The 263,748-nt window shown below is 39.5% G+C and overlaps 2 protein-coding genes and 2 long non-coding RNA genes across 15 annotated transcripts; 2 read left to right on the top strand and 2 right to left on the bottom strand.

Moving 5' to 3' along the window:
* Window positions 1–1,799: 1,799 nt before the first annotated feature.
* aktip (akt interacting protein) lies at window positions 1,800–8,048 on the bottom strand. 9 transcript variants are annotated; one of them, XM_028015043.1, is made up of 10 exons: window positions 7,886–8,048; window positions 7,099–7,221; window positions 4,947–5,155; window positions 4,791–4,855; window positions 4,532–4,632; window positions 4,306–4,394; window positions 4,033–4,131; window positions 3,658–3,765; window positions 3,466–3,526; window positions 1,800–3,331 (listed from the first exon to the last, which is right to left on the bottom strand). In XM_028015043.1, the coding sequence occupies exons 2-10, from the start codon at window positions 7,144–7,146 to the stop codon at window positions 3,224–3,226; spliced, it is 888 nt and encodes a 295-aa protein (XP_027870844.1). In that variant the 5' UTR covers window positions 7,147–7,221; window positions 7,886–8,048; the 3' UTR covers window positions 1,800–3,223. The 9 variants fall into 9 exon arrangements, with proteins under 9 accessions (XP_027870844.1, XP_027870851.1, XP_027870845.1 ...); XM_028015050.1 differs by having other exon boundaries at window positions 4,947–5,152; XM_028015044.1 differs by having other exon boundaries at window positions 7,099–7,230; window positions 7,886–8,046.
* A 69,064-nt stretch (window positions 8,049–77,112) lies between these two features.
* Window positions 77,113–220,719, top strand: fto (FTO alpha-ketoglutarate dependent dioxygenase). 4 transcript variants are annotated; one of them, XM_028014486.1, is made up of 10 exons: window positions 77,114–77,358; window positions 102,830–102,907; window positions 103,009–104,026; window positions 108,963–109,088; window positions 112,514–112,593; window positions 113,061–113,204; window positions 123,091–123,210; window positions 144,070–144,194; window positions 161,040–161,084; window positions 217,285–217,396. In XM_028014486.1, the coding sequence occupies exons 1-9, from the start codon at window positions 77,281–77,283 to the stop codon at window positions 161,065–161,067; spliced, it is 1,797 nt and encodes a 598-aa protein (XP_027870287.1). In that variant the 5' UTR covers window positions 77,114–77,280; the 3' UTR covers window positions 161,068–161,084; window positions 217,285–217,396. The 4 variants fall into 4 exon arrangements, with proteins under 4 accessions (XP_027870286.1, XP_027870288.1, XP_027870287.1 ...); XM_028014484.1 differs by lacking the exon at window positions 161,040–161,084 and adding an exon at window positions 219,196–220,719 and having other exon boundaries at window positions 77,116–77,358; window positions 217,285–217,425; XM_028014485.1 differs by lacking the exons at window positions 161,040–161,084; window positions 217,285–217,396 and adding an exon at window positions 157,855–157,998 and having other exon boundaries at window positions 77,113–77,358.
* On the bottom strand, window positions 123,139–124,301 carry LOC114142914 (uncharacterized). Its single transcript, XR_003595129.1, has 3 exons — window positions 124,187–124,301; window positions 123,808–123,897; window positions 123,139–123,249 (listed from the first exon to the last, which is right to left on the bottom strand). It is a non-coding gene; the product is annotated as an uncharacterized LOC114142914 (long non-coding RNA).
* A 7,355-nt stretch (window positions 220,720–228,074) lies between the features above and the next one.
* On the top strand, window positions 228,075–229,014 carry LOC114142583 (uncharacterized). Its single transcript, XR_003595061.1, has 3 exons — window positions 228,075–228,166; window positions 228,232–228,298; window positions 228,658–229,014. It is a non-coding gene; the product is annotated as an uncharacterized LOC114142583 (long non-coding RNA).
* The last annotated feature ends 34,734 nt before the right edge of the window (window positions 229,015–263,748 follow it).

Below are 263,748 nucleotides of genomic sequence, written 5' to 3'. Positions count from 1 at the left end.
GCATGTGTTTGCTGTTTTCATGTCATTGTTTAAGGCCCACTTTCTATGGCTTTCTTTTACCAGTCTTCCATGGAGGCCAGATTTGTTTAGTGCCTCGCTAACAGATTCTCCCACCTGTGTTGTGAATTATAAATACCTAGATATTTATGGTTTTTAACTGACAAAATGTAAGAAAGTTTGGGGTGTATTAATACTTTTGCACGGCACCACCAAGTACAGTGCCACGGAGAAGTAATTCTGTGTGTTTTTGCATTAGTAAACACTAACAGATTTGTCAGATTTCAACATGGATTCCTAATTATTAAGTTAACATAAGTTCCAATGCGTTCAACCAGATTGTTAGCTCGACTACTTCTCTACCACAGTTACGAGCCACAGTTGCCCGTAATTATGTTTATGCCCCCCTTTGACCTTTTCCATCTGATTTGTTTTGCTGCTCTGCTTGCCTCATCTTAAATGCATTGTTTTGAATTTCCAGGGCATCAGTACTACATCCAATCTAAACTCCCATTACTATAGGTTTCCTAAACAGCTTCTCTCTTTCCAAACAGTGCCTTTTCCGCACTGTTTGGTTTAAAAGAATGCCCTGTCCTGTCATGTCTGATCCACATGACTGTATTTCTCGAAAACTCTGAGCCAGTTAATTTTTTAATGTATTTCTGTCCTCTTAAGATGGCACAGATAAATATTCACACCATCTATATATGGATGAATATACATTAAATAACACTGAAAAGTCAATTTACTAAGTGAAACATATGCTTTCAAGCCTTTATTTCTGCTTAAAGATGTTCTGCTTTCAGCTAATGAAAACATTTAGGATTAGAGTATCTCATCAGGATGATGGCAATAAATTTATTTAAATGTATCACTTACTGTATATATAATGTGGACTAAATAAAAAATGTTTAATACTTTTTCTGGTACATTAGTTTTGATGTCAATTGGGTAGTTATGACACATAACCATAGCACCAAGATATTGTTTTTACAAGGAACAGCTGATCAGCATCTCAAAACCTAAAACAATATCTGGACAAAGACCCCAAATCCAAGAGTAGTTGAAAAAGAGACTTCATGGATGCAGAACAGGAACCAAGAGCAGAGAGAGAAACAGGTATTTCAAGCTATGGCCATCAGTCACAATGGGCAAGAATCATATCCCTGACTCCAACATTTTTGTCCGGCCTTCTAACCATGCCATCAAAAATTTAAAGTGTGGCAGAAGCAAATGAGGTGGATTAGCAGTGCTTTCTAACAACTGATGGATGTAATCCAGAATGTGTTACTGTGAAATATTTTCTCTGCTGCCTGGAAATTGAGCTGTTAGCATGTCATGACAATCAAGAGACTTTCATAAAACAGTCTTCAGTCAGAGGCCTCTTCAGATTTGCTGCAAGACTGACAGCTACTGGAGATTCTTCTATCCCACAGCACAACCATCCAGAACAACTCTGAATATAGGAGATGGACTGAGGTACACCATTCAAGTTCTCTTGGGATACATTATATATAGATAAAAGTTCTAATTCTTCTAGATTTGTTTTTAGATAATCGCTCATAGGTTTACCTTCACCAAACCTTTAAAAGTCAGTACCAAATACTTCTAGTGGACACCATGCATAAGGTTAAATTATTTATTATCCAAGGTAAATTTCTGATGTAACCTTTGATTTAGTGACTAAAATGTAAAGAAAAGGCTAATTCATTTAAAGAAAAAAAGGTGATGGAAGATTTACAAATTTTCATTAAAATTTCTGGTTAATTTTCCAATTTAAACATCAATAACTGAACACAGAATGGCTTTAAAAATCATTTTATTGGTTTCAGAATAAAAAATGTACATCATTTATGTTGTGGTAAGGGAACCATTCAAACCACAGCAACGCAAATAAATTTAAAGTCCAGATTGCACAGAGACTTTTCTCTGAATTTTATACAGTGACAAGCAATTACTAATCATACTGGTTTGACCACCATTTAAACTGTTCTAATGTAAATCCTTGGAGACAACTTCAAGCAAACCAGTCAAGAGTTATATTTGGAAAGAACTTCAGCATCCATCCACAAAAGTCTTGAGAAAAACAGAAACTGTAATAAAGAAAACACCAGATTTGCATCAACATCTTGGTAAATTAGTATCAACATATGCTTTAAATAAACTCTGTGCTGCCCAGATGGAAGCAAATGAACCTTATAAAAATAGTTTCCCTCAAATTTTGTGACAAAATCTTGCAGACATGAGTTTATGGGATCTCAAACATTTAAGGAAACCAGACACAGAACTTTAGAATGGAAACTTATCTACATAGACCATTAATAACCAATAGCCAAAAGGTACGTAAAGCATTCAAAAGTCATTAAAGTCCAACAAAATAAAACAAACTTGTTTATGTAGCATCTCATTTAAACTTATACTTGGCTGCTCTGTCTTACACATAATTGAAGTTACGTAAAACAACCAAAATAAAAACTGTTGTCTATTAAAACAAAAAACCCACACAAATCATGTTAAGCTGCAGAGCAGCATTCCCCATCTCTAGTCTTCAGATCACGATGTTCTACGCGTGTTAAATTTCAGCACACATGATGTAAAGTTACAGTAACACAGCAGAGTTCTGCAGAATTAAGCCCTTAGAATCAGGTGTGTTAAAGCAGGGATGCTTCTAAAACACGCAGGACAATGCGACCTGAAGACAAATCAAAAACACTACCTTAGTGGGTATTGGGAAAAAAAATCTGAATTAGTTTCAGTCACTCTGCTGTATTAAAAAGAAAAAAAAGCCTAGCAAATACAGTCCTAAGCCAATTTCATTAGTGGTCTTTAATTAGGCCGTCTACTATACTTTCCATATGTATACAAAGTGCTTTGTTCATACATCTGACCCCCGTTTGGGACTTTATCTCCCTGTCTATCTAAATGTGCATGGAGCAGAAAATGAATGAGGCAGACAATGCACTTTGATTGCATCACAGCCTGAATGACGTAGCTTAGACATCCATTTGTCATTTTCAATTTACACGTGATACAAAACTATTCTTCCTTGTTCTACAGCTGTGTCGAGAGCAGCCTAAAGAGCTTTTAAAGCTGAGCAATAAAGTGGAGATAAAAATTAAGTTCTCCCAACCATTTCAAGAGTCCACTACACAAACAGCTGAGGAAAACCAACGGTGTAGCAGTTAACGTTTGTCTCCATCTAGTGGCCAGGGCACGCAGTGCAGTTTCAACTTTGAGGAGGACCATCTTCTTTGCTGAAAGGTTGGGTTGAACCAGGCTTTACCCAAGATAACCCTGACACCTGAGTTCCTCTGTGATGTTCCTCAGGTCGTCTCTAAAAGGCAAAAGAGCAGACAAAAAAAAAAGACATTGCAGTTACACAGCAGCTGAACAAATTACATGTAAATATCTTATCCAAACCTTAACTGAGTAAAGTTCAGTAGATTTCAAGATATTCATGTAACTTACCTTGTATGTGAACATCCTCTCCTTTGCCTCTTCATGCACTGCTGGGTTCCATGGAGAGAAACTAAAACCAATGAAGAATGACGTGATTTCAGAGTGCAACTCTATTCGCCGTCAAAGATTCTTCCAAACTAACAGGTATGCAGGGTGTGGTTTTCTGTGGTCAGCAGAGGAATGTCAATAATGGGGACAAACCTTATTGCGTAAGGATCATCTATTTTAGGCTGGTCAAAAAGATGACTGTTGCATAGTTTGACACTGTCCACCACTTTGCTTTTGAACAGCTGCACATCTTTTTCATACCTGGAGAGGACAAAGATGAAAAATGTGGATTTCCATTTGTAAGCAATTGAGAAAAAAAAAAAAAAAAAAACCATTTTCCAGGGATCTTAAAGCCTTGGTGATCACTACTGCAAAAAAACACCAGCTTAATTTTTCTTTTCAAATCAGTAATTACAACAGTTATCTAAAGGAATGCATAAAAATTTAGAAAAATGATTGAATCTTAAAAAGATATTTTAAATAAAAAGTTATGTTAAACATTAAAGAGAAGAATAGACTCAAACTCACAGAACTGCTGCTTCTGGGTTTAGTGGCTCTGTTGTGTTGATCTTGTAAAAAACTGTACGCGCATACATCAAGACCTGCCAAATGTGGTTGTGATTCCGTCTAAAGAAAGATTATATTTATGTTTTCAAAGTGTTGACTGTAAAGCCACAAGTTGACTGTAATTTACAAGTTTGAAACAAGCTGCTCTGAGAGGGATTCCACATAAACACATACACAATCTGATTATGATGAGAATGTAAAATTGTTTGCATTCCAGAGAGGAAGCCAACATACCTCCATTTGGTGAAAGCTCTTCTGACATCCAGCTCTCCAGATACTGGGTCGACAAGAGGGTGGAAGACTGGGATGTCGAATACCAATTTCTGAAATTAAAAATAAGAGACTTTAAAATTTGTCCCAAAGATTACAGGTTTAGGGGAACACACATTTCTCAAGCTAAGTACATCTAACAGGCTCTTTAATTATGAGCAATTTGAAGTAAAATTAAAAAAATACTTACAGGACACTCCCCATCTGGATAGTTGTCTGGAATATACACAGTGAATTTGAAGACACCATCTTGATACAAACCATGCCGGATGAAAATGACCCCAAACCACACTAAACAATGGGAGAGAGAAAACTGCCTTTAAGAAGTGTTACTTTTTGTGTTCATAGCTGAAGTGTATCAATGCAGGGAAATGAAAAAGAAAATATTTCACATAAAGCATCAGATCAACATTGAGGTTATTAAAATGTAGCGGTGCATTGATTCTTACTTAGTGCTGACTTGTAGGATGGCTGGACATAAATTCCAGGGAGTTTCTGCTTAATCACAAGTGTGCTGTAGGTCACATTGCAACAGGTTTAATCAGTAGAGATAAAATTGGATTTTCTATGGATGGATGAAAAAATAAAAAAATAAAAATACTCACAACTCTGCCAGTAGAGAGTACTCCAGGTAAAAAGGGCCATAGGATGCGTGTGTGCCATTGGCTGAGTGGGCTGCACTGACCATTGATGGAGGTTTGGTAATGGGGGTTGCATTCTTAGGAATGGGCGGAAGGACCTTTTTGCCAAAGTGAGTCCTGGCTGGGCTGGCTCTCTGGTCTGTGTGCCCACTCTGCTCCTCATCGGCTCTCTGCTGGTTTGTTTTGGGGACAAAGAGGATCACAGCAACAGGTGAAAATTTGTTGGCAATTACGTGTGTGTGGGGGGGGAAGGAAAATGTTTTATATGCACATTTACATGAGGTAGTTGTCTGACTTAATATTCATCAGAAAATTGGATACAGATATCAGCATATCAGTGATTCTTGAGAAGAGAGACAAAACGGGTCCTATGGATAAAGCACAAAATTTTAATAAAATATACAAAAAAAATATTTTTTTCAAATATCTGAATAAACTAACCTGGGCCATGTGAGCACAACAATGTATGTTTTCCTGGTGTTTGCTGAATATTTTTTATTTTAAACATTGTAGTCGGTGGATGGAACTCAATACATTATAATAGTTTAAAACAATTAAAAGAATACCAAGATAATATATTATGACAATTAAGTATAAGTATTCAAATAGATGATTATAAAACAACAAATTGAATTAAAAATCATTTTTATATATTTTCAAACTCCATTGAAATTTGTCCCACGTTTTTGTCAACACTGTCAGACATAAAAAGAATGTAAAAAAAAAAAAAAAAAAATCAGGCATTATTGGGGGCATCAGAACTTCTGAGGACCCCATAACCCCTTCCTTTCTCTTCCTTTGCTAAGGCGGCCAGGCAGCTCTGGTTATCTTATGTTATTCTTTAGTTTTTTTCTCCTGTTTTATTTGTAAGTTGCTCATCATAATCATGATGTGTCAACACCATAACTGACAATTTACTTTGAAATTTTGTGAACTCAATGCTTCATTTTAGTATACTGTGAAGATTTCATGGACCTGATGAGCTACAATATGGCCCCCTTCAGAATAACATTATATAAATTGAGGTAGTTTGGCATTTTGTCAACTCTGTCAGAGTTTAAAACTGACAGTGTGACTCTTTCAGTGATGATGTTGACAAATCTCACTTAAATGTGCAGTTAATTCATTTTAATGTATTTTACATAAATTGCATTACTTCACATGTATCAAGTATTTCTTTTTACTCACTAGTTTGTCACCACCTTCAGTTCTGTGTCAACTGTCAGGTGGACTTTATGTTGTTTTTTGTTTTAAATAATATTTATTTTGTTTCTTGAGAAGCATTTGTCCGTAAAACTGAGTAAAAATATCACTAATAGGGTCATTAAAAAACTATTTTATATTTATTTTTGTCAGATGGTGATGAAAAAGTTCTAGGTCAGGTCCTTTAAAAATTTAATTTTCAAAAAATATTTTGCAACTGGGAGCCTGCACCTTAGCATCTTTACATTTCCAAAACATTATTTGTCATATTTGTATACATAAGCTTGAGGAATAATAAAAATAAAAAAAATTGGGGAAAATTTAAACCCATTTTGTCCCACTTCTCAAGAATCACTGATATTCAGTTACAGTATCTATATGAAATTGTTACACTACATCAGTGTACACAAGAAGCACAAAGAAGAGCAGAGGAGCAGTGTAGTAATGAGTCTTTAAAAATACTAAAAACACTGTTGGCATACACCGAGAGTGCTGCAAATAAACATACCAATGAAATTACTCTAAGTTTCATCCATTATGTCGGAATAAAGAAACGCTTGCATGACTAACCAAAAAATTAAGAAACACACATTCTGAAAATGGTGGCCAAACATTTTCCTATGGCAATGTCTGTCTATTAAATCTGCAGAACTGAATTAAACAAAGGACTCCTTTAAAAGAAACAGTAGGTTTATGCGACTATGTTTGGGCCAGTTTTCAGTGTACTAAGATTTTAATCAGCTACAACTTAAAACAAAACATTTAATCAATCACTACTTTGGTTTGAAGTATTTTAATCAAGTGGTGCCCTTTCACCACTTGATACACAATGCTGTTCTGTTTTGCCCCAAGAAAGACTACTTAATAATGTAAAGTGAAATAAATACTTGCAGGGGGCGGGTCAACAATTTACCTTGCGACTTGTGTTGGCAGACATGCTCCAGAAGGGGTTTAGGTTCATTACTCAGTCATAGGTTCAGATTGGTGTTCTCGCATTAGCAGGTCCCACAGCAGCTACAGAGAGGGCCATCCACTGCTGCTGTTGTGGAAACATGGCACATTAGAGGATTGCTATTGCAGCTGAGGTCACAAAAACAGCTAACCTGATTACATTTGGACAGACTCTTACGATATAGCAAGCCCACGAGCATATCGAAAACCGAAATGCATTTATAAGCAGGGTGAACAAGGCATAAATGAGAAAATTAATTAGAGAATGATCTAAATGAGCGTCTTGTTTGGGCTAGCTTAGCTTTAGCTAACATAGGAGTTTACTTGTGTGTTTAACTTGCTGAATTAATGTGTGGGTTCAGAAAACATGATATGACGATTCATCCGGTGGCAAGCGATGAAAACAACATACAATGCAAGGTAAATATACTTTTAAAAGAACAGCGAGTTCTGGTGTAATTTAGCCCAGAGATGCAGCGCTTCGTTAGCCAGCGATATAGACCTGCAATTGGTAACAAGAACGAGTTTAATTTTAGCTGACACCCGAATATGAAGATTTATAAAATCACCAGATGTAATGGTACAGTAGATAAAGTACATACACATGCCTTGTCTGCTGTCAAATGTTTGTTTTCGTCGACTTAAGCCCCATCTGTAGCATTAGCTTCAGAGCTTGTTTTGACGTTGCTAACTCGACTGGTCCTTTAATTTCAGCTGCCGTACGTAAACAGCGTAGAGATGTGGCTTACCGTATAAACTTCAAACGTGTAGAAATCCGTTTAAAACCGATTCTCTAAAAAGCTGTTTCCCCACTTTAAAATCTGCTGAGTCTTGCCACTCCTTTAGGTGTCATACCGTCTGGGTAATCAATGTTGATAACTTATAGATACTGGGATACGCCGGAGTTCAATCTAACTTAACGAGGGGCGGTTCTTATTGTGTGAATTGAATTTTCATTGGTCGAGGAGAACAACGTTTAGCAGCTGATTTGCTGAAGCTTTTGTCACAAAGCGAGACCATTTTTAGTTTTAAAGGGAAAGAATCTCCTTTTATGCTGAGACGTCAGATAAGAAATTAAATGAAAGTAAATCGAACACATTTCTAGATAATTTTTTTTTAAAAAGACCCGGGGTTAGTGGAGAACTTTAGAAAACCAACATCATTAGAACCAAGGGACACACCATGTGAGTCAACAATAAAGTTGTAGAGACGTTTAAAGTAGGATTCCTAAACTTTCAACATTTTGTCAAAGAATGGAAAGAATATTGCACAACTTCAAATTTCCTAAGATAAGCATGTCTATGTAAGCTGACATCCAAAGACTGGCGTTTATAAGAGAATCAGCATATCTTCCTAAATACACATAGTCAAGCAGGGTGGTGACGACATTATGCTTTGGGTTTTTTTTTTTTTCAAGAAAGGGAAGTTGGTCAGAGCTGATGAAAAGATTATGGGGAATTTTTATAATTTTTTATTTTTTATTATTTCTACATCATCAATGTTGGGTAGTACAGCAAATCTTGTTTGCCTTGATTAGTGATTCCTCAAAGTGTTACCGAAAACAGACAGAATACAAATCCATTCCATAGTTTTTGAATGGAAAAATCATTTATTATCTTCCTCTCACTTCTCAATTATGGACAAATATATGTTAGTTTATCACAAGTGATCTTAGTGATCTTATTCAAAGGTTTTTTTTTATTTGTAACCTGACAAAATGTACAGGTTCAAAATACTTTTGCAAAAGCAATGATTTAAATTACTGGTTTGTAATTGTTGGTGTGCTGCTGCCGCTCTTGAAAAAGAGATTATTATTCTCAATGAAATATACAGTACCTGATTAGATAATAATAAAATTATGCTGATAAATAATCAGAATGCAATCTAAAGCATCCAATTATTTGAATAAATCCCTGAATCCATATTAATATGTAACCTAAACCACTTTAGTTACACACTTCTCTGTTGTTGTTTAGGTGTACCAAGCCAAGTCCCCAGAGGTCAGGGTGCAACCAAACCATATGTGTCACACATTCCTTTAGTTTTGACCACGCTTCATTGGAAGTTCATTCTGTTGATTGATTGATTTCCTAACAATTACCACTAATTAGTTTTCTGGTGAGCAAGAAAAAAAAAATCTAATTTAATGCATGGATGATTGCACTAATTGGGAGAAATTACATTGTCCAAGTTTCAGAGTAAATACAAATTATTGACTCGATTATTGTTATCTGATTGTGTATTGTCCCAAGTGCACTTCACTGACAAAGGTAATTAGTATCTGGCTCCTTTATTGGCAGTGCAAGGTCACCATCACTTTTTTGACATGCACAAATCAAAAATCACCTCAGAACAAATGAGTTCCTGCCTGCTTTGCCTTCAGTGACATTGGGATGAACTATCTGACCTAAACAAGAGTGCAAGTGTCCACAACACTGCTTCTGTAATGAGATTTTTGTTTTTGCCATTGATTCTTTATCTAATCAATTATGGCGACCTTGTTTGGTTAAACAAATACAGTAATGACTGTAATTAAAGTGTGAAGATTAGATTGTCTTATTGAATATGTGACCTCTTTGTACTAGAAAATGTAGATTTAGCTTTTACTTTCAATACTCAGAGTTTTTTTTCTTTAAGAAAATCAAATGCCACCTTGACCTTTTGGAAGTTCAGGAGTGTTACAACACATAAAATAAATAATTACCGAATTGTTTAAAAATAATTTTAATTATTATTTAAAATTTTATAAAAAAAATACATAAACGCTTAAATAAGTAGTATATATTTTTTTTCAAATAACATCTTAAATTATGTAGCAAATTTTTCAATTATTTTATAATTGTGTGCTGAAGTAATTCGTAAGTTATGTAATCTTATCTGTCCACACTAACCATTACAATTAGTGGGCAGGACTAACCGCTCTTTAATCAGATATAGTTGGTCAACCAATCAGATGTTAGGATCTATTTAACCAGCCACAATGACAGTTTAAATCATTTTATAGAGCAATGCAACATAGGAACCGTTACATAATTTAAGAAATACTCTAATGAATGTTTCATTATAGTACATTTTACTTAAAGTTTTCTTTTTATATATTTTTATTATTTATTTATTATATTGTTGATACTTTTAAATATTAATAATCATGTTTAACTCCCTAATCCTTTATTTGATACTAAATAAAACAACAACATTTCTAAACATACTAGTTTTATTAGCAATAATAAATTATCTGTATTTTTCTCACACTGACAGGGCTTTTCAGGACAAAAATCACCAGGCTTATTATAAATAAATCTTTTTACTGAGTCATAAGACAAAATACTGTTGTGCAATATAATGTTTAAAGCTGCTAAAATCAGTTTCCTCTCTCAATTTACGGGCAGTATAAAACACTGTGAGAGTTTTAGTTGTTACTTGAGAAAGCATCACGCCAAAAACAAAAGTCAGTTTATAATTTCTGAGGCATAAAGTCAGGCAGTAATATACAGTTTTTCAAGTGTCAAGTAAAGAAATTCATGGCGCCTGGAAAGAAAACACTTGGACACTTTTTTTAAAGACCTCAGAACTACAGCCAAGACACTAGTGAACGACTTAGCCAACGCAGAAATTAGCCTAAAAAATTACCCTTAATAGAGCTCTGCACAGCAGTGGACTGAGATTTCAGACCAAGAAAAATACCACTTCACGGTAAGAGATACTTTAAAGCTGGACAAAAATTTATGACAGACAGACAGATAGACAGCATGGAGCTCTTTGGCAAGTTTCTGATGTAGCTTATCTTTTTAGAAAGATGGTAGGAATGTACATCCAACAAAGTAAAATAATGCCTCTAAAATACAGCTAAGATATTTGGACAAAACATACATAATTAACAATCTAATCGTTTATTAATTGACATAGTGTCAATTCTGCCAAAACAAACATAGCCCCTGTTTTTTTTTATTAAACTAAAAAAAAAAAAAAACAACCTCATTATTTATGGGTGATATGGCATATTTCAGGAAACTGGTAATATAAAACACTAATTTAAAAGTAGGCATTGTCATTGAGTCTTTTTTTAAAATTGTGTACTTGTTGAAATATAATGGTACATTTTATTATTTGATTGGTCCATAATGAGAGATTTATACACTCTGGGTTCAGTACAATTTTCCAGCCACTTCACCTGCAGCTGGTGCCAGAATTCAAATTTAAGATGAAATATGTTCCCTTCTGTCAGGCCATTTCTTCAGAGAATTTTCAGCCTGCTGATTCAGATTTACAATTTGGTTTAAATGACAGTTAAATATTACAATTGGCAATCCTTGCTGAAATCTGTCTTGACAGCACATAGATAAAAATAAGTGAAAACAGATGACTCCACTTCCAAATAATATGTAATAACAACATTAGTTTGGATAAAGGAAGCAAAATCTAGATTCAAATGTAATTTTCATTTTAGAAATATGGATGACTGGGGAGTAAAGGTTAAAAAAAAAAACATCAAGTGAAGCCTTTATATAGCAATAGCCTTTTTTATCCCTGAGGCTAAGACCTGGCTAGGGACTAATGTGAGGCAATTATTTGCTGTAATGACTGCAGTTCAAATAAGCCTGGAGATTTTATTAAACCAAATGAGAGAGTCGCTGATGTATTATCACCTCGTGATTGACAGTGACAAGTGTTGGGCAGGCTCGGATATGAGCATGATGAAGAAGCTCTCGGCAAAGCTCTCGATAATGTTACCCCTGATAAAGTTACCTGGAAAGCCTCAGCCAACATACGGAGAAGGAAAGCTCTTCGCATATTAATTCCAACTGTCAGATCCCACCAGTGGAGGAAGAGAAGGAGGTGGAGGAGGAGCAGAAAGTGGGAGGAGAGGGAGTGGTGGGGGAGACCAAGACTGGCTGGCGGCGACGACTACCCCTCCATTCACTGACTGGGATTTTACACAACTAATGAAAAAGAAATCCATTGTACTGATCATATGCATAGATCTCACTTTATAATAATGATGAAACTGAAAGATTCGCAATAAAAGAAAAGGTCACTCGCTGCTGCTGCTAAGCTTCCTAAGCTGCAACCTTTGCGAGAGTAGTTCTTGGGTTCCAATGATAAAATAGGGGGGAAAAAGGGAAGATGGGAAGTTCTAACCCCACAGAGGTCAAGAAGTCATACATTGCAACCAAGCTATTGTACTTTACCTGTTTATGTATTATTCTCTTCACAGCACCAAATGGTGGAGATGATTCTTCAAACAGTCTGCTCTGTGTCCGTTGAGCTAGGGTTAAAGGTTAGTAGCACAAGTGTGATTTACACAGTTCTCTCCTGCGTGTTATACCACAGCTAGTGTATACAGCGGCCAGGGATTTGTCTTGTCTAGTTAATAAAATACCAGGAAATATGAACATCCGTCTGTGTGTAGGTCACCTGCCTTCTCCAGGTATATGAATTGTGGAACACAGGCACGGAGAGCGGCATGTCTCACCTCTGAAGGACACTCACAGCCTTATTATTACCCTCCACCTCTTCCACGCTGAGCCCCGTCTTCATATGCATCATACATTGGCATTTATTAGTGCCATGCACTAAGTACAGGCCATGTTATTGAATTTGAATATCAGCTCCAAGCCACATTCGCAGGCCCTGGAAATATATTATATTAAGATGAAGCAATCTCATTTAATAACACCCAAACTAATAAAAGGAGAGCAGATTGGAAATTAAATTTATGGGTATTGCTTGGCAGAAGGAGTGATCCAAAAAAGCCCAGCTTGGTCTGTCATATGCAGATATTTCTCTGTGTATAAGCCCAGGTGTTGGAGTAATTTCTAACTTTCCCCTCATGGAGAACATATTGTGAAAGTGGCAGGTGTGTTTGTCTTTGCTGAAAAGTATAAAACAATTTAGCAGGGTGTCTCTACCAAAATGGACAGGATTGATCTCACTGGCATTTTAACAAACGTTCTGAGGAAAACAATGGTAAATACACTTAAAAACAGAATGGAGGATCATTAGGTAGTCATTAATTAGAGGTGATGGAAATGGCATAAACGTCCTGACTTTGCTAGCTCTTTCACTTTACTTATTATGAATCAAATAAAACCTTTGCAAAAATATATATTTTTTAATTTATGGAAGGGAAATCATAAATCATTTTTGACTTACCACATTTTCTGACTTAGTCAGAAGCCACATACAGTCTTGAATACTATCTGTAATGCAGAATAAAACAATGTCTTAAATATGATCTGTTTGACAAGACAAAGTGGGCTTTAAGAGCTCAAATAGCGATACATAATGCAAGAATATAAAGAAATTGAATAGATGTGAGACAAAGTTGGTGACATTGAGTCATCTGGAACGGGTTACTTAGGGATTCCTGGAGACTTTGGGTCATCACAAAAACACAGCAAGGGTCATTCACAAACAGAGAAGACATGAAAATGGATGTTTAAGGTTCAAAGTCACTGCTGACCTGTCTTTCTTTGCTGTGTCACATTTAATGAAAAATATTTTGGTGAATTTTGGGAAAAATATCCTGTGAAACTACCAATTAAAAGTTAAATACTTTGGTGTATATCTTGATACATCTGGTGGGAAATATAGTAAAACATAGAGCTTATAATATAAATCAAAATATAAAATACCCACAAATGGCTGTTCATGCCCCAAAAGATGCAATGCGGCTGAATTAAAAATATTCTGAAAAGAAAAGAGGGCCTACATTCCACCACAGCTATGCTGCATTGTGAGTTTTTACTTGATAGCAGTTGTTGCTACCAAATTTGGCCCAATAAATTATTAGCTGCAGATACAAATTGCCATTGCTTGGAAAAAAACAACAATGGGTGTTCATGGGTGTGTTAGTAGTTTTTTTCTTCACACCCAATGTCAGAAATGGCCACTGGGTGATGCTCCATTTTCACACAGTGACTAAAAAAATGCTGTAATTTTGTTAAGTTGAAAGATCTATTTTTTTTTTTCTTGGAAAGTTCTTACTTTCTTTTGTGGCATTTATCCAACATCTGCCATATCAGTGTGTGCCAGAACTCAGTGGCTCAAATAAAGGGAATGTCACTTGTTCCCTTTACAGACTCCGCTTCACGAGAGCTGTAATTTTTACTCCTCGTGTCATTGATGGACAACATTCTGGTGGTCAGTGTTTCCACTCTGTGCACAGGCGTGTGTGTGTGTGTGTAACCATCGCGCTTTTGGCAAGGCATTCGACAGGCTCAGTCCGTCTGCGTGTAAACGTTGATTCCCAACGGAGCTGTGACTGCCACTCACTGGCCCAGTCTGCCTCATGCCAGCCATTGATTGTTGCATATATCTTGCTCTGTACTTCTCCCAGCCCTTCATCAACAGATGCGGCTGCAGAATTGATTAGCAGTGAGTCGATGACCAAATCTCTTTGGAAACATTTTTATTTATGTGTGTGTTTATGTGGATAGCTTAGAGGGCCATTAGTAGGATTACCTTTGAGGCTTGGCTGAACAACAGATGTTCAAGAATGACTCAATCAATTTGACTTACAAGAGGCCGCAGTTGCCGGAAACAAGTGATAAGTCTGAGAGGGGGAGGGTTAAATAAAATCAGTGTGGTAATGAGCAGGTACAGAAGAACTACAAACCTACTTAGATTAGGTCCATCATTAAAAATGCAATGGGAGTCAATGAACTAAAATCCATCAGTGCTGCTGTTTCTTATGCATATGTTGTATTTAAATGTAGCTCCAAACAAAGTGTACGTATTCTAACATTAGTATCTGTCTAATGTGGTTTATGGTAAAGGACTTCAGCTGAGGTTCTCTTGCAAACACTCCCAGTTTCACCTTTTTAATGTCGCCAGTTTGTATAGTGCAACACATATTTATCAAATTAATTCCAGGCTAAACAGAATTGAATAAGTGAAATGTTTTCTATAAAATCTATGCCAGGCTCCACTCAGGCTAGTTTTAATTTAGGCAGAGCAACGCATTCAATTACACCAGCATTCATATTGAATTCAAATTAATGTTTCATGTGGATATGAAATATCAATTCAGTGCAAAAACCTGATTATTTCAGGGGAAGATCATGTTCTTTCATTCTTTTCAATTTTCCATTTTCCACTCTTGAATCAAGTGGTGAATAAATGTGTTGCTGGGAGCCACGATCCGCCTTTTGAGTTCATGCTTATGCTCTCTTATCGGCAAACCTATTAAAATGAAGTCAGGACACAGAATGGTATTTAAAAAGTTTAAGTGAAACAATTTGCATCGGGAGTGTGTGAAAAGGCTAATGCGTTCTTTCACTAAGCCCCACAATCGCCGTCATCCGTTCTCCGCTCTGATTGTTTTCCACATGGATGCCCTCATTCATTACTGCAAAATTATAAACATAAAGAATATCTCTGTATTAATATTTCTGCTTTTTGTAAAAGCTCAATCAACCATAATGTCCTAATTTTTTCTCTGTGAACCTCATTTTTTATTATCTCGCTACTCAAGGAGTGGATGTCCCAAAAGGGATTTATTTCATTTATCGGGATTATTGAATTAAATTAAACGAGACACTTCCCACAAGCTGAGCAGAGGTACCTTATCCACTTAAAAGGAAGGCCCTGCTACTCACTGCTATTTAGGCAAACACATTAGGCAGCAAATGCCTTTTGTTGGCTGAGTCGGGGTTACTGCATAATTCATTTGTTCATTAAGGAAAAGCATTCAAAGTGCTTGAGGTAAGTGGAAAAGGTGGCGTATTGAAAGGATCTTTAATTAAGGTACTTTGCAACCATAGTTACATGACAGATGACAGATGCGTAACATTTGTTTACAAGAAGAATTAACAGACATTTAAGACAGTAAGTGACATAATGGTAGGAAATGAAGAAAATATTCTAAAGTTAAAATATAACATGAAATGTTTGTGCAATTTTGTATAATTCAGTTTTTGTGATTTATTTGCCTAAATATTTTTTCTAAAGATGAGTGAGGATTATTGCTGCGTAGAATAGAAGAAACATCTGAAAATCACTTTTAAAAAGCTAGTATGTTATACTTCTATCTAGCAGCAGATGGCAGACTGTTTCCACTGATGAACAGCCTCAGATCAAGCTGAACTTGTGCACCCCTGGCTGCTGTGATGTTGGCTTCTCAGACCTCAATGCTCTTGCCTGTGAAATGCATTCCCATTAAAAAGGCATTTTTAAAGCCAACACTAGTGCTATAACAATCATCTCCCCGAAGCCAAGCCCCAACGCACACACCAGGGAGTGCGGCACTGCCACACAGGCAGGCAGACATGTGGAGACCGCCACAAACAAAAGGCCCGGCGCACTTTTTCCTCCCCTCTCCTCTTCCGTCGCTCCACATGGTTACAGGCCGGTCTGCCATAGCCAATTACACCCACAACCCAGTGTGTGAGGTCTCGCGGAGACCCCAATCACCACTAACAAGATCAAGGCTAACTCTCTATCACATCACAGAGACAACAAACACACATAACACCTGCACGTGTGTGCATGTGCGTGAGCATGTGCAAGCAGCTTGTCCCCTCTCGTCACCCAGCCTCTCCCCCTCTGTCTTTTTCTCTGGCACACTCTGAAATTATAACACTTTTGGAATAGCTTTGGGACATATTTAGCCTTTTTAAGAGCAACAAAAAATAACAGGGTGACAATCATGCTGGCGTTCTGTTCTCAGTGTGTGTCAAAGTTCAAGCTTTATTGGCAACACAAACAGATTGAGTTGTTTCATTGTATTTCAATGTAGCATATGTAGCATGTGCGATCGAGTGGGCCCCAGTTTCAGACACTTGAAGGGCATATTTCATCATTTTTGCAACTTTTCTTTTTCAGCTGTGTTCAGGCCTGTAGCTCATGACAGTCATATTTGTTTTTATGTCCAAATTAGAGAAAGATGTAAAAAATAAAAATAAAAAAGAAGAAAGCTGGAAAGAAAAAGCAAGCGCAAGGCAGCTGTGAACACAGCGGAAAGTTGCTGAAAAAACATGACGTTACACTTGGAACGCTGAACTTGCATATTGGTGCATCACATAATATTCACTCAAGGAAAAGGTATTTTTTACAAAGTCTCCACCTTAAATTAATTTCATGATGTAAAGATTTATGTAATTTATTCAGTGGGGAACAGGAATTCATCAGCATTGGTGTCTGAATCCAGTAGCTTGGAGATGTAGAAAATCAAAATAAGGATCTAAAACACTATGTGTTGAGCTCACTGTACCTGCATTTCAGTGTAGTGGAGAATGACCAGTTACCAAACTACAACTCAGGTCAGTACAATTCTGGCAGCCTTCACATTAGATGTTGCCATTTCTGCTCTGGTTCTCAATGGCAGTCCAGTTTTGTGGAGGGCGACAGCGCTCCCACTTCTCCAAAAAGGTGGCAACCAAATTAGCCAACATTAAATTCGCTAGCTAAGCAGTGAATGTCCAAATCTCATTTTCTACCACATTATCGCCTTGTGTTTTACTAATGATGGGTTAATTGGACACAGTTTGATACACCATTCAAATACTGTAAATTGCAATAAAATTAGTTTTCTCACAAAATGATCTTTGATGCTAAAATGTCACTTTAAGCATTCCAACTCTTTTTTTGGGCGATTCTGGTGCCACTGATCTTTATCTGTTAATTTAAAATGTTTGTATTGTGTCAATTTGGTGCTCTGACTTTTGCTGTATGTTTTTTTTACTGTAAATCTCTTTCACAGTTCATATATTAAAAGTGCTACATAAATACAGTTACGTATTTGCTCATTGGTCCGACTGTCGACTCCACGTCTGTACTAGCGCTACCATAAACTGTGAAGTGTCTTCTTCTCTCACCTTTGGTTTGTTTCTTTGCCTAAAATCAATATGCCTATTGTTACATAACTAGGAAGCAAAATGTATTTCAATAGAAAGACTATTTTTGGAGAGTTATGTAAATGATTAATTTCTTCTTGTGTTAATTGTGATGGGGGTAACCCAACTTTACTGCATGGATCTTGAGGGCAAAGTTGTTAACTTCATTCAGTAAGCCATCATGCAGTTCTTTTGATATAGTCCCATTTGAAATGTATTTTTGTTTTGTCAACAACTTTTACCACCCTTATATGGAATTTCCTTCATGTTTCAATGGTTGTAATTCAGAAGACTTATTTTTGTTTCAGAAAATTTTTATATTACTTTACCATTTTTAAAATTAATGCAATTTATGTTTCAGATTTGATAGGTTTCAGAGTTTTCTACATCTTAAAATTGTATGATATATTTTCTTTAAGGGAGCTTTAAAAAATACAGCAATTTCCCAACTTGTGCTATCTGTTGTACTTCTGGGATCTCTGTCAGCTTCTCTCAAACAGGCCAGCTATCTGATCTTGTGTTGTCCAAATCAGTCACTGTTGATTACAAGGGCGTACATTTCACCCTTCTTATCAAACCTGGCAGATGCAGACAGGCTGGATGGCTGACAGAAAGAGAAACTCTAGCCCTGTACGCTGATACAGCCATCAATACCCATGAGGCCGTGTGTCATGCAGCCTGCATCCTGAACAGAGGTTCACATGCCTCCTGTGATAGGTGACCTCAGTGAGAGCCTGTGCTTCATGTCCTCACACCAAGCTCTGATGTGGCAGCTTGCTAAATAATTTGTGCTTTTTTACCGGGGTCATTGGATAGAAAATCTGGTCTTTGAATAATTAATTAAGACACAATCTAAGCAGCCGACTTCTGTTTCCTCCCCATTTTGAGCAGATTGTCTGCTCCTGTCCCGACTCTCATGCTGACTTGCTGTCTTATTCATCTAGATTGAAGCCTCCAGTGTAATTATGCTGTAGGTGGACTGGTATTAGGAGGACGTCCTGAGCATGACCCACATGATATTGAAAAAGAAATCCATATAACAACTGCGGAACCTATTTTCATTCTCTGCATAAAAATAAAACAGCTTATTTTCACCACGGCTTTGTTTAGCTTCATAATTGTTTTTCATTATTCAGAGAACATTTGATACCCACGTGTAGGTTGAAAGAGGCATCGTTGTTTGAGAAAGGCTGTATATGAGATCTTTTATTGATACAGGTGTATCTCATATCTGATCCTAGCAATTGCTGACTGATAAAACTGGAGTCTAATTGTCTGTCTGTTTGTGAATATAATAGGACAACTTAGACTTCTATGTGGCCTCCTAGAAGCTGCATAGGTTGGGTACCTCACAGGCATGGTACTGAGAGGTTCTTTTTATTATTATTTGTGCAATGCAATAACTACAAGCAAAGATTTGGACCAAATCTGCTAGGGCACACCAGGAAAATCTGAAACATCTGAAGAAGAAAGGGAACAAAAACTATGTAATTTTATTTATTTTTTTTGCAAGCACAATCCTTCATTCAAATTGAACCCATAAAGGGTGCTTTTTAAATCTACCAACTACATAAATTAAATCATTCGCCTCTAAAATTGTTCCTAGTAAAAGTAGGCAAGTTATAGTCACTTGTAAAGTATATTACAATCATCAGCAGTGGGGACTGCTGGGTCACATTTTCTTTAAGCTGCAACAGAAATCTTGTTGGTAATAGCACTGTTATAAAGGAGGGCACAATTACAAAAGAAAGATAACTGTAACAAAGTTCGCAGGAGATGCTTTTCTTTAGGAACGGACTTCTAATAGCACTTCAGCATGGGAAGATGCTGCAAGAAGTTGGAAAAGCAATAGCTCAATCATTCATTTAGCAATTGATTTACAGGTTATGGGGTTGTTCATGATGCTTTCATAGATTTCTGCTGATTCTTGTGGATTTCTATTTAGATAGATAAATACTGTACAGCCATGGCTTTCAAATTTTGATACCAATACCATTGAAGATGCTGACTATAGTTTTATGGGAGTCTATTCCACCTTAGAAACCAGTATGATTTATTTATTTTTTTGCTACATGAGCAGGCTAACAATGTACTTATCTGTATGTTGTACTTTTATGAGTTATTAGGAAGGCTTTCACATGCTAAAAGATAAACTACTGATGTACGCATAGGAAACATTATTAGCTACTCAATAATTTTGTGAGTAAATTCAAGTCAAGTCATACCAATGCCGCCAAAACATTTTTATTTTTTATCTTGTTAAAGAGGGATTAGTATGAGATTACTGGAATATGTTTTTATATTTGGACTTTGTACTCTTTTTAGTGCCAGAAATGAGTCAAATCTGTTCTCCAATGTATCTATCTCCATACAAGTAAAGTTTTACCTTCTGAAATTATTAAACAATGATAGAATAGCTGCTGGAATACTGATAAGAGCCCCTATGTTTACATTCCCTGATGTCTGTAAACATAGGGTCTGTACTCACAGACTCAGTCAGTGACTCTTCTGTGGATTTCACAAATTTATGTAAAAGAACCCACAGAAGTCAAAGTATATATGGATAAAGACAAGTGTGACCCCAGCAGTGGCAACACATTTCTAAATTTGGCAGCTTCACTGGCGTGCAAGCAATATCATCATTTTGAAATCAGACACCCATTGCCAGGCCCATGTCAACGAGGCTTAGCTTCATTATTTTGGTCTCCAGAACCAAGTCCCCAATTCGTGTCCAGCCATTCCTTGAATGCTTTCCCTTCACTACAAATCCAACTCACTCTTAACGTCCCTTGTACTCATCATCAAAAGCTTTCCACTAATATTCAAATCCTCTCATTGACTTTTACTCTCATATTTTGTCCTTCTTTGGTTGTTTTGGATGACCAGGCCAGGTAGCTGCGGATAATTCTCCATCATGGTTGTCAGGGTCTGTGTCCTCTCATAGCAGTCATGAGAGTTATAGGGTTATAAGTCTGCGTTGTGTGGTAAAAAGGACAGAGAGACAGAGCTCTTTAAAAAAATACACCAAGACAGGAAGAATGACACTTAGCCCTTAATCATCTCCGTGTCTGCAGGGATCTCCTGTACTTTTGTGTCTATTGCAGATAATGGTCTTTCCTGACTTGACAGCATGTCTTTGCCAAGCCGGAGCTCTGTTTAAGTGTATCAGGGTGACAAAGCGCTGCTAGATTCGGTGGTGTCACAGCTCATCATGTAGTGACATTGCTGACAGCTGTGGTGTTAAGACAGTGAAGCGGCTGAATGAAGTTAGAATAGATTCTAGTGCACTAGAACCAACTTCCATAACAATGCTTTCCCTTGGGGATGTGCTGCAATATGCAATCCAATAACACCAGCTGGAACCATTGGATGACAGGAAGGGGAAGTAATGGAAATCTGGGAGTGCAAACCAAAATGCTGCCTCAGTTATTGGAGCACATGCCTGCTTGGGTTTCAGGAAAGAAACCAGAGGCAAAAAGAGTACAAGAATGACAATGTTGTTTGTGGGTTAGAGCTCTCACGCAGAATAGTGCCTGGCAGGCAGTCCAAGTGTACTGGCTCCTTCCTACAAATAAAAAATAAATAAATAAATTGGAGAGAAATCTTGGCCATCAAATATAACCACACCATCTTGAATCTGTCCAGCCTCATCACTGCTCCTAGGAGAACACTGTCAGAGGAGACATGCCCGTGCCAGATCATCTGCTAGTTTTAAGGGACTTCCTGTTTGTTGAAATAGTACAGACAAATTGTATAATGATGAACTGTGGGCCAAACATCGTGGGAGCACGCCGTCTCTGGACCTCAAACTCAGTTGCAACTAATTTTGCCTCAACCTCAAAACAAGCAGAACAACATGACAATGAGCAGGCTTTGTCTGTTTCCACGAAAAAATGATCTCTGAGGTTTGGCTGGATGTAAAGCGAACTATACTTTTAGCTATCCACTTTCAGCTGGGCTGTGAACAGTTTATAGAATCATTTCATTTAGCTTGAACTCTTGTGCAGTTTTTCTTATTTTAAGCTTTAGCTTGGTGCTATGACATTTTAGAAAGACTATAAAAACCACAAGAATATGTGTTAGTAATGTTGATTAGGGAAATAAGACTAGGTCACTGCCATAGTCATTTAACAACTGAACATGAAAATTATTCTGTACCGGGTTGGGTGAATAATATCAACCCATAATGCTTTAGGGGGTTAAGGTTAGGGCTAGGCAACCTTTCAATCTTGTCTTTCCCTCTTGGCAATAATGCCAAGAGGGAAAGACATCAGCAATTACGATGAAACAGTTGTTGCTTTAAATTTTTAGGTGGGTTATAAAACCATCTGTAAACAATTTAAAGCAAAAATTGCATAAAAGTCCAAGAAGTTCATCTTAGACTCTACAGACTTTGATTAGAAGGTTAAGCTTTTGTTACAGTACAATTAAAAAAAAGACTCTAAAATGGATATGGCAACTTGGATCAAGCCAGCAAAGTTGCATTAGAGCTGTAAATGAACTGAACCTATATAACCCTTTTCTAACTTACTTACCATCACATTCACCCATTCAGTCACCCTCATAAATGCACACATGCATCAACTGGTGGGTAAGTTGGACATAATTGCCTTGCCCAAAGGCACATTAATATGTGGCAGGGCAGGCGGCAAGAAACAAACCCACAATTTCCAATTGCAAGACGACTCTTTCCAAAGAGCCCTGACGCCCCATCTGAGGATAAATGACTCTCTATAAAACTCAATGAACTAAACCAGTTATGAAGAGCACATAAGTCAAAATTCCTCCAAAAACTTTCATACAAAAAATGTATGTTTCTGGAGCAAAAAGGGATTCTATAAGTTTGTTGAAGTGTTTATAATTAGTCTGGAATAAATTGGCTATTCTCACTGCAGCCAATTTAAAAGTGAGTTACATGACAAGGAGTGAGTCTTTAGATTGGTTGTGCAGCTCTCCATTACAATTTCTGAGTAAATTTGGATAAATTTGGGTCTCAATAATTCTAAAAATAGAAACATGGACATGCCACAAAGGCAACGTTGGTCAATAGATTTAATTAACTCCCAACTATGGACATTAAAAGAATGACTGGCTTGCTGATGGTATCATAATTCCTCTCTTGTATATTTGCTCCCTAAATGAATTATTTTGAGAATAGCAATAGAAAAGTTTGTACAGCACAGAAAATAAAAATGATATTTACTGCTATTTTTCAAGAATAGCTATTGACATCATAAACACACTCAAAATGTAATTGTTCTATTTATCCATCATAACCACTTTATATGTCTGCTTTTGTTATATTTCACATTTCATCTGAAAATGGAGAAAAGGTTTTAATGTAACCAGCTGATTTTGTCTATGTACACATGTCGTGATTTGAGGTAGTAGAGGTGGTGAGGAAAACGCTGTGGACCCAGCTTGACATGAAGAAGTGATGATTTTAATGAAGATGTCAGAGAAACAACAGTCCAAAGTCCAGGCAGCAGAAGGCTAAGGCTCAAAAACTGGTAGCAACCGGTAAACTATAAACATCTGACAGCAGACTTGACACAGCAAGACGGTAGGTAAGACGAGGACCCGACAAGGAACACAGGTGGGTTTAAATACACAGGGAGAACAATCCAGGGAAACAAGAGACAGGTGTAACTAATCAAGGGGTAGACGGGACAAAACAGAAACTCCACAGAACACAGAAATCTAAATAAACACACAGAAACAACCAAATCCTTACAACACGTTTTCTTTTTATAGCATATCAAAAGAAATGTGACAAAATATGTGCTTCCCTTGCATTCATCGATCAATTCCTTGATCGCCTGATTATGTGTCTTCAGATTTTTTTCTTGCAAATGAAATTTTCCTCCGTTCAGGTGTCCTTTAGAGCTTTTTATGATTCATTTTTATGGTGAATTGTTTGTTTGGAGTCACACATTTCTAATGGAAAGATCATAAAATACCCCTGAATATTAGGTTTTCTTAACTCTCTTAATCTCTCTGATTACTGTATCATTTGAAATTGTTACACATTTATCTGACATGGTTTACACCATCTTAGCCCTTTTGTTTTAAGGCGTTTTTATTTCTAATATTTAATAGGATCAAAACATTTACTTTATACAGTGTGGGGTATTTCAGCTAGCGTTTTTAGGCTATCCAGTGTGACACTTTGCCATTATATTAACAGTCATTGTTCTATGGGGCTCCAAATGTACCTAAAATATTTATATATATCTTGCCTTGTTTTGGTTATTTGAGGTTATTTGTTATTTGTTGGAATTTGTTTTAATGTAAGCAAAGCTGCCTTTTTATGTGCTACACAAAATATTCTTTTATTGGAATATGTATATGGGAGTATAAAAAAAAAAACTTTAATTCTGCAAAAACATCCATCTTTTGCAATCTTGTACATGTTTAAACAGTTCAGTGCAATGCCAGTGCTAACTGTGCCTATATTTGGCTGTTCAAATATGCTGTTGAACTGCAGTAAATGTTGCGGTAATCTGTTTCATCCCTCAGCCATTAGCAGGTTGTGAACATTCTCTGATACCAGTCCAGGCCTCATTTTCCAGGTCTCTGAGCGCACCAAGCAGTGAGCACCTAATTCACTCAATGAAATGGGGCTTGCGCTTACTGAGGCAGAGATTTAATACATCACGGAAAATTAGGTCGATTTTAATAAATTACCCCATCCCTCTGAACACTCCACATATGCTTTACAAGGGAGGACGGGCTGCTTTTGTTGATGGGAGGGCCTCTTCTGTTAAGAGAAACTAGGAACTCTCCAGCTTTCTATTGAGTTTTCCCACTGGACTGCATGGACTTCCACGTCTTAAATAAAATCTATATTTATACATTATTGGACCTCTCATAACCTTCCATTGGCAAACAGCTGCTTGTAACACAATGGCTGAGTAAATAAAATATGTGTTAGTAAATTTTCACCATGTAGCACAGAGTGTATTTTACTTTTATGGTGACATATTTTGCTCATGATGGAGGGTGAGTGTGAGAGAAGTTGATATTCATCCATAAATCATTCCTTGTGTTTTACCTCAAAAACAGCACTCATATGATAAATGCTAGTTTACTGGAAGCACTTTAACTCTGAACAATGAGCCTGTGCACGTCTGCGTGTGTATCTGTGTGTGTGTGACGAATCTGGAAGCATTTTATGGTCAGCCACAGAGGCCTCTCTGATTGGACAAGCTGTGACACTCCTGGTCTTAAAAGACTTTGCACAACAGGGAGGGCATCCACGAGTCATCCCGACATTTGTGGGATGAAAAATTCCACGGTGTTCACCGCGAAGTTCAGTTCTGTCCAAGCTGCATTTGCTGGCTCCTGCTGACTCATAGTTCAACTCAGTAAATTATAACTGTGGTTCATAATCAATACCTGAGAGTTACTGGAGCTCCTCACCTACTAATCTCATATTTCTCACTGTTATGGGAAGATAGCTGTGAATCATCTCAGTGACTCTCTAGTCTGCGTGTTTTATACTGAATCACACTTAAAAGGGCAATAGCTTCCCAAATCTAAAGTATAGTGTCTTGACAACTTGAACATTTTCCACATATATTGTCATGTTACAACCTCAAACTTAGACAGACATAGGCAGTCAGTCATTGTGGAGCAGAAAGAAACAGCATCTTGTTCTTGATTTTTTTGTCTTAATTGAAATGTGTAAAATATATTTGTGTGCAGTTCACCTGAGTCAACATTGCCAAGTCTTTTAGAACCAAACTGAGCTGCAAGTCATTCATGATATGTCTCTACCAGCTTTGCACATCTATAGAAAAAAATCCTTACCCATCCTTCTTTGCAGATACGCTCAAGCTGAAACAGATTGGATATTGTCTGCTTGAAGCAATTATCAAGCTTTGCCACAAATTCTCAATTGAACTTAGGTCTGCATTTTGACTCGACCATTTAACCATACTTTGTGGTAAACCATTTCATTATACATTTGGCTGTATGTGTGGGGCCCAAAGGTCTCATCTGACCAAAGCATGACATTTCACCTGTAGCAAACATGTAACAGAAGATGCTCTGGTGATTAATTCTTATTTAGGGAAACGGGCATCACTCTTTGAAAATGTAGATGTCAAAAATGTAAATTTAAAAATCTTTATAACTTTTGGTCCACTTCACCATATCACTGTTGATCTCTCTAGATTAGGGGTGTCAAACTCCAGGCCTCAAGGGCCGCTGTCCTGCAGTTTTTAGATGTGACACAGGTACAAAACACTGAAATGAAATGGCTTAATTACCTCCTCCTTGTGTAGATAGGTTTTCCAGAGCCTTGCTAATGACCTAATTATTCTATTCAGGTGTGGTGCAGCAGAGGCACATCTAAAACTTGCAGGACACTGGCCCTTGAGGGCTGGAGTTTGACACCTGTGCTCTAGATGTACAGGGAGAAACTCAGGCTTTGGAAGGTGACCATTAATAAAAGTAGAGATTATTTTGAAGATGAATGTCATTGGAGAGGTTAACGGGAGACAAGCTTACTGTTTATCAGTGGAGATGATGCGGAGTGGACAGGAAGATGGGTGTTTGAGGTCAGTATCGTTGCTGTGGATGATTGTGGGAGGACGGTTCCAGAGCTGATTTGACATGAGGAAAAAGGCAGTGAGGACCGAAGGCTGGCCAAGGAGCCAAAGAGGAGGTTAAATCCAGAAAAGGCTGATCGTCAGGCAACAAAGGACCATCCAGCAGCTGATTAACCTCCCTTGCTGATGAAATGTGTGAACCAGTTTTGAACATCCATTAGTTCTGGGCTTCAATGCAGCTTTTGATCACTTCCATTCTCAAATCTTTATTGTGGATTTTAAAAACTGAGTTGATGCAATGCATTGGAAAATGGGAACCCACTCCAAGATTTTAGGCAAAACATTCATGCTTCAAATGCTGGTCCAACAAAGAGACACAGAGACAGACAACAATGGACCCACACACTAACCTCCGAGCAATTCCAAGCCACAAACTGTCCTTATGTGCTTGTGTTGGACTGTGTGAGGGATGGATGAATGGTTTGTACCAACAGAGGGGAAAAACCATTGATCGTAGTTTAGCTAAACCGGTCAGGGAACAAGTTAGTGGTGGCGGATAAACGATCTGTTTTCTCTATTATGAGTCAGTAAGACAAAACAGCATCGTGAAGATCGAGGAACACACCTGAAAGGTCAGGGAAGAAGTGTGAAGAATATTTAAAAGGATTAGAGCTTTGAATGTGTTATGAAACACTTGAGCCTGTTGAAGATGCTCACTAAACATGCAATGGTTTACATCGAAGCATCTTCCTGTGTTAGAATGGCCCAGTCAAAGTCCTGACCTCTATCAAATTGAGAATTTGAGTCAGAGCAAATAAACTAAAATTTATATTTACAGAAACCATTCAGTCTGATTGGGCTTGAGTTATTTTGCAAAGAAAAAATATATTTTAGTTTAGCTTAATGTAAATCATTTGTTAAACCCTATTTTGCAATGAACAATTCTTCATAAAATGAAGAGCATAATGGACAACCCTGGCTATCCTCTTCATGAGACTGCTATGCAACAACAGTGTCTTCAGTCAGAGGCTTGTTTAGAATTGCTTTAACACAGACTGCTACAGGAGATCCTTCCTGCCCATCATTATGCCACAGCTTCCATTCCTCACTTAGAAAAATAATCTCATACAACTCAAGGTGCTCAAAAATGTTGATACACAAAACTATAGTGGACATATTCTCAAAGAAAACCCCAAAACGTCCTGAACTCATAATTGCAGTAAAAGGTGGTTTCACAAAGTACCTTCTGGTGGAATACAAATGCAAACCACAGTTTTCAAATTGTGATTTGAGTGTATCTTTTTTTTCTTCTACTTCATAGTTATGGATTACTGGGTTTTGGATGATCATATAAATTTTCCAGTCAGTATAACTCTCACCCTCCCTCCCAACTGCAAATTAAAGGAGGTCAAAATAAGTTTATTTTCTGAGATTTAATACTGTGTTTACACATTCCCTCTTTCTGCTATTTAGATGCTTGTTTCAAGCTCTGTGAAAGATGCAGAGGACTCTTAATATCATCACACTCTTTCCATCCTTCACAAACCCACTCCAAACCACTTCACCCCCTTTCCTGCCCATTCGAGATAAATATGTAACCAAAAGGAGAAATTCATGCTTGAAGCAAGGAACTAATCTCTCTCCTGCCTGTTTCACTCTTCTGTGTTTAATTGATAGAAATTGCACGCATCAAAGACAACACACACTGAGATTTAATGGGCATAAAATGGACATTAGCATTTTAAAGAGGCGGATTAACACATTAATCCGGGCAATTTTCATCCAGCACTTCCAATGAGATCGTCACAGCGCGCAGGCTCCTAATGGGGCTTAACTGGCTTTCAGCTTTAGTGCCGCTCTCAGGGATAACACAGAAACTTTTAGTTTTTGGAAAAGGGGGGAAACTGAAGGAGCTTAATTTGTGTGACAGCTTTTTCAGAAGTGAGCTTTTTCTTCCAAGTCTGCATGACGCATTACACAAGTTGCAACAGTGTCATGGGTGCACTCCTGTGTTTTTGCAGTGAAGACGCACCCTGAAGAGATTGGGAAACTTCCAGTGCTTATATATAAAAACCAGCTTTCAAAGGAGCCGTTGTTGGATGAACATCTTGGAGTTGACTTTTTATCCATGCTGAACATATGTGGCTTTGGTCAGAGGTTCAGACTGGATTGCTAAGCACAACAACCATGCATACAATAGAACTAAGTATAACGCACCACAATATGGTCTTACTTTACGATCAAAGGATATCCAATATGCTCACTGTCCGGCCAGATGAAACTCATTTGGTCTCATTTTCTGTGAATCACTTCTACAGATGCGCCTCGGTTGGAGATTTCAACATACAGCCTCGAAGGTAGAAGATGCACCGCTTTGACATACAGCTCATCAAATCCTGAGGAAGGAAGTGGCTGCCATTTGGCCCCAGAGGAGCTTTGAAGCAGCGTTTTGAGTGCGACAGGCGAAGTCGGGAGAACATGTGTCCAGTTTGCATGCAGAAAACATGTAAACACACAAAACACTAAATCAGTGGCACTATCCCTCAGCGGTGGTGTTTAGGCTACACAAAGCCGTCTTGATGCAGTGCGTCCTCTACATCGGTACACACTTTCATTTTCATCCCAGCATGGCCGCCGCTCCCTTTTGTCTGATTCCCTTACACTGTAGTTTATATGCATACAACATCTCAGGCCGCTGTACTTTCATGCAAAGAGAATGTAATGTAGGTCATCAAACAGAGTCAACTGGGAGAGTATTGTTTTTTGAGCAGCGAAGCAGCCTCCAGAGGAATAGACTAATGTGAAGGGAGGGGTGTTAAAAAAAAACAAAAAACAACAACGGAACAAACAAAAGCTCCCTCGACAAACTGTTAAAATGTGGAGCGCGCCTGTTTTGGGTGTTGTCACCGGTGGATGGAGGCTGGGAAATGCAAAAACACTGTTTCCTCTCATTCCCTCTCCACCTGTCTCATACTCTCTGGTGAATACTTTATGCTACAGAGCTCCTATCTACCTCTCCTGTACTTTCCGTCCCATTATCGCTCAGACATGAGATTGCACTCAAGATGATGTTGGAATTTTTGATAACAAGGATTGTGAAAATGAAACACTGTTCTGAATTAATAAACAACACAGTCTGAAGCTTTCAGTCTAGGGCCCACCGCTATTCCTACCTTCTGCTGTATTATTAGTGATATTACTTTTTGATTCTCTGCCGGATGTCCGGCACCGTCTGGGATTTATCAGAGAATGCTCTCAGCTTCCTGGTCAGGAAGGCAGGATGTGTGTCCTAATACATGATATACCAGATGCTGTGATTTTAAAACCCTTCTGAATCTCCAAGATAAATGTCTTCTGAAAAGGAAGGATACACCTAAAGCTAGTCTTAGTATTTTTTTGGATACGACTGTCTAAAAGCCTTTGACTTCTGCAGGCGTAGGTGCTGTGCTGTACGCACTCCAGTCAAAGTTTGGCCTAGATTGGGAACTTTGTGAATTTGCATCATTTTCATCCAGCTAAGTGAGAATTGTTCACACGTAGATTATACGTTTTTATAATTTTATGAAGCACCGCACTTTCATTTTGTCTCCTCGGTTATTATCAACCTTTTGTTCTCAACACATTACCCACACTAAGAAAAAAACAAAGATCTCATTCCTGTGGCTGGTGCTCTGTCATAATCCAATTTTTTTCCAGATGATAAAATACAGATTTTTGCATGCTGAGCCAAAAAGCCTGTCAGTACAAGTTAAAAGTATCTCACTAAGACATACCTTGTTTGATCTTTTTACGCCTAAAGCTGAAATGATTCTGCATGGATGGACTGAGAGGAAGAGACACACTTATTGGCACAGGATTCGAAAAAAAAAATGTATAGACAATTTTCATAATTTCACACAAAAACAAAATGAAACCCTAAATCTTCTGGCTGTTTTTCGGTGTGGAGAGTAATATTAAAAGAAGAAATAATGTATCTGTTTATTTTATGCAAATGATCTTGCTTAGTTTTAACAAGTCAGAAAATAACAAAAAACAAATCGTTTCATCTGGAAATTTGAGGTGTCTCCAACTAGAGCAATACTTTTAGGGATGAGAAGAGGAAAAAACAACTTTTTCCCCCAATAGTCTCGTATCAGGAAAATACTAGATTACTTTCCCGATACTACATTTCCAATATAGTAAATATTGTGAAGAATTTCCGATGCTGTTGACTTCTCTTCTCTTCCAAAGGCCAGAAGGACCTTGTTAGAGTGAATAAAAATGTACTGGTCTTTTCCAGATTATTACTTTGTATTATTTTTATTCATCAGTGGGATATTTATCCAAGACATAAATGCATATATAATCTTCATAATTTCACACAAAAACAAAATGAAACCCTAAATCTTCTGGCTGTTTTTCGGTGTGGAGAGTAATATTAAAAGAAGAAATAATGTATCTGTTTATTTTATGCAAATGATCTTGCTTAGTTTTAACAAGTCAGAAAATAACAAAAAACAAATCGTTTCATCTGGAAATTTGAGGTGTCTCCAACTAGAGCAATACTTTTAGGGATGAGAAGAGGAAAAAACAACTTTTTCCCCCAATAGTCTCGTATCAGGAAAATACTAGATTACTTTCCCGATACTACATTTCCAATATAGTAAATATTGTGAAGAATTTCCGATGCTGTTGACTTCTCTTCTCTTCCAAAGGCCAGAAGGACCTTGTTAGAGTGAATAAAAATGTACTGGTCTTTTCCAGATTATTACTTTGTATTATTTTTATTCATCAGTGGGATATTTATCCAAGACATAAATGCATATATAATCTTCATAATTTCACACAAAAACAAAATGAAACCCTAAATCTTCTGGCTGTTTTTCGGTGTGGAGAGTAATATTAAAAGAAGAAATAATGTATCTGTTTATTTTATGCAAATGATCTTGCTTAGTTTTAACAAGTCAGAAAATAACAAAAAACAAATCGTTTCATCTGGAAATTTGAGGTGTCTCCAACTAGAGCAATACTTTTAGGGATGAGAAGAGGAAAAAACAACTTTTTCCCCCAATAGTCTCGTATCAGGAAAATACTAGATTACTTTCCCGATACTACATTTCCAATATAGTAAATATTGTGAAGAATTTCCGATGCTGTTGACTTCTCTTCTCTTCCAAAGGCCAGAAGGACCTTGTTAGAGTGAATAAAAATGTACTGGTCTTTTCCAGATTATTACTTTGTATTATTTTTATTCATCAGTGGGATATTTATCCAAGACATAAATGCATATATAATCTTCATAATTTCACACAAAAACAAAATTACAAAAAGATATATTTTAATGGAAAGATCCCGCTCCACCTCAAAGCTACAACCTTGTCGACTGTAGCTTGTGGTGTCCAGTTAGGAAAAAGGGCACCGCCCAGTAAGACTGTCATCAAATGCAGCAAAACGCTTTTTTCTCTTTGTGAAATTATTTTCTTATATTATAAATGTACTCAGAAGGTCAGGAGGGTTATAGAAAATGGATGGATTGATGGATATTTTAATTATTTTGTGTTAAATTATGCTGCTGCTACAAAATAGATACATTTTTATGAAGGCTAAATAAAATAAAAGAGTGCCATATCTCAAAATATAATAAAACAATGCCAACAAAGACTTAAAATTTTGGAAGAAAAGTTCTATTTTATCAAAAGTTATTTATATCTTTCCTAATGACCAATAGAAAATCATTCCAGCAAACAAAAACCTGTTTTTATTGCTGATCAACTTATTATTCCCGGTGATGTTTTTGCCACTTTATCATTAGTGACAAGCTCCCATTTTTGAAAATATGATGCCTAAATGCCATCACCATAATCTTTTGCTGCCTCCACAAATCATGAATCAGATTATTGTCAGGAGTTTTCTCTGTGCCACTACAACACATTAACATCATTTCCAGTAAGAATATCTTGGTAAACATCTTTTTTACCTAAATCTGCCATTGGCATTATTAATATTTGCCTTAATGGTCAATGAAAATTATTTACCAAGAAGCTAAGTGTTTGAAACACCATTCCAAATGAATGATCACACGCACCATATCTGCTACCCTGTCTGATTCGTGTTAGCAGCTTGAGAGACAACTAAGAAAGACACTTGGACGAAAAGGACCGAATTTTTAGCACAACGTTTGTCTTTCCATTCCCCTCTGCCAGGCTTTCGACAGCCTCAAAAAGCTGGTAGGCTCAGATATTTCTGAACCTCATGATAAAGATCAGCTCCGCTCAGACAGACGTCAGGCCTTCAAAGACGCACAACATCTGTAATTGAAAATAGAGTGCACAGATAAAGTGATCAAAGCAAAGAGGTTAAAGAGCTAATGAAAATAAATAACGCTTGAAGAGCATTTCTATTCCTTGCCAGAGGGGTGTAAATGTATGCTGCTTAATCCTAGCATTTCGTAATCTGGATCATAATTAGGGGTTTCCCTTTTCCAAAAAATAAAAATAAATACGTAGCAGTAAAAGCCTGGACAGAATTTGATTAGGACAGCCAGCTCTGTTTAATGTGTATGTGTGCACGTGTATGGATGTGCATGGAATAGATCCATCCTTCCCTGATGCGGCTCCCAGCAGTCGACAGCCCTGCCAACCGTTGTCATTTTCTGGCAGCCAGATTACTCTTGGGGTGGCATTTTCACAGTTGTCAAGTGAGGATTTAATGGCCAATTATCCTCAGATAAATATATCTCTGCTGAGGAGAGGGAGACATTGTAGGAGTGGGAGACTATCGCGTCTAATTGAGGGCTAAAGAAGGAGGAAAACGTGTCTGGTCAGAGCCTCCGGAGATGGGCCTACTTCCTGTAACTCCTCGCTGCCACTTTATCACCGCCCGAAGATGCCAGTTGGATCCCTTAAAATAAAATCTGCTGTACTGAGAAATCATGTGTTACGCTTACAGCACAAAGTACGCCGTCGTCGTTAAACAGGGTGTTGCCATGCTCACTTTGACCAAAGCCATGCTGTCGATTGTTTTTTTTTCCATGCTGATGTTCATGACAGCAAAGGAAATTGCTCTGAGACTGTTTAGGCCAGATGAGTGACTGAAATATGGGAGTGATGGGACTGTGGAAAGAAAACATCCAATCATAGCACCTTGCCACTGCACTACAAAAGAGGCAAAAGAAGTTCTCCTCCAAGATTTCCATGACAATGCTTTAGTGTTAGAATTTTAGAAGCTACCATTTATGAAAACTAGTTTTAGTGGTATATCATTACAGAATAACTTAAAGAATCTGAAAATGAAAATTGTTTCAAGTTCTTTGCAAAATAGCGCAAACTGAGTCAAAATGGACCGCAAATATATATTTATATTATTGCTGCAGTATGGCACCAGAATATGCTTGTACTGAGCCAATAAAAATAAATAATCTATATAACTTTACATGGCATTACTTTTGAAAGCCAGTGGGTTGTTTTAGATGCTTAATACCACAATTTGTTATACATAGACCACTTGACGGTGCCTTTCCGCTGATGCAGTTTGGTATACACAATAAAACATAGCATAAACCATCAAAAGGGATTTTTGGAATTGGCATTTCAAACTAACAGGTTACCTTATTAACCAGCTAATAATACAAGCACACTCAATGAGTTGTGCTAGACGTGTCACAGTCTGAGCTTGTCAAACCAGGAGTCGGACAAATTTTATGCATATAGCTCATTATTTTCAGATTGTAACATGCAGTTCAGTGGTGTATATTAAAAACTCCTTATTACTAGTAAAATTTAGACACAGTCACAGTGCACATCAGCTTTAGGTACGTTGACATAATGAGCTACTTTCCCCATCAATAATTGGACACAATCCAGTTTAGGTTACGACCAGTCTCCATTAGGGATGATGGTTTGATCTCTTGATGTCGTTTCTCTAATGATGTTCCTAACTCTTGACTTATTTACAGAATGAGTGAGTGGACAAACTTAAATGAGTTAAACTGTAATTTTTTCACCTTGGCACTGGAACCTATTGTGTGTTGGTGCTTATTCCATAAAGCATGAGATTTTGGCTCTGAAACAGTAGTTGTGATGGGTGTTCTCTTCCTACCAACAGGTGTAAAGTCACCTCAGTGCAACTGATCAAAATTAAACTGAACACCTTCCCTCCCTATCATTACATTACTCTAAATCACAACACCGACAGTGTAAGTTGAACCATTGCCAGATACACTCCATTTCCTCCTCTTTCCTGCCTCCACTCTTTATATTTGCATTATCTTCATTGACACTGTAATGATCGGTGTGATTATGCATGCAGACGGGGCTGTGAACGGGTGTGTTGACACGGTGTTGACAGGCTGGCGCGGTCACATCTCTCCCACTGTCTCAGGTGGGAGCTCTGGTTATGCACAGTCTTCATTTAGATTCGATTACAGTGATGCACGCCTTATGCGTGTCACTTCTCTTCCGCTTCACAATTTAGGGAGATAGAATGGGCAGTAATTGTGCTACCTGGGTGCAGAAGCCCTGGTGGCGAATCAAGCAAAGGGGGTGCACGGTGGCATACTGTCTGGCTTGCCTCTCCCCGGCTCATTTAGTTGCCTCCAGTTGTCAATGCAGGAATACCAGTGTGTGCAAATTAGCTGGCTGGTCCTTCAAGATCCACACTGCCTCTTCCCGCCCATTCTGCCCGAGTGATGCCTGTTATGTCCAATTACACACCCACTAGCTCTGATTAGCTTGTGTAACTTGCAGCTCCATCATGAGCACCCAAGTGCATGCACACATTGAGCTCAAATCTGCATAAGAAAACCAAAAAGACAAGCAAAAGATACACAACGTCACATGCATCTACATCATTACCCTTGATACTGCTCCCTGCAAATGTGGAGTACGGCCTCCTCTGGGTTTTCTTTTTCTTTCAGCTTCCTGGGGGCCCTGATAAGAGTGCAATAATAAGCTTTCCTAATAAGGAAAGAACTGTGTTTACCACATACAATTGGCATCATATTTAATGTGCGACACCTCATCTTGAAGGCAATGCAGGTGAGCACAGGCTTCACTCTTACTAACAGTACTATTATGTGGCACATGTGACAGTGACACTTATTCCCAAAGTAAGGGATCGTCCTGGTAAAAGTGAGATCACAGTCTCATCTCTAGTCAACGGAACAAATTTTCATCTTACCAGCTCCAAAGCCTTTGGGTATTGCATATTGCAAATAGCCTACAGCAGTGCAGTTATGTGGAACAGAATGGAAAAGCACGCTGGTTTTGGTTGGTTAAAAATGAAATTTCAGATCTATTGTACGTACCCTAGTACGGTTGTTGTTATTTCAGTTCGTGGATATTTGTGGCAAATCCCTTGACATGGCCCAACCAAAGTAGTGGTGCACTGCTCAGCCTCTGGCCACATGTAAGCCGTGCGTAATGTCAAAATGCGCATGTCTTTGACCACCCGGGCTTGCAAACTGCAGGGAAAACAAAAGCAGGCAGGGAGTTCAAAGTGGCGGCTGTTTTGTGCGTAGTCATGGTGGCCTGCCGTTGGCTTCTTTCATCATATCTGTTAGTGATGCCACAGTGCTCAGAGGGGTGATGTCACAGCGAGGTCAATGTCAAATATAAAAGAGGGAGTCGCGGTTGCCAAGAACTTGTGGGGAGAGACAAATTTAAACCGAAGTGTCCCGAGATTACAGGCAAGAAGGCAGCATGTGGCAAATTTGCCTCAGCGCCTCCACATCAGGCCCTGCATGCAGTCAGTCAACTGCAGGCCCCAAGGTCTGAGGATGTAGATATTCCCAACCACATGCTTCCGTTTATGTCTCTGTCAGTCTTTGTCTCTTCTCTCAGACTTCCTGGAACACAGTCAAATGGACAAAAAGCTCTGCGAACAAAGGGAGCACTGCTATCCTCAGTACAACGCTTACTGCTCAGAGCAGCTGTGGAAATGTCAAACAGGGCTGAGATGAGAGAAGTGTTGCGAGTGGGATGAAACTGCTGACACCTCATTCCCTTTCATTCCCAGTTCTGAAGCTACTTTTGTCGCAGAATGTTTTATACGTGTGTAGGCCCGGTCTCTCGTCACTTGTGCCTTTCACCCGACATCAACCAGGGAAACACAACACATGCCATCACGCAAACGGCTCCTTGTGAGCCATTTGTTCTACCTCGGAAGCGTGCTCTTTGTTTGAACCTGTGCCGTTTGGATCTCTCCGAATTTACTTTTTAGAAGTATAGTGGAGGGAGACTGTTATTCAGATTGGCTGAAGGTTTCTGTATGGGAGTGTTGTGATAGCTGCCTCCGCTATCACTTTTCTTTTCTTTCTGAAACGTAAATCTCATGTTTTAAAGATTCCTTTAATGGGAATCAAAGTCTAAATATTTCAATACTGCTATTTTATTATTCAGTAGACTCACAGGCATTTCCAGCCATCTGACTCTGAGAAATCCATGTGCCTCACGTCTTAGCGATGCAGGTACACGGCTTCAGCTGGCAATATTACAAGGATTAGCATGGTATATGAAATATTTAGTGGATTTCTTCTCTCCACCCTCTAAAACCTAATAAATCAAATGACTGCCAAATGTCATTAAAGTGATGGTCTTTGACTGGGTAAGGGAGTCCCTTTTCATATTCAAATTTGGGCTGGAAGAAATGAAAGAGCAGAAAGGTTACTTGGTTTAACTGACAACCCCCAGAGCCCCCTGTACTGGTGGGTGAGGACTCAGAGAAGGGCAGATGGAAAGAGGAAGAAGGAGTAGCGGGGCGCTGTGACAGCAAAGGTATTGTCTGATGTGCCAGCCGGGCGTCCATGTGGCACTGGTCTCCTGTTGGCACAGGCAGGGAGTCTGGCCTACTGTTCTGATTAGACTACAACGTCTCTTCATTTTTTTGGCCACTGCATCACCTCATCCTGGATCACAGGCAGGGGCGAGCGGGACAACCAGCTGTCTCCATCACCAACTGTCACCCGCATTGTCTCTCCTTGCTTACTGGCTGAACGCATGATGGACATTTGAATGGCAGCCACCATTGCGCCCCCTGCCTCACATCTCGCCCCCGACCGAGCGCGCAGAGAGAATCATCGATATTCACCCCCCTCGCCCATTTCCATCCTCCTCCGCTGTGTTTTCACTCATTCATATGTAAACTCAATGATAAAACATATGGTGCTAATTTGCAACAAATCAACAACAACCAGAGCTGACTTTCCACTCACGATATTCATAGTGAGAGTTGCTAGACGCCCAGCACCTGTCAGTGTTTGAAGCCTGACCTTATTTATTACCAAAGTGTGCTGGCAAAGAGTGTCAACAAAGGCACAGCGGGCCTGTAATTTGCATTCCTCCTACAAGGTGACATAATGATGTAAATTATCAAAGAAAACTGATCTTGTGTAAGACGCTGAGATGGTTGTAATGCCACTGGTTTTGGTCTCCCGAGACGATTTGGAAAGGATCACACAAGGATCTGTTTGTTACTTTAACTCTAAAGGGAAATCTGCCTCCTAATCAGCGTGAACTCGGTGAATGGCAGCTGTCCTCACACCAACGCCTCAACAGAAATGACAACACTGATCTGAAAGGGATACAAGGAGCCAAACAAACTTTGATTTCACTTCACTTACATCACTAGACACCACTCATAAGGTCACAGATTGAGGAACATCATGAAAAACATTGCTGGATTAATAGGAAACAGAGTTGACAAAGTTAATATCCATTATACATCAAATTGATAACGTTAATTTTGAATACGTCAGAGGTGTGAAATATTCATGTGGAGCTGTCCAAAGTTTTTTTTAAAGTTCCCTTTCTCTCCTCCTTCTTCTTCTTCTTCTTCTTCATGTTGACTTGACTTTCTTCTCCATTAATTATCATGCCCAGGAGGTTTTCCAGGGAGAAGAGGAGCCATCAGGCTGAATCATCTTGACAAGGCGGCATGGCCCAATTACACTAGTGCTCCGCTGGGCTTTGATGTGGCGGAAAAGAAGAGAGATAGGGGCCAATTGCACAGCCATATTATGGTAATGATCTGATTTAATCCCGCCACTAAACTTTATGTAGCTTGTTTAAAGGAGATGCTAACGCTAATTACAGAGGTGCGCAGAGGTGCTGGGTGGGATCGGACAAAGGGAACTCAGCTGAGGGGCTTGCGGTGGCGCTGCCACAAGTCTACAGAGTGCAAGTTCATGAATGTTGTAAGGGAAAATGAGACAAAGTGGACTTATTTCTGTTTAATTAAGGATCCAGCACAGGTGAAAAGGTCAGGGGTGCAAAGGGGTGGGGAGGACATGAGAGCAAGCTCAAAACCTGTTGGGCAACCATTGTTAATTAATACATACGAAGACAGGGGATAGAGGGGCTTTAAGAGAATCAGAGAAAGACTGAGACATGTGGAGAGGGAGACGCAGGGAGGGGGTGCAGGGGAGTGTTACAAGGAACGCACGATAATATCACCCTGTAATTAACTTGTCACTTCAATTACAGCCCCTTAGATTGGAATTGTCTTGGGTTATGGCGCCAGGCCCTGTCTGTTTGGTTAATTAGTCTGACGAGTAGCCACCGTGCTCCTCTACGCTCTCCACGCTGTCACGCCTGCAGCAACTTAGTTTATTGTTCCTGGTGATTGACTAGCATGGATTGCAGCCCACATCAAAGTCAGCTGGGAGAGCACAAGTGATCAGCAGTTAAAGGTAAACCTACTCCTCACTTCACTCCATTATATTTCAAAGCTTGTTATACAGAGCTTTGTCAAAAAAAAACAACAAAACATGTGTTGTTTCATCAGATTGCAACCATCCTACCACAAAGTAGTACACAGCGGTGAAGTAGAAGAAAATTATATGTAGCTTACGATATTTTTTCAAATTAAAAATTTGAAAAGTGTGGGCTGAAAATATGTTCTTCTTTTCTCTGATACCCCTGATAAAATAAAGTAGAACAAATGACCTCAGTATTATTACAAATATTCTGTGAAGGCTTCAGAGGTTTGTTACTGAATATTAACACTGATAAATATTTAATAAATCAATAAGAAACTCTGTTCAAAGTTTACACATCACCCTAAAAATTAAATATAAAACAGACTGAGCTAAATGTAGAAAAACCACGGAAGAAACTCTGTTTGAGGCTGCAAATAACATCAGAATAGTGAGCGTGTTCACCGTTCACACTGAACGTAAAGCCAGAACTAATTTTAAATTATTTATATCTACACACATTTATGATCTATTGTGAACTGAGGATCTTGAAAATACTTGAAAAGTGTGATCCACAGATGTTTTCCATTCAATCTGACCCAGCCTAAGCTGTTTTGCAGAGAAGAATGGGTAAAACATTCAGCCTGGGTAAAGCTGGTTGTTGAAGTTGAAGTGTGACATTTTGACATGCCAAGATGTGAAAGTTCAAGTTCATTTAAAGGATTTTGCAAAAACTCTTTGCACTTTTATCTTCATCACTTATAAAAATCATAAGTCTCAGAATGTATTTGACATAATCAAAAGGTAAAATTAGGTGAAAAGGTGAAAGGTGAGCTGTAGCTTGCCTGATGGCTGTTTTAAGTAAGTAAAAGGACGCAGGTTTGGTAATGTTGATGTGAACCCACCTCTGAGCTACTTCTGGATTTCAAGCATAAAATTTAAGAGAAAAGGGACAATCTCAAAACTACTTTTTGAGATCACATATTGTTGGTGCCAGTTGCAATAAGAGAAAGCATATCTAGATATCCCACTGACAAATTGCAGACTAAAGGGCAACACAAAGCTTTCTTGTAGGAAACAGGCTCTTTGATACCAACTACAATATTCATAAGAAAAACAGTGGTGTATATATGAACAGACAGAACAGCAGGAAGTATAATTATCTCTTTGCATTATATTTAGGTGATCAAAGTCATTTATCCATTCTTAGATGTGTCTTTAAACTTTTTAATGCAACTGAACTATAAATATAGAATAGAGAGACAGATACAGTGTCTGAATTTGGTTTGTCCTCTGCGTTACCTCACTCTTCTCGAACATGAGGACATCTCCTGGGATGTGAAGGGCCTCTTTGTAAAGATTCATCATTTACACAGGCAGTTGTGTCTACGATCACAGCTTGTGGTGTAACTATTTGAAATCTCGCTGTTATGTAGAAGTTGTACTTGCAAAGAACTTCTGAAGATGTGTCAGGCATTTTGACACAGGGATCATCCACACTGGGCCAAGGTGGGTTGGCGTGTCGTCTCAAAGTCTCAGAGGAAACTTTGACAGCTCTTGTTCTACCAGATACTAAATGTATTCATTTATTCCAAAGAAACAAAGCTAGATGTTCAAAGTGGGAGCTGATAAAATATTTAAATTCACTTGCTGAGCTGTGCTTAACATCAGGACAGCTATTCTAACAAAGGAATTATTTCAATGGGTGGCAACAGCTGTTTTACTCAATTCTTGCTCATAATCTCCAAGTATTATGGGGTGTAAGATGTTATTTGGGTTACCTGTTATGAAGCAGCACAACAGTCTTAGCCTGATTGGAGTGAATTTAATAAAGTTAGCCAGTTATTGTTTTTTAAAACATCTAGCAAGACATAAATTAAATTCCTGCTGCGTACATCAGTTTATTGTATTGGGTTTCTACATCATAGACCAACACAAAGTAGTGCATCCACGTGACTTGGCAGAAAAAGGAAACATGTTTTTAAAGTTTTTCACAAATGAAAATCTGAAAAGCATTGCCTATGTCTTTGTTGAGCCTCCTTTACTCGAATGCCCCTGAATAAAAATCCATCGCAATCTTCATAAGTTTCCTAATTAATGAATGAACCTTTCTCTCCATCTTGTCTGTGTCAAACCTAACTATCCCTGTTGTAGACATGGCGGCAGCATTATGCTGTGAGGAAATAGGAAAGGTGGTTCAAGTTCATGGAAGGTGGAAGGATGTAAACACAGGGAGAAAAGACTTGATTTGAGGGGCAGACGCTTGACTTTCTGCTTGTTTAACATCTAAAGAAAAGAGCTATCATGGTTTAGATTAAAGCATATGCATGACTTATCACAGAATCGCAGAGTCAAAGTCCAGACTTGGATTCACCTGGGAATCTGAGGAAGAACTTTAAACAAATGTTTACAGGTGCTCTCCATAAAAGTATAATAAAAGCAAGATATGCAGTCTGGATGTGCAACCCAATATCCATAGGGTTTTATATAGTCATATCCACATTCATGCAAAACAGAGAGTCATTTTAGTAGTTCAAGGGATTGGACCTTTAAAAACATGTGTTCACACTGGTGGAAGCCAAAGCTTCAGTGTAAAACACAAGCTAAACTTTAGTTCCTAAAGTAAATATGCTTATTTTGTACAGTATTATGGCTTTTCTGCCATTCTGGTGTTTAAGCACTTGTATTGCATTGTTGCTGAAAATGTGCTATATAAATAAAATTACCTTACCTTACCTAAACCACAGTAATTATGTGATGCCAATTTTATTGCAGTGTTGAAAACTTTACTTTAGGAAACTTGAAAGTAAAAATGACCTTCATGTCTAGACCAAATAAAGCCAAAAGCATAAAACAGACATTCATAGTTTCATGTGAACTTTATTTTATCAAAGTGCTTTTGTTGTTCCTTTGTGATGCATATGTATTTGTTCCACAGTATTAATAGCTTGACTAAAATTACCATTAAACAGAAAACCATAACTCTTAACTCCAAAGCGCTCCACACATGGTTTTGCATTTCACCATGCTTTATCAATTTAAAGGCACAGCAAAAGATTTGGAGATTGATGGACTGAGGGTCCCTGTAGAGTTACTGGTCATAAAAAATAGAAGTTACACCCTTGTACAAAATATTGTTATTTCTGTGAGCGTCTGCCATCAGAATATGTCATCTGCTTGAGGTTATGTTACCCCGGTCAGTGCGGAAGTCTTGGCTATGAGTGGCAGGGGTAGTGGTTGCAGAAAGTCATGATGGGGCCTGGTCTCTGCCTTGTTCTTCTGCATGTTTCTGTCAGCTTGTGGCCTTCAGAACACAAGCCCAGAGGGCCCCCTGGGACACATTCCCTCTGACACTGTCATTACTGGACAATATACAAATATCATGGTTTACAAGACACAAAACCCAATCATTTCTTTTTTCCCCTCCTCTCTGGCTAACAAAACCGTTTTTGAGCATATATTTATTCAAAATGAAATGATCCAAATCCACACGGCTGGGAAATCAATCATATCTGACATTACTAGTGAAACTCGTTTTGCTTTTTTTTTTCTTCTTCTTCTGTCTTCCTCAGCCTGTTCTTGTTTTCTTGTTTCTTTTACTAAAAGCCAAAAACAGCCCAGCTAATCAGTGAAAGAGGGATTATTATCCAACTGGTCTGGTTCTGATACAGTGACAGATATCCTTGTGAAATAAAACACACAGAATTACACCAGCAGTGAAGAATGCACACCTCATGAAAGAGCTGTTGTAAAAGAGGACCGAATTCAAATGAGCATTGTTATCAGCCTTCTCCATGGCGACTTGCCAGTAGCTGGACTGTTTCATGGCTGTCTTCCAATCCAACAAACGTTTTGATCATTATTATCCAAATCTGCAGCAGGTCTAACTGGGCTCATTCTGTTCTTTTTCCATTTGCAACTTGTTTACAAGATTAGAGGAAGCCTCCTCCCTATTTGTAACTGTTGGTGACTAAGATTTTATACGACAATTGTCCCACAGCTAATGTGACAGGCCTGCAAGATCTGTTGATAACAAGATTTTGAGAGATGAACAAATTAAGAGGAATAGTTTCGTTTTTTAACAACATATGTGGGGTATTTGTGAGCAGTTAATATCTTACCCGCAAATGGCAGTGTGGAAAAATTGAGAGCTGTCTTATGGCAATTGGGCATTTAGTGTGATGAGAAGCATTTAGCTTCTCATCACACTAAATGCTTCTCATCACAGATGAGAAGCATTATATATATATATATATATATATATACACATAATTTTTTTTGCAGCATGTAGCACAATGTTGCAAAAAATCATCATGTAACATGTTAATTAGTACAGACAATATAATATCTGATCTATGTCATAAATTGTTATGTTTATAAAACAATACCTAAAGCACAAACATGGTATGATGGTGTTTTAATGACTTTTTATTTTTGTATTATTATGTAAAGCACTTTGGACTACCTTATTGTTAAAATGTGCTATACGAAAAATTGATTGATTGCTTGAAAACACATTGCCATGTTCATAAAGCAGAATATAGTATTTTTCTGCACTTCTGCTCTTTATAGGATGAGTGACCCATAGCCCTCTTTGAGTATCCACACCATCCACACCATTGGTTTTCACAACCAGAAATATTTCCAAACAGCTGAAACTCTCTTTCTTGTAAGCAAGGAAACATTTTTTAATTTCTTTATTTCATCTAGCTGATCAGTGATGTACAAGAACAGGTTGTGGAGAGACAGTCCGCCATTTTAAGCTGTTCTTTTACAGCAAATGTTGGTCACTTCAGCACTTTATGTGTCATCAAAAGCCTTGAGAACTGATTGACAGAAACACAGACAGGTGAGGTATGCTAAGTAGGATGGAGAAGAGAGACCCAAGGACTCAAGTGAAGTAAGGTGAGTTGTTCAGGTAATTATTGCTTTTGTGTCCTGAATCCAGATGTGTCTTCAGGAACCATGGGAGGCCTGAGTTAAGCCAGGTAGGCTTTCTAAGGCCTGGAGAAAAGCAACCAGGTGAACCAGATTATCACAGCCAAGTAAAAGAACCCAGTGCTTCTGGAATTTCACCACTTCACCAATTCATACCTCCATTTTTAATCCACATAGTGTAAATATGTGTCTTCATATTTCTATTTTAAACTTGTAAAGAAAGCATTTCTTACCCATGAACTAGAACTGTTACTTAGCAGTGCACTTTTCTCAGTAGTTCAGTATGTTCATGAATTATTTACATAAGTAAGAAAAATATGAAAATCTCATGTATATTGCAATTTTACTGTACAATATTCATTCCCATTCGTTGGGATTCTTATTCCTATATAGACCAATTGATAGCAAAATCAAAATACCTCTGTGCAGTCTCTTGCTGGTATAAAAAGCCAAATAAACATGATCAGATTATAGAAAATTACTTTAACTCATTAGGTATGGGAGCACATCTTGGACTGGTAATGGCAGGGTACTTTCATAGACGGCACATAAAAGAAGAAAAACAAGAGCTTCATAAAAGTACACCATAAAATAACAGATTTTCTGAGTTGTGACTCATGAAAAGATAACTTTCTGAATTCCCAGAAAATCATGAAACAGGAAGGAATTTAATATTGCACCCTTTTGAGTAAAACATTGTGATACACAAGAACATTCTATTCTATTCAAACTTCATTAGATTCTCTGTTCTTTCTCGTGACTAAGTGTGGTGTGTTGATATAGAAAAGTTTTCCTAAACATAGTAAAATGTAATCATAAGATTGTCAAGGTTCACAAACTGTGCAGAGGTTCTTTATGAGACGACGCCACAAATACCAAATCTTCCTGTTATTGCAAGTGACATTGTCATTATGGACTGACACAGCATCTCTGCTCTAGCGGGGCATAAAAATGTCCTACTAAACCGGCAACATAAACACACTGATAAATTACATTTATATACCATCAAGCTGCGACATTTGCTGACACCAAAAATGTTTCTCCAGATCCACCGAAGCGATGGTTCTCATTATCACGCTGAAGAGTGAGCCTCACTGGGTTGTTAATGAAAAATACACAGACAGTGACCTTTGTAAAGCCTCCCTGCAAATGACAGCCTTAACAAACTCCAGTCACCGAGCTGGGAAAACTGGAAACAGAGGGAACGCACCTTGTTGGAGAGGACAGTCCAAAAGAGCTCTGTCTGAACTCTGAGGTTGTTCTGTTGGATGGACTCTGACGGGGTCAGAAAGGCCACCACGGTCACCGACTTGCATCTGCTTGAGAAATTACAGCTGCACTAGGAGAAAACCTCAGGCCTCCGCTCTGCCCACAGACACTGGAAGAGTCAGAACATGTCTCAAGACAAGCGCCAAACCCCATGAGGAGGAATTTCTTTAATGTCAAATGTCTTAATTAGCCCATAAGAAATAATAGAGCTGAACATTGAAACTCAGCACATCGGATCATGATAAAATAGAAGTAGCGACTGACTTGGACTCATTAAACATGAGGGCAAAAGGCTAATTTCCTATTTTGCAGACGACTTTTGTGGAATAAATTCAAATGCAAAATGTTATTAAACGTAGGTGTGTCCAGCAGACAGCACATATAAACAACATTTTATTTCCTTTCATGTATTCAGATATCCAAGCTGGTGCTCTTGTGGTCTTACTGTACAACTGTAAAGGCACACTGAAAAACAATTAGGGAATTTACTGCCAAGTGTCAAATTAAACTGGCTATGACCCCTGAGTTCACTCAGTCATTTTCATAAATCCTTTCTTGGACTGATTTATTGAAAGACCTTAAGACGGGCTACCAGACGAACTGTGAATTTGCTGAGTTGATGATGGCACCGTGTTTATTATACCCGGCCTATTAGGCCCGTTTGGACTTAAGTTGCTCGCTGCTGATGGAAAGGTCAATACAATGACAGTTTCTGTATGAGAAGCAATGACCCATTAATGTTTAGAAATAAAGGCGGCACATTGCAGTACTAGCAGAATGTGTGCAGTCTTATTTTCATGCACTTAATTTAAACAACATGTGGATGCGGTTTACTGCATCCAGGTAATTGAGTGACTGATGAGGCATCAGTCTCACTACACTTCGCTATAAAACTTGCGTTGCTCTGTTGCTTTAATCGCTTTCGTCCATTTGAACAGCTAAGACATTTCAGCTACACACACAAAAAAAACATTACTTAGATCCTGCATGACCAGGCCTGTACAATGATATAGCTTCAGAAGTTTTTGGGGGGAAGGAAAGGTTTCGGCACTTCATGTTTTCCTGCACGGCAGGTGCCCTTTCTCACGCTCCTACTGAGACCATATGGGCCGGTCCAGGTTCAGCCTCGTCCTGCTACAGCATCCATTTCTGCCAAAACCTGTCACACCTGAGTACAGAAGATCAAAGAACCCCGCAGTGCCTACAACCACACAGCTGCTACACGTGCCAAACTTCCCTTGCTGCTTTGCTTCTTTGCTCTCAGCACATGTGTTTCCAAGGTTGACCACTAATCCTCCATTTATGTGCATTACCAGGTCTCTAAATTTTACAAGGCAGACAGGTCTGGGAATCCTCATTCATGTCACTGTACCTTTAGAAAACCTGAATCCTCTCACTGATTCAGGTTTTGCTCTTTTTGCTGTTTTATTTGTTTATTTCTTCCACCTTTTCTGAGAAAGTTTTTGAGTCTGGGGCCAATGAAGGGAAAGCTCTTGTGATCCCACATAGCCAAACCATAACCAGAAAGGCCTAAATGTTGTTTGGCTTTCCACTTGTAAAACAATTTATTTGGAGTGTGATAGAAGCAGTTTTCCATACTTGCTAAACAAAAAGCAAGAGTGTTTGTGGTTCAGCAATGAATTAAAACTCCAAATTGGGGGCCGTCATTAGAAAATTCCAGAGAGCAGTGACAAAGCCGAGTTAAACCAAAGAGGAGGGGCAGAGGAAATCTCAGCAGCAAACTAAATTCATGTCTCACAAAAAACCCAAAAAACTATTAATACTGATTATGTTCATATGGTCTCATTCTAAATCATCTTTCTTCTTGAAAGATGGCGTTTGTGAGCATTAACCAGGGGTTTATTCATTTTGCACTAAGAAGCCCATTTACTTTTACACATAGAGTGAAATATGAATGATTTGGATTTACTAAATTAGGTCAGGGGATGTGGTTTACCAGTTCAAATCTTGCCTGGAGCTTTTCTGTATGGAATTGACATGTTTTACCCGAACATTGTTTCCCCAGGTACTCCAGTTTCCTCCCACAGTCTGAAAACATGAACCCCACTCTATGTTGTTGTAGGTATGAAACTGAATTGTTGTTTGGTTTTGTGGTGGATCTGATGTAATGGCGACATGTTGCTTTAAAGTGCTATCCGGTCCTTGTATGCTCAGAGCAAGAGCTGCATATCCACATTCTTGGAACAAAATCAAGCATGTTCCTCGGGCAGGTTGGACTCCTGTTTCTGTTTGTGGTGCTCTTTCCCAGAATCTCAAGGCATAGCTTCAAAGAAACAGTTGTGGTCCTGTAGTCTGAGGCCATGATTTCAAACAGGAAAAGTGTGTTCTGTTCATGATAATTTTGTTGTGGTAAAGAAAGAGCTGATCCAAAAGTGAAGCTCTCGATTTAGTCCATCAACATTCACCTTTCAGCTACGATTATGATACATTAATAATTGCCAAAAGAACAACATCCTGCATACAAAAAGCCAAAAGGCTGTTTCCTTCATAACAGGGTTATGTTGTCCTAAAATTTTAAGATGTGTCCCTGGTCCACGTGAATCAAATTACTGAATTACCTCTTTAGTACTCAGGCTAGTTCTTCAGACTCCTTATACTTTAAGTCAGGTGTGTTGAAGCAGAGATGCATCTAAAGCATTCTGCTTGGCTGGGCTGGATTAATGAAACTAGTTCTACTTGTCTTTTTGTCACAACCTGACTGGCGAACTTTTTGCCCACTCTCCATGTGAAACTATTGTGTGATTGGTCTGAATGTGTATGTGTATTTATGCAGAAAACAGCGCTACTCAACTCTCAGCTTCCATGAGTTGACAATCTGCGCAAGGTAGGATAGATAGTCGGGTAGCACAGATAGTCAGAACTCTGGTTTTTCAGTCAGAGAGCAGAAATATTAAAGTCATCCTGCTCAGTTATGGTTCAGTACAGTGGGACCAGCGGCTCACTGATCGCTTCCCTTCTTCGTTTTTTTTTTTTGTTTGTTTGTTTTTTGATAACGTGAAAAATAAAACTAGATTTTCCAGCCCATCAATCATTATTTTCTTCTCCTCCGAACTCGTAATAATCGTTCCTCTCTTCCATGATCACTGTGTTTTCTATGTTGCTGTAAATCACACAAAAGACCACGACACTGCTGCGGGAGGCAGAGCTCAGCTCGGTGCGTCTTGTGTCCAAAAACCACGTGACGACACATCAACAGGTCGGATAATGTTTTTATTTTTACTTTATCTTTTAGAATTTTTCCAAATACTTTTTCCAGCCATTACTGATTTGGAAAATAATTAAACCATACAAAGCATAAAAAGGTTTTCTTAATAACATATTACACTGATGTACCATCATTGTTTTAATCAGTCATGAAGAACATCCTGTCAGTTTCATCTTTAATAACAATTCTCTTAGTCGGAAGGAATTTTGCTGAAGTTTTAGGGGGGAAAAAAAAATTAGGAATGTCATAAAACCCAAACAAAATCATTGCTGATCTAACTACTGGCAATATTGTTTCTGGTACTCAGTATAATAGATATAGAGTAATCATTTTGATAATTTTCCAGTCTTCCTTTCTTGAAATGAGAAAATCATGACATAGTTGTCACAATCTGTGCCCAATATATTGTATCAGATGCAGATGTACTCCTTGAATAAACTGTAATTCAGAGAAAAAAGCAGTTCTTGCTCGCATAACTGACATTCACTGTACCATTACGAAGACGTGAGCAAGGCCACGCTTTTATTTTACGATGCAGATGTTTATCAGAAATGAGTCACAGCTCCTTGGAACTAAAACGCTGCGCCGTAATGTACCGCCATTCTTCTCAGAAGCCAGATGCAGAGCTCCATGTTTTCATGACAACTTTTAAATCTCGGCGAAGCCACAGCGTTAGCATATCCGTGAGGTCAGATGTGGACTCCAGAGTTTTCCGTTAGGAGTCGCATTCAAGATGTTGCCGTTTTGTCCTGACATGATAAATCAAGCAGTTGAAATGATGCCTGAAAATGATCTGCTTGAACAAAAGTCTGACAACAGGATGTGCAGATGGACGTCTTGCACATGACAGCAGTGTGGTGCCATTAATTTATTTTGAGCTGAAACAAAATACTGGAATTAAGATTATGATAACAAGAAATGCAAAATAAAGTGCCTTGCAAAATTATTCAGACTTAGTGAACCTTTTCGGATTTTGTTACCTAACAATCATAAATACAAAGATTTTACGATTGACCAAAAGAAAGTAGCACATAATTAGGAAGTAAAAGAAAGACAATTGTTTTTATTACTTTTTAAAATAAAATCTGAAAAGTGTTACTTACATTTGTATTTAGCCCCCTTTTTATTAAAAAAGCCAAATTAAGTAAATAGTAAAGTCAGTTCTGAAGACTCCAGAGGTTGTTTAGAGAACATTTGTGAACAAACAGCATCAGGTCAGGGTTAAAGTTGTGGAGGGTTAAATCAATAATCAGAGAAACAGTCAAGAGTCAAAGAAGGCCAAAATAATTCTCTGTGGTTTTCTTCGAGCCACATGGAAGACACTCCAAACATGAAAGAATAGGATCTGGTCAGATCAAAAGAAAAAAATCTATTCTGTCTTGGCCACACTGAATACTCCATGCCACTCATGAAAAGTTATGGTGGCAGCATCTTCCTGTGCTGGGAATATTTTTTCTTCAACAGATAAATGGAATCTGGTTTGAGATGTTGGCAAAATGGGCGGAGCTAAATGCAGGACAATCCTGGATTAAAACCTGTCAGAGGTTGCAAAAGTGTAAATGACACTTAAAGTTGTGCAAGAGCTAAAGCGGAACAGTTTTGACCAAAGTGGACTTGTGTGTTAAAATGGCCAAAGTATAAACAACAAAATAACTGACAAACGTAACTTGTGTAAAAACTTCCTATCACCTTCCAGTATCACTATGCATCAGCTATTTCACAAAAATCTTTGCAAAAGCGGAAAAATTGTATTCTCTAGAAGTGCAAAGCTGGTAGATGCACACGTTAATGTTTGTAGCTGTGAAAGGTGCTTTTAAAAAGTATTGACAGAGCTTGATACATTTTTATGGGTAAAAAATGTTTTGTTTTATTTATTTTTACATTTTTCTTCCATTTTACCGCTGTGAATTACTTTCTGCGGGTCGATCCACATAAAATTCCCAAAACACAAATCAAAGTTTGTATTTGTAACATGACTACTTTTGGAAGGAACTGTATTTTTTGCAGAATTAAAACTAAAAATGAACTAAATAAACCAGAGCCAATTATGGTCAATGAGTGCAAGGATTCCACAGGCCAGATAAGTTCAAACCATAGAGTTCAAAAGTCTGCTCAATGATGGAAAGAACTTACTGCTTGTAAAATGTGGAGTGTTTTTTTTTATTTGTGTTTAATTAGAAATTCTTGAATCAAATGTAAAGAAAAAAATAAATTATGCATGATTAAGAAATAAAACAATTTTCGAGTATTTGGAATAAACTTTTATTGCATTGTGGTATTTTTACATAAACAGTGCTCACATATCGTAAGTTTCACCTCTGCAAAATGCAAGCAGTTAATCAAAAGCTTTTGGTTAGGTTTCAGCGTGTGAAAAAAATTGTAAACTTAAGTTCTTATGGCTCCATTTCACTCCAAAACACTGAGGCATGTGTTGACAATAAACTTGTACTAAAAGTACAAGGAACTGCAGCAAAGCAAAGGCAGAGCTGTTGAGGATTTTAGCAAGCATGAATTGTATCAGTTGTCAAATGGCATTTTGTCTATGTTCCCTGATGATGTGGGTTGTCAGCTGAGCTGTGCAGAAGTCGGGTTGGGATGTAATAAGAACCAGAAGGTTCACAGGTCATTTGGGAAGCAGTGACAACATTTCAGTCAATGAATCAGCTGATGTCTCTGTAATGCAAAAATTAATCATTCTCTTTGAATTTGAAGATGACCGAACTACACTACTTTGCAGCACTTCCTTCGTAATTCAATAAGGGTCGGTTTCCTTACTCTGGTGTCAGGAAAGGAAAATCTTCAGTTCTGCACGACGCAGAGTTCAAATGCTGAGTCTTGCAGAAGGTTTCGGATATTTTACTCATGTGCTCCGTGTTAGACTAAGGTTGAGAGGCATTTGGTCTGTCGCCTAATGTGTTCATGTTGGCACTCGCCGTCTCATACGAATGGGGGCCAGATGTCTTAAGCAAAGCGGCTCACGGAGTGCCTGTGCTCCTCCGACAACCACAGTCAGCGTACACACAAACTGGCACCACTTAATGAGTCACACAATTGCTTCAAAGCAAAATTACATCCATTTAAACCTGTCTTACACATCAACCGAAGAGGTGCAAAAAAAATGGGTCTACCTTCAGTTCACAGCTGAATGAAAACCGCAAAGACAAAAAGTGGGACATGTGCAAGTTATTATGTGTACACTTCTTTCGCAGAGATGAGAGCAGCATGTATAAAAGAAGAGGTAGGAATAGTCTCTGCCTGGCATATTTGTATGATACCAGACTTTGAAAAGGAAAATCAAAGCAAAGCCTTTTAGAACAAAATGTGAACTTTCTTGCTCTACCTTCATGACCAGGCATGGTAAATAATCATCATTTCAGCTGTTGGTTCAGCCCATCAAAGGCTGCGTTGCTCCATTACGCTTTCACAGGTGATCACAGGAAAGTCAGTAGACACGCTTGGTGAATAAAAGCAGACGAGGAAAAAAGTAGAGCCTGAGCTGCTGACAGGGGAGAAAGAGGGCAGAATGTTTTGGCATGTAAAAACCTGCACTCACATATAAGTGAATATAAGGCTATAAAACCTTAATACAACACTTGGGAACCATAGAAAACGGTGGTGTATGGCCTGTAGAAGCAGGCTGAGGGCCACCATGTCCTCTAAGCTGTCCACAGCAATGTGGGTGGCTGAAATTGTGGCAACTAATGGTGTAATGGTACAATCATAGTGGAATTCATGGGAAACAATCAACTTTTACTTTATTTAACAGGGAATAAAGAACAAATGACGCATTTCATCAAATAAAAACGGCCTCAAGTCAATTTTCTCTGCAGTTTTTCTGTATTTTCAATTAAATGTATCTATTTGAAATCATTTCACTTTTCATACTTGTTAATATTTTTTGCTGCGGTGAGCAAATTATATGAGGCTTGTTTATATTAAACGTAGATGATTTCTTTTTTTACTTTGCACAGCACTTTGTTGCCTTTGTGCGCAGCACTTTGTAGTCACTGAGGTTGGTTTAATGTGCTCCATAAATGAATAAATGAAAGAAAGTTTGTTTTTATCCTTTTTCTACTTATAGTTATACCACATCAGAATCTGTCTTTGTAGTACAGTGTCATTATCATTCCCAAAGTTGCATTTCCTCAGACCTTAAAACCAACATCCCTTTAGAAACCACACATTTTGGCACATTAACCCTCACTTAATCATCATCACTATTATTATTATTATTTACTTAAATTGTCATTGATGCTTTTGGTCGCCCCTTTCTGTTGCTGTTGGGCCTGAAAAGTGCTACATGCAAAATGACAGATTAATATCAGTAGCAACAGCTAACACTTGAAAGCACTGGAAACAGCCAGAGAACAAAACAAGCAGATATAATGACACAAGTAAAAAAAAAAAGAAAAAAAAGTGAAAAATCTGTCAGCGTTTAAAGTGACTACGTGGCTCTTTCTAACAAAGGAAACGGCCTAATAAATGCACTTGTGTGCTTTTAATGAATCCTCTGGTTTCCTGAATCTCGCCACGCTCTCATGCCTTGCAGCTGGGTAAAAGAGTTGACTTTAAGGCTGTTACTGGACCTTAATGTCTTCCATGCCTGTGGCAAACAGTGCGTCCTGCATTTCAATGAAAAAGAAGAGAGGAAGATGGAGGAAGTAACACCTGGTTCCTTGGAGACTCATTGAGGCCCAGTGCCACTCTGTGTGGACCGCGCTGCACTCAGCTGCACCTTGAAGAATGTTGATGTGCGTTATCGTAATGACCAGCTGGGCAGATGATCTGAGGCAACAGGCGCTTAGCAGTGACATTTACACAATTATGTGAGACGAGGGCCAGGATGGAGTAATGGGAGCAAGTACGTGGGCATGTGAGTGATAGAATGTGTTTTGATTGTGTGTCGACTCGCGGGGTTAAATCAGGTAACCTGTCACGTATAAATCCTTTTGTCCTTAGCATGTGCTTTACAGACAGGCCATCTTTCTCTGGCAGTTCTTGTAAAAGCGTCAGCCACAAGACGCGAAATGCAGCCAACACATTCTCTGAAACGCACGCACATGACATGCGAGTTGAAATATTTCTCCGCAAAGGTGATACAGTCAAACACACACATGTGAGCGCACGCCGGACCTGGCGCATCAACTTCGAAAGCCGCCTTCCTCTCCCACTGCGTTAAAAGTGAAACCACACATCTGGAGACCCGGCCGCAACAAAGGCCGCAGTCCCCTCCTTCTTCTTCTCCTGCGCTGTCTTCATCATCCTTAGCCCCATTATAAATCCACCTCGCTCTGTTTTGCAATTATTCCACACATGCTTCTGCAACAAAGCAGTAGCCAAGCCAAATGACAAGCAGAACAGAGCAATAAATTAAGACCTGATTCGTATTTAAATGGTTTGCTCTCTCATAATTCTTGCCACTAATTTTGTGCTGGAAAATGTGGCAACAGTGCTCTTTTCCATGTGCATCATTCTCATTAACACCAAGTTCCTAAGCAACAGAGCAAATACAGTGCGTGTTTAGTATAAAAACAAAACATCGGTTTCCTTTTTTGTAATTTATATTTTCTTTTCAGAAAATGATCCAATGGCTTTTTAAATAATGGTTATTCACGCAGTTGTTCTACACACACGCACACAAAACATCTTTATTTAACTAGAATTGAAAAAAGCACAAAATCCTTTTTGGGAAGAGGGATTTGCTTAATCAGTAATAAGCACAAAGCATTCTAGTTTATGTTGCAGCAATAAGTTACGATAATTTATAGTGATTATCAAATTTTAGTCGTTCTTGTAACAATTTATTGTGTTTCAGTAAAGCAAAGTTATAACTAAAGGAGTAACTATTTGATAGATTGATACTGATGTTTAGAAATTTCTCAGACTTTTTTGTTTAACAAAATAACTACATATAGTCAGCTTATTGCAAACTTAAAACTAGTCTAAACATGTAAATTCTTTGAATTAATACTTTATATAAATATGTTATGTATTAATTGGGTTATTTTTTGGTTGAATGTAAACCTTGTAAAGCAATACGATGCATGTATTTGGACGTTTTGTTTTCCAACAAAAATGCAGATTACCGGTCAAAATAAGAGCTGTAGAAGAGAAGACTGAAAATAAAATGAGTGGGATGTTTGATCAGAAAGAATTATTTGCTAGCCTAAAAAAACTCCATTTATAAAGTCCATAGATTTTTTCTGAGGTAGACTTTCATCCCACTTGCAGTGGAAACACCGAAGCATCCAGGAGGGGCTGTTTTTAAAGGCCGTGGTGTTTCAAAGGTCAGATGTGATGTGTTCAAGTGCACTCAGATCGACTCTAACAGAACAAGTTTTCACCCAAAAAGCCACATGGCAATCTGTGCAACTTTACTTCTTTGTAATCAAAACATGTAACGCCAGCAGGGGTAGCACAAGGACAGCAGAGAGAATTGGAGCCCCGACCCCACCCGTTGCTTGTCACTCAGCTGTACCCTGCACTTGTTTAATCAAGCAGGCATGTGGCATGGTGGGGCAACTGCCTGGCTGCATAAGCAGCTCCGCGTCCTGTGGTTTGTGCTGGGTTAAGACAGGACGGATGTGGCATCGGTGGCAGCCTGTCTCAACTTGTTCCTGGTATGTTTGTTTTGATAGTCAGCAAAGACCCCATGGGCAGGCCCTGCCTGCCCTGGCTGATCCAAAAACATAATACATTTGGTTTTCAGAGACAAAAAAGGAAGCCACAGCATGCTTCAAATATGGAAAGCTGTTTCCCAAGGAATTTTAAAAAGGCTTTCTGTCATCTTAAAAAAAACTCATGCATTTCAGCCCAGTACACTATGTTCATGGGCCTTGCCTTGAGTACCTGATACACAATATAACAAATGTTCCCCCAAGCAACACATCTGTAAAGGATGTCAATAACAGACTTTGAAATGTACACCAACACTTTGTAGACAAGAAAAGGCTTCTTTGAAACTGCTCCCTTTGGAGGCTCTCCCTGAAAGAAGGACCAGCGGGGTTTTGAAAAGCTGCCCATGTTTCCAACTTTTTCCATATGTAAATCCGCGATCCATCCGGGTTCCATTTCTCACCGAGGTATCTATATATGGAGCCACTTTATTACGAACAAATCCTCTTTAATGTTCTTGTCAGTGGAGGAACAGCTGGAGTGGAGATAAAAACGAGGAAGCAATCTGCACCAGCTGTTGAAGTATTAATACAAAAATTAACTACTGTGTGTTGGTTAATTGCTTTCTGCTTAATGTGCTTTCAAAAGCCTTGATTCCTCTTTTCAGTTACACAATCACAACTGCGGCGGGATATCAAGAGGCCTGTGAAATTAAAGATTCCATTTAAAGGAGCAGCCCTCCTTCCCCCATTCTTCTCACGGCTCAGCGGTCATAATGGACTCATGTGTTGAATAACCAAAATGGTCACATTAGACACCTGCTACTGTGCTCTTCGTAGGCACAGATAGGAAACTCTCCCAGACTGGAGCAGACACAAGCGCTTCTCATCCGTCAAGAGCTCATGCAAACATTTCCATAAGTGGGACCGTAAGTTTATAACGCAGCACTCCGTCCCATTCCAGCAATTGCACGCCCACACAGCCGGCTGAGTGACGACGAGTGATTTCAAACAGCACAGCTGGTACATTCCCTTTAACTGCCATGCGTTTTATTTGCATTATTATCTGTTGCCACCTCACTCCTCAGATCCACACTGACGGAGGCCACATGGAAACAATTTAGAACGGCGTGTCCCTTTACAGAAAACAAAGAGGATGATTCCCCCTCCCGCCCTTTCAGCTCCATTTTCTTAAAGAGTCACAGCTCCCTTCCTCTGGAGCCCGTATACGCGCGGGTCGGCCATCCAGCACATTTAATTCTGCGCCGTAAAAACGGTAATCGGAGCCAGATGAAGTGGGAAGAATTGTTAGCCTTTATGTTTTTATGGGTAATTTGAGGTTAGTTATGCAAGATAAATAAGAAAATAATGAGCCACAGGCAGAAGCAGTGAGGAAGGTGTTTGCCATTTGGACAGTTTGCCACAATTACTAACAGAACACTAATCTTTACGTTTTATAAAAAGAGACAGACAGATTGATTGGACAGTATTTTTTTCACTATTGTCTATTAGATGGCTTACTTGGACCACAAAGTTAAGGTCCTCACAGATCATTGTCAGGCCTTTTTGTTCAGGCAAACAACTCTGGATGAGGCAAGTGTCCTATGTGACACAACTGAGAGTTGCCACCTTGTCCTTCCTGAACCCTATCAGGACATTATGTTCAAAACTGTTTGCTGTCGTTCCTTTGCGTAACTATTGATACAACTTGAACTTTTTTACATTTTGTCCTGTCACAGTCACAAACCTCTGTGTATTTCATTGGGATTTTATGAGATAGACCAAGACGGTGACAGAATCAACAGGGATTAACAGTCCAACTCATAAATATGCAAACCATCCCAGGAAAAATATCCAGGGTTGCAGTTCTTCTGCAATGTTCAACAGGTTTTCCTCAAGTAATACACTGGGGGTTTTTTGGATTTTTTTGCTCCATTCCTTTTCTGATTGACTCTGAACAACTTACAGGTTAACAAAAGCAGCCCACAGGATAATAGAGCCACCACGGTGTTTCATCATGGGGACGGCTGGTTCAGGATGTTAGTATTCTACCAAACATAACGTAAACATTCGTAAAACGTTAAACTCTTTTCTCGTGTGACTAGTTATGATTGCTTCTGGCTTATTTTTTTGTAATAGCTTTCTTCTTGCTTCTCTTCTGAAAAGTCCAGATTAATTTTTTTTCTAGTGGTGGAGGATCTCTTCACAGCTATACACTACTTTGAGTTGGCCTGTCACAAAAAATCCAAATAAAATACACTAAAGCTAGCATGAATACTTCTTCAAGGTATTCAACCATAAAAAAGAGAAACTCCATCTACATTATCTCTGTGGCAATCAGTGAGAAAAACAAAGAGGAGAATAAAAGATGTATTTGATTCAGTATTAGGAACATCAAACTTGGGAGCAGAGTCAGAAAGTGACAAGTCAGCAGATATAGATTTATAAAAAAAAATAAAAAAAATCAGTCTAAATGTATTCCAGTGTGATGATTAAAAAGATGGTAAGAAAGCGAGGAATCATGACCTTATCATACAGCATGAGTTTTATATAAAAAAAACCACTCCTCCCCTCTGCTTTGATATTGCATGTGTTAGGAACATGGAGTCTGTATCTCTGCTCCAGCAGCACCACCTCGAACTGTCATTAAAGCGCATGTCCTCAGGTGGAAAATGACTTCTGTGGGGGAGCCTCTCCAATCAGAACATGGATTTGCTCTAAAATACTCTGCTTTTTCTCAGAGCGTCATGAATAAGTAAACGTTGACGAAAACCCTTAGCATTTTTTTTCTCTCCTTTTTTTTTCTTTGGCTATCATTCCTAATGCTTTTGCTCTTAAGATGCATATTGTGGCATGCATAAAACATTCCCCTTCCTCCCCTCCCTGCCGCCGCCATGAAAGATGGAAGAAACTTGTGCTCACAAAAGCTCCTTCGCTGTAGAAAGGAAAACAGATGAATAAGCACAACAAGTGAGTCTAAAAGTGTCCAAGGCATAAAGTTGAGGGCTAAAATTAAAACGTCTCCTGGCATCACTGGAGTTTACATTGGTTCAATTGGTCTCATGCAATCTTTTAATTCATCCAATTGTCACTGTTTCCCTGGAACACAGGGGTGTACGTTTAGCCGTGGCATTGATAGGTTTTTCACTTTGCATTGAGAGGATTAAATCAATTATGTTGATTCTGTATTTACTGCTTGCATGCCCACAGTCATTTGTAATTAGCTTATTGCTTTTGATCTGATGTAATGTGATGAAATGCCTGCGGGCCGCTCTGGGAGCCTGCTTGGCTGAAGCGACCGGGGTGGGCGCACCTTCCAGGTCCCCACTGAAGAACATCCCATTGTCCGAGCAAGCAGAGAGGAGGGGCCAGGGGGACCAGGGCGACTCGCGTCACCGGGCGCAGACAGAGGGGCAATGGGATCCCCGTCAGAGCGACGGGAGGGACCACCCCCTGAGATGGCAGCGTCCTCTAAACCTCATTACCCTCAGAAGCTTTTCCCCTCACATGCATGTGTAATTACACCCAGTCCTGCCCCACCTCACCCGCCCCCACGAAAGCTCTCACAACACCTGATACCCACAGGTAGAGCACCGCGCCACAGTCTCAAGGTAGGGTTGTAATGATAGGGCTCCAATGCTCAAGGGTCTGCTTAAAGTGAGTACCATTCTAGTCTGGCCACCCACATCAATCAAAGACCTCATAACACAGAAACTGATCATCTGTTTCAGAGAGAAAGAGCTGTTTATTCATGGAAAGTTAATTGTTGTGCCCAGCCACTGTTGTGCATCCAAGTCCACACAACAAAGCACAAAGGATGCTGGAGGAGTGTGGAGTTGCCTGAAGGAGTGGACAGTGCAGGGACAGGGAATCCTTTTCAAGTTAATTCTGTCAACCTTCTGTTGAACAGACGGATGAAGTATTTGGCTCAACCAATACAAGAATGACATGGACCTTGGTTATGTACAGTTTCAAGTGCTGCCCACTTTTTTTCCTCAAAGAAGAATGGCTCCAATGAGACTTTTATCCAAAGCACCCCAATGGAACCCCACCCAAAGCATCACTTTAATGAACCCTTCTTTTCCTTCCCCAAACTGGTGGAACAGGCCCGTAGCGCTTTGTAGACTATTCTGTTTATGAAAGAGGTCAGGGTGCCACATATGGCCAACGCGTTAGAAAACACACAACTCCTGCCATGGCTGCTAAAAATGTATTGCGGCTGTCTGTACATGCAGGGGGGGAAAAAATAAACTCTGAGCGTTTCAGCGAGCGGTGTTGAGAATTTAATGATTGAGTGTTTGAAACTATGGTCAGATTTGTACATGAACAAGCTGGTAAAAAACACACAGATCTTTAAAGCCTAACGATATTGGGTAGGACGTCAGCAATATACAAAGTTGTTTGACTTGGCAGTGCCGGCTGCATAGATTTGCCCAGGATAAGTGTGTGTCACACACCATATGAGAGGATATCGGGGCCGCAGTAAGCTGAAGGGAACTGGCGGTAAAACTAAACACATGCAATGACAGCCACAGGCAGCTGATGTGATCCAAGGAGTCTTAACTTCCAAAAGTCTGGCCTGAGGGGAGGGAAAGCAGCGTGACTGATAAGTGGAATAAAGAGTAGGAAATATGGATACCTTCCCCATCAAAGCACACTATTATGCAGCACTAAGGTCTGAATAATTTTAGTGCGACTCTTGTGCTTATTTCTCTTGGCTCCTCGAAGCTTCGCTTTGGCTCTGTGAGAGATTTGCGGCTCTCTGTCTCACCTCGGCAGCAAACAGACTCTGTGTTTAATAAGACAGGGGTTAGAGATTACGCTGTAGATTGTGGTGGCATTAAGAGCAATGCCTCCTGTGGGTTTTATTATCATCACGCCATCAATAACACCTCCTCTGACACCAAAGACAAAATCTTTGCAACACAAAAATGTGAAACCTCAGCAGACTCCGGCAAATGCAAAGTCAAGTTCAGCAAGGAATCATGGGATGTCAAAGGTTGTTGATCTTGGTTTTTAAATTACACTTTAAAAATAGATTTTTTTGAGAATGTTAAATTTAGCTTTTATTAGAACTATAAGCGATGAGGTGAGTGTGTAAATTAAATGTAACACCTGCCCTAGTCAAACATTTAAGAAGAAACAGTGAAGGTTCTGGTGTGTCATGATTCTGACCCCCAAAAGGCATCTATTAAAATAGAATGGATCCTCTGTATTGATAAAATCTGCTTGTATGTGCATATGATTGTGATCCTCAGAGCCGGTTCAACACTGAACAGAACCCTGAGCAGAATTTGATTTGGCTCCCCAATTCCAGCTCCATATTGGGATACATATTGTGATAGTCTTGTTTGCAGTATCGTATTTCTGTCCAGACTCAGTTCAGTTCGTAAGCAGATTCAACTGTCATCTGTTTATCAATTTGTTTGCAGTTCTACTATCTATAAAATGTGACACACAAAAACAATCGGCAAAACTGATTAAGCTACTGACATTTAAACTATAACTGCTTTTCTTTCTACAGTTATAACTAATGGATTTGTTAGCTAATTTAATTCATTAAAATGATTTTCTTTTCTTTATAGTCATAGTCTTGGAAGCCAATTTAGAAATAGATTCATTAAAATAAGCACAAAATTCTCTGGTCAGATTTAGCTTAGGAGGGATAAAGAGGTCAAGCACTCTGGATTTACCTCTGCTGGCTCACAGGCTCTGACTAGCAGCTTGGTTCTCTTCGGAGTCATTTCTGTGTATGACTTAATCAGGTTTATTCGATATTGATCAATCTGAGCCTGTAGATTTTAAACATAAACTAAAGAAGAGGATTCTAGATTGAATGTTTAAAATATATGCTTTTATCCATATTCCATATAAGTAGACAGACAGTTTATTATGATAATGTGAACATAACTAATGGAATTAGTTTGAGTTAAAAGAAATCCTCAAACAGTAACTGTAATTTTTTTTTTTTTTAATATGTACTATTTGAATATTACTTTGAAATTTACAACTGTAGTTGTATCTTTTGCGGTTAAACTTGTATCATCGCTACATAGAATAAATGACTGAAAAGCATCCATGCAATTTTTGCTCCGGTTTCAGTTGTTAAACTGCAGCAGGTTGATTTATCAGTGTACAGCACCTTAGAACATTGCACAAAGTTTAACACTTCAAGAATGCACGCTTGACTCTGGAGAGACTCTGTTCACTCAACGCTGAAGAGACACATTCAATTACTCCTCTGCCAGCTGGCTGCCACCTCCACCCACTGTGGTGGAAATTCATATTTATTATTACATTCTGAGATTCAGGTTTATTTTAGTTCATGAAAATATTAAATCAATAAAACCTCTTTGAACAGCCAAAAAACAAAAGCTCTGATAAAATAAGAGGCGCCCGTCAGTGTGAGCTGAAGTTAGAGGGGGCATTGGCGGGTGCAGCACTGGGTGTTGCTCTCCGACGCCCTGTCTTTACGAGATCGGGCCGAGTTTGTCGTAATCGGCTGTGACCTGTGACAGGGAGACTGTGTCCACCTCTCACTGCTGTGATCCTTCCTCACACCTAGCAGTTGCGGGCAATAACCAACCATAATTCCCTCTCCTGCTGGGCAATGAAAAAACCTCCCCCGCTGCTCTTTGTTTTTTTTCCAGTCAGAAGGTCACGGGGCTAGGAAATCTTTGTGGAAAGTGAGGGGCTGACCGTGGAGGAGGAGCAGGAGGAAAAATTTAGGAGTGTGGGGGACTGCTCATTAAAAAAAAATGGAATAAAAACATATGAAATGAGAAAACATGTGGTGTGTAACTATTGGAACTCATCAACAACAAAAAAATAATAATTAAAGTGCAGGGTGAAGAAAAAAAAACGAAGCTGTCTTTTTGTGGCTTGGAGACCACTGTCATCATGTCTTAGGAATTAGGCAAACATATGCTGGTCTGCTGCTGTTGAAACCAAGGCGCCTCGTTCAGGCTGCGGTTTAGGAACATGAAAGGCTTTGTGGGATGAGCAGGAGGACTGGCCCTAATTCAGGGCCTCATTGCCAGGGAAGCTGGCAACAAACTGCGATTGTGGGACAGGGAAAGGAATTTGGTTACATATTCCAGCAAGGACCGCAGCTCCAAACAAACCAAAGCAACAGGCTGCTGAGCAAACCATTCTGTCTGCATTCAACCATCTCTCCCTCCCCTTTTGCTGCTGCTTCTGTGTTGACCGGGCAGTCTCTCCCACCTGAGTGAACCCCAGAGGAGGTTGAGGGGGGGGGGGGGGGGGGGGCAACAACGGGGTACAGGAATGCAAAGGGTCAGGCCCGAAACTGAAAAATAAAGCTCTGCTATCCTGCCGAGATCCAGCCTCATGCAGGGCTGAGGATGCTGGCAGCACTCTCTCCTATTTGGAGCGAGAGTTTAGCATACAAAGCAGGCTTTGTGTTGTTTTATTGCAGCCACTTAAACTCTTAAAACTCACCATATATCTCTGATAGGATATACAGAGGTCATACCAGTGAAAGGAAAACACAGACAGGGCAGCAATTAACAGGTCTGAATTATCCCCCGGGCTGCAGCTTTCACCGGGTTTAACACAGTTTTCCATCAGTGTAACATGATCAACCCGACATATTGGTTAAAACTCTTCTTTTTCCACAGCCATTGCACAGTGAAAGCCCATATTTGGACCACTTTCTAATAAGGAAACATTTCCTGGCATTTTCAGACAGGCAGGGAATGGATTAATCATGTCTCTGTTGGGGCTACATGTGATTATGGTTGACTGTTTACAAGTTTTCTTAGATGTGCTCTGTGTGCCAGGACATGGTGGTAAAGCCTGAAACTCGTTCCCGCATGCGGCGGTCATGATTTATACCAAGCTGCAGTGCAAATTTAGTTACTTTTTTCTTTGGAAAATACAGATGAGGGGCAGCATTGGATTTATACGTCCTTATCGGCATTTATTAAACTCGCTTTACATTCATTTTCAAGTTAAGCGTGCCAAATGTCTAATAGAATCTGAATTGTAGTTGCACGTTTTACTCCAACCAGCTTGATACAAATCCAAGTTATTATTTCTTTTTGTTAATATCAGCTTAGTAGTCGCTCCATAAGGCATGTATTGTCAGCTCATTTATCTTCTCAACTGGCTTAGATTCAACAAGATGCCAAAAATATTTGTGAGACATTTTATGAAAAATGTCACAGGTTTATTGTAAATTTTACATACTTATATGTAATGTCACGTTCAATTTCTATCATTTTATGTTGATTTTCTTTTATTGTTTGAGAAAACAATAAAGGAAAATTGTCTTTTGATTTTTCTTTTGATTTCTTTAATTGATTTTATGTTTAGGTTACTTTTTACTTGTATGCTTTTCCACTATTTATTTTAGATGTTGTTATTTTCAGTCATCTTGTTAAGGTAACATAGAACAGTAGTGTACGCCACAGCAAACAGTAACATCGATGAAGACCAAGCGTGGTGGCAGAACATTGGTCAGTACTAGTTGTATCATTACTACTATGTAAAATATTTTAAATAGTTTTTCAACTCCTCCAAAGTGTGTCTTTGATCATTCTTACCTTTCTTTTTTTTTTTGTTGCTGTTTTCATTTTATTTTTTAAACTGAAAGCAAGAAGCCTGATGCATGACCCTAAGAAACCAACCTGCCATCTGAAAGTTGAAGCTTAAATTGGGACTCAGTGAGTCACCCAGTGTTATTATTGTGTGTTATTGTCCATCTTTGGTGAGCTTGTGCAAAGTGTAGCCTCAGTTTCCTGCTTCAGATGGCGAAATGGCCAAACTGTGCAGCTTTCTGATGTTGCAGTCCATCTGGTTAAAGGTTCAAGAATGGTTTTCTGCATACCTTTATTGGGTTATTGTTGCCTGTCATCTAGAACCTGTCTGCTGCTTTCTGGATGTTTTCCCTTTTTTTGTACAATCTCTGGAAATCCGAGTAGATCCCTCCTGCATTAACAACCATGCCACGTTCAAACTCACCTAAATCTCCTTTCTTCCTATTTCTGATGCCCAGTTTGATCGTCAGCAGATTTCATCCAGATCCCTAAATGCTGCCATGTGGTTTACAGGTGTTTCTGAGAAAGCGGCCAGTGAGTTTATATGCCTTATAGCTGGGGATGGAGTTTGAGGTGTCACTGTCGGTATCAAGCCCAACCAGTGGGAGGCAGCACAGACTGGAGGATAATAGGATTAGGAGTTCATGGACATACATGGACACACGCACCCATGCACACACACGCCTGCATGAAAGTTTAAGAAAGCGGGTGAGTCATTCAAGTAGTTAAAGATGACCGTATCACACATCTGGGGTGCAGCCCTAAATGGCCGGTGGCAAAGGAGAGCAAGCCAGAACTGGTGGCCTGAGAATCAGTTACATGTGGCATGCCGAGTGTAGTGCAGACCACATTCAGTTTGTGCCTGTAATCCTCTTCCTGGGAGAAACGTTTGGTTATGGTTAAAGACACTGTTATCCCACATTTTCATCCACTTCTAATTACAACATAGCTGAGGCCCGGCTGCAGCCAGCATAACTGTTGTTGTTGTTGTTGTTCCTGTTAGTTGACATTGCGTACCCCTCCCACACTGCATTCACATTCAGAGTGGTTCACACACTAACAATCAAGTCATTTTGCACCACTGCACATGCCCGCACACTGGAGTGTGCATGGTGTATTTAGGGGACCCTTAAAGTCAAACACAACCAACAACTACTGGCAGGTTCAACACTCAAACACATACACAAAAAGAAAAAAAAAAACACATCTGTCCACAAAGTAATCAACATAGTTGAGTGGTACTCATCTCTAAGCCTGATATAGACACACAAATTTGTTTGGTGCCAGTAGGAGATTAACGGGACCACTTCGGAAACCAAAGAAAACCCTCCAAAACCCTATGTAGACATTTTGGTGGACCAAATATCACAGGTTGTACAAATGTGAGACACATTCACAGTGGTGAAAGGGTGGGGGAGTCAGTTATATATCACTTCAGAAATAGCTTAGTGTGATAATTTGTGAAAAGTAAATAGCTAAGAGTGAAGAAAAAATACATTGTTTTAAAGAAAAACCCTGCCTCGTCACCTCTGTAAGCCTTTTAGCTGAAGAGCTTTAGCCTACCAGATGTTTAAAACCAAAAATATAAACATTAAAACACTCTGTTGCTTTGACAGTGTAGTGTGGGATATTTCCAAGAGTTCTGTATTAGACATACACATAAAGAGAACAACACATGGATATCCTGATGATGCAGACACATAATAGAAGGACCAAAGCAGTTTAGAGTTCGACTCAGTGTATGCTGTATTGTACACGCCATAACTCCTTAGCCTGTAATTTAATGATTGTAATTAAAAACGCCTGTGCTGTCTCACACAACGAGCAATTTGACTGAATCAACGCCTTTAAATCAAGAGCTCCTTTCTGTGACAGACTTGTGTCTCCCGAAGGAATCTGCCTTTCCAAACCACAGTCTGCAATCCCCACGTTGTTTTCACTCCTAATCACACGCTTTATCTTCAATTGCTGACTAATTACCAAGAGCTGGGGCTTATGGGATGGGGCCCAAAAAACGGCAATGTGATGTTTTTGTGGCTCAGCCTTTTTGGATTAGACTTATCCAACATTTTTGTTTTATTGTCTGTCAAACGTGTGAAACTGGGGTTAGATATGAGATAGGTCAACACAGGGTCAACCGTTTGTGTCTTCTTCTTGGCAAATATTACAGAAAATTTACAGCCATTTAGAGACTGCGTGTATACTGTACACGCATATGGAAATGGCAAATGTTTAAATTTGGCTGTTTGGGGGGTTTATTTATTTACATTTACCTAAGCTAACATTCCAGAAAAGGATAGCATTAACAGCTCAGGTGGGGAAATTTCTTGACTTGATAACTATTAATTGGGTACTCCAAATATCTGGTGTTGGAAGGTGCATGGCATGAAACAAAAAACATTGTTGAAAGGAAACCATAATGAGTCCTGCATGCAGTTTCCCAGAAGTCATAAAGAGCACATAGCAAACATATGAAAAAATGTGACCAAAATGAAACACTGCACATAAACCTAAACAGATGGTCCACAAGGTGACACATGGTGGTGGCGGCATCATAATTTGGGACTTCCTTTTTTCAGCAGAGGCAGCAGAGATGGACAGTGTCAATGGGATTTGATGAGCTAAATACAGGGACTCATCAGAAGAAAACCTGAAGGGATTGTATAAGATCATTGTTGTCCTCAGTGTTTTGCAGCAAATCTGCAGATGTGCAAAGCTGATAGAGACATACTTCAGAAGGCAACTGCAAAAGCTGTGAAAGGCGATTCTACAAAGTGTTTGCTCAGATGGCCAGAATGCCTGCCATACAGAAATACATTGAGGTTTTGAGCAGTTTTGTGACAATTTCTAAAAAAGTTTAAAAGGTATAAAATATTTTAAGGCACTCTACATGCTGACCAGATGGGCTTATGTGAGTTGAACGCAAAGATATCTCAACTAAGCAGAAACTTCAAAAATAATAAAGAATCAGCATAAATAAATAAATGAATATTAAACCAGTATCTGTGAGTGTGTGAAACATCAGTAGAGTGCTTTTCTCTTGCTCTTCATGCTAATAGTATGGAAAAAACTGTTTCACAGCAATAAGGAACATAAACTTCAATGAAAGAATGAAATGATTCATCTAAAACGTTGTAGCAAAGCGACGAATCTTCAATTGAAATCATTAATCACACTTTTTCTTTTGTGATCTCCAGTGCTATGAAAGAAGTAATCTGATGGCATGCCATGCCTGCGTCGAAACGAGTGCGGAACACCTGAGGTGACTGACTCATATAGAGACACTGTGCAGTGTGACATGTACGATTCACCAGAGAGAGGGAGGGAAAAAAGAGACTGCCTCTTAATGCCTCTGTTCACGATAAAGCACCGAATTAAGGAGACAGGGTGTGTCATCTCATTCTCTGCCTCTCTCATCATAATCTCCCCTACTATGTTCAGAGAAAAGCTCACTGGAGGCCATCAGAGCAGAACCACCGCCTGGGACATCACACAGAGATCTACCTATGGCCTATTTTAACAATTCACAATGCATTCGGCTTATGGATTAACAGCCACCGTCTTGAAGCTGGAGAAGTGCAAATGAAATCGGTGGTAGAAATAGATGGACGCCTGGAGAAATATTCCTTAACTTATTTGGAATATATTTTCCTCATAATCATGACCTAAAAGTTTAAAGGGTTGAGTCAAGCTATGATTAGCTCTGCTGCAGATACAAATATACTGACTGACAGATGAAAAAAGTACCACTAAAATGCTATAAGGATAAATAACATAAAAAATAAATTATGAAATATAATATGGTCGGAATTCTCTCTGTAAAGTCACATAACATGGTAAGTTTGACTCCTAATTTCAGTGGCACATTTACATATACTTGTCTACAGTAAACAATCACAGGAAGAAACCCAGGCAAGTATGAACTAGCTATGATGTCAGAATTAAAACAAAAATGTATTCATGGTAGAATAGTTTTGTATTTTCTTTTTTAAATAATTTGAACAGCTGCATATGCAGCTATTAACGTGATAAGATTAAATCTAAATATTAACTGACAGATAAATATACTGACAAAACACTGCTAGGTTCCTTCTTTCCGCACTGTTACGACAGAGGTTGAGCAATTTAATAATTTAATAAAACATTCCAGACAGGAAATTTTTGATTTCTCATCTAAGTTTTCCAGGGCTCTTTTTTGTAACTATATAAATGTAATTATTTATTTAATTTTGCCATTTAACCAAAGCCCCAAAGAGGACAGCCAATTATAAACTGAATAATAATTTTGTTATTCAAATCAATCCGTTCACTAATAAAGCCTTATTAGACCATGTGATGTGTGACTTCTCCTTTTCATTCATTCACTCTCTCTCTTTCTTTCAACTAAAAATAAAAAAAAAATAAAGTATGACTTGCTTATTAGTCAAGACTGGATGGGTTTAGTCTTTGCAACTGGTTCTTTGGTAGCCTTAACTTTAAACAGTAGTCACTTTGATCCATTTTTTGGTTGAACAGATAACCAGTATGTTGGGTCAAACCAATAATCCATCCCCTCTGTGTTAAATCAACTGGGCCTGGGTTGCTTCAAATTTAACCTCAGGCTGTTTTAGCCAAGAGACGTAAATTAGGTTGGTTTTAACACAGTTGTTTTTTAAGTGTAGCTGTATCTTATGGATATTGTTATAAATGGGTTTGCTGCATACAATAAAATCCAGTGTTTTTGATTATAGGTGACATAATTGATACAGTCAGAAAGTGGGTCCTATAGTGCACCACATACATCCAAGGTGCCGTTTTTCCCATTTGTTTTTTGTTCTTGGTGAGTGGCCTTATCAGTGCGTAGAGTTTGAAACTTGGCCACCGTCCATCACGACAAAATTGTTGCCTGCTTTTAAGATAATTATATTTCTGCTGCTTTGATTCCAGTCCGAAGTAATAAAACACTTCTAACCCAAACCCCAAAATCCATCCACAACTACAATTAAAGTTAAAAGTGCAGTTGTTTTACGATAAGAGCTGCAGGGATTGCAGCCACCAAGCCCTGCGCCACCTGCTTCTGATTGGCTAGCGGCATGTTATTTTCCCTCACACATAACCCGGCATGCACTGGGGTTTATTTATTAGGAATTTAAAAAAAAAAAAAAAAGGAATCACTAATCTGTGTTCGGTTCAGACAGCGGGCTCCCCTATACACTTGCACACACACGCATACACATCTGTGCACCAGCTGAGCAGGGAGCAGTCCCTCTGTTAGATTTTCACAAATCAAAGAGCTTGGAGTACTTTGGCACTGGTAGGGTAGTTGTCCTTTTTTACAAAAGACAAACAAGCTAAGAACTCGGGATGTGGTCCAAAGCCGCCTTTGACACAGTGTTGAAATGAAAATTTGGCTCCGTGACACACAGTATGATCAGCATGTGTGAAAAAGCTGTGGCACACTGCTGTTTTTTTTTTAGACATTGTCAGTTGTCCGTGGCCTATAGGGCGACACCCCACATTCTTCACTTTATGGGATAATTTTTAGAGTTGGTCATTGACTTCAGACTACTTTTTGATGGACACTGTGGGTCAGAGACCCATGGAAAATATTACCTCCTCTGGGTAGAAAGCAATTGGTACTTCTGTTTTGTATGTTAAACAGATTTCAGAAGTCAGGATGTCCCCCACTGACATCCCCCAAACATCAGTAACTACACAAATAGAGTGCAGTGGGAGTTGATGACTTGACAGGCACTTTGAATGATTCCCCATTTGTCAGAAGAAGAAAGCTCCAAAACATGTAATCATTAACTTATTGTGCTGAATCACTGATGGTGGTAAAGGCAAATGTTAGGGTGCAAACAAAAGGATGATGAAGATGAAGGCCGTCCTATGCTTCTTAAAATGATATTGAAAGCCAGTATAAACAGCACGGAGAAACAAATCACAGAACTTCAATCTTTGCACCGCAACACAAATACAAAGTTTCAGCAAATGGAAACAAGACTCATTTGAGATCAAAGCTGTAATGGCTGCTAAATAACCAGAAGCTGTTTTCAGTTTCAGGCCAAACCAAACAGACATGCAAACACATGTGGCATACAAAAAAAAAAAGAAATCCAATACTCACATCAAGAATTATTGCAACATTTCATATGATCTGAGCATGCCCCCTTTGCAACCCTGGTGTGCTACTAGCAAGCATCCCACTCCGTACAGTAATGGCTTAGCGCCTTGAAAAATGATTTTTCCATGTGTTGTTGAAATATTTGTCTTGGCTACTGCATTCAGTTAATTTATTTTTGCGGTGATGGTGACTATTTTTCAGGAAAATTATTTTGGATTCTGATGCATTTCACCCTTCCATGAGCTGACCTGTCATTAGAAAAGAAGGGTAACTTCTCAAGCTGTGTGGAATGTGCAAAATACTAAATACGTTTTCTATTAAACACAACCTAAAAAAAAAAAAAAAAACCTCGGGCTTCACTATAAACCAGCCTGTCTTTCAACTGAATGTGCAGTAATTAAAAATGAAGGCTGCCTCAGAGAGAACACTGTATATACAGGAAGGTGGGTGTGATTTAAACCTGTCAGTGGGCGTTAAATGTACCCGTCACCATCAGCACGCTCCTTAACGTCAACTAATTTAGAAATGAGGAAAAATGTGCACGGATAAATAAACACCCTTCAGTGTTCATGTCATTGGTCAGACTGGTGGGTTTGGGTGCGCTTTGAGCTGTCAAATAAATACTTGATCTCTTGTCAAACTTAAATCAACCTCACATTCATCTGTATCACATGTATTACTAACAAATTGGTAAAATAATGCAATGAATGGCTATGTAGCAATTGAAAATAAAGTACATGAACCCAGCCATGACTTCAAAGAACCTAGCAGCTTTTTTTTCCCTCCTAGTACCAGCAGCATATTGCATGTCCTCCCAACAGCAATTGCTGTCGTATGCAGACCGCATGTGCCTCTTCTTCAGAGAGTGGTCAAACACGGAGACCAAAACCTGGAAACACTGACTCAAGGGGAAAACATGCACATTAAAGACCAGAAAAGCCCTAATAAAAAGCCTCTAATATAAAACAGTCCCCATCAAAGAGATCTTTCTCAGTTCTCATTGAACTCTTACATATCATACTAATGCCATATCAGTTATTGTTAGCTCTGGCTGTGTTTGATGTGCAGGCCTCCTTTAACTAGAGGGTAATAGGAGTGCTAATGAGAGGAATTGGCACTTTGTAAACACTGTCAAAGGCACGTGGGAGGAGGGGTCACCCTGCACCACTGAGTCCACCTCAGCTGGACCTATAGAAACTTACTCCCTCAGACCAGGGGGTGTTTTGACAGATCAGCATATTTCAGACAGACGTCTTTGTGAAAAGTTAAGTCCGCTGTGAGTGATCGTGTCATGCTGAACAAATGTGTGATTAATCTGCAGCACAACGGCGAGGCCTAGGCCGCAGGCTTCTCCAAAGAAACAGGTCAAGTCTTTCTCTACAAAAGAGTTTCCCTCCCGATGGAGTCAAGGACGCACACGGAGACTATGCTTCCGTAAAGAGTTTTATGATGTTTTTCAACCTTACAATGAGCTTTAAACAGGGGCTCTTTTGTATGTCAAAACCTCACTTTTAATGGGCTTCTTATAAAAGTGCTCAGTGATCATGGTTTTTAAATCACAGCAACAGCAAAGCGCTTCCTCATATTCGTGTCTGGAAGTGATCCCAGGCAAAGAGGTGTACCACATCTAATGCTAAGGCTACACACGTTTCTGTTCGCGAACCAAAGGGCTCCTTCCTTTGGGGCTTTATGATCATTTATTGAGGCTTAATCAGCATTCATAGAAGGGTGGATGTTCTTGTGTACTGTTTCACAAACCCAGCCACGGACTTTGAGCCACAGCTATGGAGCTGAAAGTTTTCTCTCTCTCAGGACTGGTCTCACTAAAATGATCTTATTTTTTTTGTTGAAGAAGTGATGCAGATTTTGTTTCCCAAAAAACAGGAACTACTCAGTTTTTACAACTCTCATATGAAAAGACTCAAACACAGGATGTTGGACATAGCATTTGTGTTGGCTTATGCATAGGAAACTCAGGAGAGTTTCTCAGAGTAAAAGAAAAAGCTCAAAAATTTGAAGCAAAATACAAATCAGCAGGACGTAGGGAACGAATAAGGAACAATGTGTAATGGAAAAAAATCTGGATATTCAAAGTAAAACTGAAGTGATAAATAATAGGATACAATATAAAAGCAGGTGTGTAGCTTTAAGCATTTAATGCATATCTGAGTTTCAGTAATGAACTGGAAGAGCAGCAAATAGTTAAATATGGGGAAAAAATGAGAATCACAGAAGAGCAAGCAGGGACACTTGGAAAGTGTTAAAATTACAATGCCTTGCAATATTAGTTTTTCTAAACATCTTTATCCATCTTCCCGTTCTACTGAAGAAACAGACCCCCACAGTTTGATGCTGCCACTGCCATGTTTTGTTGTAGAGACACAGATGACCACTTAATCCAAGTGTCTGCCCTTCATTTTATGTACCTATGATACAAATGCATCCAACTAGCTTTTCTCCTCCAAGGTTACTTGCTACTTTGCATTAGCCTCTCTCATAAAAAACAAATAAAGTAGATTAAAGTTAGTAGTCTAGAAAATTTGATAAAGTTCAAGGTCTACTGACATTTTTGCAGAGCACTAAGCGGTTTAAAACTGAACTCGGAGCACTTTTTCTGACACACACTGTTCTGGTTTATTTCCTCTAACGTTCGACAGTCTTTTTGGTCAGGTTATCATCGTTTAATAGGTTTAAGCTTTTGTTTATACAGTATAAGCACAAAATAAAGATTAGAAAGTCTTCTATGGCACAGATGAAAAAATGGTTTAATCTTCCTACAATTTTAGTCAGGCTTTTATTCTTGTGGCATAAATAGGCCACAAGGTTTGAGCCCATCAGGTGCCCTGGTGCTATAAAGGGACTGTGCAGGAGCGGTGAGGGATTTTTATAAAACAACAAAAGACAAAAGAGTGGCAGGAACGGAAAAAAATCTTCCAGACATAATCGTTTGGAAGGCTTTAGCACACAAGCTAAATAATAAATTTTAGCTTTTGATACAGCTATTACTGCCTGCAAAAAAGTCTTTGATGTTAATTGAAACCACTGGGCAGCAATCTGCTTTATAGTACTGACAAATAACAGCTTCCTAGGGCTAAGCATTAGAGGTTAGTGAGCAGAGGAGGCACATACTTGCTCCATATGGTGACTCAATAGAAATAAAAATCAAAAACAAGCGGGTCTCCACAAAGGCAAAACATTGCTGAGGACGTTCCTCAGTCTTGACTGTGGTGACTGAAAAATGCTGTTTAAAATTCCTTGCAGCACCTTCGCCGGAGATCCTGCCGGACAATGCTTTCAGCACATTTAGAGAGTTATTTGCATTCCCTCTTTCATAGTGTATCTATAATTTGATAAAACTGTGGTTTCAATAAGGCGGTCCAATTCAAATGCTTGCATCAGAAAAATATAATTCACAAAGAGGAATGTCGGTTGCATTTCCGAGATTTCAGAAAATTCAATAGTTTAAAACACAAAGGAGAGCTGGACCCCGGTTGTAATACACACAAAAAGTGGTCTCTGTCCTCCTGGGACAAAATACTTTCCAAATCTGAGTTTTTTCATTGTCCTTTTTTCTTCCAGCGACTTTTTATACGCTCATTATATCACAAAAGGGAAGCCTTGTCATAGGGTCATCCAGAGCTGATGCAATGCACATTAACAGAAAACATGAGCACCAACACATTGGCCAGATCCTTCCTTAGAACTTTTTGATAATAGGAGAAGTTCAAAGCGGTTCCTCCTCCCCTCTTTTGTTCCAGATGGAACCACATCAGAGTATGTACAGGGTGACGTCGTCTGATGCCAGACCCAGCAGGTCACACTTAAGAAGAGAAGTGCCTACTTTAGACTCTGATTCACTGTTCGACAAATGACAGACGCTGTTGAAGAAGGTAATTGCCTTGTGTTACTGTAAAGAGTCTGCACTACATGATTTCTCACAGAGACTCCAATGTGAGCATCAAATAAAAAAAACATGGGAAGAAGTTTCTCCTCCTCAGCATGCTCCACATCATGTTGACTGACAGTGAGAACATGTGAATATGAGTTTGACTCATTGCCTGTGGGAACAAACTGTACTGGTGGACAGTGTGTGAACAAAAGAGAGTGAAAAGTTTTTCTTTTAACACCACCAGCACAAACAATAGGGATTGTAAATATGCAGATGAGGCTAAATGATGTGACAAATGAAAACACGCAAACGTAATTGAACCCCTTGAACATTTGTAATTGTAACATTAAAAATACAAACATATATGAATTGCAATTGCAATGCTAAAGAAAACTGTCAGTTTCCATAAAAACTGCAATAAAAGTGTGATCCATTCATGTTCATAATTTGTTTGATCGACTGATCTAAATAACTTACGACTTTTTGCAACAAGTATGTACATTTCAATGTCAGATCTTACTTTTTCTCTCATTCTTAGAGTTCCAGAAGTTCATCATAGAAAGTGTGTTGTGTTCATTATAAAAATGTAATATACTAAGATAAAAAATAAGATTTATATCCTTATTCTCTTTCTTGTGCTTTTTGTGAAAGGAGTTAGCCTCTAAAGGAGTCTTGTGATTTTTTAATAAAAGACAATTTGTTTTGTGTGTGGGGGGTCATTGGTTATTAATATCCAAAAATCAAATTGTGAATGATCAAATTGTAAATTTGATGGGATTCTTGGGATTGTCAGTTAACACATGACCCTCACATTTCATTTTCTGTATTTATCAAAGTTTGTCCCACTGAATGTGATCGCCTGACAAACCTGGTTAAATCTTTTTTTTTTTTTTGCAAAAGAGATATGACAAATAGAGCAACAGCAATGTTCACTCAAAAAGACCACAAAACAGAGTAGTATATTACCTTAAACATTAAACAAAATAAACATTTCGTCAGTTGGCCTTGAGTATTGATGTCTGATAAATTTGCTATTTCAAAGACAAGCTGCCATCTGGTAAAATGCAATAATTTTAAAAGTAAACTTTGAATCTTATTGCTAAAATTTCATGCGAAAAATTCCTCTATGCTGCTGATCATACTTTCATTTCAAGTTTTCAAGTTTCAGATTACAAAACCTATGTAAGACACTCATAAGCCTTTGTACAACTAGGTGTGAAGCAATACTTTAGAAGTGAATGGCTGAGTTCATAAAAACTCGGTCCAGGTGGCTAATAATTTAACCATGTGGAACCCCTTTATAAACCTGCAACCATCTTCATGAATTGCCTAGACTCTATTGCAAAGAATCCAAGTGCTTCTTTAAAAAATATATCATTAATAAAACTAATTTAGAATCAAGTGATCATAGGTTTTGGAGAAATTGAAATACATGGAAAGACAATTCATCAAGAGCTTGAGTTATGTTTATGAACTTCACTGTAACCGTGTACTGGCCCAGTTGTGACTTTAATTTTAGAAATTTGGTAAAGTATCTCAAATATTTTGAGATACTTTTCTCTTCAATAAGAACAGTGTAACAAAAACAACAGAAATCCAAGTTTCAGCAAGAGTCACAACATATGTGCACTGTCTGTTGGTTAAAATCTGCCACATTATACTCACGCAAAGAGCAGATCTTTCAAAGTAAGCCAAAATTGTTAATGTTAACCATGATATGACTGACAATAAGAATATGTGAATCACAGTTAGACACATGAATGAAACATATGCTGTGTAATGACAAATGAAGATTGGACGTAGGCAGAATCTGACATAATAAAGAAGATTATAAAAAAATTTACAACTGTAACTTTTTCTCCATTTTTTCATGCATATGGGTCTAGTTTTCATTAAAAAAAACTAGTCAAAGGATATTTTTCAAACCTATACTTCCCTTGGAGGACAAGGACAGATGGGAGGAAATGTAGGTTATTAAAAGAAATCAAAATAACCATCATCTTTTAATAACTAAGAATGCCAGACACACACATCTTTCATAGTGGGTGAGCTTTTAAGCACTTTGCAAGACAGGTAAATGAAACATGTGTGTTAAACCACTTTGGTGTGCTCACTAGGGTCAGCTCTACCATAAAAGAGAAGATATTACAAAGGGAACTAATGAAGACACTGATCAAAGTATGTAATGGTAATATGTAACAGGTGTTTCAGTCCCCTGCAATCCACCCCTGCACCGCCCTCCCACAGCCAACACCAGGCCATCCGTGAAACCTGAATGCATTTCACATGTGCTTTGATAGGAACAATGGACAAAACATATTTCAGTACTGTTCGACCTATGTTACGAGCAGTATGGTTCAGCTCTTGGGAGGGCATTCGCAGGTGATAGACAAAGGCAGCCACACTGCTGCTGCGTTTACGGTGCACTTTCATGATCTGTGGTAAATTGTAAAGGACTGACATAGCTGAAGCCCACACTGGCAGAAAAGCAGGCACCTGGATTTGAGATGCATGCAACGGCTGAAAGAAGGCTGGCAAGACTTTAGCTGGAGCCCGTTCAAAGCACGATTACTATTTTTACACATGGCTTAAGATGAAAGTAGAACTGCTTTTGATTTCAAAAAGTGTCGAACATATGGAGTTCATATTTAAAATGTATTTTAGAATTCTTATGGTATAATAATAATAATAATAATAATAATAATAATAATAACAATAAGATTATTATTATAAGTAAAATAATTATTACTGAAATAAATAATAACGATTATTATTATTTCACTTTTAGTTGAAGCCAAGACAAACATAAATAATCCAACGTAAACTTATAATAAACTAAAAAGCAGCTAAGCATGTAGACAGTAAAAACTACAATAAAACTACAATATCTGTGCTTTCAAAAATAGATAAAAGATGTGTGGCTCAGCTCAGTCATTGATAGAAAAGACAATAAATAAACAAATTAATTAATTAATTGTAAATAAATACATAAGTAATGTTTAATTACCCCTCTTCCCCCGTCGCTCATTTACCTTGACTCTCTCTTGACATTTTTCACCGGAAAACAATTCTCTTTAATAAATGCATATATAAAATAGTACGTATGGATCCCAAAGCAACACAATGACATGAAAATTGAAATTATTCTACAGTAATGTTCTTTTGTTTTTTATTTTAGAAGCGTATATAACCGTATCTAATATTTAACCGTTTCTGTACCTGCGCCGCACCTGCGCAGAGCGGTCTGATTCTACTTCCGCTGCAAGCACGCTGTCACTTATGGGATTTGTAGTTCTCAGGGCCGCGCTTTTAGAACCCCTGTTAAGAAATTTTGACCAGAACGCGTTTTACGCCGCGTGTCGGGACTAGATGACTTGCAAATATACAAAATCGACTTCTTTCTTATGTCAACAGTGTGTGAGACCGAAAAAATGTTGAAACGGTTTTTTTTCGTGCACTACAACAACCAACATCGCCCCTAATGAAAGCGAGGCAGTGTAAACACAACTCCAGGAACATGAAAAGATCGGGTGACAGTGAGGGGGAGAAGAGAAGAAAGGTATTGATAGCGTTTTTCTCCGTTCGGTCTGGCATATTTTTAAGCCCTGTCGCTGGTTGAATATCTAACGCTCCGTATGCGGTGCTGCTGGCTGCATTCTGGAGGCTAGAAAGCTGCGGATGTCAGCGCATACCTCACCTTGCCTGTTTCCTTTATTGTGTTTTTCCATTTTCCCCCTCTCAGTCTGCCACAATGAAGAATTACAGTCACATTGGAAGGGCGGTTTTATCAAGCAGATGAACTGCTGATGTGTAGCTTTAGGTTGCAGGAGCAGGTCTAGACTACACTCCATATTTATTAGAAAGACGACACGATGCGAATTAAAACAACACGCAATTATTTGAATATAGATTCACCTCAATTGCAATAAAGTTATATATATAAATACATAACTACAACAAAATCTGAAAACATTTGCATGTTATATTTGGATGTTACTCTCGTATGAATGGAATAGAGGGGGGAAAAAAGATGCTAATTGCACTACAATTAGCATCTTCAGCGCAAGAGCTAAAGCAAATAGTGAAGTTAGTCATCGGAGTATTTGGGATTTTGGTCAGCTGCCAGGTCAGCAACTTTAGGCTTTACTGCTGATGCGTTGGCTTCAGTATCAGTTTGATAGTGCAGGAGAAACTTGTTCATTCTCAAATAACAAATTACGACCTTTCCTGTTATATACTTAGAAATATTCACTCAATATGCCTTGTTATTCTGTCACTTTGCTGAAGTTACACCTGAATTTCCCCACTGTGGAAGAATAAAGGATATTTCTGTTCTATTAAATTTTCAAAGTTAGCTGTATGCCAACACAAAGAATTCCATCAAAAAGACTATTAAAATAAACTTTACTTTTAAACATAAAGTGTTTAGGTTCAAAAGTAAGACAGGTAAAGCAATTTAAATGCTGAAATTGTGGGATAATTTATGTTCTTCAGTTTATATTGTCAATGGATGAATGAATAATCTTTTGGACAGTTTGTCAGTTGAAGAAGTTTTTTCAGCCATTATTTTTGCATATGTTAACCCTAGCTGTAGCTAATGAAATACAAAAAGATAGCTACTGATGTTCTGGGTTTGTTTACATTTATATGATCAATTCTCAAAGGTGCAGGTCTCTATATAAAATAAAAAGCTGTTGGTGAAGGGACAGTCGGTTTTGAGGCATTTTGGAAGCCACAGACTTACCCACAGGGATATAACTAGTATTTGTATCAAGGTATTTTAGTTTTAGTTTTTGGGAATTCAGAACATTTTCCTTCATATTGTTTCTAGGATTTAAAGTCCTTTCCATGAGGAGAAAATGTCACTGTGACTGAATTTTTCTGTGGCTGCATATGCCATTTAGTCTGCTTAGGCTTGGCAAAACATACATATCAGGAACCAGTGGTGTGTTTAGTCAAAGTTATGTTACTGTGGAAATGCCTTTTCTGGTCCATACCTTCCTAGTGGAACTTCTGTGGGGAGACATTATTGTTGTTTGATGATTATTAAACAAACAATACCTAAAGAGTATTAGGATGAGACATGGGCCTTTATGAGATTGTTTGATAAAAGTGAGTGGAAATACTAAAGTTTTACTGCATCATGGAATTTACACTAAAAGTTTACTTAGAAACATAAAACATTATCTAACTGCTTTGACATAAAACAGAAAAGCCACAATGTAAGTATATATGTTACAGATCCACTATTGTTTTCCATGCCATAAATGTATTCTTATTTTGATCCTGCTTGGTAGACCAAATCAAAATATAGAATAAAAAGACGCTTTGCTTATTGCATAGATTATCATAGAGTAAGCAGAAGGCAAGAGAATGTTGTTGTAGGTTTTTTTCGGCCTGCTGAACTGTAGTGTGGCTTTACTCTCTATAGCAGGCTCAGAAAACTCTGGGACGGTTATTTGGTACTTTCTCTGCCATCCCATTATAAGGACTTTAAATTGTTAATCTGCAATGCCCTACAATTCTGGACTGTTGCACTTATAGTCTTGCTTCTTACTGTTTGTCTGTCTGTTCTCCTCCTGTCCTCCAACTTGGTGACTCTCTGCTGAGGCACATGTGTTTGGATCATGTTAGACAGCAGTGAAACTATGTAAGACGTGGTTCCTCCTGTTTATGAAAGCAGCCATGGCGGCCAGATGAGCGGCTCAGAGAAGGAACTCATTCCAGCTGGCCCTCCAGGCAGTCGGGAGGCACAGACCTAATGGCTTAGCTTCCTTTCTCTTTAGATAAATAAAAGATTATATAAAAGCCAATGTAATTGCAAAATTACTTTATTGTAGTAAAGCAGCCAAAGAAAGAACTGCATGCAGTTTTAACCAGGTTTCATCGTATCTGTTGTTTCGTAATGACACAGTTAAGAGCAACTTTAGATATTATCTGTTTTTTTTTTTTTTTAATTAAATCTGTCTGCTGTTCCATTCTGAAAAGGATTAGAGACTATTTTAATGGGTCCTTGTTTATTTAAAGAAACCAACCCTCAGCAAGGTAGTTATGGTTACTTAATTCTTCACATTTTCTAAAAAATTTTTGGCAGTTTGTTTTCTTGATAATTTATGAAAAAAGTCAAAACAGAATGTGATATGACAGGTTTTGTTGGTCGACTGAGTAAACATGTAGACTATTTGATATAATTCAGAAGTTTTTTGTTTTCTTTTCCTAGAGCTCTTCAAAGTATCAATTTGCAATAATCATCACAACGACGAAGGGCTGCTTGAATGCAATATTGGGTGGGTTATGATATTTATATCAGGGCTGAAACGATTAAATGCATCAATCGTAATGAATTGATTATTAAAATAATTGTCAACTAATTTAGCTACTGATTATTTAACAGGCGTACACAGATTTTTAAAAAAAAATACCATTTGCTGAAAGAACAATGTCAGATCTGTAACTAAATCAAAACAGCTAAAAAGTATACATGTAGCAGCATTTAAGATAAAAAAGTTTGCATCAGTGAATATGTTCTACCAAGAACTCCTCAAGAGGCAGGTTTCATATTTTAATGTATTTAAAATATTGTACAGAAAGGTTTAAGTGGTTAAATGAAAAATCTTCTGAATTGCAACATTTCTTTTTATTTGCTCAATCAATTAATTTTTAAAATAATCAATTAAGAAAATAATTTCTAGTTGCAGCCCCAATTTATATTGTATTTAGCTATAGTATTTCAGGTTGCAGTTATTGCTGTGTTTTGTCATAGAAGCCTAATGTAGAGTTCAGTCAACAAGATGCTAAAGGGAAAGAGTAGAGTGTGGTAAATGTGAGGTGATTGCAATTGATATTGTCATTGCTGTATTTAAAGATATCACAATTTCATGTTTTCCAAATGATATGCAGCCCTGGTTTTGACCTGAAAGGGGTAATATTTCTTTTACATTATCGCTGCAGCCCCCTACTCCCCTCCCACCACCGTAACGATTCCATTTGCCTTGTAAAGGGCTTTAAAACATTTCATTATGTTCTATCAGTTTCGTCATCACAGGATGAGTTTCCACTTATGCCTCGGCAAGTGAGAAAACAGCTCTGACCTCGTCCCTTAACCCAATGTTCTTTGATGCAAACTCACCGTATCAGTGTTCTTTGATGTAAGCTCCCCATTTGTACAGTGATGACAAGTATGAAGTGTTGGGTCGAAACAGGAAGCTTGTGCGTGTGTATGTGTGTGAGAGCAGCCGGCTAAGTAATGATCACACGGGGTCACCAGATGTTGTGAGGTCCTGGGCTCAGCCCCAGCCATTGCTTAGATCAGCCTCATTGGTTTGCTCTAGTTGTGGCACCTTGTGCAAGCTGTTTAGGGTATTTAATTTCTAAACACTCATTAAAATGGTTTGTGTTTCCCTTGGTGCCCCTGTTAAATTAACAGCTACTGAGGTAAAAGCTGATTATGTAGCCACACATCCGGACATGGTTAATCAATTCTCTCCTACAAAATGTTAGCTGATGAATTAGTGTAAAGGAAACGATTTATGGCAACTAATGCCAATGTCCTGTCGTGTCAAGGCTGATGTTTTAGCAAGAGAGGGTGTCAGATTTAGCACATTCAGCAGCTTCACGCTCTGGCAGCCATCTTTTCTCCCTCAAAACCTAAACTGCATGCTGCTTCCTCTATTAATGAGCCAGTAATGGAGAAATAGTGTAAGGTACTGACATAAAACATGGGTATGTGTACCTGAGGCTGGGTAGCACATAAGCTCCTGTGGAGCCAGATTTACACCTAGGCTCTGTGTAGAATGGTGATGGTGGAACACTTGGCATGGGGGCTCTCAGAGCTTCATCAGACCCCCGCTGGTTGGACTGTATTAAAGCCGGTGCTTAGAAAAATACGGCTGTGGCAGATAATGATACTATTACACTAATGGAGTTGGCAAATGAAGGAGAACCCAGATGCCCTGCTTTATTACCAGAGGGGGTCATTTCCTCGCTGCATTCCTAATGGCCTGAGCACACAGTATTGATCAGGCTATCATGCTGCTAATCCTCTACAGAATTACTTATCGCTGCCTAGGTGTCGATCCGCCACATGCCCTGTGCTGGCCTAGTCACTGGGCGGCTGCTATTCGTCCAGTGGGGACCCACCGGGCCACTCACCCAAACATGATTTAGGGCCGAGCAGGGATGGCGCCTGGGAGGTCTTCAACTCTAGGCAGGTACGTTTTGTAAAAAAGAAGGGAGGTAAATGAAAGTAACAGCTTTCATTTAATTAAGGAGCAGTCAGTGATGCAGTTCCCTTCTCTTTATGGCCTTGCTGGCCGCTGCAGAGCAGAAGAAGCTCTGTAGTTGGGTGTTGTTTTCCTGTGTTGTACTGTAAATTAGAAACAGGCAGCTCTCTTGCTATTATCAGCAGCAGAAAGTAATGATCACTGAGGTTAATTTGATATCCAGCTGCTCCTCTATGCTTTGTTTCTATGTTCATTATTTGCTTACACCATAAAGCCAAAGAAAATATTTTTTAAATTATTCATGGTATGCATCATTTCAACATGACAAGAAATGATATTCTCTGAGATGGTCATTAGTATAAATGAATTGGGGGTCAGGACTCTTTGCCCAGGGCTTGTGACTTGCTATATTATTGGTCCCTTTACTGGGCCTCTGCGTGCATTATCATCCCCAGGACACTGAAAGTGTGGCATCCCTGCACATACACACCCTTTTATTCACCTCTGGCCTTGACTAATCAAAGAGTTTACCTTAAGGGGTGCATTTGCACTGTTAGTTAGCATTAGTCCCGTAGCCATAAAGAAGTATTTATACATTTCCATCTGAAACAACCTGTCGTAGCAAGGGAAACGAGCTATTGATCCAGATATTTAGTCATTTCTTTCTGTGTGTGCCATCAATATTGTACAAACATCCATCCATGTGTCCATGTGAGAGTTGACCCTGGCCCTTGCCTCCATTTTTGCTCCCATTGGAGCTCAATGATATACTATTATGAAAAGTAAAATCAATGAATGCATATGAAATTTTGGTGTGTAATATAGTGCTGGCCCAGGGCCCCAGGTCTTTCTATTGATCGGCCGTGTGAGTGTTAGAGGGGGCTGATTAGTCTGCTGGTGAGCTTTTCATCTACATGTCTTTACCTTGTCTTGGTTGTTTGATCTGTGCTCATATATCTGGATTGACATTTTTACACATCAGTTTGGGTAGTCAAACCATTCTTGAAATGAAATCAGTCATTCAGACATTAAAAGCACCACAAAACTTCTGATTCCATTAAGCTAATGGAACAAGAAATTAATTTATACTAACAGTATGGATACTCGTAAGGGCTTTAAATGTTGTGAATTTGGAACATTCACAACATATTCATCAGCCTAGTAATCAGCCTCCCCTGTATAGAGTTAAGGTTTTGGAATGACTCAACCAAATGTTGAATTCAATATGGAAAGAGTCTTAATTTTTCTGCTCTATATTTTTTCAATTTCTGGAAATAGGATGTGATAGGTAGACATCTTACTATCAAAAGTACTTTGAATACTTACATATAATAACTATAATAATTGGATTGTTATGTTTTACAACATAAACATTTCATATTCTAAATTTAAAATGCAACACGCATTGCGTGTTGTAATTCTGTTTTTTATTAGGAACAGAAAAACACGAGACTTGTATTGAGTTGTTTGGTTGCCGTTTCTCTTTGTAGTTCTTATACTCGTTTTACTTTGCTAGTCTGTTTCCTTTTGTGCACAGTGCTCCTCTCACTTCTTGTTACTATTTTTCTGAGGTTCTTTGTCATCTTTAGGGTTTGTATTTGGTTTTCTGGTTCTCTGGGTTAATTTCCAGAGAGCCATTTAGTACTGCTACATTTCCTAGATACCTCTGTCTTCAGCTCTTTTCACTCAGTAATTATTCTCATTTGGTCTTTATCCTAGTAATCAGCCTCCCCTGTATAGAGTTAAGGTTTTGGAATGACTCAACCAAAGTTCCAACTTGAATCTGTTGTAGAATCTGTGGGTGGGGCTAAAGGGTGATAGTAGGGAGGCCTGTGAACCTCAATGACTTTGAGGTCATTACAAAATATAAACACGCAGAATTGGGTTACCCACTTTGAGGTGGACGTTGTTGCTATGATGCCAAAATTAATAAGTAATTATACATTAATAAATTAACAATTATAAAAATAATGACATGTCAGTTTCAAAACTGATAGTAATGTTTTTGTTTTGTTTTTTTCGAGAGGTGCCCATCTATTTACACAAACCTCTTGGTTAAAGTAAAATCGTTTCAAATTTATATCTGCCAGATGTTTGGCTAATTATTGGCTTAGCTGTTACACTTGCTGTTTCCTTTTATTCTTTACAATTTCCTCCTGTAGCAAACCTTTCATGCCTCTGGCCCTTGAACTTGTTCAGTTTAGCTTCCTTTCTTTGCTGAAGACTTTAAGAAAGTTTTTTGCATCCATCCAGGTGGATAGCTGAGTTTGTGGGCATCATGTACCTCAAAATGTATTGTTTCCTACTGTGGATTTTATCCCACAAGTTGTTATCCTAAACATTTTAGCACCACCATTTCCTAAAGACTTGGGCTTTACTGAACAGAATTATATACCTGGCTATATTGTAGAAATGGTGTTTAAGGTGTTTAAAGGAACACAACAAGCTTTAGGTGTTTACCTAGCAAAAAGTTTACCAACCTAACTAAATTTAGTTAAAGTAAATTTTTGTTTACAGATACTACGATGCATAAATTAGGATAATCTTTTAAATCCTCAATTTCAAAACTCCAAGATATATCAAGGAATCTGTAGTTTGTTGTCCTCTCTTATGTGTCACAGTCTTAGGGAAGAAATCTTAATTAGTCATGACTTTTTGCTGCATCTCTAGTAAAATCTCAGAATAACGCAGATCTTTTTTTCTTACTATGAGTCAGCCTGGTGCTAGCCTATCCCTCAACCAGACCAGGCTGCTTTTTTCCAACTAAAGGTGCATGTAACCAATAAAATGTGGTTAATCATAATGCAACAACTGGTCTTTTTTTGCTGTGACATCTTAGAATTGATTAGCCTGGAAAAAAAAAAACATCCCCTTATTCTATGCTTTGCTTTGTACAGTTTCTGGACCCTCGACTGTTGAGAAACAATTGCGTAGAGTCTGTTGAAGTTTTCAATTTTACTCAATTGCTAACATTTGGCTATGAGTGGGGAAATATCTTCACCAAACCCTTCTTTCCAATTGTATTTGTTAGTATTGCCAGGTAGTTGTTTTACAAGGTTGTAGAAGCTTTAACATGGCTAGTTCAAATCGCCTCTAAAGCCTTATGTGTCTGACTGCTCCTAAAAAGCACTGAGACATTACCCACAGATGGCAACGTATTTGCAAACAAGGCAGGAGTATTTATCATGCAAACCGACTGTCCAGTTCAGCTGTTCAGTTCTATGAGGTGACTTCCAATGTGACCTGTTCAAGTAGGGTTCATTTGTCATGCATGTGTCCTTTCACTAGAGAGACATAATAATCAGTTCAATCAATACATTGTGGTTGCTTATTGGACATGTACTGAATAAACATGGAAATGACCTGCTCACCTCACACACAGAGGCTAAATTCTCTGAGGGCCCTATTAGCCACTCAAAGCTATGATTCAAGGAAGTTTTTTCTCCATTCAAAATATGCCAGTTTTGCTCATGAAAGGATTCCTCTGGAAGAGCTCTCATTGCTGTTTATTTGTGTAGTGTATTTCCCTTTGTAATGACTCACCTTTCTAATAAAGTAAGAATGCCTGCTGTTATCATCTGGTTTCAATGGAGAGTTTGCAAGCCTTCATTCACAAAACCTGTGGGGGGCAGGTTCACAAGGTGCTGTAAATACAACCTGTTAATTTGTACATCATAAGTTTTTTTTCCATAAATGTGAGCTGTGAAAGTGAGTTCAAATTTCTGCCACACGTCTCTGTTAGCCAAAAGACAGGGTTTGGCATTGCTCTCAAAGTGCCTTGCAAATATATTCATTCCCCTGGAACTTTTTTTATATTGTACCAGATTATAAAATGACTTAATTGTATTTTATTGAGGATTTATGTGATAAATCAAATGAATGTTGTGTATAATGGTGAAATGGGGGATGGTTTTCAAAAGGCTTTCATGTAGAAAGTGAAACACTTGACAGGGAAAGTGGGCATTTATATTTGTTCGGCACAGTTTACTCAGGTACCCCTAAATTAAGTCCAGTGTAACCATTTGCATAAAAAAAACTGTAAATCATGTTCATCTCTGTGTGTTTTAGTCTCTGTAAAGGAACAGCATCTACTCTGTGAAGGCCTCCCAAGTTTTTTTTAGAGAACATTAGTTACCTAGAAGCATCATGAAGGTCAAGGGACAGCCAATGCAGATTAGGACATAACTACTTCACAGATCAATACCATTAAACCATCCATCCTTTTCCACTATTCACTATTTTATCTTGGTCTATACTTACAATCCTTGTAAAATGTATTGAAATTTGTGCCTGTAATCTGACAAAATGCAAAAATGTTTAAAGGTGTGAGTAGTTTCTCATAGCACTTTTTGTCTGCCTTATGGTACAGACTTTCACATATAAAATGTTAACTACTTTCTAATTTTGCAAGTAATTATTATAGTGGAAAAAAAACAAGCTTCCAAGAAACTTCCAGTGTTGTTTATTTTTTCTGGATTTTTTTGGACCTTTGTGTATTGCTAATTTCAGAATCTACTCTGATGTAAGTCTTTGAGAGGTGTCTGCTCACTTCAGGTGGTCTGTTCATGTCTCAGTGATTTCTTCTCGGAGCCCCCCGTGTGTTTTTTTCTTCATCAGTCTAACTTTTTCTTGCATATGCGAAAGAGCCAACGACAGTTTGACTGGCATGCTGTCAGACAGGTGATGCCTTTCCAGTGGTGGAGCATCAGCCCTTTCCTGAGAGCTTGTATGCGCAAGAGTGTGTAGAAAAAGTGGGGGTATTGTCAGGACGGGACCGGCACACTTTGCATGTTCTCCTCGAGACAGGTGCTTCTGGGCGAGCATTGGTGCATGACAGTTGCCTTTCATCGCTGTCTTCTCTACACTTAACCCCTGACCAGCTCTCCCTTCTTCCACTTGCTCGTCGTCTTCTGTGCCTTCTTCTTCCCTGCCATTTTTCTCCATGTCTGACCTCTTATCCCGACGCTTCCCTCTGCCATCCTAAGTGATGGACTGGGAGGCAGCTCGCATTTTGTATATGTTGGTGAGGAGGTACAGCAGGCTTGTCACAAGCCTAATGCTGTCAGGCCTCGGAAAATTCAGCTGTCTAGACCAAGCTGCACAAACACACTCTCATTTCCACCCGCCTTTACACCCTCACTTTTTGTTCAGTAGTCCGTAATTCCATCCACAGGCGCTGTCAAGCACTTGATCAAACGTGCATAAAGAAAGGAGCCCCTTGGCTGATTCCCATCCCCTCTCTTCCTATCATAATGTAGGCAGATTTTCCCTCCTCTGCCTGTTTCTTCAGCACTGTTTATTCAGATGAGCCTGTCTGGGGGGCAGCAGGTCACATCCACTTGCCTGGCTAAAAAGATCCTGAATTGAGGGCTGTCTCCTGTGAGATGAAGAGAGAAAAAACACAAGCAGGGGTTAGGCAGGGCTGCGGAGCGGTCATGTCAGGTCTGTTTTTGGACTGCTTGGTTGTGTGTGTGTGTGTTTCATTGCGTGTGTGTGTATGAATGCCATAGCGGAGTAAGGGTTATGGAGTTTGAGGGTTCACTTGTCAACCCTTGTGTCATGCTTGCCCTGGCCTTGCTGTGTAGAGGGCATCCACTGTCATTTGTTTCAAGACTGTTTGAAGTGGAGTGAGCCACAGAAGCATAAAAACTAGTCAGGAGTTTGTGAGCTCTCAGGTGCCCCGATGTACCACGTAGTCATTTAAAAGTGCAAATATCTGCTGGAAAAAGTGACACCAAAGTTTGACTTTTATCATGGATGCACACTTACCACCTTCTTTATATGACACACCTGTTCAGCTGCTGCTTAACACTAGCTGGAGCCAATCACCTGGTAGCAGCTCAATGCATTTAGAGATCTGTAGAAGATGACTTGATGAAGTTCAAACAAAGCATGAAAATGGGGAAGAAACTTGGCGTGGCAAGTGACTGAACATGGCATGATTGCTAGTACCAGACGGGCTGGTTGGAATATTTTAAAAACTGCTGATCTACTTGGATTTTCAAAAATAACAATCTCTTGGATTCTCACCGAAAAGGGAGAAAATAGCTAGTCAGAGACAATTAACACTTGTTACAACCAAAATCTAAAAAAACATCCTTGAATGCACAAAAAAAAGAGAAATCTAAAAAAGATACCTAATCAAATGAGGGTCATTCAGACAGTAGATCATAATTTGGGGTTTCACTGGAGATGGGCTTCATCCCTCCATAAATAACCCATCAAGATTAAGCGGGCATGAACAGTGAACTGATGAAAGGATGTTTGTTTTATACTACAATTTTATCTGTAGTCAATATCTTTGAGGAATCTTTCGGAAAGCTTGTTGAATATTTCCTATTAGTTTTAAGAGTTCAGGCAGTTTTGACAAGAAATGGATCAGATTTACAGCTGACAGGGGGCACCTAATAACTGGTCTGTATACACCCCATCTTAACTGTGTTTATTGAAGCAAAATATTTTTCATTGTTTTCTGTTATGAAAAGTTAATGTGTTGATTTCTGTTGTAGTTCTTGTGCTTCATCGTGTGGATTAAAGTCATTCTCGAGGCCAGTTATAGAGAAATACACCCTAAGCTTCTGGTTTTCTTATACCTATTCTAAACTTCCAAGCTTTTTGAAGTTTTTTTTCCCCCAGTGTGTGTGATCTGCGTTTGTGTTTGCCATTGCAGGTTTGTATGCGTCTTTCATGTGACATACTTCTCCTACATTCTTCCCACCATAAGGGAAAAAAAAAACAAAACCAAAAAACCCCCAAATGGTTAAGACCCCTTAACTTGTTGTTTGAGTGTCAGTGAAGACAGGAGTGCCAGGCATGCTGTGAGCTTAATCCAACAACAGCCTGTCTGCCACACTGTTGAGGTGCTATCGGCGAGCGAGTGGACCCCTTCGTCGCAGCTATTGTCATATACACGGGGCATTGTCACTTATGAGATGGACTCATGTAAATGTGATGACAGGCTAGTGTCTCAGCTGACTGACAGCGCAGAGGGATTGGGGTAATCTGAGTGACTGATTTGAGGCGTGCGCCGACTCGCCTGTCCCCGTAACTCCTAAGAAATAGACAGCTTGAGCAGAGTTATCTGTGTTTGTAAGTCCTTCTGCTGCACTGGGATGACAATGGGGATTAGTGCCAAGGTTCTTTAAACTGTTTTATTTTTTTATTTTACTTTTGGGAGGAGGGTAGGGGGGGCCTTATCGGTGTCTTGGCAGGATGCTGCCGCAGCCAGCTTTTCTTGACTGTCAATTAAAGAGGGGATCATTAACTTCAAGGGTATAAATGTTCTAACACTGGTATTACGTTGGGAAGCTAAGTCGCTGACAGATGTTCTAACTTTAATTCTCCACTTGTTTTTTTGTCCTTTAATTAATTTATGTATCACTATTTGGGTTTTAAATATTTTTTCCTCCTGTCTGCTCTTTGTTAGACTGTAATCTCAGTTACCACGCTAGTCGCAAAGACGATTGGGCTTTGTCACTCGCCTGTGTTTCTCATAGGGTTCAATCAGCTAATGCATTCAATATCATCCAAACTGAAAGGTAAACAGTATAAAATGTGTTCCTCCACCGCCTCAGTGCAGCCTGAAGGCATTGGGCGGATGGAGCACAGCATGCACGCCTCTACTTCCCCAGGCTTTTCAGGGGGACCCATTCACCTGGAATGGTGCTTGATGAAAACAAAACGAGCTCAGCTTGTATCTCTGTACACTCATGGTTGTTCGGAAGGTAAACAATAGTAGCGTGCTACTTTGGGGTTTTGCCTTTGCAAGCTTTAGTTGGCGGTTGTGAAGTATCTGTGTGACAGCTGCGGTTTAGGTTCTCAGGCACAGAGCTGCGGCGGGACACTATAAGGAAGGTGTATGCTGATGGTAGCTACATGGAGAACGAAGGGAAACCAGAGGTGGAGAGACGTTAAGGGGAGTAGGAGAGAGACAGCCGACAGACTGCTAATGGGCAAAGTCTCTTCATCCACCGCCACTGCCATCACCGCTGCCACCCCGCTCTTTTATGACAGCTCTTTTTCTTTGTTCTACCCGTCGGCCCACTCTCTGCTGGGGATTCGTGACAAGTTTTCGCCGGCTGATCAAACGTTACGGTGACACCTGATTAGGATATAGCGCATGTTTACAGTTGTGCATGGCGAGGACACCCCCTCCATCTTTTTCCAGACAACAAGGGAGACTTCACCTTGACTAATTAAATTTGCACCTGCAACACCAGCTGTGACAGGCACTATAGGGCTGCATTTATTTATGTCACTCTATACATACTTCCTGTGACGTTTACGGAGGCTGAGTTTTCACAAGTTCGTCTGTTTGCTGTCAGCGTGGGTTTCTCCGACGATCGTCTTCATTGTGTCTATGTCTTTTGGGATGTTGGAGATGTGGGGGTGGATTGGTCCTCTGCCATCCTGGCAGGTGATTGCACCGGAAGTTGTGGTACCAGGAAATCCTGAAGTGTAATGTGATGGCTTTACTTCACAGTTACTTGTGTATTGAGCCAAAATGATCTAATTGTTGTCAGACTTTGTGATGTTTCGGTTTGAATTTTACCTAGTTTTGAAACTATAATATATGGTGACAAATTTACTTGGAAAAGGTCCAAGTAAATTTGAAAATGACTTTTTTCAAAGTTGAATGCAATGTTGTAAAGATCTCGGTGTTTAAATTATACAAATTTCATGTTCCTGGTTCAGTCTGTGTATATTCAGTCATGCATTAATGCGCATACACACTGCGTTTGTGCTCGTACATGATCTGCCTTTCAGAATGTGCATGTATCTATCTAAATCAGTGTTAAGAATGTAAAAGGCCACAGCAGAAGCGAGCAGGACATCAGTCACCCGGCAGCAGAAGACAGGACCCTGATAATTTGTGACTCTACCCCCTATCTCAGCCTCCACTCTGCCTCCCCAGCCTCAAATTGACCAAGCTCGACTGCTGGTCATGCTGTATTACATGGGTTAGATGAAGTAATTATTTCTAGGCCACTGACTACAAGCAAGATTAATAGTTTTTGAAACGGCCATAATGGAGGGCTGACCTGCCGTGACATAAGCATTATTTCAAGCTCACCTCCACTCCCATCCCTCTCACCTCTGGGTACCAGCAGAGTGTGATTTATACCTGGGCTAATGAGGGAAGGGGACCTAGGAGCTTGGGGCCGCTGGCCTACCATTGCAGTGTTACCGGCTCTCTTAGACAACTGCACTGCTCAGACAACATGGTCACCTCAACGTAGGTGACTGATTGCTTGCTTGATTGACTCTTTGGATTGGATATAATTAAGCTAACCATTTTAATTATAAATAAATCTATACATTATGTTGACTGTTTAATTGAGACTTGAGTGACATATGCTTTTCTTTGGAGTGGATAGTTTGCTTGTATATAGGCATCTCATTAAATGACAAATTACTGAAAAATGTTTTTTTCAAAAAGCAATGACATATTTGATGATCACACCATATAGCTTTAAAAAGACAAATGTAGGTTTTCAAAATGTAGAGTAATACATAACATCAGTGAAAGCAGGAATTTTAAAACCAGTGTCAACCTACTAAACAAATTTCCATGTACTGTACAGTAAATGCACTCAATACCTTATGTTATCTCTCAGCTTTTCAGTGTCATTGTACGGTGGTAGTGTGGTACTGCTGAGAGTCTAAGGAACCCTTTGGGCCTTCAGTTAATCTGCAATGTTCAGTCTAGTGTCTTTCTTCATAGCAGTTTTCGGGCCATTCAACCACAGTAATATCATGGTTATTAAACCAGGTTGCCATATCTTTGTCAGAATGGGCGACAGACAAATCCTGGTGAGAGAATGAACTCAGCATATATCCACAAATCTTGTCAGTATGTCCTGGTAGATCGCTATATTGACTTTAAACACAGTGGAGCAACATCAGCAGACATGGCTCGGAACCTCTCCCCCCCACCGGAAAAAAAAAGACTGTGAAAACTTTATGCTGAACACAAAAACCTTGGATTTTGTTGCCTCTCCGATCTTCCCTCAGACTCTGTTACCTTGATTTCCGAATGAGATGCAAAAACTTACTTTCATCTGAAAGAGAACTTTGGACCACTTAGCAGTAGACAAATTGATTTTCGTTTTAGTTCATCTGTAGTTCAGGAGTTGAAGCTCATTTCCTGTATGTATATGAAGGATTTTCAAGCACTGAGTTCAGCTACAGTCCGCACCTTGTGAACCTCTAACAAACTTAAAAGGCCTTTGCTTCACAATACTGAAACGGTACCTGTTGCTTGTGCAACTTATGGTCAACCTTTATATTAGTCTGCATTTATACAGCACTTTTTGCCATTAAGTTTTACTATTGTTTTTTTTTATTGGGTTAATTTATACTACAAATTTAATACAATTGATAATTTATTTACATGCATTTGTAATACTGAATTGTTTTGCCTCACCCTTTACTCTGTTCTGCCTGATAGATCAGAAAAGCCAGAGAGTTGTCACTAGGTGGCACTTGGACATCACTTTATCAGGTGTGCCCCCCTCCAAACCACCCCCCTTTTCATTTCAACTTCCTCTTCTTTTTGCCTCTTTGTTGCCATCTTCACTTCCTCCCTCTCCTCTATGCTAAGTACACCTTAGATGTCAGGATGTTTTATTTTTATTGGATGAGGGGCAGCGTGTAATGCATTCACCTCCATTCCAGCCAGCTGTTAAATGCCGCGTAACATGGTCTGGCCAGGCTCCGCCCCGTTAACCCCTTGGATTGGCTGTAATAATTAGCAGAAGTGAACAGTAACTATGGTGCCCAGCGAGTAGTAGCAACAGCTTGCAACTCCTTCACACAGTGCAAATGTGAGCTTTAGCGACTTGGCTGTGGCCCAGCTTGCCCATGTCCCTCCTGACTTGTGACATGTTTCTGAGCTTTAATATTAACTCCCAAACTAAATGCATGCATGCAGTGGGACATCTGCAATTACATTTTCAAATGACTGGGTTCTAGACCTCCAGAATGTTAATCAGTCACCATTCTGGCTACTGTGAAGTGTGAAAAGGATTAAGGTGTTCAGTTCCTAGTAGAATATTTGCCTTTGTACAGAATGAGTGAAAGAAAAATAAATATGGAGAAGAGGCAGCTCTTCAAGCAAGACAAGTACCATCTGCTACAGTTCTGGATTTTACTAATGCCATTACAATAAACTTATCTACTGCTGGATTCCAAGAAGATAGTCTGGGTGTTGCGTAAACAGACACATATGATATTCAACCCTTAATTTGATATTAATCTGAGGTCGCATCATAATGCCAGTTTATCTGGGTCAAAGACTACATGAGATGGGATTAGACCTGTCCTAGATGTGCAGTCCACATCTGTTTTGAGCCATATGTTTTGCTAGTGGTTTAGGATTAAAACTTGGACCATTGCACTTGCTTTGTAATAAGACCCGATGCAAAATGTGATTCCATAAATAGGGCAACAGATAATTCAAGAGATGATCCAACTTGTTTTAGAAAAAACATAGCAGTAAATTTTCAAAAAAGTTAATGGTATATGTAGGCCTGTTCTTGGAAAACTGAAACAGATTGTCGGCTTTCTTTGGTATTTGTGAGCTTCATATTGATATTGTTTCTTTCTAAAATGACACATTTTTATCTTTAAATTGTTTCATCAAACACACTGTAACAAATCTAAAGGTTAGCATAAATTGATAATAAACGACATGATAATGGTCACAGCTGCTAGCCAATTATGGATAGCTCCCATGTCTTAGCCCCTTGTTTACCCTTGACTCCCAACCATTTTGTGTTGGATTGAGCATCATTCTTTATCCCAGCTGAAATGCCAGACTCGGTAGTGTCAGAAGATGATCTAATACGGAGCAGAAAGGACACAGAGCTGAGAAATCACCGTCATCTGAAATGGTTGCTTGTCACAAGATGGGTTTGATCAGCGCATGCGGCGGTACGCAGAGCTGGGTCTTTGCTCTGTCTAACAGTGGTACCGGATTAGAGGCACAAGCCACTTTTACTGTGATCAGTCACTCATTCATGGAGACATGCGGCAGGACTGAAATCCTCCTTGCGCATTTCATCCACATTATGTACAAGCTCCTTCGTCGTCAAGCCTACTGTATGGAAATGAGAAGCACTGCTGTTGACAATGATAGCACATGTTTTCAGACGTTTCTGTTCTGTTACCGGCAGCGTGCAGCTGTAGTAACACCTTCAGAGCTGCCTTGGAGTAAGATACAATACTGAGATGTTTCAGCCTATATAGCTGCTTGACCTGCCTGAATCCCAGTGATCTGTGACATGTTGAGACAATGGCAGTGAGTGTGAAGAGTCTGGCCTTACACCCCTCAGACACTATGTATCGCTAAGTGCTATTGAATTGTTTACTGTCACAAATCACAAACCTTACAATGACCAAGTCTGACTGCTGCACACCCAGTCACCACCCTGAGTGATGTGCAGGTCTGATGGACTCTGAGGAGTGTAGCGCCAGCCTCTCGAGCAGAGGATTTTAAACGCTCCACCTGGTTATTGATCACTTCTGCCTCGCTGAGCCATGCCTAGCAAAGGTAACAGAGAAACACTGAGTTTAAAAGTAGGCAAGACGCAGAGAGGAAGGGTATTCTGGTGGCCTTGGTCCTGTGGACCTCTGGTCTGTCCTTGACACTGCCTGTGGGACTGGCCTCGAGGACGCTTCTTGTCCTCGTTGTAAGCCCAACATCCAGCCCCTACAGTTAGCTCACCCTCCCCATGGGCCAGGCTGCACTTTGCACAGCCATATTGATTTTTTTTTGGAGGGGCAAGGAAAGTGTGGCTGGATGGCGAGAGTGAAAGAGGGAGGGGGAAATGGAGAAATCAAGGGAGCTCTCTAAAGCACTGACTTCTCCTTGACTGCACCTCGAGACGCGACAACCTTGTTAGAACAACTCAGTGGCCCTGGTGCTCTGCTGAAAACTGCTAATCACAGTCTTTCAATCAAACGCTCTTCTGCCTCTCCTCTCTTTCCTCCCTCCATCCTCTCACTCCTCACCCTCACTGAACTGGACCCAGCCGGAATATCAAGGGACTGTATCTGCATTAAAACGGGCCTTTCCAGGTGGAAAACAGCTGACCTCAAGCAAGTTGTAATTTGAAGGTGAAAACTAAAAAGCTTTTCTCGATCGACATAATCTTAATGGAAACATTATGTCCTCACCGCAAACTAACAATTAGGGCAAAATGGGTATTAGCAGTCTTAGCCAAACGGTTCATTCACATTTTGTCTCTTTGAGTAGGAATGCTACTGGATTGAATCCTGGAGAGGCTAAAAAACTAAATAAGTCCTTCAAAAAATGTTTTCTCCCAGCATGAGTCATGGAAGGATAAGGGTTGTTTTATTGTTCACAGGAACTCCTTAGATGTAGTGCAGCTTTCTTCGTGTGAAATACTTTGAGAGAGTGCGTATGTTTCTGATAAAGTACATGCTCAGTCAATCTTTCCCGGATAAATAAAAAAAAGTTGGGTATGCCGTACATCAACAGATCTTTTAAATCCCTTTATTTTCTTCCTCTTCTTTCCTTCTATTCTTCTCTCCAGATTTGACACTTGCTAAAGGTCAGAGAAGCATCTTTTTCCCCCCTTTGAGGTGTAGATAAGTGTGAAATAGATGTTGACACCGCAGACACATTGAAAAGCACTTAAAGCGAGTGGCCATGTGCCAACCTGTCTGAGTCTGGCTTTGTGCATTTGTAAATACTTTTGAATGATTGATCTGGAAACCTGGGTCTTTCTGTAAGTCTGGCAGGTGCATCGAAAACAATGGAAAGTCCAAAAAGACAGATGAGGCCTGACGCTTCCTTCCTTCTCACCACGCTCTCTCCAGCTGTCAGAATTACTAGTAGCCCAAGTAAAAAAATGGAAAGCAAACATAAAGATGAATAGGACAAGACGTATGGTAGCACACACAGAGCAGACACAGTAGGTACTTAGTATAAACAGTATTTCAGCTTTTCTACAATAGTCATTTGGACGATTTTCCAGTTAAGTATACCAGGAAACTTGATTTTCTGTATGAAAAAAACAATACAAATTAGATTAAACACATTTTTTATTGCATATAATATAATATATATTCATTGGGCATGACTGAGACAAAAAATAATCTGCAAATCAAAATAAGAAGTGAACCAGCAATATGAAACCCAGTTGGTTTAAAATGTGCTTAAATTAATGTTATTTATCTCTAAAAATACATTAAATTATATAATTTATTTCTGTTTTAGTTGTAAAAATTAAACAGTGTTTAGTTCAACTGTTTTGTTTTGTCAAATAAATAATTTTTATTTCCTCAAAATAAATGATATCACATATAATTTGTTGTTTACACTTTTCCATTTCTTAATTTACCATCTCAAGAATAACAGAGGAGGGGCCTTCTGGATCAGAACTGTCTGGTGCAGCTTTTTGCAGGTGTTTCAATAGAAGTTCCCTTCACATTTTGATGTATGACCCATAAGCTCGTAAGGCGTCCATATTTCTACTTGTGTGTGGTAGAATACGTTGTCCTGCAGGTGTGACTGGTAGACGGATGTGAAGTGTGGTCACATTGTGTGGGCATGTGTGCACACCTAATTAATGGCCGGCAGTGGCCCCCCACCACTCTGGTAATGTGTTCAGATCAGTGTTATAAACAGGACGTGAAAGGTCTGCCCAGCGTCGCCTTTTAAAACTACCGGCCTCTTATTCCGGTAGATGGATGGAAGTGGTCTGATATTAATGATCACGTCTCCTGCCGCCCTGTCGCGAGGCGAAATCAACGACGCAGCGTTCAGCCTCCAACAACAATTAGCAGACTGGAGCCCGCCTGTCTACCATTTGTCATCACTCGATCACTCGGGCCACCTGGGCACCCTCCTCTGAACACATGCTGAACATGTCTGTCAATATATACAGAATGATGTCTGATTTGAAAAAGTATGCAGTGCTTAATGGCAGACCTACTCTTATTTCTTGGGATATTAATCTTTTTCCCTTGCTTGTTGCTAATCAGAAATTGGCATCAGATATACAAAACGGTCACTGAATCTCATGAGTTCAGCATAACCCGAAGTCTTGTAGACATTACCTGTTGTGTTTCTGAGAAAAGTTGAATGATAAGCTGTGCATAACATTTGACATATTTTGCTTGTGCAAGTTTGAATGGGGTGACTTGCATAAAACATTCCCTGCAGATGTAAACTAGGCCTACACGCTGAATAGAATCTGTAAATGTATTGCAAGACAAAACACATTGTCTCCCAAAATTTACATTTTAACAAGGAAGTTGCTGAAAACAAACTTTTTAAAGACATTTCCAGCAACATCCTGCTGACTGACCTTTGGCTGTCACAGTTCCAATTTAAATTCAGTTTCTGCTCTGTGAACAGAGGTATAAAGTCAAGGGGTTACACATTACCAACACCCCCATGCTGAGGTCAGCTCCCACACATTCCAGTTATCCATTTACCAGTCTGCCCTGTTAGCCATCAAACTGAGTCGCCATTTTCATTCTGTTAGTCCTTCCTGGTTGGTTTTAATGGCACACATTAAAAGAATACATTTTAAAAGTTTGGTCAGGTCTTGCAAATGTTTTTGTACTGCTTAAACACTTTATAACGTATTTAAACTGCAAAAAATATTGTCTAAATGTTAGTTGGGTGGAAAATTGTGTATTATTTTTCTAACAGTGTTCTTTGCATTTGCATTCAGCCTTCCTTTCAGAATACTTTGTAGAATCACCTTTCGTTGCAATTATAGCTGCAGATATTTTGGACTATGTCTCTACCAGCTTTGTATATCTATTTAGAAATGTCAACATAATATTTTTACAAACTACCTCAGTCAGATTGGATGGAGACTATCTGTAGGTGTTTGTTTTTAAGTCCTGTCAAAGACTATTTTGATTGGGTCAATTTTCTACAAGAATATGTCTTGATAAAAGTCATTTGATTATATCTATGACTGCACGTTTAGGTCAGACTCCACCACAATCGACTGCACCATTACTAGTTCTGTTAAAATATTCTCTGATTAATCCGCACTTTGCCTAATACAGTATGTCAGTTTACGGCAGTGGTGCCCAAAGTCGGTCCTTGAGGGCCGGCATCCTGCATGTTTTAGTTCTCTCCCAGGTTTATTGCACCTGGGTCAAATGATGGCTCATTAGAAGGTCTAAGAAGAACATTGACATGCTGAAAAGGTTGTTACTGTCACCAGGGAGAGAACTAAAACATGCAGGATGTCGGCCCTTGAGGACCGACTTTGGGCACCCCTGGTTTAAGGTGTACAGTGATATCTTGGTAGATTTGCTGTTGTGGCATTCTCTTTTTGTTTGCAAACAATTTATTGACTAGTGCTACTCCTGAAGCACTTTGTTTGCTTGTGTTGTATTTATTCTGTATGCATTACATACAGGTTATTTCTATTTACTAATTAAGTGACTTAAGACGGCAGTTAGTATTACTGGATTTGTTCATTGATGTATAGAGAGCTAAATGGAAATTCACTTTACCCCCTTCATATTTTTATGTTTATAAAAAGGTATAAATATATGTGTTGTTTGAATGGGATGACCTGTATAAAACATTCCCTGCAGATGTAAACTATGCCTACACCTATAATGGGGTTCACAATGAACCCCACATGTTTTACAGCGCCTCCCCTAAAATACATTTAATTGAATCGACAAAATGTGAAAAAGGTCGAGGCTTTTTTCAGTTTGCAGACGAATTGAGACAGCAGATCTTTGTGGAGATTAAATGACTTCCATTACCTGAAGAGCATTTGGCATTTGATCGAACTGCATTCTGTTTTTTTGCGTGCATGTTTTCTTCAGGTTTTTGTTATTTTAAAGTTTAATACAAGTCTTCTATAGATGTTGTGTCTATCACGCATACAAACACAAAACATCTGACAGACGAGGCACACCCTGCTCATCTGCGCTCCGTGTTGCTTCACATGAGTGTCCTACATTTTTCGACCTGTTGCCAAAAAGAGCGAGGAGGAAGCTGCTTTGATGCTCACAGGCAGCCTGTCTTTCTGAATTTGACATTTTACAGCCAACTAGTCAAACTCGATGATCCACCATTACTTTTGAACTAAGTGAGCACTTCTGAAACTGGTGTCTGACAAATATCAGTAACTTGCAGTTTAAACACAGCAGGCCATTGCAAAGCCATCTCTAAAGATGTCATACCTGTAAATGGGAGACAGAAAGAAGACACTTGGGAAGATGGTGAAAAAAGTGCAAGAGTGCCAGTAAATTTGACCAACACAGAATTAACAGCAGATCATCAAAGTAGACATTAAAATGGTTGTGTTTACCATACAAAATTTTTTAAGGCAAATATAATTTGTTTGATTCTTTACTAGCCCAATTTGCAACCTGTTGCCAAACACAGAAATTAAAGAGGCAGGCCACTGAGAAGTAGGAAAGGGTAAAACACTATTGCTTTATCCATGCTTCACGAGGCATTAGCCAAGTCATGGTAAGTCCACCAGGAAGTGGGTGTCCTCTGTCAGTATTTGTACCAAACACAGTTTTTCTTATCCCAGTACCCTTTCCGAGGCAGACAAAAGTCACACTGAAGGTGTTTTTATCCCTGCAGCTGTGGAGTTATCTGGCTATTCCGAGCTATTGATGCTAAGCGCCGGACATTAATCTACTTTGTGAGGATCACTTTGAAGAAAGTGCCCACTGGGGTGTCACAGATGTGAAATAAATGAAATTATTAAATATATGGTACACAGTATGATATCTTTTATAGGCCAAGATCAAAGCAAACCAATTGAGTTCTATTCTACCTAATATGTTTTTCTGTGATAAACAGTCCGGCTGAGGGAATAATCCTATCAAGGAAGGGAGAGATTAAAAAAAAAAGCATCAGATATATCACTTAGCACAGACGGTTTGCACTGCTCCCATGAAGCACCCGCGTTACAGTATTATAGAAATCGGTAATCTTGTTTCTTGGATCTGAGTTGAAACTCAGACCTTTTTTCGCACCTTGTGACTTCTTTTTCCCCCCCTTTTGGAATCAGTAGCAGACATGCAGACAGGAAGACAGACACAGCAGCTCTCTAATGCTGTGAGAGTCCATCTGCCTCAGAGGGCTCCGGTAACTTCCTGTCTTTGGCTTTTTTCTGTGGAATTTCGTAGCAGGCCGATGTATTTGACATGTTTGTGACAGCTTTGGTTGTGCGCGTTTCAGGCTGAGGCATCACGCTCGCAACCCCACCAGTGCATTATTCAGAGAACTCATGAATGTGTGTGTGTGCGTCTATAGGAGTCTCTTTGCTCGACAAAAGATGAAGCCGACTAGAAGTATATAACTTATAAATACATTAAAAAGTATGCGAATAGGAAAATATGGATTTGACCAAACACATGGCTGTAATCGTAGACAAACACACACATATACAAGAGTAGACCAGAGTTTCACCTTGATATCTTCAGCATCTGTCATGGGTTATACTTTGACACCAATGAATGCGTGTCAGGCTGTCAATTTCTTCCAAAAGCCTTTGAATGCAGCCTGGTCATGAATAGTGCATGTTGTTTTGTTTTTTTAGGTTCCAACTGTCTGCAGGTCTGTTTTTGTTTGTTCCAGAATAAGTTGGAAGGCCTGTATGCTCTCATGCATCCTTTAAGAAAACTTCCAGCAGGTGTTGTGTTGTTTAGCCTAAGGTGAGGATTCAGCCCTGAAGGTAAATTCGTCCAGCCGCCTTAAACCAGATGCCCTTCCGTTTCCTTGGCCTCCATTATTGGGATCTTTTTTTTTCACCCTCTTCTGTCTTTAATGTTCAATCCTTCCTTGTTTGCCCTGGTTCTGATCCCTCTCTCCCTTAAATCGGGACACACAGCTTTTTATAACCGCACTGCAATGTTTACGAGCAAGACATTTTATTTCACTCTTAAAAGTCAGGAAATATTTTGGCAGCTGTCTCCCGTATTCCCTGCAGCGTGCCACATAAGGTCTTTGGCATTATTAGTGAAGGCAAAATGCTGGATGCATGCTGTAAATGTCGCTAAAATATACACACTGCCTTTTTTCCCCTAACCTGTTACAAATGTTTGGTTGTTGAAGAGCACGCCATTCATCTTTAAAGATGTAAAAAGTCAGTGGTGTGCCGGTGACATTTCACCTCACTGCTGCAGGAACACCACACAGATTGTGTGTGCACCTGTGGAGAATGATTGTCTACATATGCACACAGATGCAGCGCTGCTGTGCACACGTATCCTCCTCCTTCTCCTGTGAGAGAAGAAGAAAGGCAGAGAAATATTATTTGGGTCAGCAGTATTTTGTGCCGGTTGCCGTTTGATTTTTGGGTCAGAATGGAAGGTAGCCCCCTTGAACACGTTTTACTCCAAAGGTTTATGTCCGGTATGGCGGTGGGCATAGACCAAAGAAAAAAAACGTTTTCAGTTATTAACCCCACTGGTAAAGTGTGTAAAAACAATGTTTTTATGGACTTAATCTAAAATACATTAGACTTTTAATCTTTGTGTGTGGGGGGGGCGTTCAGTAGGAAAACGAACAAGACATTTTATTTCACTCTTAAAAGTGAAATAAGTTGCAAAACTTTATAAAATCTTTCTTTACTGATAGCATTTCACAGGGTTAGAGAAGAATTTTGTACATTCTTCTTTTTTATACACTTTTTCAAGATCATCCAAAACCCTGGGTGCTCTTTAATTTCATCTTCTCCACTCTCTGCAGGGTTTTGTAGTATTCAGATGTGGGGATAACAGTGGAAGAAGGTTATTTTTTTTTCTTGCCTGTTGAACCGTTTCTGTCTTGATGTGGTCACATGCGTTGGATCATTATTCTGCAGATAGACCTAAGGCCATCTCCAGTTCTCTAAAAGAGAACACCAGACAAGAAGCTCTCGTAAGAGTTCATGATTCGGTGCTCTCTCACCATTTTATTAGGGTCTTAGAAGTAATAATAATAATAGTATTTCCAAATAGTCGTCCTTTGTTTTGCGCCAGACCCAAATGCACCCTATTCTACACCTTTTCCTTCCACTAAGCTCAATCTTAGCATCATCTGACAGAACACATAGTTCTCGTTAAAGTACCGGTGGTGTTTACTGACCTACATTACTCTGTTTGTGATTGCATCTGGATAGCTTTTAATGGTTGGCATAGTGACCTGGTGACCCCAAGACGTTACTATGTTCTGCTTTTCTCTTAAAGTTATCTAGTCCATCCAAGTTCATTGCATTGAACTGACTTGCTGCTGAAATATGCTGTACAAAAAAACTTGATGATGATTATGGTAGCGTGTTGCTGAGTTATGAAGATAAACTCACATTTGCCTTACTTTAATGGCCTGTTTTCTTGTTTTTCCCTTCTGTGTCTTGTCATGTCGTAGGAATTAATTACTCATTACAAATCTTGAGAAAATATGACATAATAAGCATTATTTAAGAAAATGCTAATTTTTTCATATTTGGTAGGAATTGGCGGGGGTGCCATTAACTGATTTTGTTCTATTTTTTCTTACAACAAACTAAGAAAAAAAAATCTTAATTTCTTAATATTGGATTTTTCTTCCCCTCACTGCCAAAATTTCTTAGTATGATATGTTTCTGCTGTATATTTCGCAGCTTACCAGAGATGACACCAATACGTGTGCAGCATAGTTTTCTGGTATCTCATCTGTATTGGATAATTGTTTTACTGTTTCTTTCAGTTTACTTATGCAAAACTGATTTGTACCGTGCTTCCTAACAAGTTAAGAACCATCATCATGTGGGGAAACAAACCTGTCAGTTTCTTTCACTGATCTATTTTCCACAGAGGCGTAGGCTACTGCAGGAGTTGGGAGAAAAGAAGATCCCTTTTCTGGGACCTTCAGATCGAGGTTTTCAGCAACTGGTGAGTTGGTCTTACTTCTTTAACTATGACAAAATAGTTATAAATAATTATACAGATAGAGATATTGATTATGTAAGGCCTTTGTTTCATTGTATTTTCAGTGGGATTCCAGCTACTCTGGCTTGGTGTTGAGGAAATCGTGTTCGCTTCCTGCTGAGCTCCACAGTCGGGTCCAGGCGGCTCTGCTCACCCTCAGAAAGAAGGGCTGTCTGCTGAAGGATTTGGTCCGTGTCCGCGACCGAGATGTGTTCACCGCTGTGTCGCGTGCGCTGCTGGGTGAACCCGGCCACACCTACCGATATCTGGACACACGGCTCTTTGCCATTCCCTGGCACAGCGAGGACGCCGAGGTCAAAGGACAAAACTGCTGTGATCCCGATTTGAGGGACGCTTGCAAAGCATTGTGGGAGCTTAACACATTCCTCTGTTCTGATGTGTCTCAACTGAAGGAGGGAGACCAGTTTTCACAATGTATGAAGGCCGAAGGGGAAGCAAAGCTAGTTGAAGAGGGTGAGACAGAGTCTAAACACAGTGACGACTCCAAGAATAGTGAAGGAGGGGACTCGGAGTCCAGACAGAGCGAGGAGGGGGACACCGAGTCCAAGCACAGCGAGGAGTGGGACATTGAGTCCAAGCACAGCGAAGAAGGATGCTCTGGGTCAAAACAAGAAGCGGGGTGGGAGACTGAGGAGGGTGAGTCCTCCCAAGTCAAACCAAGTGAAAGTAGTTTTGCAGGAGTTTCAGAGCACAGCGAAGGAAAATGTCCCGGCTGGACAACGGAGGCCTTCACTGGGACAAAGCCTGAACCTGTGGGACTAGAGGCTCAGGAGAAGCCTGTGGCTCAGCTAAAGCACAGCCTGTCAGATTACCACATTCAGGATAAAGAGGAACTTGCAGGAGGGCTGGGCTGTTCGCAGCCTAGTCCCCCACAGGTGTGCACCGGTCCAGTCAAGTTCAATGTCACCTTACTGAACTACATGGACCCCGCACAAATGAGCCACCTCAAAGAGGAACCGTACTACGGCATGGGGAAAATGGCGGTAGGGTGGCACCACGATGAGAACCTGATCACTCATTCACCAGTGGCTGTTTACAACTATAGTTGTCATGACGACAAAGGTAAGTTTAAAGTAAAATATAGAAATTAATCTCTGTAAAATCGAAGGTAATTGTTAATGATTTTTTTCTATGGATTCAATTCAAAAAGTGAAATTTATATGTAGATTAATTGCATAGAGTGATGTATTACTTTGATGGTTAATAAAATGCATAAATTTAGTTTCTCATGAAATTCAAAACAATATAAAATCAATGAAAAATTACTTTTAGTGCAGAAAAGTTTGACCTTTATATGTCTATAAATTACTGTATCCATGTGCTGTGGCAGAAAGACTATCGGGCTCTGCTGTGAACTTCTCTGTGGGCCTCAAGCAGCTTGAATTCTGTGCCTTCCTGCTTTTAGTTTAGACCATTGAAGCCTTCACTTTGGGGAAAAAAATACAAAAGTTACTTAGCAACAGGGTAGTTCTTTTTCTTTTTAGCTACAGTAAGATGCTTCTTATGTGGTCTCAGTTCCAGAAGTGGCTTAACGGAAAGAATTTAATACTTTCAGCTCTTGTTAGAGCACCCTATTCTACACCTTTTCCTTCCACTAAGCTTTACATTAACATGCTTTGCTAAAGCACCCTGTGAACAGCCTTCTTCAGCATTGGACTTTATAGCTTACCTGCTGGATAAATGCCAAGCCAGCAGTCTCCCTCATGATTGTGTAGACAATTACACAGCCATTAGGGTATTAAAAATATCACTTTTGATCTGTTGTCTGTTGTATTGTAATAATTTCTTAGAAAATTGACTTGAATAACTCAAATAAATTACATTTATAATACTATTATAATTTATTGAAATGCATCTGTATTGTGTTTGAAGTGCATGTAATGCTACTAAAATTGATAAAGGATGTAAAAGGCTAGATTTAATTCTAAATCTAGCTTCTGAATAAATTTTACTTTAATACTTAACATTAAGAATGATATTTATCTTCCAGTTTAACAATCGTCTGGGTCACTTATCTCTGTTGCTGTGTGGTGGATCAGATGCAGGTAACCTTGGGTATGAAGGCCCTGCAGCCCCGCTGCAGCAGCTGTAGACATGGCCTCTGGTGAGGCAACCATCAGATCCATCTCTGTGATAGTGTCAGGGCATTATCAAATGTCATCACCAGTTCGCCGCTGACAGTCTTATCACTGCCTGTGTGTTGGGAGATCACAGACATTTGAATCTGAGCCCTTAACATCGGCTCAATGGCGCAGTCTAACAAACAGGCCTTATCGCAGGCGCTACATCTCATCTAAATCATTTCCCCGAGAAATGATCGATGTGCAATTATCTGATATGGAATAATGAGCCCTGCTTTGATAAGTGTTCCTAGACTGTACCATTCAGTCTCCTAATTACCGAATGCATATTCTCTCAAGAGCTAATAGTGTTTGCTGATTGACTTGATAAGGGGATACAGAGAACTTTGCTTTTTAGAACAGATACAAAACAAACTGTTGGACACCACACAGCTAAACACGCATTTTATTGAAGATATTGTCAAGTCCTAGAAAGAGCTGCGTAATTTTTGTGCTTTTAAAACATCAGAATAAATTTGATTATTACTTTTTACAACCACCTTTCATTGCATTTACAGATTTAACTTTTCTGAAATATTTCTTTCTGATTTGCATACCTATACATTGAAATGTTTGCACATTTTTCTTTGCAAAATATCCTGAGCTCAATCACATTAGCAATTTTCAGGTCACAGATTCTCTAAGGGACTTCATATTCATGTGTCATTCTAACACGTGAATATGCCTTGATTGTTGCTCAGGCTGGATGTTAAGAGATGGTGAGACTCCTAATCTCAAGTCTTTTGCTGCCAGATGTTTTAACCCCATCCGTCAAACCATCAACTCTGACTAGCTTGTTAGTTGTGTAAATCCCACAGGACTATGCTGCTGACACCGCGTTTCACAGTGGGGACTAGCGTGGAGTCATCTATTGTTCTCTGTGAGATGTTCAAATCTCCCCTAAGGGATGTTGTTTTAAAACATTCTCCTTGACCTCTTCTGTGTGTCCCTTAATCTTTATGATGCTTTTTGTTCACTAATTTTCTTTTACGAACCTCAGAATCTGGTAACAGAGCAAATGTATCTATACTGATATTTAAATGACATACATTCAGACTGAATTTGCTCCTTACATTTGAAGGATGATCCACTGGATTTTAATTTGAGGTATCAGAGTAAAAGTGGATAAGTCAAAATCCATACAGCACTTTCAGATTTTTTTTTGTAAAAAAAAATGGGAAACATTTAATTTTCACTTCATGTTTTATAATTATGCTTTAGTTTGCTTTGGCCTATCACCTAAAATTCCTATGTAATACAATGAGTTTTTTTTGGTAAAATGTAAAAAAGTTCAAGGGTTATGAGTACTTTTGCACAGCATTGATTTTAGCTGATGGCACAGTATTTGTAAACTTTAGAGCTGGGATGTTCCTGCTGCTGCATTCTTTGTCTCCACAGACACCAAATGCGCATTGCAGTATCACACAGGTGCGGTTCTGATTGATTCCTGACACATTTCTGAGCTGGGCTGCATTGACCTTTCATATAGAGCAACACCTGCTCTAAAGGTCTGTTTTCCTAATTTGTTAAGGACCATTTCAACTCTGACACTGTGAACACTGGCTTCAAACATGACACCTTCCAAGTTCCAACTCTGGATGACCCCATAGCTCCAAACTTTAGTGGGGATATTCTGATGAGAATGAAACACAACTGTGTTCCAGTTGAGATGAGATTTACCAGAGCCAGGCTGTGCTTTTAGAGGCCTCATCCTAAGAGGACACAATGCAGTTTGCTGTAATCATTAGGAACGCAGATGCACTCTTTCTGTTACACCTTTTGAGATTAGGGTGGGAAATTTTCTTCTTTGTCTCGGCTGCCTCACCTTGTTTTTCCCCTTGACCAGAAGAACTGCAGAGATGTGTTTTTTTTCCTGGCCACTCCGATCCAAAGGAATCTGCCACGACTGAGTGTTTTCCGGCATAGAGGATGGGCTTGCACCATTCCCAAGGCCTTCTGGGAGTGCTGTCATTAGCTGGCTCTCAGAGCACAATGGCTGGAAATTAAGTTACTATTTATCCGTGCTGAGCAAAGGAAAAGGCAGCCACGAGGCAGAGAGGCCCAGAAAGACTTTAGTATTGATTTTGCTGAAGGGTGTCGGCCGGCCAAGCCAAATCTTGTTTTCCTAGGACGCTGTGTAAGAACTGAGGGAGTGAGGGAAGAACGGGGGAGGTGGTATCAGTGAACGGGTTCGGCAACAGGAATATCACATACCCTCGCACACTCACTAAACAACATCAGGGGCTTTTATCCAACTATTTCCTCTTGCACAGCATAATGATAGCATAAAGATCCTGTGCTAACAGCCAGTTATAACCACAGAAACACGTATCATCTTTGCTTGGTTGTTAAGTGATTCTTACGTTCTGGAGACAAGACCTTACATCTTATATCCATTGTTTGGGTGGTATTGATTTAATCGCTACAGTCCAGACTTTTATCATGTTAATTCTCAATATAGTTTTTAATGTTATTTTATGGCCGTGCTGATGCGTGTTCATGGAGTAGTACTGTTTTCCACTGCATCCTTTGAGAAAAAACAGTTGTAGTTCAAAACTACTGAAGACTAAACTTATTATTTTTCTTCACAATAACATAATGTATTTCATCAGGATTTCAGGTGGTTAACCAGTAAGCCTGTTACAATAAGCAGTTAATTAGAATAAAACGAGTTTGATCATTTCCATCCTGATAATTAATATGTTTGGTGTACAGAGACTTTATAATCCATTTTATTTATGGTTTCGGTTGTATATGTTTTTTTATTTCTGTTTTATGTATTCTTTTTGGTTTGTGTATTTTATATTGGATATTTAAAATATCTTCCAGTTTCTGTGTTAAGTATTCTTTAGAAAATTAAATTTTATTGGTGTTTGAGGGGTAAAACTTACGTTATTATACCATTATCTATATATTACTTGTGAATGGTAACAAAAACAACAGTATCATCATTGGTTGCATTGATTACTGGGATAATTATTGTCCAGAAAAAATTGTTACCATGACAGGCCTATTGACCAGCACAGAGGAGATGTGAAGTAGAAGAGAAATGATACATGGTTTCTAATATTTGTTAAAAATAAAAATCCAAAAGTTGTGCATTTGTATTCAGCCACTTTTAATATTAAATAAAATCAAGCACAAGCCATTGCTTTTAAAAGTTATCTTGAGTTAAACTCAGTCTAAATAAAATCACGACCAAGCAAGACATCAAGACAAGTCATGGATAAAGTTGTGGAGAAATCTGAAGCAGGTTTAGATAATAAATCTCAAGCCTTGAAAATCTCACAGAATACTGTTTCACCAAAAGAGTATGGCATGACTGAAAACCGACCAATTAATCCGAAATGTCTGTTATAAATCTGAATGAGATAGAGAGTTACAGCTCAGGTGGGAGAATCTGTTGACCCACCAATTATTCATTATGCTCCCTACAAATCCATTCTCAACATAAAAGTGAAAAGAGAAAGGCAGGCCTATGTATTATGGGTATTAGGATTGATTAAGCTAAATACTGTACAGGACAAAACTAAAAAAAAAAAAAAAAACATGCTAGAGACTGTAAAAGACTTGAGACTGGAGGGGGGGGGCTACCTTCCAGCAGCATAACGACTGGAACGGCAATAAAATATGGTTCCACAAAGTATTAACCAAGAGACTTTGAATCCATATGGTTGGCACACTTCAGATTTTTATGTGAAAATATTAATTTCCTTCCACTTCACAGTGATGTTCTGCTTTTTGCTGGGCTATCATATAAAATTGCAATAAAACCCATTAAAGTTTGTAGTTGGAGCAGGATCATATGTGCAAAGGTTTCCTTTAGTGAGGCGCTGTATTTAAATACTGCAGTGAAGTGGGATGTGTGTGACCGGCAGGTGAGTGCAGCGAAGGCAGCAGCGTTGAGAAGTCATGTTGGAGGATCGGCCTGAAGGTGGCCTGGGACATCCACACACCTGGCCTGATGCTGCCGCTGGAGTCCGGAGACTGCTACTACATGAGAGGTACCGAGGCTTTTCCGAAAACACGGAAACACGCATGCACATGTTAACATGTATTCACCACCATGTCTGAATACGAGAAGAGGAGACTTTCATTACTCTGGGTTTTAGTGTTTTCTTGTACCTTGTCCCAAATGACCCAAAGCAGCGGGATGTACTTCACTCGCACTTTTTCTCTGCTGCCCTCATATTTCTAATTCTCTCTGCAAGAGAAATGGAACTGAGGCACTGTGTGTGTGTGCGTGTGTGTGTGCTTGTAAAGAAGGCAGAGTGAGTAAAAGAGAGGTTTCCTGGCCCTGAACACAGGACTTTAAGGTCCCATGAAATTGTGTGCATTAGAGAGGTTAGGAAAACCAAATGTTATTTTTTGAAGTCCTGTGACCCATTGCTGACTACGTCTCTATGGCGAGAACAGACAGCAAGCCACAGGGGTGTAAATCATGGCTTAATGCTTTTGGCTGCGGCAGACACCTCCACCCTCCTTTTTTTGGTCCCCTGGGCCCATCCAGGCTCACTCATATTTTCTGAGTGCAAGGACATTTATCCACATCACAGCAGAGGCCTGTATGTGTTCAGATGTACAAGAAGTGAGGAGTCCTGCTTGGATGGATGATGCCTTTATAAAGGCACCCTTCTTTTGTAAATATTATATTTCTATGCTTGATAATTTCTCATATTTTAGTATAGAATTACTCTTTAATTATTTTACTAACATTGACAAGACATACATTTTATTTTATTTTTATTATATCTAAAACCTTACAGGCCTACTTCTAAGGGTCTTACTTAGAAACAAACAGTCCATCACAACAAGCTGGATCATCGTTCCTTGTAAAACAATGAAATTATGTTCTAATTTTTGAAATTTCTGTCATTCAGAAATTTCTGTCACAATGTTACTAAGTGCAACCATGTATGGTACTGTGGTGACTGGCAGTGTTCTAGCTTTTCTGATGATTCTCTTGTTTTCAAAATGTTATGTTCAATTCACCTTCATATGTGAGAAACAGATTTTTGACACTTTATTGGAGACTTTCTTGCTTTACCGTAATGCCAAAATTACAGATACAGACTCAAATATATGCATACATCCCCTACCAAGCTTGTATTAAATGTTCCTTAGCAAATTTAACAGGAAGCACATGCATTTTAAAACCACTGGCAAAGTTGTTGCATCATTTTGACTGAATTTTAGAGTGCTCTTCTTACCAAAAAGGTGAAGTCCATTTAAATTTGTTGGTTTCCTGACAATAACTTGGAAAAATGTTTCATTAAAGGCTAAACTATTTGGATTTAACAACAACTGCCATGCATGGTAGTAGTAAGATTATGCTGAGTTTTTTTTTCTGCTACCAGTTTTTGTCTATCTGTAATCTGTCTCCAAAACTATCTATAGATCTATGATAGTTGATTGTTTTTTTTAAGGGAGATCTTTAAAAGATATTAGGTAGTATAGTAGCCACACCAGCATTTACTTTGGTTATTGAGTTGCTACCACTTTAAGCCATATTTTTCATTTGTATAATGGACCTTTTAATAAGTGCAGAGGGACACGGGTAGTAAATTGCTTCATGCTGGGAGGAATCTGCTTTCCAGAGCCATCTGCATCATCATAAAATATTTAGACAATAGACATATTTATAAAGCATAAAACCAAATTAGGTGGTTAACCTCCTATAAAGTGAACTTTTTAATTCACCTCAAACAAATAAGCAGAAATAGGATGAATTTGATGATCATTTGATTGTTTTTATCATGGAGCACCACTGTCTGCCAATATTTAGCTCGACAGGGCTCCAAACCAACCTTCTTCAGCAGGGGATTTACAATAAAACTGTCAGTTTAACGCCAGCCATGATAATAGAGAGATGGGCTGCTGTGCAGACCATTCTAATGGGAGTTGACTGTCGCGGATCAGTGGGGATTTATGCTCCACTTGGTGAGTACGCCCCTGAGAGGCCAACTGCTCCACAATGATAGCAGCTCGCGCCATTCTCGGCCGTCTGTTGCTTTGTCGGTCTACCTGAATGAAACACTTGGCATGGCGCTCCAACACATGCACTCAGCTATAAATTTTCAGAACTCGCATTGCTCAAAAATGCATCACGCATGCAGTTCTTTGGCGCAGTACCCCTCCCTCATCCGAAATCCTCACATTCGAGGCAGACACAACCAAAAGCAGGTGTTAAAATATATTGAACTTGTGTTTTTTTTGTGACATACACCCCTAGATAAGTAGTTTTGCTGTATTAAAAGGAAACTACAAAGGTGTATAACCACATACGCCATTATATAATTTCAGCACCATTTGTCGGCGGCTGGCCCTTTTGAACTGCTAATGTCTAAGCTGCTGGAGGCAAATTGAATCACCATCATTTCCGCCCAAATGGAATTTCAGTGGTTAAAAAAGAACAATGCAAGTCTTGACACCGGGTCTGTTCAATAATCTGATTTCCAGCTCCCAATGCACAGGGGGGAACTGCAGAAAAGAGTTGACCCAATATATTTAAAAGCCTGCTTCCTGGAAAAGGAGGACAAGTGGCAGCAGGCACAAGGGTTGAAAGAAAGATAAATATTTATTACAGTTATCGAGTTTGCCTCGACTCCCTCCTGATCCCACTGGCTGCATTAGAGGCGCCAAGAAAAGAGCAGATTGATGGAGATAATTTGTTATTGGATATAAACAGTTTTAAAGACGCAGAGTAATTTTGCCCAGAGACCTAATCCTTCACAATCTCATCAGGGTGAAGAAAACACCGGCAAGTTGTTTTGTTTGTCACCGTCTTCTTCTTCTTTTTGTTTCCACCCCCCCCCCATCCTTCCACCAAACAATAATATCTTCTTCCTAAAGCATTTGGCTGTTTGACTTTCAAATCACAGGCATTAGCTGGTGTACTCTTGCTCAAGGCGGGTGTAAATATGCACATGTGCTGTGAATGACAGCTCTGTCATGGCTAAATTAATTATTGGTAGGAGGCAAATAATGGCAGAGCTGAGAAACATCTATACACACAAAGAAACACATGGCAGGATACACAGGAAACAGCGCTAAGGCCTCACTGTAAAGCTTGTGTGATATTGGACAAATGTTTGCTGGTATGGCGCTTCCATCTTGACAGATTGAGTGAGATCTGGTTCTGTTTGGTAATTAAAAATTATATTACAGTGCTCTTCCCTCTATCTGAGTCGATGCCGGGCCGATGGGAATCTGTCCGAGTGTACAAGTTGATTTAGTCTAATTCACTGTTCGCTTTTCATCTGTTTTTCTGTTGTAATATCTCCCTTTTATTCCCATTAACAATCAATTCCACATCAATATGCTCCTTTCAGCATCGAGGATTGGCACCTTGTTTTCTGGTTTGGTGGTTTGCAGCGATGATGTCGGTTGTTGTGCTGATGTTTTTTTTTCTGCTTGTTGTTTTTGCCAGATGACCTGAACAGCACCCACCAGCACTGTGTCCTTGCTGGAGAAACGGCACGTTTCAGCTCAACTCACAGAGTGGCCGAGGTGAGACATCAGATTAAGGAGCTTTTAATTTGCTCTGAAAATAGTATGTAACCTGCTGCTAGTTTTACTAAGGAACACAATTATTATCAAATAACGATTAATCTTTTTTCCCTGAAGATTTGCAATGTTTTACATTTATTCATACCTTATTTTAATTTTATAAAAGACATATTCTCTATTTTTTAATTATTTATTTATTACCCTGTCTGATTTTCCTTTTTATAATTATTTGTACACAATTTAATATATTTTATTTCAAATACAATTTGAGATTTATTTTTTGTTTTCTATGGAAAAAAAAGGCAAACTTTTGTTAAATTATAATTTATTAAAAAAAGAAAATATTGATTGTTTTAATTCGTTTTGACATACATTATCAGCTGTTACGAAGCCACATTTGATTAATAACATTGTGTAGCTCCTTCATGTCGTGGTGTTGTTTGTGACACTGGTCTCGTTCCTATCAGTGTTCTAAGGGGACCCTGACCTACATCCAGTCACGGTGCCAGGAGGCCCTGTCCAACCTGCACACTGACCCTGAGACGGGCTCCCACAGCCTGGTGACCCTTCAGCCGACAGCATTACAGCACTGTGAGGAGATTCACAATGAGGTGGGGCCACTGCGGTAGTGTGTTAACCTTCAAGTGCACATAAATACATACATTTACTTGTTTTTCGTTTCCTGTGTGTACATCTTGGGTGGTTAGTAGCTGTTTCTACATACTTTGAGCGGAATTGAAAGTTTTAGAAAGGTATTTGAATTTATTCAAAATTTAAATATTCAAATTAGCAGATTTTGTGCCAGACGAATGTGCAGAATGGCATTGTCTTCGAGAGTTCACATTTATTAATTTATGATTGTGAACCTCTCTGATTCTGTCTGAGTGGCCCCAAAGCTTTAATCCCCACCCATCTGGTAGCGCAAGCAGGTTCAAAACAATGAAGATCCATCTGCAAATAAGATGATGATGATTTAATCCGGACAGCAGAAATTGTTGTTGAATACACTGAAAGCATTCTCTGAAAATTACAGGGATAAGCGTCTAATTAAGGAAGCAATGTATTTGTGCAAACATATATTTGTGCTTTTTCTGTCGTATGGATATAAACACTTGTGACGTATGTAAATCCAGTGCACTTACGTACATTATAATCTTTTTTGTTGACTTAATATTCTGCATGGGAAAGAAGTTGAGACAAGAATCTTACAAAGGCAGTTTAGATTACCTATATAAAATGCCATTAGTTTGTGAAACTGATTGCTTTGATTAATTATTTTTTCTGCAATTTTGGGGTCCATTCATACCTAAAACACTTAATCCTATTGGACATTTACAGTTTCACATTCTGTTAAATTGCAACAACAAACTTCAATGTATTTTCTTGTGATTTTATGTAATAGACTAACATTTTGAATAAATGTGTGGCATTTGTTTGGGTTCAATCACTTAAATGATCATTTGTAGACCCACCTTGTGTTGGCAGCTGCAGCGCTGACCTTTCTGACCGTTCTTCCTTGTAAAATAACTCAAACTCAGTCACATGAGATGGAGAGCCTCCGTTAAAATTTCCTGGTTGATTTTTAGGATTGTCCTGCATTTAGCTCCTTCCATCTTTGATCACTTTCTTCTTTCTAAGATATTCAAGGCTTATGATATTTTTTTAGCCCAACTCTGACGTCTGTTTCATAAACTCCTGATAAAGCACATTGTTTTAAACGGCTATGATAGCTTTAATACAGTTTCTCATTAACTGATCTTAGTGGTTTTTTCTGCATCATGAGAGTTTTAACTCATTCTGGGATTTGTTTAATGGCAGGTTAAAGCTCTTTGAATGGCAGAACAGGAGCTTGCCAGCTGCCCACCCTCTGCTTACCGTACTTTGTTGTTATACTTAGGGAAATGCCCACAATATGAAATTCAGGTTGCTCTCGTTTGTCTTGCCTTGTGATGGATCACAAGCCAATAGGCTCTCCATATGCTTCCTAAAGATGGAGCCGTGCCCCTGTCCTGCTTCTAACCTCTTTTCATATAAAACAATGAGTGATGCTGGCTCGGGGTTTCAAGGGATAAAGTGAGGTCAACAAAGAGAAGGCCTCAGCCTCCTGCCATATCTTGCTGCAGGCCAGCAGTTAATATACCATCTCACCTCTCACCCTTTTTACACGCCTGCGCCCGAATTGCACATCCGAGCAGACGCCAGCATCCAGGACTCTCAGCAGGATGCCATGACAGATGAGTCTGACATAAGGTTGTTTAAAGGTTGAAGGCGATATTAAGTATTCAACGCTGCCAAACAACAGGGCTGCCTGTGTCTGGAGAACTGCTGCGTTGGTTCAGCTAGCAACACCTGCTAGTTAGCCACAGAGCGCCACAGGATTACCAGGCGTTGGCTTTCACCAGGAGGGTAAGGCAGGTTGATTCACGAAAACAAGGAGCTTTTTATACAAGCATTAGTGTATGTGCGTGTTTGCGTGTGTGGGGGTGTGTGTTTAAGTGCTTAAGAAAGAAGGGGGTGTTCTCAGGGGCTCGGGCCTACCCTTCCCGGCTCTCGCAATGATCGATGTGGCCATTTGTTTGGAGTTGCCCACGAGAGCAGAACACCCAGCTAAATGATGTATTGTTGGTGGAGTTATTTATGATGGCGGCCCTCTTTGGTGCTTGGTGGGTGCACATTGCACAGGTCGTGTTTGACATGGACGACCGAGGAGTGAACAAGCCTGAGACACGCGGGCAACCTGACCTGAGCAGCGCCTTTGTGGGTCTTTGCTCAAAAAGTGCTAAACTACGCACCAGCTGACAGTCTACTGATGCCGTGCAGTTGAAGGAGGGTCAGGGGGGCTGGCGTTTGTCAGAGGTAATAGGTGGGGCCTGATTGTGAGGGAGTAGAGCATCTGCCATCCGTCTGTCTTCGTTTGGGAATGGAGCAAGGTGCCTAATTGAAGCAGATATTGAAGGGAGACAGAAACTGAAATAAAGAAAAGTTCCCACCTGTTTAGCCCTTTTCTCTCTGTCTCCTTTTAATCTTACCTGCTGTCCTAGTCAGTCAAATAAGTCTAACATAATACCACCACATGGCCCCTGTGTGCATGTTAGGCTTTGAAATGCTAATTCTAGACACAAATGTCTTGTCTCATTTAAAGCCACTATGTCTCTTCCCAGGTGGGCGTGTTACAGAGAGCCCTGAGGGACCTCCACCCCACATATGAGCTATAGTAAATATTGAAGGAAGGGAATAGACTTTTTTCACATCTGACAGAAAGTAAACTGAATAAAGTGTGTTTAGCCTTCCAGTGTTCGTTTTAGGGTCATGATGCCTCCTGAGGTTCTCTACACATTTTCTTGTGTTTTTTTTTTTATACCACCATAAAGATTATACAATTACTGTATTCTCCCGCTCCTTATTTGTACTTTGTATTTATTTTTTAAGATGTTCTTGGGCTATAGTGGCCTCTGTTTCACCTTATTTGTTGCTAAATTCAAGGATTGTGCAGTAGTGTTACTGACGTTCTTCATAATAATATTGGGAAATAAAACAAGAACCTTTTATTGCTACAGATATAAATTAAAAAGGTTCACGTTATTTTGTGCAGTCATACCCTTGCAGATATACACCCACTCTGGCAAGTGTGTAGTAAGTAGTGGGGAGACTCACAGAGAGTTTTGGGAAAGCAGTTATTCTGGCTCTTGTGTGAGGAGGCTGGGATTGGTAAACAGAGAAGGGCAGAGAGGGATCGATCACACTCTCATCAACCCTCACCTCAGGGCCCCGGCCCCGGAAATTGATTGGACCCGCTCTGGGAATACTGTGAAGGTGTGAAGAAAAAATATAATAATTGTGCCTCATTAAATGGGGGGAAAAAAACGAGGTTTTCAGAGTTTACCAGCAGAGATGCCATAGTGGGTGGTCGCTGGACTAATTTGAAGCTAATGTGTAGTTAGTGTGTCCATCACCTGGAGAGATGACAGCGACTGCCGCAGGGGAGTCACCCTCCCTTACCATCTCAGACGAAAAACTCAGCCTAACAGCCTCTCCTCTTTTTTTTTCGCACAGACTTTCGATCTGTCTGCACGGAAAGGTGGCATTTAGTCCGAGTTTCCTGCCTGGCAGCTCTCAGCTGGGTGGCCACACTCCAAATACCAAATAGCCGGCGCTCCTCAGTTGCTTTTAGATGGCCTGCTTTGTGGTTGCCTCTGGCCTGCGCTGTGGGGGACAGGCAGCCGTGTCAGCTCAAAGTGGAGACACAGGTTGGTTTCTTCCCACCAAAGGACAGGCACACAATCAGAGAGATAGAAGGAGGGACAGCCTGGGAGAAAAGGACGTCCGATATTGGCCCTTGCGGCTTTGTTGTGTGTTTGAGCTGTAGTGATCGAAGGGGAGTGGATTTGGAGTGTGTTGAAGGGACCATAAAGGATGACATTTCTTTGAAGGGTGTGTTGTATGGAGCGACTGGGAGGCTGCTGAGCAGTGCCACTGGCTGTGTATTCTCCCTGACATGCACCAGTCCTTGCATGTCATCCCCACTGAGATCAGAGCCTTTTGGGAGTAAATGGCAGGATGACTCTGTGCACAGCTTCTACCTCAGACAGCCCTCACTCGGGTTGTTTGTGTAAATAGTTCTTGTCCTTTGTTGTTTTGGGGGTGATGGAGGGGAAGTTGACACTCATCTGACACAACAGTGACCACATAAAAATATCAACATTTTGAAAGAAGAGTTTTGGAAAAGATGTTAAAAACTTTTCAATGATATTTTATCTTAAGCCTGAAACAACTACTTGCATTTTCCTTTAAACAAAATTAGTTAAGATTATTACAAAGATACATTCCATTCAGACAATTTAAGTTTGCACAATTTATAAGGTACTTAAGCAGTCACTATGTTTTTGTAACAGCATGAAATTTGTACAGGAACTGGAAAATAGAGCCTTTTAAAACTAATTTATGTTATCAATCTTTCCCTTTCTTTGTATTACTAAATGTGAATCAAAGCAACAATAAATAAGTCAAGAAGCTGAGTACTTTGTACATTTACTCTATTTAGTATTGTACGTAAAATATGGGTATAATCACGGCTGGGCTTTTTCTTTGTAAATTACATTGCATTGATGAACCAATAATGATAGATTGACAACATGACAATGATAGATTTGTATTAAGGAGTGTGTTTTGGTGATTCATAAAAATGCTTAATTCTAATTTAGACATAACTATTATATGTCATCATTGTTTGTGCAAGGGCTAGGCAGAGAGGTAATGAACACACACCAACACAAAGTTGCACATAAATGTAGAATGAAAAGAACTAATTTTTGACAAATATAAATCTGAAAATAGTGGCATTCGTTTGAATTGCAGCCCTCCTGAGTCAAGAAAACATAGAACCACCTTCGACTTTTAAAGTTGCACTAGATTTTATCTGCGGATGTAAGAGTAAATTTTTTAGAAAACCCTGTTTCCCTCCACTTCCCAGACTGTTACTTTGTGTGGGTCTCTCACATAAAATCTGTAGTGAAGTACATTAAAACTTACATTTGTAACATGACAGCATATAAAAAAGTTCAAGAGGTATAAAAACTTTTGCAAGGCACTGCATTTTGGGACTTGAAAAGTTGTGTTAAACACAGAATACTTTCTATGAGACATCAGATAAAATGACAAAAAGAATCCTTAAGAAGGATTTAAGTTAATTTTTTAATTCCATAGGACATTTTCGTCTGTATTATTTCCCTTAAACTCGTTGAGATTATTTGGACGTTTACAGCTGAAAAGGCTCATCTTCATCCGTTTGCTAATGCTCTGTTAGAAGAACAATAAACAAAAATAGTTGTCAGCGGGGAAACAATAGTGCTTTGAGTTCCATGTGATATACGGTCCTATTGTATGCCAGTAGACTTTGTGCTGTGCAGTTGTCTACAACAGGCTTTAATAGGGTTTGCATTGTTTTGGGTGAATGCCGCTTCCTGGGACGTTTTGGGGGAGGAGGGCAACTCAGCACCTTCAGTTGATGCTGGCAACATTCGGAGCAATCTCTGACACACACATTCACATGGCCATGTTCCGCAGAAACATTACCAAAGCCACTCACACACTTAAGCAGACAGGTACAAGCAGAGGCGCAAACACACCGAAGCTCGCTCAGCACAGGCCCAAACTGACAAACATGCAAGCTGAACAACATACGCAGAAGTAGCAGGGCTACACCTGGCTACGCGTAGCATCCTTTCCGAGGATTAATTCAGCACTTCAAAAGAGCAGGAAACAAAAACACTCCAAGCAGAGGAGAGAGGAAGGGGGGTGGCTCAGCAGCAGACACTGTCAGCTCCAGACGGTGCAGCAGAGGAGGGAAGATGGGTGGGGTTTTCAGGTGTGCTTGCTCCAAGGTGCACAGATCCGTTCATATACATTATTTGGTGCAACTGTGTTTTTTTGTTTCCGACTTTGTGTCTTTAAAAGAAGTGAATGTTTGTTATCTATTCCTGGAGCATTTATGATTATTAATTATAGTCTATGCCATCAGTGCTTTACTGCAACATGGAGGTTTTTATTTTTTAGCCATTTGTGTGCAGATTTGTTGCTGTGCTTAATGTCATTGTCCTTTTATTCCAGCCTTCAGCTGTTGGACTGATGTTCACATGTTTTTTTTCTTGAATACTTTGGTAAATAGACTCGTGATAATAATAATATTTTTTCTATTGCCAACCTTGCTGTCATTCTGATGGGCCTTTCACCTCATGGATCATTACTATCCATCTTAACCTGATTGTCTAATGTGTCCTTTAAAAAAATATTCTCTGTGTTGGAGGACGGTCTCCAAATGGTATGGAAATGTCCTTAGAAACATTCCCATATCAATATTTAGCAACAATGCTTTCTCTGATGTCAGTGAAGATGTCTTTCATTGCTGTTGTGTAAATACACATCTTATCGCTCCAGATAAGCAAACTACTAAAACCGCTTTTCTAGAGATATTCAAACCTATACTAAGTTTTTGCTTCTTTCAATAAACAACATAACCTGGTGGCTATCAATTAGAAGCACTTAACTACTGGATTCTGCAATGTGGAATACAAATGAACACACATCTGCTGCTGTTATTTCCCATAGATGCTGTATGACACTATAGTGTCCAAAAATATTCATACTTTTTTCCCCACATTTTTTCACATTCCAACCATAATCAATATACTTAATTCTGACTTTATATAATGGATGCACAAAGAGGTGCAAATATTGTACAATATACGGTTTTCAAAACATTCTATAAAAAATCTGAAATGTGTCGGGTGTATTTAAACCTAAATTTACCCTCACTTTTAGAATCACCTTTGTTTGCAATTTCAACTACAAGTCTTCTAAGATCTGTAGCTACCAGTTTTGCACATCTACTGCAATCTACGTTCAGAGTTGTTGCGCTGTAAGGACTAACCCAGCTTTAAGTCTTTTTCAGAATCTAACATCCATCTATTATCTAACTTGCTTATCCTTGCAGGGTTGCAATGGAGACTCAACATCCAACATTTTTTTATGCATTATAACCATCTTCCATTCCTTTAATTCTGACAGTTTCCTCAGCATTATACTGCCATGATTATACTGTATGTCATAGTAAAGAGTAAAGACAGTGTCTTCAGAGTGACCTAAAAGTTGCATTTCAGTTTCATCTGGCCAAAGGATTTTCTGTGTTGCCTACATGATTTGTGCCAAACAACTAATGGGGATTCTTACAGAGGTATAATGGGTCTCAGGACTTCTTTGGATTTATTATCTAATTTCCTGTTGATAGTCATCTCTTGGTAGATTTACACTTGTGGTATATTCCTTCCATCTTCAGATGATATTGAACAATGTTCCATGAGTTCTTTAATGTTGTGGAAAAATATTTTATAAGCAAATTCAGCTTTACATGTCTCCACAGCTTTACCCATGACCTTTCTGCTGTGTCTTCAAGATGCTGCATGTTCACAAATGTTTTCTAACACAACTCTGAGACCTTCACAGAACTGCTTAATTTATACTGGTGGACCATTCACCATTAAGGTTACATTATTTGAGGGTATCAGACTAATGGGGACTGAACAGAAACATAAGCCACATCTTTCAGCTTTTTATTCAGGTTAGCCTATTTGTAATCATTGTGCCATTTTTATCCACTTCATTTTTGTTTAAATGTCAACCTGTAAAATTATATAAAATACCAATCTAGACTAAAGTTTATTATTGGAACATGACAAAATGTGACTAAACTAAAAGGGTGTGAAGCTATTTGTATTCTTAAAGCATTCCTCACTACTCCTATATTTTGGCTTAATTTTTGCTTAAAAATGTTTTAAAGGAATATGTAACATGTTCATCTCCATAATTAGTTATAACAATAAACTTTATTTGAGAAATATTTATTTCAGATGTAAATACAATATAGAAAAAATACAGTAGGCTGTTTTTTTATTTTATAAATTTAAATAAAATATTGTCATCGCTCCATTCCAGTAGATGGCGGCATTGCACATCTAAACAATACTTGCCAACAGTCATAAAAAAGACGCAGAAGACGTCGGCATGTTGTTACACGACCACGTCAGAGCGTAGGGCGGCTATCAGGGGAAAGTGGAGGTTATCACTTAATTATTATATCACGAGAAATTTTCGGGAAGTAACAGCGGGAAACAAGAACAAAATACGGTAGCTTCGTGGCCAAAGCGGGAGACTTGGCCCTGTCCGTGGTTTTATATGCAGCGGCAGTATAGCTCCGTAATGTTTCGTCTGTCGCTCGCTAGGCACTGGCGGGGTTTAGGCACTCTGTGAGTAAAAACTGTTGGCACGGGCTTTAGTTTTAGCTTGTCAAGGTAAGGACCACCTGTTAGAGCCTTCATCAGTTTTTCTTGCTTGTTGAGGGCACAAATGGGTCTTTCGGAAGTTGTATTCAGCTCCTTCCCATTGCGCTCTTCCTTTTTTTTTGTCATATGGGAAGCGATGCAGACTCGCACTACTGTTTAATTTTATTAAATTGAAGCCGACAGTGGCTGATGCCCATTCTACGTGGTCACGTGCGTGGCCGTCTCACAAACACACTTAGCTTCCCGTTAGCTAAGTACAGCATAATGGCAGAACTGATACAACTTCTACACCTTGACGCCTGTCTGCTACACAGTCTTACGTTAGCTAAACAGATCAATATGCAATGTGTACTGTAATTGACATACACTAAAGATTTTATTTTAGCAGAAAAGGCTTTGGACTAAACTGTTACTCGTGTTAGCCACTCTAGCTAGTACAGCCAGTTGTACTAGCTAGAGCTAGCTGTACTAGCTGACTAGTACAGCTAGTCAATCAACCATCGCTGTGTTCAGGGAAGCGCTGATTAATAATCGAGAAATAAATATCAAGCCTGGAAACTTGATATCGTAACGGACTGAATGTTATGTTTTTAACGTAATCTTTGCTCGTCTTGCGGGGCGCAGGCGGTTGCCACGGTAACAGGTGTGCTTAAACTACAAAGAGAGAGTAAAAAGGTAGGAGTGGTTTTGAGTTGATCACACTGTTCTAGTTATTTTTCCTTTGTTTACCTTTGCTGTGGCGCATTACAGCCGCTGTAGTTTCTAAACGTTGGACTAATTACCTCGTTCGTTTGTGAGTTTACGTCATTCACAACAAACATCACATAGAACAAATATATTTCATTAAATTTAACAAACAAATGGCTTCTACCGCGGTAATTATGTGAAATTAAATTAATTATATCCCAACTTCAGAAGATTTGCCTTTACCTTTCCAGAGCTCTTTGGTTCCTCCTATCAGTCTGTAGCTTCTCATATTGACGTCACCAAACCAAATGTCAGATCTACCATAACTGACTGACACCTGCTGGCCTCAGGTTTGCAACCAGCTTGTGACTGAGAAACCAGTAACCTTTTCTAGATGATGACATAAACTTGTTAGTTCCTCTGTCCATTGTAGTAGCTGATATATTGTGAAAATCCGGTAGAAATGATGAACTAATTGAGTCATGTTTACATAGAAACAACGCGCCGCGAGGCTTTGTGAGACTTGCGGTCACTTGGGTCGGTTGTGGGCGGAGCTTGTAAAGTCCATATCATAGAACAGACCCAATTGAGTCAACAACCCAGCATGCATTGCGCATTTGAAAAAAATGACGACCTCCAAGGGTGTAAAATATACCAAAAGATATTATTTGTTTGAAGTAATTATGAGAGTTGACATATCAAAAACATCATATTTTTAAGTTAATATTAAAATGATAACATATTTATTTATTCCAACCATGGATTCGTTTAATTGTAATATCCTACAATTAAATGCTTTTGTCCTTACATGCAACACCAAAAGAAGATAATCATTCTTTAATTTTTTTTCCAGCATGAGTTTATTTAGAATCATAGCAAATTTCAGCCTGTCTGAGTCTATATGTGTTTAAGGTAGTAAAAATTTTAGTGTTTGCATGCCGTTGGTATTTCTCATTGCTTGTTTGTGTTTCCATAGGTGGAGTTCGAATGGCTGCGGCAGTATTGGTTTCAGGGCCAGCGTTACGCCCGCTTCTGCAGCTGGTGGACCCGACCGATGGAGCAACTGGAGAAGGACTGGAAGCTCATGGAGACCATGGTAAATCAGTTTCAAGACACACTGCCTGTCATGTCACTGCTTAGGAAAAAATAGAACAGAAACACGTACAACAAACTACAACTCCTTCAAATTCAGTAAATTTTAAACGAGTACCACCAAAACTATTAAACACACTATGTTTACATGTTTTTAAACATTAATTAATCTTAAGTCCATTAATTAAGATTTGTTAATTGATAAGAAGTACTGTATTTATTTATGGTAGTCCTAATTATGAGGATCCATTTATAATAGGTAATTTAAAAATGGTAACATATGGTATACTTTGAATAAATAACTTCTATTCAGTAGTAATAATCAGATTAATATTATTTCTATTATTAGACTACATACAGTTCAGCCCAAAACTATTCATATCCCTAGCAGATTTTAATGTAAAACTCTCCTCATTAAACCAATAAATTATAATTTTTGGTAAGAAATGAGGCACTTCCAAAATATAATAATATAATTTACAGAAATATATTTTAAAAATATTGTTTTTATTTACATCTTTACAAAAATGGCATGTGAAACATTTTAAGCCATTGTCAATATTTATTGGGCAAATGTTTATCGGTTCTTTTTGTTGCTTACCAGCATTTTGCAGGATTCCATTGGTATTTAAATGATTTGGTTTTTGGTGATGAGCTTCAACTGTAAGCAATCTACTGTCCAGTGATGCTCCTTGGGAGGGAATAAATGGTTTTTAGCTGCTCACCATGCAAGCTCACGTTGGAGGCATTGAGCTTAAGATGATTTTTAAATAAAAAATATGCTACAGCTATTTCTTAAAGAAAACAAAAATAAAAACAGTAGGATTGGAACATCAATTTACAGTTAAGTCAGTACATAGCAATTATGCTGTTGGTTTATGCCTCCATTACGTTTTGATTTGAAAAGTTTATCTACTGTCTCATGTACTCTTTTATATATATATATATATACTGTATATATTTGATTATGTTTTCCATACCCAGACACGGGAAGCAGCAGGGGGCACTCTTGCATCACTGTAGCAGCTGCTTCTTCAGCGGAGAGTGGAGCTCTTCTTTTCCTCCCTGCAGTCAGTCTCTCTCCCGCTCCTGCTGTCTCTGGGAGCTCTCGGTCTCTGTCAGTGTCGAGCGCTGAGCAGTAATCACATCTAATGCTCAGGCGGGGATAAAGACAGGGGCTGGAGGGGAGAGCGGTGCCTGTGCCGCTGCTGCTGCTTGGCTGTAGCGGCAGGCCCGCTCTGTCTCAGCCAGCTGGAGAGCCTGACAGAGAGTGGGTGAGGGAGCTTCAGAGCTCCACCTCTGGGTCCAGAAGAAGTGTGTGATTCGGACCGGTGTTCGGGACCGGGCATTGCTAAAGTGGAAAGTTTCTTGTGTCGGTATTCTTTAGTAATTTTGTGCTTTTCATTGGAAAACTTTATATGATACTGTAAATAAAGTTGAAATTCTTTTAAGTAGAAACATAACACACTTGGCAATATAATTTCTCTGCTATTTTTCTTTTTTTAAAACTTGAAATTACACTGTCGTGTTTATTAGAATAAATTAACGTAATTTATGTTTTTGCCTAAATAATTTATTTTTGTTACAATGTCAAAAAAAAAGGCAGCATCTCCTCTGGAGAAAGAAATAGATGTAAAAGAAACACACCAAAAAAAGGGGAAAAAACACTGGCACAGCACACAAAGGTAACGATTCTCTATTGTGATGAAAGACAACATTATTGCTTTTGCTAGCAGTATTTACATACATGCATCGACCTCAGACACGCTGATGAAACAGCACTTCATAAATATGGCTTATAGATTTCTCTTTTGGAACTTTTGATAGCTAAGGCTTTTCTGCCGTTGGATTAAAACACATTTCCCTAAATTACTTTGAGTTATTTAAATAATGGCGGTCTCTCCTGCAGTCCCCTATATTGGCATATATTTTACATTTTGAAGCTGGCAATTGACAGCGCCGTCTAATTTGATGAAATACGAGTGACCTAGTGTGAGCAGATGCTGTTTACCATTTATTTATTTATTTACATATTTTGGTTGCCTGCGGAGTAGATTTTAATGCGACGCTATTTTTTTTTTTTTAGTCAAATCTGATATTGGTGTGGGTATTTTAAAAAACCAAATACGTGTCTATTTAAATAGGCTTTATAAAATGACACCGTATTGTTTTATACACTGTGCTGTAGCAATAAAAGGGCCTATTGTTTCATCCTGCTAAAATAGTAATACAAACCGCCAGACTTCCTTGCTTTATTGTCATATTTAGCAGCAGCGTTGTGGGATGCGCTGGGCTGCGTATGCGTTTGTTAGTCTGTATGAAGAATATTGCAATATGGAGAGACTGGCTCCTGTATGTGGATACTGTCTCTCCCTGGGGCTCCCTCTCTGCTCCTCAGCCTGTTGTCATGCAAATGCTCATCCTTCTATTTGAATGACATTCTGATAAAATACATAAATAAATGTATAAAGAAGCAAAACAAAACGAGTCCACCGGCTTGCTAGGCACCTCTGTTTTTTTCTTTTTAAGACTCTTGAATAATCTTCAAATGTACTTCACGTGAGAGCGCAGCATAGTGATAATGTGTGTAAAGGTAAAGGTAGGTAAAGGTTGTTTCGGGCAGGTGAAAGAAGGGCAGGAACTGAAAGGCTTCTATGTTCCCCTGTGATCCAGGGTGCTGGATTCTGTTTAGACCCGCCTGGCTCCGAGTCTTGCGTTCCCCCAGGACTCTGCTATCGTTGGAGTCGTACAATAGTGACATTTCCTTAAACTAGCAACAATGAATGGCTTCTTTGTGAGTCACAATAGGCAAAAGATCTTGGTTCTATGCAGAATATTTTAAATACCGGCGTGGTATTTTTTTTATCTTTCTTCTTTTCACTGTAGTGGGAAAAGCGATGGCGAGCTCATAAGCACATTTCTCTCTCTCTCTTTCTGTTGTCCTTTTTGCTTGTGTGGGTGTGTGTGCGGGTGTGTTTGCGTGTGTTTGAGCAAGCCATTGATGTTAATGTATGCACTCGGCATGACTTTAATTGATTTAGCAGCTCTGCTTGCACAGTACAGCTTTTTCCCTAATTTGTCACTTTTCTGACTTCTGTGGCTGCTCATCTCCCAACTTCAAAAGCCAGCACTTGCAAAGAGATTTCAATGCACTCCGTCTCCTTCTTCTTCTTCTTCTTCTCCTTCTTACTCTCGCTCTTTATTTCTCTAGTTCGCCCTCTTTCTTTTCCTCCATCTCACCATATCTCTGCCCACCCCCCAACCCCTTTTCATTTGACAGGAGAGCGAGTCTTGTAGATGGAAATCTTTTCAACGCATATCAAGGAAATTAATCCACTTTCATTATAAACGGGATCCACACTGTTGAATACATTTGTATACTTCAAGACGTACAAAACAGGAAGTGGTGTCGGGGCCGCGTCTCCCTCCGCTCCGTTCACCCAACCTGTCAGTCCCTGTTTTCTGACGGTTTGGTCACAAACAAACACACTCGTGAGCTACATTATCGCAAAGCTCTCTCTGATTTATAATGGAGGCTAGCTTTTGTACATTTGTGTGTTTGCGCAGGGATAATGTTTGGTGACCATTTCAACCCCCCCGCCAAACTCCTCACTGTAATAACAGTCCTCGGAAACAATTCGGGCTGCTGAGGTGGGTAGCGCTTGCAATCATACGCGGCCTGGCCCGGCCGCCATCAAGAGCTGATTAGGTTATTGAGCAAACGTGCAGACGAGGGGGTGGGTGGAGAGGGTGTAGAAAGAGGGATGGAGAGTCTGTAGAATCAGAGGAGGAGGTGGAGAGAGGTGAGAGAACGTTTGTGTGCGGGGGTGTGTGTTGGGGAGGTTTTGGAGGAGGTGGGAGGGGGGGGGGGTCAATGTAAATGTTATTGCTGTGTGAGCTCATTTGATCAAAGTCCTGGAAAGGTTAAGCGAATCCAATCTGGTTTTGTATGGCAGAGTGGAGACACAGGCGCTGGGGAAGAAACCCCCAGGACGGAGAATGGATTATCATATTGGCGCTGGAGTAGCAGGGGCCTCCAACGGACAGTTTACTCTGCCCGTAATGCATTTAGACAGCAATTGGCCTTAATAACCTTTATTGACTTCAGCGGGTCAGTGCCAAGAATCTAATTATCAAAGTGTATCAATTTCGTTGGGGTTTAGAGTTGCACCGCTCAAAATAATTATTTTAAGGTCGGACCGGGGCAATTAATCCCCTCTCTCTTTATTTGATGGCTTTGTAAAACATTATAAATGTTATGGTTTCCTGTTGTGCTAAATAATTTTACAAAACATTTTTTTGTGTGCATGCGTGTGGTATAAATTTTTCTAGATAGCTTCCTGGTCCAGGTGAGGTGGAAAAAAGGCAGTATTCTTTGTTTTTTTCTTTTTTTTTTTTTCTTTTACAGCTGCATGACGCAGCAGATGTTTCCCAGCACTCATTTTACTCTTTTACTTGCACAGAGTTTTATACCCACTTTAAATGCACACATGCAACCCAGATTAATTATAAGTGTGAACTAAGCAGTAAACTGTTTAAGGACCGTTTTTATTGCTCATTATGAAGCCATTTATTATCTCTAACATTAAATCACACCGTGTGTATGTGCCGTATTGTTTTGCGTTTAGAGCTCTGTCCTCAGTAAATAGGCTTATACGTTTATTTTATTCCGATTCTTTGTGGTTCTTATGCGCTGACGGTGTGTGTGAAGGGGTGTGCGGGTGTTGATTTATTTGTAACCATCAGTGTTTCTGTTTGTGTGTCCACAATGTGAGTGTAGGAAGTAAATAGTGCAGCTGCAGAGTAGTTTATCCTTCCCTGACAGCCAGTAAGTGCTCTTACCTGGATAGGAGTCGCTGTTTTTCCCCTTATCGCCGAACATAGACTGGAGGCCCTAATCCACACGTTCATTACTGTGCGGCCTTGTTTATCCACAGCTCTTTATTAGTTTGCTTGCTTTGCCCTATTTAGACAGAGCTGTGTAAGAAAGAAATTACTCCGAGATTATTGTTATTATTCATTTAAAGAGGAAATATATGGCTGATAATACATTTTACATCACACAGCGGCTCATGTTTGGAAGCATGAAAAAAGAAAATGAAAAGAACCAGGAAGAGATGCGGAGAGGCAGAGCAAGAAAAAGAGGGGAGAAAATGTAGCGGTGCGAAGGTATTTGCAATTCTCTTTGAAGTCCCTATTCAACAGGGTAAGCTGAATTTTTCGGCAGTGCCTGATAGTGTTTCTTCGTAAACGCTTAAACCCCTTTAGAGAATTTCCATGGGCAGATATACGCGGTGGCTTGAAGGGAGCGTTTATGTTACCTGGAGCCAATGCAGCCCGCAGCTTTGTACCTAAAGATGTACACTAGCGTTGAATGGAATCCCGCAGAGGTTTGTCTACGACAGAATCTCACTGCAACATCACTGTAAGCCGGAGTGGGGAGGGAAAAAAAGGGAAAATGAAAGCCCTGAACAGCTTTAACCCTGTCACAGTATTATGGCTGTGCTCGCATAATAGAACAAAAACACTAGTGTTCATTTTGAGAAGTTTAAAACAGGCATGAGGTGGTATTAGAATCTCATGGTGTGATGGCCTTTTGTGAAAGATGAACAAAGACACTTTTTCATAGTGTCTTTGATATTTATACAGAACAAACAAAAATGATCATCATGTTATATGTGTGTTTAAAGCACAAATGCAGCTAATATTAATACTGCTGCTAAAATTACATTATTTATAAGTTGTACTCTAAGACAGATTTCAGCAAAGCTATAGGATAAAAATAACACAATTGTTAGTTTAGTTTTTGACGTCTATTTTATAAAAAAATTTCAGACACTGATTTTCCACCAGAATTCATTTTATATTTATTGTTTTACTAAAGCCAATGTTGTGAAATCTAAAATTTGGAATGCAGAAAAAATAAGCAGAAAAACAACTTGAGTGAAATGTGGCATCTTATAAAAACCCCCAATGAATTTTATACATTCGTATTCAGTTTTGTTATTCTGTTCTTTATATAGTAACAAGCTAATATGTTCATTTTACCAAGTTGTGCCGCTGGTAGCTTGCCAAATGTAGTTAGAGACTACATTACCTTTATAAGTTTGACAAGTTGTGGCACATTTTGTGTTTCAACACAGTGATGTGTTGAGTCCTGACATATTTTCACAATTTGTCATCCTAGCAAATGGTGGTAAGAGAATAGAGGAGAGTAAATCCTTATTGTCAATTTGAGTAAATAATTGCCTTTGGCTCATTATCATACAAATGAAAAAGGAAAAAGTGATTTGGTCTTCCTTCAGCCTGCTGCCTAGCAGTGTGCAGCAATAGGTGGGAGAGGGGTAACCCTGTGCCTTGTGTTCATAACTGGTTACTTTGTTTGGCACAAATAGTAAGAACAGTTTGAAGGTAAATTAGTTTTAAAATGGGCTTATACCTTGATAGCAGTAACTGGCCTATGTCTAGTTTCTGTTGTATGTAAGTTTTTGTTTTTCCTGTTTACTATTTTGTTTAATGTACTTAAGTTATCTGTAATTTTGTGTGATTTCTGTAAAAATTATCTGAGTTTTTAGAAACTGTTCAGGTTAGGTCAAGTAAAGAACATGTGAAGAAGTTACTGCAACTGTTGATGCACCTTTTATTTTGTTAATATTTCCAGTAAAATTAAGGTTATTATTCTGTTGTCAGAATTTGTACTATTTTATTAAAATTAGATTGTTCCAATAACATCATGTCTTAAACTCTGTGTGGGATGAAATTAATATTTTCTGTCACATGATTAACTCAAATCTGACCAAGCTTGTTGCCCTGCTGCACCTGAGGGAAATATCATCATTATTGACTTCTTGTTTGAATGTAGAAACTGCACAGAAAGTAATGCCATTTATTTGTTTACTTTATTTACTGCCTTTGAATGGCGGCTGCGTACTGTCTTCACCTTATCTTTTCAGTGTTATTGTGAGAAGATTTATTCAAAGTTTTGTCCTCGGAATTGTAACGTCGACAGGATTTTTTTCTTTAATTCCATCTGTGGGCTTCGAAGGCAGCTTGTCTCGTCTTCTTAGAAAACAAATGAGCACTTTACAGAGACTGATCTGCCTTATCCGCTTAGCAGCACCCTCAATCCCTGCTTTTATTTATTTACTCACTTTATTTACTTGCTTATTCATTTACTTACCTCGGTATGGATTTGGTTTGATTTCTTCCCCCCTACCCGTAGCCACTCTCCCTCCCCTCCTTTTCCTCTCCTCATCCTTGGCCCCGATCAGCAAGATAAGCCTTCAGAGGAGGGGGAGATAACATCCATTAAAGTGGTAAAGAGGACTTATGGGGCAGCCCAGATTAATCACTGCTCACTTTAATCGCATTCAGTGTGGACGGCGGCATTGGCTGCAGGGCTCAGCTTCTTCCTGTGTCATACCATCAAAAAAAAAAAAGAGAGCAAAAGAAAGATGAAGGATGAAGTGTGTGTTTGTTAAAACATGCCTTGATGGGGGAGAAAGTATAAAAAGATGAAAGAGATATTTCCGAACATCTCACAGCAATGCCCGCCCCTCTTCTACCTGACGAGAGACACTAATGCTAACCAGCATTTGACATATAATTATGGCTCTACTTTGATCCAGGTGTAATTGTTTACTCCTCTCACAGGCAATCATGTCACAGAAGTTTAGCGAAAGATATTGCCATTGACAAAAGAAAACATCATTATTTGTCATTAAGACAAGAAATTTGATTTTATGTATATATTTATGTAATCATTTTATGTATTGAAAATATAGCGTCTAGCTCACGGATATTTGCAGTGTCTTGCAATAATATTTTCCCATTTTGTGTCGTCACAAACATAGCCTTCAATCGATGTGACAGGCTAACACAAAGTGGTACATAATTGTGATCTTGGCCCAAAAGGGGCACTTGGTTTCTAAAATATTTTGACACGTAAAAATATTTTATTCTGATACCCTTTAATGAAATCTGGGCAACCAAATGTCTTTAGAACTGACCTAATAAATATGCCCATCATCTGTGCAAAATGTTACCATCAATATCTTTGAGTGACACACTTAGATGTTTGTTCGACAACATTAGGGAACCACCTGCTTCATGAAGACCAAAGCGCAAACCAGATATGCTAACGTTCTGAACAGGTAGTGCTAGGTTTTTTTAAGCACTGCGACCTATGCTAACAGGCCTAACAAATAAAGAATCAAATAACAAAACAGCCACTACAATAACTCTGGACGAACAGCAGAGAGTCACAGTTTAGGTGAGATAATCGGTTTAAAAGACAAGTATTAGTTGTTCTTGCCTGCACGGAAGAGTAGTAAGATTGTTTAATTGGTGTTAGAGAGCCATAAGACGCTTCACAAGTCATTAAGGGGAGACAGAAGACATTTGAAGGTGCTTAGTTAGATGAGACCAAAATTATCTTTCTTTGTCTACGTGCTATGTTGGGTGAATAATTATACACTCTTAACTCACTGTCACCAGGGTGAAGCAAGGTGGTGGCAACACCATATTATGATAATGGAGCTAAACCCAGGGTGATCCTGGAAGAAAACATGTTTTAGTCTGGAAAATACTTGACACAGAGGCAGTAGTTCACCTTTTGCCTCTGTGAACTACTGCCAGGAAAAAAACAAAACAAATCAAGGCTCTAAACACGCAACCAGAGCAACAGTGTAATGATTCAGATTAAACACATTCATGTGGTGAACAGGCCCTATCAAATACCAAACTGAAATCCAAATAAAAATATGTTAAGAATTGAAAATATATTTTCACAGCCAGTAAGACTTGAAGTATTGGGCAATGAAGATTTCAGTCTCTACAAAGTTGGTGAGACACAAACTTTAAGACTTGGAACTAATGGCTGCAATGGGTATTTTTGCACATTGAAATTTAAGCTCTTCATTAGAAGAAAACCCAAGAAGGAAAACGATTTATTATTGTCATTACACTTCACAGCTAAGCACTACTTTGCAAAGTAGTGCTTCAATATATATAAAGTTTTTGGTTGCAACCTCCAAATGAGCTCTGCAAGCCAAACTGAACACAAATACAGGTCTGCTATCCAGAGCTCTGTATATTCTCTTAAACAAATCTTTTAAATCCAAATCTGAATTTTAATCAGCTCCCGTGGTTGCCATTTTTATTACTGTTTATCTCCATCTCAGATTCATCTCACATTTATTTACAGAGCCCCTAATCACAGCCGCTGTCTCTGAGGGCTTTATTTTACCCACACAGATGAAACAATAAATGAAACCAATTAATGAAAATCAAAACAGCCCACCCCAATTGCAGATTCCCCTAAAAGTGGAAGAAAAACAGTTAAAGCCTAATTAGGGACAAAAATAGAAGATAGGTGTTAGCAAGGTAATCCGTTTTTTGGTATTGTTATGCACCGCTGAGATCAAGATCCAAAGATAAAATTAATACACTTTTGTGCGCCAGTCATAAAAACAAAAAAGGGTTGGCCATTAATAAGATGACCACTAATCAAATTGGTCAACTGATTTCTTCCAGTTTATCTTACTGTTTCTGAGCTTAAAATGTCCCAAATGCTTTTGAGTTTATTATTGCGAGTAGCTTAAGCAGAAAACATTTATAGAACCATCTGAGACCCAGTATAATGTATTCATTAATATACAAATCTTTTACCTTACTAATGTTTGCGTCAGATTTGTATGTAGTAAAAATGCATTTCCAGCTACCTTTTATTGGCATCCAGGATAAAGATAAGTAAAAAGGCTAAAGGTGAATAAATTGGGCTCCCAGTGTGTAATTTACAACTTTCTGTTTTAGTGTGCTAGCCGCTTGGCTGGATTATGACCCATGTTTATCTTGGACAGTGAGCAGAATTGCAAAGGAGGTAAAAAAAAAAAAAAGAAGACAGAGACATCCAAAACCTGCTGTTAGTGTCATCTTTCCATGTCAAGTCATCGTGACAACCATTATCCATCCGTCCTACCATCATAAAGGTAAACATGTGGAATTTGTTGATCTCGACTAAGACTTTACCTGGCACTAGGAGCTTTGTGAGTGTGTGCGGGATTATGAACTATTTGAAATATCAAGACAATTTAAGTAACAATTTAACAGAATTACTAAGTGATACTTGATATTGGCAAAACATATCATTATGGTGAGTCTGATTGCTTTTACTGTGCTTGGGCAGATTTGTTCTGCTTGACAGGAAATGATGAAAAATTTCATCTGGTGCAAAACTGACTTTATTCGGTTAAAGAAATAAAGCACATTATCTTAAGATAACCAGGAGGAGAGGTCAGGACAGTCATAAAGAGACAATTATAACAGAAGGGAAGAAGTTTGTTGATATTTGTGTAGTTCCCAAAGAAGCAGGCCTTATCCTATGTTTCCATATTTACAGCATCTGGCAGTTGTACAACTAGAGTGCACCACCAAAATCAGTGTCTCTGTCTGTTGTCATAAAAAAATAATGCAGTCTTCTCATATTGGCCAATAATCACACTTCTAATTGCCTGAAAGGTCAAATGTTTGGAAGCAGTAGCAGTATTCTTGGCAAGCATCATCACAAATAAAAGTTCTCAGTGAATATGAAACAACAGTAAAGCTGATGCTGTAAACAAGATGATGGTGTACAATAAAGAGGAAGTCCAAAGAGCATTGAGTGAAGTTCTTGTCAGCGCCTTTCAAAAGAAGGCTTGTACAGTACAAGAAGCACAGCACACCTGAGATCAAACTGAAGATCTTTGTTCTCTAGTAAAAATCTGAAAAAATATTTTACAACTGTTTTGTTTTTCAACTGACAGTTCTCTGTTTTTACATTAACGGTTACATTTCTGGAGTTCAGAGTGTCCATCCTTATGCAGTGAAAGGCCATTGCTATTCCATCTCTGCAAAAAGCGATCTGATGTGTGGTGTTAAATGGGTGAGATGTAGGACAGTGTAATTAACGGTAGTCCTTTAGCGAACCCCGCCTCACTCAGCTGGGAGCGCCCGATATAGCACTCATTAATTCCTATTTGTGTGTAACGAGAGGGTCATGTTGGAAGTAATGAATGACTCTTTTATTTGGGTGAAAGCTGCAGGGCAGCATCCTCTCCTGGCTAACGGTCTCATAAACACCTTTTAGCCACTCTCATCAGCCTCCCTGGCTGAGAACCATTCACACATGCACAAACACCCCAAACATAATAAGAGTGAAAAAGCACCTGGGTGAATGTTTCAAGAAATCTGGTATTTGGAGATGTGAGTATTCTGAATCAATTTTTTTTTCCTTTAGATTACAATCTATAAGTGAAGTATGTTTGCCAGCTTTCAGGTTTGTTTAGGGGCAACTATTCAGGAAGCATTCTGTGATTAAAAATCACTTACATTAATTCGGTTTTTTGTTTTTCTGCCTTTCCAGAACTGTCAATTGATAAGGTGCTTGATCTTTGAAAACACTGTGTTTTCAAAGAACAGATTGTTTGAAAAATCCTTTGGGATTTGTTTCCAAATGCTGATTAGATAAAGCACACTTGCAATAAAAGTTGGCCACCAAACATCATTCTTATTAGCGACTCTTTTGAGTAAAGATAAAACTAAAAATACAACCACAGAGAGCCAACACAGACACACACAAACATAAAAAAGTTTTATCTGTTTGAGCTCTTGGACGTGACTACACTGTATGGCAGATTTTTAATTTATTTCGATAATAACATCCATGAAGTAACTCAGTCCAAGGAGCACCATATTCAGTCTTAATTCCTTTTACTTAATTAGATTATATCAGCGTTCTCCCAGATCTTTGAGGAATGTATACGGCTTTGTTGAACAGGCATTATTAAATGTAAAAGCTATTAGTGTGTGCGAGTTTCATGCCAGACTGTAGTAGACAGTAAGCATAAGTGAGTTCATAATCCAGTTATATTTAACTGATTACTAATGTGTGCCATTGTCTGCAACTCAACAACCAAAGCTGTGGAGGGGTTTAAATAATGCAGTAAAGCACTGGATTTATTTTTACACAGGAAAACTGCAGATGACAGATTTTGATTGAAAAATAAGATTCAGAATTCATGAATTTCTTGTGTGCACAATATCTATAGATCAGCAATGCTTGATTGCTTCTGTGCTGCAATTGACTTCTTAAAAATCCCACCAAAGATGTTGACTTTTAAGGCTTCTATTGGAACCTCTAGGATCTTTTTCTCATCCAGACCTTACTTGACTCGACCGAGATTTAATTAGTCAACAGAAGGCATCTAGATCCTCTTAAAAAAAGCCTGTTTTATCTAGGAATCAATGTAGCCAGGTACACCATCAATAGACTAACTCTTTGCACAGATATAATGCTGGTCCACATTTGCAAGCAAATGCATTTTGTTTCTATCAATCAGTCATTATCATTCCATAAAGTTGTCTCTGGACCTCAGTCTAATATATTTTATTCAAGTTATGGAGTCCAGCAATGAAGTCATTGCTTATTTAGTTTATGTTTTCTAGTTGCTGATGAAGGACGTGTACTAGCGTTCATCAGATCATCCTATAGATATCTGCCATTGAGATGGTAGTGGCATTTTGTTGTATAACTTGCTAAACATCCCTTTGTTCCGGGAGGTTTGCAAACATACCCTATGTTTTAAACAAGGCCCTTCTCTGATGTGACAAAATGGTCTCTCTTTCTCAGCTTTTGTGAATTTTTTTTTTGTTTTTACTATAATTGCAAATTACTTTGAATGCTACCATGGGAAGGTCTGTATTTGCATTTTTACTGACACAAATTTAATTGATAAATCCTTAGAACATTTGGTTAGTTGAATATTTCTGACTGCAATCCTAGCTTTGGTTAAACCAGGTTTCCCTTATAAAATGTTGCTCAGACCTCGTAGTTTTAAGTGACTGCACAGTATGTCATGGCACGGAACCTATAATTTTAGAGATCCCGATCTGCTGCACTTAAGATACAGTCACTCTTTTTTACTGTACTGCTATAGCTAATTCACATTTGATGTAAGACATGACATTGAAGAAGGCCTGTAAAATCTCACTACTGCAGCCAGATGCTAAAACTGAAGAATCGCTACTTCCCAGAACCCATGCAGTCAATCAAAACTTTGTTAGCTGTGCATTTCTGCCCCGGCGGGCATTTCCCCTTCTTCTAAAACCAAATTCTTCTGTGTGAGCATGTCAAGATGGATGGAAACTCATTTTATTGGTTTAGCATTTTTGAAGACCTGATGTATAGTGCAATGTGAGTAACACTGTAACTCTTGGGCTTAAAAAGACTGGCTTTGGCTCCAGTCAGCAAAAAGCTTTCTACTGGCAGGAGAATGAGGCACTGATCGCAATCTGCTATCTAGCTGGAATCTAGACTCAGCTTTCATAAACTGAAAGAGAGAAAGGGGGGTTTTAAGAGAGCAGAAGGTGCTTGAGTGTCGCGCTCATCACAAACATCTCTGTCCAGCTCTGTCTTTATTGTCCTGAATTAGTCAAAGGGCCTCTCAAAGCTTCACTGTGATGGATGGATTGCACATTCAAGCCAGTTTGCTCAGGAGGTTTTGCACTATCCTTTTTTTGCCCTCCTGGAAAACACGTTCACACTAGGACCTATGTGATTGAGCCATTAAATACAATTGAATCCACACCCGCTCATGATAAGTCAGAGACAAAAACTTGTCCAAAAAATTAAGTACAAAAAAACAGCATGGCAAACTTCTTATATGATTTTTGTGGGTGTGCTGGATTGCAACCTGACAGCAGATTTGCCTTTTCTTCTCACACCAAAAGAAAGCGGCACAAAAGCCTGTGAGTTCTGCTTCATTTGACCCTGTGCAAAGCATATGTCCGTCCATCCTGCTCGTATTCTGCCCAAAAGATGGACTGCCGTAAGGGTCAAAGAAAGCGTCCCTGCCCACTTGAGTGTGTTACAAAGCCTTCAAACAAAATCACATGTCAGGGGTCTCTCCTTTTCGGGTCTGTCTCTATTTCTCCCCAACCTTTTGTCACTTCAAACAAGTTGCTCTGATGTTTTAGACACATTTTTCTAATGTTTTACACTCCATATAATCTGCTGTGTTTTGCAAAGCCCATTTTACTAGCTGACGTAATTGATGGCGCCCGAGACCCTGCAGAGGTCAACCCGGTAGAAAGGCCTTGGTTTCTGTCACCATGGAGATGGCAAGAACACATCAGCACACTCACTGTTACCCTCTCACAAATGCACATACACACACGCTCACACAATAATAATAACTACAATGTCCTAGCGTCCATGTCAGGTTCTGAAGGTAACTTTTTTAAAATGAACAAATAAATGAAAATGACAATAGTCTTTGAATATAATATATATCAGTGTGGGTGGTAGAAAAAACCCCAACAAACAACAAAAATGTTATGTTAGTTTCTTTGCGTCTTGGCAGATAGTTTTATTCAAGATTTTACAAACTCTCCATCATATTGCCCGTGTGGTGTAAAGCCTTTCTAATGAGATGCCAGAGAAAGTGCTTTCTGTTGCTATATGGGGCCTGTAGCAACCAACCACTGCCTCTCCCAAATAATATTCTGTGTATATATTGAGAAATTCTGAAACTGATGTCTTATTTTTATTGACGTTTATCAAAATTCTTGTTTTTATGAGTATAGGATAACAAGATTTTAAAGACCATCCCCTGGTGGTTTGATAAAAAAACAAATGTGTAGCATCAAAGAGGAAATAAAAATATCTAAATGAATAATACTTTGTGGTATCAAATTCTGATAAATCATCATTTGTGCTACTTCACAATCTAAAAATCCTTACTCTATATCTAACCATTACCAGTACGTGCCTAAATCTAATCCTGACCTAAATTCAATTCAATTCAGACCTTGGTCCTAACCCTAACCCCCCTAAACGGCACTCCTTTCTATAGGGTTTGGGATTTTTGCTTCAAGGAGCAGTGGGTTCTCACACTGTAGTATTTGTTGGAAAAATTAGCCGTACAGTGTGAGAAATAGTAAAGCACAAACACACATTCACACACATACAGAGCACATGCACTCGTACATTATCAACCAATTTTTGGGAAGTAGAGTAAATTTAATTTCAGATATTCCCCAAATTTTGAACGATCTATGATCTTGTGACAGCAGGCAGATGGCAGAAATAATGTACATACACACACCTTTTTTTTTTATAATTGTGGTGTAGTGTTACAGAACAGGGTACGTGGTGTAAGCGTATTTCTTTCCCAGATACTATAGTTGTTCTACCGATAAAGAGCACAAAGTAACTCTGCGGTGGAAGGAAGCAAACACACACAGATCCCTTGTTCAGACTGGAAATGGCCTTGACAGGATCACAGCTCCCCTGTTGTTTATATCAGTGAGCAGAAGCTATCCATTACCCAGAGCAAGGTGCCTGATGCTTTTTTTCCCACTGGTGGTCAAAGTGATATTGGTTTCCTGTATTAAAGGGGAGAGGAAGATGCAGGCAGCTGTGAATCTGCTACACTCCCACTCCCAAGGCCAATAAAATCAGGTGTTAGAGCAGCTGGTCGGAAATCGTGGCAAAAGCCCACATTGGTGAAGTGGTGACCTCTTAAATGGGCAAGAAGAGATTGAGTTATGGAAGAATGTTGCTTGATAAAATAAAACAAGAACGCTAAATCAGCATTTTACTGTAGATAAAATATTAAATGGTCTGAGGGAGTCCAATCAAAAATAATAAAAATACTTATTCATTGCAGTAGGTGGTGCAACAACCATGTATTTTATAAAGAAGGTCCCAAACATGGGTAAAACTGTGCTAACCTAAAGACACTTGATAAACAGTTGTAGCTTGTATTTGTTTTAACACTGTTTACCTTTTAGTCCCATCCAGCATCTTCTGTCCAGCCTCTGGAGTTTGATGAAAGTCAAAGCAAAGCAAAGCCAAACAGATGAGAGAAAAGCTCAGAAATTAGGAGTAGCTATGCATAAAGTGGGCTTTACATCATTATTTCTAATACGTGTGTCACACTATTGTGTTTCTGCATTGTGAATAAATATTTGCCCTATTGCAGAATTCACACTTAAGGGGCCAAAAAAGACCAAAGTACAAAACTGTTTTCAAATGATGATTTCAATTAACAGAAGTAAACTTTCAATATCACTCTGGCCCAGTGTGTGGAAAAGGTAATTTACCCTATTGTTAAATTCTGAATTATTTGTGATTATCCAAACAAATAGGTTCAGTTTGGTGATCCACACTTAAGCCTGACTGCTGTCATACCAAGAAGTTGCTTAAGCAAAACCAGTCTGACAACAAAAAATAGGCTGAATTCTTTCATTAAAAATATTAAAAACAAAGTTGGGGATATCCATCAGCTTGGAAAGGGTTTCAAAACAATTTTTTTACGATTGGGACTTCACTGAACCAACTGAGAACCGTTAAACACAAATGGAGAAAACATGGAACTGAGGTGAAACTCTCCAGGAGTGATTGGTTCACCAAAATTACAATGTAGCCTGGAAGTCACAAAAACCCAACATTTAAGCAGCATTTCATAAGAAGAGCATCATACTAGTAGTCAAAGATAGTGTCATATAAATAATAGAGTTGTGATTCTGGCTTTTGTCTGGGCATCAATTTCTTCATGCCGAAGCAAAGTTGGGTAATGCAACATTGCAAAAACCTGAAGCATATCAATAGGCTCACTGTTGAACAGCTCAAAAAACAACACAAATGTTTTGGAATGTCTATTCAAAGTTCAAACCTAAATCTGGTTGAGATGCCAAAACATTACCTTAAACAGTCTGTTCATGCTTGAGGTAGTAATATTGCACAAGCAAAGGTGGCAGCAAAATCAGTTTTCTGACATGTTCTTTAGCTTTGTCTTCATGAAGTGTCATGGAGATACAGATGAATTACAGTCTGAGACACAGAGATGCTCTTTGGATATGGAACATGTGAGAAGTCCAAATTCTGTGACTGTTTATTGATCAACTTTTGTCTAGAAAACTCTTTTATTAAACGAGTTATTACATAGTCAGTTTTGAAGTTTGTGAGCATTTGTGGCCTGCAAATGCAGAAGATTTCAGAGAGATTAGGAGTACTTTGGGTCTCTTGACAGTCTTGTATAAAAATCATCTTATGCATTCAATGGAGGTGTTACTACTCTGCTAATCAGCAAGTAGCTAAGTTTTATGAAGTTCAAACTTTCAGTGCCTGCATGTATCTTTTCTTTTAAACAATACTGCCTTCAAAACTAGTTGGCCATTATGTAATCAGAGATAGCCATTCTGTGAAGCTTTACATCATGTTGCACTCTGTGTGCAGCAACAGTCCTCCCATTGTGTTATTCTGTGTTGAATGAGTGACACGTTGTTATACGATAGAAATGTGATGGAATAGACAGATGCTTGTTGGTGTTAAGATACAGTCCTTACTCGAGGTGTTAGTGAGCTGCCCCAGGCTACCCTCCAGCCAGCCTCCGCTTGGAACTCCAGCTCTCTCCACAAGCGAAAACACCACCTTTGCTTGCCTGCATGTTTGTTTACCTACCCTGCCTCTGCACAGGAACGGAAATGTTTATGCCGACGTTGTAGCAAAATAGACAGAGCTCAGTTTGGGGGTCTGGGAAACAGGGTTGGAGGTACCGAGGTTCCCCTTGTCCTCTGATTCACCTCGGGACGTGGCCAGGGTCAGCGGGACATCTGTGGTCAGCGCTGGGCTGATAGAGGTGGACTGTGAGGACAGCTACTGTCATCGAGGAGTAAATAGAAGTAAAGAAGGGGCTGATTTGTGCTAACATAAGCCCAAAGATAAAGGACTGAGGTCTGGCTTTGGCTGGGCTTGACCAGTAAACAAGCAGTGGGGTGCCTAAATGGCCTGGGGATCAGCCTGGGGCTAAACCTGAAGGCCTCTCTCAGCACTGAGTCCTTTAAACAGAAGATCATACGTGCACGCGTTCTGACACGCAATCACACATGCACACGAGAGGGCCCTCTACTGCAGACACCCACACAAAATTAAATGCAAATCCATGCTCACAAAAATTTAGCATTGAGAAGGAAGAAAAAAGCTTTTGCATGTAGTACTTTCCAGAAGTCTAAAGTCATTAATGATGTCCTTATATTTTATATTCAAGGATGTTTTTTCTGTAATTTTCTGTGCACATAACCACATTAACCACATAAACACATAAAGGATATTAAAAGTCTCCTAAGCTCTTGGAATAAAACAGGGTTGTATCCTCATGTGACAGACAACTTAACACAAAACTATTTTAAATTATATATTTTTTCTTTAACACACTAATAAGCAGCATGTGGAAAGAACACAATTTACTCATATTCTTTTTGAGGAACTTTAAAAGCTCTAAAAAAATACCTCAAGTTGACTCAGATTGTTTTAATTGAATTCAACTTTTTTCATTCTTGGGTCTTTTTCTCTCATCATTTTCTCAGAAATACTCCATTTATGGACTGTCGGTCAAGCAATTTAAGGAGGAATTAACCACTTTGATGCATTCATCTTTAGCCAAAGTATTGGCAGTTTTTGTCAGTGTGGTGAGTTACCAAGTCCTGCTGGGAAATGGAATCACCACCTCCATAAATATTGTGAGCAATCTCTGTTTCCACAGTGGCTGCCTATGTGCTCAATTTATTTATGGCTTCACAATCTTTTCAAGCGTGCATTTTTGTTGTTGTTGCTTCAACCTCAGTCAACTTAGTTTTTATGTTTCTCTTTTGGTGCTTTCTAGATTGATTAAAAAATTGTATTTTAGTCAATATTTCAGTCTTTAACTAAACCCAGGTTTGGCTTTTCCAACGTTGCTTTTGGTCCATGACTAACTACACAACTGTGAGTGTTGTAGACCATGTCCCCAATCTGATCTGACTCTTGTGACTCTTCACTAAATTCTAGAAGGGACTTTGCTTTACTGTTCTCTCAAGGTTGCTTGTGTACCTTTTTTGCCAGATGTTTTCCTTCCGCTCAATTTCCCATATATGCAATACTCTTGTCTAGAAGGGTAAACTGGACTGGAATTAACTCGGCAATATACCAGGTGATTGTCCTCAAATTAATATTTATTTAAAAAAAAATTTTTTGGTTTGTTCCAACCTTCTGTGAAACTTAGTTTTGAGTTTTCATTATGTGTGAGAAACAAAAATCAAAACAATCCAAAGTAAACTGTAAAAAAATGTTCTATGCTAAATCCAGTTTATGATTTTTCTCACCTCGAAATTCCAAATGACAAAATGTATTTTCAAAAACTTAAAAACATGACCAGAATTAAAAGTTCAAATAAATACATGTTTGTAAAACATGATGGTAGGCATTGGGCGGGCTGCAATCCCTCTGAACTCTGGAAGCTCAAGGAGTGCATTGACGAAGAAAAAAAAAAAATCTAAATTTTTACAAAAATGAAATTTTCACTATAAAGGAAATTTGATTAATCAATTAAATCAATTTATATCCCACTCCTAACAGTTATGGGTGTGGGCTGATGTCTTGTCAAAACTTTGTATTAATCATATACCTCAGCTTTTTATCCAGCGTGTTTTGTTAATCCTTCCTATTTCTGTTCATCCTGTTTGTAAGTTTAACTTTGAAATGAGTTGGAACAAGATTGGAATCACACTGGAGCAGGTTTCAGATCAACTGCGAATCACTTTCTCTGCAGCATTTCAAGGGAAACGCTGATGGGGCATCACAAAGGCAGCATGGCAATGTGATGTCTACCAGCTGGGGTTGTGATACAGTCTGAATGCACTTTGTGGTACTTTCTCAGCCCGTCACTCATCCCAGGAGGACAGAGTTTGATCCAAACTGAAAGACACAGTTTGCAGAGGGAGTACAGCCGGCCCTTTCTCCTCCTGGTCACTGTAATCTTTGGTGTCTTTTCCGAGTTGGGTGTAATCATTCACACACCGCTACGTGTTTTGACACCTGTCCTGCGTGGTGCAGAGGGAAGTAAGCATATTACTCGTCTCCTTTGGAAACACGCACGCAGACAATCAAAGCCATCGTCACATGAATTAAGACAGACAGGTGGATTGTCAGAAAGGGATTAAAAAAAGGTGGAGAGGAAGAAATGAAGGTTCTCTCATATTGTGGAGTATTTCTGAAAGGAAGGTTGGATGACTGGGTTGGGGAGTCACTGTTAATGGGAAGAAATGAACATGCCTGACTGGTGGATGTGACAGGAAGAGACTGTTCTTAACAAGGCGTCAGAGTCAGTCACAGTTACAGATCCATCACTTCTCAGGCTCGGCTAAGGGGGGAGGCATTTAAGGATATTCAGAGCGGGAGAAAATGTGTGACGGGTAAAGAGGAAGAGGGATTTGAGTGCGGCTGACAGCGCTGCATTTAATTTGGGCTGCCAGATCCTTTTTCGTTTGACTCCCTCTCTACCAGCTTAGAGGCTGCGGAAGACTCGGAGGCGAAGGTTTGCCAGGATGTCTCTGATTAGCAGTGATGTGCCACGTCACACTTTAAGCTGGCCTGTAATTCATGTTCAACAGGGGGATACTCACACATTACACTGCACTGTGCAGGACGCGATTAATTGACTCACACTCTAATATTGGGTGTAATTTGCCCATCCTCTGATGTGAAACTGACTTTATACTAGACTTACTGTATGCTGCCGTCCCGAGGATGTTATAATTGAGTCTCAGCTCAGAGCTGTGTAATTTCTACACTGAGAATGGAAGCTCAAGGGTTGTATGAATCACTTCAGGTTGTCTTTCCACCTAATTCCATGGTCTTAAACATTTAGGCTAATATTAATTAAAGCCAGATAGTTTGGATGCTTTAGTAGGATGTAGAGGTGTCATTTCTCTGTTTGCTGTTTTTAAGATCACGATTGCTGCTTTTACACATATTTCTCTTAAAATTTGTATTACATCTTTTCAGACCATGCTTTTCCTGGCTACTGTGGAGGAGGAAGGCCAAGCCGAGGAGGGACGAAGGGAAATGGCCGAAACCCTTTTGTCTGCACTGACAGACAGGCACCAGCAGAGGCAGACATGGAGAGACAGGTAACATCATGTATCTTGAATTTGGTCCCTGATACTGCACTCTTTAGGCTGATAAAGAGCTCTATGTCAAATCTGAAGTAGACAATGATATACAAGTTTAAAAGTACAGGGGGTGCTGTGGTGGCGCAGGTGTTAAGCACAACCCACATATGAAGACCTTAGTCCTTGACTTGGCCGTCGCCGGTTCGATTCCCGGCCTGGCGACCTTTGCCGCATGTCTTCCCCCTCTCATTACCCACTTTCCTGTCAATTCACTAGAGCCACTAGAGCCAATAAAAGTAATCCAGGGAACTGAAAAAGTTTGGATACATGGTTATTTTTTTCTCCAAAGTCGAAACGTGTTCTTTAGGTTCAAATTAAGCTAAATACACATTGTATTTTTGTGGTTGTTTGTTTTCTATATTAAGTTTTATGCACTAATACAGAAAAATTACAAGAATTTGTCTTCATAATATAAAACCCATGAAATAATTTAGCTCATTAACTTTTTAGAGTGAATATTTTGTCAATCAATGAGTAAAAAGAGGAACTTAGTTGATTACAAAGGAGTCTAAAAAGCATAATTTTCAGTTACTTGAAAACTTTTTTTTTATTGTATACTATATTTTGAGGTTATATCAACATGTGACAATATTGCTGACAAAATGGAGTAGGGCTGAAACGATTCCTCGAGTGATTTGAGTACCTCGATTATTAAAATTCCTCGAGGAAAATTTATCTGCCTCAAAGCTTTGTTAAATTATATTTTATTATTTAGCGCACCCTGTTCCGGCCTGGTTATTACTTGCGTTGCGTGGAGCTAATTATTAGCAGTATCAAGTATTCAGGTTCAACCTGGGAGGATTTTATTGATTGATGATAATGTCTGGGTCTTTGTTTTTCGGGGGACCAATAAGCATTCTTAAAATCACTGGCATGATGCCTGGAGTACGGTAGTCTTTTCTCCTCCCGGACCTGCTGTTTGGTGACCAGTTCAGAGCGAACAGCGGGAAATAGCGCTGCAGGTGTATTTATACAGGTGAGCAGATAGATTGTATACTGCAGGCGGCTGCGCATTAGATAATGCTTTACGGATAAGTGTAGCTTTACGGACGAACTGGAAAATTAATTTCATATCATCCCGGTCTCAACAAATGGGTGGCGGAGCTCATTGTGGCGGCACGTAGCTGGTAGATGTTTTTTTGTATGTGATGAACAAAGGTGTCAAATCCCGTCACTGACATAAAGCTATAAATGTCTAGGCAAGGTGAGAGTTCATCTATTAAATTGACTGAAGATGAATGCAGAAACGAAAAGCTGGAGTATAGACATTTTTTATAAGCGTATTTGTGAGTCTGCCTCTTTGTCATTAAATTGAATATAATTTCAGATTTTTGTATAACTTTTCTTCAGGTTAACTTGGAAAATTAGCTATTATTGTTACGAGTTAATTTTCTAAACTACAGAAAAGTTATTATTAGGGAAGCTCAAATGTGAAAAATTGGACTGATGTTGATATGCGATAGTAATACTGCTGTTATGTTAGATTTACCAGTGTTTTACTTTAACTTTTATTTTATTCGATTACTCGATTAATCGTAAGAATAATCGTTAGATTACTCGATTACTAAAATATTAGTTTACAACAGCTCTAAAATGGAGCCTGTCTTAGGAAGCACTATTTAGTTGATGTCAGCATGTTACTTGATCTGAAATAAGTTCACCTTCCTTTGAAGTAAGAAAGGAAGAAGTTCCTCAGTTGACCTGTTGTATTGACTGAGTCAACTTGTCAGGTTATTTGAAAAAAAAAAAACTCAATTACACAGGGGTTTAGAACATGGCGTTACCATTTTTAAGTAATTTTGTTGTAGTATTTAGTTTTTTGACGAAATAAAAAAAACTAACAGACAAGACTCAAACCATTTGATAATTCGAAAAATGATCCACGCAGTGTCTTGCTTGCAGTAGAATTGGAAACAGAGTGACGGGTTGTCGTTGATAGGAAAGGGTTCTTTCATTGTTTTTCAAGTTATCCTTTGCTGTAATTTTCTCCTTCTGCAGCAGCGTCATGATGTGAAGTGCACATAATGTCAGAATGTGTAGGTTTGCAGAACCCAAATGTAGTCAGGCAGAGTCATGACAACAGTGTGGTTTAATGATATTAGATCTCAAGTCTTACACAAAGAAGAAAAGCAGATCCCCTGCCATTCCTCCCCCCATACTCCCCAAAAATGGCCAATAGTGTGAAAGAGAAGTTGAATGAATAGGAACATAACTGGAATAACAGGAATTACAGAAGTGGTTGAGAACAGGGAATCTGAATATGGAATGAATTCAATTTGGAACTGGGAAATTCCAACTTACCAGTAGGAAAAATTAACTGAATCACCTAAACAAGTTGTATTTTCCACTGGGAAAGTGGGAGCACCTCTGACTACCCCCAGTCACAACATGGAAGCCCAATTTTGGGTTTCATCATGGCAAGATGAGGCGAAAACATGTTTATTTTAAAAGACGAACATGTAAGAGTGTGTCTACAATCAATGTTACATGTGGCACCTGCAACTCTAAACTGAACAAATTAAAAGTAATGTTTGCTTACGAAAGGTAAAGCTTAAAACCATCTTTGTAAGAGCTACTGCAAACAATGGCTATGGGCGTTGTCATGTTGAAATACCAACTTCTTAACTGGAACGCTTTTATCTTGGGTCTGACGTCAAACCCAGCTCCAAGTCCCAACTTACTTAGTAACCGGAACACAGCTTAAGAATAATGTAGTGAGGAACAGGTGAGTGTGATTACTTGAATGAGCTGCAGTTGTGGGGTATAATGGGCCTTGAAGTGAAGTAAGGGAGAGAAGCTACAAATGGTAAAATAAATACCATTGGAAAACAGAGAGAGCTGGGAAACTATAATGAAATAGATTGCAAAATAATCAACTAAAGGTACTCAATACTCAAAGTGTTAAGCATCAATCATAACCAGCAAATAACAATCAAAGTAGTATTTTCCACTGGGAAAGTGGAACACTACTTTAGTGTTTACTTAAATTTTGCTGTGGTTTGCCTCAAGTTAAGTAATTTCCATAACTAATTAGATTTCTTTGGCATCCAGAGTCAAAACCCAGAATGCAAATATTTCTTTAGGCATTCAGTAACCAATATCCAACATAATCAGATATTTAATTAACACCCTTTAGCCCTAAAGAAAAGAAAATACGTAACCAAATTCATCCTGTAGTGAGTAACGCCAGTTTTTTCCCACAAACTCTAACTGCAATCAGCTCATGACAACATCACCAGAAAAAGTCACATCAGTTCCAAATTGATTCATCGACGACTCCTTCCAAAGAGCTGAAGTGAATTCCTTGGAGTTGCTTTGCCGTGGCTGGTGTGTGTTTTGTCCTGTTTGGGCCTGGCAGCTATCACCCCGACACGTGTGTCTCGGATAAGCCCGCTCACTTCCTTCCCTCCTGATAAAACCAGAGAGCACAGGGATTAGAACCCTGGCCATTCATTCAGATAAGGAAAGGCCCCCATGCATGCCCCACAGTATTATTTTAGCTGTTCATTTTCTCAGTCACCATCTACCTCAATGCTAGCAAATGTTTTACTGCTTATTGTCCTTTTGAAAAGATCTAATATCAGTGCCTCACTAACAAATGCTTCTATGTGTTTGTTGTGTCCCTTACATGAGTTGTGACAAACTTTTTGCCACTTTCTTTCAAAAGAGGCTTTCCTCTTAACACTTCTGTAAAGGGAAGACATGTCAGGTGCACAACCAATAGCTGTTGTGAACCATTGACCTTTTGGCCCTCTTTCTTTCCTTCTGTCTTCACTGTTACAAGGTAGTTTATGTTCGTCCTTTTCAACAAAATACATCAAAGCTTTGAGTTTTAATATGAAAAAATCTGAATATTTGTTCAAGATGTATGAATACCTTTTGAAGGCACAGTATTTGTTCACATCCCTCTAATTAGATTCTCTCATCTTTCCATGGTGCCCATTTTTGCGTTAATCTGTCCCCTTTACATGACCCTTTGCTCCGTCTCATCCAGATGAGCATTGTAAACAGCCTGTTTCCACACACCTTACTCTGCTGTGTCGACTCCCAGAACCTCACAGCTCTGATGTGGGTCCTCCACTGATAGTGCATTCCAGCTGCATGTGCTGAAAGCTAGAAACCATCCTACCATCAGCACCATGACCCCTGCCACCCACAATGCGGAGTTACCACCTACTAACTATGTCTAACCCTAGACTTTGCTCTGCAATCCTTAAGATCCTGACAACGAGCATCACAGACCGGGACAGGAAATGCTCAGTCCTTGTCGGCTGGACAGACAGACGTTTACTCTATCAGTGGTGGAAGACTGATGAGATTAGTTTTGGTGGGGGGCAAGACTCACGCGCAATGTGTTTGAACTCCGGCTGCTCCTGATACCCTTCTCTTCCCTTTAAACGCACTCAGTGTTTGTTCTCTGTCTCCACTATCCTCTTATATAAAAAAACCAAGGTTCGTCCTGTCAAGTGGTTGTCAACAGAAAGCATTTGTGCAAACCTAAACACACGGCTATGTGGAATGTTAAGTGAGACGCACTGTCAATGGGTAAAGGTATGCTTTACTTTTTGGGGGCCAAAAGAGCAGCACAAAAGCTTTATTATCAAATAGAAAGAAATGTATACATTGTTAAACTAAATTGTCAAAATATCGTGCGCAATGTGTATTCATTCTACAACTGTCTTCAGAAGTCACCTATTCAGACTGGTATTTGTCAGTCAGATAAGATATCATTCAAATATACTAAAGTTTGTAGTTGTGTGTTCTTGAGATGTTAATACTTTAGCAAGGCATGAAATACAAATTGAGATTTGTCAATTTTATTCAGTCAAATCTTTTCAAAGCGTCTTGCAATCTTCTTTCAATTAGGATTTCTAATGTTATTCTAATTGTAAGATTATATTAAACAGATGATTTTGTTTTTCTTGTGGCATTTTGTTGTTTCCAGGCTTGCTTGTTGCAAGGGGTTTTGTTGTTATCTTTGTCTTTCTACTGCATCTTTTTTTACAGGAAGCAAGAAAAAAAAGAGGAATTGGCTGTGTTGACCAGTAGTTCTTCACAAGTGACTTATAGGCCCTCAGAGTGAGTGATACCTGTGCGTGCCGTGCGAGCAGAAGCAGTCCATTCATTCACTCTGAGCCAACAAAGTTATGAGAGCTTTTTTATTCTTATGAGCTTTTCTGGTAACTGGGTTTTCCCAATGCATACGGCAAATTCTTTGATAGATGCTGGCCTCCCTGTCCCTTCGGTAAATGCCCCTTGAGTGCCTTGGAAATAGATGGATTATTATGTGGGTGGGTGACTGTGCTGCAGCCGAGCAGTTTAGCGTACCACACAGGAAGCAAGATACCACCTCCAGGGAAGGGGTCCTATTAGGATAGGAAGTGGCACATCCGTTTGGCATCAGGGACGTTTCAGGTTTGAAAAATTCATAGATCTTGTTTCATATTTATGTGGTCACTGTTCAGTTTTATTCTTAGTTGTATTTTTTTTAGCTTTTGAAGAGTAGTTACTACTTCTGAGGTTGTGTTTTCACTCATTGTGCTCATATATTTAGTACTTTTGAACAGTTCTGGATAAAATAATTGTTGCTGACCCTACAGAACCTCGAACTTGGTGCTCGAACCAGCAGAAAAAACAGCACTGGAAAAAGGTTTGTCACAGTGGCCAAGCAAACACTGAAGTGAACAGCTGCGGGTTTTGTACTGACCACGCAAACTGCTGTAGGCTTTGTAAGGTCATTATATGATAATGAAAATCATTACAGAATTACATGGGGGTTTAGGACATGAGAGCAGCAGGGAGGGGAGAGGAGGGCCACATTGGGTTTGATAAATGGACTGTGAAGGTGCCCATCTGGCCCTCTCTATGGCTTTTTCTTCCTGCTCTTTTATCCACTCTTGTCGTTTACTACCCTTCTTTCATTCTCCTCCTCTGTTCTCCCGTGGCCCAATGTAAAAGCGAGCTGGCCCGAAGTGAAAGATTAACAGAGTGCAAACCCTACTCACCTCGGTGGGAGAGAAAGAAAAAGAAAGGGAGACAGGCCGAGGTGTTTATGACCTAAAACAGGGTTTGTGCTTGACTTGGCAAACCCCAGCCTCCCATCTCTTGGTTCTGGATGGTAGGAGTGAGTCCAGTGATTGACCTTTGCCATCGGAAGCAGTTGAACAGCTAAGGATGTGTGGATCAGTTTACTTTAGGAGAAGTGGGTTGCTAATGCATTACAACATTTAAGAAAAAAGGACCTTTTCATTTGTGCTATAGTTCCCTTTGCTTCTTCGATTGGACAGCGTGGGGTTGTGTACACTTGGGGGCTAAAAAACATGTTGTTGTGAAAACTGCAGCAAATTAGGGTAATTTACCATTACTTAAACCCAAGTTAGAACATTCCTATTTGTGAAAGTGTTATTATTACTACTTCTGGTATTTACTCATTGTTAATATTGAAGTAGGTGAGCAAAACCTTAAAAAAACCCATCATTCTTATTTTTTGACTTTAGTTTCTTAGGACACATGATGAGCTTAAATCTTTTTATTAGATTGGGAGTCATTAGAAATGTTGTGGTAGCTCTTTATTTATTTATTTTTTTACAAAATCGTTTTTAGTTAAACATTATCAGTGTTCACCTTATATTTCAAGGCTTGATTTCATGTGTGAGATTGCTAAATTGTTTAACCTGACTTTCTATCATTGCCTTTTTACACATTTTTCACTTCCTTCACTTCCTATTTTTGACCTCTTCAGTGATACTAAATTTATCCTTGGGTCATTACAAAGCATAATCTTTGTGTTAGTTTGTAATAATAGTCTAAATCAATCTATTTGCTTGTGGTTTGGATAAGTCAAGTTGATTAGTATAGCACTATTTATGCACAGGCAAGGTTAAAGTGCTTTACATGAAAACAAATAGAAACATCAAATATATGACAAGAACAACAGAAAAATTCTGATATAATTCTGGAATCCGTATTCCCCCTCCACAGTATGTTACCACTGTGCAAGGTTTTAGATCACAAAGAAGTCAGTGGTACCTACTGATAGACTCTCACTGCCTTTGAAGTCCATATCTAACCTAAATTTTAGTCACAAAGATGCTAAGGCCCAGATGTCGTGACCATTGGGATAATATAAAACAAAAAGAAGAGTAAGGTAAATGTTAGGTAATTACAACAATTATTCTATAATTGCATGTTTTACTAATATTGTACAGCCCTACACCCAAGTAAAACGACATGATATTGGCTTAATACTGACTTGGGCAGGTAATGCAGCTGGCTACTTGACAGACATACAATAATAGCTTTAGTTGCTTTAGTGATAAATTACCCTTCTTTAGCGTATTAAAAACTCAGCACTCCGACTGAATTTTTATAAGTATATCATTTGTCTTGCAGGTTAGGAAGAGGCTATGCAGCACTTACAGTGTAACTATGGTTTTTGTTAACATTTGTAAAATCAATTACCTTTAAAGAAATCAAATACACTTTTGTAATTTTGTCTGTCTTATAAATTGGAAACAAAAGATTAAATCTACACAGAAGAAGCTATAGGGTCAAAATGTCAGAAGCACATCCAATTTGTGATGTACTACATCTGTTGCCTGTGTTTATTTCTTTTCTCTAAATCTTGGAGGGTTAGTGAGGTATTTATCCAAGCACAAAGGAAATATCAGCTGACATGGTCAGCAAAGCCAAAGGATAGACAAGGCAGCCCACGTGTCCACAGCTGCACTCATCACTCAACTGTCCAGCTTGACCCGTGACACTTGGGCCCGTCTCCAAGCCTCTGTCGGCTTTATCTTCTCTTCTATTGTCATCCTTTCTTGTCCTCACCTGGGCTTGTTGCTGGTACACAAAAAGTCCAGTCTGTCATCAAAACCAAAGGTCACCAGGGGCCAGAAGGGGCTGGAGAGGTTAAAACTGTGCCCAGTTGGGGATGACCCCACCAGAGTTGTCAACTAACGGTTGCACCCCTGTGGTGATGCATGCACAAAAAGGAGAGAAACCTTCATCGGCTGGCACTTCATTCCTGGAGTGGCGACAGTCCTTTTGTCCTGCTGCCCCTGACAAACTTTGTCCTGATTCCTGTGTGGGTGGGACAGAAAGTTGCTACACAATTGAAGGCCCTCCATCCAAGATGGGAGCTTCTAAGATTGCCGGCGTCATGTTGACAATGAAGATAGACAGATCCAAGCCTTTTCTAATAGAGCCAATTCTTAAATACATGGAATTACGGTCATGGCAGTAAAATCAACTCATTTTGTAAAATCAAGAGCTTGGAGGCCATGTGTTCCCTTTGCAACAATAGCAAACTATAATTTGTCATCGGCACAGTAAACAATAAATACATCTTTAAAATCCACCTTTTGACAAATTAATTTTTTTTTACTAGTTGTGATGCTAAACTCAGTTCAAAAATGCAAAGGGTAGCTTGCGTCCCATCATTTGAAAGGAGAGGATGCTTTATTTGAATTTACCTATGAGGCATTTTCCATAAAACAGAAGGAAGTTTGCACTGCATATAGTTCAATATTTAATTAAGTACTTATGAGCAGGACTTCAGATTAATTCAGAATGGTAACACCAAAACATTTTGCCAGACCTCAATTCAACTTAAACTGAAATGGCTAAAAGTGACTTAAATGGCCGACTGAAACTGGATGCAGGGTAAATTAACTTTAGAGTGATGTCCCAAGTCCTGATGCTATTTGTAGCTTACGGCTCATCAACAAAGACAGCATTGTCTTTAAGAGTGTGTGTGTGTGTTGCTAACGTACCCTGTTTAATAGGTAAATCTTATTAGTTATTCAGCATTTGTTTGCTTAATCAGAGCCCACAGACAGTAGCCTCACATGAACACCTTTATTATTGTATCAATAGCAGCTCAGATGGGGTTTGCAGAGTCTGTTTTCTTTGGCAGAAGTCACAAGCCAAAACTTTTGCTGGCTGCGCCCTTGTTTCCCTTTACCTCAAGTGTTTGTTCTCCCCAGCAGTGGCCAAACACCTGTGTGTGGTGGGTGGAACTCTCGCAGCACAACTGTATTTTCTCTGTCTCTGTTTTGTGTGTTTTTTTTATGTTGTGCCACGTACTTTTGCTGTCAACTGCATATCTGTGTTTACTTGGTTTGGGGCACTGAAAGGAAAAGAAAAAAACAAATAAGGACATTTCATCTGCCTCTTTCATCGCCAGGCAGCCTGTAATTAGCGCAGGCACAGTGGTTAGCTTGAGATGCTGTCATCTAATTTGTCTGTCTTTATCTTAAACATGTCTGTGTGGTCCCTGAGACTGCGTACTTTTCGTGCAGCCTTGATCGCCCGTGGCCTGGGTGTTTGTGAGGTGTGTGTTTGATTGTAAATTATGATTTCTTTTCTCATGCACCCACCCTTGTTAAGCAATCAGACTGTTGAGCATGACACAACCTGACCTCGGCAGAACCTCATGGCTGCTGTTGCTGTAGCAAATCGTCCCCCATCAATAGTTTGCTCCCAGGCTGAGGAGTGCATCAGAGAGTGTCCTATGTAGGAATGTGTTGTGGATGAGATGACTGATGGTTTTATTTCTTTACCTTCTACTTACTGTGCAGACAAGTTCTCTACATAAATATTCCCTCACCTCTATCATGCCTGGTTTCCAAACATGCCAGTAATCAGCTAGTGAGAGGCATGCTTTCTCTCCCTCTCTCTCCATCTTTGTGGTTTAACTGTGGGATTGGAACGTTGGCAAAACGAACACTCCCTCTTTGTTTTATAGCTCTACTTGCCTTGAGACACAAGTGCACACAATTATTTACAGGTTTTAATTGAAACACTCGTTTCATAATTACACATTTCACAAGAAGACATTGTCAGTGGAATGTGGCACAAAAATTGGAGAAAGGAGGATTTTATATGTCATTAAAAGTCCCACAGATATTTAAACACGCTTGTTAGAGACATTGTTGCATATTAAAGGCTGACTTTTTAATATAAAAGCAGAATTTCTTTTTGGAGAAGAAGGGTATGTGGAGTGACAAGGGGTAGAGAAATGGCATAGGCCTGTTTCACGAGTACTTGGGCAAACCAGGACATTCCTTGTGGTGAACCCCAACATCCCAGAGAGCTGATAATGCATGATTGGGTGAGGTTGTGTGGGAGGGATGTGAAACAAACAGCAAAAACATGCCATTATAGGATAATTTAGGTTGTTCTCCCCAAAACCCTGGTTTTTAGAATTACATTTTACCAGGGTGTAACGATATATCCAGCTCATGAGACAAGTTGATGCACAGTACAGGGTTTTTGTGAAGATTTTACCATTATTTTGGGGAAAACTAAGAATTTACTTTCCCCAATAATGTGAATGAAGTAATGAAACCTGCTGTTAATGTTTGATTAATGTTGTAGCATGGTTAGACAGTGTTGCTTGAAACATAATGTGTCTATAGTCATAATCTTGGTCTGAAAAGTTAAACTGGTCTACTCTGGAGTCCACTTTTCATATCAGGTGAGAGAATTCAAGATATTACCTCTTGTAATATCTTAAAAAAAATACCTCTTGTATTTCAAAGTTATTTTTAGATTTTTTAAAAATTACATTTATATTTCAAGTGACAAAAATAATCTGATGTAAATAGAAGCTTCTATGATGTATACACTGTATAAAGTGTATAAACTGTTTAACCATTTCATCAGAAGCCATGTTACTACTTCTTATAAGCAAAAACAGAAATTTTAATTACTAATCAGTACATAAACCATCATTTTCCTTTTTGCACCATTGTGTGGTGGACTTGCCGGTGTGCTTTGGGTCATTGTTCACTTGCATTACCTAGATTTTAAACTGTTGTTGAGCTTAAAGTGACAAACTAATACCTGAATATTCTCCTTTAGGATTTTTTTGGAATAGAGCAGAATTTATGGTTCCATTGATTTTCACAAATCACTTATGCTGAAGCAGCACAATTGACCCAGACGATCATACTGCTACCATAAAATTTGACTGGCTGTTCTTTTTTTTTTTTTTTTTTGATTCTGTGCTAATTTTACACCAGATTTAGAAGTTAGCACAACCTGCAAAACTTTTCACAGTTTTCTCTTTAGTCCATGTATTGTTTGTTTTAAATTTTGGTTCCAGATGTGTTTGGCTGATGTGAGAGAGGGCTTTTCATTTTTTATTTTTTTGGCAGCATGTTTTTAGATGACGTCAAACATTCTGCAGAGCAGGCCACTCAAAGGTCATTGATGCTCTGTTCACCAATCTAAAATTTTTAGATTTTTTTCCATGTGTGTTCTAGTTTTTGCTGTTATTTGTGTCTAGGGTGATGCAGCAAAAGCTTTCCAGGAATAACGAGTTTAAAAAACAGCAGTTTGGGCTAACTCTGGCACATTTAAATATTTATTAATGTCCACTGCCCTAGTAAATTAAACTTATAACTGAACTTTAGCTGCCTTTGTGACTAACAATTAGCCAATTATTGTATTCTCACAATGCTAGAAAAATCATTCTTTTTTGTGTCAACCAGTGACAATTTCTTTTTTCTATCAAGTGCCAAAATGATTGAAAACTAAAACCAAATGTTGTCAATCCTGACAAGCATACACAATTAATAAGCTCCATCAACACAGCAGAGCAAATTAAGAACTACTTCCTTTATTTTTTCACACTTAGCGTAACAGACAAAACTGGGTGTCAAAGTGTACACCTTCATATTCTGGCTTCACCAGACGAAGCCAAATCCTGATGACAACTACATACAATTTCACTTTGACAACAACTAAATTTCACTTAACTAAACCTCCACATTTTATTTTCTCTGAATTCATAAAGAATCTATAAACTACCAAGAATGAAAAATCCTTATCAAAATATGCTAAGAAAACCTTTACGTTGATGAACTTGAGCTAATTTGCAAACATCCAAATCAGGGGCGAATAATGTTTTATTTTAGCTAAAAAAAATTGTTTAGCTAACTACATCTAGCATTTAAATACACAATTATTTACAATATAAGTGGTTGCACAATACATGCGCCCACTAATATAAGGAGGACACACGCACCTTCCCACTGTAACCCAATATAAACACATCTTTCTCCCCTTCTCTGTTAATTATAACCTACACTGCAGGAACACTTCATTTCATTGCAAGCATATTGTCTCTTCAAGGCTGGCAGGCAGGTCATAAATTATCCTGAAGGTGAAGATGGAAGTTGGAGGAGATAGTTATGAAAATTTCATCTGTCTGCCGTAGCGGCTGCAGCTGCTCCTGTCGCTGGAGGGATTACACCGGGTCACCGTGCACGTGGGTGTGCACACGCCTAGGTACATGAACACATGCGTGCAGCAGCAGCGTGGACAAATGTACATCAAGCAGATGCATCTTTGTGCATCCCTGCATTCGTCCCTGTTCTCGTGCGTGTCGCCAGGGCAATGTGTACAGCAGGTTGGCCAGGTAAGACCTGCCTGTCAGTGTGTGGAACATCTCTGGCATCGTTGTCACCCCTGGACCCCTGGCGCTGCCCTGAAGCAGGAAGACTGGGCGGGGGGACAAGCTCGCAGGGCCGTCCCCAAGCTGTCTCTGTTCATTACAGCTACAGAGACGGGATGCGGCCGGCAGGTGGCTGGACCTTTACTCCTTACCTACTGTGATCATCTGCTCCTCTATTCTTTGCATATATCGGTGGGTGCATATATAAGTTTGCTTGAGAAGAAGAACAAAAAAAAAAAGTCAGAGGAAAGCCTTGACTTAAGCAGCGGAGTGCATATTTGACCTACCAATTTGTGACAGATTCATTGAGGCACCTTTAAATACACGTTCTTACATATTTATACACTTACATAAGTTCTGCATTTGGAAGAAGCTGAAGTGCTGCTGTAGCATTTTCTTGACGCAGACTGGAAGACTTCTCCTCGACAGACAGCCTCACGGTACAGCAATTAGTGGGGAAAGACAAACACAGTAAAAATCCCTCCTCATCACCTTCTAAGTCGATCTGTAGTTTCCTGCAAAAATTCTATTAGGGGCAAAGTCCATGGTTGTTAATTACACTTCTAACTAGCTTGCCTCCTGACGAATGGATTGCTTCAACAGTGATGTAGGATAAAAGGGATATCAGCGATTTCACTTCCCCGTACAAAGGCTGCTTCTGAAATGGGTCATCAATCCCATAGTGATAAATGTCTGGTGGAGTAATGACTCTCTTATCGGCGCCGGATTACTACAGATATTTGTAATTAGTGTAGCCACACAAGTCCCCGATAGATGTTGTTTTTTTTCAACCAGCACAATGTTGAAGCCTTGGTTTAGTGCTAAATGAGAACTTTCTGGGAATAATAGGGAAGGTTATTGTATTGAAGGAAAAATTTTAATATCCAAACTATCTAAATCTGTAGGATTAGATGCATATACACACACACACACACACACACACCCGCACACCCCCACACGCACATATGGACTTGGAGTTGTGGGTGTTGAATGTGGGTACTGGGACTCTTCTTCTCCTCCTCTCCCAGCCCTAGAGGTAGCCAAGTATATGCCAGGGGGAGTGAAGGGTACACTTTTAACTTCCAATTTTCCTGTTTTGGGTTGAGATTCAACTTGCGGCCCTGAATTTTCTTTGCTTCTTCTTCCTTTTTCTAGCTCTCATGAAATCACAATGAGATGTATTCAGCCTGAGGTGCAGCTCTATTCACAGTGCAGTTTGACATCATGAAGGCCCGCTCCCCTCTGTATTCACAATGGGCTGTACAGATGGGCTGCTGACAAGTCAGCATCACTGATAAAATTGTCGTCGCTGTGGTCGACGTATGAAGCTGTTGATATTGATGTAAAAATAAAGGTAGCAGTGTTTAATTTGTTTCTTGTTAACTCCATTGATAAAAGTGATGCCAATGAACCCTTTGTGGCCAATCTGCAGATGATGTTTTGTTGCCAGAATATACACCCACTGACCTATAAACCTATGCACACATGCACAGCGTGCCCACTGCTGACAGACGTATAAGCAGATGTAGCCAGAACTGGTAATGGCAGGTGATTATAAGTGGCACATGTGCCAAACTAATTAAACCCCTGGGTTGACAGCAGCATTTGGTAGCACCGGCATGCTGGCATTAGAATAATTGTTGCAACGGCACATTTCACCTGCAAGACCACAGTTAACAGCATCATTTATTTTGCAGCAGACGGATGTTATAACAGAGGCTCAAGTTAGTTTGCTTTTGATTTGACGTGTACAGACGTGCTCTGTGAAAACATATTTTGCTTGAGGGTAATGTTTTAACATTGTAAACACCAATAAAGAGCAAAGCTGTGTCATGAAATTCAAGTTTTTTACTACAACAGAGAAACAGAACATGGAAAATGAGGGAGGAATATGTTCATCACTCATCTCTGTGTCAGCTGATGTAATTAGTAACAACTGGAAGATAGAGGAGTAGTGTAAGTAATCTTCAAACATACAAATAAATACTGTTTTTATCCATATGTTGGAGTTTATGGATAAATCATGAAGGCATCTTTACTTAAACACATAAGACTTATGCAGAAATACATACTTTAATTTAAAAAGCTAGGACGTTTTGGAGATCTCTGTGTTTTTCTCACGAAATTTTAAATGGTGCAGTTGACATGAAATTTACAGTCGATATCCGTTACTATCCAAGTAATTGAGATATACAACAGAATCAAAGCAATTTAGTTCATATGTTATGTGCAATACAGTGGAATGTACAGTATATTGTCTACAAGATTTAGTAGAAGATACTAAACAGTAAATTTTGATGATTGAGAGAAACTAGGTACTTGCAAGGATTTTGACTCATACTTCCATACTATCCTCTATACATTGGATTTTCAATAAATTTTAATTTGGATTGAAATTATGTGATATGAAACACGGTGGTGCAGTGACATTTAAAACACACAGTATCCCTGTTTGAAGAGTTACATGGTTGTATTTTTATGACCCAGCCATATTATCAATCAGTCAATCAATCAGTCAATCAACCAATCACTTTATTTTGGTAAATTGTCCACATTAAACACAGGAAACGACCAAAGAAAACAAAAAACAGCAACAATAAACAAACCCATAATTTACCAAAAAAGGAATAGGCTGAAGCCAAGTTTATTCTTGATTACCCTATTTTTATACCTAACAACCTACCAAGATATCTTCACAATACACATGTAAATCAACATAACAGTGTAAGATTTTATCATTTTACATTTTAAAGCTCTGTTAAAGCTCACCAAGAAAGGACATAACTTAAATCATCATTCATTCCACAGTTTCACGCCAATAACTGAAACACATCTAGACTTTACCTGGCGCTTCTTTTGCACATTCAAATATAAACAAACCTCGCAAATTATATTTATTCTCTCTTAGCTAAAATAATTTCTGAATACCAGAAGGAAGACTTTTGTTCAATGCTTTATACATTATTTCTAGTATTTTTATATAAACAATATCTTGAAATTTTTATGTATTACTTTGAATAAAGAGTGTTTCAGTTGGTTCACGGTATCCCACCTTATTAATAAGTTTCATAGCATTTTTTGCAACTTAACTAATATATCAATGGTTGTTTTACTTGCATTTCCCCAGATTTCTGAGCAGTAAGACATATGAGGCATAACCAAAGAGGAATATATAATATTCAAGCCTTTAACATTTATTAAATCGTTTATTTTAAACAGTATTCAAATAGTTTTTGCAACTTTATTTCTAATATATTTTATGTAAAGCTTCCAAACTAAGTTTATTGTCTATAATAATCCCTAAAAAATTTGTCTCATAAACTCTTTCGATTTCAACTCCATTTATGCATAACTTTACATTTTTATACATCTGATTACCAGAGAATACCATGAATTTAGTTTTCTTTCATTTAACGATAACTTATTGTAATCAAGCCATGTTTTTAGCTCAGTGCTTCATAGATTATTATTCTCTCCAGAAAACCTTGACCAAATTTCAGCATGCTGAGTTTACATAGAGATAATTTTGATCTACTGGAATGCTTTTTGCTTTCATCAAAAACTTATATCTACATATTCAAATAGGTAGATATTTGAATATCTCTATGTATTGACATATACATAGAGATATTCTATGTATATTTAGAATGACTAACATATTAGTCATCCTAACAGCATAGCATAACTTGTTAGAATAGGACTTTCTGATTTAAGGTGACATGATACTTTTTACACTTTCAGATTATGGCTCGAAAATGTCTGCAACCAATACCAACAGTGTAAGAAGGTGTTGAGACAGCTCTTTGGTGTTACCTGTCATGACTTACTTTTGATGTCAGACCAGGGTAAAGGGAGAGGTTTATTAAGCCAATAATTAGGACAAAAGCAATTGATGTTAATTTGCACTAATAGGGTGCAGAATTGCTTTCTAAATTATCTTTTTTATTTTCTTTATCTTTTTACTTCTTTTTCTTTTGTTATATGTTCAATACTTGACCTTCCATGATTGTTAGTACTTATTATACACAACTTTATTTATAGGTTCATTTATTGTGAATTGCTTGTATGTGTGGATTATTTAGGTTGTTACCAGAATATTATGGGAATTCCACTTCAATTGCTCCATTTGAAACACGTTTTTGGTGGAAGAAACACATGTTAAATACTTACCTTACTTGTAGATTTAACCACATTGTCAAGAATGTTGAACCAACGCTGAAGTATAATAAGTCATTTAAGGCTGACAGCCTAATTATGTTCCTAGGCAGGTTGACCCGGTTCTGCAACTGAAAGAAGACAAGGACACAAGGACGAATGTTTTTCTTTTGTTCTGTTCTCAGGTCATCACTTCTCCAGCTGGAGACCTGAGAGTCTTCATCACAGAGGTTAGGGCTGGGGCAGGAGGCCACAAACTGCAACAAGAGGCCCACCTGCACACATTCTGTGCATACCCTTGCATACACACGCCAGCACACGCACACACACGCACATGCATGCATAGCTGGTAAGTTGAGTAAGAATTCAACTGTGCTTGCAGTTCTACAGAAACTGGTGTGTCTGTACCCGGCTTGACTGATTCATGTGAACGCCTTGTGTAATGCAGCAGGTGTGGCTAGCCCAGGTGCATAATGCGCGGCATCAGAAGATGTGTGTGTGTATGTGATGAAGGTGAGGGAAAAATCTGATACAGTGCGTTAGTGTTTTTACCTGTACTGTCAAGTTTATGAAGTGTGACGTGGCATGAGATACCCTTTCATCTGAACTCCAAAAAGAGCAAGACAGATACGCGTTAGCATTCCCATGCTGTAAATCACAGTCATGACAAATGACTTACATATTTTCCCAAGAGATTACACCATTCTGTCCACTTTAACTTAACTTCCTTATTGCTTTAACTGTAGAGTGTACATCACTTACTGAAGCTTCTTTGCCTTTTTCCTGTTTTTTTAAATTTTTTTATACCACATACTCAGACTGTGTTCCCTCTTGATAGCTACTGTGTTAAGCTTGTTGTAGAAGTGAAAAATCAGCTCTTTGAAGGCGCAACTAAGTGGCCGATGGCAGCTGATAGCTAGGGCTTAGAGGATCCTCATTATGTGCTGTAGCAAGCTGATTAAAACATTTGATTCCTTCCAAGCATGTGTGTGATGGTACCATCAGGGGCCTGTGTGTGTCCCGTGCACGTGGAGGCTTACGTGTGCACAAGCAAGTGTGAAAGCGCGGGCCTTTGGGCTGTTGCCGTGTGTTATCTCTTCTTTCAACCTTGTCATACTAATTACAGTCCGTATTTACTTACATTCTCTTTTTGTTTTCTGTCCTCGATAGGCATCTGTAAGCGCCTCTGTCTAGGCTGTTCTCATTAACAAACTGATGATGTGTGATAGGTCTATCTTGTGGTGATAAGGGGAGCTTTTCCAGAAAAAGAGGTTACGATAGAAATGTTTTCAGCTTTTCCCTGCCACAAAGTATTATGCTCTTGTTATCACAGATGCTGTGATTGCATTCTGTCATTCAGTCAAACAGAGAAATATTTTAAAATTCAAACAGAAAAATTTGTTTCAATCGCTTTAGTCAGACCTTTTTTAATGTTGTTTCATAATTGTATCATTGTCTGTGATTTCTAATGTCATGTTAGGGATGTTAGAAGATTGAAAACAAGAAATCTGAGCCACAATTACATAAAAAATAAAAATCTATCTAAAAATTTTTTATATTTTCTTGCTTTATGTGAACACATTGATAATGACGCCTGATTAACAGTCTTCCAATGAAGTTGAGTATAACATGATTAAATCATCTGACACAGGAAAGTGTGTTTAGAGGAACAGGATTAAAAAAAGCAAAGGTAAACATTCATCAAAACTCTCTTTAATTATACATGGTCACAACTTACAAGCAACAGCTGCTGGCCCAGCGCTGGTTCTGCATATTACTCAGACTGGGTTTCAGTAATCCACATCACGCAAATCAGCGCTGTATTAGGCTTACAGCAGAATTAAAAGGTCCAGAGTAAAAGAAATATGACATATATTTAGGCTGTCTTTTGGTCCAATGATTTACATTTTATCATGTTACAACCACTTACTTCAATGTTTTTCTGTCACTACTGAAGAAAAGCATCCCCACAGCACAATACTGCGGTCAGTTTGTTTCAGCTAAGGAGTTTCATCTAGGCAAAAATGTTCATATGGTTTTTGACAAACTCCAAACATGACTTCACATGAGTTTAATTTAATATTTGTGACTAATAGTTGTCCTATCAACCAAGTTTCCCACCTGATATGTTCATCTTCCCTCAACTTACACTATGCAATAATTAGGAAATGTCTTCTTTTTTATGTAGGGGTATCAGAGTAAGAATTGTTTTCTACAAATGCATGTCAAACCTTTCAGATTGTTATTTGTCAGACAAATTGAAAACCTTCCACTTCCAATGAGTCACTACTTTGCATTGGTCTGTCACAAACAGGGCTGTGATTGATTATGTTACTGTTTACGTCAGTTGTGGCACACCCTGGAATGAAGCTGTCTTTTTCAAAGCGCTGTTTGCTATTAACAGGGCTCTTTTATTGAGCTGACATGGTTAAAGCATAGTCGCCGAATCACTGTCCAACTCCGTCACCTAGACTCTGATAATGGAATTTGTTCAAAGTTAAACTACACAGGAAGCTGTGTGGGTACACATGTTGGGATAAGCAGGATGATAGGACTAGTATAGTAGGACTTTTTTTTTTTTGGGTGGGTGAATGGTTTTACGAGAGTGTGAGTGACTGATTCCCGGACACAGAGTACTGCGCATCCTGGATGGTTAAATGGCATTTATTCAGCCGGTTAGTCTGGGAAAACATATGGTGCCATTTGGAGGCCCAGACTGGTGCACGCTGTTCTCCTGTAATTAGACTGGCCCAGCAGAGCAGCTACATAACTGCTTCATGATAAGCAGCCTACTGTAGCCTACCGTGCTGCTGCCACCCAGTCCTGGCTGCGGCACAGCACCAGCACACCACATTACACATCCTGTTAACACACTGTTCGACACCAGTGAACAGCAGTGACACCGCAGCTTTGGCAGCTACACCTTTGTGCTGAGAGGGCTGGTTTTACTGTACGTATGTGATGGGACATACCAAAAAATGTGAGCAGTACCTTTTAATTTCTTTGTGCATGTTGTACTGATTAGTTAAGGTTATGATTGAGATTATGCTGCTCAAATACATTGTTCATTGTACAAGGAATTCAGAAAGTAAATTAAATTTACCTATGCATTTAAAAAAACATTTCATAAAATGAAAACAAATTTGTTAGGTACGAATCTAAACGTTATTGGTTACTATTTTGCTTATTTGAGCATAGAACACAACTACACTCTGTTTTTTGCTGATGTGGAGCTTGCAAACTCTAACCAATGTTGGATATCCTCATGATCATTTAGTTCAGTAGAATGAATTTTTCATTTCATTTCCTTAAGGAATGTTTTCTTAAATTCACCTGTATTTCTATCCTTTTCAACAGTACATCTGATTATATGGTACTCTCTTTTATTTTAACTTTTTTTATGCTTAATTGTGTTTACTCTCTTCCTCTCCTCACCGTCCCTCCACCAGGTTCAGGGAAGCAGATTGTGGGTTGAAGGCATAGGTTTTTTGGCAAAGCCACTGGGGTGTCAGCTGGTTTGTTGTCCCATCAGGGGTAGAAGTGGGAGGGTGGGGGGTCTGGACAGCCTGGCAGCCCTGCGGGAAGGCCCTGTTAAGGATTCACTGCTGGGACTCGGACTGAGACTTGCCCAAACTATGAACATGTGCACAAACACACATACAATGTTTGAGGATTGTTAGAGAGAGCAGGGGGGTGGGAGGTGTCCAACTGTGGGATGAAGATGTTTCCTCCCTCATTTATAAAATGTGACACCAGCGATCTGCCTTCTCCTCCTCTCCAATCAACATCCCTTCACAAAGACACAGACGGTGGTCCTCTACGCTGCAGTTCTTCTCAGACCAATAAATGTTTTCTGAGAAAATAGAGCATCACTGTTGACATACACCTATCAATTTGAACTGTTCAGGTTTCTGCTTTTTATTTATTTTAATGCTACTAGGCACAGAACACAAGAATTTAATTTATTTTAAAAGAGCTTACCTGTCAGTTCATAGTTTTTAAACAGTAGATTTTAAAAAGTGAAGTAATACTGTACGTTAGTGGATGTGGCTCTTTCCACACAGTCAGTGTCCCATTTCTTTTTCCTTTCTTTTTTTTTTGCAAATGGAATTATTTTCAGACTGCTGGATTTGTTTGTATCTGTGAGCTGTTTTAGCCAGTTGACCTTCAGTGCTCAGAAACAACCTGAAACCGTTGTCTATCTGGATTTAGATGCCTAAATCCAGCAAGCCCACATCTAAAATGTAGCTCCTTGTATTTTCCCACAATAGGACCTTCACTCGTATAGCAATCGTAGTTAAAACTTACTTTTCATCAGGAGCCGCAGTCATATTTACAGCTTACAACCCCCAACATACACACATTGCAACTGCATAATGTCTGTGGCCAAAAGGTACTGTCTACACGCCATGCTGCTCTCTTGTTGTCTGTTTAGCAAGTACAGCATGCAGAAGCGCTACTAAATTTGCATACACAACCATGTATATTTCAGTAACATTTAAAACATCACTGGCAGTGAATTATGCATGGGGCTTGGTACAGTCAAGGTGCTCGTTTAATGCTCATGCAAGAGGAAATTGAACTGTGTTTTCCTTTGCTCATGACACTCGAGGCCCAGGGCCCCTTAAAAGTACACGGAGCATGCAGCCTGTAAATGGACCGGTGGTGTACACTGTATTCCCTTCTTACAGGCATCTGACAGGTTCTGACGGCTCCGTAATAGGATTCCCACCTCTCCAAAGGGACTGACTGAGGTGTTGCCGTAGTATCCTTCTAGACCCCTCTGTCTTCTTCTATGCAAACGCACACTTGTGTTTGTTAAATGCGGTGCTGTGGCAAAGACGAGCGGCTGAATAATTCACAACTGGCATGTCTCACAAAATGATGCAAACCCGTGCATGGATTGTCAGTGGGAGGAATAGAGTGTTGCAGTAAACACCGCCTAAAAGGCTCTTATGCATTATAGACAAGTCTTTTCAAAGCTGTTTTCTCATATGCAAATTGAACACACTCGAATGCAAAAACTTTATTAAGAATCCCACGCATTCCTCTAAATGAGGCGCACACTTGTGGATGTTTACATTGTGCACGTGACTAATGGAAGAGGATGGAGGGTGTTGATTGAAGTGCACAAAAGGTACAGTAATTGACACAGTTCTGCTGATATCAGTGTTTACTTACCAGCAGTTGGAGCTGAGGCTTTCCCATCGCACCACTGCTGTGTTCTCATAACCCTTTTCTGCTCAGTGAAAATAGACTGCAGAGGATGAGCATCATTAGATATGTCATTTAAGACACCCATGCTGTCCTGCTGCTCTATATTTATCCCCTTGCAAGTCTGTAACAGGCCCTCAGGTCAACACATTGTGTCCCTGGCTGTCAACTCTGCAGTGGACCAGACATATGTGGTGGATAGAGGTAATATGAAGCCACCTGCTTGTCACCCTGCCCTCTTTTTTTTATACCACTTTCTTCTCAGCTCCCTTCTCTCTTCTACTCTACTCACCTTGCCACTCGATGCTTGTATTTTCTTCATAATATAGAGGTTAATATATCTGTTGTAGTTGGACCAATAGAGCAGCTATTTATGGAGTTTGTTTTAGCCAACTATTTTTGCACTAAATAAAGATAAGCTAAGCCTGTAATAAACAATCTCGTGAACAACTCTGCAGCTTGGCCCTAGTGGCCTAAGGGGCTTGTAAGAGCTTTATAACACATTTATTACCCTTTTAATGGCTTGGGAGCTTTGAGTCATAAAATAAGCCATCACTAATTTAATTTCCTGACATATATTGAGTTTATGTTATCTGTAGGTCTTGGTCATTTTGCCATTCTGATGGATTTTATGCTTACCTACGGCCGTTCTTAACGCAATGTGACATCAAAAACAGCTACAGTATATTCAACATGTGCCACAATTATATTGCGACTTAGTATTCTGAGCCTAGGAGGAAAAGAAGAGAATCTATTACTATGTTATCCAAAAGCGCACTTCCACTGAGAACAGACGAAAGGGCCAACGTGGGGAATAGAGATATTTGATGTTGAATCTACCCCCTATTTACTGTAGGATGCCTGGATAAACGTGTTCAGAAGATGGAAAGTGCATTATGACCCATAACCCCAAGGTATTTGAAATGGAACAGTAGGACTTACTTTGAAAAAGAATGGGAGATATGCTCTGGGCTCGCTGTTTATACCTTGATGTGATTTGGACTGAAATATCTTTAAAAAGAGGGCTGTTTATCTGTTCTTTCCATTTTATGGCTGAAAATTGCAGGGTTTCAAAGAGAGGAGGGGAGGCTGTGCAGAAACACTTTTTTCGGAACAAAAAAGGAGACCCCGCCTTTTTTATTTTTTTTATTTTACAATTTTAAATCAAGTAGAAAAGCAGTCAATGAGCAGAACTGTTTGAAAAATTCTTACAGAAGTCATTGTAACCCACACTGTGGCGTTATAGTATTCAAAGAATGTAATAGATTCAGGTTTTGGTCCAAATTTTCCAAATACAATTAGCCTCCGTGTTGCTGTTATCCATTATAGTTTATTAAACTTACTCTAGAATCTGGATATTTAGTTCTGGTTTCTGTTCTTGTCTCCAAATACCCTCTTCAGCATTTCCTCCATTTTCCTTTAGTCGAAAAAGAAGCAAAGTATCAATTTTTCATGCTTTGGAAAAATCTGGTGAGTGCTATTTTCCCAGTCTTCCTGCTCAACAGAAACTGTAAAGCTTGCGTGGGGAGAGAGAAACACAAAATTGCAGAGTAAATCAATACTGGGCCTGCAATGTAAGGGGGGGCATGGGTGATCCCTTTTCAAAGGGCAGTTGAATTTGTACGCCTTATGTTTTTGATCTCTTACTGTACTCATTCCATTCCAGACAGAGTTGTTATCATAGTTGCTCTTGTTTGTATGTTATTTTAGCTTCTTTTCCAAGTAGCTATTTTGCAATTTGATCAAAAATACAATTGAAGGTCCATCTGTTTCCAATAGCCCTAACGTCGGACAGATGGGACTGTATATCGAAGCCATACCAGGATCCTGGCAGGTCAGAGGATTCAGTAATGAACACGGCGAATATGCGTCCAGACTGATTTCATCCTAACAAGGTCCGCATGAGCTAAAATGTCTAAAAAATATTTCATGTTAAGTGATAGTTGGGCTAAGCAGTTGCACTTAAATCTTTGTAATACCTTTAAAAGAAATTGGATGCATGTTTATAGATGTTTGTCCGAGTGGTACAAGACTTTAGAGACTGGTTTTACTGACCTAATGCAATCTGAACCTGAATAAATGAAAATGACGTGCAGAAATTTGAGGTTCTACATGCATTCATGTGCAGCGTCAGAATTTTTGGCACTAGGTTTCTTTTAAACAGTCAAAGCAAATTTCTTCTTTTCCTTTTGTTTTCATCTGTTTTGTTTTTAGACTACTTACTGTAGCATGACGGCACGTGTCATCAGCATGAGAGGCCCCAACCCTAATTGAGCCCCTAACTTCTAAACCCATTCAGTACTTTGCGGCGCATGCCATCCTCATTCTGGTTGAGCTTCATTGGGCTTCTGGAAAGCACCACAGCATTTTGCAGAAACCACTGCGACTTTTTGAGGAGTCATGGGATTTGTCACATGCCTTCACTTTCAAACTCTTCAAATTAGACTTCAAACCAAAAGCCTTATACTTGTCTAATTATACATGTCAAAGGAAATCTTCATACTTACCACTTAAGCATTGCATATGTGTGTAGATAGCTTGGCCACTATCCTGGATGTTGTAATAGAATAGCTTTCCATTTTGTTTTGTGCTGCTACTATCCTGCTGTCCTACAGTTAACATGAGGAACAGATTGCTCTTTGCTGTCCTGATGTCTTGAAGTAATTGTAACAAAAACGTGCCACCCCATCTTGGGTGACAGTTGTTTGTCGGATCAAGTCTTTTGAGGACAAAGTTTGTTTCTGATTATGACCAATGGACCCGTGTTGAGTTGCATGAGCTGAGACTCTTGAAGCTGCCAACTTTTTCAGCCTCACAAGCATGCAGACGGCAACATTTTTAACTGGATTCTTTAAACTAGAGACAAGCCTCGGGGCTCTGACCAAAACACTTCTAGTATAGGAAAATTGAGTTGCTTTGAACTCCTGTGTTTTTGATAACTACTTGGTATGCTTCCTGGAGGATAACCTGTGAGTTTTGCTTCCCAGTTCTTAATCCCTTTGATTAAGTGCCAGGGAAAGATAGCTTGGCACTCAATAGGCCTCTTTACCTTCCTAATATCCTGACTGTCCTGGGCTTGAAAGTACCAGTGCTTTGAAATTTTAGTATGAGATTATTTTCTTCCTTTTTAGTCCAAAAACTCCTCTGCTGATAGTTTCTATCAAAGTTTGAGCCAATAAACCTCTTCCTATTTGTTTGCAGTATCTTGTCCTGTTTCAGGTCAAGATGTCCTCTGTTTTTCTTGCTCGGTTTGCACATTATGATTTATATCAGTAAGAGTGTATGTGATACTGAACTGCTCTTCCTTCTTAATCTTCCCTCCCTTTATCCTTTGGAGCTGACAGCAAGGCCACTGATAGCAAAGCTCATAGAGCTAACTAGTTGCTTCTGCTATTATGCCTAATGTTAGTGGTCTTCCAGGTCTTTAGCTCAATGCTACAGAATTAACAGAGTTCACACAGTTCATTGGAAAAGTATTCACACTGCTTGACATTTTTCACATTTCTTGATATTGTAAGCACAAACTTTAATGTATTGTATTGGGATTTTATGTAATTGAGCACCCTTTCATATAAACTTTAAATAGGATCCACTGGTGTGTAATTGGATCTCAGTATGAATCCTGTTTCTGTTGTAAAAGGCCTCAGAGGATTGTTGGAGAACATTAGTGGTAAAACAGTGTCATGAAGACTAAGAAACACAACAGAGAGGTCAGGGATAAAGATGTTGAGAACTTCAAAGCAGATTCAGGTTGGAGGATATTTAATTCACCATCAAGACATTTAAAGAATAGGGCACAATTGCAAATCCACAAAGAAATGTTAATTCACGCAAATTGACTGGCCGGGCAAAAAGAACGTTAATCAGAGAAGTCAACAATAGTTGTATAGTAAACCCAAAAGAATGCTATAGCCATTCAAAATTCAGATAAATATAGTTCTTAGTTGTTCACTGCAGAAATGAGTTTTTTGTTTCATGGAAAACTGCCAAGATATTTGAATTGCTAACTATTTGAATTGCAGACTGATGAGATGACCTCTAATTGTTATTAGAGGTCATCTCATCATTTTGTAGCAAACAATGTATGGGACACAGAAAATATGTGATAGAAGGTGCTTTTGTCAGATGACACCAGAATTCTACTTTTTTCAGTGCATGTGAAATGCTGTGTGGCTAACTCCATAAATTCGTAATTGCCATTATGAAACATAGAGGCAGCAGAATCATGGGAGGATGATTTTGTTCAGTAGGACTGGGAAGCAAGTGAAAGTTTATAAAAAGATGAATGGAGCTAAATCCAGAGCCATACTTTAAAAGAACCTGTTAAATGCTTCAGAAGATGTGAGACTTAAATGCATATCCTTTTTCTATGATAAGTTGACTATTTTATTTTTTAGCTACATGCTTATAGTAATTTACTGTAGAGCAGTTAAACAAATCACAAATATAGTTTTTGCAAAGACAGCATTTTTCTGACTTATGATACTTTTGATCTGATGATGTTAATCAATCTGACTTAGCAACAAGCTCAGTTCATTTGCATCGGTTTATTTTTTCGACAAGTTTTGCTTCTCAGTTATTTGAAATGCATGTCTGAAAAATCAAAACAATCATTTGTGCAGCAATGGTTTGCCTTAGCTGCAAATCATGACAAATGTCTGCGCTTGAAAACAATGAATACATTTACTTTATGGCAGAAAACCTCAGCTTTGAATAAACAACTCCTTTACTGTATTTCTATCCCAATTGTTGCTGTGATTAGCTCAGCCTTTCCAAAGGAGAGCTTTGTTCTGTATTTCAGCCGCAGCAATTCAAAGGGAACTACTGGATTTAGATGAAGATGGAAAACAAGACACTGAAGATTTGGCTGACCCTCCTCAGTACGCTGTAACCTCTCTGCCCACACCGCAAAGATATGAGGGCACCTTGACACACTTCTGATGCATTTTTGGTTGTTGTGTAGATAAACTCCACCGCCCACTGAACTAACTAACTAAAACAAAAGCAAGATCTTTAACAATCTGAAAAAGTGGATCATATTTTTAAAATGATAAAACAAGCTAGTTTATAGTCTTTTGTCTTAGTTACAATTTTTAGGTTGTCATGATAAGGACGTTTACAGTCCATTACACAATTAACTGCAACTTTGTACCTGTTGTCAGTTAAAAGTTGCTTTATCAATGGCTTAGCTATGAAAGTAATTAGCACAACTTGAGAAGGCCCTCCTACTTTTTCTTTTGTGTCAACAAGCTTATCAACTGCTGATTAATTCCCAGCTTTGCTGCTGACAATCAGCTTTTCTTTAGTTTCTCCACCACAACAAATCAATGTCTTATGGTAGATAAATCATGATTTAAAGGGTTAAGTTCTTCACCGTTGTGGATAACGGTCTTTAGTGCATTTGTGTATGAAAGATTGTTTGCGTACTTTGACTGTGAGCATAAGTATGTGCAAAACTCAAGACGGGCTCTATTACTTCTGTTGGAGGGTATCGCCTCACCCCTATCTTTTTAAATTATTTATTTCATATATGTATTTTGTTGGCGGGCTACTGGGGCATGAATAAGCGTGTGTCACGGCCTTTTTCACAATCCCTTCTGAGCAAATCCCACCTCCCGTCCCTGCCTTGCCCCCAGCAGGCCCAGCTCAGAGTTCTTCTGATAGCCATGAAGGGATTTGAGCTGGATGGGCAGACCCTGACTGGGTTGATTGCTTTGAATGGCACTGGCTAAAGCTGCCTTTGAAAGCAGGGGCGTTGATGAGCGCCTCCTCGGAAGAGTCTTCGTAGTCACTGCCTCTGGGAGGGACCCTCGCTAATACCCCAACATAAAGTACAGAGCAGGAGGCAGGGATCACTGTTTACCCACAGCCATACGCCCACAAACACACACGCACACACACACATATATATATATATATATATATATATATGCACAGAATCGCTTACTTAGGCAACAACAGAAAGTACTTTGGGTAAACTTTTGGTTATGTTCCTTCCCTGTTGATGTGTCTGTCATTCAAACTATGCAGTGATAAATGCAGCCTTTTGGAAAGCTGTGAAGTTCTTCACAATCCCATAAGTCATCATTCAGTGGAAGAACAACATGCCAGACATCTTTATTTTTCTGCTGAAGGTTAGTAGATAATAAGCTCTGTGCCGCTTGCAAAGGCAGGGAAGGTTTATGTGGGCTCACTTGTTTGCTCGCTGTTTCACCTTGTCCCTTTGCTCCCATAAAACACCTTGAACATGAGAGTAAGACAAATTACAGCTCCAGACACAGGTATCTGTATGCATTTTTGTCCCCCAGCGGGCCCCCGGGGTGCCTGTGTTCTACAAGGCTGGTTGTGACATGGGAGCTGTCACTATTGGGAACCCTGAGGTCCATTGATGCTTCTTTGAGCTGGGTGGCCTTCTAGCTTTGATGGCCTGTCCCCCTGAGCAAGAAGGACTCAGCTTGGGACAGGTCTGCACCCAGCACTCTTGACCTCTGGCCCAAAACCCGGTTCCCCCTTGACTTTGCTATTACCTCAGTCTTGGGCAAACACACCATCAGCATCCTTGGTGATTAACATGAAAGAAGAGCCTGTACAGTTTCAAGCTCATTATGGTGATTTGTGCAAGTTAAAACATGAAGACATTAGTGTTTTTGACTACCTGTCTTTACTGTGTTCATACATTTAGAAGGATTCCCTTGGTGACTGTTACTGAAGTCAGTAAACGTTGTGGCAGCATCAGAGACTTTTGGAAATGTTCTTGACTTTCACACCAGATTGAACGGCTGCAGGCAAAAGAAACACAATTTGTGTGAAAGAGAGAAAGAAAGAAGAGGAAAAGGAGTAGCAGTAAATTACAGACAAGTGACAGATAGAGAGCAGCTTATCTTGTGACACCATCAGTGTGGAATGAGGGCCTGTTGTGTATAAGGTAACTCTTTGACAGATCTCATGATGAGGCTGAAGGTGAGTGAAATCCAGAATGTCAGATGAACCAACATGCACGAAAAGGGGTTTAGTACCAAAAAGATTCTAAGCAATGAGTAGCGTCAGTGTGAAGTCTGCTACATTTTCTTTTCAACTGCAGTTTATGATTTTTCATGGTCATGTCTCCAATGCCCCCTTTTCAAAATAAATCCACCGTTGGTTTTTGCAAATCTGGCCTTCTTTCATTTCAGAAGTTTGTTTTTGAAAAGGCCGCTATTACAGCCAAATGGTTTCTGTGCTTTTTTAAACACGGCAAGGCATTAGGCGGAGCTCGGGTTTCAGGGCCTGGCTCCTAATGAGAGACCCAATCAAACTGAAGGAAAACACAGATCAGCCCCGCTACACCAGACCCAACCTGTGGTTTACCTCTTGAAACATAACCACACTCCTAAAGTGCATTCTCCCTCTTTTCTTATTCCCTTTCCCTTCCCTCGACCTCCTGCCACGACTTTATTTTCGTTTACAACTAAACTTGATCAAAGTTGACTGTGCAGCTGGTCCGTTCCACCCTGATCCGACAGTAAATAGATTAACACTGGGGTCAAAATTTGGGCTGATGGTTTGTGCAGTTTACACACATAGTGCTAGAGTGCTTAATTTTTCTTTGTATTAGTACAGATTTTTCCACGTAGTCCTAAAATCTGAATTAACAGTATTAAACCTAAAATGTTATGTATGTCAAGTAGGGATTAGTATATGTGATGGATAATTACAATATATTGTTACACCTGGAATTTTAGCATTGCATCTTTTCCTGCTTTGTCATTAGGGGATTAATATTTTCGTCTTAACCTGTCACATACTGCAATATAATCTGACCTATGTGGCGTTAAGAAGAAAGTGTGGCCCATGTGATTTCCATTTTACAAAAATGGAGACCAAATGTTTTTATCTGCTGCAAAATGTACATGTGAAAAAAACCTTAAAATAAATAAATCTGTCTATTCCAGTTGCAAAATCTTACACATATTTTTTGGAAATTCCCTACTGTTAATTATAGCACATATCTAAAATTGTGGGACAATTTAGAAATACACTAATTTCAGTATAAGAAAACGTATAAATATTAAGTGAAACAGAGTTCGTGTTCCCCTAAACTCTGGGAACTAGATTGGAAGAGTACTCATGTTTATTTAAAAAAAAACATGGCCTTCAAAACAACTATCAGATACTATAGCCAAGCCGACTGATTGCTATGGAGATAAGCCAAATAAAGACTTTTCTCCATACTTATCAGGTCAAACCACATAGTGCAATACGATATCACTGGTCAATCTATCCGCCAAATTCTTATATAAATACTTTTTTGTGTTGTATTTATATTTACTTATATTCTTATATTCTATATTCTTATTCCTTGTTTCTTACATAATTTAAGGTTTTTCTTGCATAATTTAAGGTTTTGGTTACTCACATTTGGTGTGTACCTTAGTATTTAATTTGTATTTTGTATTCTTTTGCGCTTTACTTACTGTGTGTTATCTTTGTTTTTTGCCTGGGAGCTGCTGGTAACTTCAATTTCCTGAGGGAGTCTTCCCAAAGGATCAATAAAGTACAAGTCTAAGTCTAAGTCTAAGTCTTTTCTGTTCTACCATCACAAACACCAACAAACACTCTGTGGTTTTGGTGTGAAGCAAAAGATGGATATGTGGAAAAGTATCTCATGTAAACTCTTATGGATGGTGGAGGATTTCTAAAGTTGGAGACTGGCTTCTCTTAAAGAAAGGCCTTAGTAGCCTTGACACATTGTTTGGTTCTATTTGATATAGCAAGAGATTTATTTTGTAAAAAAAAAAATGAAGATATTCCTTATTGTTCAAAACATATGGATAAATCGACACAGAAGAGTGAATCAAGAGGACCCATGACTGAGCAATCTAAAGAGATTGTATAAGGAGTAATGAGAAATGATACTTCTGTGCATGCTTAAGTATTTTGAAGTGTTATAAAAGAAGATCAAGTGCTCTCCTTTAGGCAACAGAAAGTTATACAAGTAACAGTAAGGTGCCAAAAGTGTAGCACTGGTAATTTTGGAGAAAAAAAAGGTGCTTAAAATAATAATTCCGCATTGAATAGATGTACTTAATTTAAAGGTTGGATTCCTGAACCAAGTCCATGTGACTGCAATAAAACCAGATTTTTAAAAAAAAGCTGTATATGCATATTTACCATGGCCTTCATGTTGACTGAGTGAATAATGTCAAACCATAACTTATGCTTGTTTAACAAAGGCAGCTATATCTCTATATGGTGTGGAAGCGTATGGCCCCATTTTAAAATGACTGGTCTGAATTTCATTACATGAGCCACATTCATAGAGCATGGATAGAATCAACCATGGTGCCTCTGCAAAATATTCTTGGAGTTGAACTTATTTTAGTGGAACTAGTTGGCATGCAAGATGTCAGGCTTTAGAAAGCCTTTACTTTAAAGTTCTTTACAGTGGTATACCATGAAAAAAGACTGGCCTGCCTTTAAATCTCCCTCAAAGCTGTCATCTTTGGATTGTATGCTGCCAGGTGGTTGTTTTTTCCCATAGTAAAGGAAAACTCTAAAGAGTTTAACAATGAGCAGAAAATCTGCAGAATAAGTAGTCAACATTCAGCGAGCCAAGACTAAACTTCAGCTGACCCCTTGGCTCTCTGCAACTCTTTCTCCAGTGTACACAGACTACTATTGTATTTGTTGTGGTGCTCGCCTGCTCTGCATTACCGAGCCAGAACGCCTATCAATAAGACAGTGGATTGGACTCCTGCAAAGCTGTAGTGGAAGAAGGAGAGGAGGCAGAAAGCAGTATGCACAGTGTCATCTGTCACTCTGACACTCGTCAGTCTTCTTGCGGTGGGGACTATGATTTATGGAGGAGGCTCCATGTTGAACCTTGAGAAAGGGAGGTGGGGAAGCGCAGCCTACTCTGTCCCTCGTGTTTCTCCTGCACACCTATCTGAGCTCTTCTTATTTCAATTTCTGTTTATAGTTTTGACGGATTATAAAAAGGCAATGCCGGATGGATACCTAAGTCGCCCCCCTCCCTCTGTTCTGTTCCCTTTTTTTCAAAGTGAGTGATTGTTAAACAGTTTATGTATTCTCTTTCTGCTTGTGTTTATTGGAGGTAGTGAATTAGGTTTGAAACCATCACCGGAGGTTGTGTTTGAAACTTGAAAGGAAGCCCCCACAGCACAGCCCCCCCCCCCACCTCTCTCTCATCTCCCCCATCCTCTCACTTTGCTTTTCTCTTTCTTTCTCTCCGTCCCTGCCGCTCAGTCACTCCCTCAGTCACACACAGCCTCTTGCAGCACAGTTGTCACACAGTGGCGCTGCTATCTGCACATTATTAGTTATTACTTTATCGGCTCCCAAAGCTGTCAGAAGACACCCTCCTGGAATATACAGCAGGCATAAGCCATCAGTCCTCATTACGCTAGACCCGTTTGCAATTTATACCCAGCTGCCGCTCACACAACCATGACAACATGCTAATATGAATGTGCTTTTGGTGTGTGTGCATGCGCGTCTATGCAGATGACAGGGCTGCACACATATGATACGAGTGCACCTTTGAGGGAACCCAGTCACATGTATGAACGGAGCATGGCTAATGTGCAGCATGATAAAAGCATCCGCAGAGGCCTTTATGTATGTGTTTGAAGATGGCTCAGGCTTACGTCTTTTCATGATCTGTGCTTCCGCTCTCAAGCCACCAGGAGGCAAGGACACTGCTGGAAAAAAAAAGAAAAAAAGCTCAGGACAGCTCGAGTCCTGTTTGATACACAGGTGTGCTGTAAAACCCCCTCCAGGCACCTTGGACAGGAACAGGGCCCAGCAAGTTAAGCTGAGAGAGTTACTGCATATCCCAAAGATATATGGTGAGATCTAGATAAACATCATAGCACCTGAAGAGAGAGCTGCCCGTGTCTGTCTGTGTGTGCAGGATGAAGGTGGTGAGTTTGTAAAAAAATAAAAAAAAGAAAGCGTTACATCAACATAATGAATTATGTTTGATTCAGCCCTTTCACACTTTGCCTGAGGTGGCTGTCATAAACAGATGTACAAGTCAGGTTTTCATCATTACTGTTAGTGTTTGACTAAGGAAGAATTTTGCAAATTAGACCTCCTGCTCCGACATGTTTTTATGCTTATTATACAGTCCTTCTGCCAGTGACTAACCCTTCTAGTGTTTGATCTTGCAAAGTGGCCACATTAGCGCTGACTAATTCCCTAACTGGTGATCTCGAAGTGGCACACGTTCCTGAGGCCTACTCTCACATTGTCATTGTATGAACTGAGTTTTACAATCATTTTCTTTCTCCCCAGTCGGTATTTTGTTGAGAAACAGGAGTTGAACACATACATTAACAGTCCTGTCATTCAAGTTTGGAATGAGGAGGATTGGTAGTATCACTATATCTATGCTGTTAACATTTGGACTTTGGGAATACTTCTGATTGTTGGTATAAATACCAAGTAGAAACATTTCTACTTCAGCAGTTCAGAGTATGTGATAACCCTGAGTTATGGCTAATTTTTGAAGTGATACCCATTTAAGTTTCTTTTTCCAGGTCACCTAGTTTTGAGTGATTTTGCTTGTTCTGTAAAACCTCACCAATTACAAAGGAATGTTCTTATTTCTTTGTCTTTGTAAACCATTTAACTTTGACCCAGTAGTCATTCAAACATGAAAAGGCACTAAACCTAGTTGTTGAACCAGTGTTGAGTCTACACCTCATAGAGAACTTGGCAGTGATCCAGGTTCCAAAAAAATGTCAAGACACTTTGTAACCAGCCGCCTGTCACACCGACACAATTTGTTTCTATGTTTTTGATTGACTTTGTGAAAAATACCAAAGTGGCTTAACAGACCTAAATCTACATTTTATCACTTGGCAATTTCCCAAGTCTTTTCAGCTGAAAATGTATACGGTAGCTCAGACACGTCAAATTCAAGGCCTGCGGGCCACATCTGGATTTCTTGAACATTTGGCTCCTTTAAAAGAACGCATAAAGTAATTAGAAAATATTTCCACAGAACACTTCTTTAATATTCATGTTTAGTGAATAATCTTTTTTTAGTACTCAATAGATGCAAAATACTATCTTGTGAATTTAAAGCCAACTTTACTTAATCTCAACTGGGATTCTGCTTTTTCCAGCCCAACATCACAATATGGTCAGTTAGGAAGTCTGAAGAGCTGCACAGCTAATTGATAAAGTGTGTAAAAATATTTAATTCATTTCAGTTAAAATTTCCAACAAATTTAATCTCAGGGTACTTAAAAATAAAAATAAAAAACATATACATACAAACTTATATCCAATAATATATATTATTTCATCAGTTTAATGCAATTCAATCATATAAGGAGATGCAAATTCAATCATAATTCAATACAGTCAAGTTTCTTCTTGCCAACTGGTGTAAAATGTACAAAGAAGCTCAATGGACAGATTCAAGTGTATTATCTACAAAGAGATCACAGACAAAAACTGGGAACAGGTTTCTGCAGTGAAAGGGAAATACCCTTTTGGGAATTATCAAATCAAATCAATGGAGAACCATAAATTATATCCTGAATTTAACAGAAAAACTATGATGAGCAAAAATTGGTGAATTATCATCTCTCTTGATTCACCACACAATTGCTGCAGCAAAAGAGATCAGCTGAAGCAAAATTTGTTATTTTTTTCTCTGATAAGAAGTTATCATAGAATAATAATTCCAGCTTACCGTATCAACTACTTTTTCTGTATCCTTTTAGGACAGAAAATTTCTATTTTTCGGCAATGTTTCTCTACTTAGTATGTCACTATTATACAATAAAAATGTGAATTTAACTTTATCTCAAGTTATTATTTTTATTTCCATCCCCAATCATCAATACATGTTCTCTTTCCAGAGAGCAGTTCGTGAGTTGGTAAAGCTTTATGTTTAGCTGCTGTAGTAATATTGTGGAGGACATTGTTTGAGGAAGGTCATGAATACTTATATTGCAGCATGTGAGCCTTTGAAGCAATAGTGTCTCTATATTGGTTATTGAAAGAGAGAAAAAGCCAAGTCCCTATTTGTCTACTAACAGCATTATCAAGAGAACACAGGACTGTAGATGGCCAGCAGCAACAGGAAGGATTTGAAGTTGCTCTTAGATAGTGAGTCTCCGTCCCACGTAATGCTAAACACAATTATGCAAACTTTTTGCTGTGAGAACAACACAAAATAATGGCTTTAATATATGCCCTTACCTCCAGCTAGTGTTTTGTATGCAAATTAGGTTTGATTCCAGGGACGAAGAGGCGGAGTGTCTCTTGCATCCATCCATCTTTTGTTGCCGGGCGGATTAAGGGAGATCTGTTATGGTTTGTTAACATGAGAGCTTTTGATTCGAATTGAAACGAAACCATGTGTAGAATTAGATTAAAGACAATGCGTGATGAGTGGAGGCCCAGGCATGTTGCTGGACTTCACCCGCCCGTACGGCAGCACTCACCACTGTGGTCCCATTGTTTGGTCGGTTTCTGTTGTGAAGTGGGGTTTTTGTCCTGATTTTTTTGTTCTGTAATGGGCTATAATAACTTATATAAATCACAGCGACTGAGCCGACGCTCCTCTGTTTGGGCTTGGCATTGATGGAAGGCACAGCTCTCGGGAGGACCTGTGAGCAGAAAGTCTTGTGTACGGCAAAGGAAAGTTTGAAAGTCAGCGGGCTTTAGGTTTGACAGTGTTGTTTTGTTGTGAAGGGAATCAACCTGGGGTTTACTTCTGGGGAGGAAGGTCAAATAAAGAGAGAGGAAAGCTTTGATAGTGATCTACAAACAGTGTGTTAAACCAGTGCAGGTGCAGATGTGAAAAAATAAAAGATTTAAAAAAGGATTTGTGTTGGTGTGAATTCCTTTTCTCTCTTCTACCTTGCCTGGAGGCTTTTTTTTTGGACATCAAAAAGAAATTGAGAAAAATGATGATTATAATATTGGGCTGCTCTTATTAAAAGAAGTACGCTAACATCAACAGAAAAAAAGAACATAAATAATGTGCTGTTGGAAAGTGTGCTGTGTTTTTCTAATCTTAACTGACCTAAGTTGAAGGTATGTGGTTGTGATAGTGTGCAGGGAAGATAAATGAAGGAATCAGGAATTAGTCTCAGCCCTCACTGTGTTCATTACTAGTTAGTGATGTTTTGTCAATAGCGGCACCCACATCATCTTGTAAGCTTTGGGCGGTGTGTTTAGTCTGCACTGCTGGGAATTGTCCATAACCCTGTTTTACATTGAAAATAGCCCAGAGGAAAAGCGGTGGAGGGAGGGTGCAAAGAGTAACCACTGATTAATTATGCACATCCTTGATTGTGACATGCTATCTGCTGCTATTAATGGGCAAGGATAATCACTCCGGATTGTAATTGCAGCCTCTGACTTCGGAAGTGCGCTGTGTCCAACATCAATCTTCATACGAAGCCCCACAACGGTGGCGGAGAACTTCATTCACGACTGTCGTTGAGTCTCCAACTCATTTTCGGGAGAGAACAGAATAGCTAAGGAGACGTGGGGGCAGGAAGGGTGGAGGTTGCTCGATATTGTGTCAGCCATAGAAAAAGCAAGTCAGAACCGGGAACTGGGATATTACCGTACACTGCTTGAGGTGATGAAAAATAATTAGAGATGTGTGTGGAAGAAAAAAAAAAAGATATGTGTTTTGAGGTGTATGAAAGTTTTTGCAGCTTTCATTGTTTGGAATTTTAATTCAACTCTAAATGAGCGTCATTACTCTCACTCATACATGGTAATATTGTGGGAGGAAGCATACATGAACTTGGGATAGAAATATTGCATTAAAATGTTAAAAGATGAGCTAATAAGAAAATAGCACCATTTTAAAGAATCTTTAGAACTGCCAAAGAGCTGTTTGAGGAGCTGAATTTGCTATGAAATGTGTTCTTGGAAATATAGATGTCTGTCTTATTCCATAGCTGTAATAACTCTGCCTAATAAAGGAAAATATAAAGATGATGAATGGACAGTTTATTCCCCATATAATCCAATTTCAGCTCATTTTTTTCATTAAAAGCTCAAACCTTATAAACAGTAACAGTGAAGCTGAGCCCAGATCTCAATTATCTTTTCACAACTTAAAAAAAAAGTCTGGCTGCTTAAAAGCTTAAATGAAACGAAGAATATAATTAGAGGGCAGGAAAACTTTTTAGGGAAAATTTCAGAAAGCAGAGCAATCAAAGCTTAAAAGTAGCGTTTGGTTCCCTGTCAATGTCTCCTGACCAGCCATATGGTGTCAGTGTAATGGGGGCCCTTTCTGCTGAGACTCTCAACACATTTCTCTTTATTCTGCCTTCTGTATGCCTTGCTGCTGTCACACTTTGTAGCTATATGTGGCTTGAATAACTGGGGGAAAAGCACAGGATAGGTATATATGTGTCAACTGGTGTGAGAGTAGAGGCAGTTCGGAGGTATGGCGTTTGCATGATAGGTGATGGGACGAAAATAAGAGAGCAGAGGAGCGAAAAACAGGTGTGAGAATTGAAGAGAAATCATTTCTTTTTGGTTCTTCCAGGCCCTCTGGTGAGGCAGAACAAACTGCGAATGCTTCGGCAAGACACATTAACTGTAACTGCCCTTGATCTGGCAGCGCTTAGAATGCTGTCGGCATGGCTAATAAACACTTCATTTAGTTTTAATGGTGCCGGCGCCTCTCGGCAGCCTTCAAAAGTACCCTTTATTTGGGTCATTTACGGCTCTTCCTCGAGGAGCACCCAAGGGACGGCAGATCCAGTCCACATCACTGTCTGCCGGAGCACTCCCGGCCTGGGGAAGATTAATAGGGCTATCTGGGAAAAATAAATAAGTGATGGGCTTTACCCCTGCCAAACAGCCCTGAGAGCTTATTAAGGAAAAGTGAGGGAAGACAGGGTGTAAGAGAAAGAGGTTTTAATATGAATTTTTCACCTTTTAATGTGGAGCCAAGCCGGTCCTTTACTCACTTTCATTCATTTTTTCCAGTCTTTCACTCTGCTCTTCCGTCTGCCTTCTCTTGTGTCTCCGTGCTCTTCTTCTACAGTAATTGTAAACACCACAATTATGGATTGTGTGAGATTTAATTATAGTTTGTGGAGAGCCCTGGGGGAGCTCTGGCGGAATGCAGTGGCTGATAAAAATGCCAGCTCATCAGCATCCCTCCAATGATGGTGAGCCCCAGCGAGGGTTGACCAAAGGGAACCATTCCCTTAGGGTCCCATTGGCTGACGGACCAATTAGTATTAGTCGGGAATTAATCTTAACAGGACGCAGTCACTCAAACAGGTCCTCCCAAGGTGAGGAGGAATTAATGGGGTTGCCTTATTGGTTATTGCTGCTGTTGTCTTCTAGGTCGTTCCCCGCTCTGCGAGTGGGCTTAGGAGTCTCGATAGACTAGATTGCTCTGTAGCATACATTTGTTCCTCTGCACGTGCCTGATCAAGATGTTACTTGGAGGAAGCACAGAAATTTTAACTCAAACTAAAGGAGAATGTTTCCTTACTGTCTTGTTGAAGTGCATTCCAGATCTGTTTAGGGATTTTTTGGAATTTGAATGCACTAACGTCTAAATTGTAGCAGTCACTTATTGCATTCAGACATTCAAAGAGCAATTGTCAGACCCCATCAGCAGTGGCTCATATTGTGATCCATGTCCAGTTTGAGTATTGATTTTTAAGGAGCATGGCTCCATTAAGGCCCTGCCTAGGGGTGTGGAGGGGTCAGCAGGGGAAGTTGTGGGCTGCCGTGACCTCAGCTGCAGTTTACAATCGATTACCTCTGACTGGGAAGCGAGAAAGTCCGAGGGAAGTAAGCACAGGGCCCCACATGCGATTAAGCTACATTAGCCCTCTGGTCAGAGCTGTTCCAGAGGTTGAAGTAAGTTAATTAGCACTTTCTTATGATATCAGTGATGACAGGGGTAGAGCAGCAAGCATTGATTTGGCTTTACTCCATTTCAGCCTTGGAGACCAACAAGAAAAGAACCTTGTATTGCAAACCAGCTCCTTTCTAATCGAGCACAAAGGGCACCTCATTACCTAGAAGTGATAAGTAAACACTAATCTCTTAAGACTACTAATATTTAAACCAGATGTAAGGATAGAGTGTTATATACAAGTCCTTTGAAATTATCTTCAGGGAGTATGATATTACATTATTGAAAATATACCAGATATCTTGTTATAATACAACCACAAACTTATATGTAACTCTTTTATTTGAATTTGTGTCTGCTCTTTGAGGGGCCATTTTAACACATGAATATGCTTGAATCTAAACTTATCCATTATAGATATGGCTGTATGTTTAGGATTGTTTGCTTGATGGAAGGAAAACCTCCTTCCCAGTATCTAGTTTTCTGCACCCTTAACAGATTGTCCATTCCAGATTTCATCTTTAACTTAACCTGTTTTCCTAACGATTCTGAGCAGTTTCCATGTACTGCTGAATAACATTTTGATATTTTTGGAAAAACTGGAAACATGTCTTCTTATAGTTTTCTTTAAAAAATGTCCGTCTTCTTGCCAACTTTCTACAAAGGAGAATTGTGGAGTGCATAACTTTGTGTCAGCAGATTCTTTCAACTGAGTTGTCTATCTTTACAGCTCCTCCAGAGTTAGAGGGTCTCTCGACTGCTGCTCTAGTTTTTCTTCATTCCCTTGACTTTACCTTAAGTTGGATGGCCATCATGGTAGGTTTGACTCAGTCAACTTTTGGATGGCAGATTGGAACACTGCTCTTTGAGCTGTTCAGTGTTTTCAACTTCTCAACCCCTCCACCTCTGACCTCTCATATGTCCATTGGTGTTTCTGACACTGCTTGTTTACAAATATTCTCTAATGTTCTGCCTTGACAGAACAGCTGAATTCATAGATTAAGCAGAAGTAAAACATATGTTCCACTTGGGTAACTTCTCAAGGCAGTTAATTAGACTGCATTTTATTTATTGGTATCAGAGCAAAGTCGGATCCGTGCAAATGGCACATGAATTTCATGATGGTTTTACTATGCACGTCGTCTTGTGCTTGAATATAACATGTGATCTTTGGCCTTTTGTTTGTCCTGAGCTTTCTTCTCCAGAGAGAAATAAAAGGTTTAAAGATGCCAAAACATATTGGTGTTCGTCTCCTATAGTTACCACATTTTAAACACCACCCTGTTTTATCACTTCTCAGCAGTAATCTCTTTGTTGTTTGGCAGCCATTTTCTTCATTTGGCGTCCCACTTTTGTTTTGTCATTATTTTTAAAGACTTCATCATTGCTTATTTTGATACGCTGTCTTTTTACCTCTGCTGGTCTCACAGTGCGCTCTTTGTTAAATAAAAAGCTTTGCCAGCGGATCAGTCACACGCTTTGTTCTTCCTCCTTTACAGTACACTGCTCTCAATATTGTTTGTTTTACCAGCAGCTAAACTGCGTTACACCTTCTTCTTCTCTCTGTAATGCTCCATCTCCGCCTGTCTGTTTTTTGCTCGGGGCCTAGCCAGGCAAAGTGAACAGCGACAGATGAAGCACCTTCTCTGTCAGCAGTGTTGGAGGGAATTAATCACGATTCAGTAAGTGCTCTGATGAGGATTCCAAGATCCTTGTTAGAGATAGAGCCATCAGGTGTGTCTGATTCATCATTCATTGACAGCAGCCTCGGGCAGGACACCGAGCCAGATATTAAGGCCTGTTTAGGACCAAGTCCTGCCCTCCAGTGTTGGTGATCATGAGAGCTCAGAACTTGGAGTTATTATCCATCCAACCTTCCTCATTAGAGTGAAAACTCTGGCATGCTGTGTTGTCAGATTCCTGGACAACCAGAACAAGTGCGCAAAGATCTGTTCAACTGTCCTTTTAATAACTGAAGTTTACACTAAATATGTTGTGTTTATGGCTTCAAAGTCAAACTCTGAAGTGTTTCATGCAACTTCACAAACACACCCACACAAAAGTATGTAAACTCTATTAAAAATGTTATTGTTCAGCTTCACTGAGAGACAGGCAGACATTGAACAGACGGATTCCTTTTACATATTAGTGACTATATGTAGCCATGTCCTTACTTGTCAAAGAAGAGATTCATCTCCTCAGCAAAGACAGGCATTGTGTTATGGTCTTATAACAAATGTCTGACACAGCATCAGATAAGAACGTGTGCCCGAGGCCACAGAGGTCCAATAGGACAGGCGAACAGGTTGAAAAACAATAAATATCCCCAAAATGGGACAAATTATAAGTGTTCTGTTATTGAAGGAGTCTAAGTAATGTGTGCGTTGTGTCTGAACCGAGTTGCACATTCCTCAGGGTAATTTACAACACTGCTTCAAGCAGCTTGTTTAATTCTGGAGCCCAAATTAAAGCGTTTGTGGCATATTGGCATATTTTTCTTGTTAAGCAATGTTTAAGGTAGAGAGAGACATGGCAGTAATTGCAGGTTTGACTGAGGGTTGGAGTTTAGTTAGCAGACATCAACATTCGCCCCCCACCACCCTCCAACCCTTCTCTTCTCCCTGGCCTGGGAAGAAAAAGAGGATGAAAAGATAATGTTGCAGATGAAGCATGAGAGAGATATGTCATCCTCTTAACTGTTTTACAGCTGGGGATTCACATGGATACTGCAAAGAAGTTCCAGAGTACAGCAGGAAACATTTGAGAAGAAGATAAACAAGAAAGCAATAAAAAATAACTGGGACAGAAATTAAGAATGAGGACACATCAGCCTGTAATAGCGGTAGCATAACAAACACAAGCCAAAATTAGGCTCTCACAATAAACTGACAAGGGTATAAAAACAAGCCTGCATGCATGTTGTGAGATTATAATGAGGCATTGATTGTTTGTCCTCAATTTCCATTTTAGTTTCCTCTCAAACTGAAGGCAGACACTTGTAAACATCCATACCTTTGTCTTTGCTCCACTCATTAGCCGTTCTTTTGACTTTCTCCACGTGCTACACAGATGGATGTAGCACATCTAGATCCGAGGACCCATGTCACTTCCTGTTTGCAGGAGGGCTTCCTGTTTACCTGGCCGGGTTTTAGCTGACCTTGTGTTCCAGGGGCTGCTGTTTATTGCCTGGTTTGCAACAATCTGAGTGTTGCAGTCTTCGTGGATGTTTGTTTGCGCTACCTTTTACTGTGCCATTTCTTAACTGCCAGTGTGGCAAGACAGGAATGTGCTATCGCTTGTTTTTGGTTTGTGGAGTGAGAAAGCCCAATTATCAGAGGTCCCTGCGCCTGCTTGCCATAGCAGTTGAGCTGCACGTGTGTGTTGAGGTTGTTCTGGTGAGCAGCTGTCCCAGGCCCGACTGGCAGTGATGGCAGCGAATGGCTAAGGCTACGCCGCTGACAGCAAGGAGGGAGGAAAAAAGCAGACAGGCTCATAAGGGACACCTCGTGCTGTGCGCTGCCACCCGGTACCGCTCAGCAGCCAGCACCCACTGTCTGTCTTCTCACCACTTTTAACTGCTGTCTAATGTTGTAAAATCCTGTATGTGACGCTGCAGTTGAAATTCTCCAAGTTTACACAATATGTGTGGCCAATTAGAGCTGGGGTTATTACACTGATGTATAAATTATAGTCTATTATTCCCTTTTCCCTCATGTTGACTGTTAAATGCTGTGCCATTAGCTACTTTACCAGCTGTGATGGTGGCCCATGAGGGCACACAGTCTGTCAGAGTGTTGGTTACCAGCATTGGGACACATGAAAGTGCCTGCCAAATGTTGACAGTTTTCTTGGATATTTTAGAGACCCACATGTTGTGCATTTTAAAAGTAAAAGAAAAACAGCATATAGAGGAGTGTTTGTCCTGAACGGACTACATATGCTGTTGATGAGTTTGAAAGCATTCCAAAATCTGAGTGAAACAAAAGAAATACAGTTTCTTAGTAAAATGTTCATAAATGTTAACTTTTTCACATTCCGGCATGTTGCAAATAAAAACCTGGGGGTTTATGGGGTACGTTACCACAAAGTAGTGAATAACCATAACGTTGAAGGAACAAGTTAAAAAAAAAAAAGTTTTCCCCTTTAAAATCTGAAAACTGCAGCAAAGATTTATATTCAGTCCTCTTTATTCTGGTGGCCCGAAATAAAATCCAATGCAACTAACTGCAAGGAGTGGTTTTCATGTTGCTGTTTATTGTCTGGTCTTATCTTGCAAACCTTTGTGGTCGTCACAAAGGCACTGCATATATTTACAAATTGAAATTAAATTACACTCACTTGGAATTTATTTGAAAATTGGGTTACATTTAACAGCAGTTAGTTTCACCTTGACATGGAGCACTTCCATTTATTTTCCAGAAAGGAAGGAGGATGACACTCCTACAAAGAAAAGGCTAACCAAAACAGTGATGTCCAGACTTTTGCAATGCAGGCCAGATTATTATTTTTTTTTTTACAAACCTAAAAATATAAATGGATACATTTTTAAAAATACTTTTTGTAATAGTAATCTAATTTTTGTAAGAAATGTATCAGGAACTTGTTGATCAAAAACTTAATTTGATTTAAATTTTGAGGTGTTGGCTGGGGATCTCTTTGTACTCTGTGATCAGATGCAAGAATGGGATATGGGTCACTGTTTGTGAGGTTTAATGAATGGGTACACTAACTCTGAGTGAAAACCACTGGATGTTTGTGGTCCTGTTTAACGTGAAATTAAAATGAAAGCGCAATGTGACTGATAAAAGATAAATACTTTGTGTGCACCCAGTGCTGTAAAACATAATTTAAAGAGTTGCAAATGGCTCCCAGGCAGCTCTTTAGACACCCCTGATATAAACTGACAAGCCAGGCGAAGGAACCATTAAATCAGAAAAGCGGCACTGGGGCTCAGTTTACCTTTGGAAGAGTTGGAGAAATCCATGGCTGAAATGGGGAAATTGTTGACAAGAAAATTATTAATCTTACATTTTACAAATCTGATGTTACAAATCTGAAGAAAGCAATTGTTGAAAGAACGTTAGACATGTATAGCACTCTTGTTAAATCCAACCAAAATTCAAGTTTTATGCTTTCAGCGAAAAGACTTTATTAGAAAACTTAATACATTCCCAGACTGGCAGAGGGTGGTGGTGTCATGCTGTGGAAATGTTTTTCCTCAGGTTCAACAGGGAAGCTATTGAAAGTAGCCAGAAAGATGGATGGAGCAAAGTACACTGTATCATAAGAAGGAAACCTGTCAGAGGTTATAAGCCCTAAGACTGTTGCAAAGTTTCACATTCCAACAGGACAGGGCAGCAGCCCTAAACATACAGAACTGCAACTGGTTTACATCAAATCAGATTAATATGTTAAAATGGCCCAGTCAAATCCCAGACTTCAATCTAATTGAGAAACTGAAATAGACTGACTAACATTGAGCTGGTTCACAAAGAAGACTGAGCAAAAAAGCCACTCTATAGGTGCAAAGGTGCTTGAGTCAGGGTTGCTAAATACAAATACATACAGCAGTTTTGGGATCTTTGTTTTGAACCTTGACAATAATACATTTATTTCCTTCCACTTTAGATTTGTGCACTAAAAAAACATTGAATAAAATGTATTTATGTTTTTGGGTCTAATGTGACGAAACCTGGAGAAGTTGAAGAGGGATGAATGCTTTTGCGAATTACTCTGAATCTGTTCATTTTAACATATTTTCTTTAACGGTCAAAGATAAAAAGTAAGCATGCATTTGCCTCCATATTAACAAGCCTCAAATTAAAACAGTAAAACTGAAGAAACATATTTCTATCCAAGACGGCGTGTATGATTTGTCTTCGGTGCTCCTGCGCTGTGGGCAGTGTTGTGTGTGACGCAGCATTGACTCCCCGCCTCATATCCAGTGTGGCAGCGTAGTGAGCGGTGTCTAATGGAGCCTCTGATGAATAATGAGTCCATACACTGGTAATGTTCTGTGCCGAGTAACGGCTGCATTGGTTTCTGTCCTGTTAACTCCGCTGCTGTAAGATTGATTGTAGTGTGCACCCCAGTCATACAAAGACACTTCATTGCTTGGCAATGAAAATAAAGCTTCTCCCGCGGAAATGAAGAGCAATGCCACCGTGGTGCGGCAGACCCGCGGCGGGCCTGGAAACAACCACATCCCTCAGTGTCGCTGTGAGTGAGTGACACACCATGAAATATGCACTGCTTCTGTAAGACTTGTTTGTTTACACTCTGCTGTGTGCTAATTGAGGTGTGGCACAGTTTATTTTTGCTGCAGTTGAAACGAACTTAAGTCCCCCCCGATTAGGGCCCTCACCTTACTTCAGAGATCCTCCACCAAGACTCTCCTTCAAATTACACATGACACTGTGAAGAAACATCTAATAGAAGTGTGTAATGGGCTCTGATGACAAACTACACGGTTGGAAGACCATGTAATCTCCCCGCAATTAATTAAAGTGTGTCCTGTGGATGTGTGTGCGTGTGTTTGCCGTTTTCTTTTTTTTCCTCCTCTCATTCCTTTTCTCTCTCGACCAGCCTAACCAGATGCCACCAAATAACTGAAATAACATTGCCTGTCAACAGTAAAAAATGAAGACCCATACCCTGACAAAGAGGGGTACTTAGAGCTGGCAGAGAGAGGCAGATGCAGGGTTGTTTGTGCTCCAGTGCTTCTCAGTGTCCCGGTTAGGGTCCTCCACAGCTCAACATCTGTACCTCCACCCGCCTAATTACCCACAGCCCCCCACTCCCCCACCCTGCCAAATGAGTATGTCACTAACTCAAAGCTTGCTGAGGAGACTTAGAAGGCAAAGATGATTATGAGGAGAGCTTGTCCTGCTGTTCGTTTTGATGGATTTTCCCTGTTTAGTATTTTGTTTTTGCCACGTCAAATTGTCCGAGGCAGAATCCTTGACCAGCCTGCGAATTACATACCTATTGCATGCACAGTGCATTGCATATGTATTCATACCCTACCCAAAGCATTTTGCATTACAGTTGCAAATGTTTACATATTTTATGCAGCTTTACTAATAGCTTTACTTGTAATAGACCAACACAAAGATTATGGTTCATAAATATGAAATGGCCAGATATAAACATTTTTTAAAAAAAATACATTTGTATTTAGGCACCCTGAGTCAATAGTTTGACTCAGGGTGCCTAACTTAAGAATTTACTGAAATTCTTAAGTCTGTAAAGCTTAAGATTTTAAGATTGTTTTAAGGTTTATCTTAAAAAAAAACAAACACAGAAATCGAATCTTATACACACTGTGGAAGCACCTTCAACTGCTGTGGTGACAAAGATTCAATCTCCTTTAGATTTAAGTCTGGTATGCATTGACAACAGGTAAACAGTGATTAGCTGACTTCAGGAAAGTAGCAGGAGCTGAAGCACTTTGGATATCTTGGTTAGCTTCCTACCGGGTCCTTGAATTAACTTTAAGGTATCAAGAAACTGAACTTTCTCTCCTCTGCAATATAAATTTAGACAGATCTCCTGTCCACAATATGATTCTATGACCATCTTGCTTCATAGTATTGTTGGGGTTTTATCTTCAGTTAAACTTCCTCACATTGCATTTTACACATTGACGAAGAAGTTCAGTTTTGTCTCTTTCCAAAAGTTTGCTTTGCCTGTCATAAAGATTATATTTGTGGACTTCATGATTTATAGTTGTCATCTCAACAGTACCTGTGTTGTGGATCCCTATTTACTTATCAAGTAATTGGTTAAATTGAATTTTATTTAGGAGTTTCAGAATGCATAAGCAGGCCTCATTATTACCATTCACACTTGTAAAGAAATATTAAAAACTCCAGTGATGAAAAAATTCCAATAACATACATTGTAGTTTGTGCTTTTGATTTTGCAATGTGTGAAAAAGTTTATTTTAATAACTCCCATTATCTTCGAGGTCAGATTTAGCATCTTACAAACATAAAATCTTTCATTTTAAAGAAGGCAACCTTTCTGTCCTCTTTGTTGCAGTTCTCACTCTTAACTTTTCTCATTTATCGTTTTTCTTATTTATTTCCCTCCGTAGTATTGATCTGAAGACACAGAACAATTAGGTCCATTTTGAGGGTAATTCGTAAGCCATCACTTATTTTTATCATTGAATGAGAAATTTGCCATGCTTTATGTAAGTTTTGATGGGAGCTATCAGTTTAGAGTTGCTTGTGCCCTTGATTTGATTAAATGCATTACGCATTTTCTAATGAGTTTTACACATGGCTGAGTGGTGAATAATCACCCAGCGATTTCTGACCCAGAACTCCTCTTTGCACTGCCTCCTCCCTACTTTTTCCCTTTCTTGCACGCTCCAAGCTGAGGACCAGACACTTAGTAGTTTAGGGAAGAGGTAAAGGAAATCGATTGAGACTGTGATTTGAAGAGGGGATTTTTTTCTCTTTCCGTTTTCCTACTTTTTCTCAAGTTAAATTGATTCCCAAGCTTGTTCTGCTTTAATATTCACTTTAGCTAAGTGTTCAGTAAATGCGGAGAGAATGTGAATATTAGATGTCGAGCGTCTTTGCATTAGATCAGTTTGGAGAACTATAAATTTTATCCAGCCGAAAACTGCCTTGCAATTAAAGCGTATTGTGTGAAATAAGCACCGTCTCTGTTGGGTGTTCAGTTTTATCGAGCCTGTCTGAAAATAGAACTCATACCTGCTGCTCTGTGAATTGCAGCACATAAAAGATGGACTGAATATGTTCCCGGGGAATATTGCCCTCTCCAAAAGACCAATCCGTCTTGCTTAGGGAGGCAATCTTAGGTGCGGTAGATAAACTAATATTTGTGTATAACCTCAGTCAGACAATACAAATGATCGGATGATTTTTCATCTCCTTATGCATACAGGGAAATATGAAAAATTGAGGTTTAGGAATATTTGCAGGGTCTGCGAGGCGGCTGGCTGGGCCGCTGAGTGCCCTGGGCCACGCTCTTCACCAGCGACTGCGGAGTGAAGAGTGATGAGAATATTATACCCGTCTGTTTCCCGTCACTCCCCTTCCTCCCTTCCCACCTCCTTTATTCTCTTCTCACACCACACTAATTCATATGGCCACAAGATGGAGAAAAAGCCAGCGAGCAAGGTAAAATGAGAGACCAATCAATTTGCGGGCTGCCTTTTTGATTTGCCGGCTTTGACTTTCGCCTTCAGTGATTGACAGTCAGGCTGGCATAAATCTCCTAGTCTCCATGCACCTTCTTCCCATTTCATTGTCCCCATCACCCCAAACCAATGCTCTTCTTGCTGTTGCCAACTTCCGTCAACGAGACAAGCCCCCTTCTCATCCTCTAGCCATGCCTGGGTTCATCTACTGGTAGCGGGCCAACCAGTTCCCCATATTTGGGAGCGGGTGGGCAGATGGGGGCACAGACTCGTTCATAGCACCGAAGTTTTGTCCTCTTGTTTGCGGAAGCTGAGAGAGGATACTGAAAAGGCTGTGAATTCTAATACTCCATCTGTTCAATTGATTGCCTAACATGGTGTCAATCACCCCTAATCTCAAACACCACAGCTGAACTTTGCTTCCTGCAGTACGTGCAGTAGATTCAATGTTTATTAAAAACGTTCATAAGAATCTTCACTTTATTTTGTTTTGGACAATAAGCAGCCCATTAGATAACAGTACGGAGTGTGTTTTACCAGCGTCAGCTCTAAGAAGGGCATGTTTTGCTATAGGACAAAGCGTGTTTGGTCCCGTTAGAATATTATTGCCCAGTCTTACTTTCTGTTTTCTTTCTATCTTTAAAAATTTGCTGAATCCCAAAGAATCTAGCCGTCAAGTGCAATTCCCCTCACCACAGCTCTCTGACACGGAGATTGTGACATTTACCCCCAAGCTTCCTCTTCTCCCCCTCAGGTTAGGCGGTTTTTATTTTTAGATTATTGCGTTGCCTCACGCCAAAGCCTCCATGTTTTTCCTTGAAAACCTTTCTGTTTGCTCTCTATATTTCTGCATTATTTGCCTGTGCCCTCTGCTTTTCAATATGTCTTTTTTTCCTCCCCCTTTTTATTTCATTTTCTCCCACCCTTCCTTCCTCTTCCCCTCTATTTTAGCTTTGCTGTGGTGAGGAACTTCTCCCTTCTCGTGTTCGTGATAAATCAGGGGTGTGAGCGGCGGCACTCGGTCGGAGGCATCAGTCGCGGGGCTGATGAGATAAGCGGTGCTCATCTTGCGGCCCTGTATGGAGATTTATTGGGCTGGGATAAGCAACAAGCTAGCCATCACTCTCAGCCAAATAGACTCCCCGCCTGCATGTGTTTATTCTTATTGCACTGCCACGACCACTGGCTCTGTCAGGGGTGGAGTAGCCCCCGGAGGCCTGCTCTACGGTGGTGGAAGCCTAGCCCTGCTCTCTGGATCATTACCTTCTATTAGATCAAGAAAACAAGGCTCCACAGTGGGGCTTTGAGTGACACTGATGGCACAATTTTTCTCTATCTCTGAGGACCACATAGGCATATATCTAAAATAAGGTCATAGGATATATTGGCTCATCACATCTGATGGTGTTGTCTTGCTGTTTTTGAATTTCCAGGTTCTTCTTTTGGCACATAAAGAAGCTGTCTCAGATAAATACAACCTATATTTCATTGGTAGGGTTAGACGTCAAAGAGCATTCAAGGGAAAGGTTAGACTAAGTGCACATGTTGACTCTTATCATAAATACCTGTCCCTACTCTGGTGTTGGTACCTGTGGTAAAGATGTTTGCAAAAACATTTAAATAGGATTCTTATAATGAAGACATAAAATGCCCTGATATCTCACATCTTGCTTAGAGAAGAAAGTTCTGCTGGACTTTGAAAGAAAATCAGTCCCACGGCATCACTGATCCCCCATCTTACTTAACAGTAATCATGAGGTGTTTTTCCAGCTTTTTCCCACTTTCTAATATCATATTATTCAAGTTACAGTGCAAGAAGAGTTTACTAAACTTTTGACTCACATGCTTGGAAAAAGAGAGACATATTGATGTATTAAAAGGACTCAACCTGCTTCTGTCTAACCTTGGAAAACCAATGATTTAATATATTGCCTGTGTAGTTTATTTTTTATTGTAGGATATCCTATGGTAGCTTGCATGTTGGAGAAATTTGAAAGGAAAAAAAGCATCATGTCAAGTTGTGATGCTTTTAGAGCAATAGCCATTTGACACCTGAATGCCATTATTCTCTAATGGCATCATAAGGCCACAGCAGCTATTCTTCAGCTAAAGTTACACCATCTCACTTTAGCTTCAGCTGCTGATGGCAGCATTAATTTTAAGGAGCACAGAAGTGTAACACATTGAGCGGTGCCCGGATGGTGTCACGGAGCCATAGGGCACGATGAGCACATCAAGCGTCCGCTCCTTCCTCTGCTCACCCTTCTATGGCACAAAGACATACACTCCACTCACCCAACAAGATCTCCTCAAATTGCTTTTACCCTCCTCACCCCGAGTGTGTACACAAGAACATGCACGTCCTCACACAAACTTAGGCCTGGGCAGGGTATGGGGGTTAGTTTTCTAGCACTCAGGTTATATTTAATCATCGCTGTCGGATAAGGAGGCTTTTCTCTTTATGAAAGGTATTAGAGCAGCAATGTGTTTTCCCTCTGCTTTACACTCTCCTCTCCCCCCGCATGGTTCTCTTCACCTGACCTCTGTTACCGTGTGCCAGGGAAGAATTTGATAAAGTGACACCGTGCTCCCAGCATTTCTTCCTCCTTCTCTCTACAGGTCCTTTCTCTGTCTCAGATTCTAATAGCATGTCTGGCAGATCTGGACTGCCTCTCATCTCATCAGCGGGGTCACACCGTTGGGCTGCCCTCGCGCTCCTTTCACCAGCACTCGCCTTGTCATTTATTTTGCTGCTGAGAAGGCCTGCGAGTCAGCAGGTCTGATTCAATCTCCTCCATCTTAAGGAAAGGGTTGCACACAGAGCATAATAGTGCTTAGAGCGATGAAAAGGGGACAAGTTTTTCCAGGACAAGATCACAACTTCTCATCCAATAACTTCCTACTTTCAGCTTTTCTTATACTTTTTTTTGTCCCATTCGTCGTTAAAGCTATCCTTTCTACCCAATTTAATGCTCGCATTCAGAATATTCTAGACTTCCTTTCCTTTTGCGGTCTGTGATTCACCCCGACCCTAGTTGCTCTGTATTTCTTCTATTTAGGAGCTCCATTCTCTTTGAATGAACTAAAGTTTCAGAGGAAAGTGTGAAGCATTGAGGAAGCTCCAGCAGGGGAGGGTTTACACAGCCTTTCAACAGTTTCAACAGTTTGAGAAATAAGGGGATACTCTTTATTCTGCTTCATGTTGCACCCAGGGACCCACCCCACTTCAGTAGCATGCATCAGCAGACACTTGGTCATTAGGTAGATTGACAGTGATTGTCTTGGCTGCAGAGCTGAGGCAGCCTGTACTCAGCCTCAGATGCCTGCTTTGAAATGCACACATATAGATTTTGTGTGGGTGAACAGAATTAACAGAAAATGTTACAAGCGAAGAGAATCGATAATGTGTGAAAGATGCGGCGGACAGTGTGGAAATCACATTTTGGACAGGTTGCTACGCCATCATTGATTGTGGGTAGGTTTAAGCAGCTGCTCTTGATTTTCTGACTTAAAGGCTCACGGTCCGAGCATCACTGGTGCTCAAAGCCTAAGCTCTGCAAAAGTCTTAAAGAGAACAGGTGTGGCTCTAACTTCAAAGTGAGGAGCCCTCATATTTGAGAATATTCATTGTCAAAAATGTTTTGCAGCATGTTAGGTGCATCTGGAACGTTTTGGTAGTTTCTTTCCCTTTGAAAAAGTTATTTTTTTTTATCAATCTATTAAAATGTGTATTGATATATTTCAAAGTAGAGCTGCTCGATATCAGGAAACTATTGTAATACAGTTGCTGACAATTGCAATATCAATTACAATTAATTAATTTTGCAAGGTCTTTTCTTACCATTAAGCAATGCTTCTGTCACTTTCTATGAGTTTTGCAGCTCTGCTTCCAAAGATGTACATCAGGTGAGGGTAGCAATGGCACCTGGAGTCAATTCAACTGCTGCAATATACTATTAATATGCATAGCCTGTTTGTCTGGCACATTAAGCACAATATACTACACAGTACAAGCAGTCCTTTGCAATTGTGGTGATTGTACTTTGATATATTTTTAGTTCTTTTATAAAGAGATATCATTCACATTTAAATAATTCAAGTGTTTATCAAGGGTATTATATGAGCCTAAAAGTATTTTTATTATCTTTGAAATACATCATTCAGTGTTTGAGAAATGTATTTCCTATATGAATTTAGCTTTTTTCATTTAACTTTTTGATTTATGCATTTGGAACCTCTCACATTATTTAATGGTTTTCTTCTGTTCTTTTTTTAATGAAGATCTCGTTGTGGACATTATGTGACAACAGGAATCTTAAGGAGCTCGAGGCTGCCCTCTATTATTCATCAGAGTTAATGATGGAGAGGAGTTTGCAGGATATGTGGAGTTATTGATCCCCTCTTCTGGTTTCATTTCTCACCCCTGTGGGGAAAGGAAAAGGAGAGTTTGGCTTATCCCAGATGCACACCTCCTCTCCTGGGTGATTCTTCCAGCCTCACCTTCACTATCCGCGACTCCAAATTACTGGCTATCGATCTGTGTTATTTTGTGTTTAGGGGGCGACTAAAATATTTGTCACGAGGTTTTGGAGCATTTACTTTCTTTTGATATTGTTAATGAGAGAAAGTTGTCCAAGTTTATTTTGCTGTTCCTGATTATTTTCTTTAAAAAATTGTACCATACATAGAACCTTTTAAAGTGAATACACATTTTGATGCTGAAAGTTAATTTCTTTTCTTTATCATGTGCATATTTGATTTTCACGCAAACTTAAAGTTTGGGGACTGTTACTTTGTGTCTCTTTGAAAGGATGTATTAAAACTTCTGGGTAATAGCCCTCATCTGGCCTGTTGACCGTTCTGTATATGAGTGTTTGTAGAGGCTTCCCTTTCACATTCTGTGCCTACGTAATCCCTCACTCCACCCTTTTTACTGCCTTGGTGCACAAATGCAAGCAGGTCAAATTAGGCCTGCCCCTCTTTAATACCACAGAGAGGGGAGAAGCAGCCATTATGAATTATCCTTAATTACAGCCATTTCCTAAACTAATAAAGCTGCAAAATCTTTACTGCAAAGGTTAGTTTACCCGGGATGCATAAAAACCGCTGCACATGTGCCATTCAACGTCTGTGTGTACGCTCGCACATGCTTGCGCTGGGTGTGCGTGCCCGCTCATTCAAGCGTACACGCCGGTGATTGCTGTGTGTGTGGGCACAGGAGAGCTGCCTGGCTGGCTGGCAGCACCCATGGTCCCATTAATTTCACGTGGGCTCCCTATCACCAGCCACAGATGCCTATAGACACGTAAATGAGTCTCCTGTGAGCAGTGGGCCGCCTCAGCCAGCCAGCTCGGGCCTAATGGTCTGGAAAGCCAGCGTATGTGACGGCAGGAGATGTGGGCCTTATTTACACTGGCAGACATTAGTGGATGGACGCTGATTCCCTGATTAACACGTCAGCCTCGCTCACATCCTCCCCCAGCCCCTATGCCTCCACCAGCGTTCTTCATCTTTCTGTACATGCAAGGCTCTACATTCACACAAACACACACGCACATATGAAGGAAATATTGTTCACTCAAATTATTCTCTTCCTTCTCTGAATTTTATTTTACCACTCACATGGCCGTACCAAAGAAGTATGTGGAGTGAAAGAGAAAGATACAAACAGACACACATACTGTGTTGGAAGTGCGTGGTGGCGGACTGCTGAGGAGGGGAAGCCATCTGTGAATGATAGCTCCTGCGGAAAGATAATGTTTCTCACGCAGAGCTGCACGAGGCGCTGATGGAAGAAGATGACTCTTTGAATGGTTAAGTGGGTAAACGTTAGATCATGGCCGCAGCGCTCCCATTCGCCTCGCCTGCCATCAATCCCTCCCTCTCTTTCTCGCCATGCTTTTTCTCTCCTCTTCTTTCCCCTCTACCAGATTGTTTATTGAAAGGCACGAGGAGGCCGCCGATAAGAGAGGCAAAGCTAATGCCGTGATTTGTGTCAGTCACGCCGTACAATTTGTAACAATCGCAACACTTATCACAATATAATATGTTTATTCTGGTCAATTAAGTGGCGCAGGAAGGCTCCTGCTTTTGAAGTGTCACATGCAAGATGGGACAGGGCGAGTGCTATCAAAGGAAATGGAACTAATCTAATTGTACAGCATCTCACACTGCTGCCACCGCCATCGCTATCACCAGCAAGCCTCTGAAGTGATTGCATTTTAAAGAAAAAGAAGAAACATCTGCACAGGTTTATCGCCACCAGAGGAAGCCAGGAGCTGTTTTCAATGACAGACTTGTCTGATACAGTGCACATGTTTTTTTCTTTTGTTTTGTTTTTATAATCAACTCAATCTCATTTTGTTTTAGGACATTGGGTTTCACACAGAAACAAGCATTTCTCTTCAACATATGAAACAGAAAGACAACACTTGCAAAACCTAATGCAGTTTAGACCTAGTTTTGTGCACAAACTTATAAAATTCTTGTATACAAGTGCTTCATAACTTTCTAAAAATCCCTCCTACAAAGATAGAGAAACTCATAGTCATTACCATACAAGTATGACAAAAATGCATCCAAAGAATGTTGAGGAAGCATTCAAATAAGCGTGCTGTTGCAAAGGTCTTATTGCTACAGAGTTCCAGTACGCCCATCTGTACACAAATACATGTATATCGACTTGTGTATTAGAGTTGACTTGTTTGCGTTTCAAAAATGCTCACACATGCAGGCAGTATTAATAGGCCCATCAGCACTCTTTGTTAGGTCTGTGCTGCACAGCTGAATGCGCACATGAAGACACACACCTGGACGCGCTGTAGCTGGATCCAGCTTTTAGTCAGAGGAAGAATAAAAACAAGCCATGCAGTGAGGGCAGACTGTGTAGCAGAGCGGTGCCTCCATCGATCTGAAAAGGTTCATTAGGTAAGTGCTGACATCACAGATTGATGTCTCTTTAAACCAGTGCCTGCCGAGGAGCTGACGAGGAAAATCAGCATTATTGACCTCTCTTGGTCATACTTGTGCACGTGTCTGTCTTTGCAACATGTAAGCACTGTTGGACATGCTCATATGTATCATTGGATGAACATGTATTTACCAGAATTTGCCACTCATGCGTATTTCTTCGTGTGTGTACATGTGTGTTTCCCTAAATGCCACATTGAATACTCATCTTAGATGGGTGTAGGTGCTCACTAATGCTGCTAGTTATACACTCAGCGATGCGGCTAAGGAGCCTGTCAGCCTGTTTGGGCTTTTACACCACCACCCGTCTGCCATCGCAGAGTGGGGAAGAGATGGAGTGGAAAATGGAGATTAAGAGTAAAGAACTTAGGGTGGAACAGTCAGGGAGGGACCAGATAGAATCTCTCCCCATCCATATTTCATCAGCACATCTTGGAACTCTGTTTGGTAATTATGTTGTGTGAGCTGCTGACTAATTTGCAATCCAGGGAGAACCTCGGCGGGAGCCGCCTCGGAGCTGTTTAGTTCAAATTAAGGATGCAGATTTTCCAACTCATTTGTGAAGGAATTGACAGTAAATTGCCTCTCTCTTTGACCCTAGTCTCCTCACAATGTAGCTGTCGATCGAGTTGAGATGTCGTTTGTATCTGATGTGTTTCTCTAATTAAGATCAAGGGAGAATCATTGGCATTGAGTTTCTCCACTCAGACATTGATTGCATTGGGAGTTGGTGTTGGGGAGGATAGCGTTGATGCAGTGACAGAATGGGATTTGTGTTCTGTTTTGGTCTTCTTATGCTTGTCATTTGCTGCCTTGTCCATTATTTGTATTAGTAATAGATTGTAGGCATTTGTAGACATCATCAACTTTAGTTCCATGTAATAAATGGATTTAAAACGGCAAATTATGAATACTTTACAATAATCTTCAAAAGAGGTTATTGACAAGTTAAGAATTGTGCTTTTGTCTTTAATGCTGATGATGATCTAAATATTTCCTACTTATAAAAACACAGGAAGACAACCAGTTCCTTTGGAACATAAACAGGGATCCCTGTATCAAATTGAAATACCTTTAAGCAATCTATTGTCTGGGGAAAGTGAAGGGGAATTGACTGATCTGTTAGTATCAATGTTCAAGATGGTGGAATTTCACAAATAAAAGAAAATAAAGCACTTTAGAAAGTTTTCCAGGACTTAATTTTATCCTGAGCAGAGCATAATGCAAAGTAAGTGTTAGAATGGAGCAATGTGCAGAACTGAAGAAGTGTATCCCTTCTAGGCCACCATCACTTTAGGCATATTGCTATTGGCTGCCTTCGGGAGATTAAAGAGAATAATTGCCATCTGATTGGATGTTTAATTTTTCATAGACCTTTGATGCACAGGGTGTTTGTATTACCTTTATCAACAGGCCTACATTGCCTTGCAAAAGTATTAATGCCCCTCAAACTTTTCCAGACTTTTTTCACACTATAATCCCAAACTTCAGTGTATTATACTGAGATTTAGTTGTCATAGAAATAATACAAAATCTCAAAAGTGTGGCATACTTTGGTATTCAGATCCCTGAGCTGATACATTGCACAGCCACTTTTATTGCAGTTGCAGTTGTGAAATTTATGCACATCTAGAAATTGAAATGTTAGCTTAGGTAGAGTGCTCTTATAATTGCTGTCCAGTGATTTTTCCACCTGAGCTGTGGATCTGTGGAACTTCTCCTAAACTACCATGGTTTTCTTGGTTTTTCTGACTAAAGCTCTCTTTGCCCATTCTTTCAGTTTAGGTACAGTGCCATCATTTGGTTTGATTGGTCTTCATTTATGCAGGACCCTGGTTTCACAAACCTGTGAACATTCTAAATGTAAAGACACAACAATTGCAAACTACGTGCTAAATTTGTTCTTTTAATAAATTTTGTCCACTTCTTTATGTGAGGATTATCCATTCTCAATTCCAACCTAAAAGCTTCTCACCTGATTTTCTGAAAGCAGTATGAGTACAGGAGAACTAGATGTGCAAGCTCCTCCCAGATCACAACATTAGCTGACAGTCCCATGTTTATACCTCTACCTGGTGACACTAATCTCTTCTAGTAGGTGACCTACCTCCCATTCCAAATCTGTCTGTGGAGGTGTGTGTGTTTTTGTTTTGTGTGATGTTTGCAGCAGATGTCTCCTCCGCGGTTCCGCTTCGGAGGTCCAGGAAAGGTGAGCTTCTCATGGTTGTCATTTTGAGGTGGGAGAGCAATCATTTCCTTGAACAACAGTTCCATCCTTATCCCTGCTTCCCGCCTGTTCGGATTAGTTTCTCTCTATGAGAAAATTTGCATCCAAAATATTTACCCCTGATGTTTTTCCGTCTATATTTCAAACTTTCTTTACATTATCTGGCACCTGCCTCTAACCTTATCTGTGTCTTTCCTCTGTGTCCCCCACCGATTGCTGTACAACATTTTATTACAATTGTCAGAAAGAGAAACACTTCTATTGTTGGCTGATTACATCAGGGTGTTTTACCCGCAGATCACCACAGCAATTAAAATCTGTAAACAAGGCAACCCATGATGCCTCAGTCCAAACAATGAGGTCCTGTAGGATAGGGAATGTGTTTGAAGGAGAAGTGTGGAAGAGAGTTTCTCTCCCTTTGGCTCTCTCTGTTTTTCTTCCTCATTAATTAGGAGAAGCTCCTTGAACCAGACACAGCTGTGTCGATGGGCAGCCTTGTACAATCAAAGTGACACATATTTCAGACACAAGATGAAGTTGTTTACTTTTGTGTAAGACCTCGTGTTACGCTGATGTACTTTGTTTTGCATCACAGCAAAGATAATGTTGGCCCTATTGTGCCAGTCGCAGCTGCTAGGAAGAGAAAAAAGAGCAGCCTGCATCAGTTGCTGTGAAGAGAAGAACCTCTCTGCAGATATTCTTGATCCAAATGAACCCAACAAAATTCAAAGAGAAATATGGAAACTGAATTTCCCTGGATGCCCCTATTTTAGAGCAATTAAGTTATTGAGAAGATCTGAGCCATATGCAATAATGTAAGTATTTATGAGTGTAATTATTCAACTTTATTTTCTGTGATTCCATAGTTGTCTAATAGTTTATTGATCTGTAATTCACTCAACTTTTGAATGAATTACAGACTAGTACTCTGGACTAAGTTGACAGTACTGTCATTATTTAAATAAGCAGCTTATTTACAGATATCAGTTATCTGTAATTCATTGTGGTAACTGTGTGGTTAAAAATAGTTCTGAAGGTGTTGAAAACACCACAAGCTCCGTTTTAGTATTTTAATTTCATTAGACAAAAGGCCTCTTTGTAGTTTTGTGTGAAGACATGTGGAACATGTCATGTATTTGGTGTCAGGATGTGTGCGTATTGCTTCCGCAGTCACCTCCGCCCAGATTTATAAATTACTCAGGAGCTGAGTTTCTGCAGGTTGGAGCAGAACAAGTAGATGGAAGGAGGGACCATGGGAGTGTTGCAGTACAGCATGGTACTGTAATGATGCCAGTCTCTGTGGGCCTCACCAGAGGCTATATGCCTTACCAAGATCCTGTTTACCATCAGCCAAAGAAGCTGCCAGCAACCCATTTCCATAATGCCGCCCGCGGTCTTCTACGGAAACGAATTTCTCTGCGCCGGAGATGCACCATAATGCTCCCTGCTTTGTACCACTCACTTTGCATTCTCTATCTTGTGTTTCCCCCTTTTGTTTCAGTCTGCTTTCCTGCCATTTCATCTCTCCAGCACTACTAATTCTATCCTCAGTCTTTTCCACCACACATAGTATTGAATGTAGACAAGAAAATTACCTTTTCATCTCATTTGGCCTGATCACCGTCTTCCATATATGTCATCTTACTACTCTTCCACAATGCACAGTGGGAGTGCTCCCACTGTGCATCTCCTCCAGAGTTATCATGTAAGGCACATTAGTTAAACAAAGGGCAGTATTTCCTACCAAATTATCCTTTCTTAGTGTTTTTCTCAGTTTATTTAAAGGGATCATTATTTTTCATGGTGGGCCAATTTATGTTTTTGTCTTTTATACACGTGGAAGGTAAATTTTTTTTATATTTGTGTTTTGCTGAAAATAATGTGCAAATGATGTATGATCTTGTGAGTATAACCCAATGCATCACAATGTTTGTATCATTGTCTTTCCCATATAAGTCAACTATGTCTGCCCCACTGAGTATTTGAACCTATGTCTCTGCACAGACACATCTCTGTGTGAGCCTGCCATCCTCAGCTTTTTTCCCTTGTTCTTTTCTGTCATATGTTTGTGCAGATTTTTTTCAGCTTCAGCCACTTGTGTAGTTGCCATGTTCCTGCGTCTGTACATCAGTGAGCATCTGCTCTTTCAACAAGGTCCCTATGGCCTCAAATGTCAGACCAAGCAGCTGCCAGACAAGTGCATTGTGCAGTAGGCTTGTGTTTCACCTCCTCCCTTCCCTCCACTTCTTGTTCTGTGATGTTAACTGTGATTGAAAGTAAGTAGGCAGCAGCAAGCGGAGAAGGGATGAGGAGAAAGGTCGGATTATTTTTTTTTAGGGAGTTTTACTTTTCTTTAGTGCCGGCTTGCTCTCTAGGGCTTTTTGGTTAGGTAGGAGAGGGAGTGTCCTGTTGTGCATAACATGCTGCTCCCTTTGCCCTCTGGTGTAAAAGTCTACCGCAAAGAGACGCCATTTGTATTTTGTCCATATTTGGTCCATGTACTACTGGATGTCAAGGGAAAATACAGCGTGTGCACAAGTATCTCATATGTCTTACTGGCCTTGTCTGAATTTGCTTGTATTTACCTTATGCAAGTCTCTACTTGCATAAGGTGAAATACCACCTTATGTATGAAAAAAACAATTCCTTGTTTCATTCTTTTACATAGATGGTATGAAGTGGCACTCCATGATGGTTTTAGGTACTTCTAGACTTGTTTCATGCATGTGGTTTTTATGTGAGCAAGTCAGTACAGGATGGGAGCAATGAAGCAGAAGGTTGAGGAGGCAGACAGGTACTCTCCATAAGGGGTTTAGGGGTCAGCAGGCCATGAGACCTGCTCAATGGTGAACTTCCTCCATACTTTTAGGTCTTTTGTTGCTAACAAAGTTTTTTTTCAAATATTACACTTTATTTACCTTCATTCATCTCTCTATAGACTCTGTGCAGTGCTAGTGTTTGACGCCACATAGCAGTTTGCAAAATTTATTTTTGTTTTATCTGACCAGAACATCTTCTCCCACATGTTGCCCTGCATGACTTATGGCAAAGTACAAACAAGACTTCATTTGGCTTTGCCAAAGTTGCCCTTTCAGCAGATTGCTCTACCTGAGCTGTGGAGCTCTACAGCTCCTCCACAAAGCCCTGGAAAACAATCTTTGCACCTGTCCTACTGCATGTGCATAAGCAGCTGTCAAAACTTGCTGGAATATACTCTTATTCAGCTCATACAGGCTTGCACTTGCACTGTAATATTTAAGACAGCATTGATTACTTGTTGCACTTCATTGTAAAGATGGCACAAGATGTCCCTGGATGCAGGTTTCAAAGCACATCTAGGCTTGTTGGATATATTTCTTATTGTGTGAGCAAGTAGCTGCAGGATGGGAGCAGTGAAGCAGAATTAATCGAGGTTGAAGAGACAGACAGGTACCCCCCCAGGAGGGACCTGGGGGGCAGCAGGCCAGGGGTAGCCCCTCTAGCTCCCTTCCAGCACACTCTGCTCTGCTTTTAGGCGCTGCTATTGATTTGTCCAGTAGATAAAACCCACAAGTTAGCTTTTCTGCTAAGTACTGCTCTTTTCACCTCTTCTTGTCTATAAACACACACTGGACATTGGTTTACTTTGATGTCAGGTGACATTCCTTTGGCATGCCATACTGTCATTAACACAAAGTAGGGATGAACCATTAGGGGGCACTGTTAGACGTTCCTTTCCACCCTATAACCCAATCTGGCATACTTTTTTATTTGATTCAATTAATGCTGTTGAAAGCTCTGAATGAATAGAAATGGAGGCTCCAGTGGATGAGAAAAGGCACTTTGCTTGTCCATCATTCACTTTCATGCACAGGTACAGAAAGTAGAATTCCTTGGTAATTCTAGCCTAAATTCTGTTATTCTAAATATCAGTTGAAATTGTTTCTGTATTTTTTGTATAAAATCAACATTTGCAGTGAAATATAAAGTTTGAACTTGTCAGATGCAGATGGAAGCCGAGGCAACTCTTGATCAGCTTAAGACAGTTCATTTGACTGCCATGCCTTCGTGTGATCGGAAGTCAGTCAGCACTACCTCAGTGCTAGCTGACAGACGGATGATCCGTGTCTTCAAAAGGCTTCGTTGGTGACACATTAACATGAGCCGAGCTTCCTGGAGGACTCTGAATTCGGAGCTGTCACAGGTGGCAGATGAGATAACGCTACTATGCTGCTCTGCTTGTTTCATAACATAACCTAACTCATGTTGAGAAGAAAATTGGCACCTGCTTGACATCAATTAAAAAGCTGTTTCTGAGATGAGAGGGAGCGTTGTTGTAACCCGTCTTGTATTTTTAATTAAAACAACCTCCTCTGAGTCATCCTTGGCTTTTTCATGTGTCCGAAGTCAGAACAGGTGTGAAGGTAAAAACAAACAAAAGCAAGACGGGAACGCCACGAGGGTTTTGGGTGTAATATAACTTCCCACGCATAGAGTTGCAGACTGGTTTATCCTTACAAGACATTGTGACATGATTTATCATTTTAATCTGTTCTTAGTTATTCCCCTTGTTTCAAGTTCTGTGTCGTTTTTCATGGCAGTGAGCCAAACCTGTTAGTGTTTGTCAAAATGGTTCTGTTTTTAAGTGAGAAAATAGAGGCTGTTACCAAAAGTGTCAGTCATAAAGGTGATGCCTTGTCAAAGACTTATGCTGTGTGATTCTGAGGATGTAATTATATTTATCTGTGTCACTGTTGTGCAATAACTTCACATTAGATAGATTAAGATTTAGTAATTGCTAACTGATTTGCGTCTTAGTTAGTAACCTAGAAAACCAATGACATTTAAATATTATTTTCAACTATTTTATTTGCCCTCTGTAGTGAAGGCAGTTTTATTCTTCACATTTTGTTCAATTCAGAGCTACATAATAATAGAAAAACTTGCAACATGCGCTAATGTTGTCGAAGATTGAGATAATGATATGACTATCACTCCATAAACAAATTAATTTGTATAGGAATTGGATGATTTTTTGTAAAGTACATTGAGAAGACATTTGTTGGGATATAGTGTTATACATAAATTGAATTGAATTTAAAAGTGTTATCATCTTGCTTCAAATTCATAAGTCACACATAATGAGTAATCTGTCCTGCTATACCAAAAGAATTCTTCCATCTAAACATAGTTTTTTATTATAGAAGGGTTGAGTCTGAACAGTTTACTCTTTGGAATAACTGACGGCTACAAAACTAACAATACAAGATACCCCTAACTTGCACACAAAGTAGTTTTGGTAACTACCAGTACATTTACCTCCAACATGAACAAAGAGGACAGAGACTAATTGCAGGGACAAATGTTCCAGACTGTGGGGTTTGTAGTTGTCTGGGCCTGGTCCAGGCCCTGTTCATCTCAACCTCTGTTGGCAGTCATATACACACTACACACACTATGCTCTGATTTAACCAGAGGCAGAGTCCCTGCCAGCCCCCACTCACTCTCATCAAAGATTCATAAAGGCAAGGTTCTCAATGATTTTCTGTCTCTTCCCGTATTCACAGCTTGTTGTCCTCACCCTCCCCGTCTCCTGCCAGTCAGGCAGCGGAAGTCAAGCGGAATTATGGCTGAATTGGCCGCTGGCTCCCACTGTGCAAGTGTGTTTTCATGAAGTGTGTGTATGGGAGTAGGCTTTAGGTGAAGATGCACAGGTAGGAGCACATGCTCAGCAGGGCAAAGGGACAAATGGGCAGTGACATGTTGATGTTGTACTAAAAATGTTGAATCCCTTGTGAGGATAGTGAAGTCAGGCTCCACCTCCTCTTCTCATTGCCTCACGCTCTCCTTCCGCTGTTCTTTGTCTTCCCCCTGAACCCCTGAGCCTCGTGTGTTGTGGCAGCTTCCACTCTGGATCTAAAACTAGCTCAATCAGAGCCCCTGTTACCAGGCCCAGGGCATGCCATCTGTAGCCCTCGGAGTCCTTCCGTTAGTATGGGTGTGTCAATGTGTGTTTGCCGCTATATATCTATTTGTGCGTGTGTCCGTTTGCACCCAAGTTTCAACGCATGGGTGTGTGTTTGTGCATGAACCCAAACCACCGTGCTTCAGCCTGTTAGTCTTGCTGCTTACTGGGCTTAGCCAGATGAGGGCCACTCAGCCCGGATCTAATTCCTTCGGCTCTGGCAGCACTTCACTCCTGGCTCTTTTCGCCTCTCGAGCGTGCATCTGTGACCTTGGCTGACATCGGAGGGGGTTAAACTGTGGACTTGGAGATGCAACCAGAGTGATTGAGTTGTAAGCTAGTTTTTGGATCAGAGCTTCCACACAGCCATCTGGGTTTTATGTGGGGCTCAGAAAGAGGTTATCCCTCTGTTACTCCCCACAGCTGACCCGGGATCAGTTGCAACGCCAGAGAATTTAGCAAGAACCATCCTCGCTGGGATAGGTAGGGCAGAGTGGGGATGTTTATGGAGAGGGAAAATCGTTGAGACAGGAAACTAATAAAGAGTTGATCTGTTACCACTTGGCTTGTAATCCTCTGTTTTCATTACGCTGAGCACTCCTTTTGGCTTTTGTCGTCTTGTTGTCTTTGTGGCAAACAGACTAAGCCTCTGCAACCAACTTTGACTTTTTTTTTGACACAGCAAGAAGTGTCAGCTTTCTCACATCAGTATTTTCATAATAAAAGGCAATGAAACATGATTCTCAGGTATAGGGAGTTGAATTTGTTTGATGTTTTGTTTGGCATCAAATCTTGTTAATATCCATAGCTGATAGATTGCACTCAAAACCTAGTCACTAGAAAGAGCTTATATTTTTGCCCCACAAATACATTTCACATATTAAATGAGAATTCATAGTAATTTTTATTTTCTTTTAGTGTACTTTTAATTGTTGTGCTACCTATGCTGCAATGTTTTTTTTATGTTGCTGTTGACTCTTAACCATCTAGCTTTATTTTATTTTTACATCATATTTTTCGCAGGTAATTTATTTCATTCCACACTTTTATGTAAACTGATTTTCTTTCCCAGAATGCAGGGGTGCAACAAGATCTCATTGCATGAGACCTTGGGATAGAAAATCACACTTTGAAAGTCCTGACAACCAGAATGTTGTTGCTGTCAGCACATGATATTGTTTGTTAATGTAAAGTATTAGTCAGAGTTCTGGGAAATAGACGTGAATATTTTATTTATGTTTGACTCTTTTGAAACAATAGAGGAATTTGTTCTTGTGCTGACAGAGTTGACTAAAAGCAGGCTTCTCAAGCTGGCCTGTTGATTGCATTCTTTTGGATCCTTGGCATTAAATAAATATTGTGCTAGAGGTAGATTTTTTCAGAATGTTTAAATGTCATCATTTTCTCAAGGATCTAAAGAGTTTGTTACTGTTTTTACTATGTTGATTTAAATGTTAAAAGATTTCTTTAAAAATGATAAACTGGTTCTAAGAACAAAATAAAGAGAACTTGATGTTAGTTTTATAGGCAGACTAGATTTGGCAGTTGATGAAAAAATATTAATGTCAGCCATTATAAACTTGAGATGTGACAAAGACTTGGGGAGAAAGACTTGAGTATTCACTATACTGAAAAAAAGGAATGGAGCTCTCAGTTAGTTAGCTTATTACATGTAATTGAATTTAGTTTGTCATACTTACTTTATTTATGTTTTTACATTAGGCTTAAATACTTACTTTGATGTATTGTATCTATAATATTTAAAATAATTAAAAATCTTGTCTTGTTCTCATAAGCTTAACATCATGTATTGCCTTGTCTCAGAAAGCTCATTGTATTGCATAATGCCTTACAGCATTGGCATAGGGAGTTGTGCTGTATTCTGCATGACGTGTTGTGTGGTTTGTTTCTGCTTCATTTGACTCAGTAATCTACTTTCTTGGCTGTTTACTCTTGTTCTGTTTTCAGGTTGTTGTTTTTTTTAGCTCGACTAAAGTTATTTTTGTTTCTCCACTTCCCTACGTGGTAGGTCTACTGTTTGGATCCGCCATCTACTGTGAATTATTACAATTAAAGTAGCCTTAAAACCACACACCAAGTCAACTGAATAGCCAGGTATTCATTCCATGACTCACTTCATTAGCCTTGTGAATGGTGTTTGGTGCAGTGCCTTAGGGCCTAACCTGACTGCTCTTCCAAACAAATTGCTGGGTGTTCACAACATTTTTTTTTCTTTAGTTTTTTAATGCAGAGGCCCCTTTGATTACACTATTTACTTAATAGGGTGAAAAAAACTTGTGTTCTCGCAGCAGGAGTACCTGGTGATGCAAAAGTTCAAACACCTGGCAGAAAGCCCTACTCTGGCACGAACGCACAGTTCATGCATGAATGCACACACATTCTGTGCTATGCTTGAGTGAATTTGGGACTTTGTCTATTGTTGCTTTTCTGAGGAAGTAAAGCATCAGTAGGATTTTGTCTTGCAGATTAAACAGAGAAAGTAAAGGTAGTGTTGTTGTTGACTTCTTGCAGATGCAAGCATGTGAACATTTTCTCGAACAGCACCACTCCTTTGTTTGTTGGAAAGACGAAGACCAAAAGAGCTTTAACTGAATCACCAATGCTGCACCTAAAATAATTACAGCTGTGCCTGCTAGGATGGCAATATTTACCTGATTATTTAACAATAACTTTTAAATGGCTATGTTAGTTTTTCTTTATTACCAAGAGGTTTTTGGATGCTCATATTAGACCTTCTGCCTACACCCATCCAGCCTAGGTAATGGCCCTATTTACTGAACAAAAGGGCTTCACTCCAACGGGCTTCAGGCCAGTTGGACTATCTCTAGCCTGAATAGGTATATGTCCAAATGGCCTAACTCCAGCCATTCTAGTGTTAATGAGCTCCATAATTTACGACAGCCTCATCGAGAAGGAAGTCATATATTGACAAAGCCTATGATATGATCTCAAGGAGTGTCAGCAATGTATGCTTGTATGCTGTTTAAATAAAATGTCATGTTGATTCAAAGTAGTTTCCTGCTATTGAAGACTGTGCTGTTTGTTCCCATGCTTTGTTTAAAGGAAAACAGAACCTTTGCTGTATGTCACTCTGTCTTTCTTGTAAAGCAGTTTAATACACACATTTCTGAAACTTGATATATGTTTTGCAACAGTTTAAAGCTTCTGTCTCACAGTTTGCTTTACATAAAGGCTTAAAAACTTAACACCACATTCCCCGCAGCTACAAGGATGACTTGTATCTTGTCCATTTAAGATACAATACACTATAATTAGTTAAGTTAGCTCAACCCCTCTATTGTTGCTTGAAGACAGGTGGGAATTGTGCCGTTGTTAGATCGACCTTATCGTGTGACTGCGGTCAGGTATTGTCCAGTAGCTGGAGTGGGTTGCTATAGCAGCACACCACATCCATCACCAGCGTTATTGCACTGTTCAGATGATGCCCACAAGGCCCAGAGGATCTGAACAACAAGGGAAAGAGAAGGATAAAATATATAAAATATATATTGTTTTACAATATCACTCCCACAATAACTTTTCACAGCAAAGTCATTAAATCAGCATAAAAAAAATAAGAGTTAGTGCTCCCATTGCCACATTAACCATGTTCTTGATGAAGCTTTTTCGCTAACGTAAGATTTGCAGCTTGTGTAATTCTAAGCTGGGAAAAGCTTAATCACTCTCAGGACTGTCACCCTTTTTACCCTTACCATCAAGTCTTCCTATTGCTCCACTTTCTCCTCAGGGTTTTATAAATGAACGTCATTCGGAGAAACCTCAGTGTCTGGTCGGAACAGAGTTTAATTAGTTTTGTCTGTTTACATACAAATGTTTCATTGTGGTATTTTGTCACGTTCGCATGCTGAGTAGAGCCAGGTGCCCCATCGCTGTACAGATATACTACATGAAACTTTCTTTTAAATTGTCTTTCATTTCTTTTTCCTTCTTTTTTAAGCTATGTGTTCTACTTGAATAAATCTTCAGCCAGATTCAGGTAGCTAGAAGGTCTAAAGTCACAATCATTCTCATTCTTACCTAGTCAACCTTGAGCACACACACTCAAACTGTCTCTCTTTCAGCCTTAGGGGTTGATCTGTCTCTCCTCCCCTTGCTGAAAAAGTAAACTGCCAGGAGGACCCTATCTATTTGTCCTTTTCCTACCTTCGTTTTTTATTAGAGCCTGATTGCATTTGAACAATAGTTGTCCTGTCATAAATTTTGCGCCTGTGTTGACATTAGACCACATTCCATCCAGTACCCTCAGGAGCAGAAAGAGCAGGCCAGGGTGTTTGGTAATTTGTTACGCTGTTAAGCACCTAATAGACGTCCACCTGGTTTTTGAGAGCAGTAGCAGCAGTTTAGGAGCTCCCCTCCTTTGCACTTCCAGGCTGCAAGTGTTTTATTGCCTTCAATTATGAAGGCTGACTTTAGCGTCTACCTGGCCTTTGTGTGTGTGTTTTTTTTCTGTTACATCTGGTTCATCCAGCTCCAGACAGGGCAGAGAGCCAGGCCACATCAAACACTCTCGGTGTAAAACAGGCGAGGACTGGGAAGGTATAACAAAACTTGTATGATTTTGCCATAGACTCCCTTGTTACCCACAGTCCTGGGTTTGAAGCTAGCTTCAGATGCCAATAACGAACCTTATTTGTTTCATGTGGTTTAATGAGCAATATAGACTGCAGCTGGCAAAGGGGAGACCTCACAGAGTCTTAGGAAGAGGCTACCCCACCCACAGGTACCCATACACTCCGACAGAATCATTGTTCCCAGCAGCAGCGCAGTCGTAAGTAGCACGTGGGTGGAGTGGTGGGGGTTTTAAACAAGCCCTCTTACTAATGCCCCTTTTTGCGGTTACCGCAACCATTAATTAAAGGGGAAAAAAAGAGTGCATCAGATGTTGGTTTTATTAGCCAAGGCTCCTTAGAGGGACTCAAAAAGAAAGGAACATATGTCACACATTTGATCATGCCCCCTCCCTTTCTGGTTCCCTCACCATACTTGCCCACCTCACACACAAAATGTACAGTCAGCAGCCGTCTGCAGACACAATAGCATTTGCTTGATCTTAAGGAAACTGTTCAAAGCTGGCCCTGCTCACACTTTAGTTTCTGCTGGCTGGTTCATATTTTCCACTACTTCACATTGAAGCTATATATATGGTAATAAATGATCAAATTTAAATTTAAAGGTTTGTGTGTCAATCTAATGCCTCCAATAATGACAAAAACCGGGGTTCAACATGACTTTTAGAGTTCTGGGTGGCATAAACTGAGATTCAAACCTTAAAGGTACATGGGTTCTGCTCTCTGGATGTCTGTCTTGTATCTTGCACAATACCAAGATTAGTACCTGGATTAGAAGCAATCAACCTGTCTGTCTTAAACCCATTAAAACTGTAACTGCCTAAAATAAAAGGCAGATGTGCTAAATCACTAATTTTGTACACAGCGTTGCATGCATACTAAAAGTACATAGATAATATACTTCTTTCATTCTCATTTTTCCTTGGAGCGTGATTGCATGCCCTAGCTTCAGGGACACGCTGATTTATGAGACACATGCCTGTTTTTTCATGACTTGTTTGATTGCATTCTCAGCTCTCAGGCACTCAGGCTGCCAAAACCATAAAAGTTCACACCTGCGCAAAATTTCTTGCGAGTTAGATGAAACAGGCAGAGCATGAGGAAGCAGGTGATCTAAGGTATTACACTTCCCTTGATCAGCACAGGCATGTAATACAGATGAAAAAGTGGCAAGGCTGATTGATTGATGTTCAGTATACTTTTGTACAAGTTTTATCTTTTGGGGTGGTTAAGTTCATAGACAGGGAAGGACACATACTTTTGAAATGGTTCTTTGTTCAGTGTTGATATTTCTCTCTGCTGGTGTCCTTTAATGTACTGTGTACAAAATACACCACTCACGTAGCTATAGTTACATATTTAAAGTCTAATATTTCTTTTTTTTAATCTGTTCTGATCTTCATAAAACATACTTTCATTAAAGTTAGGCAAGGGTATAAGTGAGATTCTCACAGTAACATAACCCTGAAAATGTTTCTTGATAGACACACAAAACTCTTAAACAAGCTGTGTAACAATAGTTTTTATTCAAACCACAAAAAGTAATGCTTATTTGTTGTTGTTACAAAAGTTAATATATAATTTTTTTTATTATTTACAATTAAAGTTTTCAACACATTTTACCATAATTTTTCATACGCACTGAATCATTGCAGAGTTATGTAGGGGCTGGTGCCTAACTACAGTGGTCAATGGATAAGAGTCAGGGCTCCATAACATTAATTTATAGTCAGGAATAGAGAGTTGGACAACACAGGCGAATGTGTCAAGAATCATAAAATCACTCCCTTATATAATTATTTTTCAGTGAAGTATGTTTAAAAGGAAGAATTTGATTTTACTTAAATATAAGTTGATAAATTGTCAAAGTTGGTGTAAGCCCAAGCTTTTTTTCATTATTGTTTTCATTTTTTTTACAGATAAACACTTGTGGAAAATTTAATGAACATGAAGAGTGAATGGCTCCTGAGTTTAGTAGACGTTTAATTAAATTCAAATGCATACCAGCTGTACTTTCAAACAAAAAGACACTCCTGTAGTTTCCACCCCATGACTTTCCAATCAGTCAGCTTTCTTTCTTGCAGACAATAGCAATGTTTAGTTGTTACCAGCGCTGAGACAAATAAGGGAGTGCTATGGTAAATTTGTAAATCAAACAATGTCGGAACTTAAGTAGCAATGTGACAGAGGAATTAATGGAGGCCATAACACAGATACTGAAAAATATTTCTAAATTATGTATGTTTAAATGCTTTATGTGTAATTTATCACATAAAGCAGGACCATGTATTGCCTGGTTGTTTAGTATATCCCACACTGCAGCCAGATGCATTTCCTCATCCTCCTCCTGGGACAACAAGCGCTGCTCTAACTTTTTTGCCTCAACTTACCTTTTTCTTTCTTTGACTTTTGTAAAAAGCACCACATCATTTTGGCATTTTGTATGATGATGTTCTGAGTCAGGAAGCCCACGCACTGTAGTCCCTTGTGATTACAAAAAACCTTCTGTAGCAATAATGCAATAAGTGTTGTCTCCTATCTACATTCTCTTGGTTGTTTTTCACTTTGCCTGACACAATTGTGCATTTATCAGTGTAATTGCTTGAGTCGGAAGCACTGATGTTGTCTATTAGGCGGATTTCTACCCTGTTAAGAGCGTAGAGCCTTTTAATGTATGACCCTGCTTGAGCGTACTCCTACACAATTACACACCACCCAGAGATTGAAAGTACTGATGATGCTGATGATTGGGCTGGTCAGGACTGTTGTGATCTGATGGCAGGGATGATATTGGACCACCCTTCACTCTTCTGACAAGCCTTTCAGATGGACTCAGAGAGCGAAACAACAAAGTGAAACTGAGGTTAATCATTTTATTTACTCAGTTTTCTCTCCCCCCTTTTCTCCTCTCCTTCCTTTATTCAACCAAGTGATGGAGCTCGGACCATGGAGTGCAGGGGGAGGAAATCGATAGGGAGCGCATTACAGTAAAACGTATTGATTAGGAGACCTGTGAGCAGTGTGTTGGTCGCAGAGATGGTGGAATGATGCAATGCTTAAAGGAATTTATCCTTTGACTTTTACATTAACCTTTTATTGACTGCTTTGCCTGTCCATAATTAACACTCACTTTAGCTAAAGTGGTTAGTTTGAGCGCAAAGGGGCTCGGGCCCTTATTACAGTGAGGGCCGTGGAGCTACTGCCCCAGCCGCAGTTCAAGTGCACTGTGCTGCACGGAGGTACAGGCCTCTGTGGAATAGAGGCGATGGAGTCCTAGATACCTTTCGCATTAGCATACCATTTGAGCAGGGGCCTGCCAGGCTATAAGGTTTCAGGGCAAATTGAAATGAGTGATTGTATTGCCAATCTCTCTTGACCGAGCGCCAGATGGGATAGTTAGGCCCATATCTGTCTGGGGTTAATCCATTGGAACAGCCTGGACTCGCAAACACATTCTCTACCTCCTTTAAAGCCCTCCCTTTCCAACACCACTGAACACACACATGCACGCCTCTTTGTCTTTGACCTTAACTTTAAGGTGGACTGCTCTGCCAGGGGAAAGTCTTTCGGAGGGCCTTGTTTGTACTCTACTGTGGCTTACACAGAATATCTTGTGAGAGCCCTGGAGAGCTTAAGGCACCTCGCCCGATATTGACTTTTTGTTTGGTTCCATTTTAGCAGTCAGGGGACAGTACTCGGGAAACAGTGGTAGATTGTGTAAAAGTGTGTGCTGAATTACCTTCACTATATTATCTTTGATAGTCCTCCAGCCGCTATATCTTTTATATCTCTGGTAAACCAGGAGCCTTCTGTTTGCGTACAAATGTTGCAAGATCCCTTGTCAAATAAATGCAGCAGCTCTGTTGAAGGTGGCCAGTCGGGGTTTCACACTATGTAGCCTTTCATTATGACTCAGGGCAGCAGAAAAAGGCTGTTCTTTCAAAGCTCTGCTGCATGAATACTTAATCAGACCAAATCAAAAGCATGGCTTTCTCTGGGCTGTGGTATCCATAAGCTGATGTCAGCAGAATCGCACCGTGTGTATGTGTGTTTGCTGTCTGGGTCAGTTTGCACTCACACACTGCAGAGATCAGTATGCCATCCATGTCTTCATCTTCCCTCTCTGAAGTGGTGCTTCCTTTAATTTGCACCCTAAATAAATGATGAGAACATTTAAACACACGGCTCGTCGCAAAGCCCCAAGGTCACTTAATCGTATTATTTATGAAGTGATGTGCTACATAATGGTACTTAGTGCATGTTAACAGATGCTATTATCAGGCCCTGATCCAGAACGCCAAAAGATATATTGGACAGTGGATGTTAATGCTGCTCCTCACCACCGTAATGCAGCAGCCGTTTAAAGGGCTAACCGCACCAAAAATGCAGCACTTAGGCTGAGAGCCAGTTGAACATTAAGTGGCTCTGGAGAAAATATATTACAACAAATTGTGGCAGCCCCCGGCTGTCCCCTAACAACTTTAACATCCCCTCATCCCATCCATAACCGACCCCCATATCTTTCTCTTGGTCTCCTTCATGCCCTCCGCTCAGTCAGTGGCCACAAGGTGGTGTTGGTGGTTGGGCGTCTGTGGATTGGGTAAAGAGATATGACAGACGGTGGCATAATGACTGAGTGGGGAATATAGTTGGCCTTGTGGCTCAGGAAGCACACACTACACAGGGAACATACAAAATGCCATATCCAGCCTCTCCCTGTTGCACCTCCAGGTCAGGGGTCACTCTCGTCTGTCAGGAGGAAGAGGGAGGGCAGATTTACAGTGACAGCAGAGAGCACAACAGAGTCACAGCAGTAAATATTTACACAGGTCTGACAAAAGATGTGGCCGAGGTCTGCGGGGGTTCAACATACTGTGGAAATTACAGATGACCTCCAATTATTAATCACACAACAATCATGCTGTTACACGAAGAGGCTGGGTTTCTCACTGCAGCAACAGAGAGTGATGTTCTTATGAAAGCATCCTGCTGTGTGGGGCTCTTTGTGAGTGTGAAATGAACAGGGCATTAATCATGATGCATGATATCATGTCTTATCATCACTTTTATGCTGTCACAGGCATTCATCGCTTGAGAAAATATGTTCTGACATCACTTCTCCTATTTGTCTCAGCTATGTTTGGTTCTGGGAGCTTTCCTGGCTTGAAAGTATGTCAGTATTGCCAAAAACAGTTCAAGACAAGTGCAGAAAATTAAGATGCTTACAGTCTCTTTTATACAAGAGAGACAAAGACAAACTCCTAAGCTGCAACTCAGATAGAACATTCTCCATTACTGTTGTTGAACTCAGCAGCAGAAAGTCTTCCAAGTCTGTTGCCCTGATGTGTGTTTCTTCCAATTAGTTCTGATGGTAGGGAGGAGTTAATGGCTTTGTGTGTTTGCTGTGTCCTCTCGCCTCAGGTGCCACTCGAGTCTGGCGCAGACATTACCCCCCGAGGAGGCCCCAGTGGACCGACCCTTCTGGGGTGTGGATGACCCCGGCATGCCTCTGCCCTTTGATCTGGCTGATATCATCAGCAGAGTGGAGTCACTGCTGTGGAGGTGGGCCCAAAATAAATGTACACATTCACCGAATAAGTATATTTTTAATGATGGGCAAAATTGCTTGAGTCATTTTTTATTGCAGTAGCATAGTCTCACACAAAAATTAAGAAACCCAACATTTGAGTGCATTTATTCAGTAGGGAAAACAATCTCATCTTAAAAAACTATTTTAGTGGCAAGGGATCCATGTAGAAAAAAATCTAAAACATTTGTTTGACTGTAACTGGAGTCGGGTCGGGTCAGTTCTTCTCACACACCTGCAGCCTCCAGTCTTCACCTCCTCCAACACTAACAGATCTTTGTGCTTACTCTGTCTGCCAACTGACCACAACTAGAAAATAAAATAAGTGTACGTGTTGGTGAGTATCCCATTGAGATTTTGAGGGTGTTTTTTAACCTCCCTTACTCTCTTCAAATGTTGGTAATTTAAATATCGGTTCTTATAAAGTCTAGTGGAACCTGAAAGAACCTGATGTCTGTTTAATAAATATACATATCTAAAGTGAAACATAGAGCCATGAAATATTATATAAATGTTTCTAAAAAATCTCAACTTAAAGTTAAATGCAAATTGAAATAATTCTGCAGTTACATTCATTTTAGCTGATAATTCTGGACGTCACTAATTGTAACAATCAATAATTTTTTAACATGGTATTTGTCCTAAATTAATAACTTAAGTTAAAGGTTGTATTTTCTTTTTTTTTTTTTTCATTTTACTAATACGCTACAGCAATAACAGACACACTTATTTCATGGATTTTCACATCAAAACTAGGTTTGCATTACATGTGGCTGCTACCGTACGATTGTAATAATACACCAATTCAGCGTCCATTCACTCAACTGCTTGGCCTGTTTATTTAACACTTTTCTACAAGTTAAAAGACCAGCTATTATTCAGTGTTTTACATAAATACATGCACACAGACACGCAATAACTGATGCGATTATTTTTAGAGCAGTTTGTGAACCGTCAATCGTGAACTCGAGACTGAAATGTACATGTGGAGCACACTGTGGGAACAGCTGAAAGGCTTGCTCAAGGCACAAGCAACACAAATGGCTATTGTATGGTCATTATTAAGACCCAAAAGGACAATTTAAATAAAAAACAAAAATCAAGTACTAGTCTTAGCAGCACTATTTCACTCTGTGCAGAGATTCCTACAGCCCTAGACGTTTACACACCTGCTTCAAAATGTGAACAAAAATATGTTTTGTAAGATTCAAAAGTTGGTTGAGTTCATTTTGTGTAAATGGAGCCAGTTCAAAAGTCCTCTACTGTCCTGTTGTCTATTTCATGTTTATCTATTTCTCTTTGTTTTTAAATTACATTACAACCACAAAACAAAAAAATGCACTCCATTATAGAGGAAAATGATGCATGGCTTTGAAAACATGTTTTTCAAATGAAATCAGAAAAAGTGCAGCATATTTGCATTTGTACCCGACCCCAACTTTAAGACAAACATTTTTAGAACTACCTTTCACTCAATTTACAGTTTTTCTTTGTATCGCTTTGTATCAACTTTGCACAACCTAGTGATTCAATATTTGCAAACTCTTCTTAGATCAAACAAACTTGAGCTCATTCTACGGTTTTGCAAGAAAATGTGCATCCACTGTTGTTTTAAACTATAACTGAGAGCTTAATAAATTCAATGACTCCATGCTCAGCCTTAGCCTTTGACATGAATAAATACCAGACAAAATAAGAATATTTTTTATGTTTTCATATTTATTGTTTTGTTTCTGTTCTATTAGGATGTGAAGGACAGATAAAGGAACTAAGGATGAAAGAAATCAACCCACCAGCGTCTCTGAATGGTCCCCACTTCAGTTTGAGGAGACTGACCACTGATGCTACATTTATTGTGATTCCATCATGGTTGGATTCCTTGTGATTGGGGCATCTACATCCTTCCCTTCTCTTTCACCCACCGCTATCCCTGCCGATATTGGCATTCCGGTCACTCCAACTTGGATTTGTCTGGGAGCAAAAACCAGACCACCACCATATATACAGAGTAGTGCTTCAGTAACATGCTAACAACGCAGAGCTTAGCATTGAGCTACTAGTATCACAACGGTCTAACAAAACATATGTGGAACCTACATTTCAGTGTTAGCATACATTGTGTAACTATTTATTATTTCTGTGTACTCTGTTGCTTAATCTCATGTAATCCAAACATGCTTTTATCAATGGATTGACTCCTCGGTAGTCACAGTACATCCATATATGCTTTCTGCTTGTCTCACAGTGTTATGATACAGTATAGATTGGTAAAAAAACTCACTTTGGTCACATGGTATTTCATTCTTCACTTGTGTATAGTGTTACCCCGTTTAATTGTGTTCAGAAGTGGAATGAGCCTGAAGAGACCAAAGAAAGACTACGATAAGAAAGTTCTGAATGTCATCCGGTGGAAAACATGAAGAACGTGTCGTGTTTGTGGTGCAGTGGCGTGCTTGTGCCATTTTGCTTTGCGAATGTAATTTGCGTGTGTGCGTGCGTGTGTGTGTGTACATTTACCAATGCGACTATCCATGTGATTGGTTGTTGACTTGTGTGTGTGTCTTTTTTTTTTTTTGTGCACGCTCTCCCCCCCACATGCCTACAAAAAGGGGTGAATGTGTGAATGTGATAGTGTGTGTGAGCCCTGCAGGACGCCTGCTAGTTGTTTGCTCTTGAAGACGAAGAAACGGGGAGCTGCAGAAGAGCCCCTTCTTCCTCTGCTCTGATGAAAGGCAGCTCTGATAGAATGACCCGGAACACAACCGCCGTTTCTCATAATTACAGCTGTTCAGTCGCTTTTAATTACTCTTAAAGCGTGTAGAGCACCACGTTCCCCTGTAATGCTGCGGGCCATCCGAGAGAGCGAGGGAAAGATCCGGAGCTTCTGACAAAATCCACTTTCAGAAAAGCTGCAAAAACGGATTGAGGAAGAGGGCCGACCTCAAAGTGATTTATCGGCTCAGCTAGTTTTATTTCTCTCTCTATCTAAGTCATGACGAAGTAGAGATGCTGTTTGCTATTAAAAATGCAAAATGCACTCCTTTTTTTACTTCTAAGGTTTTTTCCAAGATGTTAATGGTTGCCAAACACTGTTCTTCTTACTTCTTCTCTTTCAGCGCTTTTTGTTGTTTGTTATTGTCGGGGAGATTGTTTTGTAGATCAGCCGCGGTGTTGACTTGTTTGAATCACTCTGTGCTCCCAGCGCCTCAGCTTGTATGTCTGAAGCAGTAGGAATGGCAGTAAATAAAAAAGAAATGTGTTTTATCCAATCGCCTGAGTCCTTCTCATTTTTGAAAGTTGTATTCCTACCCAATACAGCACACAGGTACAAACTGTTCATTACAAAATAAGTGCAGACATAAAAAAAATCATGTTTCCAATCATATTTCCTAACCTAAATCTTTTGAAACCAATACTTGGAGTAGTTAACAAAGGTACGTATTTTTGGTTTTGGTTTTTCTTTGTAGTAAGGAACTAGAGTTGATTAGGGAAAGTAGAAATTGTAGAGATGTGCTGAATCAAAATAATAAGTAAAAAGAATGTGGAAACTAAGCCTGGAAGAACATGTCTCAAAAATGTACTCAAGTAAATATGAATACAATATTGTATTTTTATGGAGTTTATATGGTTTTGATTTGTCAGTTTGCTGCTAGTTTTGATTCGTCCGTGTGCTGCTAACATTCTTGTGCAGCACACTGAAAAATAGATTCTTAATCTCAATGAGACATACCTGGTTAAGTAAAGGTTACAGTCACTGTACTTTGTGTTGGTCTATTGTAACAGGAAAAAATCTGTAAAAGTTAAAGGGATGTGAAAACTTAAAAAAAAAGTCAATGTTCATCCTTGACTGGAGAATATGCTCTGCTGATTTAATGGGCTACAACTTAAAAAGTGCCAGTATCTTTAATATTGCATCCCTTAACATTTTGCCATACTATATTTTGTTTTTTTGGAGGAACTTCCTGATACCCTGAGTGAGTACTAGAACTTCTTTTTCCTTTTTTCCCCACAACTTAGATCTTTATTTTTATCAGATAATCTGCTGATCCTTTTCTCTTTGAGAAAAGCTCCTGTGTCAGCAAAAACTTTCCTCCAACTGACTCATGGACAGATGGATTGAACAATGTCTCTCCCAGTAAAAGAAATGACGGCTAATATTCTCAATTGCACTTTAAGACCTCACCGCCCCGCCCTTTACCAGCTGCTGTCCCAGAGGTTGCTTGTGTTAACTATTTCCTGTAGTGGCTGAGTGACTGAGTGATGGATGAGTGTGGAGCATTCTCCCCCCTTAGGGGGCAACTAAAAAAAGGGGCCCCACTTGAAGAGACAATTACACGGCGCTGGTGAGAGCCACAGGTATGCATTGTTCTGACCGGGGTCAGCCGCCATCCAGCCAGCCGAGCCATTCTCAATTAGGCCGACAATAGGGGCAGAGAGAGATAAAATAACCAGGTGTGTGGTGAGGAAAAGGTATCGGTTTAGGGTCAAATCCCAGTCAAATGTTCCAGTGTGTGGCTGTGGCGGTAAGGCTGAATGCAGTTTAGATAAATAAAATCAAGAAATGTGTTTTAACTTACCTGTGATAAATATTTAGACGCCACCTGCAGAACTTAGATTTATTATGAAATTTTGGTGAATAAAAATTTGTTTGGGTTAAATAAGGAGCTATTCCAGATCTATAATGTATCAAGAAGCCCTGGTCACATTTTTGGTTCTGGCTCTGTGCAGCAATCAGTGCATGAGCTACACACTCAAAAAAGTATTTTGTATATTCCAAAAATGAAGACACTTGTTAAAAATGTGCATGCTTGAGTTTTTGTAAACTGATCCACATGTGTAATGTATTTGTGTGTGCGATCATTGTGTGTCCAAGCAGTCCTGGCTGGTGTCAGAGGCCCCGGGGCCACAGAAGCAGCAGTAATTGTAGAAGCAGGGAGAAGAGCTGAAGATAGCATCGCAGCTCTGGGGCGGCTGTCAGCAGTGGGACGGGCTGCTCTCATTTGTCACCAACACAGACACACACCACTCAGCACCAACAAAACATTGACTTGATTGAGTACATGTGAAGCAACACAAGCCCTAATGTTTTGCAACTGTTAATTACACTGAAGGTCATAAAAGAGGCAGAGCGAAGAAGTTTCACATCAGCATAAAGGCTGTGCGGCACATAAAGTAACTGCTGTAAATCCAGCTAAAGGTTAAAGATCTGAATCACTTTCTGGGACTGGTGCAATCTTTTCCTATTCATGTGCAATTTAGATTGACTCATAAAAGGTTTGGGTTGTTTATGCAAGGCATTTTGATTCTTTGCTAGATTTCTATTTATTAACTGCCATAAAATTTTAACTACTAAAAACAGAAGACGAAAATACTTTTATAAACCATAATTATGTGCCTTTTTTCCCAAAGTGTTCCATGTGTTCAGTTATTTTTTTTTTTACTGCTTTGAGGAAACATGAGCCTGTAAGGTACTTGTTTTATTTACTTGACTTGGTCATTCTGTTGTGTCTGTGTCAAGCGGCTGAATGTCTGTCTTTGTGTTACTAAATTCTGTAAAGCACTTTATGTTGCACATTACTGTACGAAAAGTGCTCTACAAATAAAGTTGGAATAATTAATTGATTTTATCACACAGGAACCCATTTCTTAAAAAAATTTGGATTATTATTTTTGACTCGACTCTTAACAGAGACCTTGGCACTTTTTAAAAAATTATCATTGTCAAAGGAAGTTTGAAATAAGAAGTATTCAGTAAGAATGCATATGGTACTATATACAATTTAAGGACTTTCCCAGACCACCTGATAACCAGATGTGAGACTTTTTGGGTAGTGTGCAAAAGACTCAAGTTGACCATGCTTTCCTTTGATGCCATGCAATGACAGTAAAACATAAAACTATTTGCTTTGTTAGGGCCAAGCATAATTGAATCCTCTGCATCTCATCTAAAATGGAGGGTGTGATCTGGCAAACATTAACAGTATTTAAGTCATGAATGATAGTCTGAAAGTGGATTTTCCTGAAGTGATTGTTTGCTTTGGATCCATATGCAACAGTAGCTCTAAAAACCAATACATAAACATTCAAATACTCACTGTTGAAACATACCTATTTCTGCTTTTACAGTATTGAAATTGCAGGATGTATGAACCGCAGCCTATAGACTGATAGAAAACTGATCGCCACTGACATGCTTCCTTGCCCCCCATTCATTTAGTATTAGAGTGAGAGGGAATTGACGGTGAAGTCATGTTGGTGATGTTTATGTAGTCAGAAGCCTTGCAGTTAAGCAGCTCTGATGAACACAAGCTATGGCGTGATGAGTGTGTGCACTTATTGCAAAGTGGAGAGGAGGTCTTCAGGGAGAAAGCCCTTTCAGATCAAACAGTAATCTGATCAAATGTAGAGCATGTTTGTGGGTCTTTGCTGTGGCCCTGGCTCTGGTAACCAGCCGCCGCAATATCATCTGTCCTGCAGGACCTCAGCCTCTTTATCTCACCCTCTTTCATTACCAGTCTGGAACGGCTGACCCATTTCTCCCATTCAATCCCCATATTCATTCCACACTCATTGATCTCTGCTGGTTGAATTTTCTACCACTGGAGTTTGTCTGAAAAGATGATCTTTGTAGCAGTTGCAACACTGTGGCTAGTGTAGAAACAGATCCCAGGAGCATGAAAGTTGGGATTCTTTGTATGCTGAACGGTCTGCTCCGCTGTGTTATTTGATCTGATAGCAAAAATCACCTGGGTTGCCTTAGGGAACCAAACCAAAGTCAATGTTACATGTCAGCTAATGTTCAGCTTTTGTTCTTTATTTCAGAATGAAATTAGTTGTACTTTAGCCAACTATAAAGCACAAAAGCAACAAAAAGATAGTTTCTGATTGTGAATTTTCACTTTTACACCATTTCAGTCCACTGAGCGCTGTTTCTCCAAATCGTCGATGAAGCATCCTCACTCACACCTGTCTCTCTCTCTTAACATTGCGAGACCCCTTATTGCCCCGCCATTCATATCAGTGGGATTAAATGGATCGTTTTCCAACGTTAGCAGCTCCTCCGCCGAGTGGTCTTGATGTCAGGGCCAAGCATAATTGAGTCATCTGCATCTCATCTAAAATGGATGAAAGGACTTTCTGATATCGCCAGTCCTCTCCCCATGCAGCAACCCACTAACACACACATACACACCCCTGCAATCCACACTTAGGACGAAAGAGAGAGAGCTTTTTATTCATTTTAGGAAGATAGAACAAAGGCAGCCGGAGGTAAAGGAGCTATAACAACATAACTAGTGGAATTAGAAATCAGAAAATTCATTGATCAAAACTGGTATATTTACTTACATACAGTCCTTGCAAAAGTATTAATAATTTTCCACATTTTGTCACTTTATCTTATTTACTTTTGAGTTGAAGACTCAGGCCAAAGTAGTGCATATGAGGTAGACAGAGAAAGATTGAAAAATTTACAAATATTTCATTAAAAAAACTTTTTGATTTTGTTTTTCAGAGAAAAAAACAAAAAGAAAAATCCTGTATAATTTTCCAACTGCTTGGTAACTTTGGTGTAGTTTGTATGGGCTAATTACATAAAATCCCAATAATATACACAGGCTTATCAGTTGTACAAGCGTAGGAAGAATGTGCAGAAGTTCGAGTAGTATTTATTCTTCTGCAAGGCAATGTACGATGTGTGACTGTACACTGCAATGAATTGGCACTATTTATAAAGCTTTGAGCATTTACACAAGATTTGGGAAGATGCTGTCATATTTCTCCTGAAAGGACTTTTTTTCTTTTCCAAAGCAGCACAGGATAAAGAGCAGGAGAACAAAGTGACAGCTAATACTTTACAGGTGAAGCATTCCACCTGAAGGCAGCTGGGGACAAAAGTATCAAATTGTCTCCTTTCAACGTTGATGGCAATTAGAGTCATTTATTGTACGAGAATCATCACAGTGATGTATTTTACTTACCGGGAGTTTTTTCTCTTTTTCCCTTTTCAAAATCTCTCTGAGATCCTCCACATAAAACAACAAAAGGATGAGTACAAAGACACAGATGGATCTGTTGATCTGCCTCATTTCAAAAGATGAAGACAAAGCTGAAAATGAAAGAGAGATGTTGTTCAACAAGAAACAGAGAATATAACCAGAAATGAGAGAGAAAAAATTGTGTAATAACTACTGTTCCTCATCTTCTATCAGCATTTGAAGTCTTTCTCAGTTGCACCGGACTGCAAAGGCAATCGACCTCATCATTCTCTTCCTACGCTGCCATCATGTTTAATATATCTCCAGGAGACTGTCAGAACAAAATTGTGAATATTAGGTCATTCTTAAGGATTATTAATATATGCAGAATCCAAGAGGCAATGGACAGATATAAGAGGGGAGGAGGGATTGCTTTGAAAATGGGGGTATGGGTGGCAGAAAGGTGTGGTGTGTTCGTCAGGAGTGATGCTCACCTTATCTGCTCCAACCTTGAGGATGAATTGGCAGCCACCACTTTAACACGCACACACACACATGCCCGCCCACAAACACGCACCATCTCAGTAGCACACACAATCATATCCCTAACGCTACTGCCCCTTGATTGACAGCTCTTCGAATGAGTGTCTGAGTAGAGTCGGGCTCTGGCCCTCCAAGTAAGTGGGCCGTCAAATTACATCCTGGGGACCGGCTGGCCCTCCACTCCCCTGGCAGAGGAGATCTATTTATTTGTCTGTTTATTTGCTTGGTTTAAATATTTGGTGGGGGAAAATATTGAATTTTTGTCCCCCGGTCAAAGTCCCCCTCATATTTAGTTAATAAAGAGCAGAGGAGGTTGTTTGCCCAGAAAAGTGCAGGATAGGGGACTTTATTTAAGGGAGTCCTCGGAGAGAGCTGGTGACCTTCTTCTGGAGGAGGAGAGGTTTGTGTACACTGAGATGAGATTCTCCCTCCCTCCCTTCACTAGCCTCTATTTTCCAGTCTAGATGTGTGCTTCCTCCCTTCTTCCTCCTTGCTTGCTGTCACTTTCTGTCCATTCTCGTCTTCTTTTTCTTGCTCATCTCTCGGCTGACTTTCCTCCCCATCTCTCTTGCCCACCTCTCTTTCTTTGCAGAGCCTTGCTGTATTTGACTGGAGCCTCTCTGTGGACTCCCAGGGCTGCATCCAGGTTAAACTCTTAATTGCTTCGGCAGTGGGTGGTTTAAGGCATCGGCTCACTGCAGCTCAGCCGGTCCCTCTGCACGGGGACTGCGGGGGTTACAGGGGAGGGGAGGGTTGCTCTGAGTTTGGCTGTGAGTGTTGAGCACAGGGAGGAAGCGCTGCAAGATGATAAAGATTTATTAATAGATGCTGGAGACGACCTCTGACTGCTGCTCTCCAGCACGCTAATGCTGTGTGTTGGAGATGAGAAATGATCTCTACATGCCCCATCTATCTATCCATCTGTCTTTCTTTGTTCTCCATTCTTCATAATATACTTAAATTAACTGCTCATACAATGGCCTAATCCATACATCAGCCACTGTTGTCGTCATGCAGCTATAGTGATGATTTCTGGATTATAGCAGTCAGAGGAGCATTTTCTTCAACAACTGTACATTTATATTAAAATCTTAGCAAGATTTCTCTAACAACTTTCAATTTTTAAAAACATGTAAAAGAAAACAAAAACCTTTCTTGTTGCATAGTCAACAATATAGGGTCATTAATATCACAGGAGCTAGTCTGAAGAAGCTAGTCTGTTACAAATGGTGAAGAGGATAATGACTGAAGAAATTAAACTATAATTATTTATTTATCTTTTGAAAGATTTATGTGCATGTTTACCACTTGTAAATACCAAATTTTGCTGTTTTCACTTCAACAGGCCACGGGACATGACAGTGCAGCAGTCATAGTAAAGGCATACACATACAATATATTTCACTCTCACTTCTCACTACATTAGATACACGTCTTCAACCACTTGATAACAAAGTCAACAAAACAGCCAATGGACTAGCAGAAATTGACTAGTGGATTTAGGTGAAGATGACTTACTGAAGTTCAAACCACAGAATCAAAATGGGGAAGAAAGAGGATTTAAATTACTTTGAATGGGGTATGGTTGCTGGTGCAACTGTTTGGTATGAATGATTTAATCTCACTATTAAAGAAAACTGTCAGAAAAAGAGAAAACATCCAGAATAAAGTGCTTAGTTGATGTCAGAGGTAAGAATAGATGGATTTCTATCAGAGAACAACAACTCAAACTATGATTTTTACAAACCAGTTATGTAGAAAATCAGCTCTGGCCACTTATGACATATAAGAACAGGATGTGATGAGTAACTGGTGAAAAAATTATGAAAATGTTTTGCTTTTCATCATGGGTCTTAATTTGTGGGCAGATCATAAATTGGCATTAACAACATGAATCTAGTGAGTATTGTACAGTGAGTAATGTTGCTAACCATATTCCTCCCTCTTATGACTTCACTCCATCAGCAGAATAATGCAGCATATTGTAACCCAGGTTATTTGGGGTAATCCAAATATTTTTAATAAGTAAGGTTATGTCTCCCTTTGTCTATTTTATCCTGCCATCCACCATTTGTGAACTAAGTATGAAATCTTGCAAGATGTAGCAGGATTTGAGTTTTTAAAAGTGGGGCGGAGCCCAGTGTTTGGTCTGGGAGAGCATGTTGTGGACAGGGAAGTTCAGGCCTGGCTGCTGCAGGTGGGCTAAATTTATATGTTGTTTTTCATTTTTCATTATGATATTCTTACTGATATGCCTTTCAGTTTCTGGATGCCTCTAATCTTTGAAAGATTAGGTTTGATGGGCTTACAAACAGGAAGAAAAAAACTGGTGAGTGTTTATTTCATTGTTTGGTGCATGCTAATGCTAACATTAGCATGCTATGTTAAGACTGCTAATGTGTTCAACACTGTTTGATGAAAGAGATGTTTTTATATTGTCTGATGGTGCAATATTAACATTCAGTTATTCTAGAATATTAATGAAGATGAAGAGTACTCTATATGAATTATTGTCATTATACTGGGTTAAGATAACTAGTGAAGGAATCCTGTACATATATATACTGTATATATTTTTTATCTATTAATTATATTAATTTAAAAGAAGAACATGTTTATGGTATTAATGATGACTTCATATTGACTAATATTAAGAGGAAATTGACTTAATCTTGGTCCTGCTTACAGAGACCAGGCCCCTTTTTAATAGTGAGCTACTACTAGGCCTCTGGCCCAAAGAACCTTGTAGTTGATCTGTTGGATCTCCTTTTATGTGGCAGGAGGAATTGTAGTCTGTTCCACCACATCCAAAGGAATGCTCAACATCTAAACCTGCTAGAGACTGACTCAGTCTTTTGATTCCTGGACTGGTTACTGGTGAAACAGAACTGGACTTTTACTGCTTGTTATAGTCAGGATCTTTATTAGCATATGGACATTTTTTAAAGAATTTGATCGTCAACTTATTGGAAATGTGTGTGGTTAATGTAAAATTAAACCAGTTATCTAGTGATGAAAGCTTATCCTGTATATATTGTAAATCATTTTCCCAACTATAATATAAACCACCCTCTGCACTACTTTTCTGTGTCTGGTGTTTTAATACAACTCTGGCCCTCTCGGAATCGTATCTTTAGGTTTTCAGATATATTGCCCCTTACTTTAAACAGTTATAGTCTCATTTTAGCGTGACTGCAGCTTCATAAATGTTACAATATCACAACGCTTTGACCATCTGCAATATATAACAAAGAATTTACTGTATTTCTTTGGCCTCTCAGAGTCACCAGCTCTCAATCTATCAGAGCACCTTTGGTAAGTGGCGGAGAAGATGATTCATATTATGGACATAAGTTAAGGATCTTTGAACTTCTCTGAACTCATGGTGGTTGTACAGAAATTGCTGCACCTGTAGGCATAGTAAAGCTATCTGGTTCAACTGGAACTCTCTTAATTCAAATCTGCTTTGTTGTCGCGCCCATTCAGCTATGGTGGATTATGGGTCAGTTTTGGAGATTTCGCCCAGATACGTAGCCGGTGCTTAAAAATCACACCTGATCACGCCAGTCCATCCTGGTTGTCTTCACAAATACTTTCTATGTGTTTTTTGGAGACAATGAACCTGTTCTCAGATACAGTACAACCTGCACTGCTTCTGTAAACCAAGTCCTCTGTGACATCCCTCAGTGACTTACACAGATGCTTTTTTTTAATTATTATTATTTTAAGGGTACATTTTAACTAGGTGACTAACACTTTACACCAGTAAAACAAATCTGCTATGCTGTCTTTTCTCCTCCCCCTCTTACAGATAAACTGTGCTGGTGTGTACATCAGTCAGGCTCAGCTTGTCACATACAGCCTCAACACATCTCCACATTGATCCAGGCTGCAGTTTAGTTGAGGCCCCTGCTACTTCTAATGGTGTTCTGCCACCAAAATAAAACCGGCGACATGCCTGCTCAGCTAATCAATGGGATCAATAGTGCATTGCATCCTCTTATAAATATGTTGACACCCGTCAGGTCCTGTAAGTCAACTGTGAATTACATTTTTGTGCTGCCGTGACAGTTAATAGAGTCAGTATACTGCTCGGTGTGTGACAAAATCCGGCAGTCGTGGCTCATTTGAGTTAATGCCCCCCCGTCTCAGTGCTCCACCCCTGCTATTGATTACTGTTTAAAAGGCTATGGGTAGTCAATACGACCCCTCATCACCATCTGTCTCTATTTACTAATAAATAAAGTGGAGTGCATTGACTGCTTCGGCCAGGCCTGTAAAAGCATGCATGCTAATAAGCGTCAGGCCCCTGCAGACACAGGAACAAGAAGGTGTGGACTTTCTTCCTCCTCACAATCTCTGCCTTGTGCTTTGCACAAGGCACAGAACTCCAATCATTGTAATTGCCTGCTGGTCTTCCTGGTGTTCAATATCCCTCATCAAACGAAATGCGTCTTCGCTCCGCCTGCATGGATTTTTCTCCACTCGTGTCCTCACTGTTGTGTTGTTGTTTTTTCCTCTCATGTAGGGTGCAGGTCAGCTTTTAGGGTCATGTCTAGTCATTTGTCAAGACGTGGGCCATAAGCTTTGCCTCACCACACTCTGTTTTAGTGATCAATTACAGTTCATATAGAGGGGCTCATTTAAAAAAAAGCACCCATAAAGCAAGTATCATAAATGACACAATTATTTCCATCCAGGTTTTCGATCAGACTTTCTGCTGTATATGTTGGGGAATAAATTAGTCTTTGTTTCAATAAAGATGTTGTAGAGCTGTTATGTTAAACTTTGTGTTTTTGTTGTTTTTTTTTTATTGCTGAATGGTTAATCCTTTTTTTTTTCCAATGAATGATTTTTTTTCACAGAAAATAATCAGATTTCAGTATATTTGCAAGATTAAGATTTGTAAAGTATTAAGTCAAAATAATTACACTTCATTTAAGGATCTTAAAACAAAAACTGATCCTATTGATGAATGTAGTTATGTTTTATTCACATAAAAATATGTTTACTTTAAAGAAACATAATCGATATAACAAATATATCTATAAATTCCACTTCTTGCTAAAGTTGTTTTTACATTTTAAACACATAATTATTCTATTGAATACAAGTTAAGACTTAAAGTTTAACATTTATTAATATTCAATCATCAATTAATGATTACAGATACAGATCTATAATTTAAAACATGTATCTTCAAGTGACTGAAGGGAAAAGCAGTTGAGGAAGTAAAAAGCGAAACAATGTGTCCACTGCAATGGGTGAAGGAGCAAAAAAAAAATGGCAATATTCACAAAGCAGATGCACACAAACACATTCCTGCGTACAGACAGAGCATCCATTTGGTCTGACACTGATTTCCTGAGTGAAGGCGTGCTGCTGATGTGAGGAGGCTCTCCAAGCTCAGCATAACACAGTACTGCTGTGTCAACTGTGACCCGAGCGACCCTGCAGGAGCTGGAGAATGGGCTCTGGGGTCACTCGGTGGCTCAGGTGAAATGAGGGGTCAGAGGTCAGCTGTCCAGTGTGTCAGGCTTGCTGATCAGGAAGTGTAGCCTCTCGCTTCAGGGAGTACAAAGGGAGTGTCATGTTTTGGGTATATACTCACACTCTGACATAAATCTTCCATTCTTACATGCAGCAGAGCTCCCTGCTAGCACACTGCCACAAGACAGTGATGCAAATTATCATAATGTGGGAGATGCAATCATTATTTTTTAAGTGCAGCTCTGAATATCTTCTGGAATTTAATTAAATTTATAGACTTCTTGCCCATATTTAAAACTCTACGTCTTCCAGGATTGTAGCAATATTACACACAGTTAAAACAGAGCAAGGGTTCATGTCTGTTTGTCCCAACCCCTGCTCTCCATCTGCACCTCTCTCCCATTGCAGACACATCCAAACTGACCCCCTACCTCTGCAGTGCTGAGGCAGCCCTTCCTTCCATCCTCAATCCTGAGTCTCAGGTTAGAGAACTCACTGTTGTTCTGAGCCACCCCAACATCCTGGTACCGCTATGAAGGGAAAACACTGGTGTTTCAGTAGGGTTTCCTTCCCCCTGACTTTTTCTAAAGCAGCCTCTGCTGGCTGTCCGGATCAAACCGGCCCACAGTGTGGTGCCGAGTCCTCTCTGCAAACAAGAGGAGGCCCTCTGCTTTAAAGACTCGCAGCAGGAGTGCCCGTCCTAGAAGTTTAACTTTTCAACAGCCTTGGAGAGGTAGTATTACAAGAATAGATTATTGTACGCTTCTCCTCCCGAGTTTGTACTTGCAAATGATTCAAGGTCTTTTAGTTGTGTCTCTGTATAAATTTTTTATGAGTCAATATGCTGTGTGTTTAATCAATCTGCTTTTTGCATACCAACAGACACAGAAACACTGCCTATAGCAAAAATACTGACACACGAGATGTTTACACATCTGAAAAGTGTGGCACGTTTCCTTATTTCTCTGACTACTGACTCAGGAGAACAGCTCATTTCATGGCAATTCCAAGACTTGTTGTTGTTGACTATGTGTCTGAAGGCTTTGTACATCAGGAGGCTGACATCTTTGCCAGCACTGCTTTTTAAAATTGTTAAAGCAAAATCAAGTTGGATGCAAAGCATCTGTTTACAAATATTTTCAGGTATTGCTGAAAATTCTTGTTTAGATCTAAGTTTGAACTAGGACAAGGCCAACAAAAGTGATCATGTCCCATAGTTTCAAATCCTTTATTTTGCTGCATTCATCTTTCTGTCAACTGTGGCAGGTCTTTCTCTGCCCACTGAGGAAATGCACCCCCACAGTTTGATGCTGCTGTGACACAGATTCTTTCACTTGAGCTCTGGATCTCTCCAGCTCCTCCAGAGTTACCATGTCCCTGTCTGTTAGCTGCTTCTCTGATTAGTGCTCTCATTTCTGTACTTATCATCACAAGTGGATGGCCAGGTTTGCAGTTATGCTAAACCCTATTAGGATAAAGGATAGAACAGCTTTGGATATTGTTTTAATCACCAAACCTGTTGCAACACACACAACAATCTCCTAGAATTACTTGCGCTTCACCTTTGTCCTTATGATGAGGTTCGTCCGCATATATTCTCCAACAAATGTCTGAGGTCTTCACAGAACTGCATTTACACACACAGGTGGAAGACAATTAGCTTAAGATTAGTTCAAGTTCAACTGATTTGAACTTGAACCTATTTGTATCATAAGGGGCAAAATACATACATCCTACATTATATTTGTCCTATGTTCAATTTGCAGTTATGTACGACTGTGCACAACACAAAGGTGGATCCATACCTAGAATTTGAACGTAAATTCTAGGCAAAGTAGTTTGAAGCTTGTTGCAAAACGTAAAAAAGTAACTTTGAAAGGCACTATGTTCCTGTTTAAAATTTTTAAAGTTCATTTAATGTCTTTTCAAATTTTTTCATCCCAAATTTTGAATAGTAGTGCATCTGATGTTTATGTCAAAACCAGGTAATATTCTCAAATTAAAATGTTTCCTTTGTCATTTTGCTGTTTAAATAAATAAAGGAGGTAGCCCCTCTTCTCTTTCCATCTCTTGCTTTGCTCCCACCCACCCGCCCGCCTCCCTCTCCTCCTCTTGCCTTCTTCTCCTGCTCACTCTGTCCAGGGAGTCATTATTGCTTTGGTAAATATTTCATAGACCTCAATATCTTTGCACACAGCCACCTGCCAGCAGCTTCTCTTCTCGTGGAAAGAGAGATCAAAATGAAAGAGAGCAAAGTGGAGACTGTGCAGGAAGGAAGAAGGACTTTGTGTTTGTTAGATTTTTTTTTGCTGCCTTGTGTCCATTAGCATTTACAGTGAGGATGCCAGGTTTTTAATCGAGGCTTCTCAATGGACTGTGTCCCTCCACATGTTCTGGAGGAAGTCAGGGTGTTGTCATATTTATGCAAAACAACGTTCCGTTTTCTATGGTCCTATTTTTCACTTTACCATATTTTTTTCTCAGTTTGTTTTCAGAGATGGCAGTGATGGGAGTGAGTGTGAGTCAGTCCTCGCTCAAGACGAGACACATAAAGAGAATACTAAGCCTCTCCTTCTTCTAACCTTGAGGAGCCCTGTAAGTGGCACCCTCTCTCCCTCCCTTTATTTTTCCCTTTCGTTTCTACAGCCCCACCTGTTTTTGACCGGGTCAGAGAGGGGTCTTGCATCACCTGCAGTGGCCCCTCTCTTTCTTCACCTGCCCTGCATCACTACCTTCCATTCTTACCTTGAAGAGGACTCAAAAAGAGCTGCGATTCAGAGATGAAATATTCAGCCTGGATGTAACCGCTTTAAGTTGTTTCAGAGTGGATAGCGTGTTGCCACAGAGCTTTGACTTCATAAATAAATGGTCAACAGCAGCTTCTTGGACGGCGCTGCCTCCTGTATATATATGTGGCCAAGATGTTCGTGTGCCTGGGGCTAAGCCCTTCCAGTGAGTTCCAGGCCTTAAATATGGATAAGCTTTAGCCGCCCCTGGACAAACTCCTGTGTAGTCGGAATAAAATTGAAGCTTAGCTGTAGATTCTGGCAACAGACCTAGGAGAGAAAAGAAAATCTTTTGAAAAGCAAGGCTGTTAATGGTAGTACAATGAGAAAAATTAGTTTAGATGTGCTACAAACTTCATGGATGTTTGTATATTCAGCTGACAGAGATCCTGTATTCTATTTACACAGCATGAGAGCTTTCAGACTGAAGTACTGCCTTACAATATTGCTACCTGCCCATCTACACTCACCAGCTACTTTATAAGGTAGATGTCTGAAGCGATTGGCATGATGAACATCATAACTACTTTACATCCATGATGCAGAGTTCCCCAAGCTGCCCTGTTGGGTTGAGATGTTGTGATTGTGGAGACTAGTGGAACACGATGAACTTTCATGTTCATGAATCTAGTTAGAAATTGTTTGAATGCTTGCTGGATGTAGCGTTCTTAAAACACCCAAACCAGCCTGACTCAAACAACCAGGCCAAGTTCAAAGTCTCTCTAATCCCTTTTCTTCCCCATTCTAATGCTTGAACTTCCCCAACAAAATTGTCTTCACTAACTCTAGTACTTAAACACAGGGAGACACTGCTATGTGATTGGTTGATTTGCTGATTGTGTTAAACAATTTAGCAGCTGCACCTAATAAAGTGGCTGCTGAGTGTAGCTACACTCTAATTCTTTCTAAACTGTCCCCCTCCTATTTTCCACCAAAGGTCCAAAGCAGCTCCTCTTTCTGTTGAGGGAAAAGCTTGATGCTTGGTTTCCTTTGAGCCTTTCCATGTAAACTCATGTTCACGCTTTTGCCTCACAGTCCTGGACGTTTTAACCAGGAAATGAAATGAGTCTGTAACAAATGTTTTGGCTTCTGTTGAACTCTTTAGTGAACAGGAGCTTGCCAAATGTACTGTTCCCAGTAACCTCTGGGGACGGCAAATTCTCAAACTTCAATATGTGGGGGGAGGTTGCAATAGTTTCTCTTCTTTATTGAAAATGCTTTAAAAGAAATGTTTTACAGAATTGCTCGGGTATTAGGATAAGGAGGATTGAAATAAAGGATTTCTTTTGTGAAGTCCATTTGTATTTCATTTCTGCGAACGGAGATACAGTCTTGGTTTAGCCAGGCCATTTAAGGCATGAGCATTAATCTGCGGGTGAAAAGGCGTCTTTAAATGTGATAAAGACGCCCTTGAATACAGGTTTGGCCTCTATTGCTGCAAGTTGAGCTCAGGTCATGAACAATTTGTGCCTCATTGATTTTGTGTGCACTGCCATTTGTGTGTGTTACTGTGAGGATACGTGGCATGTTAAACCCTATGAACTCATAGGCATAAATCAGCAATGGGAAGTGGCGTAACACAGGCTGTGGGGCCTTGCCGGTTCAGGCTGGAGCTATTTCGGGTCTAGTTTCAGGTGGAGGACATCAGCTGCACTGATCTATACTTCCCTGCAGGGCTTTGGAGATTATTGCTGTAAAGGAAGAAAAACTACAGAAGAAAACCTATTCAGGTCACCTAAATAGTAAAAAGTTTTTCTTCCCAATGCCTGTACGACACATGCTAGCTCTTGTGTAGCCTTTGCAGTGATAGCTTCGACAGTAGCGTACATGAATCATGAGCTGCATTCATGGATAACTCAGTGTGCACACAAAGACAACATTGTTTGCTATTCTGTCTGTTTGTTGCAGATAGAGCCTGGGTCTTGTTAGCTGTCAGGCCAGGAATCCACAAAGCGTTTCTCTCACTTATTGATGGGGATCCACTAAATTACAGGCTCAAACAAGAGAGGCGGCTGCAGAAAACAAGCCATGCAAAAGTTTCCTCGGAGCCCCTTATGTTTCAGCATTGTGAACATGTACACAAAGAAAAAAGAGAGTGAACGTCAAGAGGATTCCAGATGCATTTTCCTTTATTTCACTTTCTCTTTTCTTTCGGCTGTCATTCTTTGGTCAGGCCCTGTCTGGTCTTGCTATTATCCTGGGGTGTTATCAGCGTGTAGCTGCTTCTTCAGATCGCTGCTGCGATAAGGGCTAAATAAATGGAATGCTTGGTTAGTGGACATAGGTCAAACCTTGTTTCGTCCCTGTTTTTTCGTGTGTTGCTGTGTATGTCTGCAGGGGAAGGCTGCAGCACGAACAGCCTGTGCAGTCTAATGAACTTATTGATTTCAATTTCAGGTCTGTTCTCTCGCTGCCTGACGTTCCTGAAGCTTTCATCCATAGCTGGACATGAATTAGTAACTCTGTCTCTTGATCGGAGCTTTTCTTTTTTCTTTTCGGGCCTGCTTGTCTCGTCTTCTTGAGATAGGTTGCCATCTTGAAAATTTGTGTTTTTGTGTTAAAAACTAATGTGGTTAAAAAGGTTCTACCTCTGTGCGAGTGTTTTCTGTGTGGCTTACACCTGTTTCTGATTGAGATGGAGCTAGCAAAATGACGAGCTGTGTATGCGAGTATATGAATGCTATCAGTTATTAGAGGTCTTCGGAGATGCTGAGTGATATTTCCCCAAGGGGCTCAAGGAGCAGCTGACAACTGCTTGGAGATATCCAAGTTGGTGTGTGTATGTGTGTGTGTGTGTGTGTGTGTGTGTGTGTGTGAACACGCATTCATGCGCGTCTTATACTAATCTGTATCTTGTGTCACTTCAAATCTATGCATATATCTAAAAAAGGGGTGAGCATAGCACATTCCCAAAAGAAGTACAGTTCATGGAAAATGAGAAGCCGCTGGTGTTTGGGACAGGAAGCCTTTCTAGGCCCGGCCCTAACGAGCACTGTGGGAGCCTCTAATGTGGACCGAGTACATCTGATATCCCTGATGATGTCCAAAACTTTAAACAGTTAGAAGGTCCGGTTGCCATATGTAGATGTGCAGCAGCCCCTTGTTTTGAATCTGATACTCTGGGAATCACAATGTTGGGGGTGTGAACTCTGGTCAGCTTTCCAGAGTTTTCACTGAGAGTCCCTTCAACAACCATTGACTGCAGAAACCCAGAGAGAGAGATAGATAGACGTAAAGTGTGAAAGAGAATTGATGCTGAGTAGCACAGGTTTTAATAGGGCTGTCAGAGTCATATTGTTTATGTCGTGTTCCGGATTAATCCATTCTTCCTTTATGAGCCTCTGCAGCCACTGTAAATTGCAAGCACGAGGCCGGTCGACTGCTGAGTTACGCCTCGAGGATCAGTGCCACACATGGGCGGAAAATAAATCATTTCCCCTGGATTTAACGCTGGGCAATACCTGGGCCCTTTGTAAATAAAGCCATAGATGTTTTTACACCCACCCGCCCCCTGTTTTTTCTCTCTCCTGCCTCCAGGGCTCTTATTGAATCTCAAAAGGAGTAGGAGACATGAGAGAATAAAAGAAAGCAGAGTTGAAGTGAAAGCAGGCGGAAAAGATGGAAGGAGATTCCAAGCCGTGAAGGATGAAGAGACATGAACGAAGATAGCTTCACCTAACAGACAAAAAGAGAAAGAGAGGGAGAGAGAGAGAATGTAGATTGTGGCTGGGGGTGATGTATGATTGGAGCACAGATTCCCTGAGTTCTCAGGGTGTGCAGGAGATCTGTCAGACTGTCTAAACACAGGCCCGACTGTTATCCACTGCTCTTTGGCAGTGTGCACAGCTTCACCAGCAAAACCAGCAGGGTGACCAACCTCTTTTCCAGTGCTGACCATTGCCCATGCTGCTTGCCCACTTACATCTTCCCAGGGATGATATTGCCCAGGGAGAGCAGTGGCCGAGTCTGGAGAGGCAGAAAAACAGAGAGACAGCAGGAAACAGAGGAGGACAGAAAGAAAGGCAGGAACTAGTTGTTCATCCTGACTTTTGCAGTCTGTCACTCCTAGACAACCAATGGCTGTGTCTGAAGTACTCTGTGAGGGCTTCATGAGAAATATATGATGGGCTATGTGAAAATGACTCTTATGTAGTGTGTATCAGGCCTGTCTTTCTGCTTTTCTTTGCCTTTTTAAAATCCCCTCCCTTCCCTTTTTCAAACTCTCTTTATTTCTACTTTTGCTTTCAAGAGCTCAAAGTTTGCTTTGCTTTCCTGTGACAAAGTATTCCCTAGTTGTTAAATGTTAATCAATGGCAAGCAGTCGGATGACACCAGAGGTTTCAGCTTTCGGTAGAAGAGAGAAATTCAGCTGGAGCTTACCATAGATGTACATGGTCCACAATGAGATCAGAGGTTCTCTGCCTCCCAATTTAACATCGTCTTTGTTCTCTTTGTAGAGTCCAAAGCCAATATTTTCATAAATACAGCCATGGAACAAAGCACATTCTAATTCATTCTTAGCACAAGCATTTAACATATCCATTATTCATATCTCCAACAATGCCAGGGGGCAGAAATCAGTGCTCCCCTCACCCATATATCTGCCCAGCTACAGAGGGAGTGATGCATTATTCAGGCCATGCCAGGCTAAAGACCGCTGTGTCTTGCTTGCGTCTTCTGGAAGCAACAATCATCTCACTTGGAGGCTGTTTCTAATTCTGCCCTTTTCCCTCTTCCAACACATGTTGCATCATGACCAGTTTTCATCTGTTGTCTATTGTCTGATGCTCTCCTAAGTGGACCTCATCTTCTTTATTTTGTCAGTGAACATACATAGTCAAATGTTGTTTTTAATGGAGAGAATGTTTTGTTTATAAGGAGGGGTCCTTATTACCTGTCTACCACTGCGGAGCTCCTCCACTTTCTCATACAGATGATCTTTGCACAAAAGTGCTCTCTCTATCCACATCCAATAAGCATGTCCCCATTAGAAAGGTATAATTTCTTAAAAAGTAACTGTCCATTTTGTTAACACTGTGAGATAGTTCTAGAAGGTGCTGGGACAGACGCTACATCCTCATCCATATTTAGCAGCTCCTTCCATTTTTAGCTAGCATTTCCACCAGCCTTATAAAATCAATGTCTAGCTTGTTTGCTTGGACATCCGGTCAGTTTTGTCTAGTCTGAATTTGCAAACTCCACCTAAAACCATAGACCTCTGCCCACAATAAGTAAACCGGATGCAGAAACCACTGATCAGGACTGCTCTGCTGTATGGATGAATCCCCCAACTTCCATTTTCTTGCCAAAGGTGAAACAAAATCCTACAACATATGAAAAATACTTTTTGGTATGAAGAAGGGAAAAACTGTTCTTGGAACTTTGAGCCCAATCTCAGCTAAAAGGAATATGTGAAGCAAAAAGTCTGTTTTTATTTTTATTTTTGACAAACTGCGTGGTGAAAGCCTTAAACTTTCATGATTCAAAATGGTTACTTTTGTTTGAAAAATCTTGTTCTAAAATTACTTATCCAATTTGAAAAACTATGGAAAACCAAATGAAGATGTATTCATCTTTCATAGTCGTCCGGTTATGCTGTACCTTTTGTCCAAACACAGTTGATCACCGCATAATGTGGTATTGTAGATATAGCTGCACATTTACACTTTATTTTACATTTAAATAAAGTGTAATGAAGTGACATGCAATGCAAAAAAACATCAGATATTTTACTGATATGGATAAGTAGTACATGCACGCTCCAGTTGGCTCTATCAACATTAGGACCTAAAATAAACTTGACAGTGTTTAGGTCACTTCAGAAACCCATTAAAAACCTAAATAAAAGAAAATTTCTCTCTGAGAAAGGGCACCTGGATGGTCTCATTTCTTATTTAAAATCAGCTTCATAATTTGATCTCTGTAAAACTTAAGTTGCTTCAGGTGTTCGGCAGGAGGAATGATAGCCTCAGGACTCGAAGCTACCGTGAGGCCCCGCAGAGATTTCCCATCATCCCTACAGTCTGGCAGCAGCTTTTCAAACAGCGCCCCTTCTGAAGTTGCCCTTGGTTCTACATGTGTAGCAGTAATTATGGATGAGGGGGACTAAGATCTGTACAAAACCATCAAACATTTTACAGCTTGCTGCTATTGTAATAAAGATCAATAGACACAATATCAGTCCTGGTTTTGAAGGAGAGGTGGTGCTGAACATTTTCCCTCTTATAATTCCTCTCATTCTTTTTTCCTCTCTTTATTTCTGACTCATGTCCCCTCTTGTTCCTATATTCTTTCTCGTTACTCTCTCTCCTCATGAGGAGACATTGTTGCACATCCGTTTTAATTGCCAAGGTTCTGTGATGTGAGTTGCTAATAGATGCCGGTCCTGCAAAAGAGCAAAAGATGGAGATAAAGAGTGAAGAGCAAAACATCTTCAGGCAGAGCAAGATGGTTGTATAGAAAGGGCAAAGGTCAAACTTCAAACCTGGCATATGTTGTCTGGATATTATATGTGTGTGTATGTATACTTAGAAAAGTCTTAGATGTATGTGAACATGACGCATCAAAGCAAAGGCAAATAAATTGTGCCTGTGTGATAAAAGTCCTACTCATTCGTGTGTGTATGCATGATGGAAAATGCTTGAAACACTCTTCAGCCTAGAGACAACCGCATGGCCTTGTGAACACTCACACTTTTCCTCATACTTTCCAAAACCTAGGAGTGATGGGGCTGTTAGTCTCCATCTTAGTTTGCCCACCTCTTGATTTACCATTGCATCACTGGCTGTCAGGAAGCTGCTGTGGGCCAGAGAGGTGAGGCGCTGCTTTGTTCTGAGGTGAGCCTGGCACTCTGTTTATCTCCTCTTGTCAGAGAAAATATTGTTTGATCTGCAGCTCTTCCATGTCTCTAGTTTCAGGTTGAACGACCTCAAACCAGTATAGGAATCTGCTTTAAAAGACCATGTTTTAAAAAACACCATATTTTCCCAACTAATTTGTTTCTGTAGATATTTGTGCTCATATATAGGTTGATAAATCAGATGTTGAAGTAGTCTTCCTTCAGACGCAAAGAGATGAAGCAGTACTTTGTGGGTGGGCAGCATCTGACCTACGTCTTGATGCTAAACCAGTGAAATCAGAAGTAATGTGTGTACAGTGGATCTCCAGTGTTTGTGCTTGTTAGAGACCACAGCTGCCTGAGAGTAGCTCAAACCTTCAAATACTTCAAATGCCTCTAGAAATTCTTGTAACTGCCTAGTGTAACAGTTCAAACACCAAATATATCTTATTGTTGGTGGGATAAAGCAGTTTATCCTGCATGTGACCTGCAGGTCATATGTATGGAATACTCAGCTAAAGGTTTTGCTGCCTAAACTCTCCAAGCCTGCTGTATTCTGTGCCACTTCACTCTGCCACCTCAGGCAGCCTGGCTACCTCACTCTACTGACAACCAGAAATGTTCTTCAGCTGCAGTGCGTAGAGCCAAGATTAAACTTGGTCCTTCTAAAGCAAGAGAGGGAGATGTGAACATCATTTTCAAAAATGTTTTAGATGGTAAATGCTTTAGTGGACAGTTGTCTTAACTATGTAACTTTCAGTAAAAACATTAATAGCTTTATCCCTCTTACCACCTGCTTCTTTGTTCCCACTAAGAACAATCACACTTTACTGAAGGGATGGTGTTTTCAGGGTCATGTGCAGTTTTATTTTTCTGTTACAAATATTACTTTGCATTTAGGGCAAAAAGTTCAGCTTTGATATTATCTCGTCAGGGTACCTTACTTCACCGGTATGCTGTCATTTATTAGTGAGTGATCAGTGTGAGTTTAAGCTCTTGTTAAAGCTGAATGAAAAGGAAAACAATCCAGGGAGACTTCTTACACTTTCTCACCGAAAGGAAAGCGAGGTATTCCATGTTGATCACAACACAACATCACAGGGCCTTTGTGTCCGTGAAGACATTGTGATGCTTTTCAGCTGTGATCGGCTATCTAGCAGCAAAAGCCTAACTGATGAGACTTTATCTGTTTTATGGGGCAGTTACATTCACTGCGTTGTCAGTAAGTGATTAATGGATTCAAAATGACATGATGGCTGGGATATCAAACTGTGTACTGTAGAGAGAATATAGATTTTCTGCTGAGCTCCAGTGTGTCTGTTTGTGTTGATAAAGACTAAAGCATAATCTGCCTCTCATTATATGGATATTTCATTTCCTTGAAGGGAACTATGTATGATTGAGGTTCTCATTCAAATAATCCTCAGCAGTTGTCCTTGGTGAGCACATTGCGAGCACTGGAGAGAACAAATAAAATATACACACAAATGTGTGTTAGAAAAAACTACTACTTGGGTTAATATAAGCTCTGTTTGTGGCAATCAATGAAGTTTGGCATTTAAGTGTTAACTTTAAAAGGCACCCATAATCTCTCGGCATTGTTTTTAATGGCCACATCAACGTCTTCAAGGATAATCATTTTATCTGATCAGCAAGGATTTCTAACGCTCTTATCAGCTGTGCACTTGCTGCTGTTTTTTAATCCTTCCATTCTGTTTCATTTTTTAAATTGATTCTGCAACACAGAGGCTTTCTTCAAGAGATAATGCACTCACGAGAGCAGGTCATGATCCGTAAATAAGGGAATTTCGCTCCAGCTGGCCGCATCGTATTCACCATCCTTCCGAAGCATTTCCAAGGAGCAGGAGAATTCAGACTGACTTTTTAAGGCTCCCTCCCTGAATGCGTTTCCAGGGATGTCATACATCTTCCACAGCAAATAATAGTGTGAACTAAAAGCCGATGGTACTCTTTATGTTTTACCTAAACGTTTCAAACAAATCTTGTGTGTTGGGATGAAAATGGTCTCCCCTTCGTTTCCTATGTCTTTACATAATTTTAGAATGCGAGCATAGCTGGAACGTGAGCAACACTTATTATCCAACAGCATGACCTGGGAAGACACAGAATTATAGATAAATAAAAATAAGAAGTTTTCTTGCATGTGTACTGTGTTGGAGTCTGATAACGGCTTATCCACTGAAGGCCTCAGTTCACCTCACTAAAGTACGCCACCCGTTCAGCTCACAGGCCCTTGGGAGGAAAGCTGTTAAATCCAAAGCACTCCCTGAGCAGAAATCTTGGGGTTGATGTGGCTGTGTAACGCATGGTGAAGACAAACCCGGGCCTGTTTAGTCTTGTGGGGAAAACATGGTAAACACCACAGAATGGAAGCAGATGAGGATTTTCTTTTAGCTCAAATGACCTTGTTTTTACACTGCTGGTTTTGATACACAATATAATAGACTTCTGTAATGACCAAGTTTTACACTGACCAGAATCATTTTAGTCTGGTGAAACACGTTTCTATATACACTGTTTTATGTTTGCCACAATGTACAATGACTGAAATGCAGCTTGATCTCCTGTTTTGCCACATGTAAACTTGAGCGCAAGAATGTTGACTGTTAGTTTGCAAGAAATATGACTGATATATTGAGGATTAATGCTACTTTATCCAATTAAAAGGACTTTTTATGTTGTTTGCAAATGTACCCTTAGTCATATTAGAAAATTGTTTGACTAACATGCAGAACACCATGTTTAGAGACAAAGCCCTTAACATTGGGGTAGAGGTTTACCTTCCTGCAGGGAAACCACACTAAACATGCACTCAGACCTAATTAAATAGTTTAGAACAATAGAATATTTTTATGTAATAAGCTCCAATCACAGTCCAGGCAAAAAAAAAAATTATATAGTTCTTGTAGTACTAGAAAACTGATGTTCACATGGTATCAATATAGGCTGGCAGAGACATGTTACTGCAGTTAAAATTAAAGATTTGCAAGCTTTTTATGTTTCTTTTGGAATAATGGCATTTTCCTCTCAAAGGCCTTTCTGCCCATGTCTGGTACAGGACACATTTCACTTTGGGTAACCGCTAGCATCTTCACAAGGGTTACCTTTTTTCTTGGGATAATTTGAACATTTCAGACTGAAACATGTTAACCTCTTGGACACAGAAAACATCTCCTTCCTGAGCTGTATGATGATTGGATGTTGCCGTCGTGTCACTATTTGCACATATGTGTTTAAAAAGACAAATGTATCACCTTCAAAAGACCTGGAAATTGTTACCAAGGTGGAACCAGACTTCAGCTCCACAATTCTCTTCCTGTTACTTTGGCTGATTTCTTTTAATTTTCAAACAAGAAAGGAGTGTGTTTGAGGTTTGATCTTAACATTTTTGTGGAAGTTAGCAAATGGAAATAGTCTTGATAATTCCAGCTGACCTTAAGCAAGAGATTTAACTTCAGACTGAAAATAGTGGCATATGTACAGTATATTTATGTAGTTGTATGTAATTTTCTGGGTTCAACTGTGAAAAGAATTTTGTTTCTTTCTTTCTTTTAATTTACAACGATACATTACTTTATCTGCTACACAAAATCCTAGTAAAACATATTGTTCTTTAATGGGAAAAATGTACATTTCAAAGAGTATCGACACTATTGTAAGACACAATTTAAAAAAAGCTAAACTTCCAAGCTGATTGCTGTGATCTTAGCACATGCAGTCCATTACGGTAAAGAATTTGAAGTATGTGCACACTTGGATATGTGATTTCAAAGTACGAATGTTTGCTGGAATGGCATGATGAACTGCTTTCAGCCATTAGGCTGCTGAATCCCACTTGGTATGGTGACATGAAGATACTTCCATCCTCTCCACAGGCACCTGTCTGGAGGTCAGAGGTCATCCTGTTAGGGGTAATCCCCACAGTAACCTGACCAGACCGAGGGATAGTGCCAACCAAATGTGCTGTGGAGCGCCAGTCTGTCCCCCTAATTCTTCCACTAATCGCATTTTAATTGAATTCCAACAAACATGTAAAAACCTGTTTGAGTTTTTTTATTTAATTTTCCTAACAGATGTCCCTGTGATCCCTGTAAAGCGATCCGCCATGCTGACGTTTTGTGTTTGGAAACACATGAAGTGGCTGAGCTGATTGGTGGAAACAAAACCGTGAGCGGGTTCTTGGGATGGATTGGAACATGACTGATTGAAAAATGGAAAAAAAATAAATAAGTTAGAACAAAAATGCACCAGTTCTTACTGAAGTGCTTAATGAGAAAGGTCAGAATGGAAGCGATAAACCAAGAGAGTTGGGTCACCTGCTGACATACCACTAACAATGACATTAAGATCTTGAGCCCAATACTATTACTCTTCCATGCCACAGTGTTAAAAATAAATGTAATATAAGAATGTGAAAATAAAACCACAATCTAACTGCTTTTATTGAAAAATGCAAATGTTCACAAAAAAGCTCAGACTCAATAGTGTCAGGTTGCACAAAATTTTATTTAGGGGTACTATGTGTCTTTCCCTTCTACTCCTCTGTTATGCACTGTTGTTTTGTGATGTATAACATGTATAAAATCCCCATCGGATACGTAGAAATCTGTTGTTGAAACAGTGAAAACATCTAACTGTTCAAGCGGTATGAATACGTAATCACAACATTTAATATCAATAATTTTTCTTGACTTGTTTTTTTCTCTTCCGCTGCCAATTGGCTGTAAATACTAGAACTACACACAATCTTTCTTTAACAATATGTGAGAAAATATTTAATAGTATCATTTTGGTAATCCATTATTTATATCTACCACTGTCGAAAGAGGAGATTTTAGCTTTACAGAAGATGTACAAACAATAATTTTTAAGATTGAAAGTTGCATGTCAAAAAGAGGATCCACCAAAACACCTCAAACTTTTACAACCAGACAAATTGAAATGTGGTGCCTGCAGCTTGTTACCAAGGCCTAAATCAAAAGCCTTTCTGTTAACAGAGCCAGTGATCTGTAGAGAAAAACTGAAAGCTGACTGTGAGCTTAAGAAGCTTTTGTCAAATTTGATCATTTTTTGACCATTTTAGTGATTTTTTGGAAATAACTGAGGCCTGCATGATTTGCGTCCCTAATTGGTGCTCTTTTTCTCCCATTAGTATGGCCAGACTTGTGATCCAACTAAAAACAGGCAGAAGAAGAAAAAAAATCTCTTCCTCAAACAAAGCGTTTGTCATCAGTTTGCAGTTGCTCTGTTTGCAAGCATGGTTCGGATTTGCTTCAATGCGCAGCTGTCACTGAGCCTGTTGGACGTCCTGGACCCCAAACACACAAACCAAAAGAGATTAGTGTGCCATGTCAACCCACTGCTACCACAGATGGCACGGATGCTTTTAGCCTGCTCCCTGTAGACAGCCACTCATTGATCTTTCATACTAAACTCCCCACAGCATGAGTCTTGATACTGTTTTATTTATCACTCTGGCATTTACTATTAAGGCCAATAAAGTTTGACATGTGTGGATTTTAACTATAGGGGGCACTGTGGTTTCTGTGCAACATGCTGGAGGTGGTGTTAGAGGGTGGGGGGGGGGGGGGGGGGGTTAAAATCATGGCAGCCAGAACTGTCACCCGCAGTAATGCCTCCCCTGTCTCTCTTTTCTTCAGCCTTCGTTTAGTTCCAATTCCCAAAATCCAAATCCAGTCTATAATTCACAAGTGTTGTCTCTCACCTTGACATACACCTAGTAAACGTGTAAAACATTCTGGTGGGATCTGCTCCAATTTTAATAACCGAATGCTTGAGGTGGTTATGTGTGTCTGTGAGGAAAAAAGTGAGATATCAGTTACTAGCTTTTAAGGATCCTGGCAAATGCTGAAGGAGCCCCTCAGCTCTGACTTGGAATCCTTGTCCAAAACCAACACAAGGGACAAGTAGGCAATTTTGTAAATGTAGTTTTCAGTTCCTGCGCATATTTTCCAAGGGTGTTGCACTTAAGCTGACCATGATGATGTTTGGTTCTGGCTCTCATCCAGGATACTACCTGGGCGAGTGTCAGGTGATAGCCTCCCTAATTCCATTGGAAGGCAAACACAGATTCACTTTTTTTTCGTGGAGATTTCACAGAACCCCCTTCCCCTGTAAACTTGTTGCTCCTGCGGTAAAATGTGATCTTTCAGTTAATGAAGGACACGCTTCGTTTCCTTAACTCAATCACTCTCTAGTTTTGGCCTCTAGGGGGAGCTTAACCCACTTTACTTCTGTTTTTACTGCACCAGGGCCTGGCAAGAGTTTAGGCAAACCTTTGTGTGTGAGTATTGATTTATGGCCTCGGCTTGAGGTGTGCATCTCTCCAGGGGTAATCAGCCTGACTGGACAGAAGCTTGTGTGAACAGTGGCTCTCAGACATCACTGACACTCTGTCCAACCGCTGCGCCGGGAACCGCTGATTGGAGTCTGCGGTCTGTGGCGTGTGAGTCTCATGCACACACCACAGCAAAGCAAAGCCCTCAATCACTAGGTCTTGGTCCAGTTCATGCCCTGTGTTGCAGAGCTGAGTGACGTGCAGCATGCAGAACGCTCATTAGAATCTATGTTTCACAAGCAGAGCAAGGATAGTAAATCGCCAAGGCCTCAGAGTTGTTACAGCCAGGACTAACAAGCTGCATTCTGTCTGCTTTTTTGGAGCTAAAAGGTAGATACTGTGTAGTTTTTGGCAACTTTGGGGAAAAAAGAGCAAACAATGAAAACTCCTGGAGTAAGGGTCCAAACCTCAATGTAATGAAAACTTTTTTAGTCTTTAAAAGAAGCCCTTTAGATTTCCGGCCCCTCTTCTGGTTAAATACTGACAGAAACATCATTAGACAACAAAAACATTTCAATGACATCAGTTAAAAGGTTTTGCTGTGGGAATATTGTGGAGTTTTTGGAGGACGCTTTGCAATCTCTCAACACGTGGTCAAGGGCCCCTGCACCAGAGCTGTGCAAACAGATTTTCCCCCTATGGCCCCACTCTTAAATCAGATCAGCCTTTTTTTACATGCTACATCTAAGGGCTTGCTATCCCATGTCTAACTACCTAGTCTTTTGTTTGCTCGTGTTTTCTTTTTCCTCTGTGGACCGGCTGGCTTTGACCGTGTAATAGAGTGCATATTGGCCAAGCGGGGCAGCCCGCTGTGACCAGATCAGATGTGTGCTCCTGATTATGAAACTCCCTTTTAGTCACTGACAGACATGGTAATAAATGTGTCCATAAATTGAATTTGGGGCTTTTGAAAAGGGAGCAGGAATATCTGAGGAACATTTCAGCTGATTGTCTCCAGCCGACATGGCAGCGCTTCAGTGGGATTCTGGGGGGGAAACTGATCCTGCTGTGGTGCGGTTGGAGAGTTTTGGAGTCGAGGGTGAGGGGCATACGGGGGTGTGTATGGATGGATGCCCAGCCAAGTAAAATAAAGACTCCTTTATTGCAGTTCAGAAAAATTATTTGATTGAGTTTGCACAAACGTAAAAGAAAAAAAGTGTGCAGAAGTAAACATGAACGTTTTTGACATTGTAAGCTTCACTGTTATTTTTATGTGTGAGTGTGTGTTTTTGTTGAGGTGCATGTCTCTTTCTGTGTGTATGCTCTACAGAAATTTAACTTTTTCCTTGAGCACTGCTGAACAGCAACAAGTTTCTGAGTCATTCCACCAAATTTGAAGGGAAAGGATGTATAATGTGCTTATACTAACTTAAGCACCCCCATTTGCAGCAGCATTACAGAAATGTTGGCAAAGTGGTTCTGACAGCCAAAGCAGGCCAAAACCTTTCTTTTTCATTCCCTGTTGGATCAGGTGTTGGATGCATTTAATACAAAGCTTATATGAGATTTTTGCATCAAGGTTTTTATTTTTAGTAAGATGTTGCTGGACTAACTTTAATTTTAAATTGACCTCAGCTGAAACTTGCTTCACAAGTACTGGAAAGGAAACGTACAGTAGCTCACTGTACAAAAGTCTTGAGTCATTTCTTGTTTCTCAATATTTTGCCTTTAATGAGCCAAACTCTTTTTTGCAACATTTCTTTATCCTTCTGAACAGATTTATAACATTTCTGTCTTTGACAAGGCAGCATTTTACCCTTTTTCAGTCCAGTACCTGGCAGCTTTTAGAAGAAGTTTTCTGTACCCCTACCTAACCCTGACCTGTGAATCATTCAAGCACGCCAACATTTCTGACAGCTAAGGGATTCAAGTAGTAATGACTGATTTAGGGTGCTGATGAATGCCACTATTAGTATCATCCTCAGAAGCAGATTTTAACAAAATAAAGAGATGAAATTACAAAATAATGTAATCATGAACCACTAAGGTGGATGACCTGTTCTTGAATATCCTTACACAGTTCGGCTGACAGATAAATGATAATTCAATGAAAGGAAAAAAACCTACTTATTCTTCATGGAAAGTAATTTGAAACTGTACAAAGCAACTAAATTTGCCCTAAATTTTCTGTACTTACTTTGTTTTTCTTTTGTTAATGTTACATTTATCAATTCAATAATTTATCAATTATTTATTGTTTAACTGCTTGTTAGTGCTTAATATAGTACAGTTTGAAGGAATTTTTAGACTTTTTAAACATTTTATCTTTTATTGCTTCAAAGAATAGTAGAAAAAACAGAAACTTTTGTTCTTATTAAACAGGAACGTTGTATTTATTGTCTTGAAATACAACACTTTTTTGGGGGGGCGGGGTGTCTGGCCTAGTGTGTACACTGGGTTCAACTCCGGGCCATTCTAGCAATAAATTATTTCTTAAATTTTAAATGCAGAGTCCAAGGCAGTTATTTTAATTCACAGTATCAATAAATAATTGTTTTCATCTATTTTCCAAAGTCAATGCAACATTTTAGAACCTCTGGTAAAGGTTTGTGAAAGCTCTTCAAATATATTTTTTTCTTCTTACACATTTTTTTTTTTAAATTTAAACTTTATTCTGAGTACATTTACTGAGAAAACCCCTGCTTTTTAACAAAATTGCCTGTGGCACAATTATTGACAACTGCAGTAAATATTTAGTGCAACAACCCTTTACCATTAGAACAACACTTCTCTTAGAAGATGGGCACATACAGACAAATTGATCTTTGACCATTCCTCTGAACGGCATCTCTTTAGATCGTCCAGAGTTCTGGGTCCTGTCCTATGCTCTCTTCAGCTTTGCACTCTGGTTGTCTGTAGGATTTAGGTTTGGGGGTTTGCAGGGAGAACTGTTTTGAAGGGATCTGACCATTACATTTGGATCATTATTTTTGTTAGAAGACCGTGTGAGAAGAACTGACCTTCGGTTTACTGGTAGAGTCCATCAGATTTTTATTCAAAATCTCCTGGTGTTTCAACGATTTCAGATTAATTGTTTTGCTTGACATGACTTTTGTAGGAATACAGTCCCAGAGCTTCTCAGATCTACCACTGTACTGAACAGTGAGTCTGAGTCTATTCTTTACTTATTTATCGTTTTGTTTTACACTGAATGTATCTGGAGTGTTTGCTGTTCTTTAATATTACGTAGACTTATCTGACCAAAGCTCATTATTCAAAGTAAAGTTTCTTTAGGGTTTAATTAAATCCACATGTTTAGATTTGTGATTGTAAAACTACTTTTTTTCTGATATTACTCCAAAACTACAAGTTGCCATATAGATAGTCTTTAGTGGTTGTAACATAAGCTCATATTTGTATCCAGTGGCATAGAAAGTTATGAATTGTAAGTTTCCTCTGTTTAACATAAAAAGCTGTCTTAATTTTTTTGCTTTAAATACTCAAATGATATTTATTTTGCATATCTTTTTAAGGTCAGTTATTGTGACAATGCTGACTTTGTTGAAAACAATTATTTTATCTAAACTAGATTTTCCCTTCTGAGCCAATCTGCTATTACTGAAGATTTAATTCTTCAAAATTTTAAAAGATGACTTTATTTCAAGGCGTTTTACAAAATCCACCAGGAGTGCCAATGCTTGTGTTCAGCACAGTAAATGCTTACTTAAGCAACTATTTTTATCCAGGGTAGTCATGACGGAGGGACGTAACTTCTCAGAGCTGTGTGACACATGTAACTCTGCTACCAAGAGTCGCACATCCACAAGTGTTTGTCAGGCCTGTCTTCTGGGCTTTATTTTCATGAAGCTGTGAAGTTGCAGGTCTAAAAGGTTCCCCTGGGGCAGAGGGGAGCCTGAGTCACAGCCAGAGACACAGACGCAGACAAGAGCCGTCACAGTCCTGTTTTAGAACTGACAATCTAACATGATGCTGTGAAACTGTTTTACTTTATTATTTATTCACTATAGACCTGTGCCTTGGCTAAGGGAAGAGGATTGACTGTGTAATTTTTTTGAAAACCCAGCTTTCTCAACTTCCCATTGCTTCTCCTTCTTCTCATTTTTCTTATCATTATATCTAAGTTTCTTTTCTTTATCTGCCATTCACTGTTTGTCCTATTCTGACTCTTTTCCATCTACTGCTTTCCTCGCTCCATCTGTCTATCTTGCCTTTCTTTGAAATGTTATGATTCACAGGCTGTGATCTCTTAGAGCTGTCTCCTTTAAGTCTATGTGTCTCCTGAGTATGACCGCAGAATGGTACATCACTTCTATCCTATGTAATTTCCTGGGCTTTATAAGGTGCATTTACTCACCCTACAATGGTGAAAACTGTTCTTTTCTACCAAGCTTAGAGACTCTGTCATGGAAACTATTATCTGGTCTGGGAGCGGGCCAACATTAGCCGTCAGAGTTTCTCTCCTGATAAGACAAAAGCAAAATAAAAACTTTCCAAAATTGTTTGAATTTTAAGACCATTATAAAACAAAAGTTTGTAAGAGATGTAAAGCATTACCACAATGTGGTAGAAGCATGAAGTTATGGTGCGATCCATCACGAAGTGATTTTCCATTGTAATGAATAATAAATGTTTTAAAGGTGGTTTCTAACCAACCAAATAAATCTAGGAAATGAATTAAGACACATTGTAAGAAAGCATAGGAAACCCTGTCAGACAACAAAAGTTCTTTGGTATAATTCTCTATGAAGTCCAAACCTATTTAAATAGCACCACCTGTATTACTTTTTCACTATGCTACATAGTAGACAAGCTCAATTACTCTCCTATTCTTACTTATGCTTCTCCTTCATATTCACTCTTGTGCTGTCAATAAAAGGGGGCCAATAAATCACTTAGCTGTCCCTGCGGGTTTTGGGGTATTGGTGTTGGAATGAGTTGTCCTACCAACGCAGCTGAGTAGACATTACTCCCAAAGCCCCCTAAAAAAATCCTTTTCCTACCACCCTCACTTTAAAAAACCAACATGGTGAAAATTACATTTCGGTTAAGGAGGCTAATAAATCTCAGCCAAACGTTGCAGCAGAAGTGGAATAAGGGGGCCCTCCATGGTGGCTGCAGCCTCAGTGATGTGGATTTTATGTATGCTGAAGGAAAGAGGGAAGCCATATAAGAGGACGGTGGTGTTTTGCGGTGATGTGTGAGACGGGTCAGATAGATAATACAAAGTCTAAAATATGCAATGAAGTCTATTAGATTTTATTCAGATAAGCAATGTCTGTTGTAATCCATGATTACTGTAAGATTTTGTTGGCTCAATTTAGGGAAGGAGACAGCTTTGACTCACCTCTTGTGAAGAAACACAGTCACAGCTCTAATTTTTACTCATGGGAAATGCCTCAATAACAACAGTCTGGGTGTAAGCATTACCTTTTAGCTTATTATGAGTTACTGCAGTGTGTCCACATGGTCGTTCCTTGTTAGTTTTCCAGTTCTGGTGCCTGTTTGACAGGAACAACCTCTGTACTGCCATCAGAGACTCATTAAAACACACATCCACAAATCTGTCAGCAATCACTGCACCAAGAAACATTCGGTGCCACTCACAAATTAGCGGCAAAAACGGCTGTGTTTACCATGTTAGCTTTTCATTTCTCAGTGCATACCCACAAAAACAAATAGTGGTTGGAACCTTGTTTGATACAGCAGCGTTCATATTTATTTTGCCATTTAAATGTTACAAAAATGTAGGCATTGGGAGACATGATAATGGAATCCAGATTTTAGCTTTATTTAATTTGTAGCTCTGCAGAGAGTCATTTTATTTTAGATTACAGCCCTGCATAAACCGTGCTGTTTGTGTCTCTCGGGGTTACATTGAGTAACAGTGTTGTGTCTCAGTCATCTGGATGTGCTTTCCTGTCCTCAACAGAGCGCACTTCTTATCTTCATCTTTTCCAACCCACAACCTCATGATCATGTGGTTTATCCACTTTACCCAATCACAAAAGCAGTGAAGTGAACCATTTACATGCAAATGTGGGGAAGTCATTCAAAGTTCCCCATATTTTTTGCATAAAACTGATGACACAGTGAGACATGTATCCATGCAAACCTATAGATGACTCAAATTCACTATCAAAATTTGCAATTAGTGGTTCTATTGATATTGGTAATCTTGGATTACTTGATACAATAGGGAGGATGTACGTTACTACAGTACTATGTGTATGAAAGATTTATTCAACACAAACTATTGTAAGTTGCTTATTGCTGCAGATAGTACTATGTTTTTAAAAACCAGCAGTCGTTTTTATGTTGTCAGGTTTGATGAGAAGCCTTTGACTGTCTCACTTTGAATTTTTATTTAACACCTGCTCTTCTCACCTCACCTCTTACCTCCTCAACACCTACCCAGCTTGCAAGCTGAGACAAAGTGACTTTGTCTTTGCTAAAAAGGACAAATAATATATTAAATACCTATTCAACCATCTTTGAGAAAATGTCAGATGGTTCTGTTTGTGTTTCTGTTTTCTGAGAAGCTTTCACTGTTTAGATTATGTTACAGTCACCTTAAAGGTTTTATTTTTAAGTATTCAACTTAGTAATTCCCAGTAACAGTTTCAGCCTGTCTTTTAGTAATAAGATTGATTGCCATAGTAAAATGCAAATTCCAATCATTGTAAGCGTACTTCGGTCTTGTTAGTCATCATGGGCGATACTTTGTAATAAGGTACTGCTGCTTATTCTGTGGAAACATTGTTTCTTTCATACCAAAGAACTTTCCCATGCAAGAAAGCCCCACCCAACACCAGGTGTTAGTAGGTCTAAATGTTCTGTGACTCATAAACTAATTATAGTGATTGCTCCGAGTGTAGTGAAGTAACAACACAGGGAAAGAAAGATGCACATGTCTCATAAATCAAACAATTGACAATAACCGATACAAGATGGTATGTCATTTCAAGATGTACCCAATTATCTGATAGGATCTGGGAGAGTCACCTGTGAATGGATGATTTAATGTTATGACAGATACTGGGTTTGGATTCTTACACATAATTTCTGTATATAAAAAAATAAAGTTGCTTTACGTAACCTGAAGATATAATTAAGTGAATATTCATACCGACATCTTTTTCAAGATCAAACAAGACATCCAAAGTCTAAACATCTTTCTGGAGTTGGTATTGCTCAACATTAAATTGCAGGTTGTTGTACAGACAATTAAACGCTTTTAAGTGGCACTGTGTGGTTATTACAGCTGGCTCTGAATTATCTGAGAACAAGCAAAGAAAAAAAAACTAACAAAAAAAAGCACTAACAACATAAATGGTCCACTCATGGTAGATATTCAGTTGCAAGAAACACTTCAAAAGAAGCAAAACTCTCTGCTCCAATAATGCCTTTGTGACAGTTTAATTTAATTTCCAGACGCTCCATTGATGCAATGAGATAGTGGTGGTAATGTGAAAGTAATGTACTCCATCTTGACATACTGAAAGGTTGTAATTTTCACATCCTTGATCCTAAAGACACACACTATTCAGACGTGGAGCTCATTAAAAGTGAAAAATGAACTTTAATTAGTTGCAACACTTGCTATTCCACAAAATCCCCCTAATTTCCTCATTCTTAGATATTTGTAACATCCAATGGTGCTACAAACATCTGCATACCAATGGTGCATACCAATGCACCAACACATCTGACAAGAAAACCGACCGACAGCAGTTTATTAGGTTTCAGGTTTCCCTGAATATAACTGCATGTAGTTGATGCATAAATACAGTTTGATGTTGGTTGTGTGTTTGTTCAAATATTACACAGTATGTTTTTGTGGACTTATAAGATTAACACTTCTAAATGTCAAAATCATAAATATGATGATACCACAAAATACTCTAATATTTTCTACTATATTTTTGTAATTTTGTGCTATAAAGATTCCTTCCAATGACACATAAGCATTTGTTGAAACTGCATTAGTGATATCATGGGAATCCAGAGCTGTACACAATCAGCTGCTATCCTGAAAATAGTTAGAAGGGTCAAAGCTTCAGTGTGTAACTTTTATAAATACTAAAAAAAGCCAGTAAAAGAACAAATTTAATAAAATTGTCACCATGTTGTGACAGTGTAACATGACACAGATAGTCTCAGTGCTGGTATTGCTATCTGCAGAAAAATGAGAAAAACATGAGAAACAACATATTAGAGCCAGGAGGAAGGTTTTAGCACTGTTAATCATGGTGAATCTGATAGTGGTGGAGAAAACAAGTTACTTGTTATCATCGGTGGCTATGCTAACTAGAATGAACATTCATTATAGGCTCTGGAGAACTAGCTGTAGCATAGCAGAGTGTGAGAAGCCGTACACGAGCATGATTGGTAATTCTAACACCCTCCTCCTGCCTTTGACAGATCTGGATACAGTTTATTCAGGTGTTTTGAGATCCTTCCAAACATACAACTGCTGTAATTTGCAAAACTTGGAATCAAAAATATATACTAATATCTTTTAGAGCATTTTCATTATTATTTTTTTAAAGTTCAGATTGAAATTATTTCACTTTTTCATTATTCTACCCACTCAGAAATACCTTGAAGGCTCTGATAATTCAGTTGTGGAATATGGATCAGATTACTTATATTCAGTGTGTTCTCCTCTGTTGATGCATTTTTAGTACATTAAGATGGTTTACTTGAAATGGGGACAAATGAAAAGTTGTATTGGAGGAAAATTGCAGACACAAAAATGATCCCAGAGGATTTCAAAGCAGAGGCCCTGGAATTAGATTAAAGAGCCTACTGAGAAACACCTGTCTGTCATTGACTGATCCCCCTCCTACCAGGTCCCAGATGGATTTTGGGTGTAGTGGGGCCTATTATAACTTCCTCCTTCATCCTCCCCATTAACACAAATGTTTTTCTTTCTGTCGTTCTGTGTTGACCTCCTTCCGCAGTATTCCCTTTCCGTGCATATCAGGAATTCTGTTAGGGGACTGGATGGTGCTGAAAATTGAAAAACAGTTTAGTTGGATGGCCAGCTGTGTGCCAACAGAGCTCAGAGCACCGTGGAGAATGGCCCATTATCTTCCACACACTCTCTCCTTCATTCACACCCCAAACCCAGGCCCTGCGAAATTAGGCAGACAGACTCTGCTAAAACCATCACTCATCCTCATATATGCATGTGGGCCACTCCAGCACACCCCCACTCATATCCACACACACATGATTGCTTATTTTGAATGCTGTGTGAGAAGTTATTTTCCCTTCACTCCCCTTGTCTTTGCGCACACCAACAGGGGGGCCAAGAGCCTTCATGCCATGTGTCACTGCTTCTGACACACAGGACTAAGCAATTCATTAGAGCATGGGTCGAATCATCCCTACACATAGTCTTATCTGTCTGCTCTCAGTCAGCCAGCCTATTGAACAGCAGCTGGACGCCTCTCACTGCTGGTAGGATATGAGCAATTAGCAAGTAAGACCTTTTAGCACTGCCAGCTGATTTGCGGCCAGTTTTCTGCATACGCCTGTAATTCACTCTGACATTTCGCCTCCTCACTTGTCACAGTCTTTATTGTGTATTACCACAACATAAACAATAATGATGAAGTAATAATCAAATTGGAGGCAATATAATCATTTTGTTTTCCACAGTTCCAATGTCCACTGGTTGAACCTGTGGGAGACAGCTGAGAAGTGAAGGTTCTTATGCGAAGCGGAGGTCTCAGGAGAGCTAGCTCAGGCAGCCGGGGGGAGTCTTCCCAAGTCAACCCAAGGGAAATGGATGACAGTTACACTACCCTCCGGCCAATTAACTGTCATTCTAGCTGTTGGTTTAACTTGCTGACCTTACCTCTACTCTGTTGTTTGTCTTATCATTTCCGGAATAGAGGGCCTCATCTGTGTATGTAAAGTAGAGTGGTGACCTTCAGGGAATGAGAGCAAAGGTCACAGTTCATCCACTGTATTTCTTTCGCGTCACAGCAAATATGCCAAGAACTCTTCTGGGAATTTCAGGGTGCAGAGAAAATGGAGTCCTGTGGGACGAAAGAGAGCTTTCTGTTATTACTTCCAATTACTTCCCAATCTCCCGCTCTATCTACCTGTAAAATGACATTAGATATGCCTGTTCTCATGGTCCTTTACACATGAAGGCTGTGCTTCTCGGTGATGAGGCCCGTGGGAATTCAAGGTCCATTTTGCTTGCCCTTACAGTCATCAAGTAGCTGAATGCATCCACAATATAGGGGAGCAAAGTTAATTTCTTTAAAAATGACAAGGGTTTTTGTCATGTGGAGGACGTGTTGAAATTGGTGGGAGGAAACTATGTTCAGCTCCCACATTTGTCTGCGGCCAGGCGTGGGCTTGAGGCTGATGTGTGAATAAGGGTACAGTCCTAGTGAGTGCTGCTGTCTTAGCATGACAACAGAAGGGGTGGGTGGCACTTGTCCCTCTGTAAAGGGAGACAGTGATACAGCGCCCACCCTTCTCTGCCTGCCACAGTGCCACTTCATTGTGACCAGTCGCTACTAAAGGACAAAAACCTTGAGAGCCGACACAGCTGGAGATGGAGGGGAGCATTCATACTTGATGCTTGACTTGTTCGGACACTTTTCTGTGCTGTGTCTCACAAAAGCCCACTTCCTGATTCCCATCCTGTCCGTGACAGGAGATGGATAGACAGCTTTACTTTATATTGGCTTGAGTTTTTTTTTTTTTTCTGGAACACATGAGGATCCATTATTGGTGATTCTCACCTAAAGTTGTCAGACTTTCTTGTTTGAATTTACATGTTTAGTTTCTTATCATTTTAAAGGAAATGAAAACCTTCAGTTATGCCATATGTCGTCATATCCTAACCAGAATTTCCGTGTTGATTTCTGGCTCAACTCTGTTTTTGTATCTCACTATTGACCAATAATTTTAATGCTATGGAATGACTTACCGAACTAAACAATTACTATCTGTCTATTAAATTTCTTAAAACTACTGAACACAGTTTAAAAATAGTTTATTAAATAATTCATGCTTTATCAGTGCAGTATGTAGTTCTATTTTTTTACAAGTTCCTGGTATGCAGTTTGATTTTTTTTTCTTGTACATTAACCTATCCATAATTATTAGCTGTGCTTTTAAACAAGTTTATTTTGTGTTTTAAATTGACTACCAAATACTAATTGGCACCATAACTCAAGCAGAAAACCTTGGGACATAACAACACGTAGCAATATTTTGTTCTAAGCTAACTTACTTTTTACATTTTCTATTTAAGCAGTAAATTATCACTGTTTAAAAAATTGAATCACGTTATTTGTTTGTTAGTAAATATTACAAATTTCATACTGTCATTTTCTGTCGATTTATTTACACAAAAATAGTTCTTAAAAACTTTCACTTACCTTTTGATTGTTCCAAACTTTAACAATTTAATATAATTTCTTTACCAAATAATGTAACTTGTCAACTATTTGAGACAATGTCCTTAATGTGCAGGATAAAAAGCTTAGAATTCAGGACAGAACCACCATGTGGTACTGCACCAGTAGCTTTCAGTAAATCAGAATTAAATAATTTGCACATTTTGATATCCATTATTAAGTTGTTTTTTTTTTTTACTAGAGAATGTGATATTCCTCTAATATATTGTTTCCTAAGCATTTTCATCAACAATCAATAGTGTATTGTGTCAGAGGTTTTGTAAAGTTAATAAAATGTCAGTAATATCTCTAGTATTCCACTACATTTTTTATCTTCATCTTGCTCCATTACTGATATTGAGTTTGGTTGGTTTGCTTAAATGTGTCATTGTCTCTAAGCAGCTTGTCTCAAGATGAGTAAGATATGGGGAAAGAGGTGATTGGGAATTAACTTCAGCCCAGAAGTTTTTCTCCAGAGTACATTTAGATCCTTAATGCAGAAATGGCAACAATCTTTCCTGCCACTGCTGAATTACTGTGTCGCATTGCCTTTCTTTCTCTGGCAAACACCAACAAAACAGCCTCATGCATGAGAGCCCACACATGCACGTGTACACACACATACACACTGTTGGTATATGTTTCCTCATCTCTCATTTGCATGGCAATACCATTATCTGGGTGTGAGGTGTCATGCCGGAGTGGCTGACAATGTTTCTTACAACAAGTTTATCTAGGCACAAAGAAAGTTGAGAAGAATAGAGCTCTTTCTCTACCTCCTCCTTTCCTGGCTTTAGCGTATATTCTCTTAAACTCCCCATGGAGTACGAGGAAGCAAGTCACTCATCCTCATCCTGCATGATAGAGTGGTAAATCTATTATTTATACCCCTAGTAAAGCCTGTGGTAAACACTTTGTCTAAACATATAGTTACTGTTTTAGCACTGTGCCTTTCTTAGACCCTCTTCAATATATTTCCCAGCCTCTGTCTTTTTCCTTCACCTTTTCTTTTTTTATTTTTAATATAAAATCTGTTTATTTTTACTGAATTTGTTATAAATTACCATAACCAAATATACTCATGCAGTCTTGGCGAGGCCTTCCTTGGAAACAGGATCCCTGCTCTCAGTGGGACTAACTACATTAAATAAAAAAATACAAAGGTTGAGCTGCTTGTCAGTATTCATTAATAGTAGCGGATATTGGATTCTGAGCAGACACATTACTGTGGACCTTCAAGCGTGGTAGTTTGAGGACTATTGGGTAAACCTAAAGACAATCAATAACAGGGTTTACAACTTAGACACTGGTAAGCATCATCATTACACTGAAAAGCCCTCTCACCTGCTGTTATCGACCTTCCTTTCAGGTTTACAAGTCTTGTCTGGTGATGTCATACACTATAGAACTGTACGTGTGTGTCTGACTTGGAGAAGCAAAGCAAACAGAACCCGTCTGGGTCACGTACTAATGTGCAGGGATTCTGAAAGGCCCTATGTGTGGTATCCATGTTTGAATAAATCTCTCGGTGTTGCCGGTGGTGAGGTTGCAAAATGCAGCAAGGTGATAAGTTGGAGCTGCTGTGTCCGGCGCTGGGAAAGTCTCTGGTGCTTCTGTGTTGTGCTGATAAGCGGACACAGTGCCGAGGTGGATAAACAATTTCCTGAACAAGGTTTACTCCTTACCAAACAGCACATAAGTTCTCTGGTACAATGATAAGCCAGCAAGCTGCTAGAACACACATACCGACCACGTGAAAGAATAACAAGAATTTGTTGTAAAGTACATAAAGTACGTTTTATTTATTTACAACAAATTCTTCTTCTTATTATTATTATTATTATTTGAATTACTGTTATTATTTCAGGTGTAACTATCTTTCGTAGGTCATGAATAGAAAAATATAAGCAGTAAGAGAATGTGGGAGATTCAGAAAGCAATTTTTGCTTGCGTTTTCTCTGACATTTAATTTGTGGTAAAATAATGGAATATTTGAATTTTTATTAAAAAAGATACAACAAGGAAAATTTATATTGAAACAGCTGGGTATGTAGTGAGGTGCTGCTTCTCATACAGTTTGGGCTGATATCAGAATAAATAATTATATATATATTCATTATATATATTCATTCGAAATACTTCGGATGAAGTATTTCCTCTTCATTCGAGGTTTATGTTTTAAGAGCTTAGTGTCTCTTGCTCGTGTTATGTAATAAGTTAAAGATAAGTTAAACACTGAAAATATGCATTCTTATTTTTCCTATCAGAGGCACTGAAAGTGTAACAAAATAAAATAAAAATGTTAAATGATTATTTAAAGTACTGATTAACCAAAAGTACAATGTTTAGTTTCTTTTTATTATGTACATCAGCCAATCTCATCTGAGCCACTGGATCCAGAGAAATGTCAACATAATTTTATTTCCAAAAACGCATTTGTTAAAGGTGTTTAGTGGTTCCTGAGCCATTTTCATTTAGCTGTAAACTGCTAACAGGAAGCATATTCAATAAGGCCCTCATATTACCCCTGAGAGATGTTTTAAAGAGTTTCATATTGGCACAAAAGAGAAAAAGAGGTAATAAAACACCCTGTATTATTTGACTCTCATAGAGAAGTGATGGATAACGCCTATTGGGAGAAGTGAAAATGAACTCACTGAAGAGGATGTGAATGAGAGCGAGGGACAGCTCCGGCCATCATCGTTAGACTTCCTGTTTCCCTCCCCTTCACCCCCTCCATCATGCCTTCATTCACATTACCATTATTAAAAAGGAGAGGACTCTTTTAATAAAGTCTATTAATCACACCAGGGGAGTCGGTCCATCGCTTCACCCTCTTGCGGGGGGTTCTAATCAATCAAGCCTGTTGGTAATGTATTCATGGGAGATGTAAGAAAGGAGTTGTTTGACAGTGTTCCAAGGAGGAAGAATTTATTAAGTCCCCTTCAGGAGTCAGGCAATCCAGAGGAGCCATGAATGCACCTCGTCTCTCACCCCACCCTTGTCCTCTCTGCCTGCGAATGGGAAGAAAAAGGCCTTCATCATGTACAAAGTCTGTACAAATATTGGAAACGTTCAAAATATGTCCTCTCATTAACAGCGATGAGTGAAAGCTAGACTACTGGCATTTGTCAGATGTGCTCGGAGTGTAAAAACACTGTTGTACAAGGCCTCTGCTGTGTCGGGCGATGTCGGGACATCACTCTCCTGCTATCCTCTCAAAAGCTGGAGAAAATGTGTCTTATTAGTTCACACGAGGTGGTGAAATTCTGTGCTACACCGCTGACTAATGTACAAAGCTGAGAAAGCACGGCGCTCATGGTTTTTGCTGGGCCTCTGTCAGTGGCGTGTGAGAGGAGAGGGTGTGGAGCAGGGACACAAGGCGGGTAAAATCATGCAGCTGTTGGCGGCCTTCACGAAGTCCAGACTTTATTTATTTATTTGCTTATTGCTCATCTCCACATCCAAACTTTTATTTGCAAATTAACTAGATGTAAAGGAGACCCTTTACCCAAAAAATATCTTACAAAACAATTTTTGTTTGCAGCATATAGATGCTCAGAACATACACATATGAGACTGAAACATGTTTTATAGAGGAGGGGGCTGCCTTTGCTTTGTCCTGAGGAGGGACTCAAATAAGGCTCTACTTGGCTTCAAAGCTGCATTTCCATAATTGCCCTGTAACTTGGGTCTGTATGAGAGATCTGAAAGGGGCTGAAAAAAAGCACAATCTTTCAGCTGAGTGAACGGCAAAAGCCAACCCTCCCAAAACCCTCTCTCCCTCTGGCCTGTGGCCCCCTTCTCCACTTGTTGCCTTTCGGATGCAGTGAAAGAATTCCTCTCCCTAACCTTCGTCAACAAAAGGCATGAAATCAGTGCCCTCCCTCTCTCTCGCTTCACCCTGGAGAATGTCACTCCTTCTGAGTTCTTTTGTCCTTTCTTCAACCTAAGGAAGCACAACAACCCTGCTGTCTATGCTCCCTGGCAGTTCTTTAGCATGTTACTCGTGCACTTTCACTTGGTTTCTCAATAATGCATGTCGTATAAAACATGCAGGAGACACGGAATGTTTGGAAGGGGTAAAACTGAGCTCCTCTCTTCCCTAACAAGTTGCCGTGGAGTGCACCGACCCACAGGCCTTTGCACCAACATGCGTACTGTTTGGAACATGTGCTCTCCCTGTCAGGTAACACACAGGCCCGGTGTGCTCCCAAAGGGGGCAGCGACTCTCCTGGTCTGGGCAAGCGCTCGGGTGGGGGCGGGTTTGACAGTGGCTCATAAAAGGATTAGCCCCGTGCACAAAGACAGCAGGCCACTTCTAACCCCAGCAAGGTCCACAAAGGGGATGACATTTGTCTGTTTCGGTGGAAGGAGGGGGTGTGGCCAGACCATCCAGGGTCTTGAAGAGAAACATTGACAGAAGGAGTGGATGAGGTGAAAACTCAAGAGTGACCCTTTTTATGTGCAGCAGCCTTCTTTTTCACAGGACTCCTCTGGTCCCCTCCAAAGATCTGCTCTAGTGTTTATTTACTTCATGGTTTCACCTCATTCACATAAGGTCCTCTGATGGCTCCATTGACCGGAGTCTTCCAGTTGTCTGGTACTTCTGTCCACTTTTCTCCAGATACATGGCAGACATATTAAATTTCATGTTCAAAAATCTGCTTTGTTAATTTTTTCCTTCCTAAATAACTATTTAATTTCAATAATTGGAGTACTGTCTCAGTGTGTTGAGGGCAAAAGCGAGCGGAGGTCAACAGCACTCAAGACAACATATGAAATGTGATTAAATAGGAAATGAAGCACAATTTGTTTTTGCTGTCAAATGGGGCAGTGTTTCCCACAGTCTTAATACCACTAAACTGTTAATTAATTAGTTTTTAATTACAGGAC

The sequence above is a fragment of the Xiphophorus couchianus genome, chromosome 4, assembly GCF_001444195.1.
Source record: "Xiphophorus couchianus chromosome 4, X_couchianus-1.0, whole genome shotgun sequence".
Classification (NCBI taxonomy): Eukaryota; Metazoa; Chordata; class Actinopteri; order Cyprinodontiformes; family Poeciliidae; genus Xiphophorus; species Xiphophorus couchianus.
The sequence above is the reverse complement of the archived record's forward strand: the minus strand, read 5'-3'. Positions and strand labels throughout refer to the sequence as shown.

Bases quoted from the DNA above. Each gene is read 5' to 3' on its own strand.
- aktip (XM_028015043.1), bottom strand. From the start codon at position 7,146: ATGAACCTAAACCCCTTCTGGAGCATGTCTGCCAACACAAGTCGCAAG. The intron at 4,633-4,790 runs GTAAGAATCAAT...CCCATTGTTTAG, and splicing joins ATCCTACAAGTCAGCACTAA to TGTGGTTTGGGGTCATTTTC. The intron at 3,527-3,657 runs GTTTGTCCCCAT...CATTGGTTTTAG, and splicing joins GATGATCCTTACGCAATAAG to TTTCTCTCCATGGAACCCAG.
- fto (XM_028014484.1), top strand. From the start codon at position 77,281: ATGAAAGCGAGGCAGTGTAAACACAACTCCAGGAACATGAAAAGATCG. The intron at 102,908-103,008 runs GTGAGTTGGTCT...TTGTATTTTCAG, and splicing joins ATCGAGGTTTTCAGCAACTG to TGGGATTCCAGCTACTCTGG. The intron at 144,195-217,284 runs GTAACATCATGT...CTCTCGCCTCAG, and splicing joins AGGCAGACATGGAGAGACAG to GTGCCACTCGAGTCTGGCGC.